The following is a 203,923-nucleotide window of genomic DNA, read 5'->3' as shown; positions in this document are numbered from 1 at the left end:
TCTCTGGTGAGAAGGAGTGGAGATTGGTACCACTATCTCATAATAAATTGTAGATTTTTCTACAATAAGTTGTAGATTTTTATATATAATTTTGGTAGAGTTTAAATGAAAAGTAATTGTGAAAAATTAGATTACATAAATGACAATTATATTTGGAAATCATAATTTGTAAATAAATGATGTAAATAAATAGGTGATTAATAAAGGAACTAAAAATGTGAACAAAAATGAAGACATTACATTTCAGAGTTAATTAAATGAGGGGCACCTGGGTGGGTCAGTCGGTTAAGCCTCTGACTTCGGCTCAGGTCATGATCTCACGGTTCGTGAGTTCAAGCCCTAAACTGGGCTCTGTACAGACAGCTTGAAGCCTGGGACCCGCTTAGGATTCTGTGTCTCCCGCTCTCTCTGCTCCTCCCCCACTTGCGCTCTGTCTCTCCCTCTTTCTCAAAAATAAATAAAGATTAAAAAAAGAAGCTAAAAAAATAAAATTCCCATTCAAAAAAAAAAAGACCTAATTGAATGAAAGTTAAAAAAGAAAAAGCAGTGATACCACTTCTAGATCTATACCCAAGAAAATTGAAAATATGTCCACGCCAAAACTTGCATACGATGTTCATATCAGCGTCTTTCGTAATAGCTAAAAAGAGTTGATGGACTCAAATGTCCATCAACTGAGTCCATCAACTGAAGAACGGATAAATAAAATGTGGTATATCTACGTAATGGAATATTATTTAGCAATAAGAAAGAATGGAGTTTTGATAAAAGCCACAACATAGATGAATCTTGAAAACATGATACTGGGCGCCTGGGTGTCTCAGTTGGTTAAGTTCTGACTTGGGCTCAGGTCATGATCTCGCAGTCTGTGAGTTCGAGCCCCAGGTCAGACTCTGTGCTGCCAGCTCAGTGCCTGGAGCCTGCTTCGGAGTCTGTGTCTCCGTCTCTCTGCTTCTTGCTTGCTCTCTCTCTCTCTCTCTCTCTCTCTGTCTCTCTCCCACAAGTAAACATTAAAATTTTTTTTTTAAAAAAGAAAGACAGAAAACATGATGCTGAGTGTAAGGAGCCAGTCACAAAAGGCCACATATCATATGAATTCATCCATAAGAAATGTCCACAATAGGCAAATCCACAGGAGCAGAAAATAACTTAGTGCAGTTAGTATGAGTCGCTGAAGCCTGCTGGAGGGAAAAATAGAGAGTTTCTGCGGCTAGGTGTGGAGTTATTTTATGGAATTATTAAAATATTCTAAAATTAAACAGTGGTGGTGGATGAACAATTCTGTGAATGTATTAAAAACCACTGAATTGTGGGGCACTTGGGTGGCTCAGTAGCTTAAGCATCTGACTCTTGATTTCAGCTCAGGTCATGATCTTGAGGCTTTGTGGGATCGAGCCCTGCATTAGGCTCTGTGCTGACAGCGTGGAGCCTGCTTGGGCCTCTCTCTGTTCATCTCTGCTCTTTCCCCACTAGTGTGTGCGCTCTCTCTCTCTCTCGCTCTCTCTCAAAATAATCTTAAAAAAAACTACCACAGAATCTATTTTATCAACATAGAGAAGTAGAATTGTTTTCTCCTTGGCTCGAGGGAAACACACACACACACACACACACACACACACAAAACAAAACTATTAAAGCCACAGGCTTAGCAAGTAGATACTGCATTTCTAAGAGAATCTAGTTGATCTACCCCAGTGCAAAATACTCCATTTATTTCGCCTGCTTTCCAAATGTGAGTATTACCTGAAGTAAGTAAGGTTTTCACATGGCTTTTTACCAAATGGATTGAGAAGGCAAAAATATCATCAAAGCTGCCGAGATGCTATCGGGACATTACATGAAGGGACTTGAAGGTGCGCCTGGCTGCGAAGTCAAGGGGACCTTTCGTCCAAGTGAATCATGAGCCAGAAGCATCACATTAAATGGGAGAAAACGGAAGCAGCTTCTTAAATAAAACTATCTCCTCACTTTCCAGTTTATTTCCATGACAAACAAGCTAGAAATTACATGGGATTTAATTGGCAGGTTTTTAAATCATTTGAGTCATGTTTGTAAGTCAGCTATAAACAGAAGGTAACCTCTTCCCAGAAACGTCTGCTTGGTGTTCCTCTCCTATGGGGAGCTTTCACTGACACGGACTGATTGTCCAAGGGCTCATGGACCTTCATCTTTCAGCTTTGGTTCCTAAATAAACATCAGATAAAACATAAACACTTTTTAGAAATTTCTAAAGAAGATAAAAACAAAAACAAGAATCATTATAAGGAATAGAGCATTCAAACACCTCATTTCGGATGTTTGGAAGGCAGCAGTGTGCTATGTCCAGCTAGACTCTCTAGAGTCTATTTTATTATGAATTTGAAATGCTAACACAATGTTAAAATCTACATATTGTGTCCACACTCTTGTTAAGATAAACTTAGCATACTTTTTAATGTTTCTATTAGGGTATACTACTTTGAGAATTTCCCACTTTTTTTTAATTTTTTAGTTTATTTTTGAGAGAGAGAGAAAGAGAACATGGCGGGGAGGTGGGGCAGAGAGAGAGAGAGAGGGAGAGAGGGAAAGAGAGAGAATCCCAAGCAGGCTCTGGCTGTTAGCACAAGCCAGACACGGGGCTCTATCTCATGAACTGTGAGATCATGACCTGAGCCGAAACCGAGAGTCAGATGCTCAACCAACTGAACCACCCAGGTGCCTCAAGAATTTCCTACTTTCAAAAAGAGTGATCATTTTCCTGTCCCACAATTTCCAGAATATATTTAAAGGTAAAATTCAAATTTTCTATTAATGACACATTTTGATACAACTTTTTTTTATTCACTTAGAGAGAGAGCACATGCACAAGTTGGGGAGGGGCAGAGAGAGAGAGGGAGAGAGAATCCCAAGCAGGCTCTGCACCATCAGCGCAAAGGCCCGAACTCACGAACTGTGAGATCATGACCTGAGCTGAAGTCAGACGCCTAACCGACTGAGCCACCCAGGCGCCCCTTGATAAGACTCTTTTAAGATTAAAGCAGTCAAACAAAAATAATTTAAGTGATCGTTGGGTTAACATCTTGATCTGGCAGCAGATGCACGTACGCATCGATAGAGAGGCAGGAGAGCACCTAGCAAAGATCCCTGATCTTGTATGGAGGACTGTGCTCTGTCAAGCCGTGCTCAGCTAAGGAACTCTAGATAACTTTTCAGGAGTAAACAGTGTTGTGCAGTCACAGCAGCTTTTGAACAAGGTGCTGTAATGACAGTTCCTTGACCTTTATAAGTGATGTCAGTTGATGTTGATGATAATTTAATGACAAGTTATTGAGCACTTGTCACACTCCAGGCATCCTGACAGACACAGCACATGATAATCTCATCTAAGGCCCTCAAAAGCGTATAATGTAGGTATGATAATTCCTCCCCCTTTTAACAGATGGGAACAGTGAAGCACAGAGAATTCAAGAAAGTCACCCAAAGCCACACAGAGGGTATGATAAGCTGGAATTCTAACCAGGAGATCTGACCCCAGAACCTACACTCTTAACTACTTTACTACATCTTAAAATTTGGAATAAATTTTCCTTTGACCCATATTGTCACCGCCATTAGTCCTTAAAAGCCTAGAAATGTGTCTAGGCAATAGACCAGACACCCATACCTGGATTGTAATGAGAGATGAGCCAACACAGACCCAGAAGGAACTGGTGGCATAAAGGAATTAGTCATTACTTTGAGGGGAAAAAAGAGGGATTTCAAATATTTCAAAGCCAAAGAATCCTCTTTACAAGTAGAATCTTCTCCAGCACTTGAATTTCTCAAACAGATCAGAGTGGTGCTGGTCTAACTACGGTAGGAAAGGAAAGCCACACTCCTCCTCCCCCATCCCCAGCAGCCCCACACACTTCCCCAAGGTTCAGGGTTCATGGAAGACACCCTGAAATCACTGAGGCACCCAGAGATTGCCAGAGACCCAGCAGATCTCACTTTCCTTTCCTTTTCTTTTTTTTAACGTTTATTTTATTTTTGAGACAGAGAGAGACAGAGCATGAACGGGGGAGGGCCAGAGAGAGAGGGAGACACAGAATCCAAAACAGGCTCCAGGCTCCGAGCTGTCAGCACAAAGCCCGACGTGGGGCTCGAACTCACGGACCGCGAGATCATGACCTGAGCCGAAGTCGGATGCTTAACCGACTGAGCCACCAAGGCGCCCCCAGATCTCACTTTCCAAAACTCAGTGGACAAAGTATTTTATGATGTTCTCATAAAGTATAATGCAGTTAAGTAACCATACATTCATTTTCCCATCTCTAATGGAAGGACTTTGTATCTGGGCCTGTTGCATTCAACATTTTTCATGAGTAGCTCGGACAAAGTCATGGAAGGTTTACTTAGGAAACAGAACAGAAAACAGCTGCAAATTACCACCAGACATAATCAAAGAAAGCATTAGGTACAAGCGGTTCGGGAACATGCTTTTAAAATGCCGACTCTTTTCCATAGCAATCTTTTTTGAAGCATTCAAAATTTCATCTTAAATTTAAGAAACCCCATAGATAACCCACCTCTCTCCTAGCACAGAGTTAATTTTCCAATTGTATGAATTCCTACCCTGCTACCCAGGCTGCAGAAATGGATCGCTCACAACACCACAGGGTCACAAAGCCCAAATTAAAAGAACAGAAAACTAACCTTCAAGAAGCCAGGGTGAACTACAAATTGAATAGCCTAGAAACATATGCAAAAACCAGTGTAAGGCACCAAGAATATAAAACCTGGGAGACAGGTGTTAACTGATCCATGGATCACAAGCAGAGGTCTGGGACAGATCTGTCCTTTGTTTTGCTGACATAAGCTGGCCAGGGTGTGGGGCATGGGCTGACAGCCAAGTTTAAGGTCCAGAGTGGAAATGGACCCAATTCTCTCCCAGGTAGGGTAGAATCAGTATTTTCCTGGTTAACCCATTGCGCAGTTGTGAAAAGTTCCAGGCCATTCTGGAGGTGAATGAGTTTTCACATGACCTCTTTCAGCTTCTAAGCACTCTTACAAATACACTAAGTACTTGAACTGAGTTGGTGTCTAAAGCATCTAGGGGGCGCCCAGGTGGCTCAGTCGGTTGAGATCTGACTCTTGATTTTGGCTCGGGTCATGATACCAGGGTTGTGGGCTAGAGCCCCATGTCAGGCTCTGCGCTGGGCGTGGAGCCTGGTTGGGATTCTCTCTCTCCCTCTGCTCCTCCCCAATAGTGTGTGCATGGTTCTGTGCTCTCTCTCTCTCTCTAAAAAAAAAAATTATTAAAAGACAATCTAATGTTTTTCCCAGCTGATGTGTTTACCCATCTCAGATTAACAGCGTGTGAGGCAAGGGCAAGTTCAGCTGGCCGAGTGCAGCCAGGAAGTGGTGAGACCAGGACTGGGCTGCTGTGAAGGACTGGCTGACGCAGTGTCTTCGTTTTACGGGAAGGCAGTGTGTATGCGTTGGAAGGAGAAGCCGAGATAGCAACACTTTGCACTGTTAGTGGTACCAACTTATGGGTATTAACTCGCCTAAGAGAATTAAGCGACAAACCACGGAAAATGTTTGGGACGCTGCCTGGTAAAACAGCACATGTGCAACAATAGTAGCTGTCGCGGTCGGCCCTTGAACAACACAGATGTGAACGGTGTGGGTCCACTTCTACGTGATTACGGCCAGTACAGTAAGTGCTGTGAATGTATTTTCTGTTCCTTTTGATTTTCTGAATAACGTTTTCTTCTCTGTAGCTGACTTTACCCTAAGAATAAGGAATAGAACAGATATAATATACAAAGTATGCGTTAATTGGCTGTTTATGTTACTGGTAAGGCTTCCAGTCAACAGTACACTGTTAGTAGTTAAGTTGTGGGGGAGTCAAACGTTATAAGGGGATTTTTGAGTGCGCGGGGCACTGGCACCCCTAAGTGCCACGTTGTTCAAGGGCCAGTTGTATTTTATTATCATTCTCTCATCACGTGATCACCATTTCATCCTGGCATCATCCTGCCACCTGCACATCCTCTTCAGCAGCCTGCAAATCTTGCAGGTACCGGCCAGCTCCTGGGTGCAGGTGTTGAGAGATCACGGAGCCATGAACTGGGAGTGTTTCAGCCCAGACCTGGAATAAGGGCAAGGTCAGGTCTAGAAAGTATGTGAATGCCCTCCTAAACCTTGATCTCAACGGGTGCGGTGCCTCTTCTGTTAGCTGCCCTCTCTGGACCAAATGAGCGGCGACGTTTTCTGTAGGCCTAGGCTCTGGGGAGTCTGTCTAGATTGGAGATGGGAATACGTAAGCACAGGTTACGATCCAGGGTGCTCATTAAACTGACGTCTCCATAATCGTGGTACAACAAGAACACTAGGGACAGAGAGTGTCCGATGAAATCTCTACAAGTTTGCAACTACCTGAGTGCGGAGACACCTCATCTTGGACTTGGAAAGGGACCATGCAACTCACACCCTGGCCACCAGTTCTGTTTCAAAATGACCCCAATTTAGGGGATCTCTTTCACTCTTTTAGGCAGGGTTTGAAAAGATCCTCTGGTAGGTGAACTTTGTTTAGGATTGAAGGCCATGTGGGTTGGGAAGGTGGGATGGAGGGTGGGTTGTATGGCAGTTTGTGGGAGCCATAGGTAATGCTATTGGCAGAAGTCAGAGGGAAAGGAAGTGGAGGGTGGAGGTTTCCAAGCAACTGAGATTAAAAGCTAGAAAGACAGGCAACAAATGAGGAAACTGCCACCCTCAGAATCCAATCCCAAATATCACTTGTGGGGACAGTTCTGCAGACCCCCTCAGCCCTCCGCAGACCCCCTTGGACCCTCAGCAGACCCCCGTGGCCCTTGGCAGACCCCAGGCCTCCAGTAGACCCCCTCGGCCGACCCCCCCCCCTTGGCCCCCACCACGGCCCCCAGAAGAAACAGTCCACCAGAAAAGGCTACCTCTTCCAGAGAAGATTTGCATTTAATGAGCAGCTGAACCACAACTTGCAGTATATTCTAGTCTTTTTCCTTATTATGAGTTTTACAAATAACGGGATCATCATTACATAACTTTTCTTAGCTCCTCTTTTTTGCCTAACAATATATCCGGAAGCTCTTTCCAGATCAGTAAATACTGTTTAACCAGACGTTCATTCGTCCAGCAAATAGTCACAGGGCAGGTACCCCGTGTCAGGTGTTGTCTAAGGCACCGAGGATCAGGTGCTGAGTATCACAGAGTAGGCTCACAGTCTCAAGGAGATGGCAGGCTGGTGCAGGAGAAAGTAAGCAAAAAATGAGCAGAGAATGAGACCACAGGGCTAACAGGTGCCGTGCAAATAATTAAAATAAGGTGATATGCGGGGCGCCTGGCTGGCTCAGTGGGTAGAGCATCCCACTCTTGATCCCAGGGGTTGTGAGTTCAAGCCCCACGTTGGGCTAGAGACTACTTTAAAAAATTCATAAATAAAATAAGGTGATGTGATTGCATGTCTGAGACAACCCTCAGTTAGATGGTCGAAGAGAGTCTTGGGTTGAGATCGAACTACCAGTGGCAGCCACGCAATGATGGTGAGAATATTGCAAATAGAAAGTCAGCGCAAAAGCCTAAGGCAGAAATAAGCTCACCCCATGTAAGAAACAGAGAGAAGGCTGGAGCCACCGAGTACTGAGCCCAGAAGGCAGACGAGGCCAAGAGATTAGGATGGCCTGGGTGCCCCCAGCAGAGGGCAGAAGGGTCTGGAGTTCTACTCCAAACCCACTGGACTTTATTTTATATGAAATGCATATGTGTCATCTTTACTAAAGCAGCATTCATACACTGTAAAATCCTCCAACTCTAAGTCCATAATTTAATTTTTAAAAACATACACACTTCTATAATCAACACCATCATCTATGATGTAAAACTCTCAACACTCAAAAAAGTTTCCTCCTGCCCCTCTAGCCAATCCCCTCCAACCTGCTGTCACTAGAATTTTAACTTCTGGAGAAGGTCAGATCAGTGGAGTCACACAGTGAAGACAACTACTTAATTTGCAGGGCCCGCCCAGTGCAGAATAAAAATGTGGGGCCCATAGTTTAGCAATTATTATGAATTTTAAGGCTTCAGGCACCTGACCGGCCCGGTCAGTGGAGCACGTGGCTCTTGATCTCAGGGTCATGAGTTTGAGCCCCACGCTGGGTGGAGAGACTAGTAAAAATAAACTTTAAAAAGAAGAGTTTTAAGGCTTCACAGCAGAGTGTTAAGCCGAGCACCGGGGCGGGGGGGGGGGGGGGGGGTGCTTCGGAGCACAGGGCCAGGGAGCCAGGCCTCTACTATGTGGTTTTCTTGCTGGGCACATCTTTCACTTGCCTAGGGGTGCATGGCTGCTGCCGAGGGCCACTCGCTGTGGGACGGGCCACAACTGATGCGTCTACCAGCGGGTGGACACGGATGGCCTTTCCTGTTGGGAGCCGTTATGGATAAAAATGCCATGAACACTCAAGTACAAGTCTTTGTGTGATGTCTTTTGAGACCAAGAAGTTTTTTGTTCTGTCCAACTTCTCCATTTTTTTAAGGTTCACACTTTTTGTGTCTTATCTAAGAAATCTTTACCTACCCCGAGGCAACAAGATTTCCTCCCATGTTTTCCTTCAGGAGTTTGTGATTGTGGGTTCACATTTAGGGCCAAGCCCCACTGTGAGGTAGTTCTGTGTGGGGGGCAAGGTGTGGCTGAATCCCTTTGTTCGGATTGTGCCGTGTCCCGGCTGCACCTGTTGAAGGGCCGCCCTTTCTCCACGGAACCCCGCACCCTTACGTTAGGGCTTTAGGGAAGGGCTTTAGCCAGGGAAGTGACCGGGTCATCCAACAAGGTCATGCAGCTGCTATGAGAATGGACCATCACGAAGAGCAGGCGGAGAACCGGTTAGCACCGGTTAGTGCCCGTGAGCCGTGATGGGAGCTTGCTGGTTTGGGGCAGAGGAACAAGATCTCCCTAGGTTTTAGGTGGAGCTTCCCAGTGACCGGTGGTGCTGAGCACTTCTCATGTGTTCATTCTCCCTCCGTGCATCATCTCTGGGGAAGTTCAAACCATGGGTCTACCTCGGTTTCACATTTAGTTCTGGGCCTCTGTTTAAGCAGAGGGCTGACAAGATCCTTTAACAAGGGCACGCAGCCGAAGTCAGAATGGATTATAATGAAGCCAAAGTAGAATCAGGTCACTCAGGAGAAGATTTACGGTCCAGGTGAGAGAATGAAGGGCTGCACTGGGGTGTGAGAGAGCAGTGGACAGGTTGGGAATATGTCTTACAAATAGAGTTGATAAAGTCGTTGGTAGATCGCTGTGGAAGATAAGGGAAAGGTGAGAATCTAAGGTAATTCTGATATTTGGGACTGAAATTACAAAACAGAGGGAGAGGCTGTTGATTAGGCTCGGAAACACTAGAAAGTGGTAGGGCAGCAGTGGGAGGCGCCTGGTTGGGCCGTGTTACACGGGGTGTTCCTCAGATCCACTGGGGGATGTTAAGGGGGCATTTGGAGATTTCAGACACAGGTCAGAGCCAGGGATTAAAAAACAATTGGCGCGGGGAGCCTCCGGCTAGCTCAGTGAGCAGAGCAGACAGCTCTTGACCTCAGGATTGTAAGTTCGAGCCCCACGTTGGGTGTACAGATTCCTTAAAAATAAAATCTTAAAAAAAAAAAAAAACAAAAAACTGGCATGTAGAGGGTATTTAAAACTAAGATAACCGTTTTGTTTGAAATTGTGTGTCCCCCTCCAAAATTCATTTGTCAAAGCCCAACCCCCAACGTGATTGTTTTTGGAGATAAAGCCTTTAAGCAAGTAATTCAAGTTAAATGAAGTCATACGGGTGAGGCTCTAAGCCAAAAGAACTGATGTCCTTATAAGGAGAGGAACTTTTACACAATTCCTAAAAGAGTGACAAAGAGGAGGATGAAGAAGAAACCATAAGATTTAAAAACTTTGGCGGTCACGAATGACCTTGACAGAACCAGTCTTAGCAGACAGAAGTCTGAACGAGGACAGTGACTACAGGCCAGTCCAGCAGGTGCTCTGCTCTGAAGGGAAGCCAAGCGCCGGGGTCAGCCAGAAGGGGACAGGAATCTCCAAAAAAGATTTTATGGGTTTTTGCTTGCTTTGCTTTTTGGGTGGGAGATAACAGTGGATATGTGTGTGAATGATCAGCTGGAGAAGATCATGTAGAATCAAGTAGAGAGAAAGAAAGAAATGCAGGATGGAAGTCCTTGAGGAAGTAGAGGGGACAGAATCCAGGCGAAGGTTTGGCGTTTGACAGGGTGCGGGACGGGGGCGAGTCACAGAGGCTGGTCACAGAGGCTGATGGTGTGAAAATGACGGGATCCTGATTGCTTCGATTTTGCTTGTTCAGATATGAGGCAGGTAGACTGTAGAGTTTAGAGCTGATGGACAAAGTCGTGGTGAAGAGTTTTCATCAAGTGGAACATATTAGACGTGAACATACTAGAGAAATCTCATGGGATGGCCAGCAACGCTGAGTCCAGGGAGGACAGTCTTCCCCAGCAGGCTTCCAGCTGACTTAACCTTCTGTTTTGACAGCGGAAACCGGCCTCATGTTTACCCCTAAATGAGGGAGTGGGGCTGAGGACATTGGACCTCTACCCAATCTGAAAATGTCACTACGAACCTGTTAGCAGGGAGGAGGCTGGGCAGGCTTGGGGTCGGCAACCACAGTGCCTAGCATACGTCGCCAGGCTGGTAAGTGAAGAAGCAGGACATCTTGTTTTAACTTACACTTTTCTATTATTATTAGAAATATTGGGGGTTTTTTTCCCATTTGCTTGCTTACTTAATATTTTTTCTTTCAGGCATTGGTTATTCAAATACTTTACCCAATTTTCTATTTTCAAACTCACCTTTATGAGCCATTTATATATTCAGGATAGCAATCCTTATCTATTTGATTTATTTACAAATAGATTTTTTTCCAACTATCATTTGAGTTTCTTTTTTGGTTATGGTGTTTTACATGTGCATATGTTTCTAATCTTTTCATCTAAATCTGTCAGTCTTTCTCTTTCTTTCTTACCATGTTTAAGAAGAATGCCTCCAGGTTACTCCTCTGGTATCCTGCTTTAAAGGAAAACCCCAAGATTTTATAAATATTTATATATTTTTATAGTAATTTTATGGTTTCATTATACATATATAGATATATCTTTAATCCACCTGGAAATCGTTGTACAGTATGAGGTAGAGATTTGATTTTTCCCCCAACATGTTTAGCCATTTGCCTCAATGCAGTTTTGATCATGTTAGTCCTTCGATTACCATCAAGTATTCTCCCTAACCTTCTAACCTCACCTCCAAACAATGTCTATATTTCCTGTCCTGGCCTTCAAAGCGTTCAGTGGCCTGACTCTATTTTTTTTTTTTTTTTTCTGCCCGATTTCATGGACGCTGTGTTTTTCCTACTCATTTTTGAGCTGTATTCAGATGAGACCTGGATGGTATGTAAAACCCTCTAGCTGTAAAACCAAACCCTAATCCTGGGTCTGGGGAAACAACAGATTTGGGACCTGTATATGATGGAGTATAAAAACGTAAGAAGGGGGGCCTGGGTGGCTCAGTCAGTCAAGCATCTGACTCTTGATTTTGGCTCAGGTCATGATCTCACAGTTCATGGGATCAAGACTCGAATTGGGCTCTGCACTGACAGCATGGATCCTGCATGAGATTGTCTCTCTGCCCCTTTCTCTGCCCCTACCCTGCTAGCATGCACGCTTTCAAAATAAATTAATTAATTTAAAAAAATAAACAGAAGGAAATCTTGACATTTGCCATGACATGGATGGAGCTAGAGAGTATTATTCTAAGTGAAATAAGTCAAAGAAAGACAAATGCCACATATGATTTCACTCATATGTGGAATTTAAGAAACAAAACAAATGATCATTGGGGGAAAAAAGAGGGAGAGAGAGAGGCAAACCAAGAACCTGACTCTTAACTATAGAGGACACACTGATGGTCATCAGAGGGAAACAGGTGACGGGGATTACAGCATGTACTTGTGATGATCACTGGGGTGCTATACGTAAGTGTCGAATCACTATATTGTACACCTGAAACTAATATCACACTGTAGGCTAACTAGCTGGAATTTAAATAAAAACTTACAAAAATATATGTAAGACTGGGAAACCATATGGAAAAAATTAAATGAGCTTTAAAAAAATATATTGAGGGGCACGTGGGTGGCTAAGTCAGTTAAGCATCTGACTCTTGATCTCAGCTTAGGTCATGATCTCAGAGTCATGAGTTCAAGCTTTGTGTTGGGCTCCATGCTGGGTGTGGAGCCTACTTAAAAAATTTTTTTGAGGGGCACCTGGGTGATTCAGTCAGTTAAGCATCCAACTTCAGTTTAGGTCATGATCTCACCGTTCATCGGTTTGAGCCCCTCATCAGGCTCTGTGCTGACAGCTCAGAGCCTGGAACCTGCTTCAGATTCTGTATCTCCCTCTCTCTCTGCTCCTCCCCTGCTCAAGTTCTGTCTCTCTCTCTCTCACATACACACTCTCCCTCTCAAAGATAAACATTAAAAAAATTTTTTTGAAAAAAATGGTACAAAAAAGAAAAATTGGACTTTATTAAAATTAAGAATTTGTGAGTATCAAAGCTACAAGCAATCTATACACAAAAAGGAAAATAATTGTGGGGCACCTGCATGACTCACTTGATTGAGCGTCTGACTCTTGATCTTGGCTCAGGTCATGATCTCAGTATTCGTGGATTTGAGCCCCATTGTAGGCTTTGTGCTGACAGTGTGGAGCCTGCTTGGGATCCTCTCTCTCCCTCTCTGCCCCTCCCCTACTCGAGTCCTCTCTCTCTCAAAACAAATCAATAAATTAAAAAAAAAAAAGGAAAATATTTGCAATGCATGTATTTAGCATGGACTTATATCCAGGGTAAATAACCATTTTCCAAAACTAAATACACAACTCTTCAGGGACAAACACTTAAAGTGGCACTTCACTAAAGAAGATACCCGAATGGCCAAAACACATATAAAAATTGCTTGACAACTATCAAGGAAATGCAAATTAAAAATCACAATGAGAAATGCAAATTAAAAATCACAATGAGAAATATAACTTCATCAGAAAGCCTAAAATTAAAAAAAAAAACAAAACTGATGATACCATGTATTGGCAAGAATGTGGAACAACTGGAAATTTCATGTAAGCTGGTTGGAGTATAAATTGATATACTTTTTTTGTTTTTTATTTTTAATGTTTATTTATTTTTGAGACAGAGACAGACAGAGCATGAACAGGGGAGGGTCAGAGAGAGAGGGAGACACAGAATCCGAAGCAGGCTCCAGGCGCTGAGCTGTTGGCACAGAGCCAGATGCGGGGCTCGAACTCACGAACCGTGAGATCATGACCTGAGCCGAAGTCGGAGGCTCAACCGACTGAGCCACCCAGGCGCCCCATATACTTCACAAGATTTGGCAGTATCTAGTAAAACAAGACCTACTAATACCCAATGACTGATACCCAAGCACTTCCCATGCTGTGTATATTTCCAAAAGAAATAACTGTGAATTGATCAAAAGCCATGCTCCAAAATGTCCAAAGCTGCTTTCAGCACAGCCTCAAACTGTACACAACCCAAAAGGATCAGCTGTGGCATAGTGATGCGATAGAAAACTAATCAACAATGAAAAATAGAGCATATCTTCCTCAACTCACAACAGGATTACATCCCGTTAGACCCATGGTAAATTGAAAATACCATGAGTCAAAAATGCATTTAATGCTCTTAACCCCGGGGTGCCTGGGTGGCTTGGTCGGTTGAACATATGACTCTTGATTTTGGCTCAGGTCACGACCTCAGGTTCCTGTGATTAAGCCCTAATTTGGATTCCTTGCTGGGTGTGCAGCCTGCTTGAGATTCTCTCTTCTCTTCCCTCTGCCCCTCCCCAGCTCTCTCTGCCTCAACAAACAAACAAACAAACAAACAACCATGTAACCTACCGAATATCATAGCTTAGGCTAGCATATCTAAACAATGCTCAGAACACACATTAGCCTACATTTGGGCAAAAGCATCCAACACAAAGCCTACTTTATAATAAACTGTTGAATATCTCATACAACTCATTGAACACCGTACTGAAAGTGAAAAACGGAGTGGTTGCATGTGCACAGAATGGTTGTGAGTCCATGGGTGTTTTGCCCTCATGATTATGGGGCTGATATAGCTGCGGGTGCAGCCTCTGCCCAGCAGCATAAGAGGATCAGAGCACACACTGCTAGCCCAGGAAAAGATCAAAAATCAAAATTCCAAGTACAGTTCCTACTAAATGCATATTGCTTCCACATCCTCCTAAAGTTGAAAAACCATTAGGTTGAGCCATTGCAAATCCAGGTTCACTGCTATTAGATGAAACAAAACAATGAAAACTATAGACACAAAAGTTAGTTTTCACCAGAATATAGGAAGTATGTGCTCGGGGGCACCTGGCTGGCTCAGATGGTAAAGCGTTAAGACTCTAGATCTTGGGGTTGTAAGTTTGAGCCCCTTGTAGGATGTAGAGATTACTTAAAAGTACGTCTTAAAAAAATTTTTTTTTTAATAATGAAAAGGGGCACCCATATGCCTCAGTCGGTTAAGGGTCCAACTCTTGATTTCGGCTCAGGTCATGATCTCACGCTTCATGAGTTCAAGCTTCATACTGGGCTCTGCACTGATACTGTGGAGCCTGCTTGGGATCTCTCTCTCCCTCTCTCTGCCCCTCCCCTACTCGCACTCTCCCTCTCTCTCTCTCAAAATAAATAAACATTAAAAATAAATAAAAATAAATTCTGGCACGCCAATTCAAACTTGATGTTTTGTGAGTGCAACGAAATGTCAGTATATTTATTCAAAGAAAATTGATCGCCTATGTTGCCAAACGTAAAAACTAAGGAAACTTTAAATTAGGAGTGTTATGTTCCCACTCCTAATACTTAATGTTACTCAATAAAGTACTTTTCAGGAAAACTGTACACAAAATACTTATCTTTTAAATTCTATTTTTAGCATATTTTAGTTTAATCTTTTGGTTTTTATTATTCTACTTTCTTCATTAGACATTTATCATGTTAAATCTGAGTCTTTCAGGGTGCCTGGGTGGCTCCGTCAGTTGAGCATCTGACTTCAGCTCAGGTCATGATCCCCTGGTTTGTGAGTTCGAACACCACATCCAGCTTGCCATCAGCACAGAGCCTGCTTCGGATCCTCTGTCCCTCTCTCCATCTGCCCCTCCCCTGCTAACTCGCTCTCTCAAAATAAATAAAATTTTTAAAAAGATATTAAAAATATAATAAAAATTTAAAAGTCTATGTTTCTATAAAGAAAATCTTTTAGCCTTCAGATGTAAAAATAAAAAGCAGATGGTAAGAGAGAATAGTTTTCCAAGAAGTCATATAGACATGTGTCTTCCAAAAGAAGCCTAATTAATTGAAAATAATGTCTTCATAAATGTTTGAGTCATGAAACTTAGATAACCATAAATCCAAGCTAGCAAGTTTGAGATTAGGAAATTAACGTGTGCTGAGGAATTAGGATTAGGGGTCAACTGCCGTACGCACGCACCTGCACTTCCTCTGGGCGCCACCCCTTTCCCCAGGGGTGCGGACGGCGGAGACGGGTACCCTTCCCTGTCCCTCCAGCCGGCAGCCCGTCCCCTACCCCTGCGCGCGGCTCCGCCTCCACCCCACCTAGCCCGGTCCCCAGCCTCCCCCACGCGACTCCGCTCCATCCCGCCCCCTCCGAGTGGCCCCGCCCCCACCCCACTTAGCCCCGCCCTCTGCCCCCTTCGCTTGACCCCGCACCCGCCCCGCACCCGCCGTGAGCCTGGACTCTTGGCCCCCAGCAACCGTATAGTCCCCCCGCCAAACAGAGCCTGTACTCCTCCGCTCAGCTCCGCCGCTGTCCCACTTCGCCGCGCTCCCGCCCCGCTTCGCTTCGCTCCGCCCCTGCCGCGAGACGGGCCTCGCCGCAGTGCCTGGTCCCGGGCCTCCTCCGCGTCGCCCCTTCCCCGCCCCACCTCGCCCCGCTCCCACCAACCGCAGAGCCCCGACCCAATCACAGACTTGACTACTCGCGTGGCTCCTCCCCAACCAACGCCTCACTTCGCCCCGCCCCCGCCACGAGCCTGGCTTCCGTCCCCGGAAGAACCGCGTCGCCGCGCCCCCGCAGCGCCGGGCTGACCCCCCCCCCGCCGCCTCCGCGTCTCCATGGAAACGGTACGCACTAAAGCCGAGCGAGGAGCGCGATGGCGGCCGGGGAGCCGAGGGATTCGGGCAGCTACTACTTCAGATTCCTGCCTCAGAGAACCTTCCAGTGTCTGAGCACCCAGGAGACCACCAGCCGGCTCCGCCAGTGGTGAGAGGGCGAGGGCGGGGCGGGCCGGCCGCGAGCGCGCCCTGCCGCCGGGCCCGCGCTGACCTTCCTCCCGCCCCCGCCGCAGGTCCATGCTGGGCAGAGTCGCGGCTCAGGCGTTCGGCTTCGACCAGACGTTCCAGGCCTATCGCAAGGACGACTTCGTCATGGTTGGTGCGCGGGAGGGGGAGGCGCCCGGGTGTCCGCCGACTGAGCTGCGGCCCCGCCCGGGCTGGGGTCTGCGTGCGCGGCGGCGTGGGGACGCGCGCCAGCCGGGACTTGTCCCTACGGTCCCCGGCGTTCCGGCCCACCCCCGGGTGTCCCGGCCCCCCCCCCCCCGGCATCCCCCAGTGCCCCGCCCCCCGTGTCCCTGCGGTCCCCCAGTGCCCCGGCCCCACCCCCCCCCCCGGTGTCCCGGCCCCGTCCCCGTGCCCTGGCCCCCCCCCCGGTGCCCCGCCCCCCCGTGTCCCTGCGGTCCCCCAGTGCCCCGGCCCCACCCCCCCCCCCCGGTGTCCCGGCCCCGTCCCCGTGCCCTGGCCCCCCCCCGGTGCCCCGCCCCCCCGTGTCCCTGCGGTCCCCCAGTGCCCCGGCCCCACCCCCACCCCCCCCCCGGTGTCCCGGCCCCGTCCCCGTGCCCTGGCCCCCCCGGTGCCCCGCCCCCCCGTGTCCCTGCGGTCCCCCAGTGCCCCGGCCCCCCCCCCCCCGGTGTCCCGGCCCCGTCCCCGTGCCCTGGCCCCCCCGGTGCCCCGCCCCCCCCGTGTCCCTGCGGTCTCCCAGGGCCCCGGCCGCCCACCCCCCCCCCCCCCCCGCCGCGGGGTCCTCCGTGTACCCTGACTTGGCTTCAGAGGACTTCTGGGTACTTCTGTGGGCTCCCGGAGTCAGAGCGCTCCTGTGACTGCTCCCCCGCACGTGCTCACAGGGGGTTCCGCGGGGAGCACTCAGCCGGCCGGCTCTCCGCAGTGACCTGCTGGAAGGGGCAGCTTGGAAAGAGGGGGACACATAAGAGAACAAGTTCTGGTGCATTCCGTAAAATTCAGTCACGTTATTTGAAATCCGGTTTTTCCCTCGCCAGCTGGACGGCGTTGACGTCTGCGGTCTGTGACGCAGTGCGTCCTGCGGCCCCGCGGCCGCTGATGGAGGGCCGCCGCGCGGGTGAGGGTCCTCCTCGTACCTGCCTGCGGCCGGCCGGGCGGGGGACTGGGCCGGGGCTTCGCACAGAACTGCACGCGCCCGCCTGGCTTGATGCAGGGAACTTCCCGCCTTTTTTTTTGTTTGGCTTTTTTTTTTTTTTTTTTTTTTTTTTGGCTGAGGGGTCAGAGGAGGTTTACAAAAGGCCAGCCACTTGAGATGGGCACTGAAACGTGAGCAGGAGTTTGTCAGGTAGACAAAGTCGGGGGATAGTGTTAGATGGGTGGGACCATATTTTGCACCTTGTGTGCCTCCCAGAAGAGTTTGGGCTTTATCTAGCTAGTGAAGAGTCACTGACAGTTTTTCAAGAAGATCGTAAACTTTAAACTACCGAGGTCACCCTGGCAGAAATGTGGAGCATAGATTGTTAGGACTGAGTCTGGAATCAGTGACACCAGACAAAACCGCTGTCATAGGACACCCTGAATTAGGGCAGCAGCACCAGGAGGCCTGGACGGACGTTTCAGAGAAAGGCAGTACTCCAGGACTAATAAGATACTGAGAATAAGGCAGAAGGGGAGTGTAGGATGAGCGAATGTCTGAGTTGGTTGACTGGAGTGGTAGATGATGCCGTTAAAGCCCTGGAAAATGCAAAAGAAGAAGGAGAATGAGTTCATCTTTAGGCATGTTGAACTTGAAGTGCTTGCAAGTAGTGGGATCCTAGATTGTTGAATCTGAGATCTTGCTTTGTCAGGAGAGAGCTCTGGGCTCAGTATACAGTGTTGGCATCCTCACCATGGGACTAAGGATAAGGGGGAAAGAAGCAATTTATAGAGCTTTCTAAAGGCCTGCCAACATCTCTGCTCACACCTCATGACCTCATAACACAGAGACTAGGCGGTGCAGACTTTTAGCTGAGCACATTGCCATCCCAAATAAAATTGGATTCCTTAAGGAAGAAGAAGAGAATGGATACTGGAGCAGAAACCAGCAATCTGCTAGATTTCATGTGTGGCATAGAATAGACATACATTTAACATTCTATGTTATATAAAATAATATATCAATTTAGAAATACTTTTTTAACGCTCACAGTTTCTGAAACAAGGAAGTTTAATCTTTACATGCATTTTGATATTCGTATCTTTGTTATCCTGTAACTTGTTTGGGAATCATGTAATATTTTCCCAAAGCACATCAGCTTTCCTAAAGTTGAGATACAGAGAAGTCCTTCTAATGCCCCACTGGAAATTCTATAACATGCCCAAAATACCATGTGCGTATATTAGGACAGGGCTTTTTTAAAATTACTATTATTATTCTTTCGGTGCATAATTAACCCCAACAGCATAATGATTCTCGTGTTGCTTTACGTGAGGGGCCTTTATGAAGACTTATTTCCACTGGCTCTAGGTCACTTCACTGCAGGTCACTTAGCCTGCTTCCATTTATAATGGCATATAAAATGTAAGTTGATACTCCCTCCCCCCAGGGATAATTACTAAATCTGAATTAAATTTCTCCTTGTACTGATTTTTGCAGAAGACATCTAAAAGGCATTCAAAATCAGTATTAACTGAGGTTAATTCCAGCTTGTATTTCTTTTCAAAGTGTATATTATATAAATTAAGATAATTGTGGGGCACTTGGGCCACTCAGTTAAGCTCCTGACTCTTGATTTCAGATTGGGTCATGATCTCACTGTTCGTAGGTTCGAGCCCCACTTTGGGCTCCATGCACACGGTGCAGAACGTGCTTGGGATTCTCTCTGTCCTTCCTCTGCCCCTCCCATGCTCTCTCTTTCTCTCAAAATAGATGAAATAAACTTTAAAAGAAAATAAAATATTAAATAAAGATAATTGCACAAACACTCTTTAGCTTGAATTTATAAAGTTATCAACTTGCTTTTTTTTTTTTTCCTGAGGAGTAGTTTTGGGGAAAACTTATTTTTTTCTTTTTTGTGATTGGGCATAGATGATACCTGTGAGGTGTTTATCTTCCAGCACTAGAATGTAAACTCCGTGGCACAGGAACTTGTGTGTGTCATACTGTAGGTATTCAGAAATACTTGCGGAACATATTAATCTTCACCCTGCACACCTGGTCCTCTTCACTGTTCCCTTTCTCATGAAATGACATTCATTCTGTCCAGTTTCTCATGCATCATCTGTGGTTCCTCCCTCGCCCTTTGTCCTTTGTCCTCCTAAACAGTCATTGAGTCCATTCGCTTCTCTGCCTCCCCCTTGCTATCATCTTGACTGATGTGAACATCAGATCTTCCTGGATTACAACAGTACCTTCCCTTCGACCTATTCTCTTAATAACCCTTCAGCTCATTTTCCACGCTGCTGCCAGAATGCATGGTAAAAAATAGGACTGATTTAAGCTCTTTCTTTGCTTACATCTGTTCAGTGTGTTCTTACTACCCTTAGATCACAAATACTCATGAGGGGCGCCTGGGTGGCTCAGTCCATTGAGCGTCCAACTTTGGTTCAGGTCATGATCTCACGGTTCATGAGTTCGAGCCCCACGTCAGTCTCTGTGCTGACATCTCGGAACCTGGAACCAGCTTCAGATTCTGTGTCTCCCTCTCTCTGCCCCTCCCCTGCTCATGCTCTCTCGCTCTCTCTCTCTCTCTCTCTCTCTCTCTCTCAAAAATAGACATTAAAAAAATAATAAAAATAAAATAAAATTGTCCTTCCCCGATCAAGTAAGAGTTTACTACAGTTGTTTTAGAAACTAATTCTTGATATTGTTTGTAATACAGTTTCTAACTTATTCCCCTCAAATTTGTATTTTAGGCTTTTTTCAAAGACCCAAATGTTATTCCTAATTTGAAGTTACTTTCAGATTCTTCTGGACAATGGATTACATTAGGTAAATAAAACATATTTTTATCTTTTCAGATGATGATTTTATTATTATAACAAAATTTTGCCTTTGGAATTTTCATTATTAAAATACACATTGTGAATAATGACTCACCTGTTTGATAACATCAAGGTCAAACATGATGAGCTCTGCCAGGCCTGCCCTGCGTCTTTCTCCTGGGGACCCACTGCTCCTGTCCTGGCACGGCACAGGAGCACCAGTTCTCTTTTCATTCATTGGGAAAGTATTTATTGTGTGTCTCCCATGGACTCTGCTCGATGCAGGGAACAGTGAGGTGAACACAAGAAAATGATGCTCAAGAAACTGGTTGATATGTAAAAAAAAAAAAAAAAAATAGTGCAAGGGGTGCCTGGGGAGGCTGAGTCGGGTGAGCGTTCGACTTCAGCTCAGGTCATGATCTCACAGGATGTGGGTTCGAGCCCCACATCTGGCTTTGCGCTGACAGCACGGAGTCTGCTTCAGATTCTGTCTCCCTCTCTCTCTACCCCTCTGCCGCTCACACACGTGTTCTCTCTCTGTCTGTCTCTCTCAAAAATAAAAACATTAAAAAAAAAATAGTGCAATAATGTGCTACCATAGCAGTAGGAGCAAAAGGAGGAGAGTGTCAGGTAGAGTTCTGCTGATGTGAGGGTGTTTGAGCAAAAGCATTCAGGGCGGGGCAGCGGATTTCTGACCAAGGAAGTGGCCATTCATGGAATGTTCGTAAAATAACATATAAAGTCATGGAAGAGAGTCTTAAAATCTCAAAAAGAAAATTTTATCTATGTAATAATTTCATAGTACCTTGAAACATAGGTAGGAATCTTTAAGCAAAATTACCCAAACAATAGCACTCAAATCTCTTAAATAACTCTCAGGTTAAGGAGTAAACCAGAGAGTTAATAGAAGAGTGGTTTGAAAACAAAAACATGACCACTATATTTTAAATGTTAGTTTGAAGTGTCTTAACAATAGAACCAGTCATTCTTCCACTTAGGAGGAAAATCTGGTTAGTAATGTGGGTTTGTGCTTAAGAAAAATGTAAGTGGATTTTAAATTAGATGGGGTTGTTTTGGTAAATTCCTACATTGCATGTTCATGGAATTCTAGTACTCTTACACAAAAATGACTGCCGAAAGTATTACTCAAGAACGAGATTTGTGACGTTAGAATTAGTAGGTCACGTTTTATTGCTTTTGGCTAAAAACCACTGTAAAATTTATAGAGCAAAAAGCTGGTACAGGGTGATCTTCAGAATACTTTCAGAGTTAGACTGACTCTCCGAGCAAATGTACTTACAGGTTCAAAATCTTCAGAAGGAAATAATCACAGGCACGTAGCAAAGAGTTTATGAGACTTTTACAGTAACTTCAGTCAATTCTTTTACAAAAATAAGGTTCGTTGAAAAAAGTTCAATCTTCCCCCGTACTGAGAAACAGTACTGACTTTTTTCTGATTTTTAAAAAACACATTGCAAAAAGAGAGGTTCTAAAATTCCACATGTGCCTGGCAGAATCAATTAGAAGTACTCTGAAAAATTGGGCAAAAGAGGTAGCACTCTCCTTCAGAAGTAGAAGTTTCTAGAGGATTGCTGTACTCTTCCGTTAGCTTGTTTTGTATCTCCTACCAGCTTTTCTGTTTCTGATGTATCAGCCGTCTTCTCTCCAATTTTCCTCTGAGGGCCAGCTGTTAAAATAAACAGCTTTTGAAAATGAGAGAAAAGACATTCTTGTAGCAAGTGAACCAGTGGTAAAGAGTGTGGTGAAGGATCCCCCTCACTGCTGCCCTCGCCTGGGCCTGGACTGCCAGGGCTTTCTGCCGCGGACCCTGTCTCCCAGATGCTGCAGCCCTCCTCATACAGACACACTGTGCCCTTTTTTGGGTGACATATAATGGATGCTTCCTATGTGCTTAGTTAAGGGCATTATATTCATTACATCCTTTAAATGGCTTTTTTTTTTTTCAATTCATTTTTGAGAGAGCACAAGAAAGACGGCAAAGAGAGAGGAATAGAGGATCCGAAGGGGCTCTGCGCTGACAGCAGCAAGCCTGATGTGGGGCTTGAACTCACAAGCCACAAAATCATGACCTGAGCCAAAGCGGTATGCTTGACTGAGCCACCCACATGCCCCCATTACCTCCTTTAATTCTCAGACCAACTCAGAGAGGTATTATTATATGTCCCTATGTCCCAAATGAAGAGTCAGATTCATGAGCTAAATAATTTGCAGTTTTGCACAGCTGGCCGGACTCCAGAATTCAAGGTCTTGACCACTACACTATCCTGTCTCTGCCATTTCAGCATTAATGAAGCTGTCAGAAAACACCAATTTGGACATCAAATAAATAGACACCTGTGTATTATGCTAATATCGAGGGGAAAAAATACATTCTTAACTTTGTATGTGATCATAGCAGTGCATCACATGTCTTATAAATGGTGGAGACATGATTTTACCATATTTCTGCCTAACAGATAGCATGTGCTATGGACTCAATTGTGGCCCCCCGCCCCCCGCCAAGTTCTTATGTTGATGCTTTAACCCCCAATGTTATTGTATTTGAAGATGAGGCCTGGGGCGCCTGGGTGACTCAGTCGCTTGAGCGTCCAACTTCGGCTCAAGTCATGATCTCACGGTTCGTGGGTTTGAGCCCCATGTCGGGCTCTGTGCTCACAGCTCGGAGCCTGCAGCCTGCTCCAGATTCTGTGTCTCCCTCTCTCTCTACCCCTCCCCTGCTTGCACTCTGTGTCTCTCCCTCTCAAAACTAAATACATATTAAAAAAAAATTTTTTTTTTAAAGATGAGGCCTTTGGGAGCTAATTAGGTTTAGACTACATCTCAAGCAGCCCTTCTGATGGGATGAATGCCCTTACATCAAGAGAAAGAGATCCCAGAGCTCTCTGCCATGTGCTGACAGCCAAGAAGGCAGCCGTCTGCAAGTCAGGAAGAGAGCCTTTACCGGGAGCCAAATCAGCTGGCGCCTTGGTTTTTGGGCTTCCCAGCCTGCAGAGCTGTGAGACATAAATGTCTGTTATTTAAACCACCCAGTCTGGTATTCTGTGATAGCCGCCTAAGCAGACTGACAGATTTTGGTCCCGAGAAGTGGAATGTTTCTGTAACATACCTAAAAAGGTTAGAAGTGGCTGTGAAACTGCATCACGGGTGTTGGTGGAAGAGTTTTGAGGTGCATGCTAGCCCAGATACACGGATGTTAAGCTTGATTCTAGTGAGGTCTCACACAGAAATGAGGACCTTGTTATCAGAAAGTGGAGGAAAGACAATCCATAAAATGCCTGAGAACTTGGCTGAACTATGTTCTGGTGTTTTGGGGAAGGTAGAATTTGCAAGTGATGAAATTATATATTTAGCTGGGACGTGTCTAAACAAACTATTGTAGGAGCAGCTTGGTTCTTCCCGAACGTTTGTAATAAAGTAGGAAAGGAAAAAGACAGATTGAAGAAGGATTCGTTAAGGAACCAGAGCTTGAAGATTTGGCAAATTCTCAGCCTTTTCATATTGTAAAAAATGAGATTCTTTTGAAGAGAACAAATATGGCTGGGCAACCATTTGATAAAGAGAGCATGTGTGTAATTCATGGACTTAATCAGCCATTTCAACAGAAGCCAGAGTTACAGTGGGGATTGTATTGGCAAAGACACTGCCGGTTTGAACTAAAGGGGACAGAAACGAGACAAAATGAAGGCTGTCAGACCTCTTAGATCCCACAGGACCAGACGATAGAGCCATTTGGCTGACACATGGCCGTTCTGCAGGAGAAGAGAAGGACTAAAAGGCAGTTCAGAGATAATCGGGGCCACCCTCAGTTTCAGGAACACACTGTGCCTTTTGGGGGAGAACCTCAGAGGCTGGGCCACCGCCCCAGCGGGTCTGGAAGACAGAACATTGAACCAAAGATGATTATTCTTGAGGCTTAAAGTCTAATGAAATTTGCCTTGCCAAGTTTAGGCTTGCTTGGGACCATCACCCCTTGTTTTCTGTTTCTCCCTTTTGGAATGAAGATGTCTCTCCTCTGCCTGTCTCACCATTGTATTTGGAAGCATGTCACTTGTCTGGATTCACAGGGTCATAGATGGAGAGGAATTTTGCCCCAGGATGAGGTGTACCTCCCTCTTACCCATATCTGATTTAGGTGATATGTAGGTGAGATTTTGGACTTTAGATTTTAGCATTGATGCAGGAATGAGCTAAGACTTTTGGGGCTGTTAGGATAGGATAAACACGTTTTGCATGTGAGAAGGACATGAATTGGGGGTGTGGGTACCAGGGGCAGAATGCTTTGGACTGAATTGTGTCCTTTCAGAATTGATTTGACAGAAGTCCTAACCCACCCATGACCTCATCTAACCCTAATTACTTCTCAAAGGCCCCATCTCGAAATACCATTACATTGTGGTATTTCAATATATTAATTTTGGAGGGACACAGTTCAGTCCCTCGCAAATGCTATTTCTATGCCTCGGAGTACGTGGTTTGAATTTAATTACCTTATCTTACCAACCCAACCCTCCTGCCACTCCCTAAATCAGAGCTAGAGTCATTTATTAGGATGGCATGTTGCCGGGGGGCCTGGGTGGCTCAGTCAGTAGAGCATCTGACTTTGGTTCAGGTCATGATCTCATGGTTTGTGGGTTCGAGCCCCGCATCGGGCTCTGTGCTGACAGCTCGGAGCCTGGAACCTGCTTCAGATTCTGTGACCCCCTCTTTCCCTGCCCCACCCCTGCTTGTGCTCGGTCTCTGTCTTTCAAAAATGAAGAAACATTAAGAAAAAAATTTTTTTAAAGAATGGCACATTGCCCAGTGTCAGTCCCTCATCCTGTGGCCACCAACCCGTCTTTGAAGACCCTCTGGCTCCATACTGCTCTAGTTCTTTGTTCTTGTAGTGTTCACAACTCTTCTGTCACTTTCTGTGGTCTTCTTGTCCCTTTAATCCTCCACAGGATTTTTTCCCCTGAAACAAAAGGAGCTTTTCCTAGAAGTGTAGTTTTTGAAATTACTGAAGCATACACAGTTCCTGTCTCCAGACGCCCATTGTGCGTCCACACAAGGCCAGCTCGAGCCCAGAACAAGTAGCAGGTGCTCTCAGGACTCCAGGTGGGCAACCAGAAGGAAAAGCGCAGATCATCACCAGCCTCACTCTTCTCAAGCTCGAGCTGCTTCCGGCGTAAATACCGAACAAGCGTATCAGGGAGAGGTCACACCAAGGGCCCCCACACCTCGGTGTGTTGTTCTAGGGAGAACTTTGAACAAAGAAGACCACCACCTCTTTATATCTGAGTGTGTGTGTGGATATGAGTGCATGAGAGAGAAATGGAAAGAAACTGAGGCAATAATAAATATTCATTTTAGTCTTTGTGTCTTTCTGTAATTGAGAAGAACCTTTAGTAACGGAAAATCCATTCCTAAAGGACACATTTAGGAAGTAAGTTTGGGGTGGGGAAGGTATGCGGGGGAAAAACTCGAGCTACAAGACGAAAATAGACAAAACATCATGGTCACAAATTTCTCTAATTCCAAACTTGTCAGAACTTGATTAGGGCCTGGTTTGAAACTTACCTTGACTTGGAAAAGCTGGTTTTGGGTCATAAACACTGTAAATGAGATCACAAGGGAGAAATTGCTTATTGGAGAGAAGAAATTTCAAGACATCCTCAGGACTTTACAAACAGCCATTACTTAACATTAATTAAAGTTTTTGTAATACAAATTATAAAGCATTGAGCACAATATAAATCCAAAGTCACACAAAGCAGTTCCAATGCTTTTATAGGCGATTCTGATACGTGGATTAAAACTGATGTAAGAATCCCCTACTACACGAAAAATGATTTCATTTTCAGACATTTTCTAATTTACATACTCTAGGGCTGAAATGGTGAAATTTTGTTACAGACTTTTAGTGATTAATAAAAATGAACAAACGGCAAACTAAGAATTTAATAAGATCCCTAATGTGTCCTTTAAATATACCAAAATATATGCCCTATTTGACTACTTAGAATCCCTGCATTGTAATATTTGTTTTGGAAATAATTGAGAATAATAAGTTAATGTTTATATTCTATAAAATTTTTTTCAGGATCTGAAGTGAAAAAAATTGAAGCCACAAATGTTCCTTGTACACAGCTTTCAATGTCATTTTTTCATCGGTTATATGATGAAGATATTGTACGCGATGATGGACATATCATTAAGTGTTTAGATTCTTTTTACGATCCCTTTCCTATATCTGATGAATTACGAAAAGTAAGTATAGATTTTTAAAATTTCATAATAGAATTTTATTTCAGGAAATGCTTAATGTCAAAAACTTTTACCTATGTAAAATACCTAAAACACCTTTTATCAATTATTAATGATCAGTAATATCAGTTACATTGGTAGATTTTTTTCTTGGATGGGACTTTTACTATCAACTGAATTATCTGTGTATTTCAGTAGTTCTCAACCAGATGCTACTAACAGTCATGCATAGAGGCCAGAGATGTTGCTAAACATCATGCTGTGGGCAGGACAGCCCCCCACAACAGAGTTCTCTGCCCCAAAATTTCAATAGTGCTAAGGCCGAGAAGCCCTGACCTGCTTAACTCATGGCTATTTTTCTTCGATATGGGGCTCTTAACATATCAAATGACTATTTAAAAATATCCCTGTTGTAAAAGAATCGTTCTGTCTCACAGCTGAGATCAAAAAAGCCATTTTAGGGGTGCCTGGGTGGCTCAGTCAGTTAAGCGTCCAACTCTTGGTTTCGACTCAGGTCATGATCTTGTGGTTTGTGGGTTCGAGCCCCATGTCGAGCTCCACACTGACAGTCTGGAACCTACTTGGGGTTCTCTCTCTCCCACCTGCCCCCATCCCTCCCCTACTCACGCTCTCTCTCTCTCTCTCTCTCTCTCTCTCTCTCAAAATAAATAAACTTCTTAAAAAACCATTCGATTACCTAATTTTTTTTTTAGCAAGAGGTGTATTGAATCAGAAGACATAGATTATTTAGCTAATTCCTGAGTTATTATTTATAAGTAACTAAGCAAATCATTCAATATCTTGAGCCCCAAGATCTTATCTGTACAACATAGAGATTAAAATTCCCATTCTATCTTGTTGAAACTGTTGAGATATGAGTTGAGAGAGCATTTAAATACACTTTTAAAAAGTGTGACATGTTAAAACGAAATGCATTATTATCATCATTATTTTATTTATAGAGAGAGCACGAGCAACGGGGAGAGAGGCAGAGGGAGAGAGAGAGCATCTCAAGCAGGCTCCATGTTCAGCACAGAATCCAACACAGGGCCCCATCTCATGACCTAATCCAAAATCAAGATCATGACCTGGGCCTAAATCAAGAATCGGACACTCAATTGACTGAGCCACCCAGGCGCCCCTTATTATCATTAAATTATGGAGATAAACTATTTACCAAATGGGCAAAAATTAGGGCTTTCAGGGGCGCCTGGGTGGCTCAGTCGGTTAAGCTGCTGACTTCAGCTCAGGTCTTGATCTCGTGGTCCGGGAGTTCGAGCCCCGCGCCAGTGTCTGTGCTGACAGCTCAGATTCTGTGTCTCCCTCTCTCTCTGCCCCTCCCCTGCTTGCACTCTGTCTTTCTCTCTCTCAAAAATAAATAAACATTAAAAAAAAAATTAGGGCCTTCAGGGGCTCCTGGCTGGCCCAGTCGATGGAGCAGGCAACTCTTGATCTCAGGATTAGGAGTTCAAGCCCCACATTGGGTGTAGAGATTATTAAAAAAAAAATAAAGCTTTGGTATCAAATAGACATAGATTCAAATACAGGCTCAGCCACTTAATAACTAGGGTACTTAGCCTCATTTGTTCATCTATAAAATAAGAATGATGCAAGAATCATGTGAGGGGCCCCGTGTTGCTCAGTCGGTTAAGGTCATGATCTCACAGTTCATGGATTCGAGCTCTGTGCTGACAGCTCGGAGCCTGCTTGAGATTCTCTGTCTCCATCTGTCTGCCCCTCTCCCACTCGACTGTATCTCTCTCTCTCAAAAAAAAAAAAAATTATGTGAGATAATGCACTTAAAGTGTTTAGCCCAATGCCTAGTATTTAGTAAGCTTTCAGTAATAGTAATGACTAGCCACTAATTACTATTATTCTACATTTAGGAGATGTCGCTATGTGTAAGTTGAATAAGGAGATGTATAAGTTGAATTTATTGTAAATCCAGATGGGAATGACCTAGGGAAGCCCCTGACACACCATTCTGGACATAGACATCTTGTCTGTAGGAGACCGGGAGGCATCCAGCCAGTCTCTGCGTTCTTCTACACCAACAAAACACCTGAAAGAACCCTTAGTTGAAGAAGACAATCAAATTACTCATTGAAGATGTCCAAACACACAACTGAGGAGACTATATATAGTTGCTCTGTAGTTAGGTGGTATGTATAACACAAGATAAGCACTGTACCTTGGGGATCTGATAATTTCTACTCTTCCTTACCAAGGACTGGAAATTAACCTCTACAAAGTGTCTCGTCTAGTCTGGGTCTTCTTCCTTTTGGGGCACTATGTCATCTCTTCTTATCTGTCCCCGATCTCTGCTGGCACATGTACCTCTCTATCACAAGGCCCTGTCCCCTAATTTCAGAGAGCTCACCCTCACTTATACTGAGAGCATTGGCAACGGACTTTTCGAGAGACGGATGCGCCTTCTCTGCTCTGCTGCTTGTCGTCTGGTTTTCTTTTTTTAATTTTTTTTTAGAATTTATTCATTTTTGAGAGAGAGAGAGAGGGAGCATGAGTGGCAGAGGGGCAGAGAGAGTGGGAGACGCAGAATCTGAAGCAGGTTCCAGGCTCTGAGCTGTGTGCTGACAGCTCAGAGCCCAACGCAGGGCTCAAACTCACGGACCGTGAGATCATGACCGTCGGACGGAAGGAAGTCGGACACTCGACCGCCTGAGCCCCCCGGGCTCCCCTCTGCTGCTGGTCTTCTTTACTTCCATGCGTAGCCCTTGAATTCAGGAAGTACCCACACTGTTTTTCTTCCAGTTGCCTCTGCGTTTCGCTCTCGTGTTCTTTGCCGCCCTGTGGCGACAAGCAAGGTGTTAACTTGGTTGCTTTCTGGCTGAAAAAATAAATCAATAAATAACCTCCAGCCTTAGCCTGAACTGAAAAGGGCCCTCCGCCATGCAGCAGCACCGAGCCCGTCACACCGCCTCACCGAGGCCTGCCGATAACCACCTTCCGCAGGCGGCTCACAAGTCTGGCTCCTTAACCACATTGCACACCTCTTCCCTGAGGGCCCCATGTGGAAGCACACGGGGAGATCAGCCGCAGGTGGGTCCCGCTTCCACATTTATTCCCCAAATATTTTCATTTCTGTCATTTTTACACTGCACAGCCTAATCAGTTCAGTAACCAGAGTGCTCATGCGAGGAATGCGTTCATTCGTCATTCCTGAGAGCTTTAGTCGCTCTTGTGTTAAGCCAGATCTTTAGGTAGCTACAAACTCAGGCTTCAATATCACATCATTTCCTTAGAGAGAGAGAGAGAGAGAGAGAGAGAGAGAAGGAGAGAAGCAGGCAAGGAGGGGAGATGGGCCAAGCCGTATGTGTGGCACACCCAGGGAGTAATAAACTGTAAACCACTTCCCCTCACCTTTTACTGCGTGTGACTTTGGCTTTCATAAACTCGTTGTAAGTAACCTGCACACTGGCAACACCACAGAGTTTATTTTAAGTGCCTCTTTTATGCTGACCTTGTGATGAATATTCATTTGAGATTGGGGTAAATCAAATGTGAAGCTTGATCCGGTTTCCTAATTTAAGTGCACTTCTTGCTCCTAGACAGTGATTTTGTATAACTCCTATTTCCCTCCTTTACCTGTTTGGTAGTGTTAGTGTTATGTACAATTTTTACAGCATTCCAACTCCTTGTTGTATGTATTTTCTTTCCCACTTTGTTTCTTGGTTACAGGTTTTTGCCTTTTAACTTTTTGTACTGTGTCGGTATTTTACTGTTAGCTACTTCACATTCTTTTTACAAGCAGGTGGAGTATAAACAACTCAATAAAAGAAATGTGTGTTATGGTTTACATTCGTCACCTTGTTCGTATCTACCGCAGTCGAGTTAATCAGTTGTGTGGAGTGGCCAATGGTATAAGAAACCCTCCCGCGTCCGACCCTGTTGTGCTGTTTTCTGAAAGAGGTGGTGAAGTCTCCAGAGAGCAAGAGTCAGTATAGATGGGTGATGTGTAGGATGATATTATTAGGGGACAGCAGGAAAAGAGGTGGTTATGATGGTCCACTTACCTGGATAGTTCAAAATGGAGTAATGGGGGTGGGCCGGGGCAGGGGTGGTAAGGAAAGTGGTCATCCAGAAGTACAGGGGTAGGGCTTAGAAAATGAGGGCCAGCTTCCAGACTGAAGCAAAGGCTACAGACCTTCTGGGATGGAGAAGTTTCTCCATTTATCTATGGTCCCTTGTTTCCAAATAAGATTTAAGGTGACTCAGCACTAAAATTGCAGTAGTGCTAAAACCATTACTAAAGATATAAATTAGAACAAAGGTATAAAGGGGAAGAGGAGAAGATTTAGATTTATTCCTTTAACTGAGCATCAGTACCTAATGGTAACATGGAGGGAAAATGAGTGCAGGTCTCACCGATGACTCTGGTTGTTCAGGATTGGTTGTTAACATAGGCCTAGGATTATTTGTAAGTTCATAAATGGAAACTTTGGAAAACAAAAATTAGAGCCTTAAATCATGTTAGATTAAGATGAATTTTATCATTTTCCATAGGTTTTACTAGTGGAAGACTCAGAAAAATATGAAATATTTAGCCAAGCTGATAGAGAAGAGTTCCTGTTTTGTCTTTTCAAACATCTTTGCCTTGGTGGAGCCCTTTGTCAGTATGAAGATGTGCTTAATCCGTATCTGGAAACAACAAAGCTTATCTATAAAGATCTAGTGAGGTAATGTTGCTAGATTACAATAGGTAAATCTCTGGTTAACAGAGTGCGTTGTTTAACGGTGCTGGGCTCGCCTGGCGTCTGCTGGGTCCTGTTGACGCCAGCCACCAAAGTGTGTGAGAACAGCACCGCTTCGAACCCCTTTTCCGGCCTCTCCCTTCTCCTCCAGGTTGGGACGTGGTTACATCTCCCTGACTCTCTTTAGCACCCAGTTCCCGGTTCTCATCTGACTGTGCTTCCTTCCCCATCCAGCGGATTACTCGCTCCATGCCTGCTTAGCGGCTGACTTATCCCAGATCTTCTGCCACATTCTCCCCAGGTTCCCGTCGTGCTTACCCCAGGTCTCCTGTCACACTTACCCCAGGTCTCCTGTCACACTTATCCCAGGCGTCCTCTCACATTTACCTCAGATCTCCTGTCACACTTACCCCAGGTCTCCTGTCACACTTTTCCCAGGCATCCTGTCACATTTACCTCAGATCTCCTGTCACACTTGCCTTAAGTCCCCTGTCACCTCACCCCAGGTCTGCTGTCACACTTCCCCCAAGCCGCCTATCACATCAGTTTCCTATCACACTTAACCCAGGCCTCCTGTCACACTTATCCCAGGCGTCCTCTCACATTTACCTCAGATCTCCTGTCACACTTACCCCAGGTTCCTGTCACAGATACCTCGGTCTCCTGTCCACTTACCCACGTCTCATGTCACATTTAGCACAGGTCTCATTTCACATTTACCACCAGTCTCATGTCACCTTTACCCCAGGTCTCCTGTCACAATTACCCCAGGTCTCCTTTCACAGTTACCCCAGATTTCCTGTCATATTTACCCCAGGTGTCCTCTCAAACTTATTTCAGGTCTCCTGTCACCACATCCCAGGTGTACTACCCTTTTACCTCAGGGCTCCTTCACACTTACCCAAGGTTCCTCTCATACTTACCGCAGGTCTCCTGTCACATTCACCCCAGGTGTGATGTCACTTTTACCTCAGGTCTCCTGTCATATTACCCCATGTCTCCTGTCACACTTATCGCAGATCTCCTGTCACATTCACCACAGGCTTGATGTCACTTTTACCTCAGGTCTCCTATCACACCTACCCAGGGCTCCTGTCCCATTTACCACAGGAATCCTGTCACACTTACCCCAGATGTCCTGTGCATTTACCACAGGTCTCTTGTCGTATTTACCCCAGGTCTTCTGTCACATTCACCCCAGGTCTGATGTCGCTTTTACCTCAGGTCTCCTATCACACTTACCCCAGGTTCCTGTCACACTTACCCTAGGTCTCCTTTCACACTTATCCCAGGTCTCGGGTCACACTTACCCCAGGTCTTCTGTCACACTTAAGGCCTCCTGTCACACTTACCCAGGTCTCCTGCCACACTTAACCCAGGCCTCCTGTCACATTTATCCCAGGTGTCCTCTCACATTTACCTCAGATCTCCTGTCACACTTACCCCAGGTTCCTGTCACAGATACCTAGGTCTCCTGTCCACTTACCCAGGTCTCATGTCACATTTAGCACAGATGTCATTTCACATTTACCACAAGTCTCCTGTCACATTTACCCCAGGTCTCCTTTCACATTTACCCCAGATTTCCTGTCATATTTACCCCAAGTGTCCTCTCAAATTTACCTCAGGTCTCCTGTCACACTTACCCCAGGTTCCTCTCACACTTACTACAGGTCTCCTGTCATATTTACCCCAGGTCTCCTGTCACATTCTCCCCAGGTCTGATGTCACTTTTACCTCAGGTCTCCTTTCACATTCATCCCAGGTCTGATGTCGGTTTACCTCAGGTCTCCTATCACACTTACTTACCCCAGGCTCCTGTCACACTTACCCTAGGTCTCCTTTCACACTTATCCCAGGTCTTGGGTCACACTTACCCCAGGTCTTCTGTCACACTTAACCCAGGCCTCCTGTCACACTTATCCCAGGCGTCCTCTCACATTTACCCCAGATCTCCTGTCACACTTACCCCAGGTTCCTGTCACAGATACCTAGGTCTTCTGTCCACTCACCCAAGTCTCATGTCACATTTAGCACAGGTCTCATTTCACATTTACCACCAGTCTCCTGTCACCTTTACCCCAGGTCTCCTGTCACACTCACCCCAGGTCTCTTGTCACACTCACCTCAGGTCTCCTGTCATGTTGGCCCCAGGTCTCTTTTCACACTTCTCCTAGATTTCCTGTCACGCCCACCCCAGAACTCCTGTTATACTTACCCCAGGTCTCCTGTGACATTTACCCCAGGTCTCTTTTCACATTTCAGGAGAACACAAGATTCCTCAGGTTGTGTAAATTTGCTTGACTAATAGTAGAACAATTACCTTTTTTGTAAAGAGGTGGAAAGGTTTTTATCTAGGCATAAACTTTACATTTTTAAATTAATTCTAAATTCCAGGTTTGCTTAGGTGATCCACTGCTTCTGTTTTTTTCTCTTTGAAGATCTAATTGGTATAAAAACTTTATAATCATTTATTTATACTTTGATTGGGTTGGGCTTTTCAGTGATGAAGATATTGGATCGTGTCTGTAGGCAAAAGGGATAGGAACAAGTGAAAGCAGAGTTTAGTTACAAAATTTTGCTTTAATCGGAAAAAAACAGAATTAGCTTGTTGTAAAACTCTCGATCGTTACTTGCACTCAGCATCTCAAATCTCACTTCTGCTCTGTGTGTCAGCTGTGTGACAACTACGTGATGTAGTTATTTCACTTCATTCTTTTTCTTATATAGTTTTTTTTAAGTTGATTTATTTTGAGAAAGAGAGAGCGAGAGAGTGGGGGAGGAGGAGAGAGAGAGGAGAGAGAGACTCCCAAGCAGGCTCCTCGCCGTCACCTCAGAGCCGGATGCAAGGCTGGAACCCGTGAACCGCGAGATCATAACCTGAGCCAAAACCGAGAGTCAGACGCTTCACTGCTTGAGCCACCCAGGGGCCCCTCTGATACGGTTTTAAAAACAAAAATTATTTCTTTAATTTGCCTCTGATTTTTGTGGAAAAGTTACTCTGCCAATACATAAAGATTGTCCAAAAAAATGTTAGAAACAGAATTTGAGAAAAACATATACATACTCACATCCAAAACATTCTGTCCTTATATTCAGCTCGTGAAAACCCGTAGGCCTGCTTCCAGCACTCCCTGCAGATACTCTGTGGTACACCTAGTCTCACACACACACACACGCGCGCGCGCGCGCACACTGCTGCCACGACATTGTGTTGTACTTCACTGGCCACGTGAACGTGTGGAATTCGTCACCATCGTGTGCTATGCAAGAGGAGATCCTGCCGGAGGTGTTTGAAACAGAAGTACCTTTAGAACCTAAACACTGAAGAGACTGCTTTCCCTGACCTCCCCTGTCCTGGATTCTCACCTGTGACTCTCTTCCACACTGCTTGGGTGCTAAGTGAAACTATGGCTCCAGGGTTCACGGCCGCTGGTAAAATGAGTAGTCAAGACTCACGGCACCCAACAGAAAGAAGAGAATCACACCCTCAGAATCCCTTAGGCAGGCAACCGACGAGTGTTAATATTGTGCACAGAACTCCGCCAGGCTCCGAAGAGACTACCAGAGGAGCATCAGACAGCCCTTGACCTTAAGGAAATGATAAGAAACTAACATATTAAGTAATAGTTTGGAAGGTTTTATAAGGAAAAATTGTTACGAAATCAAAGGTTCGATTTTTTATAGGCAAACGTTTGCAGCTCCTGATACTGTAATAAATACCCCAGAAGTTGAAAAGAGGACATTATTAGGGTGGCTGTGTTAGGGAAGTCTTGATGGAATGGGGTCCCCAAGAGCCAGCAGAGAGGGCAGCCCGTCCCCTGTCCAGGGGAGACACGCATGTCACTAGTCTGCCATTCCAGGGGACGCTGAGAAGGAACCAGCCCAGTTACAGCATTACTCTTATTTGAGAACCATTAACTATTTCTCATGATGATCCAAGTTGAAGCATGCTGATGAATTCCTCTGCTAAGTGCGGAGGAGATGTGAAATTGTCTTCCCAAAACAACTTTAGAGGAAAATTATGATTAGAGTAAATGTTCGCTTAAGATGGCTTAAGTGCCAGTGCAAAGCAACCGAATGGGCTAAATGGTCACAGAGTCCCTTCAGAGCCGTGCCGGTTTGCTTATCACTCGCACTGCCTCTGGCTTTTCTAGCTGGTCGTGCTGATTTGGGTCAGAGGCGGTGGCATCTGGTCAAGGTGAGGGTGCAGGGTGGATCGGTGTAGCTTCTCGGGAGGAATGCACGTGTAGGGGAAGCACCCGTGGACCTCCAGCAGTTGTCGGTAACTTGTCATCCTGAGCCACATATCCAGACAAGTCACTTGTACGAGCCAAGTTAACCGGCAAGGATATTGTTTTTTCCTGTCCCGTGACTTGAATTTTGGGCGTTTACACATTTTTTAGGAGAACGTCTGCTATCTTTCTAATTGTACACGCAGTAGCTGCTTTACATTATCTGACCTGCCCTTGCAGAGAAACGTCATCACTAATCTGCTCCAGAAAAGACGTGCGTCCCTTATGTGTGTCCGTGTTGGAGGCACGTCACAGAGCTTGATTTTAGTGGTCTCTGGCTCAAACCAAAGGGTGAAAACATTCTGAAGATATGTTTTCCCTCATCCATTATTACAAGTCCCATAAAATACCCTTTTGAAACGTTCTGGAAAGTGCCTTCTTTTCAAGGATTATGGTTCTTTTAAATAATATAGGTAATACTTCAGAGCCGGTTCATTAGAGAGTAAATATGACCAGTTTCATTACATTTGAAAAATGTCTATGCAGAAATAATTCTGTAGTTACTAATGGAAGCCTTTGTCTTTTCTGCTGTCAATATTAAACACAGGCTCCGATCAAAGTTCTTGGAGAGGTTTTCCAAACTGCGTATCTGCCTGAGATGTGAAATTTTATTATTTAAACGGTGAGGCTTAGATTATGGCCCTCAAATGCTAATTAAGCAGTGGGATTCTTATTTCTTTTTTTTTTTTTTAAGTTTATTCATTTATTTTGAGAGAGAAAGAGAGCGGGAGAGGGGCAGAGAGAGAGAGAGAGAGAGAGAGAGAATCCCAAGCAGGCTCCGCACTGTCATCACAGAGCCCGACGCTGGGCTCAAACTCCAGAGCTATGAGATCATGACCTGAGCTCAAATCAAGAGTTGGTCACTTAACCGACTGAGCCACCCAGGAACCAACTTCTAATAATGTTCAAATGGTAGTTTCTTCGGTAAGTAGTACGCTACAGTACACGTATGTGTGAAGTGATTGTTAAATGAAGTGTCGAACACTAAATTTTCTTCTCAGTTTATTTGGTAAGTACAAACTTTTACAAGGGTTGGTCTAGGTTGTTTTTGTTTTTGTTTTTTACTGGGCTAATTTACATGCAGTAAAGTGAACAAATTATAGTGGACCTACAGCTTAGTGAATTTTTGTATATTTACACCCGTATCACCATCTCCAGATCAACACTTCAAATCGGATATAACCATAGGTATGTTCTGTAGTTTGGTTTGGGTGGTTATGTAGGTGTGTGCAGTATAAATGTTTTATATGGAGTGACTATAGTTACCCCTTGGATAAGCACAGAACTTCACATATAGTCTTCAGTTTTTAAGCAGTATATGTTAAGCGTTTAGAGAAATAAAATGACCTTAATCCATGTCGTAGAAGGATATGGAAATTAATTGCATGATTTCTGCAGATAAAAGCTGCCTAAAAAAAAACAACTGCCTAAGAACTTTTAACCCTGACATGGCTCAGGTCTGCCCATTCCAGTAGGTGCACACACACACACACACACACACACACACACACACACTGGACACAGTCCCCCTTCGTTCTCCTCCTGGCCCACCTCACTCTTCATACGTAGTGAAGGAGAAAGATGCTTGCACCTAGTGAAGTGAGGAAGGGGCCAGCTTCCTTTCAATGTGACGTCCCCCTGTCACCCAGGAGGACTGCCTGTGGGGCACATCTGCTGGATTGGAGGCAGGGGGTGAGCGGTTGAGACCTAGGGACCTGGATGGACGCTGTGTCACCTGGAGTCTATTCCCAGAAATACCACTTTTGGCCGGAATGTCTTTAATGTCTCGTTTAACTTCTCTGGCCCTACTGTCTCTAAACCTGGTAAAGTCGTGCCCGACAGCCTCGTGGAGCTGTGTGGTCTTTATATGAGGGAAGTCATAGGAAGGTATTTGGCAGATGGTAAAGCATTAGGAAGGGAACATGTGTGCATCTCTCTCTGTAGCTTGTTCCTTCCCTCTCTGTGCTCCCGCTCTGTGCTCCCGCAGGGAATCTTGTGGGGGAGAGTAACTGAAAGAGAGGTACTGAAAGAAAATAATTTTAATACGATATAATTTAATAATACATAATTTAACAAACAGTTTTCATATACCTTATCCCCCTCGATTCTCACATAATTCTAAAAAGAACCATAGTATGCCCAGTTGACGTGTGAGGAAACTGATGTTCAGAAAGGTTAATCTTTCCCAAAAGGAACTAACAAATCCGTGCCAGAGCCGGCGTGTGTGTTTACATTGTGGGATTCTGCAGTTGCGCTTTTACCTACCCCTTACAGCTGCCTACACTTCACTCGGACTTTTATCAATTCTTAGTTTTCTGATAATTGTCTCTGGCTTGGGAAACATTCATCCTGAGTCTCGGTCAGACCTCACATATTCTGACTGTAAAATTCCACGTTCTGCAGTTCTCCATCCTGGGGTAAAACTGCGGGTCCGTCCTTTTCAAACCGTTTGAGTCGGATATTGTGTATTTCTATATTATGTATGTGTAAGAACACCTGCATACTAAAGGGATCAGTATTCTAAATGTATTATGCCAAACACTAAAAAAAAGGCGGGGGGTGGGGGGCACCTGGGTGGCTCAGTCAGGTAAGCATCTGACTTCAGCTCAGGTCTTGATCTCACGGTCTGTGGGTTCGAGCCCCACGTCGGGCTCTTTGCTGACAGCTCAGAGCCTGGAGCCTGCTTCGGATTCTGTGTCTCCCTCTCTGTCTCTCTGCCCCTCTCCTGCTCATGCTCTGTCTCTCTCTTTCTCTCAAAACTGAATAAACATTAAAAAAAAATGCAGGGGTACCTAGGTGGCTCAGTTAAGCGCCTGACTTCAGCTCTGGTCATGATCTCACAGTTCGTGGGTTTGAGCCTCGCATCGGGCTCTGTGCTGAACACTTGCTGGGAGCCTAGAGCCTGCTTCGGGTTCTGTGTCTCCCCCTCTCTCTGCCTCTCCCCCGCTCATGCTCTCTCAAAAATGAATAAATGTTAATAAATAAACAAAAATAAATGTATTATGTAAATGCTTGTTATATTTAAAATGTATCCCTTCCCCCCCCCCCCCACATTTTAGTGTTCGAAAGAATCCTCAAACCAAGAAAATACAAATTACCTCTTCCATCTTTAAAGTTACGGCATATGTAAGTGTTGAAGGGGAATTTGCAACCAATCAATTTAATTACTGGGTATTAACAGGGTTGTTACAATGGGAGTTAGCAACTAGTGCGATGTTATGTCTAGGAGAAAAGATGATGGATGATATTTAGTGTTTTTGTCAAAATTAGAAGTTGGTAAGTTACGCTTTTATTTGGAGAGCCATACAAACGTCCCCCCCGGCCTCTTTTCTGTTGTCCCTGTCTAATAATAGTCCGTCCTTATTTAAGAGCGAAATGTGTGACTCAGATGTAGTAGAACGCATTCTCTAGTTTGTCGAACCATAGCTTCTAGGGCAGATAAGTAAGGATGTTGTAAATGTCTGTATATCACAGAATCTGATGCTTGAATTCTAGTGCCCTATAAAAGATTGTTAGCACATTTGAAGCAGTTTCTAAGTATCTTTATTCAATCACCTAACAAATACTATTAAGTGCCGGTTGTGTGTCCCCCGCTGTGTTGGGCATTTTGTGGTGATAAACAAAAGAAACAAAGTTGCTTCCCTCATAGTATGTAAAGATCACATTCTAAAGGAAAGCAAAGATAGAAGAAAATTGCAAAACAAAGTTTTGCACTATTAGCACTTTAAAAGCACTTTTTCAAAAGAGAAGATTTCCTTTTAGACTATAAGTTCCTTAAGGTCGAGAATTATATGCATTTGTATTGTACATATGTACTGTTAGCCCAGTAGGCTGCTGTCAGTAAATATTTTAAAGTATCAGTTAATTACCAATTTAATTGTCAAAGATTTGATGTAAGTTTCATGACATTTTAGCAGAAAATATATAGTAGTTAAATATGTTTATTATTACTTACATGTAGTTGTAGACTAAATAACCTAGGTTTATCTTTTTCAGGATTCCGCTGGCATGTGCTACCCTTCAACAAAGTCTCATGAACAGACATTTTCTTACTTTCTTGTGGATCCGATCAGGCGTCATGTTCATGTTCTATACCACTGTTACGGGGTGGGGGAAATGTCTTAACAGTATTCTTTCAGATTATCGATTTTACTGTTTTTACCAATTTTTTATTTTGACGTCATTTTATAGGTAAACGTCTCCTTTGCCAGTTAATTTAAGTAAAATGTAGAGAAGCCGCATAGAACAGAAGGACACAGTACAAGATGCCTGTCCTTAGATTTGCCTGGAGTGGCAGCATAGGGACCGACCTCCATCCCTACCACGGTCTACACCAATATAGTTGTGGACAATTTACAGAAAGTTACAAGGAACCAAAAATCCAGTCCGTATCTGTCGCATTAGGATTCAAGTAAGGCCTCGATTTTCCACGTATTTTACTTTAGAAGCTAATTAATTTTAGCTTGAAACTGTGGCAGAAAACTGACCATCTCTCCACTGATCATTATTATCAACTGTTAGCTTTTCAAAGTTGAGTTTCATTTAATTGCATTTCTTCATTGCATAAAGATTTACACGTCCAGGGTGGAAAATGCATAACAATTCCTTTGCTTCGTTTGTCCCAGTTAAAATCCTCAATAAAAAAGTCATGTTCTGAAAGTAATCATGTTCTGAAGTCTTTTAGCACATAATAAATTACCTCTGCGGCTGCCCCGCAGCTGGCCGAGGATCCACCTCTGAACAGAGTTGCCCCGATGGTCTCACTGAGGTGGCAAGAGAGGAAAGAACAGGTCTCGTAGGCTACATTCTCCTGTTTCCTCATTACTTTCCAAGAATGAATATATAACTTAGGTTTCTCTCATGGGAAAAATGACCAACCTGTACCCAGAGGAACAGAGAGCCTGCGGGAAACGTTGGGACTTTGAGGAGAGGCAAGTTTGGAGTCTGTTTGCGTGTCGTAAGGACAAGAGTGATGACCTTGGATTTGTGCCTGTGGATTTACCTGAAAAGCAGCCACCAATTAGCTAGACGGTTCGGGGGGGAGACGGGTTGTGTCACCTGTGATGCCCAGCCCAGTGCTTGGCATATTCCGCGTCTACTGGGCGAATATTTTCCAGACGCGTTCATGACATCCACAGATATTTCTTAAACCGTGTAAGAAAAGTCAGATTAAGAACTGAAGTGTCGCACCCGTCCTGCCCTACCACACGGACCCTGCAACCTGGGGACTCTCCCTCAATCACCAGGTCAGCCGGTCGACGATTCTGCCTGTGCATCAGCTCCGTGCAAGGTGCACCATCCCCCAGCCCAGTAGTGAAGGTTGTCTGTCAGAGCGGGTCCCCGGACGGGGATCGCGGCCTGAATCCAGAGGGGCAAGACGGCGGCGTGAGCTGGGCCTGGGAGGGCCCCAGTCTGGGGCTCCACAGCACTGGGACGGGGGGCGGGGGAGTCTCGGCAACAGAGAAGAGCCTTCCCCCCAACTCGCGCCCCGTGTGGGGGGGCGTGATGTGGTGGGTGTCGGAGCCTGGCGCTGGGACCGAAGTCCAGGACTCACAGATGGGCTGGGCTTCTCTCTGCCGTAGAGGTGGGGGTGCAAAATACCTTTGAAGAAAGATTGCTTCATTGATTGGGGATAATCACTGTAATGATCTATCTGTGATTATGCAAATTATCTCCATGGGGGTATAATAGCATCCCGCTAAAGAATGTGGGCCGAGCAGTCAGATTGCCTGGATTCTGAATTCTGCCCGACTTGCTGTGTGACTTTGGGTTCACTAAAACTTCTCTGTGCCTGAGTTGTCTCATCTGTAAAGTGGGGAAAACAATAGGACTCCTTCATAGGTTATTGTGAAGATTGTTAGAATAGTGCCAAGCACATAGTTTAAGTGTGAATTTTGGCTCTTTTCATTCTCTATTGAGGAATATGAAAAAATCAGGAGCTAAACTGTCCGCATAACAATGTGAAAAGCTGTCTTTCTTAAGTTCAGAATTGCTTTTCTTTTTTTAAATTTTTATTTACTTTTGAGAGAGAGACAGAGAGACAGAGCACAAGCCGGGGAAGGGACAGAGAGAGAGGGAGACACAGAATCCAAAGCAGGCTCCAGGCTCCGAGCTGTCAGCACAGAGCCCGACGTGGGGCTTGAACTCACGAGCGGTGAGATCATGACCTGAGCCGAAGTCTGACGCTCAGCCGACTGAGCCGCCCGGGCGCCCCTGTAATTGCTTTTTTATAGGTTATATTATTATTAACTCGACTAGATACGATATGAAGGGCGGGAACACTAGTTTTCCCCACTCTGGGCCCCAGAGAATGTAGAGGACATAAGCTTGTACTCCCAAGAATTTCTCTGGCAGCATTTTGCACACTTGGAATTATTTGCTCACCTCTGGGGTGCCTGGCTGGCTCAGGTCGGTGGAGTGTGTGACTCTTGATCTCAGGGTCATGAGTTCAAGCCCCACGTGGGGCGTGGAGCCTACTTAAAATAAAGATTAAGAAATTAAAAAAAAATGGGGCGCCTGGGTGGCGCAGTCGGTTAAGCGTCCGACTTCAGCCAGGTCACGATCTCGCGGTCCGTGAGTTCGAGCCCCGCGTCAGGCTCTGGGCTGATGGCTCGGAGCCTGGAGCCTGTTTCCGATTCTCTGTCTCCCTCTCTCTCTGCCCCTCCCCCGTTCATGCTCTGTCTCTCTCTGTCCCAAAAATAAAAAAAAAAAAAAAAAAAAAACGTTGAAAAAGAAAAAAAATTTAAAGAAATTAAAAAAAAAAAGAATCTATTTGCTCGCCTGACCTATTTATAGTAATTTATTCAATGTCTGTCTTGGAAACAGGACCTGTGTCCTGTGGTCCACCCTTGAATCCCCAGTGCCTAGCATGGTGCGGGACGCGGGATCGACACCCAGTGTCTGTTCTCAGACTGATGGACGGAAGCTGGCCCTGGGGGTGTGCGTGCGGGAGGGGAAGGGCGGCTGAGTGAGTGCACACAGCTCCTCCGGCTGCCCGCAGCCCCGTGCTCCTTCCACACACTGGTATAGTCTGGACGCAGCCATCCTGTGTGGAAGCGAATACGTAGCCTGGGAGTGCGCCAGGACAGAACGGTCCCTGGAGAACGCAGCCCGCAGAAGCAGGCTGTCATCTGCTGGCGTGAGAGACTGCATGGTGACAAGTGACAACAGAATGATTTTGGGGACTTGAGAGAATTCTTCAGAAATTCTGAAAGTTACTTGAGGGAAGAAGACTGACAGGATTACAATTTGGACACTTCAAAAGGGGGCGTAGGCTGAAGACCAGAGAACCTGGGACACCGAGGTCCCACGAGCAAAAACAATACAGAGGTATAAAAACACAACGTGGTTTTTTGGGGCGCCTGGCTGGCTCCATTGGAAGAGCATCCAACTGTTGATCTCAAGGTCATGAGTTTCAGCCCCACATTGGGTGTAGAGATTCCTTAAATGAACCTCACACACACACACAAACGCAAGGTGGTTTGGGGGACATGAGTATAGCTGGCTAGTTGGAACGGAGGGTCTTGTCCAGGAGTTCTGGACGATAGCATAGCATAGAGACGGATTGCTGAGGACTTGGTCACTGAGGGCTGTGGGTGCAAAACTAGGAAATTTAAATCCTCTCTTTTTGAAAGATTTTATTATTTTTTTAAAGTAATCTCCACCCCCAACTCTTGATCTCGAACTCACAACCCTGAGATCAAGAGTCACGTGTTCCGCTGACTGAGCCAGCGCAGTGCCCCATAATTTAAGCCTTTTAAGTAGGTGATGTATAGCAGTCATTAAAGACTTTTGAGCAGGTTGGTCGCATCGTAAAAGTGGTATTCTGGAAAGATTAATCTGGCAGTGATGAAGTGGGGTGAAGAAAGTCCAAAATCCAAAGATCAAATAGATTATTATAGTTGTCAAAGCACAGAACTGACTGATGTGAGTAGGAAGCGAAAACTTTCAGTGGGTCGCGAAGTATGTGACAGTGGAACGCTCACCAGAAAAAACCAAATATGGCCCCAAACAGTTAGCAAGTGGCTGTATTATGGTGTGTTGTGTATCTGGTGGCAGGATGGGGAAGTGGGGCTGTGGTAGGAAGTTGTGGTCAGCAGGGGAAACCCCTCGTCCTGCCGGTCGCTCAGGTCCCCACCCCAGGCTTGGAAACCGGAGTCTTGTCGGTTCTTACAGCTGCCCGGAGGCTTCTCAGTCATCTAGTCAACCGGCAAGTATTTGTTAAGAACTGGTGTCACTTATTCTTTAACAAATGTTTATTGATTGCCTACTATGTGCTGGGCACTTTCTAGACACTTGCAGATACGGCAACGAACCAAACGGACACAGTTTCTGTGCTCGAGAGTTTATATGCTGGTGCCGCAACAGGGTTAGGTGTGGTGAGGGATAAAAAGATCTATCCAATTACTCTCAACAAGTGCGCCCTTTTGTTGGAGACATGCCACACTCACAGGTCTTAATTTTTTTCAATCTGATGGGTGTGAAATGGCATTCATTATTTTAATTGCTCTTTTTTTTATGAGGTAGAGCATCATTTTATATATTTTCTTGATCACGTAGATGGATTGTCGTGGGCACCCCCAGGGTTGGGAACCACTGCTCTACTCTACTTCCTTAGTTTAAAAGAGAGAGAGAGAGAGAGAGAAAAAAAGAGCACGAGAGAGTAGATGAAAACGGAAGAACAAAGGAAAGAAGAAAAGGCAGGGAAGTATGCGGTCTCCCAGTAAAAGCTGCGTTAATTAGCACTAGAAGCGGCGTTCAGGGCCACATTTAGCAGCGTCCACCCGGCAGACGGCGGCTGCTGGCGCACCTGAGAGCCTCTGATGTAAGTTTCCGCCTCCTGACTCAGGGTACACGTCAGAGTTCACTGGCACAGGCAGGCTCCACTGGGTTGGAGGAAGGTTGAAACTTACCATTCCTGTTTGTCCTTTTTTTTTTTTTTTTTTTTAAGAGAAAAAATTGGTCACTGGGCTGGGCTTCAGCAAACACCAGGCCTCGGCAAATCACGTTTCTTACTTTTTTCATTACTAGAACGGTGCGAGAGAGAAATAGTAAAGTGAAGACCATGTGGACAATAGAAACTAATTTTTATTCAACCAAATTCTTGACCAACTGTCATCCTGTATTCCCTTAACATATTGTAGAATAAAAGTTATTTTGCTCAGAAGTACTTTGTACATCTACACTTAGACCTACCACCAAATCCTGAGGGAGGCTGGGGCAGTCGGGAGCCAAGGATGATGCATCGTGAGAGGCTTTCTTGAAAAAGGAGCTGAAGTACACTGCCTTTAGTTTTAAAGTTTTTATTTGAGAGAGAGTGGGGGGAGGGGCAGAGAGAGAGGGGGAGAGAGAGAATCCCAAACAGGCTCCGCAGCGATCAGCACAGAGCCCGAGGGTGGGGCTCAGTCTCACAACCGTGAGATCACGGCCTGAGCCAAAATCAAGAGTCGGATGCTGAACTGACCGAGCCCCCCCGGCCACCCCACCACTGTAAGACTTTAAGCAAGGGACTGGTGTACATTTTGAAAACTGGAAAGATCACTGTGGCTGTTGTACGGTAAACAGGCATGAGAGGACATGGGGAAACTGTCACCGTTTGGTGAGAAATGGAGCCACTTTGAGCAAGGATGGTGTCAGTAACGACAGAGAGTCATGGGCCGAGTTGTGTCATCCCCAAAGCTCCTACATGGAAGTCCCAAACCCCTGTGTCGGGAGGTAAGGCCTTCAAAGAGGAAATTACAGTAAAATGAGGTCGTGTGGCGGGGTCCTCACCCCACCCGACCGGTATCCTGATAAGGAGATAAGGACACAGAGACCCCAAGGGAAGGCGTGTAGAGACGCCAGAATCTAGCCGTCTACGAGCTGAGGGGGACCTTGGGAGCACCCACCCTGCGACACCTTGGGAATGGATTTCTGGCCTCCAGGACGGTGGGAACGTTCATTTCTGTCGTCACACCCTGTGCTACTTTATTCTGCAAGCCTCACCACCTGAGACCTGGAAGGAAATGGATGTCTTACTCGTGAGTTTTAGGCCCAGAACCAGTGTTACTTGATGGACTGAATTAGGGGTGGGGAATGGAGATTAGAGAAGTCAAGGATGACTCTCAGGTACCCGGTTTTAGTACTTTTAGAACAAATCTACTCAAAATGTTTGATAAGAAACAATCTTGGAAATAAAAGGGCAACATTGGTTGAAGGCCTTGAGATCTGGAAAAGAAAGATGGGAATTATTTTTTTTCTGAGTTGCCTTATTAATCACAGCTACATGTTTTGTTTATGTTTTGGGGGTTTGTTTTGTTTTGTTTTGCTTTTTAAGTAGTCGTCACAACCAACATGGGGACCCAACTGAGCGAGCCGGACACCCCAAGAAAGATGGGAATTAAATGAAATGGGATATGGGCGCCCAGCTGGCTCAGTCGGTACATCATGGGACCCTCAATCTCAGGTTGTGAGTTCAAGGCCCATATTGGGTACAGAGACTAGTTAAAAATAAAATCTTTTTTAAAAAGTTAAAAAAATTAAATGGGATAATGTATGTGCAAATGTCAAGCAAATATAAGTCATTGTTGTTGACTTTACCATAGTTGTTGTTAGTGTCTGATACACAAGAATCTACTCTAGGTTGTTCTGGGAGAGCAAGGGTGGGACCAGCACTTGAGGGAAATGGGTATAGAATCATAGAAGATTGATGGGAGCAAGAAAGGCCAGAAGGAGCCTGGGAGACCGGCCAGGAATTGGCTGTAGGAATCGAGGTGTAAGCCGAGTAGTGTGTGATGTCTCTGGGAAGGTCAAAGGGACTGGAGACAGTTCGTAAACATACATGTATATATTAAACAGCCAGAAAGGAGATGTAACTAAAACACCTGCCATTTTCTACATGGTCAGCAATCTTACCAAATTTCCTTCCTTCCTTCTTCTTTTTCTCTCTCTTCTTTTTCTTTCTTTCTTTTAATGTTTATTCATTTTTGAGAGAGAGAGTGTGGGGGGGGGGAGGGGGAAGGGTACAGAGGATCTGAAGTAGGCTCTGAGCTGACAGCACTGAGCCCAATGTGAGGCTCAAACTCATGAACCATGAGATCATGTCCTGAGCTGAAGTCGGGCACTAAACCGACTGAGCCACCCAGGTGCCCCTTACTGAATATTCTTAAAAGCTTCTTGGGGTCAAGATCCATGGCTAGCACAATGCTTTGTACGAAAACTCAATAAATTTTGTAGATAGGTGATCTATCACACTTTCCTCTTTTTTTTAAGGTAGTAGTATGGTGGGATACCTCTGGACCGGGAACTGGATATTCTTGCTCTGCCACGGAGGAGCTGTATGGTTTTGGGCCATTTACCTCAGTGCTGCCCAACAGAGCTTTCTGAGATAAGGGGAGTGTTCCAGACCTGTGCTGTTTAATCCCAAAGCTACTAGCCATGTGTGTAGCTATTGAGCTAATAATACTAGCTTGAAACACGGCTAGTGTTATTAAGAAACTGAGTTTTCTCTTTAGTATGTGAGTAGGGGTCACCACATTGGAGAGTGCAGGTCTCTCAAGACGCTGAGTTCCTCTGTGTAAAAGGAGAGAGCTGGGCGAAGAGACCTCTTTGGCTTTTAGTTAAAAAATGCTGTCATTCCAGTTCAACACAACCAATTCATGCATACACTGTAAGGGTTCAAATTTTGACCTCCAAAAACATTATTCTTAAAAAACGTTAAATTATACACTTTCACACCTAGAAAATATGTAAATAATTTAAATATGTAAGTGATGTAAAGTAAATGTGTAAATAATGATGTTCACAAATGGTAATCACGTATAGATGACGTTGTGTTTAGTGCAGCACCGTTATCTTACTGAGAAGAACACGGGGTCCCTGCAGAGGGTTCAGAAGACTGCAAGGAGGTGGTGAAGGACTTGATTAAGAAACAAGACACTGGGTAAAGCTTAAGGAACTGGTATTGTTCAGAAACAAAGACTTAGGGAAGACTTATTAAAAGTTACATTCACGTTTACAGAGGGTTATTAGAAATGGTGTCCAGATGTTCTCCACGTATTAGAGCACTAGAAACATAGGTTAAAGGGGAAATAAGTTAGATATCGAGAGGCGCTTTCAGAGAGTTTCGTATATTAAATTCTCAAAAGAAATTTAATGGTTTTTAAACATTTCTTGTGCCACATATCATGCTGAAGATACACATATATCAAAACAACAGTCATGGGGCTCCTGGGTGGCTCAGTCAGTTGAGCTCCAACTCTTGATTTTGGCTCAGGTCATGATCCCAGGGTCATGGGATAGAGCCCCGTTGGGGCAGAGCCTGCTTGAGATTCTCTCTCCCTCTCTCTCTGCCCCTCCCCTGCTCGTTCTCTCTCTTTCTGTCTCTCAAAATAAATAAAAATTAAAAAAATACGATACTTATATAATATTAAAATATAAACAATTTGGAGTCAGTATTTAATGGATCTTTTAAAATAAGATTAATTGGGGTGCCTGGGTGGCTCAGTTGGTTGAGCAGCCGACTTCGGCTCAGGTCATGATCTCACGGTCCGTGAGTTCGAGCCCCGCGTCGGGCTCTGTGCTGACAGCTCAGAGCCTGGAGCCTGCTTCAGATTCTGTGTCTCCCTCTCTCTGACCCTCCCCCGTTCATGCTCTGTCTCTCTCTGTCTCAAAAATAAATAAACGTTAAAAAAAAAATTTAAAAAAAAAAAAATAAAATAAAATAAGATTAATTGTCAGCTTTCTGATAAGATTCAAGACATCACTTTTGGAGATCCTTTACAACATAATTTTTTTAATTACCAAAGATATATTATGTGCTAGATACAGATATTTATAGAATGAATAATAAGATTAAGGGGATACTTAGCTATAAAACCGTGAAGATGATATTTACAAAGCATGTTACTTATTATTTATAGAATAAAAACAGAATGTGAAGTGTAATATAAAGTTCTCAACATTAGCATGCATCAGAACCACCTAGAGGGGCTCAATAGGGGCTCAATCGGTTAAAACCCCGATTGTTGTGTTCACCCCTGGAGTTTCCGTAGGTCTGGGTTACGGCGTGAGAATGTCCATATCTTAAGTTTTCAGTGAGGCTGCTGCTGGTTCAGGCACCACACCTTGAGAACCACTGACAGAGAACATGGTGTCCTTAGTATTTTTAGAAGTCACCTTTTCATTTCCAGTATAATTTAGTAAGTAGAGTACATGATGAGCTCTAGTAGCCTTTACTTCCAAGCCTGGACGTGGAAGGCGCACGCCCCAGGAAGGCTCTTTGAAACTTCTAGGATGTGTCCCACAGGGGTCTGCCCTAGGCTGGTGGGGCTTCGTACTCCAAAGTTTTTCCCATCTAGCTCTCAGGACTCCCATACAGATAACTTGAGACAGATTTTATAATAAAAGAAATCTAATTAAATGATTATTTTTAAGTAGACCCCATAGCCACTGTGGGCGCGAACTCACGACTCAGATCAGGCGTGGCCTGCTCTACCGACTGAGCGGGCTAGGCGCCCCTGATCTCGGGATTCTTAAGCCGAATGATGCCACAATAAAAACTCATTCATACTTGTTATTTTATGTACTCTTCATTATTACGCTGTGAAACAGTCATTATTACACCAATTACTGTCCTGGCCCGGCACATAATCGGTCCCCTACACGTAGGTAGACAAATGTTTCACGAATTTTCACCTGCTGTGAGCCAGATGCACAATTCGCACCCGCGGCAAGACCCAGAAACAGAACAAGCCCGAGCTTGGGGGTTATTGAAGCCAAGAGCGCACAAAACCCGAGGGTGGTCGGGCGAGATCTCCAGGTTCAGTAGAAAGGGAGGCCTCGGGACCCTCAGACGGACAGGGGTGGGTTCTCTCTCCCTCTCTCCCTGCCGAGTCTCAAGTCAGACCCTCCCTAACTGCATAACCCACAGCCCTTGCGGTATGAAAACCCCTAAAAATATCTTGTCCCGTCATTTGTTTTCCTAAACAACTCTGTATTTGGAATGCCATTCTGTGTCTTCATACTTTCAACCTGACTTCCCAAAGACCAACCCAGCTTTGTCCTTAACAGTTAACATTATGACCACATCACTGTAAACCACCACTTATTGGTTAATAGAAATAAATAAAAATTTCCTTAGGTAACAGGGGTCCTAAACCCCTTTATCATTCTGCATAAGTAAATCTGACAACACTTTGGAACTGCCTGAAATTAACTACACTATTCCTGAGGGAGTGTTTGAGCTCTGGAATCTGACAGGTAGATTCAGATGTAAATCCATGTTCTAGCAGTAAACTTTAGTCAAGTTATTTAACTTTTGTATGCCTGTTTCTTCACAGGAGAGATTTTTTCTTTTTTTAAAGAGGATTGGAAGACCCTCATGAGGTCTCCATCCATACACTTATTTGTTTCTAATGTCAATTTACTTAAGAGAGAGTGCATGGGGGGGGGGGGGAGAGAGAGAGAGAGAGAGAGAGAGAAAGAGAGAGAATCCCAAGCAGGCTCTGAGCTGTCAGTGCCGAGCCCGACATCCCACAAGCTGTGAGATCATGACCTGAGAGGAAATCAAGAGTCAGATGCTCAACCGGAAGAGCCACCCAGGTACCCCAGGAAATTAGTGATTTTAACATGCATTGATTGCAATCCAATATGGTTGTAGTCACAGATATACCAGATAATTACAAAATTTACTTAAATATTAATTCATAACCCATTGCAGACAGTATCACTTGGTAAGAGGACGTTTATTTAGAGTTGTACAAAGCATGCCTTCTTGTAATCATGTACGTACATCTCTGGGATGATGGTAAACTGGTGACTGGACTAGTGCAGTTATATAGATCTTGTTCAGTGAAATACATGGGGAATGGAATTGAAGGCAGAGATGATTATGAGGTTGAAGGAGTGAGTTATGATTTCTAAACTGAATTGGGAAAGAAGTGAGAACAAGGGAGTGACAGGTTGGTAGAAAAGAGGGAGATAATGCTATATGAGGCGTGAGTGATGAAACCAGAGAACCAAGTGGTTATTAAAAGAATAGTATAACAGACCCTGATTTCCCAACTGGCGTATTTCTGAATATGACCGTGTGGACACAGGAGCTGGTGGCTAAGGTGGAGTGGACGGGAAGGTCCACTGGAGTGGATGGAGTGCAAGTCGTTGTAGGAGTAGCATTTTGAGACAGTGACCTACACGGACACTGAAGATCATGATCTTTTTGTGACGAGCATCCCCTGTCTCCAGTGCCTTAAACTGGGAATCGCTCCAAAAGCAGAGCTGGAGAGGAAGAGAGGGGACCAAGGACTGAATGCATGTTATCTTTATCCATTATTAACCTGTGACTGAAATTTTATAGATAAAAAATAGTAAATGACAAAATCTTGGTTAGTGTACAGAAGTACTCAGAGAACATAAAGTCACTCCTCTTCCAATCCACTCATCACAGGAATTTTGTTCTCAGTTTAATGGGAGATGTAACAATATTGAGCAAAGCAACCTCTGCTGTTCCCTGAGCCCTGTAACTGGTGTCCCCAGCCACAGAGGTTCTAGTTAAGGGATAGCTTCTATTAAAGCCCTAGATTTTCTATCACTTTGGTTCTTGAAAGTTTAAGTTTTTAATGCGCAGTTTCTGCCCACAGGCTTTGTTTGTGTAGATTGACTATTGGATGTGAGGGGAAGAGACTGACAGTACGGTCCCGGAGAGGCCACAGCACAACACATGGGGCAAGTGATCAATGACAGGTACACAGAACTCCCCAGATGCCCTCAACTGGGGGAAGGGCCGACTTTATGCCCACTGGCTCATTTAAGGCTTCCACAATTGAAGTAGGTGTTATTACTTTGACCCCAATGTTAAATTAAAGAACAGGAAATGAGTAATGCGCCCAACGTGTCATAGCTACTAAATGGAGGAAATGGGATCTGAACTCACATCTCCCTAACTCCAGAAGCTACAAGTTTGTGCTTAAATGGTCTTGACATTTGGGGTTGGGGAGAAGTCCCAGAGGCGATCATGGGTCTACTGACGCAGATCCCTTTGGAGGAAAGTGGGGTCCGGAGCAGTGGGGTGGAATCTGGAGTGCGCAGCCTCCCTTCTGGCCTGCCGGGACCACACCAGGTGATGGGTGATAGCGATCCCTGCTCAGAATTCTCCAGGGCATGTCCTGGCTGGAGGAAGACATTATCTCGCTGCTCAGGAAATTTTTTCTTGCTCAGTCCTATTTATACATCTGTTGCACTAACATTACAGAAGAAATCCTTAAAAAAGCTAGATTTCTCTAGCATGGGCTACTAGCTTTAAAATCAGAGTGATGTTGCACAACCCTGTGAATACACTAAAAATACTGAATTGCTTAAATGGACGGTGTGTATGGTATGCGAATCACATCCCAATAAAGCTGTTTTTTAAAAGAGCAGATTGAATGCATTTAAAAGCAAATTTTCATTGCTTTAGAGTGATTTCGATGGCCTCCTCGCATACAGGACACTGCCACAGGAGAAGCAGGCATCCAGAGCCCCCTGTGCCTGGCGTAGGGAAGAATGCGTGTAACCTGAGTTCAGCCCTGATTTTTTCTGCGGCCCAGGATGTCATGACTAGGTTCCAAGCTTGAATGCAAATTAAAAAAAAGTTTTCACTTAAAAAAAAATAAACACTGAGTCTCCAAAACTCCTCCCATCCGGGGGCATACAGCCACTCCCCCGCAGTCCCCCTCCCCCCGACTTCCCGCACCCGGGCTGCCGCCGCCCCTCCCCCCCATTCCCTCCCCGCCCCCCCACCTAGGTCCCCGGGGTCCCCCTGCCCCCACGCCATCCCCCCACAACCCGCGTAGCCGGGCCCCAGTACCGGCACCTGGGCTCCCGGGTCGACCCCACACCTGGGCCCCTGTCCCTCCCCCCCCTGGATCCCCCCGATCCTGCCCTTGGGCCCCCGCCCGCCCCCCCACCTGGGCCCTCCCGCATCCGCACCTGGGTCCGCGCACCGGCCCCTGCGCCTTGGATTCCCCGGCACGCGGGCCCCCGCGCCCCTCGGATTCCCCCCACCTCCGCCTCCGCGCCCCCCGGATTCCCCCGCACCCAGGCCCCCGGGGTGCCCCCGCACCCGCACCTGGGCGCCGCCCGCCCGCCCCGCCTCCCCGGGGGCCGCGCGCGCGGGTGGGTCACGTGCGGCGGGCCGGCGGGGCGGGCCGGGCGTCTGCAGGAATGCGGCAACTCGCGGGCGAAAGTTCCTGCGCGCGCCGGCCGCGGACCCGGGGCGGGCGGGCGCGCAGAGGAAGGAAGGGCCGCGAGGAGGCGGGGCCGACGCGCCGCTCGGGCGGGCGGCTCTCTCAACTTTAGTTTTGGCGTCGGCGGCGAGTTTCTGTCTCAGTCGGGCGCAGCCGCCGCCGGGGGAGAGAGAGGGAGGAAGGAAGGAAGGAACTCCGGGAGCAGAGCGGGCAGCGGGGGAGGGGAGCCCCCGCCGCCCCTCCCGAGCGCAGCCGGCGGGGGCGCGGGCGGGGGGCGCGGGGTCGCGGCCTGTCCCCCCCCGGCCCCGCGAGCGCCCAGAGGGCCGCCGCCGCCGTCCCCCCTCCGCCCCCACCCCGGGCGGAGCCCTCGGCCGCGTCGTCGGGCCGGCGCCGAGCATGGACCCCGGGCCGCCGCCCGCACAGCCCCCGGCCGCCCCCGGCCCCCCGGGCCCGCCGCCCGCGCAGCCCCCGCCGGGGCAGGGCCCACCGCCCGCGCCCGGGCCGGCCGCACCCCCGGGGCCACAACCCCCCCCCGCCGGCCACCAAATCGTGCACGTCCGGGGGGACTCGGAGACCGACCTGGAGGCGCTCTTCAACGCCGTCATGAACCCCAAGACGGCCAACGTGCCGCAGACGGTGCCCATGAGGCTGCGGAAGCTGCCGGACTCCTTCTTCAAGCCGCCGGAGCCCAAGTCCCACTCGCGGCAGGTAACCGGGGATGGGGGGGGGGCGGGGGAAACCGGGGGGGCCCCCTCCCCGAGTTCGGCGCCGAGGTTTGCCGTCCCTCCGAGGTTCGCGGCGTGGCGGCGGCCTCGGGGGCCGTGCGCCCCCTCTTCCTTTCTTCTTTTCTTCCTCCCTGGGACTCCCGGGGGGTTGGCGGGACGGGCGGGGGAGGGGGAGGAAGGAAAGGGTGGGGGGCGGCGGCGGCGGCCAGGCCGCGGTGGGTTCGCACAATGCGCGCGCGTCCGCGCCCCGCATCTCGGTCGCTGGGACGCGGGCGGGGGGGCGGCGGAGGGAGAGAGGAGAGGGGGCCGGGGGGGGGGTACCCGGTCAGGACGGGAATGCGAGGGAGAGAGGGGGCCGGGAGAGGGGGAGGGGAAGAGGAGAGGGGGACCTGGAGGGGGGCCGGCTAGGACTGGACGGGAGGGAGAGAGGAGAGCGGGCGGGGGGGGGGGGGGAGATGGGGCCGGGATGGGGGAGGGGAGAACCGAGGGGGCCGGGGGGAGGGGCGGCCAGGACGGGACGGGGGGGGGGGGGGTCGGGAGAGAGGGGGCCGGGATGGGGGGAGGGGGAGAGCAGAGTGGGTCAGTGGTGGAGGCGGCCAGGACAGGGTACGAGGAGAGGAGAGGGGGGGCCGCGACGGGCTGGGGGGACAGGAGAGGGGCTGGTCTAGACGGGAGGGAGGGGGAGAGGAGACGGGCCCTGGAGGGGGGAGGGGCCGGCCGGGACAGCCGCGGGGAGGGAACGGGGAGAAGAGAGCAGAGAGGGGCCAGGGCGGGCGGAGGCGGCCGAGTGTACAGGCCTGGGTGGGGGTGTCGTGGGGGGGGGCGGGGGGAGCCTGGCCGGGGCGGGGGGGGGGCGGGGGTAGGAGGGTCCGGGGAAGTCCGGCCTGGGAGGGGAGGGGGAAGGGGAAGAGGGTCCGGGGGAGTCCGGCGGAAGAGGGGAGAGGTGGGCTCCCGAGGGAACGGGGGTGGGGGGCGCTGGCGTCCCCGCGGTGAGCGGCCGAGGTGGCGGCGTGGAGCGCGGGCCCCTGTCCTGCGGGGCACCTCGGGCCACCCGCGTCTCCGGGGGAGTCGGATAATTGTTCTCTTGTTTTGCCCTGTTGCTCGGGGTGGGGGTTGGCGCTGGGCGCCTGGTTTCTGGCTCTTTCTCCCGCCCGCTCCCGAGAGCGCCCGGCGGCGTCCAGGCTTTCCTGGAAGGCGCTGCGGGCTTAGCGCGGGGGCGGCCGGGCGTGGGGACCCAGGGGGGCCGTGCGGGACTCTGGAGGGGGCACGGGGGGCCTGGGGGGGGCCTGCGGGGCCGGGGGGCGCCTCGGCGGGCGGGGGCCGGGCTCTCTCTCCCCCCCACTCTCCCGCCCGGGACCCCGGGCGCTCTGTGCGGAGCGGCGGTGACCAGCCGGAGGCCGGGGACACGCCGCCGGGAGAGTGTTCGCATTCCGACGGTCTGGGTCCTCCGGTTTGGTCACGTCTTTTCTTTTTTTTTATTTTTTTTTTTTTTTTAAAGAACTTGCTGCAGGCTAAGCTTCAGCGTAGGAACTTTGCCCAAACGTTAATTGGTTTTCCAAATACTGCGACGTAGTTGGTGCAGTAACTCGATCGGGAGGAAGGGTTCTGGCCTCCGGTCCCCCCGTTGGCGCTCTCCTGCCGCACAGCTCGGGGTTCAGGGCCCAGAGAAACTCCCTTGAGGTGCTGGCAAAGCCCCGGGTTAGGCCGGAGCTGGGAACCGCCGCTTCCTTTGTGAGAGGTCGGCCCAGGTGTGCCGTGCCCCCTCCTCCGAGCCTCGTGTGGGTAGAGGTGTGCTCCGATGCAGGTTACTTCCTGCGCTTGGAAAGCGTAACCCACGCAGGAGGATGAACTTCCCATTTTGTGGCATCTGTAGGCCACACAGAATTGCAACGGAAAAGTTGCAAAAAAAAAAAAAAAAAAAACCACAATTTTTTAGTAAATGACTACGAGAATTTCCGTCGGCAAGTTTATGGATTCATACTATTCGTAATCTATAGTTTTGTTTGGTTTAGATAAGTTTCTTAACCAAGTGTTGTGCATCTGCAAATTTGATTTTTATTTCTGCTAGGGATTTCCTAATTCGAGTTTATGCTGATCAAGAACTCAGCAGCCCAGCTGATTTTAAGGCATAAATGCCTCAGCTGATTGCTTCCAGTCTTTCCCATATGAATCTAGGAAATTCTTACTTTAATAACCAAACCCAAATTCTAATCAGGAATTAGCTATGCTAGATTATGAAAAGTATGAATGTGGATCGTAAACAGTACTGTTCACAAACTAGTGGATATAAGTTCATTTGTGTATATATATGTGTATATACATATCTGTAGATATATAGATGTATATGTGTATGTGTATATATATACACATATATCTGTAGATGTATACATGTATGCGAGAAGCTGTTTGCAAATGAGAAAACTGAGGCTTGCGGAGACTGAGATTTGATCTCTGTCACACTGGCCAGTTTGGACTGGAACTCAGATCTTTGGGGTCCGCTTGGAAAGTTTTTTCCTGCCATTATATACTTGTAAACATGTAAGTGTGTATATTCTTACTACATTGCAGTTAAATTGTTGACATTTTTATCGTCTGGGTACAACTGCGCTGTTGTTTTCATTTCGTTAGGTGTCTGTAAGAACATTTGAAAGATTCTGAATCTTTCACATTCATTAAAAGTTGTGTAGTTTGTGATGGTTTTACTGATGGCCTTTGTCCATAGGGAGAAAAAAATGACAGTTGTCCTGCGTTTAGGGCTTGGCTTAGGAAAAAAACATTGCTTAAAACCCAGTTGAAAAAGAAAAGAAAAAGAACGCATAGCTGTTACTCTTTGGGTTGTGCTCTACCGGGAACATTTTAGAACTCAGAAGAGCACCCATGCTGCCTTGCTCTTTTAGAAATTTGAGAATTTAGAAATTCAGAAATTTTAGGACTTTTAAAATTCAACATATCTTAGGAATGTTCCATCCATTTTGTACTATTCTCCTCTAAAATCTGTAGAAGGTACATGTAATGTATACTAGGTGGAAATTAAGTTAGATGGACTGCTAATCAGTAAAGTGACAAATGTTTGTAAAAGTGCACATTAAAATCACATAAACCATTGAAAAATACACAACTATAAACCTACATTCCTCTGTGTTGACTTTTAAATTTTGCCTTGGTGCTTAGATACTTGGTTGCAATGAAAATCTTGTCAAGGAAATTTAAAGGGACCCCTTTAAAAATCATTTTTAAGAAATTTTCGTTTTAATCTTCCTCGTAGGCCAGTACTGATGCAGGCAGTGCCGGAGCGCTGGCTCCCCAGCACGTTCGAGCTCATTCCTCCCCAGCTTCCCTGCAACTGGGGGCCGTGTCTCCTGGGACACTGACCCCCACTGGAGTGGTCTCGGGTCCCGCGGCTACACCCGCTGCTCAGCACCTGCGACAGTCTTCTTTTGAGATACCCGACGATGTCCCTCTGCCCGCGGGCTGGGAGATGGCAAAGACCTCTTCTGGTCAGAGATACTTCTTAAAGTAAGTGGCAATGATGGCGGGAGAGTTTTCTAAGAAGAACATATTTTGGAAAACACAGTAAGGTGATATCGGGATGTAGAATGTCACTTATGTTTATTTTACTTTATATTTATGTCAGGCTTAGTTTTATATACGTGTATTTTTCAGTTGGATATGACCTAATTGCATTCTTGAGCTTGGGTAATATTTTGAAAACTCGATTGATTCTTGGTTTGGAGACTTTTAATAATCTTTTCTTTTGTGGCAGTTTGGGTGTTCTCATTTTGCCTTTGTTCCAAACCTATTAATGAGCTTGGCTTAAAACTGAAACAATACTCTGAAAATTTTCAAATGGTGAGATTTACAGGCTGGCAAAGTCTAGGGAGATGGAGGGCACGACTCTGAGTTTCACGTGCACCTCTCACTGGTGTAGTAGGACTTCGGGAGTCAGATCGCACAGCACTTTAGATGGAGACACGACAGACCCTTTAGCTGCAGTTTGATGTGATTTATTTCTCCTCCTCCAGCCCCCCCCCCCCCCCCAAATGTAAAGAGAAGTTCACTTTTTCCTGTTGGACACAGTCACTCCGTGGCAAACTTCATTCAAGGTAGCAGATCCTCAAAACAAAATCCTTCTCTTCTGGGAAAACAAAAACAAGGCTACTATTTATTTTTATGAGCCCTTTTGTCATTAACAGAATGGCAATATTTCATTAAGTCTGAAGAGGTCAAAATAGAATTTTATCCTTTTTCGCTTTGAATTTGTAGGTAAAACCTTCTATTTTTATCTGGCTTATTGGTGCATGTTATAAACTGAAATCGATGTTTTTAAAAAAGTTGTTGATCAGATTGACATAATAAAGTGAGAAACGATCCTTTAAGTTTTGATGGAGATCTGTCTTGACGACCTCCTCCTAAGGCAAATGTAACATTTATTTATTAGCTCAGATAATACAATTAGTGATACTGTTTTATTGTGTGAGTCTTAGTATTTTATGTTGTTTGTCTTTCAGGGTGGGGTTGTTGGTAATGTAAGATAGGGTTTTGAGACCTGCTTATTTAGAAGAGCAGAGAAAGAAGTTAGATCTTGAGAAGTTTCTACTCTTTTTTTGCCCCCCTTTCCTGTAATATATTTCCTTTTAAAATTCGTTTTCTGGTGTCCTGGTATCCATTTCAAAGGGTTAGGTTTCAACCAGAACAATAAAGGGCCTGAGACTGGAAAGTACACACAAGTCTGGCAAACTCATCTGCATGAGCAAGATGGACGACCAAAGTAAATGATTGAAAGAGCTGCTAGCTGGGAGGGATGCATCTTGAAGGGAAAAGGAATGGAAACAAACCAAGTTGTTACAAGGAAACAGAAAAGCTATACTTTCTGAACCTCTCCCTGCTGGGTCATGTGCTGACCTGGGGAGTTGTTGTTTTTTTTTTTTTTTTTTCCCCAGCACTTAATAGCCTGCTTGTCTCCTGTCTTTAATTGATGCTGTAGCTAAAAGTGTAAGGTTTTTTTTAAAGAGCAACGTTTATGCTCATCTTAGTCTTTTGTATCTTGTAGTAATTGCTTATAGGTGACATCTGCCTACATTTTCAGTTACTTTGAGCTGAAAGAATTATTCTGTACATTTATTTTTAAAAGTTTCCAATGTATTTTTCTTTGGGAAGAAATACGTCTCTTAACGATATTGATAAAGATATGATAAGGAGAGATATACACAAATACACCACACCACCCTAAATACCACAATTGAATGGGTCTGTAGGGATGGTAAACCAGTCCAAAATAATATGGAAAGGTATGCCGTATGAAACATGGTTGTAGGAGTGGAGAGAAGCTTACCTGGAAAAGAAAAAAAAGAGAAAACATGATTGTTCTTGAATGGAAAAAAAAAAAAAAAGAAAAATTAAAAAACAAACAAACATGATTGTTCAAGGTTTTTGAGGGTCTCTCCCATGGAAGTGAACTTGGGCTTATTATATGATACGAAACATGAGCGTTTGGGACTCCATGGAATAATTTTCTCCTATCAAACCTTTCAGAAATACAGGATTTTTTCTGAGAGGTAGATCTTTCCCAGTAAAAGCAGGCAAATCATGAATTAATTGGTACTTGTCAGGAATTGTATCGAGGGCCCCTAAGCATTGGTTTGTGGAAGATAGGTCCTGTGGGCTTATAAAATTTTATATTCTTTTAAAGAGTGTCTGCTTACACCAATATGTAATTTGAAGAAGTTATAAAAAGTTAGTTCACATCCAGTTGTTAGCTCCTTTCATGATGTCCTGGGTTGGATGAGTTGCCATAATAAACAACTTACTTTGGTGTACCGTGCAGGTAAAGGGATTAATCTGTCCTGTGAGTCAAAGATGATGATAAATGAAGCTTTTGGAGCTAAGTTGCTGTTGTCCAAGTTCATTTTTATCCTAGTTTTGTTGTTTTCAAGTTACAAAGTACATAATTGACTGAGATTTATACTTGGCATAAAGAAATCTGACTATGAATGGTTCAAACATGGAAGGTGATGTAATTTGGTTGAAAACTTAGAAGTGTTGACTTTGGAAACTAATTGTTGCCTTGTGATCATAGATGAATGACTTTTTAAAGTCACTTGGCCTTTAGTCTCAAGGCAGGATAATTACTGAAAGATTGATCATTGCAGATTTGAGCCCCCCGACCCCCCCACCCTCCCATAGCACATGAGCTGTTCCGGAGAAGAGCGATCTTCGCTCGACAAGTGCGACCAGTGCAGTAGCTGCTACTCTTACCAGCAACACGCGTTGGGGCTCTGGCGTGATTGTGAGGATGGTGGGAAAACTCAGTCTATGTTTCATGTAATATTTGTGCTGCCGAGGTAACGGTTTTAAAACTAATTTCTTCAACATTGTATATTGAGCTTTTATTGTACAGGAATCGTTGGTCTGTGTTACTCTGAGAATTACTGCCTTCTTCAGCTGTCTTAGAGTTTTCCTACAGGAAATGGTTCTTCAAGTAGGTGGTCAACAACTTCCTATTTCTTTATAAGCTGCTGAATAACTTCCTGAATTAGTATTCTATAACATGTCTGGTTACAAGGAGTGTTTTTACTTCTCAGATTTTATTTTATTGAATCTGATACCGTGTAACTATTAATGGTAATAGTTACAAAAAATTTCTTATATATAATGTACCGCGTGGAATTACGATTTTAGAAATTTGATAAAGTGATCGTAAAAGTTTGTGTATTTCATTGTTTTAATAACGTTCTAATTTTTAAAGGTCATTTTGTTTCATTTATATTACTTGTCATTTTCTGAATAATTGGACAGTGTTTTTAGTCCTTGAAGGTTCAAGGTTTCTTGTGGCTGTGATTTGATTAAAAGTTATATTATCTGGTTTTTTAAGTATGTATGTATGTATTTATTTATTTAGTGAGAGAGAGAGAGAAAACGAACATGCGAGGGGAGGGCCAGAGAGAGGTAGAGACAGAATCCCAAGCAGGCTCCACACTCAGCTCAGAGCCTGAAGTGGGCCTTGAACCAACGAACCCAAGAGATCATCACCTGAGCCGAAGTCAAGAGTCTAACACTCAACGCCCTGAGCCACCCAGGTGCCCCAAAAGTTATATTGAGTATCTTAATCCACAGTTTTAAGAAGGCATTTTTCTGGAGATCTTCAAACAGCCAGTATTCCAAGATTAAATGAACTTGCCTTGCAGATGTTATTGGTAACTGTAATTGGTTTGTTCCTTTTTTTCTTTTTCTTCCGTTTTTTTTTTTTTTTTTTTTTTTTTTTAAGCTACGTGTTATTTCAGGAGTGAATGTTCCACTGCCCTATTTAAAGCTACCTCAGAAATGTATCAGTTAAATGAGATGAATTAAACCCTTTCCTACTATAATTTGACGTTTGCTTCCCTACTTTCTACTGGGCACCCTCGCCCAGTAGAAGACTAAAAGCATAATATATATGGTTACCATAATAAAGCTGAGATGTTTTTCAAAGGAACAGCTTCATAAAGAATAAGGCTGTTCTGTTTTCTAGTTTCTTGATATGTTAAGTGTGACCCAATGATTTCCCATTAAAAATGAAGAGCTTGGAATATTGCCATTAAATGTCAATGGAGCTGCAAAAACAAAACAAAGCCCTCAAATTGCAGTCACAGAGTGTTTTCTCTGTGAGGGGAGGGCTGCCCATCCCTCTGTCCTGCTTCTCTGTCCTGCTCCCTGGTGGTGGAGGGGGGAGACGGGAGTGTGCCCCCACCCTCTGCTCAGTAGGTAGCCATCCAGGGAAGAAAGGCCGTGGGATTTACGTGGAAAAACTGGAGACCTTGTTGAGTACAGGGGCAGAAGAAAAACACTTTGGAGGTAGCGGATGTGACAGAGTAAATAGAACATAGAGATTAGTTTATTTCCTGAGGAGAATAATGAGCAGTTTTTGTGTGAACTAAGAAAGATCATTAACAAACCAGCTGTGAAATACAGCAAACTCCCAATTGGCTGCAAGATGGTAGGCTAATTTTCTATAAAAAATAACATTCAAAAAAATACTCCTTGCCAAAAGCCTCGTATTAATTAACTTAAGAAAAAAAAGGTAGGTAGCATTTGAATAGTTGAAACTTGAGAAAAAGTGTTTTTGAAATCTTGAGATCAGTCCCCATAAGTAACGTAGAGTAATAAGTTTCACTTGATAGTTAGGAACACAGTGTAACGTAAAATACTATTGCTAGCATAAATCTGAATTGCTTTTTACCTTAAGGTTTTTGGAGACAGGCACATTTTAAGTTGACCTTTTAGTTGTCAAAAACTGAAGTTTAGACTTAAAGCAAAACCAAGTGAAGTCCTTTTAAAAATCAGTTTAAGATTTAAGATTATTTATACTTAATATTATAGTTTAGTCATTAATTACGGCTCGAAAGTTGAATAATGGTTGGGTGGCATTGGCTAAAGGGAGGCGAGAGGCCTGACGAGCTGTGCGGTTCGCCAGCGGTTCTTACAGAAGGGGCCCCGGGTTCTGGGGTGAACTGGAACTTCAGGCCCTGAAGGGACGTCGCTGTTGTTAGGGAGAAGAATTGTGTCCTGGTCCTGTGGCACCAGGTGTCCCCGGGAACAAGTACTGTGGTGGGGGGTGGGGGGGGAGCACTTCTGTCTGCGGAGGGCTTGACCCCCGCTAAGAGCAAACAAAGAAGTTTGGTTTAAATCACAGTGGTCCTTTTGCTTTTTCCCTTTAATGTTTTAGACCAGAAAAAGTGGTCAGTAGTTTAATCCTCGTTTGGCTCTTAGCATGAGAAGAATCATAACCTTTCATAGCATCAGTTGATCGGATGTTTCTCTGAATAATGTGGAAACTTAACAAAATAATGCAGCTAGGGATGTCTGAAAATACCGACATTTTCAGCTTTATCCGGCTGCGGCTGGCACGTCTCCCTCTGCACGGGTGCTGTATCACTGGACTTAGCAAATTCTTCAGTGGCGTTCTGATTGGGGAGCACTGAGGGTACGTTTTGTTAGAAGCTCTATTTTTCCTCTTGCAGTTGCTTGCTTAACCTACAGTGAGCAGGGTTTTTGTTTGTTTTTAAGGTGAAGGCTGTATGAGACCAATAAGTACGTTAAGAGAGATGTGCTTTTTGGCGTAGGTCTTTTGGTGTGGGGTTTGGAGTAAAGATGGCTTTTTTTATTCAGGGTGCTCCCACGTGCTCCCGTAGAACTGAGCGTGGACCACAGAGTTGTTTGGAATTGACCTCATCACGTGTGCTGAAGTGCCTGTAATGGCTGGCGGGCTCCTGGGGATGAGCTGAACTAAACCCTGCCACCCGGGAGGAGGGGACGTGGGGACTCCTCTCCCTCTCCGCGCGAGCAGGAGTGTGGGGTTTTCCCTTATACTTACAAAACTGTCCTTCCTCTTCTTACCCGTGCGTCTGATTTTGTGGATTTTTAGCAAGGTGTTTGTTTTATTATAAAAGTAATGCGTGTTCATTAGAGAGAATTGGAAAATTCAGGAAAGGGGAAAGTAGGGGCGGAAACTCCTAGATTCTACCACGGGGAGTCTCATATCTAAGTATATATTTTGATATTTAATTTTTAGTGAAGGAACATGTACGTAGAATTAGAAAATCTCCTGGTAATATAAGGCTAATAAAGAAAAAAAGGCATTTCTTGCCCACTTTTCTTTTTTTAAGTATTTATTTATTTATTTATGAGAGAGCTCAAGTGGGGGAGGGACAGAGAGAGAGAGAGAGAGAGAGAAGGAGAGAGAATCCCAAGCAGCTTCCACACTGTCAGCTCAGAGCCCAATGAGGGTCTCAAACCCACGAACTTGAGCTGAAACCAAGAATCAGACGCTTAGACGGAGCCACCCAGGCGCCTTAGCCCACTTTTCCTTATCTCTGGCTTGCATTCTCCAGAGGCAAACACTTGGAACTCCGTAGAGATCTGTTCCCTCCTCACATATGTAAGAAAACTCCTTACTTATACAATGTGCCCACTGCTGTCCTTAAAATTTCTGCCTCCCCTAAAATCCGTTGCTTAATCCTCACAGTCATTTGTGTAACTTTTTTCTTTTTCTTAAAAAAAATTTTTTTTTTAAATGTTTATTTTTGAGAGAGAGAACGAGCGAGAGACAGAACATGAGAGGGGCAGGGGCAGAGAGAGAGAAGAGACACAGAATCTCAAGCAGGCTCCGGGCTGCTCCGAGCTGTCGGCACAGAGCCCAACGAGGGGCTCAAACTCACGCACGGACGGTGAGATTGTGGCCTGAGCCAAAGTCGGATGCTTAACCGACTGAGCCACCCAGGCGCCCCTGTGTAAGTTTTTTCTTAAGACCCTTTGTGCTGTATATGAGTTTCTGAACACCTTTGATATTTTCTTGGAACTGTTCATTGCCTGGTTTCTTCGTTAGTATTTTTGTTGGTGTTTTGCCCCATTGGAAACAGACCTGAGTGCTCTGTGCCCCTGCTCTGGACTGGCTGCTCCATTCTGTCCTCCTGAGGTTCCCATATTGCCCTTCATGGTTGGGTTCTCTCTTTCCCACTTCCCTTTGTTTGCTCACTCCTAGAATTGGCTCATCCTTTAGGAGTTTCCTGAGGAAAGGGGTACATGGTAAGTAACTGCATTGAGATCCTTTATGTCTAAAAATATTTCTGTCAACATTTGGTGGGCAGTTAGGCTGTAGGTAAGGTATTTTCTCTTGGAGTTTTGAAGGCCATGCTCCATTTTAGTTCAGCTTCCTGTTTTGTTATTGAACAGTTCAACCCATTTTGCCTCCTTTGGGGATTTCAGTGGTGTGTGTGTGTGTTTTATTTTTTAGTTTTTATTTTAGAGAGAATGAGAGCTGGGGAGAGGGGCACAGGGAGAAAGAGAGAATCTTAAGCACGCTCCACACTCAGTGCGGAGCCCATCGCAGGGATTTTAGTTTTTTTTTGTTTTTTTTTTGTTTTTGCCTGGGGTGGGGGGGAATCTTGAACTTCAAGATATGCCTTGGTATGTGCCTTTTTTTATTCACTGTAAATATTTCATGGCTTGGAAAGTCCGTCTCCAGTGTGAATGTGCCCCTTGAAGATGTGTGGTGAATTGTCTGAACTGCCCTCTGGTCCTGGGAAAGCTTTCTCTTATTAGTTCTTGGATAACTTCTTCCAGTCGGTTCTGTTTTCTTTTTCTGGAATTCCTGCTAATCAAAATAACTCTTTAATTGTCTTGTCTTTTCTCTGTATTTCTTCACTTATCCTTTAGTTATGTCTTCTGGAGGATTCCTTTTCACTTAGCTTTTAATTTTTTAATCATTGTTTTGTCTTTTCCCAAAAAGCTCTTTATCATTCTTAATTTCCAGAGATTCTTTTGCTGCACTCATTGTTCCTTTGTTGTTTGTAATGACATGCCATTCTTAATTTCATGCGTGTAGTAATATCTCTCTGATGATTTTATAGTGGGTGTGGTTTTTTCTTTTTTTGTCTTTTTTTGTCTGAGTATGGTGGATGTTTCTTTTTAAATTTTCATCTGCTTTTATTTCTTAAGTGGGCTTCACTGTAGACGGAGAGAGCTGGGACCACCTGGGCCTGCCTGTCAGTATCTAGTTAGGTTCTCCTGTGGTGGCTGGTTTCTCCAGATAAACATCTGCCAGTCCCTCCCCAGCAGACAGTTGATGGTGATGCATGTGAATGCCCACCACCAGCATTTGAGGACAGAACAGTTTGGGGCCTGCGGGGTTTTCTCCCTTCTTGGTTGTGCTTTGCGAGTGTCTGAATCCAGAGCCTCTGGGTCCCTCTCTCTGTAACATAAATTTTCCATCTCCTGCTTGGGCCAGGGAGGGGAGCGTGCAGTAGTTTTTTTTAAAGTTTTATGTTAGGGTGCCTGGGTGGTTCATTCGGTTGAGCGTCAGACTCTTGATTTCGGCTCAGGTCATGATCTCACGGTTCGTGGGATCGAGCCCCGTGTCAGGCTCTGTGCTGACAGCGTGGAGCATGCTTGGAATTCTCTCTCTGTCTCTCTGCCCCTCTGCTGCTCATGCTTGCACACCCACTCTCTCTAAAATAAAAAATAATAATGAAAAAATAAAAAGTTGTATGTAAAATGAAGTTTTGTGAATCCAATTTGTAATTATTAGGTCGACTCTGTAAAGGTGCCACGTTTCTAAGCCCAGAACAATGATGACTGACAGTTTCATATGATTTGACCTCAATATCCCGGATCACTTTTTAGTGAATACTTAATTACATACTTTTACTAGGCATGTGATCAATTGCCTTTGTCTCGTTTAATGATGGTTTTGCTAGTTTACATCCTAATGTGTTAGATTTTCCTAAAGGTGGGACTGTATACTCTGACAGCAGAGTTGGCGTTGCGCATTGTGTGAATTTTGTTCAGAGGCTTGGATTCTGAAATAATGTGTGGGGCAGAAGCACTGGAGGCCTGATTTCCTATTCCTGTATGTGACAGTGGGGCCACGCCTGGTTTGCATTGGTGTAGACAGTGGTAGGATAATGGGAATATTTGTGCATATCTAGATTGATTAGATGTTCTTGGTGTACTTATGTAGGTTAGCCCCAGACGTACATAACTTGGCTTTGAGTTAGTTTGGGTGTTAGCTTTGCCTAAGTGCTCATTCTTCAGTAGACCATTGTATATGTCCTAAAACAACATAGAATATTTTCTACTTGTGATATAACCATGGGAGTGTAAGTAGTTATAATTTCATGAAAACTGGGTTTATTTTTATTTTTTAAATGTTTATGAGAGCGAGCGTGTGTGTGCACACGCATGAGCGGGGGAGGGGCAGAGTGAGAGAGGGACACAGAATCTGAAGCAGGCTCCCAGCTCTGAGCTGTCAGCACAGAGCCAGGTGCGGGGCTCGAACTCACAAGCCGTGAGATCGTGACCTGAGGTGAAGTTGGGCGCTCAACCCACTGAGCCACCCAGGCGCCCCAACGGGATTTAATTTTGAATGGATTCACCCACAGTAGTGTCTGAGGCGTTGATGGAATTTCAACAGCCTCTGCCTTGATTACATATAGAAGTCCTTAGTGGAAAAAGAGGAAGCAAACTTTTTTAAAAAACTGCATAAAATCTTTTTTTTTTTAATGTTTATTTTGAGAGAGCACATGGCGTACAAGTGGGAAGGGGCAGAGAGAGAGGGAGAGACAGAAGCTGAAGCAGGTCTGCGCTGTCAGCACAAAGCCCACTGTGGGGCTTAAACCCACAAACCGTGAGGTCGTTACCTGAGCGGAAGTCGGACGCTCAACTGACTGTGCCACCCAGGTGTCCCTTTTTAAATTTCATTTATGTTTAATAAAACCACATAAAATCATAAATGACCAATGCAAAACCAGACCAGAGCCCTCTAGCTATCAGAGAAGAGAGTTATAATGATACCAAAAAAATGGGCAGTTCTGGGTAGTAAAAGGTCTTAAAATGAATGGTACAGAAGAATGGAACAGAATCATTACATGTTAGTTAAATACGTAGACTGAGGAAGTACATTAAGCCATATGTTAAGGTGGGAAATGAGCTAAATGAGATTTCTGAGACCTGCGTGGAACTAATCCTTAGCATTGGTGGGGGTCACAGTTAAAATTTACTGAACTCTCTTGCATAACTTTCTTTTCCCCAATTAAAAAAAACAAAACAAAACAAAAAAACAAACCTCTGGGGAAGAGTTGGCCAAAATACAGATGTTTCTGTTTTTCCTCTACACATGTTCAGACTGATACAGGTTCTGTTTCCGAAATCGTGTAGTTTGGATGGGCTCCAGATGATGTAACAGGATCACTTTTAACCCCTCCCAGGTAGAGGGTGTGCAGACTTTCCTGTTAGGACTGGTACAGATCTCTTCTTATTGGGGGCAGAATAAACACGGTTACTAGACGGTAATGTGGAAAATTAACAGTACTGTCTTCTGTGTACAAAGACAGAGCCCCGCTCTTGCGTACCTGTCTATGAAGTTTCCAGTTAGTGTCCATCACGCCGTGGGTAGGAATTTGCACAGCGTCATCTCTCAGTAGTCTGATTACCTCCACTTCTTTTCCCAGAACAGACCCGCTTGGTTCTGGATGGTGTGTGTTGGGGCGCGTGTGTTCACATAGTTAATAGTTTCTTTCTCCTGCTCTTGTCTTTGAACTCAATTTATGCGCTCAGAGGTCTCTTGATTTCGTAAACACCCGCCGAGTGGTTTTATGTAGCAGGCGTCGTTTTTGAGGGTTCGCTGGGTCCCGCTCTGGGGTTGGGACAGGGTGGGTCTCAAGTCTCCCCTTTCTTGAAAGGGATCCTGTTTGCCCTTTCGCTGCTAACTCTCTCACTGGAGAAACCGCTGAGGCTACCTGCTCGGAGGCTCACTGAGGGTGGACCTTGCCTCTTTGGTCAGCACTATGCATATAGCTCTTGATGTGTTTGCTGACAGATGGCCTCACTTAGACTGCTCATGGATCGCAGAGTCTGCTGCTCCATGGCTTCATTAGTGTCTGTGCTCCCTGCATAATTACAGTGGCTTTTCAACTCCATCTTCAGAAGATGCCAGAGCATTTAGTTTCTATATTCTGAAGTTAATTTTGTAACTTTGAGGCTCTTCTTAAACTCAAATAACTAGGACTCCTAAAAAAATTCTGCATGTTTTCTGGATATGAATGAATAATGGTTCTACTTCAGGTTATTACAGGTTTGTTCCATGGACAATGAAGAGTTGACTGGTTTAGAATTCAGTGATGAAGAAATAAAATTCCGTTGTTGGAAAAGTGATCCCAGTGGGAAGACTGCTCTGGGGGGTCCAGGGGAGAGGTAATAGGCAGTGAGGCCCTGAAGAGGCATACTCGTGTTGTGCTCAACGCAGTTAGGAGTTTTCAACTCCGTGCGTAGGCGTGCGGAGTCCACACTGAGCTGCAGACAGGTTTTCTGGGAGCAGCCAAAAGGTTTGCCCTTCTCTTGAATGACCTTTGCATCTTTAAGAGACTCCCTCCTGGGGCACCTGGGGGGCTCAGTTCAGTGTCGGACTTCAGCTCAGTTCATGATCTCACACATCAGGATCGTGGGTTCGAGCCCTGTGTTGGGCTCTGTGCTGACAGCTCAGAGCTTGGAGCCTGCTTCTGATCTTTGTCTCTCTCTCTCTCTGCCCCACCCCTGCACGCTCGCGCGCGCGCGCGCGCGCTCTCTCTCTCTCTCTCTCTCTCTCTCTCTCACACACACACACACACACACACACACACACACACACACACACTCTTGCTCTCAAAACTAAGTAAACATTAAAAAAAAAAGACTCCCCCCCTCTTCATCAAAATGAACCTATTGATGGTGGTTAAATCTGTACTCTGACTTTGGGCATTAAAAAAAAAAAACCCAGTTCCAATGTCATAACACTTGAAAAACCATTAAATGGTTTCGTTCTAGGGGTGCCTGGGTGGCTCAGTCACTTTAATGGTCTGACTTCAGCTCAGGTTATGATCTCACACACCAGGATTGTGGGTTCAAACCCCATGTCTGGCTCTGTGCTCACAGCTCGGAGCCTGAAGCCCGCTTCAGATTCTCTGTCTCCTCTGCCCCTCACCTGCTCACGCTGTCTCTCTCTCTCTCTCTCTCTCTCTCTCCTTCAAATAAATAAACATTAAAAAGATAATTTAAAAAAAAGGTTTGGTTTTATTCACTGCTTGAAAAAAAAATGCTTTAAAAGTGAGGATTGCCCATTATGTGAATGTTTTCTAGTACAATTCTATTCTGTATGCATTTTGAAAGTTTATTTTGATGTTGCACGGTATCTTAAGATTTGTTTTTTTTGACAGAGAAAATGCTAGTTGAAAGGGTTTGTTTTCATTTTTCTCATACTGTTTAAATTTAGCTTCCTGTTCATTTGTTTACCAAGTAAACTTTACTAGCATCATGCAAAGTGAATACAAACCCTTTTTCGTACATTATTTTATATGCTGCACAAATACAATTACTAGTAAAATATGGTGTAAGAAGTTACAATTTTTTAAAATTCAAGTAATCTTTATACCCCATGTGGGGCTCGAATTTAGACCCCGAGATGGAGAGTTGCATGCTCTTCCGACTGAGCCAGCCAGGTGCCCCCAATTTGTTTACTTCATAAAGTTGCATAGGGAAGCTGCTGATAAATGAAACATGTTCTTTCAGAGATTTAAAGAATTAAAAACATTTTTTTTAAATTTTATTTATTTTGAGAGAGTGGGGGCAGGGGCGGAGAGAGAGAGAGCTAGAGAATCCCAAGGGCTCCACGCTGTCAGCACAGAGCCCAGCCTGGGGCTCGAACTCATGACACCATGAGAGCACCGCCTGAGCTAGAACTAAGATTTGGCCGCTTACCCAAGGCCACCCAGGTGCCCCAATAATTTTTTTAAATTAAACTTTAGACTTCATTTTAGACAAGCAGAATCAGATGGTTGCATCTCTTTTATGTCACCAAATCCAAATAAACATTTGAGTACTTGTTTACCAATCAACTTTATTAAAATAAATGATAAAATCTAATATTCTGCCTATCATCATTTTAAGTTAGTGTGGAAACTAAGTTTTGTTTTTTAAAACACTCTAGCGTTTTATTTTTTTAAATGTTTTCGTATTTTGAGAGAGGGGGCGAGAAAGCACGCACGAGTGGGGGAGGGGCAGAGAGAATCCCAGACAGGCCTCCCCCCCCCCCCCCCCCACCCCCGCTCTCAGCGCAGAACCAGACACGCAGAGCCGGACGCGGGGCTCGAAACCACCAACCCGGGAGATCGCGGCGGAGCCGCAGTGGGCGTTCAGGGGGCTGCCCTGCCGCATGTTCACGTTGTTAGCGGCAGTTGTGCTGGAGCGCGGTGCTCCGAGTCCCACCCGGAAACCGCGCTCGCCGCGCTTTGGGAGGAAGGAGCCGGAACGGGGCCCGCGGCGCAGCTCCCCCGGTCGGCCACGCAGACGCCGCCGTGGCGTGCGAGCGGGAGCAGTCGTCCAGGGTTTCCCGCGGTCGTGGTGGCTTGAAGTCCAGGAGCAAGGGGCCAGCACGGCGGTCTTCCTGCTGAGGTGTGTGCCCTAGGGTCGAGGGCCGTCGCCGGGCTCACGTGCCCTCCTGGCGCCCAGAGCTCTCCTTCCAGGTGAGTGGGAACCCGCAGGGCGAAGGTGTCCGCTCCCATAGCGTTGCCAGGTTGCGTGCTGTCGCCTGAGCTCTGAACAAGGTCAGCCTAGACCGGGGGTGTGGGGAGGAGACTGCTACTTGGGAGGCGCCGCGGGGTGTTGCCGCCGGCCCTTCCCGTCTACCACAGTTGATCGGACGTTTTAAAAAATAATCTTCAGGATGGGTGAATTATCATCCGAGGCCAAAAAAACCCCAACCACCCAACCACCCAACCAACCAACAAAACCACAGCTGAGGGTGGAACATAATTTCACGGGAAAAGTTTATACTGTTCAGTAAAATGTCATGTTTTGTGAATAATACGAAGTGATAGGTGTTTCCTTTTGGGATACCATCAGATCAGCCATTATTTTGAAACCATCCAGTGGGTTTAGAACATGGGCTTTTTGGTTCCACTTGAGGGTTTGTGTTCAAGACCATGGATTCCAATTAAAGTGTAATACTTCTCATCCTCTAAAACTTGCCTCTTGTATTTTATCAAAAAGCCGTCTCATTCGGAGTTACTGAGCTTTAGATGAACTTAGGTGTGAACCCATGTGGAGAACGGCCGCAGATGAAGCGGAGCCTGGATTTCCTCGCACTGCCTTGTGTTTGGCTTAATTACAGCGTTGCTTCCTTTCCCTACCCGAATGCAGTCTCCATTGTTACAGCCCATGCATCTGACTTTAGTAATTGGCTGTTGGTTGAGTTTTCGTTGGTCGAATTTACCGACTGGTGAGTTGTCTGAACTATCAAGTTAAAACGTGGGTATGTGGGGGCGCCTGGGTGGCGCAGTCGGTTAAGCGTCCGACTTCAGCCAGGTCACGATCTCGCGGTCCGTGAGTTCGAGCCCCGTGTCAGGCTCTGGGCTGATGGCTCGGAGCCTGGAGCCTGTTTCCGATTCTGTGTCTCCCTCTCTCTCTGCCCCTCCCCCGTTCATGCTCTGTCTCTCTCTGTCCCAAAAATAAATAAAAAACGTTGAAAAAAAAATTTAAAAAAAAAAAAAAAAAACGTGGGTATGTGTGTAAAAATGCATAAACAAGGCAGCGAGGGAGGCAAGTCCTCACAGCGACGTCAGAACGTTGATGATCTGTGACCACAGTGTATCGTGTAGGCTCCAGGTAGCATATGAACGAACACTTGGGGAGCACTGCCTCACTGGGAGTTCACGAAAACGTTCTCAAACAATTTAACTTGAGAACCGAGTCTGTATCTCTTTCTTGAAAGGCCTATAAACATAGCTGCTCTTCTTCCTCTTCGTGAAATTGAGTAGTTATAAAAATGGGTTTAATCCATTGTAATCTATGTTATCTAAAAGTTGAATTGAAACAGTGAATCAGATCTTAGCCCTGTGATTCATGCTCCCAAAATGAGTAATGTGGTTAGCAGGATATCCCTAGTTGTTCTCTGGACTTGGAAAAAAAAGGAAAAAGGTCCATGGTGATCCCTCCATTTTTGGTAGTGGAGTTGTATTAGGTCTGTGATGAGGCTTACAAGAAAAAAGAGCAGCTATTTCTGGAGCATTTCCTCAGGCCTGCAATTGGAAGCCATCATGGCAGAGTTGCTGAGTGAGTTGGTGATGACAGGCCCGCGCTCACTGCGGCCCCCGCCCTGCACGCAGTGAGCGTTCAGGACTGCTGTCCGTGCAAGCCCAAGACCGGATACACGGTAGAAGCTGGTTTCGGGGTTTTCAGGAAACTGTTCAGCATCCAAGAACACGGTGACTCCCCCCAGTCCCCGGCCCCTTGTAGTTGCGCACGATCGGGTCAGTCTTAGAGGCAGGACTCCAGACCTGTTGCTCAGGCTCCAGGGAGCAGATGCTGGCAGCCGTCTGTCAAAGGAACTGCGGTTCAGTGTGTACGACCCTGACACCTGTAGTCTGTGTTTGACAGGAGTTCCTTTTGGGGATTTACACAAATTCATGGCTTACCTGGGAAAACCTCTTTTGTTTCTCTAGAGTGTTGGGGTTTTTTTTAATGGTGATAGAAAGTAAAATGGACTCACTTGTGTTTTTTGGTCATCTGTGTGAAACTGAGTTAATTGGATGTTGGAAATTATATTTGATTAGATAACAGCAGTAACGAAGTGAGGACGAGTGAACTTCATTCTGCTCGGGATAAAATTAATAGCGGTCTTATCGTCAGGGCATTTCTAATTTGTGATTCTTACATCCTTTCTGCTCTTTGGTGTCAAACTTTTAAAACTTAGTAGGTTTTCTGTATTATAGCACGATGTCTTAAAAAATTTAGGCATTGTTCCACAATATTCTCCACCTTATAAAAAAACATTTTCCCACTGTTCTGGATTCAGTTTCAGGAAAATTTTAAATCATGGAGAAAAATGGATTTTAGTCCTACCTGTAATTTTATTTTATTTATTTTTGCAATACCTGTAATTTTAATTTCAAGGAAGCATCATCTGATAAAATCAGGATTATTGTTACAAGAATTGAAATCTTCTTTGAATTCAAATTCTTTGAAAGTGTTGACATTTGGAGCTATAATAATGTGGGATATTTGAGATGGTTTTCTATCATGGACATAATAAGAGATAAGTATTTCCTAACTTAGGGTCTCTGTCAGTCTCCCCTTCCCCCAACCCTTTACGCAAAACAGCCCATGACTGTCGACAACACAGACTAAAAGGAAAAAGAACAGTGTTGTGGCAGGATGTCCCCCACATTATTAGGCCTGTTAAAAATGGCTCCCTAATCGCTGAATAATCCTTTTGAGTTTCACAGTTAGCTTGTGTGAAGCAGTGAGCTTCAGAGCTGTGGCAGTTAGAATTCAGAGAAATATCTTAGTTTTCAGCCTAAACCGAGATTTTAGACATTTCTGTCTTTCGCTCAACGGTGACTTTTGGGAACTGCTTTTTGGATTTCGTCACCTGTGCACCTCTCTTTTCAGAATTTATTTAGATGAAATACAAATTCTCCTAGAGTGTCTTCCAGACTTTTCCTGGCCCCAAGTGTGGAGTGGAGTCCCCTCTTCGGCCTCCTGTGGGCCTTGCGCTCAGGGAGTGGGGTGTCACAGCCTCACCGGGTCCCCCGCTGAGCGGCCACATCGCCAGCACACACAAACTGCTCACCACCCAGTGTTGGGAATGTCTTGTAACTGTTTTCCCTAGTCGTTTCAGAAATACTGACTCTGTTTCCTCTGTTCGGCTGCCTTCTGGAGGCTCCAGCTCCGGTAACAAAAGAATCTCGAGCCCCGTGGTCTCTCCTCTGTGAGCAGGCAGGCGTGTGGGAGCAGTTAGAGAAGGCGTGAGCCGGTATCTCCTTGACCCTCGGACAGCGCGAGCTCCCCGACTAGGCCATGCCAGGCACCCAGGAAGAGAAGAGGTTGCCGTGTTGGGGGTTTGTGGGGCAGCGTGGTCTTTGGTTATTTGCAAGGACGGACAGGTTTTTATTCTGTACTAAGTCCCGAATCCTTTTGCTGACTTCGCTCTATTTGTGAATGGTTTGGTAACTTTACAGTGTGTGAGTTTAGTAAAATCCTGCTTCTGGTTTAACAGCCTTTCCCCCTTCCTTCAGTTCCCTGATCGCCTGCCACTCTGCACCCCCCCCCCCCCCCCCCCCCCCGCAATATTGCCAGGCAAAGGCCTGTCAGTGCAGCTCTCTGTCTCAGACACCCAGAGGGGCCCGGTGATGGGCCAGTGGCCGCTCGAGTCACCCACTCCTGGAACCTTGGTTTCCTCCTCTGTACCAGTAGTGGATTGGAATGTGTGATTTGTAAGAAGTTGCCCAGCTTTCAAATTCTGTGAAGATAAATGAGAAAATTCATGTGAATTCTCAGGTCTTTATATAAATATCAAGTCAAGTATTTTCCGACGTGATGTAGTTACAGTGATTTTCCATTTAGCATAAAGTGTACTAAGTTTACTATATAAATCGCCACCACTAAGCAAAACACTTAGTAATGTGGGAAACAAGAGGGATATACTTAGAGGAGGGATTTTTCTTATTGTGACTTAACTGGAGGAAAATGGAAAGTAAAAAAGCTTAAACACTGACATGAAGGGATTTAAGTAGAAATTAAGGTGGAAAATTGATATTTGCAGATGAAGGAGTTGGACACAAGAAGGCTGACTTTTCTAGATAAAGAATCAGTGATTAGTTTTGGGGTATGGTTTTGGTAAGAATGCAAACTGATTTTGAGAAATCCTGGTTCTCTTTGAGGAAATACTAACATTTCACTACTTGTGTATTATCTGTCGAACTGTAAAAAAGATACTAGAGAAGGATTTGGAGATTTAAGCTTCCAGCTCTTTTTCATGTGTGTCTTCTAGCACAAACTGGGAGAGTTCTGTCATTATTCCTTAGAGCTAGAAAAGGGCTTTGTAGAGCTTTCTGAGGGAAGTGCTTTTAATTGTTGTCAGAGCCACAGCATAGCAGTATCAGACATTTCCCATGTCTTTGGGGATCTCTTCTTCACAGTCCGTTTTAATTTAGGACTGTTTTGATTGTCAAGTGTAACTTAGTTTTTTGTTTTTGTTTTTGTTTTTTTTTATGCCCATTGTAGGCAGGAATACAGACTGCTGGTGTTATTTAGGGGCTTTGTCCATTCCAGGGTGTGGAAGAATGTTAATAGTTTGTGAGTTGGATACTGATTTGTACTAAGTTTGAATTTGAAAGAAAAACATTCAGAGAATTGTCTTTTTGAGTGTATGAAATTTGGTTTATGTACTACCTTTGATATTGCTGCTCTTACTGCTTTAAAGGTAGTCCTTTCTTGAATACTTGCTGTGTGAATATTCAACAAGAACACTTACCATACCTTAACTCCTTTAATCTTCTGTGTAGTCTTGCAGGTGTAGGTATTACCGGTTTTAGGGATGGGAGGTCTTCCTCGAAGAGGTGAGGAAACACAGATTCACCCATCCTGGCCTGTCATTCCATTGCATGAACTATTTCTGTTAAATCTATGTCTCTCTCTTTACGATCATAAAGTTTTTTTGTTTTTGTCCTGCAAGTTTTTTTGTAGACTGGGTTAAATCTACGCTGTATTTCCCATACAGTCTCATTCAATATTGAGTACTCGTTTGGGGACTAATAACTTGTTGAACAAATATATATATGTATATATATTTCCCTAGAAAAAGAGATGTTTAATCTGTTTTTTTTAATGTTTACTTATTTTTGAGAGAGAGAGCGCTAGTGGGGGAAGGGCAGAGAGCCAGGGAGACACAGAATCTGAAGCAGGCTCCAGGCTCTAAGCTGTCAGCCCGGAGCCCGATGCAGGGCTTGAACCCACGGACCATGAGTTCATGACCTGAGCCGCAGTCGGATGCTTAACCGACTGAGCCACCCAGGCGCCCATGTTTAATCTGCCCTTGAAGTACACACCAGCATGCTTCGGTTTCTTTACCGTGTTCCTTAAAAGAAATGACACCAGTAAGGATGAATTACTAGTATACAACAGCTTCCCGAGTGATTCTGATGTGTACATCTACTTATCAAATAGTTAAATGAATTGAAAAAATTATTTATTTATTTTAGAGAGAGAATGAGAGCATGTGAGTTGGGGAGGCGTAGAGGCAGAGAGAAAGAGAGAGAGAGGGAATCCCAATCTCAAGCAGGCTCTGTGCTCAGCACTGAGCTGCACATGGGGCTCCATCCCACGACCCTGGGTTCTTGACCTGAGCTGAAACCAAGAGTTAGGTGCTCAACCCACTGAGCCACCAGGTGCCCCTGAAAAGAATATTTAGGTTTAGTGTGTACTTACATATTCTTTCATGTTATTAAACACAGACGTCACACTGTGAAATGGGTGAGTTTTCATTTTACGCACGTGGAAGTTAGCCCTTCCTCCTCTCTTGCCACCACCTCTGCTGCTGATTTACACGTTCCTTTTATTGTTTCATGTGTATTTGTGATAGCGTATGTGAGAGTGCTGCATAAATTGTGGAGGGGCATGTAAGTTCTCTTTTATTCCCTGCTTTGTTGATCGCTAAGAGCAGGTCACGTAGGAGGCGTTGGGGGAGGAGGTTGCATAGACCTCTTGCTTTATCTGAAGATCAGTGTTTTTGTCAAACAAGTTGCTTGTCAGTGCTTATACGTCGGATTAGAGTTTGATAAGGATTTCATTTAGGCTTGTGTTGCTCTGCTCTTATAAAATAACTGAAAACAGTAGCAAATTCAAATTACACTGTTTATGATGACTTCCCCAGTGGATCTGTCCTCGTTGGGATTTCCTGTTTCTGGGAATGTTAAGCAGCAGGAATGGTTAAGATAGAGTGACCTTCTTCGTAAAGATGAGCACACGACTAAGCACATGGGTAGGTTGGCAGGCACGTGGCGGAGGGCACCCCAGCACTGGTGGTCCCTTGAGAGACTGCGTTCCCGTTGAGAGACTGCGTGGCTTCCTGGGCACCTTCCGGCTCCAGATCTGTGATCAAGAGTGGTAACTAACGCTGTTTGAACGCTGAAAGCAATGATACCAGACGAGTCAATTTGAAATAAAAACTGAAAATTCATGGCATTATAAAAGTTTTTCACACCCACACACAGATGATTTTTTTTTTTCCCCAGCTCTGCCCCACATTAGTTCAAGTTCTATAGTTTTGTCATGATCTTAGGGTTGATTTATTTCCATGGCAGGGCAATATTTTATTATATAATTTTAAGCACAGAAAGAACGCTTTTATTTAGGGAATTTACCTATTGACATTTTAGGAACTCTGGTATTCTGTATGTTAAGACACCTGTTGTGTGAATTTGAAATGAGGTGTACTGATTTTACTAGGATGCCTATTTTTAAAATACAGAATAAGCTTCTGCTTTCAGGAATTCAGCCTAGTGTTTCACATGAGAGCGTGTGTATTGCAACATGATTTCATCTATTTTTGTAAAGAGCTGTTAATCACTTGGTGCCGCCCGGTCTGAGTTCTGTGCTGTGGATGGTCTCCATGAAGTCTCTTGATACAGCCTCTAGACTCTGCGGAAGTTTTTCCTATATTTTTAGCCCACTATGCTAGTGTGAAGCTGAATTGTTTCATCGAAATATTTAGACACCAGAAGCTTACTTTCAATAAAATCTTTATTGCACATGTTGCTCTACTCTTTGGCTCTACCTTTGGCTGAAAACTGCTCACTCACTTTCTCTTTCTCTTTCTCTTTGTGTCTCCGATTTTTTTTAAGCACACGGGCTTTTATTTAAAAAAGGAATTAGTATGTCCATTCTGCTTCCATTGTATTTTGATGTTTGAAGTTTTGCCGGATATTTGTTTTTGATGGGACTGTCATCTAATGCTTCTTGAATTATTCTGCAGGAGGGCCAGCACGGGGTGTGAACTGGAGTTCTGATGTGAAATGTGAGGCTGTGGCCTCTTGATCCAGGAGTGTTGGCAGCGGATCCAACGCCTGCCGTTTCCTAAGAATAGAAGTACTCTGCCTAATGATTGGAGTTCGAATCTGTGCTTATGACGCCCTCCAAGAATCGGTCAGGTTCTCAGATACACTGGCTGGTTTTGTACGTCTTTTGAGTGGACTCGCAACTGTGTCTGCAGGAGGGACAGAATGTGCAGGATTCTTCAGAGAGCTCGGGAAGAGTTCCAGAGGACCAGTGGAGCCCGTACCTGAGACCCCTGTCCTCACCCCGTAGAAGGCACCTTCAGGTGCGGAAAGAAGTGTCTGTATTTACGTGAACTGTAACCACTTGAAAAGAAACGTGTCCTATGTATATACCACGTTAAGTCTTTCCGGGCTTGGGAACGCAAGCCCTAGAAACCGTAGTATTGAACTGAGAGAACATACAGAAAGGTTACTGGAAAGCATCAAGAAGTGGGTTTGCCTGTGAGGCGTGAAAACCTGGCCGAAAACTTGAACCTGTTAGTTTGAAATGTTGACAGTGAAGACAGCCTCCTAGGTCTGCATCTGATGGACAAGATGAGTCATACCTCAGAAATTCAGGATTCTCGTTCTCTGTTCCAGGCTGCCTTCTCTGTTTTTCTACGTTTTCTACTCGTTTGCTTATTCATTTTGTTCTTTATGCTTTTTAAAATTGGCAGCGTTTGGATGCCCGAATATTTTGGAGTCTTTCAGGACAAAAGTGGTTACAAAATCAGTGGTCCACTGGGGAGATCTAGAAGAGAAACTCCCCCAGGTAGTTAAGACAGGTCACTTAATAGAAATGTGGTTAGGTTGGCTTAGTCCAGTCACTTACATCAAGGAGCTAGTTTGCTTAGTTAAATCAGTTTAAGACGCATGTAAGTGATGTTCTTGTACATGTCTGTGCGACCGCTTGCCTAGAGATTGGGGCCTGCGGCCTGGCCCAGTCTCCTTTCTGGCCTCACTGCCCCCAGCGTGCACCACCAGAGAGCGCGTGTGTGCATTTGTGACTTCGCGTGGCACGTTCCCTCTGCTGCCATCGGTGGTCTCCTCAGCCGCTTCCTGTTGTAAGGCTCAGATGCGGCACTGATTTTTTCCATAGCTTTTACTGACCGTGTTGGAACCTCCTTTCTCAAATTCTGGAACATTAACTGCACTCATTTTTATCTCTATAGCATTTCTTCGATTCTCATGTAGTTTTCACACGTGAGCCTCTGAAATGAGGGTACTTCTTACAGTTTACGAACTGCTAGGTTGGGTGAAATAAGGTCCCCGTGTTCTGGGACCTACTGCAGACAGGTGAGGTTCCATGGTGCAGCTCCGGGCTCGAGCTGTCAGCACAGAACCCAACGTGGGGCTCGAGCTCACATACCATGACATCATGACCTCACCTGAAGTCAGATAGTTAACGGACTGAGCCACCCAGGTGCCCCTACCTTTTGAAATCATTAAATTCACTTGCTGAAATGAATCTAGTGCTCAAGGACATGAGCTACACCCTCTGTACTAAAGGAAGACAGCAGCGCCCCTGTTCACAAATGAGGGACTCCAGACCGAGTGACCGGGGCCCTGGTGGACAGGAAGCCAGGCAGAGTCCAGGACAGGGCTGGGTCTCTGCCCCTGGGAAGGACCTTGAAGGAAGCAGGTCCCTTGTGGTGCTATTGTATTCTCAGTTTTAGGCTTTTGGAGAGGTCTTTTTTTCCTCACCATCCTTTTATTCTACCAGAGAATTACTCTAGAAATCATTCAATAGCCGTTAAAAATGTTATAACCTTGTGTTTATATTTAACGTTAGTTTCTCTGCCGGTCACAGCATGGGCTTTAAAAACCTGATATTTTAAGTAAAAGAAAGGAGAATAATAGTCATGAAAAAAGAGAAGGAAACCATTGACTGTTAAGGTTTTAGAAGTTACTTTGAATATCTTGTGGAATTGGGGTAAAATAAAGCTTTAGAAAAGTTTAAAAAGCTTTGAAAGCATCGTTGTGAGTTTTCGAAGTGTTTATTTAGAATAAGTAATACAGAGTCTACATCAGAAATGAGAATTTGGAATGTTTTTTAGTTTGTTGTAAGTTCTAGCCATTTCGTGACAAAAGAAAGTAATGGGGCGTGCATGCACTCGGGACACTGTGTCGTTTCTTAGTTTACGTGTAAGAGAGATCGCAGCTTTGATCTCTACACTGCAAGGAAATATCCTGAGTTACCTGTAAATACGTGGTTCGTGGCTTTTTAGGAGTCTAAGAGCACCACTGGTTTGAAGGCGGAACTTAAGTGTAGGTTTATATCCACCTGTGTTTCTGCAGAGAGCGGACAGGTTTGGATTCACTTTTATCTGTCTGGAAAATCTGGTGTAATAGATAAGAACCGAACAAACCAGGCCTACAACTCAGTCCTCCGTGGTTCAGCGGTGGTCGGTATGATGCAGTGGGTCCTGTGTGCTTCCCGAGCACCACACGTTAGGGTTTCTGGATGCCATTGCTGCCAGGTTTAAGGATCCCATGAGGGTGACGAGACCTAGTTGGTATCAAACTTGGGGTTGCCAGACAGAACTGGAACCATCACAGGTGTATTTGGTTTGCCCTTTTCAGTACTGTCTTACTGTTCTCCCCGGGCGCCTGGTGGCTCAGTCAGTTAAGCGTCCAGCTCTTGGTTTCCATCTCACGGTTTTTGAGATTGAGCCCCGTGTTCGGCTCCACGCTGACAGTGCAGACCCTGCTTGGGACTCTCTCTCTGCCCCTCTCCTGCTTGTGCGCTCTCTCTCTCTCTCTCTGTCTAAATAAACTTTAAAAACAAATGCTACCTTGCTACTCTCTGGATACTATTCTGCTCACCAGTGCCTGCAACGTCTGTATTCAGCATTTGCCAGGTCCCCACTTAAGAACAGTCCACTTTTAAAAACAAATAAAAGTTGTATTTTTTATTGCACAAGTGGTGGAGGTTCAATAAAGTGGGGAAAATTAGAAAAACAGGCAAAAAAAAAAACCCCTCAAGTAAGTTACTTATGATCTCACTACCCACTGATAACATTTTTCTGTATTTTCAGACTCTCTGTACTGTGTCTAGTCCTTGGACGTGATCAGATGGCTGCCCAGTAAAGATACAACTATTGGGCTTGCCCTGGTGGCAGAAGATAGAACCTGTTTGAACAGGACATTTTCACTGCTGTTTGTGGCATTTTCGTGGATTGCCTGGTGTGTCTCCATATATTGCTATGTAGTTTTTATTACATTTTGAAGTGAGTTTTTTTTAAGTTGTCCAAGTGACCACTGTGGGCAGAACATGGTCCTGTAGGACTTGAAGGGACGCTTTTGGACTAATTGCGTGAGCGAGAGAATGCACCTTTCTGGGGGATAGTTCAACACCACGACGGTCCTGTGCAGGGACCTGAGGCTCTCACTGCACGTACCTTCTCCGGGCTAAATATGCAGGAAAGTGAGGGCAGAGGGGCCGCGTGGGGTTGGTTCCCCTGCAGCCACTTGCCGAGAAGGAGAAGCAGTGTGCCCATGTCCTTTCACAGAGCTTGGCAGTGTCACTGTAGCGTCCCTCGTCTCGTGTCTGTCAATAAGTCTCAGATGTTTTGGTCTTCGGCCAACTGAAGTATTGTCCACCAGCATTTTGGCAACTTTGAAATGATGGGTCAGTGCTCATTTATCTTGCGTGGCAGTTTGTGGATGTAGAATCTGATGAAGCCTGAGTTAGATGATGTATTTGGTTATTGACGGTTTGATCCTCCTCTCTTCCTCCTTTGAGATGGCGTTCCCGAGAGTAGGGGTTCCCTTGGCTATTTTTATTTCATCAGTTTCAGAATGTTGATAGAACATTTATGTGTGCATGTATGTATTTATTTGTAAACGTTTATTTTGAGAGAGAACAAGCAGGGGAGGGGCAGAGAGAGGGAGAGATTCCCAAGCAGCCTCTGCACTGTGAGCACAGAGCCAGATGCCGGGCCTGATCTTACGACCCTGAGATCATGACCTTGAGCTGAGATCCAGAGTTGGACAGTTAATCAACTGGGCCACCCAAGAGCCCCTATTTATTTATTATTTTAGAAAGATTTTTACTTTATTTTTAAAAAAATTTTAAGTTTATTTTTGTGAGAGAGAGAGAGAGACAGACTGCGAGTGGAGGAGGGGCCAGGAGAGAGGGAGACAGAATATGAAGCAGGCTCCAGGCTCTGAGCTGTCAGCACAGAGCCCGACGCAGCGTTTGAACTCATGGACCACGAGATAATGACTTGAGCTGAAGGCGAATGCTTAACCATCTGAGCCACCCAGGCGTTCCAGAAAGATTTTACTTTAAAAAAAAATTTTTTTTAATGTTTATTTTTGAGAGAGAGAGAGACAGGGAGTGTGAGTGAGGGAGGTGCATAGAGAGAGAGGGAGACACAGAACTTGAAGCAGGTTCCAGGCTCTGAGCTGTCAGCACAGAGCCCGATGTGGGGCTCGAACCCACAAACCGTGAGATCATGACCTGAGCTGAAGTCAGTCGCCCAACCGATTGAGCCACGCAGGCACCCCGGAAAGATTTTACTTTTAACATTTACACCCACCCTGGAGCTGGAGCTCAGATCCCTGAAATCAAGAGTCACGTACTCTGCGCGTTGGACTGGGGCTGGGCTCCCTACTGATAGAACCTTTAAAGGGTGACAAATTCTTATACATGCAAATCTTTTTTTGTATTATTTTCTTACGGATATACATCTATCCAAACTGTATTTTCTTTCATGTGCTTGTGATCATAGTGTGAAATTTCATTTTCTCTACCTTGATGAGATTATGAAACATTTTTCAGTCCACGTAGAGTCTTTATGTTGCCCCTCTTAATGCTTTGGGATTCACTTGGGAGACGTAGCTGGGATTTTGAGGATTGTGTGGGGAGGTTCTACACCGCTGCCCCCAGCACTTCACCCTACACACCTTGACGTTCTGCTTGGACTTGTATCCAAACCCGCTATTTTCAGAGCCCCCTAAATTATGCCGTTGCTATGAAATGAACCTGGGAACCTTTCCCCGAGAGGAGTTCTCTCCTGGCCGAGCGCCGGTCTCCACGAGTGGCTTCTCTGGAGGAGCCCCTGCCCCTTTCTTGGCTGCCACGCTTGTGTGCCGGCTGTCAGAGCCTGGATCTGCCCGCGGCGTTTGTGGATCTGGAGAGTCCGCTGAGTTGCACAGAGATCTTTTCTTTGAATTTTCCTTGTTTGCAGGCTCACTGCTGAACTTCTTTGAGATGAAGTTGGTTGCAGTTGTTGGGAGACAGAATTGAAAATGTGATTCAAGAGAGTATTAGGAGTTTCACCAGGTCTTCGGCTGTGAAAGAGAAACATCCAGTATTCTGCATGATTAACTTACTTGGCCTGTGAAATCATTTTTTTTTTTTTTTTTACTGTGGTACAAAACACATAGATACATTCCATAAAATTTCCCATTTTTTTTTTTTTAATGTTTGTTTATTTTTGAGACAGAGAGAGACACAGCATGAGCAGGGAAGGGGCAGAGAGAGAGAGGGAGACACAGAATGTGAAACAGGCTCCAGGCTCTGAGCTGTCAGCACAGAGCCCGACGCGGGGCTCGAACTCACGAACTGTGAGATCATGACGTGAGCCGAAGTCGGACGCTTAACCGACTGAGCCACCCAGGTGCCCCTAAAATTTCCCATTTTTATATACATTTTTAAGTGTACAGTTTGGAGCCATTAAGTATGTTCATGAGATTGTGCAGCCATCACCAGTGTCCATTTCCAGTTTGTTGGTAACCCCACAAACTGTGCATGTTAAACAGCAACTCCATTCTCCTTTCCCCCAGCCCCTGGTGGAAACCTGTTCTTCTGTCTCTATACACTTGGCTGTTCTCTGCACTTCATAGAAGTAAAAAATACAATATTTGTCCTTTGGTGTGTCAGACTTCGATTCTTACGGCCGAGCAATACTCACTGTGTGTATGTCCTTTTGTTCAGTGTTGAGGGCACTTGGCGGGTTTCCCCTTTGTGCTGTTGTGAATGATGCTGCTGAGCGTTGCTGTATGCCTGTCTGTTGGGTGTGTGTCCAGAAGTGGGACTGCTAGGTCATACGGTAAGTGCAGGTTTAATTTTTTGAGGAACTGCGGCCTGTTCCTGTGATAGCGGCACCACCTCACGTTCGCGTTAGCGTCGCAGGAGGGTCCCTACCGTGCCACATCCCTGCCGACACTTGTGGTTTTGGTAGTAGACGTCCTTGGTGGGTGTGAGGTGGTCGCTCGTTGTGGTTTGATTTGTACTTTCCCAACAGTGGGTGTGTGGAGCGTCGTTTCGTGTGCCTGTTGACGTTTTGCGTCTTTGGAGAAGCGCTCACTTAAGTCCTTGCTCACCTTGTTGATCCAAGATCGTAATCACACTGAAAATTCTGAATCCTTATTTTTTCTGTGTGCAAGGTGAGTTCAGAGCCTATGCAGACTCCTCAGGAAGTGCTCTCGTGTCTTAAACGTGCGAGTGGACGTGTCAGATACTGGCAGCACTTCCCTGTACTTTGTATTATGACAGGCTAGGTTCTGCCGGGTAACAAACAGCCCAGAAACCTCAGTGACTAAACACTCGATTTCTCACTCACAGAATGCATTTTGTGCTCTGGTAGCTCTGCAGGGTGCTCCCTTCCCTGTGGTGTTTCGGGCGTCCATGCCATACGTCTCTCTCACGTGACTTTGCCATCTCACACGGTGCCTTTATTGTCACCACACAAAGGGGAAAGAAACATGGAAAATTCACACCTGTTGTTCAGTGCTTTGCCTGAAAGAGAGACAGAATTTATTCCAGCCCGTTGGCAGGAACGAGCCCCTAGACCCCTCGCTTGGAAAGAGCGTAAGAAATGCGCAGGAGCCTTCGGTGGGTTTTTGATAATCAGTAAAAGTATCTGCCACGTAGAGATAATAGAGACTTGTAAATTTGGAATCAGAGTTGTGGTGTTTGATTCTTAGTAAGTAAAGACTGACATGACGGGTGTTTTCTGACGGTCTCCGCCACGGTATCCGTGCCTATTGCTGTTGTGAACACTCTCTTTGCAGCCGCGTAGCCGTCCTTATCCTGCTGATTCCTGTGTTCCTAGATCTGTTCTCACTTAAAAATGTTCCTGTTTTATTAACCTCGTATTTGTTAAATGGTAATGTTTTAATGTAGCACCTTAGTTCTGTAATAAGGGACTCTTGGGAGTCCAATGTGACCTCTGTTAAGACTTAATCAGGATCGGTTTAGTCTGCTTGCTCCCTGGAGGCATTTGGTAATGTCTAGAGACCAGCTTGATTGCTAGAATCGTGGTAGTCTTTTTCAGCCAGGGGGGTGGTTAGTGGGAACCTACAAGGGCTCCTTTATTGAAGTGGACAAGATCCCGCGCTGACCAGCTCCTGGCACAGGTCAGAGGTTGCCTCCTCTGCGTGTCCTCTGTGTCCCTCAGGTGGGCCAAGAACCTCTCCACAAGCACTGCGAATCTCCCTATGTGTATTTTAAAAACATTTTTTTTAATGTTATATTTATTTTTGAGAGAGAGGGAGACAGTCAGACAGACAGACACAGAATCAGAAGCAGGCTCCAGGCTCTGAGCTGTCAGCACAGAACGTGATGTGGGGCTAGAACCCATGAACTGCGAGATGGTGACCTGAGCCGAAGTCGGATGCTCAAATGACTGAGCCACCCAGGCATCCCCCACTCTCTATCTTGTTTATGAAAATTTGTTTGTTGTGGCTCCTCCCCTCCAGTAGGAAACCTCTCTACATCAGGGACCACGTCTTCTTCATTTTGACGTCAGCAGTACTTGGCACTTGGTACGTATTCAGCAAGTGTTTTAAATGGCCCGTAACTCAGATACTACTGTTGGCTTTGGGTTTAGTTTTCTCATTTGGTATGGGAGAGTTTTGGGGTTGCAGAAGAAAACTCTGATTGAAAGGGGACTTGGATTCTAGCTCTCCCTCGGCTGGGTACTCTGTCATGATCTCTGGCAGGGGGTTGAGTCCATCATGGATCTCCATTCTGTTCTCTGTGAAGTGAGGGAAGATTGGACTTCGCAGGTCAAGAGTAATGCTCAGCCTGGAAACATGGTATCACAACCCACAGAGCCAGAGGCCAGGCAGCCTTATTGAACACAGCTGTGTGTCCACAAGGGCACAGAGCAGGCCTTCGTGTAACTTCCAGGTATTTTCCCTGTAGTTTAAGGCGGGGGATTAGAAACAGTAGTCAACAGTAAGGAAATGCCAAACACTCGGAATCCAAATAAGGAGGCCCCTCCTGTTACCAGTGTAGGAAAGCTTAGGGTGTGCTTTCTGCTGTATTGATGACCTGGGTAAGCGAAGTGTTCTATTCAGTGTGGGTCACATACGGTCTTCATTGAGCGCTGCTCACCTGGTAATGAAGAGCTTCAAGATGCTGACGACATGGCTTGGCCGTGAGTTGTTTTTCAAACTCTGAGTCATTGGCATCAAAGCAGTCGTGGATGGTGCTTCTACCAGTGACCTTGATGTCAGCAGATGTTGGGACAGGTGGGCAGGGCCCGCACCTTTCATCCTGGCTTCTCTAAACCAAGCGTCTCGCTTTAAGAGATCAGTCTTGGTGTTGCCTCCAGAGGCCACAGTGCTCGGAGTCTGCAAGTCTGTGCTGCAGCCCCGTTGCAAGCACTTAATGACTCTGTCTTTCCATTTCGTCATCTATAAAATGGAACGGTTGGTCTGCAAGCTTCCTTCTGGGTCTAACATTGTACTGTTCTGTGTAGGTTTCCCTTTTGATTTCAGTGATTCTTTTATATGTATTGACCTAATCACCAGTTAGTGATTCAGAAGATTCAGGTTCTGCCTGGAACATAAGCAAATGGTCTGAATATAATTTAGCATCTGCTTTAATTGGTAGAAGTCAGTTGTGTCGTGATGAAGTGATTGGAGGGTAACTTGATCAGCCATCCTGGAATAGATCGTGCATATTCAGGGTTTCCTCCCATTCAGTAACTCGAATTTGTTATTCTGTGCCTTAGTCTGTACAAAAAAGGAAAATAAACATTTGCTTATGAATAATAAGCAAATACTTAGGAGCCTTTTGTAGAATTAAAGTCTCTCACAACTGAAGCATTTTTGTCCATCTTTGTTTCCCCTGTACCTGATACCGTGGTCAGTGTTAGGACCTTGAATGGGTAAAGGACTGGACGATAAGTAAAACACTGTAACTACTCTAAGATTTTGGGAAAGATCATTAGGGTTGAAGTGATTAAGACAGCTCCACGAGACCTAAACAGGTTACTGAAAGAACACCCAGATTTGGGGCTTTCCCACCAGTTTTATTGAGCTCGAACTCGCATACAGCCCCGTACAAGGTCAAGGTGTGCAGCATCATGCTTTGACTTATGTACATTGTGAGATGATCACCATAATAAGTTAGTTAACACCCATCCTCTTATGTAGACACAAAACGAAAGGAAAAGAAAAACCACCAGGCGGGGGAGATGCCTGGATCCCGAAGGTGGTTCTCCCAGGGCGGAGGCCTATCCACTGTGCTGCAGGGTGGTTCTCCCAGGGCGAGGCCACACTGGTGTTGTGTGGTTTCCCCAAACCACAACTTGACCTCAGCCACACAATTTCTGTGAGAGGGGTTGGGGCGGGGGATAGAAAAGGAATGTTTTCCTTGTGATAAGAACTCTTAGAGGGGCGCCTGGGTGGCTCAGTTGGTTAAGCGTCTGACTTTGGCTTAGGTCATGATCTCGTGGTTTGTGGGTTTGAGCCCCGCGTCAGGCTCTGTGCTGACAGCTCGGAGCCTGGAGCCTGTTTCGGAATCTGTGTCTCCCTCTCTCTCTTCCCCTCTTCCACTCATGCTCTGTCTCGGTCTCTCCCTCTCAAAGATAAATAAACATTAAAAGAAATTTAAAAAAAACAAAGAAGTCTTAGAAACTTACTCTCCCAACAGCTTTCACGCATGTCCCAGAGCAGCATGCGTTATGCCCCCAGGACTCCTGATCTTATCACCAGACATCTATACCTTCTGGCCACTTTCCTCCCCTTACCCTCCCTTCACCCCCCACCTCTAGTGGCCCAGGTCTGATTTCTTTTCCTAGGACTTTAGTTTTTTCGTTTCAAAATTCCACATCTCAAAATCTTACACATCTTACTGTGTGAGGTCCTGTAGTCTTGTCCTTTGCCCGACCGACTTCACTTAGCATGACGCCCTCACGTTGCATCCCTGTAGTTGCAAATGGCAGGATTTCCTTGGTTGTTTGGTGGCTGAATGATATTCCCTTGTATGTGTATGGATACGTTGATCTGTAGATGGATATTCAGGTGGTTTCTTTGTCTTGACTACTGTAAACAATACCAGTGGGAGCTTGGGGATGCACAGATCTTCTGAATTTGTGTTTTTGATTCCTTCGGGCAAATACCCAGAGGTGGAATTGCTGGACCGTAGGGTAGTTTTATTTTTAATATCTTGAGGAACCCGCACACGGCTCCTCACGGTGGCTGCACCTGTCTGCAGTCCCACCAGTGGGACACGAGGGTCCCTTACTCTGTCCCTGCTTGTGTTTGTCACGTCTTGTCTGTTGTCGATGGCCGTGCTACCAGGTGCGAGGTGGTAACTCCTTGTGGTTTGCTTTCTCTAATGACCAGTGATATTGAGCCCCTTTTCACGTACCCGCTGGCGGTATGTAGATCTTTGGATAAATGCCTGTTTAGGTCCTCTATTTTCAGTTGGATTAATTGCGTTTTTTTCCTGTGAAGTTGTGTGAATTCCCTGCATATTTTGGCTGTTAGCTCCTTATCCGAGGTGTAGTCTAGCAAATATTTTTTCCTAATCCATAGGTTTGGTCTTTTTGTTCATTGTTTCTTTACTGTGCAAATTTGGGATCTTTATGGTCCCCAATATTGGTGGTTTTATCAGGGCTTTTTTTGAGTTGTTTTGGAGGTTGCTTAAACCGGCAGGTCGTTTTTGTTTCGCTGTCCTACCTCAACTTCCCTGCCCACGGAAGCCACCAAGGTTGCTTATTTGGACTTTGGTTATAGAAGAACAAGTCCGTTTTACCACTGATTGGGCATTTTCCCAGTCTGTGACCTGATTGTGTTGGATTAGGAAATTCTGAGATCTTGAGAGGCTCTTCTAACAAATACTGGGTCTTCTCCCTGATGTACTTGTCTGATCACATAAAAATTCTCTTGATACAGATGTGTTTCTACTTTAACTCGTGCATCTGAAACGATTTGTGTAATAGAGTCAGGGTTTAGCCTAATACTTACTAGCAAAACAAATTCTCAGATCCTCAGATTTCTTCTCTGCTAGATTTGTTATGGTGGCATGGTTCTACTTCCCCACAGTGCCTCCCACTTCCATAGAGCTTCCCAAATCTACGCAATTGCACACGTGTTCTCTTGGCTCCTGAAGACGTTCGTGCACGTGTGTCGAAGGTCCTGAGCCTCCACTGGGCATGCGGTACGGTGGGGGTTGGACGTGCACGTCCCTCGGTCGTTGTGGTGGCACCTCTGTAGAAGTTTTCAAGGAGATAGGGGCCTCCTAGGCTTCCTAGGGGGAGCCTTCCTAGGTATGGGCACTTCAGCTGGCCTCAGGCTTTTGATGGCTTGGAGACATGAAGGAGTGATCAGTGGCTGAAGTTTTCCTTCCGGTGTAAAGTGTTTGTTTTAATGTTTATTTATTTTGAAGCAGAGAGAGACCGTGTGAGCAGGGGAGGGGCGGAGAGAGAAGGCACAGAATCAGAAGCAGACTCCAGGCTCTGAGCTGTCAGCACAGAGCCTGTAGCGGGGCTCGAACCCATGAACTGTGAGATCATAACCTGAGCCGAAGTCGGACGCTTAACCGACTGAGCCACTCAGGTGCCCCTAAAGTGTTTTTTCATAGTTTAAGAACTTTAGAATCTGCCTTTCTTTTGGTGTTGTAGTCCTGTCTCCACTTGGGACTTGAACTTTTTGGACTGGGGCATTTTGGTCAGGCCTTGGACGCTTAACTGACTGAGCCACCCAGACACCCACTGACACTATGTTAAAGAAGCCATTGTTTTTATGTAAGTACATGATATGTGAATTACACTTTAACAAAATGAATTCCACCAGTAACCAAATAAAGTTGCTGCTTTTGGGAACCTCTTTGAGTTATTAATCATTTTAGTTAACAAAAGAGAATTTTAAAGAGAATTTCATTGAAACTCGCAATCTAGTAGTGTCTTCGTTAATGTTTTAGATTCCTAGAGCTTGGATTTGTTCTCAGTAAATTGGTAGGCATCCAGAGATTGGAGCCATGCCCTCTTCAGACACAAGAACTCTTAATGACGACACACTCTTGGGAACTGTCCCTTGAGCAGTGTGTCTTCCTACTAACAGGCTGCCAGAGGTTGAAGCAGTTCCTACTTGCTCTTGGTACTTTGTTAACAAAACAGAATAACCGTTTTGTTAGTTTCCTTTTAATGACCATGACCGTGACTTTTTAGGACATCCTACCTATATGCAAAAAAAATCCCTTCAATAAGGTGTTAATGTATTTTATAGTATAACTGAATTCCAGAGTCATTTAATTTGTAAAGTTCAAAGAAGAAAACTATTTTCTTTTTTTTTTTTTTTTTTTAATTTTTTTTTTTAACGTTTATTTATTTTTGAGACAGGGAGAGACAGCATGAACGGGGAAGGGTCAGAGAGAGAGGGAGACACAGAATCTGAAACAGGCTCCAGGCTCTGAGCTGTCAGCACAGAGGCCGACGCGGGGCTCGAACTCACGGACCGTGAGATCATGACCTGAGCTGAAGTCGGACGCTTAACCGACTGAGCCACCCAGGCGCCCCAGGAAAACTATTTTCAGTGACAGGATCATACTTCACTTGCAAGTTGAATGCTAGGTGTTCTGTTTGTGTTTTTTTAGAGAGCACGAGTGCACACCAGTGTGAGCGGGGGAGAGGGGTAGAGGAAGAGAGAGAATCCCAAGTAGGTTCCGTGCTATCAGTGCACAGCCTGATGCAGGGCTTGATCTCACGAAGTGTGAGGTCATGACCTGAGCCAAGATCCAGAGTCAGATGCCTAATGGGCTGGGCCACCCATGTGCCCCAACCCCTGCTGTTTTTTGTTTTGTTTTTTTTTTGTTTGTTTTTTTTTTGTTTTTTTTTTTGTTTGTTTGAATGCTAGTTTATAGTGTGAACAGATATTCTGATTCTGCTGAACTGGGGAATTTACAGAGTGATTTTTCTCTTTTTAATGAACATGTTAAGCCCAGAGAAGACAGAAGAGACACATTTAATCTGTATTTATAATTCATTGTCGATAGATTGCCGAGTAGTCTCTGTGAGCCAGCCCTACGTAATAAGATAAGATAAGCTTGGTTTGAACAAGTGTCTAGCATTCGATTTCTTTAAAAAAATCAAAATAAAAAAATAGCAGCATGGCATGATGACACAAACGTAATGGATAGAGGGAGGATGTGGACTACTTGGCCATAAATAAGAATCCTATTCTCCCTTTGTCACATTCAAAATACACAGGTCTGGCAGACCACCCTATTATCATCTGTAATAGTGCTTCATGTAAAATTTATTAATTCATTTATGATTAATACCAATAACTAGTTGAGCTAAGTGGTTGTATCACTGCATTCAAGATAAATTTTTTCTAAGTGTCCACCTACTGATGAGTGGATAAAGAAGACGTGATACACACACACACACACACACACACAGACAGACACAATGGAATATTACTCAGCTGTCAAAAAGGATGAAATCCTGCCGTTTGCAACAACATGGATGGAGCTAGAGGATATTTTGCTAAGTGAAATAAGTCAGGGAAAGAGACATCATATGATCTCACTCATAAGTGATTAACAGGATTTCAGAGTTATCCAAGTAACAGCTTCTGATGTGACATCTATTAAATAACAAAACATCAAAATAAAATACTTTTTATATAACTTGTAATGGATTGCAATTAAGGCTAAGTAAGATCGTGCTTACTGCTTATTTCCGTAGAAACCATCTTGCACTGTTCGTCCTGTTCATCCCGAGAGTGCAGCATAGAGTAGTACAAGTTAATGTTCAGGTTTTGGGGTCCCTCGCCAAGTTAGGGTGCTAATTCAGGCAACTGAAGACATCCTGCAGTGTCGTCAAAGTGTTCATGGCACACGGGGATTAAAGACAGATGTGCAGGATTCTTCAGCTGACTCTAGTATCCGGGGCCGGGGGACCAGCAGTCTTTTAGAAGTTCCCCGTATGTCTGTTCGGTGGGGCTATCTGCCTGCTCTGCTTAGAAGGGTTTATTGCGGGTTTTCAGCTGGTTAATGTGTGTGGGGCTGCTGTACTCGTCCTGTGCTCGTATTTTGGGTGGCTGAAAGCATGTGAATAGCTGAAAACTTGAACATAGCTGTAGATACCAAGTGAATGTGGCTCTCACAGGAGACACGTGAGCCAGCAGAGGGAATAGGTCCTTATTTGGAAGCCACTGGTGTCTGAAGAAACACAGAAGGCTGATTATAGCTCTGTTGGATACCTAAACCTGTCTCCCTTCTCGGTCTTTGGTTGAGGCCGCAGGCCTCTGAGTCACCTCGCTGCAAATGAAGTCAGAGTTGGTGCACAACCATTTGTTTGCTGATCTGCACGGGGCTTTTCCCAGCTCCAGACGGACAGTTCTCGAATGAAACGGTAACACTGCCAGGGTCTCTAACGTGTGGTGAGAAAGTTGACTTCTTTTTTGACCTCTGGCATATATGTGGTAGTTTCATTTAAAACAGGATTTGCTCAGGAATATCAATATAAGCAAAACAGGGGAGTAGGACAGTCATCTGTTAAAGAGATTGGATCTTCTGGGTAAATAACCGCATTACTATTCTATGTAAGGATCTCAGATTATGAAAGAATATGTATGGGGCTAGATCACTTATTGTCCAATCTCACTGTGTTTAAAAATACCGAGGAGCCCTTAAGTCTTGCACTAATTCTCATGTAAGTGGTTTCAGGACTGTACTTTTTTTTTTTTTTCTTTTTTTTCAACTTTTTTTTTTTTTTTTTTTTTCAGGACTGTACTTTGAACAATATTTGTGTGTGTTCTGGACCTTTAAATTTCTTAGCTTTTTTTTTTTTTTTTTTTAAATTGTGGCATTCTTCTCCCTTTTTTTTCTTTTCTCTCTCTCCCTTTTTTACAGTGATTCTTAAGAAAGGACCTAGGTAGCCCTTATAATTTAGAGAGACTTGACTTCTGGTCTTCGCTCTTGTACCACATCTGTGAGTCTCCACGTGTACGGTGACAATCTTCACTGTCTGCGGAATAAAATGGGGACACAGAAATACTCCTTGAACTTTTGGGAAGATGTTTTCAGTCCCTGTGGCGTTGTGAACAGAATACAGAGAAAAGCTGCCTGGGATGAGGGTTCAGAGAGGTGTGCTTGTTTCAGGAAGCGAATGCTCAAGCTCTGGCCAGATTCTCCCCCCTTCCTTGAGGAACAACCATTTGGAAAGGGACACGCTTAAGTTACTCTCACACGGCCATGTGCTGAGGCTGCATAAGTTGATTTCATACTTGGGAGCAAATGTTAATTTTGTTTAACCTAAAGGTATAGGGTCTGATTACAGTTTATACAGTGTGATCAGTGGTCTGGTTTGTTTTATGTGTTTCTGCCCACACTTGCTCATATTTTAACCCATTTTTAATGCCTTAGTGACAGCCCAGTTATTTAAGTTTCAATTGAAGATTCTGATTTCTGGTAATGTAAAACCTGTGTTATCGTAAGGGCAAATTCTCATCCTTATCAAGAAATTATAATATGTGTATATCTCTGAACTTTTGAGGGTTCTAAAAATAGTCCATGGTAGGTACGCACAGTTATAAAAAGCGTATGGTTGTGGCTTAGGAATCGTAGCTCAGAGAAGGATTAGATTGAAGAATGTATCATTGTTCCTGAGTCAATTAAGCGTGTAGGTTTAGCTTGGGAATGGCCTCCAGCATGTGACTCTATAAATAACACTTGCACAACAAACAGGGCTTGATAAGTGAGCAATAAATCTGGGCCGACTGCCCACTTCTCCAAATTTTAGAGCCAGTCCTGCTGTCGTAATACTTTGAGGGCTTGAAAGCAGCAGTACAACTTTTAAAATTAAAACGTTCCTCGTATCCATTTTGTGTTATTCCTGGGTTTCTGGTTATAATCTTATTTTGTTGTTCAACTTTTCTTAGTAACAAGAATCCTTTAGTTTGGTTGCTTGGCTTCTCATATATATGTACAAACGGGCTTACTTTCTTTAGGAATGGCAGTGATTTGGTTGCCTAGATGTTTCTAACATAAAAGCAGAGCATAGTTCTGTCATTTCATTTTTGTTCACCTTTATTGGGAAAAATCAACAATTTTGTTTTAATAAGACTGGTTGTTTTTTCTTTGTCTTCAACCTTTTTTTTTTTTTTTTTTTTTTTTTTAACTTTTATTTATTAAAGTCTCTCTACCCCAGGGTAGGGCTCGAACTCAAAACCCCGAGATCGAAAGTTGTATACCCTAGTGACTGAGCCAGGTGTCCCAGAAAATTAGGAATTTCTAACAGTGCCCATGGCATAGTTGCATTACAAGCCCATGCAGCAAAGATGATTTGACAAAGGTGCATTTTATCAAGGGTCACTACATGCCTGCCAAATTTTTTGGTTTTCCCCTACACAATGAAGAAGGTCTGAAAGGTGTTTGAGGAGTTTAAACACTTGTCAGATGTATTTTTAGATAGTTTCTGTTCATATAGTTTATTATGTTGTTAAATTCTTAAAATTGATTTGTGCCATCAATCAAACACCACAGAATCTTGGCTGAGTTGGAAAGAACCAGTCAGCCAGGTACAGTTTAATGAGACTGGCTTTTGTGAAAGGTAGGTTTTACTGGTTTAGAAGAAAAACATTTCAAATTAGTAATCAAAATCTCCCAAAAAACAAGAGTCCAGGGACAGATGGCTTTCCAGGGGAATTCTACCAAACATTTAAGGAAGAGTTAATAGCTCTTAAGGAAGAGTTAATAGCTCTTAAGGAAGAGCTATTCTCTTGAAGCTGTTCCAGAAAATAGAAATGGAAGGAAAGCTTCCAAACTCTTTCTGTGAAGCCAGCATTATCTCAATTCCAAAACTACACAAAGACTCCACTAAAAAGAAGTATAGACCAATTTCCCTGATGAACACGGATGCAAAAATCTCAACAAGATACTAGCCAACCGGATCCAACAATACATTAAAAAAATTACTCACCACGACCAAGTGGGATTTATGCCTGGGATGCAGGGCTGGTTGAATATCCGTAAAACAATCAATGTGATTCATCACATCAATAAAAGAAAGGACCAGAACCACATGATCCTCTCAATAGATGCAGAGAAAGCATTTGACAAAATACAGCATCGTTTCTTGATAAAAACCCTCAAGAAAGTAGGGATAGAAAGATCATACCTCAAGACCATAAAAGCCATATATGAAAGACCCAACGCTAATATCATCCTCAATGGGGGAAAGCTCTCAGTTTTTTTAAGTCCGGAACAAGACAGGGATGTCCACTCTAGCCACCGTTATTCAACATAGTATTGGAAGTTACTTAGCCTTAGTGATCAGACAACACAAAGAAATAAAAGGCATCCAGATCCTCTAGGAGGAGGTCAACCTTTCACTCTTCGCAGATGACATGATACTCTATATGGAAAACCCAAAAGATTCCACCAAAAAACTGCTAGAACTGATCTATGAATTCAGCAAAGTGGCAGGATATAAAATCAATGCACAGAAAATGATTGCATTCCTATACACCAACAATGAAGCAACAGAAAGAGAAATCAAGGAATTGATCCCATTACAATTACACCAAAAACCATAAAATACCTAGAAATAAATCTAGCCAAAGAGGTGAAAAAATCTATACACTGAAAACTGTAGAAAGCTTATGAAAGAAATTGAAGAAGACACAAAAAAATGGAAAAATATTCCATGCTCCTGAATAGGAAGAACAAATATTGTTAACATGTCAATACGACCCAAAGCAGTCTACATATTCAATGCAATCTCTATCAAAATAACACCAACATTGTTCACAGAGCTAGAACAAACGATCCTTAAGTTTGTATGGAACCAGAAAAGACCCTGAATAGCCAAAGCAGTGTTGAAAAAGAACACCAAAGCAGGAGGCATCACAATCCCGGACTTCAAGCTGTATTACAAGCTGTAATCATCAAGACAGTGTGGTACTGGCACAAGAACAGATACTCAGATCAATGGAACAGAATAGAGAACCCAGAAATGGACCCACAAATGTATGGCCAACTAATCTTTGACAAAGCAGGAAAGAATATCCAATGGAATAAAGACAGTCTCTTCAGCAAGTGGTGCTGGGAAAACTGGACAGCGACATGCAGAAGAATGAACCTGGACCACTTTCTTACACCACACACAAAAATAAACTCAAAGTGGATGAAAGACCTCAATGTAAGACAGGAAGCCATCAAAATTCTGGAGGAGAAAGCAGGCAAAAATCTCTTTGACCTTGGCCGCAGCAACTTCTTACTCAACACGTCTCCAGAGAGAAGGGAAACAAAAGCAAAAATGAACTATTGGGACCTCATCAAAATAAAAAGCTTCTGCACAGCCAAGGAAACAATCAGCAAACCTAAAAGGCAACCACCGGAATGGGAGAAGATATTTGCAAATGACATATCAGATAAAGGGTTAGTATCCAAGATCTGTAAAGAACTTGTCAAACTCAACACCCAAAAACCAAATAATCCAGTGAACAAATGGGCAAAAGATACGAATAGACACTTCTCCAAAGGAGACATCCAGATGGGCAACTGAGGCATGAAAAAATGCTCAACAGCACTCATCGTCAGGGAAATACAAATCAAAACCACAATGAGGTAACACCTGACACCTGTCAGAATGACTAACATTAACAACTCAGGAAACAGCAGATGTTGGCAAGGATGCAGAGAAAGAGGAACTCTTTTGCATTGTTGGTGGGAATGGAAGCTGGTGCAGCCACTCTGGAAAACTGTCTGGAGGTTTCTCAAAAAATTAAAAACAGAACTACCCTACGACCCAGCAAGTGCACTACTAGGTATTTATCCAAGGGATACAGGTGTGCTGTTTCAAAGGGGCACAGGCATACCCATGTTTATAGCAGCACTATCGACAATAGCCAAAGTATGGAATGAGCCCAAATGTCCATCGATAGATGAATGGATAAAGAAGGTGTAGTGTGTATGTATGTATGTGTATATATATATATATATATATATATATATATATATATATACACAATGGAGTATGACTTGGCAATCAAAAAGAATGAAATCTTGCCATTTGCAACTACGTGGATGGAACCAGAAGGTGTTACACTAAGCAAAATTAGAGAAAGACAAATGTCATATGATTTCACTCATATGAGGACTTTAAGACACAGGACAGATGAACATAGGGAGGGGGTGCAAAAATAATATAAAAACAGGGAGGGGGACAAAGCAGAAGATACTCTTATTCTCTTCATTCTCTTCATTTGTCTTCATTCTCAAAATCTTGCTGACTCATTGCTCACAGTGGCCACGCCCTCTGGGACAGTTGACCCCATTTAGGGTTTAGGTCACAGTATTACTTGGGGACCAAACAAGCCAATGGAATAAGCTTTCTGTTTCTCACATGCTTATTGAGCGCCGTGTTCACATCTGAAATAGAAATGGAGTGTGAGGCGGTTTACCCTGCAGAGAAGTTCATGATCTCATAGGAGAGATCAGTTATAACCTGGTGGTATAGAGACACTTGTTCTCTTGTTTGTAGCTGGTGGTCCTTCTCGCTGCCAATCCGTGTCAGCCTCTTGTAGCAGAAGATATTCTGGAGAGGGTGTATTATTTTAAAATAAAATTCATAGGTGATAGATTCATATGGAATTAACTATATACATAATTAAAAAAATCAGCATCTATATAATACGGAGGAGAAATAAAGTAACTTAGGGTAAAATAATATATGTGTTAACATATAAATGCTTGGGCATGAGTGTGTCAGGAGTCTCGTGCTTGTGTCTCTACCTATGGGCACCATGAACATGACAGTTCTGAATAAGGACCAAGTGTGATGAGTTAGTAACTACAAGTACCAAGGGGGCATTACTCTCAATAATGTGATCATCCAAAAAGGATATACCATTAACAGTGTTCCAAACAAAAGTAGCTGTGGTTGATTGCCTTCCAGACAATTTCGGCATATAATTAAAATTGTGCAAAATGTGCTCTTGAAGTATAAAGTGGAGCTTTCTAGTAGGTGCGGATTTACCTCATGGATGTCTCGTCAGACGCTACAGTTGTTGGAGACGGCGGGCGTTGCGGGAAACCTGGCGTCCGGCACCCCCTCCCCAAATCAAACGTTTGCAGGAATGCGATAGCCGAGGATGCCACCCACCACCACCCCCGCTGCCCCCAGTAAAATGCTGGTGCGGAGTCAGACGGGAGGTAGAAAGACTGCAGTGGTTCTGGCTTTGGTCCCCGTCACGGGCAGGCACGATGGGACAGTGGGACGCAGAGCAGAGTGGCCAGCCAGCCAGCGGGAGGCGGGCGGGACTCACGGAGTTCGCCGTGCCCTTTTGCACGAACGGGGAAAAACTTCGAGTTTTCCCTGCAGGTTGTTGAATTTTGCTTTCCTGAAGTCTGGCATCTGAACCGTGTAGTTCTTCACGGACACGGAAGAGTTAACCCTGCAGGCGTGAGCCCCTCAGCAGAGGTGATGGTGATGGTTGTTCTGCCCAGAATTCGTGATCCCCAAATACCACCAGGGAGCCGAGTCCGATGTAAAAGCAAAAGAGCCTTTATTCGAGCTAGCCCGAGCTCAATCCCCTACCTGCACCGACGCAGCGGTGAGATACCAGGGAGAGAGAGCGAGTTTCAAAAGGACAAAGGTTTTATTGGGGCCTAGGGGCAGTTGGTGAGGTAACGGCTGTGGCCTCAGCCGATTGGCTGGGGAAGGGTCCGAGTCCTGTTAGGCAGGTGGGGGGGGGGGGGTTACTCCAGGGGAGGAGGTGTGGTCAAGGTGAAGGGCACAGAACAAGATGGAGTGGGCCGGCGTAGGCCCGCCCTTTCAATGGTGATGGGGTCGGGGTCTCACCCTTGACTGTGCAGGCTGCTCTCCAGGCGGCTTGGGAAGCTTCGGATTTACTGCAGCAGCAGCTCTGTCCCCCGCTCCTCACCCCCCCCCCCACCCCCGTAGCTGGCCTGAGGCCACCCTTTGGGGGGGGGGGGCGGCTTCTGACCGGGACCCCTGCATCAGCATCTGTGTCTTCTGCTGAAGTGGCTGCATGGAGCCTCACTGGCTTACTTTTCCAGTACTTTTATTCGTGAGCAGCATCAAGTTCATCCCAAGCGTTGGGAGTAGATGTAAGGAACTCCTCCGTGTTTTTGTTACTGTAAAACCCGTTTCCCGTGATGTTGGCTCAGTTATCCCTTACAGGATTAGGTGTTCAGTGTTTGATAACAGCATACGAGCACGAATTGGAAGAGCATTTTAGAATTTGTTGGGGTGGGCTTTGCTACTTAAGAAATGTTGCCTCTCCCCCTTTTGTCTTGGAATTTAGATTAACAGAGTTGAGCCTCTTACAGCCTATGTGAAAAAATGATTGTATGAAGAGATTTTCAACAATGAACATTCTGAGACGTTTGGTTACAGGACTGAGATTTCTCCTTTATCCCCAAATTCCGTTGTTGCTCTTGTCCCAGGAGTCAGTCTGTCTACACCTGGGTCGTTACAGTTCTGGTTCCTTCCTATTCGTAGCTGGGGGTGTGTGCAAATTGAACTAATGGTCCAGAAACATTTTGGTCATTTCTGTTTCCTTCCCTGAAAGTTGTCCTGTCTCCCTGCTGTGTCTCTTTGTCGCCATCAGGTGAAAACCAGACTTTTTCCCAGGTGCTTAAACGTTCTTGACTTGGCCCATCCATTATGAAGTTTTTCCTATTTTATTATTATTATTATTTTTAGAAAAGCATCTTTTGTTTTTCTTTTTAATTTATTTTAAACAGAGAGAGTGTGAGTAGGGGAGGGACAGAGAGAGAAAGAGAACTCAAGCACTATTAGTGCAGAGCCTGACCTGGGGTCCAAAGTCCCGACTCGGTGACCTGATCTGAAATCAAGAGTCAGATGGACGCTTGACCAACTGAGCTGCCCCGGTTCCCCGAGTTTTTCCTATTTTAAATAGTGGGCTAGCACAGGAACAAAGCCAAGAAAGATATTTGATGCCTTTGTGTTGGAGAGGCCACATTACTACTGCTTTTATATAACTGAATTTAATCCTTGCAGCCCTAGGAAGTAAGTAAATAAATCATTCCCGTTTTAGTGAAGATGAAACATTTTGATAAAATGACATGCCTTTGGGGCACCTGGTGGGCTCAGTCACTTAAGCTTCTGACTTCGGCCCAGGTCATGATCTTGCAGTTCATGAGTTCAAGCCCCACTTTGGGCTCTTCACTGAGAGCACGGAGCCTGCTTGGGATTTTCTCTCTCTCTCTCTCTCTCTCTCTCTCTCTCTCAAAAAATAAGTGAATAAACTTAAAAAAAAAAAAAAAGTGACCTGCCTGTACAACCCGGATTATCATTGTCAGACCTGGGATTTCAATCCATGTCTGTTTTAACTTTTCTTGCTGTTCCACAGAGAGGTTTCTAGAAGGAGGGATTTGGGTCTCTGAAAGGGTAGATGGAAATTAGGTGTTTTATAGTCCAGTTGGGGAAAAGATGGCCTGAAGTAGTCTGGAGAAATGTAGCAGATGTTTCATTTTTTTTTTTTTTTTTAATGTTTTATTTTTTCTTGAGAGAGAGCATGAGCGAGGGAGGGGCAGAGAGAGAGGGGGACACAGAATCGGAAGCAGGCTCCGGGCTCTGAGCTGTCAGCACAGAGCCTGACTTGGTGCTCGAACTCTCGAGTGGTGAGGTCATGACCTGAGCCGAAGTCGGACACTCAACCGACTGAGCCACCCAGGCCCTGCCCCCAGATGTTTCAAAAGAGTAAGAGATTCCTGTTAGGCTAGATGGCTGCTGATTATATGGTGCTGACAGCACCTGGTTTGCATGAGGGGTTTTTAAAGAAATATGTGTCGTCTAAGCCATTGTGTGTGGCTCACGGCTCATCATGGAACGCATTTGTGTTGTTGAGGTAAACACTAGGAAGAGTTACTTTTGGTAGATTCTGAGGACGATTTAACCGGAGTCTTTGACGCCAGTGTTTTTACTGGCGCTCAGACACTGCCATGTAACAAGAAGACCGTGCCTGGAGACGGAAGCACCGTGTGTGTTAGCACGTATCTCAGGTTATACCAGTGCCAGAAAGCTTGTTTTGAAGTAAGAAACACAGCAGGGGAAACAAAACCAGCATAAATTTTTAGAGTACAAACCACCAATTTAAAGGAATAGAAACACATAGTACCCCAAAACCAATTTATGTCTTTACCAATTAACTGATCGTTAACATTCTTTAATGATGATCGTACATTCTGTGTAATAAAGGTCACCTTCTCTTCTGATGGCAGAACTCATTTGCTAGTCCTAAAAATTCAGAGAGAGAGCCAGCAGGGTAGGAGCAGAGAGAGGGAGGGAATCTTCAATGGGCTCTGCGCTGTCAACACAGAGCTGGACGCGAGGCTCAAACTCACGAACCATGAGATTGTGATCTGAGCCAATACCGAGAGTTGGTCACTTGACTGAACCAAAGGCGGGCCGTGAAAAGAAAGCATTTAAAAGGATTCCGAGAGGCACCTGGGTGGCTCAGTCGGTTAAACGTCCGACTTTGGCTCAGGTCATGATCTCAGGGTGGGTTCGAGCCCCACACCAGCTGTGTGCTGAGAGCCTGGAGCCTGCTTCAGATTCTGTGTCTCCCTCTCTCTCTGCCCACCCCCCCCCCCCACACTCAGTCTGTCTCTCAAAAAAAAAATTAAATATTAAAAAACAAATAAAAGGATTCTGAGTCTCTCTTTCTCTCCCTCTTTTTAAGTTTTATTTATTTTGAGGCAGAGTGCTAGTGGGGGAGGGACAGAAGGAGAGAGAGAGACTCCCAGGCAGTCTCTGCACTGGCAGGTCGGAGCCCGCTGTGGGGCTCAATCCCATGACTGGGACATTGTAACCTGAGCCAAAACCAAGAGTTGGATGCTCGGTCACCTGAGCCACCCAGGCGCCCGAGTCTCTCTTTTAATTACGTTCCTTGAAGAAATTCTCTTGTGCTAGAGTGGCAGTTTAGCATTTTAGAAAACCCTTTTCTACTTAGAGACCAGTAAGATGAGGTGGAAAGAGCACTGAGCCAGAAGGTAGAAGACGTTTTAATCCTGGCTCTGCTGCTTGCCAGCAGTGTGACTGAGGGCCAGCTCTGCTGTCCTCTTTGTTAAGGAAGGACTGTTCTTGAGCTGTGGACGAGGGCAGATGTGGGGGGTTCCGTTCTCAGCTAGGGAAGTCCTGATCGGGCCTGCTGCCTGCTTCTCAGCACCGGGTTCTCCCGTGCGGTCCCTGTCTGTGCAGTCCCTGTCTCTGCTGTCTCTTCTGTCTCTGCGGTCCCTGTCACTGTGGTCACTGTCTCCATGGAAGAGCTACAGCATCCTGGGAGAAGTCAGCAGAGGTTGGCAACTTTCCTCTGCACAGTAAATCCTAGGGCTTCTGTGGGGAGCCAGCATGGTATCTGACGTGTGGGAAAGTGTCAGTGGGTCTCGTCTCGTGTCGTCTCATCTCGTCTCGTCTCTTCTCTCCTCTTCTTTCAGATTTTACTCATTTTAAGTAATCTCTATGCCCAGCGTGGGGCTCAAACTCACAACCCCGAGATTTTGCTCCTCTGACTGAGGCAGCTGGGCACTCCTGTGGGACATTTGACATTCAGAACCTATATGGAGGGTTTCTCCTCCCCTCTTCCCGTAGTATCCAAGGGGTCTGGGAGAGGTCATGTTTGTGGGTCACTGATCCCATCCTCCGAAATCCTGGCAACTGCTCTCATCTACCACAGTCCTGTCGTATGTGAGCGGGAGAGATTCAGAAGAATGTGATCCTGGGTTTCTGTGCTGGGTGTCGTTACAGATATTTCTGTCTACTCATGCTTAATTCTGCGAGGACTGGAGGACGGAGGTGGTGATGGCGAGGTTGTCTTAAGGCATCTAAACAGCACCCCAGATGCTCTCACGTCATAAGAGGAAGCGTCGATAGTACAGAGACTGGAGATTTCATACCAGTTCTGAGTACATCCCAGCTCATCTGCCCTTGGACAAGTCTCTTAATCTTAATAAACTGTAGGTTGTTGTCTTTATTGTTTTGTTGTTGTTATTGTTAGTGTTTTTAACAACCTTTCTGAGAGAGTCCAAACACAATGGCACGCTGTCATCCTCCTTGCTGAACAGCGGTCCTGGGGGAATGAGGGCTTGGGCCCTCCCGTCATAGCTTCCTGTTCTTATGGTTTCCCCAGTAATTTGGAGGTGTGGCAATGATAGTGTTATTCTTTTTAAGGTCAGAGTCCCTGCATCTTCAAGGCCCAGGTTTGAGCTTCTTAAGGTGTACTCCGGACGGGAGAGTGTAAATACAAAGCTCCTTACAGATTTTTTTTTTTAAGTTTATTTTATTTTGAGATTGAGTGAGTGAGTGCAAGCAGGAGCGGGGCAGAGAGGGAGAGAGAGAGACAATCCCAAGCCCCGACGTGGGGCTCGATCTCACGAGCCCCAAGATCATGAACTGAGCAGAAACCAAGAGTCAGATGCTTAACCAACTGAGCCACCCAGGCGCCCTGAGCTCCATAAATATTTGTAAATACCATAGCTGCGATGAACTTGTGGGACTATGCAGAACGTCCGTTTTCTAGTGGTTTATTTACTTCAGTATTTCTGCCCCTTTTTTGGTTGTGTATACATTTTGCTAAGTCATCTGGTACGTGAGACCAGACTGTGCCGTGTAAAGTAAGACCGACAAGCCACTGTGTATGCGGGAGAGACCGTTGTCAGGCGTGGACCTCCGTCGAGTACAGCCGCTTACATTTCTTCAGTCCCAAAGTTGGCAAGTTCATTGTCTGCCGGCTTTTGCTGCTCCAGGGTGAGATCATCGGGTTTATCTTGGTCCTAAATCCAGTTGCTTTTCTGTTCCAAAATAATAGCGAAGGTTTATTTACATATTTTTAAGGTGCTATAAGATTTCACACTTCCTGTTTCCTGTAATAAGTTCAGCATCCAGACTTTTTAGAAACATGATGAACTGAACCTTTGTTTCTATGCAGTGTATAACTACGCATATTTTAAAACTGGGAAAATACTGTTCTAGGAGTTTCCCTTGATTTGGTTTTCTTGGTGTATATATTTTGGTTGTTATTTATAATTTGACGGTTTTTAGAATCGGTGTAGTTTGAGCGACAGTTCTTTTCAAACCCTTTTCATAGTAGCATTTACATGGACTCTTCGTCAGCCATGTTCTTCAGTAGCGCACGCTGGTTTAGTGTGCATTCCCCCGGGAACGTGCCGAGCTGCGCTAGGTCCCCGCGCTCTTCCGGGTGCACCTCCTCCAAGCAGCTCACATCCTAGTGGTGAGAACAGTTGCGTTTTTTAACATTCTGGCGTCTTTCGTTGAATCTTCAGTACCCATGTCTTTTTGTTCTACCGTCTTAGCGTTTATACAATATTTTTCTTATTTGGTATGTATGACCCAGAACTTCACATTTTTGAGTGTTGTCCTTTTCATCTATCTATTCGGTACATAAATTGTTTTCAGAATTCCTGGGTACCACGTGCAGTCCTCTTGTGCACTGGACGTGCGACCTCGTGCCAGTCCCCGAGTCTTCGTTTGCGTAGTGGGACTACCGGTAATACGGCCTCATCCGCCGTCTTGCTGTTGGGTAATCAGGAGAACGGAAATCCTCACACCAGAACCCCTGCTCCCACCAGCCAGGATTCCTTCCTTCGCCCCGTCCCCCGGCTGATGCAGCGGAAGCCGGGCCCACAGTCCGTTCCTTCCCACCGTGTGCAGTGACCCCTTGGCACATCTTCAGCTCGTCTCTTTCTGTCCGCGTTTAAGTGTGTCTGTTTTCCTCTTAAACACCAAACCTCTTCCGCATCGGGTCGCAGCCCCGCCTGCCTCCCTGGGCACAGCTCGCTCGGCCGCCTCACCCCCGTTTACCGTGCCCTCTTCCTGCTGCCCCCGCCCCTCTTGCCAGCATGGCCCATGCCCTCCTTGCTGCTCGTTCTGCTGCATCTCTCATCCCGAGTGGTTTCTTTTCTGGAGGAGGTGGGTGGGTGACCTTGAGAGAAAGTTTGATGTTCTTGGGGCAAAAAAGAAAAAAAGCTTTCTTTTCATTGATTCACTGACAAATACCTGTCACGCTTCTAACCACCGAAGATAATTGCAGTTGATAAAACGGATAAAAGTCCCTATTTCCCTGGAGCTTTTTGTTCGTTGGAGGGGACAGGCAAACAAAATAAGTAACATATGTCAGATTATCAGGAAAAAAATAGAGCAAAGAAGCAGACCGGGTTTTGACAGGACACATTTTAGGTGGCGTGGACAGGGAGGGCCTCAGAGAACACGGCTCCGGCCCAGGGACCGGCGGAGGTGAGGGGGGATGCCGCGCGCGTGTCCGGGGGGACGGGAGGCTTGCAAACTGTTTGCTTGGAGTTTTCAAGAATACTTCTGTGTGGTATGAAATGTTTTGGTAAAGATTCTTGTTCTTATGATAAAAAGGAAGGCTGGATATTTTGGGGTATACTGTTTCAAGTTGACTTATTAGGATAAAACAGTATTTTTCATGATTTAATCTTACAGACTAAGCGAAAGCAAATTCTAAGGTAAATTTTATTTTATATTTTCTTTGGCATCTAAATGATTACACGCTTTTATGGTCGGGCAATTTAGATAATGACATCTTTATTTCTTAAGGAGATTTAGATGGTCTTTTTTTTTTTTTTTTTTTTAATTTATTTATTTTGAGAGAGAGTGGAGGATGGGCAGAGAGAGAGGGAGAGAGTGAATAGCAAGCAGGCTCTGCACTGTCAGCACAGAGCCCGACGGGGCGGGGAAGGGAGGGGCTCAATCCCATGAACCATGAGATCATGACCTGAGCAGAAACCGAGAGTCAGATGCTTAACTGACTGAGCCACCCAGGCGCCCCGAAGATGTAGATACTTTTTAAGCAAATGGGACATTAGCTGAGGTAACATAGTACAGCTTGATAGGGCTCTGAATTAACTGGCTGGGGTTTAAGAGCTTTTTCAGGAAGAGAAATTTTAGCATTTGTGTGCTTACATAACGTTTCAGCAAAATAATTGATCTTTTGACAGCAGTAAAAGTATACATTCTCTGTATTATATTCAAAACCATAATTTATTTCAAGGAGAAAGATGCATTGAGAGCATATTTACACATTGGTGCCCACATTCCAGAATGTTCATGTGGTGGTTATGGTTGGCCATCAGAACAGGGTCTTCTCAGCTCTCACATAGAGGCCAATTTAGTTATAAGTCGGTTAAGACGGTTTGTGTCATTGATTAGTTTTGAGAGAAACCCAACTGCTGAGTATTCAGAAACTTGGAGCAGTCCACATCCTGAGCCCGCTTCCAGTGCACCCCACTCTTCTCCTTGGTCCTCGCAAGCGGAGGGCCTTTAGGAAGCCTGGAGACCAGGAGTATGCAGTGACACATACTTTGAAATTTAACGGCCCGTAGTAATCACTTGGCCATTTCCTTTCCTGCTTGCTTAACATTAAACAGGCGGTGAGAAACATTTCTCTCCGTTTTGTTCTTGTGGATGTTAAGCTTGTTTCCGGTATGACTACATGCATTACCACGTGTGAGATCTGTAAGTGTGAGGAGCACCGCACATCTAGACATTTTACACTTTAATTTGTTGCGTGGCTCCTAGGGAGGCTTGAAGAGGAGGAGCAGTAAGCTTTTAACTGGGTTTGCTAAGGACTTGGTCTTCTGGAATGGGGTGCTTCCCTGGCAGGACAGAGAGCAGGCTGGGCCTGTATTGTCTGCACCTGAGCAAGCGTAGTGCTGCTGCTGAACAGCCTACGACTGCTGGGGAAAGGAGTGCTGCGTGGGAGGTTGCGGTTTGAGGAACCGTGTGCTCCACCAGATAGACAAACACTCCCTCTGCTGATGGTTGGCCTGCAGTGGCCTCCACTTGACAGGTGCCACTGTCACTCTGAACTGTGCAGACTCCGTGTGCTTCATCCCCTCCTCCCATTGCCAGTAGGTAATACCTAAGGTTCATTCTAGCCAGAGCGGAATGATCCTTTTTTCCTGTCTTGTCAGGAAGATTTTGGTTTTGTTTTTTTTAATGTTTATTCATTTGTAAGGTGGGGGGGGGAAGGGAGACATAGCTTGAACAGGGGAGAGGCAGAGAGAGAGAGGGAGACACAGGATCCGAAGCAGGCTCCGGGCTCTGAGCTGTTAGCACAGAGCCTGACGTAGGACTCGAACTCACGAGCCGTGAGGTTGTGACCTGAGCCGAAGTCGGATGCTTCACCGACTGAACCACCCCCGGGCGCCCCGGCAAGATCACGTTATTGAGGAGATCTGTTCTAGCTCCATTTCAGAAAAGTTAACGCCCGCGTATCATTTCCTTACCGTTGACGCGGCAGCTCATCTTGAGATGATTGAAGAAGAGACGACTTGGATATGAAATTTAAACAGCTGCACAAAAAATGATTGAGGGGGGTACCTTTTAAAAATAGCCCTTTTTTTTGGCCACCTCCCATTCAAAAACAATGTAAATGACTGTTTGATGGTAGGAAAACCTAGCATTAGCGAAGCAGAGTTCTGTAATTTTGCCATCCAGAAATAAACACTAAAACTTGTTGATGTCTGTCCTTCTCATGTTTTCAGCACATTTAAAGTTAGCCTCACACTGTGCATACTGTTTTACAACCTCCTTTAAAAAGCAGTACTACAAACATTTTCGTTATTAAATGTTCTTCTAAAATATTTTCAATACCTGTAGTAGTCTACTGTACGATATAACATTTAGTTAGCCAGTCCCTTTCATTAGATGTTAGCTGGCTTTCAAATTTTTGCTTTTATAAATTTTACAGAAAGCACTTTGCATGCATGTTTGGATACTTCTCTGGGTATTCTTTAAACATAATTTCTTAGGTAGTTTTATGTTCATAGTGATTCTAGTTACTGTTTCACTGAAACGGACTTTGCTGGAAGAAGAAAACTTGAACCATCCTACGTCGGATACCGTGCTAGACACGTTGGAGTCTTCTAGTTCGCAGAATCTTCGACCCTTTGCACCCTCAGTTTTACAGATTAAAAATATCCACGTGCATATGTAATAAGATATTTTGCAGTAAGTTAACAGTATGCAGAAAACGTTTAAATGTTTTCTTTAGCAACTAACAAAGGCCTTTGATGGTCACGAGACACTGAAAACTTAATAGATCTAGGTTTTACTTCTGTTTTGGCTTTGGAATATATATTTATAATATGTAAGTTTTATTTAATATATATTTTAATATATATTTAATATTTATTTAAATATTTAATATATATTTTAATTTTTAATTTAAATATTTAATATATATTTTAATATATAATATATATTTCAATATACATTAAAAACCTGACGGTCTAAAAAAGTATATGTTAACTGGCATTCTTAGTTCCCAGAGGAAAAAGTGGGTGGTTCTCTTGTGAATTTTGGGTTCTGGTCACGTGACTGCGTCATAGGTGATTAATTTACAAATCGCCTTTTATGTGTAAATTAGAAGCAGCCAGTAATAGTCTCCTAGGTGAAAATGGTGTTCCCTTCCCTAAATTCCAGGCATGGTTTTTCACATCTTGTTCCTGTAGGATCTGGGTGGTGAAAGTGCAGTGGGCACAGGCCGAGGAAGGTTCTCACAGAGGACGGGCGGGCAGGTGACCGTGTGAGAGGCCTTCCGTGGGTGCACATAGATCTCCTCTGCTTTGGGAGGTGGGGTTGTTGCTTTGAGGACCTGGTGTTCGTTGTCTAACGCGGTGGTTTGTTTCGTCCCAGTCACATCGATCAGACAACAACATGGCAGGACCCCAGGAAGGCCATGCTCTCCCAGATGAGCGTCACGGCACCCACCAGCCCACCGGTGCAGCAGAACATGATGAACTCGGCCTCAGGTGAGTGAGACCCTGTCGTTAGAGCACATGGAGGAAAGGCTTGCGCACCACAAGGACCTTCCATGGAAAATAGTCATTATCCTTGTAAGAAAACTGGAGCATGGGCGACTGTTAATTTCTACCCGTTTTTTGTTTTTGTTTTTTTAACCCGTTCATTTATTTTTGAGAAGGGGGATAGGGGCAGAGAGAGAGGGAGACACAGAATCCGCAGCAGGCTTCAGTCTCTGAGCTGTCAGCACAGCACCCAATGTGGGGCTCGAAATCACGGACCGCGAGATCATGACCTGAGCCGAAGTCGGACGCTCAACCGACTGAGCCACCCAGGCGCCCCGTTTCTACTTGGTTTTTTTGTGGGAGACTTCGTCCTTTATTTCAAAATCGCATGCTTTACCCAAGCCTTGTTCAGTTACTAATGTATAGAAGGGCTGCAACCAGAAGGCACCGTTCTTACAGTTTCAGTTCTGAAGTCAGTGTCTCCCGATTCTTAGTTTGGTTAATTTTGACACACTTGTGTTTGAGTCGACTGTGACCCACTGCTTTTTTCTGTCTGAGGTCTTAAAGTTGGAGGTTTCTTTTTTCTCTTAGTGGTTTGCGTGGGAAGCCAAGCTGTGGTGTTCTTAACTACCTTTTAACGAGCGTATTTGTTCTACCTTGAAAGTAACCGGAAGGTCGCGATGTAGAAACCACTAGTATGTGTTACTGAATGCAGTCTGCCCTTTTCACTCATGATAGACCTGAGGATGGCTCTTTTCTCTTGGTTGGCAGTGTGTTGAAACATGCTGGTTTTCTCATCTACAAAATGGGGATTCTGTTGCCCATTACTACAGAGGGGGAGATATTAAAGGAAATAATACATACAAAGCTTTTATTTACAGTTCTAGTGCAGAATAGGTACTGAGTGAAGGTTTAGTGACTTCCTAGTCAGTCAGGTACCTCTGCTGTGTGGGCCCCAGCCCATAGCTACCCCCTTGGGCCTCTTCGTGCAGAGGGGGAAGGGGTGCCCCGGGAAGACACGGCTCCGTGTTTGCATCTGGGATTGGAGCCTTCGGGTTGGGTTTCTGCCTCGGCCCCGGTTCGGAGCACAGAAGGCAGCGGCCGTAATGGGCCACCTTCAGGGCCGTGACGGTGTGTTTGTCACGGCCCGTTCCTCTTGCTCACCCGGCAGACTGACCAGCCCACGTGGGTGGCTGCAGTGTAGACTGTCTTCGGCAGCAGGCTTTGGAAAGGACTGCTGGCCTGTGGGGACAGCAGGCCAGCCAACCGGCTCTGGGCCCAGGAGAGCCCAGGACTGGAATCGTCCTTCTGCCCCGGAAGGCGGGGCTGGCGTGTGGGGTCTCTGGTCTGTCCTTGCCCTTGCTGGGCCAGACACTTGAATTCTGAAGAGTTACGTGCTGAAAACAAACATGAAGAAAGATTCATGACGAAGCTTTTCTTGTCATAAACTTTGTTTATATAAACTGTTGAAAAATTCATTCCCTTAATCTTCCATTTAGCTTGTTTTAATGTGAATACATTTACTTATTCTGCAGAAACTTATGTGTGATATTTAAGTCTTAAGGCAAAATATTATGTATGTATTTGACTAATATTTTTACTTGACATCTAGTTCTGTTTTATCAAATTTCCAAATAAAAGTTGTGAAAGCTGCCTTGTATTTATAGTCCAAAGAAGATGACTCACATTATTCATTTTGTCATGTTCCACCTAAAACCATGCCCTGGAAGCCAGTAATAAGTAGGTTATTAATTTAAAGTTTATTTTGGAAGATTTAGGCATTTTGCATGTAACAAGTTTGATTGTGATTCTTTAGAACATGGGTTTAATTTTTTCCTATTAACATTTTCTAATGATAACGGCCTGAGCAAGTAGGGAGAATTTGTATTCAAATTTGTGTTTAAATTCAAAAGTATATATCAAATTGGTTATAGTGGGTTTTAGAATATTTGCATGTATTTTTTTAGCTCCGTGTTTTGGTTGTAAAGTATGTTTTATATATCGCACATAAACCAGTAGGCACGCTTGCCCGTAGCTTTGTTTGGTGAACAGAGTGACTCTGGCAGGGACTGTTGGGGCCAAGTGGCGTCCAGCCAAGTGGCGTGCTGGGTTAGGAGTGGGGGGAACAGAGTTGACCTGAAATGGGACAAGCCCCCGAGAGAGATGTGGGCATGTGTCGGAGAGAATGGTAGGAAGACATGTGAAGGGTTCTGGGGTCCTTTTGTACCATCTCCCTTAATTCTCACAGTGGCCACTTAAGTTAGGTGCTTTCACTAGACTCCCTTCCCGTATGAGGAAACTTACATAATTGTCCCCAAATCACACAGTTGATAAGCGGTAGAAGCCAGGATTCAGGGTTTGCTGGTGGAGGCCCAGAGCCCATCCTCTTAATCTACGTGTGAACCAGGCTTAGAGTCAGTGTCTGAGGAAAGCCTCCACGCAGCCGGAGGCGGTCTGTCAGTGCGCCCGGCTCACGGGACAGCTCTTCTCCAGAAGGTGGTGGGTGTGGGGGGCTCGCCGAACAAGGCTCCGCACCGCACGCCGCCCAGTACATACTGCACCTTAAGAAGAGAGAACATTTATGGAGGGCATGCAAGGTCATTGTCTTCAGTGGGCTGGTGGTGCAGAACGATGCTTTAAGAAAGGAAGAGACAGGGTAAAACCAAAAAGTGTTTTGTTTTGTTTTGTTTTGCTTTGTTTTAACTCAAAGACAAAAACTGATCCTAAAAAAGAAAAGGAGTCACACAAAGTTTCAGAATGAGAGCAAGATGTTAAGGGGATATGAAAATTCTTACAATGGCACAAATTTAAATCTAGATTTTTCTGAACTTGGTCACAAACACAAATGGCGTAACTGCCGCGTCAAGTGCTGAGGCTGTAGATGGCATGTGTATGGTCTGAATTCACACGACTCCATGGTTGGCTTTCATTTTTTCCAAGCTAGTGGACATTTAAGAATAGGGGACTTGTACACGGTATTGAAATGCTTTGGAACGAATGTCACATCCTCCCTTCCTGTGAAACGACAGCTCTCATGTCACGTCAGTCAGGTCTTAAGCGAGGGGCTCCCCTTTCTCTGTTGGGACGCACGCAAGGTGCTTGGCGGCTGTGCTTTCCGGAGTGGGGTGGTGCGTGCCGGTTCCGCAGATCACCACAAGAGAGACTGGCCGGATCTGCCCCCCTGTGCCACCAAGGTCATTTCTTCAGGAGAGTTTTGAGCCTGGAGACGGTGAGCAAGAAGAATTGTGAGGGTAGGTATTTAAATACATTCGAGAATGTTCGCTGTAACAGAACAGCAAGGGGCTTCCGGCTCAGCAGGGCACACACAGTGGTCACTGCACGTCTCTCCTGAAGCACTTTCCTGGGTCGGTCGTGCTAAATGCAACTTGACTTCCATTTTTGTCCTTAATCATTAAAGCAAGAACTTTTTCGTTTTTGCTTTTTAAAAAAGAATTCTCCTCCTTCAAATATTCGAGTCTAGCTTTGTGTTCTGGTCTGTTTCTAATCAGACCACCTCCTTAAAACTCTCATTTTCTTTAGACTCTCCAGACCCGTTTTCTGGATCACTTTTTAATGGTTCACTGAACTGACTGATCTTTTAAAATTCTCTCCAAGTCTGAGATTGGATGAAATCCTATTTTTTGCATTCAGTGTAATTTAGTTTAGCAAAATGATGAGTTTACTTCTGTTTTCCTAAGTTCTTTTTCAAAATATGAGGTTGAAGTGATGGATTCCATTGCTACACTGGATACTCGTGGTTTGTAATTGGCCAAATTTCTTAATATGTATCATTGAGAAATCACTGATTTGCCAGTTAAATGGTACACCGGGAGAGGGTTCTAGAGACCTGATTTACTAGATTCTTTTTTATTTTTAAATGTTTGTTTATTTTTGAGAAAGAGAGCGAGAGAGAGAGAACAGAGGGAGACAGAGAACCCCAAGGAGGCTCCACAGTGACACACAGAGCCTGACATGGGGCTCGAACTCGTGAACTGTGAGATCATGACCTGAGCTGAAACCAAGAGTCGGACCAACTGAGCGACCCAGGTTCCCCAACTTAACTAGATTCTATGAAGTAGATTAATTCATATCCTTTAAGTGTCCACCTAATTGGCATATAAATGGCAGTGAACTTTGTAAAAGGAATTTGATAAGTGAGGAAAAGAAAACTAGAGATTGGAGCCATTCAGTAAGATAATATTCCTATTTCATTTTACGTAAAAATCTATAATAACGTGTACCTATATAAAAGTATGTAGAAGCCCTACTCTCTTACATTACTCTAGATGATGGGCGCCCAGCGGCTCAGACAGTGAAGCAGGTGACTCTTGGTCTCGGTGTCAGGAGTTTGAGCCCCACTTTGGGCATAGAGATTACTTTAAAAACATTACTTGGGGCGCCTGGGTGGCTCAGTCGGTTAAGCGGCCGACTTCAGCTCAGGTCACGATCTCGCGGTCCGTGAGTTCGAGCCCCGCGTCGGGCTCTGGGCTGATGGCTCAGAGCCTGGAGCCTGCTTCCGATTCTGTGTCTCCCTCTCTCTCTGCCCCTCCCCCGTTCATGCTCTGTCTCTCTCTGTCTCAAAAATAAATAAAACGTTAAAAAAAAAAAAAAAAAATTAAAACATTACTTGAGATGATTGCCCTCGAGAAATTCTGTCAAGTGTGTTATGTTTATAGCGTGCAAACAGCCTTTTGTGCATGCTCGTGATCTGTGTAAAATTGGTCTCCATATGGAGAGTTTGTGGGACATTAGTGACTTTTATGATAGACAACGTGATACTTCCTTAACCAGCTTTATTTATGTGAAGATATTAAATGTTGAGTAGTAGCTCGTTAACTATAACCGGTAAGATTGTGGAATCAGAGTAACGGTAAAGTCAAGGACAAGTATACCATGTGATGATCCACAGATAACTGAATGCCAGAGGCTGGTGACTGTTCAGAATCATTAAAAATCATCAGCCTTGATTTAAATTAAGCAATAATCCAGTTATCTGCTTTTTAAAAATGTACCTTTGGTACCCATGCAGAGTCAGATGTCCTATTTTACAGGTACATTTTAAAGAATTCATTGTCTGTGTGTTTTAGAGTGAGGCATTTATTTGACTAATGTCCAGATCTACCAGTGCAGCTCTTTGAGATTTCCCTGCTATGAAAACCTGCATGGAACTCCTAGGAAATGCCTCGAGGTGGGTGGAGAAAATGGCCTCCTGATCACCAGAGATGATACGTGTTAGAGGAATGTGCTGACCCCCTTCTTGGCAGTGGGGGAGACCGTTTGGAAGCAGGCGGAGAGAGGCACATGGAGCTGCCATCACGTTTGCTGGCCTCACGCAGTCTCTGTCGGGGCCTCCTAACCCGTGGGGAAGAGAGAGGGTTACCAAGAAAAATGACAGGCAGAGAGTGGATGCGATGAGGTCAAAGGACCGGTAAAGGGTAGATCGGTGTAAGGTTTTTAACTTTAAAAAGCAAAGGGCGTGGAGCCAAGTGGCAGAGCTGACCGAAGCTTTAGGAGCCGCTAATTCCTGCTTCCTGCTTCCTGACTGTAGCTCATCAGCTTTGAATCCTGCTTTTCACCTTCTGAGTGAACGGAGGGATGGAGAATAAGGGCTAAGTCCAGCGGACGTGGATTTGCATCCCGGCGCTGTCACTTACTGCTTGCGCCATCTTGGATGGGCTGCAGGAGCGACCAGTGTCTTCACCTGAAAAATGGGAATAGCAGTTAACATTGAACTTACAGGCTTGCTGTGAAGATTAACACAGTCCACGTAACGTGGTTGTGCATAGTTAAAAATTACTCAAGATACATCGCGCTTGGTATCTGTCAGGTGTATAAGAGGTAAGTAAGTGTGATCTGATCTGATATTTTACATTTTAAGCAGTTGATAGTAACAGGTAGCCACTCTCCCTTTAAAATAATACACACACACACACACACACACATAAATATTTGTAAGTTTATTTGAGAGAGTGAGAGAGAGAGAGAGTGCACACACATGCACAAGTGGGGATGGGCAGAGGGAGGAGGAGAGAGAAATCCAAGCAGGCTCTGAGCTGTCAGCACAGAACCCGACATGGGGCTCTACCCCACAAACCTTGAGATCATGACCTGAGCTGAAGTCAGATGCTTAACTGACTGAGTCACTCAGGCACCCTTAAAAGAATTTTTTGTGCTCAAATACAGGTCATTGGCTCTCATCCCAGTCATGTGTTATTTTCTGGCTTTTAGATTCTTACACATTTCTCTAGTATAGATGGTAGACTGTTAAATAAGGTTTTCTTCTTTTACAGAGTGAAATTTTTTTTTGATTCTTCTGAAAGGTCTTGACGGTTATAAGATGGAAATTATTTGTTAACCTGAAGTGATTATATATGGACTGAGAGTATACTAAAATATATCAAACAATAAAACAGCAACAAAGCCCAAATACAGAGCAGTGAATGGCGTAAATGACAGAGACCATGTTTCACTCATTACTCTCAACCTCCTATCCCAGATTATCATTATTTAAACCAAAATTGCTTTTTTTTTTCCATTTGGAAATGTAGGTACATTAGGAAAAGATGGCCACAGGATAAGAGAATAGTAAAAAGCAAAAAAGCATAATAATCCAAGACCAATATAACTAATTCTCTGGAAACTTGGGGTTTTTTTCTGTACATAGTTTATGTCTTGATTGATTTGATAATGAAGTTCCTAGAAAATGGTAATGTGGAAGCAGCCATTTTTTTGCTTTAAAAATATGGGCCTGTCTAGTTCATATTATTAAAAGTCGCAAGTAAACAATATATGGGAACTATGAAGATAAAAGTATTTGTGAAATAGAAAAACTAACTCGGGGAGGCTGGGTGACTCAGTCGCTTGAGCGCCTGACTCTTGATTTTGGCTGAGGTCATGATCTCATGGTTAGTGGGTTCGAGCCCCACATCGGGCTCTGCGCTGACAGCACGGAGCTTGCTTGGGATTCTGTCTCTTCTCCCGTCTCTGCCTTTCCCCTGCTTGGGCACACGTGTGCTCTCTCTCAAATAAATAAACGTTAAAAAAAAACAAGAATAGTTAATTCAGTGTGAACGTCCAACCAGGTTGCAAGTGACAATAGCTTGCAGTTATCACGTGTCTTGTAGTTTGTCCTTCTGAAGTCTTGTTAGACCCAGTGACGTACTACATAGGGCACTTCTCAGTCTTGGTGGCTTTGGGACTTTGCTCTCAATGGAGTGTGCCACTGGTGTCGAGTCAGCTAATGGCCTCTGTCGTGCTCTGATGGGGAAAGCTAAACTATTTTCTAAATAATATTAAAACTCAGAATTAACCTGGACAAGGTAGCAACATTTGGCAAATGGAACAATAGATATTGGCTGATAAATCGTCTTTCTTTATGTTGAGTCTAAAATAAGCACCCTGTGTAGGAATCTCCCAGTCCCCAAATACAGAAGCAAAACTGTGAGGTCGCTTATTCTGGAATTGAGGTATGTGTTTATATATTAATGTGCTGCCTATACAATCTGTAGCATTTTCAAAGTATCCATTTCTTCATTCCTTTATTGGAGACAACCCAGCTAATCATGTTGAAAGGTAGATCTATAGAGTTTCTTCATTTTTCTTTTTTTTAAATTTTTTTTTTAACGTTTATTTATTTTTGAGACAGAGCATGAACGGGGGAGGGTCAGAGAGAGGGAGACACAGAATCTGAAACAGGCTCCAGGCTCTGAGCTGTCAGCACAGAGCCCGACGCGGGGCTTGAACTCACGGACCGCGAGATCATGACCTGAGCCGAAGTCGGCCGCTTAACCGACTGAGCCACCCAGGCGCCCCGAGTTTCTTCATTTTTCAATAGCTTGAGGATCAGAAGTTTTTATAATGCCTCTGTTTTAGATAAAGGAATTCCTTCCTGTCTTCTTTGCTTCATGTTAGAGGTTCTCTTTGTGCAATGATTGGAAAATATACAGAAACTCAAGGCTGTTGAGTTCCCTTGACCTGGTCTTAGGGCACAAATAACAGATATTTTTAAAATTCTACTAGGAGTTTTTGAAGTAATCGTTTGGGAAAGTGAAGCTCATTTGAATTCTGGAAGTTACTAAGATTTTAGTGTAAATACTGAGCCTAATGTTCTGTTATTTTACCCAACAGACTAACTTGTAGAGTAAGAGGATATTGTTAAAGAACATACAGGAAGAAGTTGGCATGTGAGTGTCTTTGCTGCCAGCTTCTCTGTGACATGAGTTGTTGGATATTGGTGCTTACAGATAGGAGCGGCCATGTTCAACTTTGTTTTCAGTGATTATTTGTAGAATTTTGGAAACGTTGCTTGGCTTTGGAGTAGAGAGGATGAGAAAGAGATTCAGTTATTTACATTTAACAAAAAAATAAATGCCTGTTTTATTTCTTCTCCTGACAAGTGTTGGAATATTATTTTTGTCTTTCCCACTGATTTCTACATACTTCTGGTTACTCTTTTGCCACAGTAATTTTATGACTCATAAGAGGAATATTTGTGTGAAAGATTAAAATGCTAATTCTTTAAAAATGATATCCATAAACTACCATATATAGGCAGCATCAGTGAAATAAAAAGAATCCTGCAACAATAAAGAGTTTTCCAAAATATTTATTCTTTTAATCAGTAAGATAACGAGGTGGCAAAACTTCAATTAGGTTAAAGTTGGGGGTTTTTTTTCAACTTTTTTTTTTTTTTTTTTTTTTTTTTAATGTAGACTCCACACTGGGTGTGGCTTGAACTCCTAACCCTGAGATTGTGAGTTGAGCTGAGATCAAGAGTTAGATGCTTCACCAGCTGAGCCACCCAGGCGCCCTTCATTGCATCTTTGAGACCCAGATTTATTTCCTGATCAACCTGACTCTGTGCATTGTGTATGAATTGTAGTAAAGTAAATATATTATTGGAACAAAATCGCACAACTATTCCAGGAAAGAGTAGGGAACTGACTTTTTTAAAAAGTACCTGCCCTACTTTACGTCAAGTTCTTCTTGTAAACCTCTCCCATTGAATGGAGTGTTCGTCTCCCACTTTGTGGATAAGGAAAGGAAGTTTCAAGCAGAGTAAGGAACTTGCACAAGGTTAGAAGGTTAATACAAGATCCAGCAGGGTTGACTGTAGGTCCATCTGAATCTTGAACCCTTTTATTCTTCTCTCTAAACTAGGCTGTCTTTCTAGAGTGTTAATATAGAGCTGAAATCATACTTAATTGCATTTTTATGCGTCAAGGGTGTTTTGTTTTTGTTTTTTTACTAACCAACCGAATTGCACTGTTGCTGTGTTGGTGATGTTTGAGCTAATGGTAGGTCGTTCTATAAGAGTTTAGTGAACACAGGTGAGCCTTATTAGTTTTTTGTGTTATGGATGAGTGGTTCTTAATTTGTGGCGGGAGGGGGGACCGGCTGGGGGCGTGTTAAAATCAGACGGTGACCCAGTAGGTCTGGACCTGAGGCTCCACGTTTCTAACACGTTTGCAAGTAGTGTCCATGCTGCCGGTTCATGGGCTGCACAGAACAGAGGCTCTAGAATGGTGAACTTGAGACCACGGAAGTATTATTAAGGTCTACTTTGTTACTTCTGTGTTCATATTATTCCTACTTTCTGTTGGAATAAAAGCTACACAAGTGATAGATAGGAATATGAGAGCTTATTTAATATAAAAATTCTGTAAAAATAGTACCAACTTTTTTTAATGTTTGCTTATTTATTTAGAGAGAGAGAGCGCGAGCGTGCATGAGTGGGGAAGGGGCAGAGTGAGGAGGAGGAGGAGGAGGAGGAGGAGGAGGAGGAGGAGGAGGAGGGAGAGAGAGTTCCAAGCAGGCTCCACACCGTCAGCACAGAGCCTGATATGGGGCTCAAACCCATGAACTGTGAGATCATGACCTGAGCCGAGATCAAGAGTTGGATGCTTCACCAAGTGAGCCACTCAGGCACCCCAGTGGTACCAACTTTTAAAAAACCTATGATTTATAAAAGCACAGACTAAAGATCCGAGAGATTGTGACTTGATCAAGACCAATCAATTATTCTTCCCACAGGTAGGTTTTTAATCATTTTCGCCCCACAGAGCTTGGTTGTGTAGGGTGGCCGTGCTCAGCTGTGAGGATACCAAGACGAAGAAATCAGGGTGCTTGTTTAAGACTCAGGGCCTGATGGGGGAGGCGGGGGTGGGGGGTAGGCGAGTGAGTGGTGCACTGCGTGCAGGTGAGCAGCCTGGCTTTGGGCTTGGCAGCATGTGTAGTCGTTGGGCACGAGAACCTTCCAGCGGCCTATAGGAGCACACCCGAACTTGAAGGAGAAAAAGAAATGGCTCGTCACCACCCTTGCGTTTGCTTTTGTGAAACAGATTTTAATCGGTATATTTATAGTCTTTTTAGCTTCTAGGCCTGTACCCAAAAATGATAGTTTTGACCGCGTGACCTAGGGCTGTGTGCTTTAAGTCCACTGTTGCTGTAGATACCAGAAGGGAAATCATATTTCTTTTACCAAAACTTGATTTTATAAGCTGTTTTCCTCAACCAATACATTTATAAATACTTGTCCCACATTTAGATTATTGAAGGCACACAAAAAGTTAGTGACAATAATACTTAATGATTGTACCTGACAGTTTGAGTGTGTCCGCCTAAGAATCTGTCTCGTGTGGACAAGATTTTATGAGGGATTGTCTAGGGTTTAGAAGACCAGGTATAGGGATTTCAGACGCGTATGTCTATGGAAGACTCCTTTGGATACAGAACTGCTGAAGAGTCAGGGGTGAATATATTTCAGTTCCCACATATTCTGAAAACCTCAAGTCTGCAGAGCAGAGTGTTGCACACTAGGCCTAGTGGTAGTTTCTAATGTTGCCATGTTTTTTCTCATCCACCTTGCAGAATTGAGCACACTTGCTTATAGAAACAAAACAAAACTCTTTTTCTGTGTTCTGGGGCAGAATGATGTATCTTCCCGTGCCACTGACTGGCCTCTAGTTAAACTCAGTGTAAAAGAGTAAATACAAGGCAGTGTGCAGTATAAACCTCCAGGACATCTAAACAAGTGCAATTTCTTTTTTTTTTTTTTTTTTAAGTTTGTTTATTTGAGAGAGACAGAGACTGTGCAAGTGGCAGAGGGGCAGAGAGGGGGACAGAGACTCCCGAATAGGCTCCGCACTGCACCACCACACGGGAGAAGGCCAGCTGGGAGGCTGCCGCTGAAATACCACGCCATCCCGGAGATGTGAAAGTCTGCATGCCAGTTTGGTTTCAGGGGCAAGTGCAGCTGGTGGTACTTTAAAGTAGAATCCAGGGGCGCCTGGGTGGCTCAGTCGGTCCAGCGTCCGACTTCGGCTCAGGTCTTGATCTCACGGTTTGTGAGTTCGAGTCCCGGATCGGGCTGTGTGCAGACAGCTCGGAGCCTGCAGCCTGCTTCGGATTCTGTGTCTCCCTCCCTCTATGCCCCTCCCCCACTTATGCACTGTCTCCCTTTATCTCTCTCTCTCAAAAATAAACATTAAAAAAAAATTTTTTTTTTTTAAGTAGAAGCCACTCAGAATATGGGAACATGTTTTGTAAAGTGTGTCGTGTCCACTTGGTGAAGAGAGAGAGGCTGGTGCCTCGGGTGAAGCGCGAAAGGTGTGGGAGCCATCGTGCACATGGCACTGGCGCCTGCAGAAGAAAGCGTGTGACCGGTGCTGGCGGGCACGCATCCTGGGCGGCCTGTCTGTGCCATCGTGTCCTCATCTGTAAGGTGGGGGAAATGATAGTTCCTGTACTGCGGGGCTGGTAAAGGAGTTAACACGCACTCGCAAAGAGCGTCGAATGCCCCCACGTAAAGTAAGAGTTTGTGAGCTGTCCTAAGTGCCAGCTTAGGACCAGAATCCGAAACTCTCAGAGGTCAGCAGCAGATTCCTTGTAGAGGCCACGGCGTCTTTTACAGCAGCTCCTCCTACGTTCTGAGGAAATGACTTGAGAATTCTGTACTTTGAACCACTCATCAGGGTGTGTTTAGTGAACTTTCTGAGTCGTGGGCGTCGACTCTACCCCTGAATCGTGGGGCAGGCTAGTAGGACAGGTTGCTCTTCAGCTTGCGGGGTGGCTTATCCAGACTTTCTTGTTTGATAAGACATTGCAAATGGCAGTCATTACTAATGCAAAAGTGGATGTTGAGTCACCATCCGTGTTAGGACCTGGAGTGTTTTATTCCTAAAATATTGCAGGAAGTTATATTGCTGTAGCAGATAAGTTATCGTTCAACCAGTAGTAAATCCTACCTAAAAATTTATTTTCCCCGAGGATAAGTAACTCTGATTTATGAATTATTTTAACAGTAGCCTAACACTCTTCTTCCTCTTGCTTATCCCAGTTTGGATTTCTCACCTTTAGGGCGCCCGGCTGGCTCAGTCGTGACTCTTGATTCTTGGGGTCGTGAGTTGGGTGTAGAGCTTACTTAAAAAAAAAATTCTCACCCTCCTTACATCTTATTAAAATGCTGACATATTTCTGCCTTCTTGATTAGTGCTTTATTTTTTTTTTTTATTTCCCCTTCTTCCCCAAAAGACTTCGGTGCTGTGGTCAGGTGTGATAGGTTGAAAAGCTCCCATATCTTCCCTGTGTCTGAGGGCCTGTCTTTAGCACACGTGAACATGACTTAGCATGAAAATGTTTATTGTCCACTCAGACTCGTTTCGAGGTTCTCCCTGAGCCTGGAGAATTGGTATCACCCTGGAGCACTGGTAATTTGTGTTAGGTATTACGCGTGCAGCCCCCTCCTGGTTGGAACGATGAAAGCTGTTTGGTCAAGTCTTGACCGTCAAAACCGTGCCCCACGTACCTCTGTCCTCCACCCGGTCCCACTGACTGGGATGCTCCTCCCCGGCTCATGACAGACTTCAGCTCGCACCCTGTTGGACTCTCTGCTTCCTCCGAGCAGCCCACGTTGGCCCATGTGTCTAAAAGACCCTTTCCAGGTGTTTTGCATCCGTGTTGCTTTATGTCTTTTTGCTCAGTGCACTCATTAGCCAGCACTCTTCTGTCCATATCTGTCTGTCCTCCCGGCTAGGACAGAAGCTCCATGAGACAGGGATCGGTCTGCTCACCGCTGTACATCTCCAGTCCCGGAAGTGTGTCTGGATGTAGTAGGACCTTGGTAACTATCTCTGTGTCTTTGGTTTAAGTCATGCTGGATAATGGAGAGGTTGAACTCACACGGAAAAAACACTGTTTCATGAGTGTAAATCAAGGATTTTAATCGAAATCCATGTTGATTAGTTTCAGACATTTCTTCCCCTTTTTGAGCAGAGGGCCCTCGGCAAATAATAATATTCTAGTAGAATAGAAAATAGAAAATAATATTCTAGTAGAATAGGAAAATGCACCGTGTGCACAGAAACGGACACTGCTGCGTGCAGGCACTTCCCCGTCTGGCCTGGACAGAAACGCACAACCAGTTAGAGCCAGATGACGAGTGGGGGCTCCTCACTTCCACCGGGACACAAAAGCTTTCTCAGCCAGACATGGTGTCGGGCCAAGTCACCGGTGAGAATCCGGGCATCTCATCCGCTCGTCTCACCTCCGGGGTCCCCGTTCTTCGGTTCCACGTAGTTCTCACAGGCAGAAGACCTGTGAGCTGCTTCTCCTTAATAGTTGCTGGAGCCATTCAGGTTTTTCACGTGTTTACAGGAAGAGCACCGCTCAGGACTTGTTCGGTCCTGGTGGACGTAGCCGCTCGCGTCGCCCTCTCCCGGCAAAGGTGGTGCCTTTCTCCCAGACCTGCAGCGCTTGATGGTTGGGGCTCTGAGCCGCCCACGGTACCTGCTAGTGGACACTTGTGGTGTAGAGGTGCCGCCTGACCAGCCCTCGGCGGTTGTAAGTGTCCCCAGGCCGTCACCATCAGTGCCCTATGGGCGAACCTTCTGAACCTGGACTCCTCAGGGTGGGGCTTTCCTGGTGATTTTGATCACAGATTTAAGATCATCTGATTTAAATAAAATAAAATTTGGCTACTTACATTTGCTTCATTTCGTGTGCTCCATACTGAAGAAAGTTATAACACGTTAAATCAGAATATAAATTGAACTCAGAGATCGTTCTAAATTTATTTTGATCAATTCCTGCGGTTTTCTCTTAAGAATGTAGTTTTGTGGGAAACCCAGATTTCCCCTTGGACTCAGTACTTTACTGTGTCTTAAGGTTAGCCCAAACACATGTTTGAGTCAAACTTTTAGGAGCCTGTGTAACCAGTGACTCAGTCTGTCGCTCTTGCTCTCTGTGCTTTTCATGGTTATTCTTTTTTTTTTTTTTTTTAATTTTTTTTTAACATTTATTTATTTTTGAGACAGAGAGAGACAGAGCATGAATGGGGGGAGGGTCAGAGAGAGAGGGAGACACAGAATCAGAAGCAGGCTCCAGGTTCTGAGCTGTCAGCACAGAGCCCGACGCAGGGCTCGAACTCGCAGGGCTTGAACTCACGGACCGCAAGATCATGACCCGAGCCGAAGTCGGACGCTCAACCGACTGAGCCACCCAGGCGCCCCTTTCATGGTTATTCAACAGTTAGCTTATTAGTTTAGCAGAATGACTTAGAATCCTGCATTAAGGATCAAGTCACTGGATTTCTTCTAAGGACTACTTGACTAAAAATCTGTGTGTGTGTGTAGCCCAGATCTGACTATATGTCTGTATATATTTGAAGGGCAGAGGGAGAAAAAAAGAATCCCAAGCAGGCTCCATGCTCAGCATGGAGACCAATATGGGACCCGATCCCACAACTCTGGGGTCATGACTTGAGCCAAAACCGGGACTCGGACGTTCAACTGACAGGGCTACCCAGCACCCCGATATATTGTTTTCTTTCATTCACATTTAAGGTTGAAGATCTGTTTCTTGTCTGTTATCTTTTTCTGCTACTAAGGATTCAGTTGTGGTACAACACTATTTGAAGGTAATCTTTGCTCATCTACGCCTTTGCCTTTGATTAGTACCTTTCTCGGTATCCTATTTTGAACCATCTCTTTCCACGTAACATCATATTTACCCAGAATGTTAAATGAAAAATACAGATGAATATATAAAGCGTTATTTTCTTTTCTGTTTTGCATATTAGCATGCTTCTAAAATTGTACAGTAATTTTTAAAAAAAATATTTTTAATGTTTATTTTTGAGAGAGCGCTTGCATGGGAGGGGGCAGAGAGGGGGACAGAGGATCCGAAGTGGGCTCCGTGCCGTCAGCACCGAGCCTGATGTGGGGCTTGAACTCACCACAAACTGCGCGATCATGACCTGAGCTGAAGTCGGCCACTTAACTGACTGAGCCCAGGCGCCCCCAGTACTTGTATGTCATATGCACCTTCCTCAAGTAGAAATAGGTGTGAGAATCAGCAGCAGTCAGTAGTTTGCACTGGGATTGTTTCTCCTCTGTACCTTCGTGTCTAAGATGAGGGCCATCAGAGGTTCAGTTTGGATTGTTGATGGTGCATAAGAGTGGTATCAGTGAGAAGTCTCCGAACTTAATTTTTGAAGTTTGCTGTTTTTAGTGAAATACTAAACATTTATTGATTTACATATAACAAATAATATTTAGATATAATAAATATGGTAAGTACTTAATGATTTAACTTGGGTATAAAGCGATAAAGTCACTATTTCCATTTTGCAAATTTAATGTATGGAAATGCATAAGCCTTGGGAAATAGGTTGTATGTCTTTGGGAAGGAGCATATTGTATGGTTTAAAAGTGGAAGCTCTCAAGTCAGAGATCTGAGTTCAGATTTTACCTTGAGCAAGTTTACGGTCGACCTTGGGTGGATGACATCTCCAAATGTCCCTGTGTTTCATCTGTGTGACCGTGTCCTTACTGGCGCTGCCGTAGCTGCCCCCAGCGGTTGTGCGTTACGCTGACAAAATTGAAAAACGCCTGTGGCCCCTAAACTTGTGAAAAGGGAGAAGTGAATTCTGATGCAGGCATGCCTCATTTTAACGTGTTGTACTTCATCAGGCTTCTCACACGCTGTGTTTGTTACAGACTGAATGTTTGTGGCCACCCTGCATCAGTCAAGTCTGTCACACGTTTTCCCGGCAGCATTTGCTCACATCGTGTCTCTGTCACATTTTGGCAGTTCTCGTAATATTTCAGACTTTTTCATTACTATATTTGTTAACGGCAATTGGTAATCCGTGATCTTTGATGTTACTGTTAGAACCGTTTTAGGTGCTGTGAACCATGCACACGTAGGACGGCGAACATAATCAGTAAACCCTGTGTTGTGTCTGCCCCACTGACGGCAGTTCCCCCCTCGGCCTTCCTCTTCCCTGAGACACAGCAGTAGGGACATTGGGTCTGTTAGTGCCCCTCCAGTGGCCTCCCAGTGTGCAAGTGAAAGGAAGAGTCACACGTCTGTCACATTAAGTCAGAAGCTGGAGATGATCGAGCCCCGTGAGGAAGGCACGTGAAAGCTGAGACAGGCCAGTAGCCGGGACTCTTGTGCCAAATAGTCAGCCAAGTTGTGAGTGCAAAGAAGTTCTTGAAGGACCTGAAAAGTGCTTCTCCAGTGAACACATGAACAGGAAAGCCAAGCAGCCTCCACGCTGATCAGACCATTCCCAGTGTTCGTGTGAGCCACAGCCTAATCCAGAGCAAGGCTTTGACTCTCTTCAATTCCGTGAAGGCTGACAGACATGAGGAAGCTTCAGAAGAAAAGTCTGAAGCGAGTGGAGGTTGGTTCATGAGGTTTAAGGAGGGAAGGAGTCATTTCTACTTTCAAGCCTTTTATTATTTAAGAAATACATTTCACAAGGCTACAGGCAGTGGTTCTTCTGATTGCATCTGGGCAAAGTAAACTGAAAATCTCTGGCAAGTGTTTTTACCATTCTAGATGCCTTAAGAACAGTTGTGATTCATAGGAAGAAGTTAGCATCAGCATTAACGTGAGTTTGGAGGACATCGATTCCAGCCCGCAGGGATGACTCGCGGGGCCCAGAACTTCCGGGGAGGAAGTCACTGCCGACGTGGTGGACACAGCAAGAGGACTTGAATCCCAAGTGGAGCCTGGAGATGGACTGACCTGCAGTTTCGGGATCAAACGTACACGGGTTGGTTCGAACGGACGAGCAAAGGAAGTGGTTTCTTGAGGTGGAATCTACTCCTGGTGGAGACGCTGCGAAGACTGTTGGGATGACAACACAGGATTCAGAATAGGGCACGAACTTAGTTAATATAGCAGCAGAGGGTTTGAGAGGATGGGCTCCACTTTCGAAAGAACTTCTGCTGTGGGTAAAGTGCCATCTGACGGCCTCCTGTGCTCTAGAGAAATCGTTCATGAAAGGAAGAGTCACTTGATACAGCCAACTTCATTGTTGAGAACATTTTGAGAACTTGCCATGGCCATGCTGAGCACCCTGACCAGTCAGCAGCCCTCTGCACTGAGGCAGGACCTCCACAAGCAAAAAGGGCACAACTTGCTGAAAGCTCAGCTGATGGTTGCCATTTTTTTAGCTATAAATATTTTTTAATTAAGGTATGCACATTGTTACTTTTAATAGAGATAACGCTATTTCTCACTACCGTAAACGTAACTTTACATGCACCAAGAAACCAAAAAATTCATTTGGCTCACTTTATTGTAGTGGTCTGGAATGGAGCCCACGACGTCTCTGAAATATATATGAAGCATTAAAAAGAAAAAGATCTATGTGCTGTGTCAAGAAGAGATGCCAATAATATATTTAGTGAGTAAAGTCAGTATGGGACACGTAGAGTATGACATGTGTGGGTATACATGTGTTATCAAAACACATGCATGAGGAAGAAATGCAGAACATATCACAAAACTGAAAACTGAAGTTGTTTAGTTTTTTCCCTGATGAGTAGGACACAAAAAACTTAGGCTTTTTCTTTCCTATTTTTTTTTTTTTTAATTTACTTATTTTTGAGAGAGTGAGCAGGGCAGAGGCAGAGAGAGAGAGGGGAGAGAATCCCAAGCAGGCTCCATGCTATCCATGTGAAGCCTGGCGCCCAACACTGGGCTCAGACTCACGAATCGTGAGATCAAGACCTGGGCCAAAATCCAGAGTCGGACGCTTAACCGACTGAGCCACCCAGGCGTTCCTTAGTCTTTTTCCATTCTGCCTTTCTGTAGTTGTTAACATTAAAAAAAAGAGTTGTAAAAATAAATACACTTAGGAAGAAAAAGTTTGCTTTAAGGAGCACAAAGTACTGAATTTAATAACGTCATTTTTGTTTATAAACCTATTAATTGAAGTGTATGTACTACAGGGTTTTAAGCTCATTTACAGAAGGTTCAGAATGTTCAAAGGGAGGCCCTCCATTCTTCCTCAGGTATTTACTGTGCAGGGTCTGCCGGCCTGTGCCCTAAAGGCTGGGTGAGCAGGTCACTGGCAGGACAGACAGGTCATTGCGGCTCTGTCCCGTACGTGGGAACGCAGCCTCGAAGAGAAAACTAGTGTGTGTGGTCAGGGAAGGCTGATGGGAGGGGTGACATCTGAAGGAGGAGAGCCTGGTGGCCGTTCGGTAGAAGACCCTGGAAACAGGGGGCGTGGTGAGAAGTCGGGCTCTGAAGGAGGCTCCCCAGTGGTGAAGAAGGAAGAGCTGCTGCCTCTGGAGGCTGAGTTCTTAGCGATACCGCGGTGCAGACGAGGCGGAGACAGTGCAGTGGCGCCTGCCTGCCGGGTGGAGGGGACAGGGGAGGCAGGTGTGTGTCCAGGATGGTGCTCTTGGTGGAGAGCCATAACCGGTAGAAAAGGCAGAGGTACCTGCGCGGGGGCAGGCTCGGGGACGGCAGCAGGGCCCGTTGGGGGAGGTGTCCGGAACCGTCCCGCGACTGCTGCCGACTTGGTCCTCTCTCGGCTGCTCAGGAACTTGGAATGTCAAAAGCGATTTGCCACCGGGCCCTCTTCCCAAGAAAAGGTGGAGCCCAGCCATCGGGGTTCATTTGTGGAGGTTCTGCCTTCCCAGTAGTGGCGTCGAGCCCACCCGACAGTGACTGCCGCTGAGAAAAGCAGTTGGGTCTGTCGCGTTCACCGAGGTTACTTCCCACTCGCCTGCTGGTAGACACTGGCCCCGCCAGCAAGCTGCAGCCCTGGACGCGGCTGGCGCTGGGTGCCCCAAGCCGGTGGGCGGGGCGGGGGGGGCCGTTTAGGAGTGCGTGTGACCCCATCAGTGCCCGGTATCAGACACGAAGCCAACTGGCCTGTGGCCGTGGGCGGGGGGGGATGCGCAGAGCCCCCTCAGGGTCACTCCTAGGGCTGGCCGGCACCTGCCAGGGCTGGTACGTGGAGGAAAAGAGGACTCGGGCCGTGCGGGGTGGAGTGAGCTGTGCGATGTGGTAGCACGCGGAGCCCTGTCGTGGTTCAGTGTTGCCGCTGGAGTGGGGTCCGCGCCGCTGCCGTGGGGGTTCGGGGAGCGCACACGCACCATCCACTTGGAATGGTCCTTGGTTCCGCCGATCTGCACCTGTACCTCGCGGAATTCCAGCCAGCGCTCTGACTCCCGTCTCCACCTGACTCGCCTCCCCGGATCCTGGGGTAGGCGCGCAGGTGGGCCCAGAGGTACCCGGAACTCACAGGTCTGCCCTGGGCTCCCCTCTTCCTGCTGCAGCCCTCACAGCCCAGCCGTCCGGTAGCTTCCTCCCCCCAGGAAGGTGCAGGAATCTCCCAGCTCCCTTCCCGGGTGCTGCTCCCTCTCTCCATAGCTTTCAGATGGGGGACCCTGCCCCCTTCTTCGCCCACCTCCCCCAGCCACTTCTGGGTTGCTGAAATGGCACCTTTTCCTGACACCTGTGGACTGCAGTGCCCCTCGCCGAAGAGCCTTGTAGTCATTTATTAATTAGTAGTTTGTATAAAGAAGTGGAGACGGGTCAGGAATCGGGATACAGGTTTCCTTTTCTCCTCTGAACATATGCTCAATTCTGTGACGTTTTGTTTTTAAATATGCACTCCCCCCACCCCCCCCCTTGTTTTTTTGTTTCTACCAAGTAAAAACCAACGGTGATTTTTTTTTTTTCTTTCTGTATTTATAGGTCCTCTGCCTGACGGATGGGAACAAGCCATGACTCAGGATGGAGAAATCTACTATATAAACCATAAGAACAAGACCACCTCTTGGCTAGACCCGAGGCTTGACCCTCGTTTTGGTAAAGGTTCAACTCAAAACCTTTTTTAGATATTTTTGATAACTGTGTGTGTGTGTGTGTGTGTGTGTGTGTGTGTGTGTGTGTGTGAATTTGGGAACAGCCCCTGAAATAAAATTGCGTTGCTTTCTAGTATTGAACAGGAGGACTGCCCAGCCAGCTTTTCCAGTCCTGCTTTTATACCTCCTTACATATGTTCACTCTGCACCTGACACATGCAGGCGTGAGTCTGCTCTGCAGCCTGGGCGCCTGGGCTGGGGGTGGGGTGGGACGGCTTGTGGCAGCTCACTAACCAGAGTCCTGCTCCTTTCACCCTTTGAGCGACGCAGTGAATGTGCGTAAAACGGTCTTTCTAACTGCAGTGCTAGTCAGGCTGCCACGCTGCTCTAGGGCCTGGGATGCCGGCTTTGGTCCTGACCCAGTGTCTGCCTCTGTGCACCTGAGCGAGGAGTGGCCTGTGCTGGAGGCCGTCTGGTTTTCTGTCTCCACTGGGCTGGAGCTGTCACCCTGGGGAGGCGCGAGTGAAGGCATTTTCTCTGTTCTTCTTCCTCTGACTGGCTTTCTTTTTTTAAAGGAAGGTTCCTTAGTTTTTTATTCGGGAAACAAAAAAGCAAAGGCGTATTCCCTTCTAAATCACCCTCTGCACAAAGGAACACGCCCCTCCCAAATGCACACGTTCACATTCTGATAATCATATACACCCTCTTTAGTGCCTTTTTATCCCGTGTTTTTCCGCCGTTCTGTTATTTCAGTGGGGTTTCTGAGACACTCTCCCAAAGCCACGGAAAACTGAATCTAAAAAGGAGCAAAGCCTTGTGGTTTTGAAGTTTGCATTTTGGACTGGATACAGCTAAATGAAAACAACGTGCAGATCATCGAGTAGGTCAGACTGAGGAGTGTGGGGCTTTTGAAGCTCTACGGGGTTGACCTAACAACGACTGTGGGGACTCTTACGGGAAGGAGGAATTAACTCTGTGAATGCCTTCAAAACACAGTCCTGGGGGGAAAAGAAACTCTGCCCAGAGCTGCTTGGGTAAAATTACTTCCCTCTCAGAGACATTGTGAATGGTTTGGCTGTGTCTGTATGTATGCCTTCAGAAACCTCCAACATCTGGGTTTCCCCCAAGCTGACTGGTCATTGGTGGGCTAGTTGGGACCCCCTGTTCACACGAAGCCAAGGTGGATCGGAGAACAGACCGTCCTTTTGACGGATAGCCGGTTTGGCTTAAATGTTAGACTTTTGAGCTTCAAAGTCTGTTTGGGTGTTAAAAAAGTAATGTGGCGTGTTAATAATTTGCAACTTCAGATTTTATTTAATACTTCAGTAAGCCTTGTGGTTGAAATAGGAAACCAAGTAAGGTAGAGAATTTTAATAAATGTTGCCATTTGTATGGACTGGAGCGATAACAGCCATGTTTCCTTAAGTCATATTTAATGAAATGGATTCAGCTTGTCCACATTTTGGAGATTTTTTTTTTAAGTGGTCTGTGGTCCCCCCCCCCCCCCCCCAAACATAAGGTTATGAAAGATGATAATTAACTCTTGGCTAACTCCAGAAATCAGGAATTGGGACAAAGTTGTTGTTGTTTTTGTTTTTGCTTTGTTTTTTTCTGTAAGTGCTTTCAGTTAAAATAGTGAAATAAAGCAACTTGACCGTGACCCTAGGTAGATCCATTAATTACGCACAGAGCTTGGTCTTTTGTTTTGAGTAAGGAAGAGTACTGAAAACAATTCTCCCACCCTGCCTTCTGCACATGCATACGCACATTCAATTGCATATTCCAGAGAAAAGTTCCATAAAATTCTCTTACTGCCCATAGTTTCCCTGTTTGGGCCCACTGTGTGTGTGTCTTCCAGACAGGCTTGATAACCTGCCAAAGCTTTTTATTTTGTGGCCTGACTTTTAATCTGTTCCAGACCTTTTCAATCAGAGCCCCAGTGTAACAGGGGGGCGGGGGCTTCTCCAGGCTGGGGCTCTGGCGGTTAGAGCCAGGCTGCTGAGTGCAGGGGTGCTCATGAAGTCTGAGGTTCGAGACAGGAGTGGGTTTTATCTCTGCCAGAAAAATACAGATTGTCCGCTTTCTGACCCTTTGAGCTGTGCACATACAACAAACGGTGGGTTCTTGTTTTCGTGGTTGTGAGGTTGCTTTCCTGTACTCCCCAAATCTGTATTATTTACCTGTGTTTAGCTTGGTTCAAGTTAATCTTCTCTTGTGATGTTGTGGAATAGAAGGTTCCACCTCTGTGTAAGCTGTGTGAGCTTGACGTCCCTTCCCTTCTTCAGACACCAGCCTCTTAACATTTTAGAATCCTGTGTCCGTCCTCCTTCCTGCAGAAAGTTAATAAATTATCCATATGATTTCAGGAAATTAAAGAGTAATTTGTGGATTGCTTTTCTTTCATCCGATTTTCTTGTTTAACGTTTAAAAACTATACATTTTTGACATTTACGTTATTTTAGAGAATTTACTAGTAATTTGTAACAAATCATGAAGTGACATCACTGACAATAAGGATTCCCTGATACTTATTGGCTTTGAGAAAAGAAGGGGTTTTGTTTGTTTTTAAGGATTCCTGTTAGGAATTTTGAATTAATCCAATTAGGAATTGGTGCCTGAATATTATGTAGGCTGTTACATTACTTCATATAATGACTCTTTCCTGGAGATTTTAAATATGTAAATGTATTGTAAACGTGAAGAGTCTCAAGTTTTAAACATTTCCTTGTTATGTAATGGTCCTATGAATAGTGTCTGGTAAAAGCCCTAATGAAAACACACAAAAATATCATTTCTTTTTAGAATGAAAGATCTCCAAAACACTAATAATCAGTGGACTCATCTTTTGTGTCATGTTACTGTCCTTACTGTTTATATAAAAGGGCATATTAAATAATGTTAGCAATTTGTGTTTCTGGAAATAAGTGCTGATGGTACCACTGGAAAAAAACATGTTTGGTGTAAATGGAATATTGGAACCAGAGATTTGGGCTAAAAAATATATCTTTTGAGTCTTAAACGATGTAATGAGCAATCTCGTGTGGCAAAAACAGAATAGTCTTTAATTCCTAACAGTTCTGTGCATAGAAATTCTGTGCACAGAAATGTCAAAGGTAATCAAAACCCAGATGTTGATTTTGGTTCTTTGTTTCAGTTTCCCAAAACTTGGTGTGTGTGTGTGTGTGTGTGTGTGTGTGTGTGTGTGAGTGAGAGTGAGAGAGAGGGAATTTCCTAAAACAAAGATAACTAAAATGAAAAAAGGAAGAATAGATAATTTATTAAGACTCATAGCCAAAGTGAAGCACATATTTCTTTTTTATTTATTTTATTTTTTTTTAATGTTTTATTTATTTTTGAGACCGAGAGAGAGAGAGCATGAGCAGGGAAGGGGCAGAGAGGGAGGGAGACAGAGAATCTGAGCAGGCTCCAGGCTCTGAGCTGTCAGCACAGAGCCGGACATGGGGCTCGAACTCACAAGCCACGAGATCATGACCTGAGCCGAAGTCGGACGCTTAACCGACTGAGCCACCGAGGCGCCCCAAGCACGTATTTCTTAATCAAGGTTAAATCTTTGCATCAATAGTGAGAGGTTTATTAAAAACTTTAACTTTTTAGATATACATTAACCTTTTCTTTTTAACACCAAATATTCTCGATAGCTGTTGTAATAAGTGAAGTAGTACTTTACTTTTGATGAAAATGTACCTAATGACCAACTGAATACCTAAGTCTGCTCTAGTGGACACAGGAAAATGCACTGAAGGCTGTGGACACTGAGCTGTATCTCCGTGAATGGAGTCTTGGGTGGATAGAATGTCAACATCTAACCATTTGAACTTTACTAAAACAAGTGTCTGGATAATCATGTGTTAAAGTATTTTTTTTCCTTACACTCTTTTAAATCTTTCCTGGTGATCCCAAATTGTGCATACTGGGTTGTAGACTGCATTATTCACTCCTTAGGAGAGAGGGAAAAAGATAATTCATTGTATTTTAGGTAAGAAGAACTGTTGCTAATGAAAAAATTTTAATGGATAAACCTCCCAAAATTTGGCCCTGGAAAGAAATATATAATGCCTCTAACCCGCATTTGTCAAGATGTCAAGGCGGTGTCAAGGGCGGTGAAAAGTGGTATTCTGGGGCTGGGGGCGCGCAGCATCCCTGGCCCTCACTCACCAGTGCCACTCAGTCGCTGTTGACTCCCCACACCAACACATACGTGCTTAAAAAAAAATAATGGGGGAAGACATACGAAGAATTGCTCAAAATAGGTGTTCCTCTGAGACGTAGGGAAACTGTGACCTGTCCAAGGTTCTATAGTTCTGTGACAGAACTGGAATCTGAACTTGATCTTTTCAGACCTAGAAGTGTTTTGAAATTTAGATTTCATGCAGTTACTGTTTTAGAAACACCCCTAATTCATCAACACTGAAACATGGACATTTCAGAGGGAAGAAGGTGACAATGGTTAATGCATTTCTATTGTGACTCACCTTGAGGAAATTACTCGGAGGTTTCCAGTTACAGAAGAGATGGCCTGATGGCAGCGGAGGGTGAAGCCGTCCGGATGGATTATCGTGCCACCTCCATCATGTTCTTAAGAGCCTGTCTTCCAGCCTCAGTTTTGACCTTTCCCTAGAGTAGGAGCTTAGCAGTTGGTTCTATTTAAGGAAGGTTCTAATGACCAGAAAGTATGTGTCCCTTTATTACCTAGAAGTTTACTTCCTGTCAGATTTGTGAACACAGTTCAATCCCAGAAGCATTCTCTGTCCTACTGTGGCTTGTCCTTTTTTTTTTTTTTCGTGCACTAAGAGTTCTGGGATCTCAACCAGGTCGCTCCCCTTCTCTGGACACCGTTTTACTGCTGACTCTTTAAATGTAACACGCAAGGTAGTCTTTTTTTATGTGTGCGTTTTCCACTGAGAAAGATAATTAGGGTGTGTCTCAACTTTTATATGCCTTCCAAACATCCTGTTTTCACATCCACAGAAGGTAGCTAGCCTCCCGCTTACTGTGTAGTGGTTATTCCGTAATGTGCTGAGTTCAAGTGAGCTCTGATGCAGAAGATGTTACCTGCTCAATCGGGAATCGAGCTCTGAGCTTTTCTGGTACCACAGACTAACCCAACTCACTCAGAACAGTACCTGACTTCTCTTGACTTACATGTGATGAGATTATACTGGATGCTTTTTGAGGATTATTTCTGGCACTTAATTAAAATTTAATAAAGGATGCTAGATTGTGGATTCTTCAGTGACTGCTTTGGACCCTTGCTTAAGGCTACTCCCCAGCAGCCTTATGGACTCGAGCCCATGAGGTTTCAGAGACACTTTTGGACTTTTTATTGCATCATCTCAGTTTAGCCCTTGGCCCTCCGGTCACAGCTGGGAAGTACTTTTGAAGAGGAGACAGAGAAATCTTTCAGCCCTTAACCTAAAGACGAGCCTGATCCCGTGGTGCGTATGCCCAGGAAACAGACCTGATGGGGGGGGCCGTTCTGCGTCGAACAGTTTGGTCCTCACTCAGTCTCTGGATGCAGAGGAGTTTAAAGATGCTTACATTAGCAGGGTTCAGCTTGGCTGCCTTAAAGATGGTGCATCTTTGGTATGCTTTGTTTCTAAAATGGAGAACTCCTGTAAAGCTGCTCTGATCAAGGCAAAAGCCTGATGGAAGCTGATGTGAAGTAATATCCCAGGCTGTGTACGTAGTGAAGTCTGACTTAAAACACAGTTCGAGATTGTTAGCAATTATTACCCTTATTTTATGCTTTTTTTTAACTTAAGTAAGCACTTAGTGAAATGAATATCTATTTTTTGAAATGAGTGTTCTAACGCCGAAGATTATAGAATATCAAAATAATTTCAGTACCGGAGGTTTGCTGTTTTATTTGTGTACGTGTGGTTTGTTTTATCATGTTTGGTTTTTGCTTTTTAATGTTACATTCAGGAGGATGGTGCCCAAAAACTTGATCCCTGATGATAAAAGCAGTCTCACCAAGGGTGAGCACACGTAGTTTGTATTTGATGGTGGTTTACGGATGCAGTCACATAGTGAAGAAACATCTTTTTTTTTACGGGAGTTATCCATGTGGAATTTTTAAAACTTAAAATCTTTTAAAAAAAAAAAAGTTTTCCTTTTAATGTTTACTCATTTTTTGAGAGCTAGAGAGACAGCTTCAGTGGAGGAGGGGCAGAGAGAGAGAGGCAGACGCAGAATCCGAAGCAGGCTCCAGGCTTCGAGCTGTCGGCACAGAGCCCAGTGCAAGGCTCAACTCACGAACCGTGAGATCACGACGCAAGCTGAAGTCAAACGTTTAACCGACTGAGCCACCCAGGAGCCCCTTTCATGCCAGTCTCTTGGTAGATGTTTGAAAGAAGTTGAATTGACCTAAATAATGGCTTGTTGTCAGTATTTTTTAAACAGTTTAAAGATTTAAAGTCTTAAACCCAGTTTTGGGGGCCTGTGGGTTGATGTTTGGGAAAGGAGCAAAGTACAGAGTGTGAGAGGGAGGGACTGAGGGATGAGGGACTCCCCACCCGCTGCCTGTGATGAGACCTGAGCCCTGGGACTCAGAGCCTGCAGCCAAGCCCTGGAGCTGGGGCCTGGAGCCAGGGTCTGGAGGAGGTGAGCTGCTGTCACCTAAAAAAACCACAGTGAGATGCCGGCTGGTAGCCAGTCAGACTGCTAAAATCAAGGACAGACTGTGCAAGAGTTGACCGGAATAGGGAGAAGTTGGAACCCTCACTCGGTGCTGAGGGGACTGAAAACTGATACAGCCGTTTGGGAAAACGGTGTTGGCAGATCCTTGAGTTGGACACACAGTCGCACTAGGGCCTCGCAGGTCCTTTCCTAGGTGTTTATGCAAAAGAAGTGGAAACCGTGCATCTGCACAGACACCTGAACACGAGTACTCAGCAGAGTCCTTCACAGCAGCCAAGAGGTGGAAATGACACAGGGACCCATCAGTTGATGAACGGATGGAAAGGGTGCTACATCCCATGGTGGAATATTACTTGGCAACAAAAAGACCGGAGATGCTGGTACACACTGCAAAGATGGCTGAATCTTGACACGTGCAAGTTCACGTGAAACCCGCCAGTCCCAGAAGGCCACGTACTGTTTTACTCTGTTGACCCGTTCTGTCCAGGATCAGCACATCTACAGATGGGAATCTGTCACTGTCTCCCGGAGTTGGGGGCACGGGAAGTGTAGTGCTGAGGATACCCAGTCTCTTTCAGGGGATGAAAATGTTCTGAAATTGGTGATGGCTACACAATTCTGTGAATCTTTACAAACTGTTAAAAGGGTGACATAGGTCAGTAAAACTTATTTTTTAAGATTTTATTTTTTTTTAAGTCTACTTATTTTTGAGAGAGAGACAGCATGAACAGGGGAGGGGCAGAGAGAGAGGGAGAGGGTCATTCCCAAGCAGGCTTGGAGCTGTCGGCCCAGAGCCCTACACCAGGCTCAAGCTCGTGAACTGTGAGATCCTGACTTGAGCCAAAACCAAGTCAGACACTTAACCGACTGAGCCACCCAGGCCCCCGAGATTTTATTTTTAAGTAATCTCTACACCCAACATGGGGCTGGAACCCATAATCCCAAGGTCAAGAGTTGGTCGCTCTACCGACTGAGCCATCCAGGCACCCCAGTAAAGCTTACTTTTTAAGAAAGCATTCCTGGCACAGCACTGCCATTTGAGTACATAGCTTAATCAAGAGCATTCATTTCTTTTAACAAGTCTATTATTTTATAGTCTTGAGTGTCCTTGTAGGTATGTGCAAAACCTAAAATTTGTTTTTAAATGTTAAGAACAGACTAATATGCAGGCATGCAGTGTCCGAGACTTGATAAAATATTAGACAAAGTAAAACGTGCCTTCTGGAGTCATGAGGGACTGGGTGTAAGTTAACGTTTTTAAAAGTTCAGACACTGGTTCCAATTTTAAATTCATGCTTAATGAAGGCATCACTAGGACTGAATGTATTTTCCCAAAGTTTATGGTTGATTGTCAGTTCTGTAACACTTTGTAATATTTCGAGATTGAGGTTAGCAATTATGAAGTCTTAAAAACATTCTGAAATTTGAAAATGCAGGTCCTGAAGATGAAGTCTGGGAAGAGACCCGCCAGGGGCATGGCCTCCTGTGTGTTGAGAAGGTGGTGTCTTTCCAGTAATTGCTGAGACCATAGCTTGCTACCATAAAGCTGACAGGACTGATTTGTTAAGTGAAACTTGAAACAGTTACTATTTCATAGTCCAAGCTGCACAGACTCTGAATTTTAAAATACAGAATATTTTTTTAAAATCCTGTCATATTTCTTAAGGCCTTTTTTTTCTCTTTACCTTCTAGAAATGTTATTAAAAGTGGAGGAGACCTTGGGATTTCAGTAGTTGATCACGGAGAGAAGAACTTCGCACTGCTGTTCTGTGTGTTTTTTTTTTTTTTAGCCGCCCTGCCCCCTTTTCCTGGGAAACAAAGCCTGTTTTGTTTCTCCCCTGCTTGTGAGGTCTCTGCCAGGCCCTTGTGGGTGCGCTGCTCTGCTTTGTTGAAATGCGTGAGATACTGAGGAGGTAAAGAGCAGGATGCTTCTGGAGGGAATCATTCCAGCTTCCGTAGATCAGCGGGGTTGTTTGAGTTGGTCACTGAAATACGCTCTTCATAGGGAAAGCTTGTAGCACTGTTTGTACCCACAGGTAACAGCATTTGGGCAGACACAATTAAGTCCTCACCACTGTCAGCCAGAGAGACCATATCTGTTGCTAGTTTTGTGCAAACTTCAGTTCAGTTCTGCAGAGTTGTTTTTCCTTCATCTTTTGCTCTCCTGTTTCTCCCTTTATGTGGGTTTTGAATAAATAAGCTTAGATCTGAAAAAGATCCTACCAACCAATTCAGGAGCCTTCAGCAGCCCTCACTGTCCTTGATGATCACAGCTAACAGTATTTAATTCTGGAAAACTGAAGGGAAGCACAGGATCCTTTCCTCTTTATTTTCAAGCAATTTGTTATTGTCCGTTTTCACAACAGTACATATTTATATTAACTTGTTAAATGTTGTATTTCTTAAAAGTCCAGTGGGGAAAGCTGAATTTTCAGATGCTTCTTACTAGATGAAATATGTAAGCGTATAGCTCGAGAGTCAGTTTTGCAATCAGTCAAGTTATTAATGGGCTATTTCGTAGCAGTTTCTTGTTTAAATTATTTAATTGCTTGGAACCAAAAACATATTTTCCCCAATAGCTGTTTGTTCTAAGTTGCACTTTATGAGGTGCTCACTGCATGTGATAGGTTCTCAGATCATCCCCTCAACTCCTCCACACTGAAATAGCAAATGTATAGAACATTTCTGAGGGGAATATATCGAGTACTGAGTATTGTACTGGAATGCCAGGAGTGTGTTTCACTAAAGAAGAAGGATATCTCAGGGTTGAGTTAAGACTCCACTACCCAATTTTTCCACTTAGATCTTACTGGAAAGATAAATATTCGTATCTCTGAATTGTAGTGTACTGACAAACCGGGAGTGGCCTGGTAAAGTGGGAGAAGGCAGAGGGCAGCATAATTATCTGTAGGACTAGGAATCTTAAAGTTTAGGAAGAAGTGCCCCAGGGAAGGAACAAGGTAGCATTTATGCAGCACCTCTTGTCCCCAGGGCCAGAGTGTGTGCTCTGCATAGATTAATCTCCACAGTGTCTCCGAAAGGGACATACAGTATCCCCAGACACAGTTGAAGAAGCTGAGGATTAGAGGAATGACTGAATTGTGGGGTTGGTTTGACTACAAAGGCAATGTGTTTGGTATTGTGACAATACCTGTTGGTGACAAGTAGATGTAAGCAGTTGTATTAAATGAGATTGTTGATTCCAGACTTAAACGTGTTTGGAAGCATAACGGTGTCCTGAATAGCCTATGATTTAAATGGAAATCACAATACAGATTGTGGCAGATCTTAGCACTTAAAATTTCGGGCTTATTTTTTTGTATCCATTCCCCTACAAAATACTAAACTACAACCGTGATTATGAAACTTTAAGCCATTTATTCTTTCTAAAGACAGATCATAAATAAATGTGATTTTTGTTGGGCAGTATAAGACAACTAATCCGGCTTTGAACAGCATGGTCCTGTTTTGACGTCCCGTCTCTGCTCTGCCAGACAGAATACCAAAAAGAGATCACCAGAAAGACATGACTAGGGTCACAAATTGGGGAAAATAATCTCTGTGGGTCAGAAGGTAAAATCCACATAATACAGTGAGCAAGGGCAGGCAGGTTTAGGGGCCTCGGGTCCTGAGGATGTCAGGAGCTCAGAGTGTTACAGACAAGGGAGACAGGACAGCTGTGGGCCTGGCCTAGTCCAAGAGGAGGACTCACCACGCATCAAGTACAAATCTCAGCAATCCGTACACAGACCCTGTTCTTTTAACTACAGTGCAGTTAAATTAGATTCCTATGGGGCGCCTAGGCTCACTAGGTTTAGCGTCCACTAGGTTTAGCGTCCGACTTCAGCTCAGGTCATGATCTCGGGGCTTGTGAGTTCAAGCCCCGCCTCAGGCTCTGTGCCGACAGCTCAGAGCCTGGAGCCTGCGTCAGATTCTGTGTCTCCCTCGCTCTCTTCCCCTACCCCCCTTCTCAAAAATAAATGAACGTGTTAAAAAAAAAAAAAATAGTCCCAATAAAAAAAGTCAGCTTCGAAAAATGTATATGGTGTGCCCTACCAGCCATTAACACATATCATTAATGTTGGGATTAAAATTGTGGCATCTGGTATAAGATTAATGAATAGAAAGTCCAGAAGCAACGTAATGTGGCAATTTAGTCTGATAAAGATGTCTTTGGGGGAAGGATATACTTTATGTGGGTGGTGGTGGGCAAATAGGCATGAAAATATAAAATTAGATTTATTCACTCCATATTCCAGGATAAATTCCAAGTGGAGTGGATTGAATTGCCAAATAAATACATAAAAAGAAAGTGAATAGCTTTTGAATTAAAAAGTTGATGAATTGCTTTGTCATCAGGGAGTGGGGAAAACATAGCCCAAATTTCGAAAAGACTGATAAATTTGACTGCTTAAAAAATACAATTATATGGAAAAAGCAAACTAAAAAGAGAGATGGTAAACTGAGGGAGATTATTTGTAACATATATGTGACCACAGCTGTCTCTCCCTCATATATAAAGATTATCTAAAATAGAGAACGTAAAGAAAGACTAGCAAGTCTCTTGGAAAAGGTACAGACACAATTGGCATGAAAAATGCAAATGGCCCTTTAAAATAGGGAAATTGATCAAAGTTTTGAAATAGAACGTAGCAAAGTAAAATTACATTGACCAACCATTTCTCACTTTCCAGATTGGCAGAAGTCCAGAAGTTTGGCAAGGATTTCATGGGGAAAAAAGACTGTCCTACATCACTGGTAGGGATACAGCCAGGTACAACCCTGGTGTGGGAGGGAAGACGCAGGGAGACTTGGCAAAAGTACTCACTTTCAACGTGAAGTCAGCCACCTCTTCCAGCTAGGGCTCCACCCCAAGATACGGTAACAAAGAGACAAAATAATGTGCGTATGAGCTTATTCTAGGATAGTGAAAACTTAACAGGAAATTGGTTGAACGGGATACTAATAAGCTATTTTAAAAAGAAAATGAGAGAAAACCCCCCTATATCCTGCTTTGGAGTGGTCCCAGGGATATGTTGTTGTGAGTAAATAACAAAAAAGGCGAAGTGGAGGGGCGCCTGGGTGGCGCAGTCGGTTAAGCGTCTGACTTCAGCCAGGTCACGATCTCGCGGTCCGTGAGTTCGAGCCCCGCGTCAGGCTCTGGGCTGATGGCTCGGAGCCTGGAGCCTGTTTCCGATTCTGTGTCTCCCTCTCTCTCTGCCCCTCCCCCGTTCATGCTCTGTCTCTCTCTGTCCCAAAAATAAATAAAAAACGTTGGGAAAAAAAAAAAAAAAAAGGCGAAGTGGAGACAAGTAGAAAAGTAGCCTTAGCGTATGTGCCGCCCTGTGTCTACGAAGCATGCGTGTGGTTGCGTGGATTTTGCGAACACTGGTGACTGTTGGCTGTGAGCTGGTCAGGGTGGGGGAAGTAAGGCAGGTTTCTCCAGTTCAAGAGCACAGTGTCCCAAGCGAATCTGTAAATTGAGTTGGTGGCCATGTGACAGGGAGAGGGACTCTTAGGTAACTAACCCACAGTGATGTGACCGTATGTACCTAATGAATGTTTTGAGTCAACAGTGACAAATTAGAAACTTGTAATAATCATTTTGTTGGGCATACGTTTAACAGTCTGGAGAGGGCAATACCTACTAATGTTAGAACCAGGTTTTTCAGCATAAGAGAAAATGCTTAGAAGATCAAAGAATCCAAGTAAACACCCCGAATGGTAGGTACTGAGATTACGTCTGGATGAAAGGCTATGATGTTTGCTTCAGAATAATCGGGGAGACAGCAGGATAGAAGGGACTCCACGTGCATGGATTAGGATGCTGCCTGATGAGCACGTGAAGATCTGTCATCTGTGTTTTTTCTACTTCTCTCTCTGTGGAAATTATTTGGAAACTTTGAAACCTGTTCGGAAGCATTGCAGTGTAGTAAATAGCTCATGAGTTAGATGGAAATCTCAGTAGAAACTGCAAGTATTGGGAATGGAACAGTCATAAATTACACTATTTGAAGATGTAGGACACTCGGGAAAAGCATGACTTAAGGGTACATTTGTTGATTTAAATCCTCCAAGAAAAGATTTAAACTAAACGACTTCAAGTCAAGAAGTTAGGAAAAGAACTGGAGAAAGCCTGGAGAGAAAAGGCGGGAGCCTCATCACCTGCACACTGCCCACCCAGTAGGCCGGACTGAACGAGGCCGTTGTGCATGAGTTTGGCCTGTAACGGTCTTTCCTGCGATGTCCTCAGCTCCGTATCAACACACGTGGTGCCACAGCAGAGGTGGCCAGTCTTCGGTGGAATTTGCTCGAGTTACACATTGTCTGTCTTCACTACTTACATTTCTGCCTCAGTGAATACTCAACTCGAGTTTTTTTCAGCACTGACCTTGTTCTAGATGCTGCAGAGCCCCGAGGATACATAGGCCATTCCTGTGCCGGCGCCTGGAGGGACGAGGGTCTTAGCGCATCGTGGATGCTGCGAAATGCCGGGCAGTTCACTCAGATCTCCCAGAGTTGGCACTTACCAGGCGGCCTCTGTGGCACAGCCGAGGATGCATGAGAAACTGTCATGAGGAGTTGGGTACCTGCCCGGGGCAGCAGTGGGTCGCAGGAGCTGTCCGCGTACGTTAGGTCGGGTTTTGGTGGTGAGGGTCACAAGAGAGGTTGGTCTGAATGTTCCTTTCTTCGAATGCCCTGTGTCAGGATTGTGTTGGCCTCGTGAATGCTGTGTGAAGTGTGTCTTGTTTGCTGTTGTCTGGAGAAGGTGGTGTGAGATTGGTGTTCTCATTCAACATTTGTGAAGTTGTTTGGGCCTGAGGTTTTGTTGGTCAGTGTGTATTAACGATTTAGTAGAAGCAGGGACCCAAAATCTCACCTTGAACCGTTCTACACGTGTCTGAAAAGGGGATGTGTCCTTCCCATTTTCACATAATAAAACTTCCCTCCGCGGGAAATCCAGTAGAATAAGGATCCACCCGTTTCTGACTGTCACATGGTTACAGGTTCAACTAGGAACCAGCTCCTGAGTCTCCCTGGGCTGTGTGAGGGGACACAGCGGTGTTGCTGGAGATGAGCCTCCGCTGTCCAGATCTCGTGGGCTTGTTCGATCACGAGCGAGCCTCCCGTCGTGGAAATCTGCTTGTGTGTTAAGGGTTGATCATTTTAACGGGCTTTGCTGCTCTGAATGCTGAGTGTCATTTTGTGGGACTTGCATCTTTATATTTGTCATAAACCCTGTGCTCACGTCATTCACACTCCAGAAGTCACCACAGACGTCCCTGCCGCTCAGTCCTTTGTCAGCCTCCCAGCTCTAGAGGCAGCGGACATGACAGGTCCCCAGCCTGCGCTCGATCCTCTCTGGATGTGCGTGTAACGCGTCCTGTGCTTCCTGTGACATGCTTTGCTTTTACGTGGCATGTCTTCTGCCCCTGTCGCTGCAGGTGAGAGCGTCCTCTTGTTTCGGGCTCTCACCTGGCTGGCATCTTGTAACGGCAGCAGGGGTGACAGCGAGAACAGTAAATTAACCTAACCGTCATCCTGTCGGTGGCTTTCCTGCTACACTGACTGTGCCCAGATGCTTTTGAAAACCTGTCCTTTGCATTTGCAATTAGATTTTTAGGACCGATGTTTTGTTTCATTTTAGCCGTGAACCAGAGGGTCGGGCAGAGCGCCCCGGCGAAGCAGCCCCCGCCCCTGGCCCCGCAGAGCCCACCGGGGGGCGTCCTTGGCAGCGGCGGCTCCAACCAGCAGATGCGGCTGCAGCAGCTGCAGATGGAGAAGGAGAGGCTGCGTCTGAAGCAGCAGGAGCTGCTCCGGCAGGTGAGGCCCCAGGTTAGAGGCCAGCCTTCGCTTTTCGGGCTTCGCTTGCCGCGCGTGGGGCGGGGGGCTCGGCGCTCTGTCACGGCCGGGGTGACGCAGACGACGCGCCGGCTCCGTTCTCGTCCTGCTTCCCCGACCCGGCCCCCATCGCGGGTGGGCGCCCGTCCCCCCTGGGCTGCGGAGCCGTAGACGGCGCGGCTCGGACCGTTTTGCCCTCGGGACCCTGGCGTGGCCCTCGGGAGACCCCTTTTCCCGGAGACGGAAGTCCCTCGGGGGTGATAGGTCACTAAGGCGCTTCTCAGAGGACACGTGGGATTCGGCGTGGCTGAATCCAGGGTGTTTGACTTAAAACGTAATACACGTTGCCCCCAGTTGAGAAGGTCCCTGCGCTGGGGGCTCTCTCAGGTTGGCCCGGGTGCGGCCTCCCCCTGGATGGCTGGGAACCTGTCAGGACCTGTCCCCGGAGTTTCCCTTAAGAAAGTGCCGCTGGTCTTCGTGTTCCACCAGGGCAGACGGTCCGGCCCCTCAGGATGCGCTGGGCCCCCGCCTTGTTCCGGAAGGCGAGCTGAGGCCACAGGGTTTCAGACACCGGGGATGCGGTCTTAGAGTCACTTACTGTTGAAGTTTTACGTCAACTGTTGTGACAGTCCACACGACAGGGAGTGCCGATTCTGGAAGCGCGGGAGGCGAGGGTCCGCGAAGACAAAGCCTCCTCCTCCTCCTCCTCCTCCTCTGTGTCCTGAGTTCTCTTCTCGGGCGTCAGTCACCACCAGTTTCTCATTCTGTGTTTCCAGACACATCCTCTGTGTTCACAGATGTGAAACACGTGCGTCCGCTACTTGTCTCGCAATTGCAGCGTGCCACGTGTGGAAGTGACCGCATCGACCCGGGTGCGGGCGCTTCTGGGGGCCGTGCGCTCACAGTGTTCCTGGAAACCGTGATTTGAGAAACTGGAGCCCTGGGGAAGGAACCTAAGCCGGGGAAGTCCCAGACAGACTCAGCTTGAGGCCGTGCTGCCCGCGACCTGTCGTGTAACTCGAGCGTGCTTGGCGCCCACGGCGGGTCCTGACGGCAAGGGCTGTGCCAGGGCTGGTGTCAGGGAGCCGTCGTGACGGACGGAGTGCTTACCTGCCCTGGAGAGGGTGCAGAAAGGAAGCCGACGCAGTTCGCTGTGTCTCTTTCCAACAAGTTACTGGAAAGGGAAAATAATTTTCCTTTAAATTAAACTTTATCCTCGGAACAAGGGAATACCATCAAGGATGTAATTATGTCTCTGTTAGAAGAAAGAACGCAGCGTTTCACTCCATCACTGATCGGTCCTAGGTGGTCTAAGGAAGGACAGAGCTCAGTTTCACACACGGGGTGAAAACCATCAAAACTGAGAAATCTCACTAAGAACAATTAGTTAATTGCCAGTGTCAAAGTCTTAACTCTTTTAAAGTGTCCTGAGTTTTTTAAAGTCTAGAAATGGGCCGGCCATCATTATGTTGCATTCCGTAGATCAGCCTGGGCTTTTTGTTTGTCTGTTGTATTGTCTTGTTTTTTTTTTTGTGATGGGCGATGCTGCTGTTTATAAAACTCTTCCTCCCAAAGAGTTTTTCCAAGTCTCTCTCTCACTCTTCCTGTGGGTGATGGGTCCTGGCCAACATAGCTTAGCTTCCTTTATGGGTAATTTCTTTGTTTCTTCTTTACTACTGACTGTGTTGTTGTCTTTTCTTAATGTGGAAGTGACAGATCTCCTCTATTCTTATACTAATAGTCTGTTTGTTAGGATTTTTTGGTTTTGTTTTTTGGCAATCAGTATAAATTCATTATGTCTTAAGTCTTTTGGCTTCCTGTGAATTTGTTAGTTTCTGTTATCACTGAAACATTAAATTATATTTTTTTTCCTGCTTCTGATTCTCAGAAGCAAACAATCGACCTGACCAATTCGCATTTTATTTGGGTCCTGACACCTCAAGCCTTGCTGTCCTGTCCTTGCTGTTGAGTCCTCGGGGAGGTTTTGGTTTCTTGTGACTCCGTCGGCTCCTGTCTTCCTCGGTCTGCTGCTTCCTGGGCTGGCTTGGGAATCCTGTGCTGTGGTCATGTGTCTGGATGAAATTTGTAAGTCAGCCTACACAGCCAAACCATGCGGCTCAAAGTAATTTTTATCCATCTTATCTTTTACTCTTAGGCAATGCGGAATATCAATCCCAGCTCAGCAAATTCTCCAAAATGTCAGGTAGGCTCTTACTGATGTTTTAGCATTGAAAAAAAGAAAAAAAAGATACTAAATTAGGAAAGTGAGATCCTTGTGCTCAAGGGGCCTGTCCACACTGAACGTTAGCTCAGGTATAACTTTTGAGCCATCTTTCTCCCAAAATAACTTAGGTTCATATTGCCGCTCCCGGAAAGTCTGTGCTGCCTGCTTCCCGCTCACTCCCCCCAGGAAGCTGCTAGTTCTCATTTTGATTCCATGGAAGTCTTGTTTTATTCCACATTTGAAGCGTATTATGTCTCAGTTGCACATCCCATCAGCCTTCAGGTGTGCCTGATTTTCATTCGCATAGCTTAAAATAGTATTTATGATGATTTAGGATTTATAGGAATTAACCATTAGAACAGCAACAGGGTGACACAGATTATTTCCCTGGTTAGGCCACTGGAAGAAATCTCAAGAGTCATGATGGTGCTCTTAGCAGAAACCGTTTTTGCAGGGCGTTTCATAGGAAGAAGATCACGATTCTCAGAAGAGAGGAGGGTCTGCTGGGGTAGTGTTTTGGGTTTCTTTGTTGACGTTATCCACATTTCTCCCTGATGAACCCCAGAGAGCACTGGTTGAGAAGGCATCTTACGGGGACGGCAGGACTGTGGCCCTGTGTCCCTTTGACTGCAAGCACTTGTTTGATTCATGGAAGATAGACCTCTGTGCTCAGGGTTCACAAGGTTGGAAGGACTGAAGCCTAGGGGACGCGGCTTGTGTCTCAGGTGGGCAGAAGCAACCAGGAGGCGCCGTGTGGCCGCTGCGTCAGCATTAGCAGCAGAAGTGGGCTTTGGCAGGGCCCCTCTTGGTTTGGATGTTGTCACCTTGACCGTGGGATACCACCCTCCCAGAGACTAGATAACTATGTGAGAGGGAAAGCGGTTCCTTAGCCCACAAATGTCTTCTTGAATCAGGAGATTGTGTGAGGCAGGTAAGTCAGGACATTTGCTTCGACAGCGGAGCCCGATCCTGCCCCGAGAGCCGCTGCTCGCGCGTGCGCCTGGAGGCCACGGTTGTGGACCTTTAAAAGGAGAAGATCCGTGCCCTTGCTTTTTCTCCGGAGTGTTTATGGAAGAAGGCCAGCTGATGCCTGAGATTTATTTAAGCCAGAACAAGAAACCTGGAAGAGGTGTTTTAAAATCAACCTCGGATATGCTGGAGGATCAAACAGGATTTGTTACAGGAGTTTTGGTCACTGTGTTTCCCTGACAGTCGTGGAAATGTCAATAAATGTTAGGAAATTTGGCACGGGGTTAAATTTGAAATAGCTCAGAACACACAGAACATGGTAGTGTTTGTGTCAGGCAGGCGTGTGCGTTCTTGCGTGTTTTCTAGATGACCTGATAGAGCCAAGGAACAAGCTCACAAAGAGGAGCCTTGTCTTAAGTGCGGATGGCTTCCTGCAGGGTTTCCAGGACGATCAAGAAAGCCAGGAAGACCTTTCCAGTCTAGAGGAACCGGACCTGTAAAGGAATAGTGGAGGAAAGGCGACAGGTTATTCAGTAGTTCAGTGCCAGTCACTGTTCACAGTTTTCTTTTACTTTTCTAATAGAAATTAAGTGCAGATGAGTTCCCAAGCAACAGGAAGTCAGTGTCATTATTTTATAATTTTACATACGATCATATACTACGTTCAGACGCTGTGGGATGTGGGAAGGCACCAAACTTCACAGTGTTGCTGTCTTTCATTTTTTCCAAATAGGATTAACTAAACAGATCTGGACAGCAGGGTTCTCTGGTCGTGTAAACTGATGACAGTATGCGTGAGGTTAATGCAGAATTCTGAAAAAGTAAGATAACTTTAAAAGGATTGGTAGATCTTAGTTAAAGATGGGAAATAACCACCTTAATTTTTTAGGATTTGATTGCAGAATTTTGGAAAAAGTTGTCTTCAGAGCACTTAAAAATTTTAATTTCATTTGGATTGTCCACTATTTTTATGTTGGAAAAGCTATTTGTATCCTCAGAAAACACTTTTTGCAACTACAAATGTCATGTCCGCTCCTGAGGCTGAACCTGTAACGCTCACTTTTCTGGCCGCGTCTCTTTCTCCTCCATCAGTTGGAGACCTTCCGAGAGGGTCGGTGCCGTGTGCGCTGTCTGTGGTTTTCAGTTCCATTTCTGTTTCGGGGTCTTTTGAAAGACATATTGTGAGAAAGATCGTGCCCCGAGTGTGGACGCTTTTGCCTTCTCCCGTTGACTCCCGCCCCGCTGGCTGCGTGCACTCTTGCGTCCGGTGGCCCTGATCCCGCTCATGAGCGATCCCCCTTCCCTCTTGCCCAGTGAGACTGTCCGGTTCCTCTTCGAGGCCTGGACGTCAAAACCCGTTCTACGTGGCCTTCTCAGAGTCCTCGAGACCATTCAAGAAATGGAAACAAGACAGCTGTGCATAGGTATCTTAGCTTTATTTCTGAGCAAATTAGCTGCTTCAGTCTTCATAGAAATGATAGCTGTAAGTAGTTTGCCGCTAATGACTTGGCGTACTTGCCGTTTCTCGCGGGTAGTGCTAGATGCACCCGAGGGTGAGACCCACGGTGTCCGTGTGGAGGACGTGACGCCACACTGGTCGCCTGCAGTGGTGAAGAGGGTTGGATGTCCCTAGTTTTAGCCACATGGAGCAACGTAATACCACTGCTCAGGGTCACGTGAAAACAATGGCCGTCTTTTTTTCGTAGAATTTAAGAACGGTAAAGAATTGGGCTTTTTGTTTCTCCAAGTTGTCTTTCTTGTTAAAGCTGTTTCAGAGTTGACTTTGCCCAAGATGATCTCTCTTCTTTTTGAAGTCCTAGTACTGAATAAACCACAAATTCATTTAGGTGTTTCCTCATCAATTTTTAGATTGTATTTTTAATAAGCGTGTTGAAAATTCTGATATACTTCACACCCGCGTATTCTAACATGTTATCTCATTTGTGTTATTCATTAAGGTCTCTATAATTTTTCTTAATTTTTTTTTAACGTTTATTTATTTTTGAGAGAGAGAAAGAGACAGAGTGTGAGCAGGGGAGGGTCGGAAGGAGCGGTAGACACAGAATCTGAAACAAGCTCCAGGCTCTGAGCTGTCAGCACAGGGCCCAACTCAGGGCTCAAACCCGTGACCCGTGAGATCATGACCTGGGCTGAAGTTGGATGCTTCTTAAGTAACTGAGCCACCCAGGCGCCCTGAGGTTTCTGTTATTTGAAGAATGTTAAAATAATGTGTATTACTTGAATTGACACCATAATTGACAAATTATTGAAGACTTAATTCTGGAGATCTTTCAGAAAAAGTGTTGAATCTCAGGAGAATGCTGGGAACACCAGACTACAAATCTCTTATGGACAACCCCTTTCAGATTTTTATCATACTGTCGTTCTCAAAACTGCCCCAGATCCATGTGTACAGTTTTTTAGTAAAAAATGTTCTGCAGCTAAAGATAATTTGGTGAATGGCACACATACTAAAACACCAAAAGCATTCTAATCATTGACTGAATGTTTTCATCACTTAAAATGTAAGGAAATATTCTGTGTTTATAGCTGGGTTGGGAAGCGGGGTCTGGCAAGGTCTCTGGAACAGTGGAAGAAATGGCCTTTTTTTACCCTCTGTTTTTAAAATTATGGACATAACCTGCTATCACTAAGACAAACTATTATAAGATGTATATTTTTAGAGTTACTCTCCATTTCTAAGTTTGGGTTTCTGGTTCACTAAACTAGCCTTCCTTAAACAAGTTGATTACCCTGAAAAAAACACGCCTTCAGTCACGCACCATGTGTTACCCTAAAGTGGATGCACTATTAACACAGCTCAGTGCTTGCTTGCTAAAGACAGACTTGATTTTAAAAAGTGATTGAAGTTGACATTATATTTTATAGAATTTTCTCTAAGTGGAATCATAACCTTTCACCTGTGATTATTTTGAGATTCACTCATGTTGTGTCCGTACTTTTTTCTTTTTAAGTGTACGTATTTATTTTGAGAGGGAGTGAGTGGGGAAGGGGCAGAGAGAGAGGGAGGGAGAGAATCCCAAGCAGGTTCCGCGATGTCAGTGAAGAGCCTTACACAGGACTCTCTCCCATGAACTGTGAGGTCATGACCTGAGCCAAAAACCAAGAGTCGGTTGCTTAACTGACTGAGCCACCCAGGCACCTCTGTCTTCTTTCTTTTTATTGCTAACTAGTATTCCATGGTAGGGCTATCCTATGATTGTTTCTCTTTTCACTTTTTGACGGACATTTGGGTTGTTCCAAATTTCGACTTTGTGTAGACATGTGCTTTCATTTTTCTTGGATACCCTAAGAATTCAGTAACCCAGAAATGTTCTAAATGTTTCCGGACTGATGACTGCTTCTGCTGCCTTTCTCCTTATTTTTCTAAATGACGTGAAGCAAAGTACTCATTTTTTATGGGGGAAAAATACTTTAACTACCAGATATATATTATCTTAAAGTGTCTTTTTCACCCTGTGGGGAAGGATACTGCTATTTAAGCGACTGGAGGGAAACGTAAAAAGGGCCAGTGGCTTCTGGCGAGACCCCAAGTCCATAAAAGTCCACGACGTAACGAGGGCCAACTTGAGTTTGCCCTCACAAGCCACCCCGGAAAGTTCCCTTTGGACCAAGCTGGGACCATGCGTGTTACTCACAGTGTAGATAGCTGTGACTCCCAATGTGTCTGTGCCACATTAGCTAAGATTTAGAAGCTCGCTGGGAAAAGCTGCCGCATTTTTTTATTATTACAGAAGAAAAAGAGCTAAAAATACTTGCTTCATTTAGAAAAAGTCAAATGCTCTAAAAGAACTTTTTGACCTTTGAAATACAGAAGCATGATTAAATTTTGGCCAAATTTCCTATAACTTGTTTCTCCGTTTTTGAAAGTCTGTCAAACTATTTATTCTAACTACCTTTGGGAAAAAGAGAAGCTTAACAAACTTGTATTTTTAGCTTAGTATTCTAATTTTAGGCATTTGTTCACAGTAAAAGACTCCTTAGAGATAGACATAACTTTCAACATGAAGTGTTTCAACTGAAATCAGTTTTTATAGACGATCCAGTTATGTCCCCAAACTTGTTTTGAAACGTCTATGCCAGATTCACTGTCCATATTTGTCCAGAGTGAGTTCTGCTAAAACCACTTTATTGCACTAGAGTAGGCTTATTCTATACAGGTTCGTATCGATGCATGCAGGCGTAGTTTTAAATGCCGTATAATGGACAAAAGGTTTCTGTGGAATATATTTTGTGACTAAAACATTCAGCTTATGTAGCTTTTTTCATACCTATCCAGTTATAATTATTTTTCTCTAAAGTCACTTGCAAAAGGTTTATATGGCTCTGAAACACAGTTCAGTATTGTACCGCTAAAATTCTTAATTTTACATAAGTTGGTTCACTTTCACATTTCCATTTCTTGGCCAAGGGTACAAGCAGTTGTAAGCTTGCTTTCAGTGAAAAGCCAGGATTTATCAGTCCCCGCTGACTCCACAGGCCCTTTCCTCCAGAATCTGACGAGGCAGAGCATGGAGTCAACCACTTCCCCAAATTTCCGTGTCACCTCTGAGGCCTGCCTTCACAGGACTCTCTGTGTGGGTGTGTGGTGCGTGCACGTGTGTTTGTGCGGGAAGCACATAGGTTGTTCTCTTTGCGTTCAGTTGAGCTCCAGTCATAAGTTAAGGGGGAAATAAGTTGGTCTGTTACCCTGCGTGAATGCGTAAATGCGTTTGGTTTCCTTCCCCTGTTTTTGACAGTTTGTTTCAAATATCAACAAAATTTTTCCATCTTCCTTACTGAACCCAGTGGAATAAATTATATTAACAGCAGATGGAAACACGAACATTGAGAATTAATGACTTGGGGAGGGGGCTACCAAGTTGACTTTAATTACTTAAAGCAGTTTTGTCTTCAGCAAATACTAGGCTGTGTTAAGATTATCCATTTTTGGGTAATATGTGTATAAGTACTTATACATCATTTATCCTCAGTAAAACTGTTCAGAAATTACGTAGGGCATTTAATCAAGTCTGTTCTTTTTGCTATGTCTAGAAGTTTCAAAACTGGGCTGAATATTCCTACCTTGCTTTGGTTTCTGTGATCTGTGTGTATATGTGTCACTGGCCTTAGCACGTTATGTTTGTTTTCATGCCGCTGGCAATGCTGACGCCCCCACCCCACCGACACCAGTGCAGTAAAATGGCATTTTCTCCTGAGCCTCTCGGACTCACTTCACATGAACCCGACACGGCCCCTGTCACGGCTCCCGCACAGATTGGACGAGAAGCGCGTCTCCGTGGTCCCTTGTAGCCCTCAGGCGGCTTCAGGCACATCTCCAGATGAACTTCTTTGCGAGTGTTGGCGGCGGGTCTGTGGTGGCCGCTGACAACAGCAGTTCAGCTGTCAGAGACCTCAGCCGACGAGATTCGGCAAAGTGGTAAAATCCAGAGTAGCAAAAACATGGAGAATCTGTGCCTGACAGTTAGCTTTAGCTTCATAAAACGATGTCGAAAAAGTGGGAACTTCATAAACAAAAGTAAAATAAAAATTGGTTAACATAAAAATCACAACCAATTTATTGGTTATTTTAGTAACGAGTCGGAGTAGTGTCATGTCCTGTGTTTGCTATGCAGAAACTGGTGCCTGCCTTCTTTGATAGGAAGTAGAAAGCAAATGAGGCTCTCTTTACAATCTTTGCAAGGTACTGCCGTGTTCTGACAGATCTACAGCTCCCTCCCTCACAGAACTCTAAGCATCAGCTTCATCTAGAGCTTACAATACTAGTCGTTTTCAAAGTTCTTCCTATTTACATCCTCATGTTTTAATGGCAGCATAAATTCTTCAGAGCCTCAGAAGTTAAGGTATTATGCTCCAAAACTGTCCATTCGTTCATTCATTCAGTGTGCCCTCAAGGAACAGAGGAGAAAGAAAGGAAGGAAGGAAGGTGGGAGGGAGGGAGGAACGAACTACAATATTGTGTGATAAGTGTTAAGATCATGTTATACCTGTGCTCAAACTGTTACAGACGTAACCTCTCTCTGTCCAGTCTGTCCGAAGATGGAGATGGGATCATGGCAGAGAGCTCCCCTCCCCGGGGAAGGGAACAGAGTCTTAGATAACAGGGAAGAGAGCAAAGCGCCCTAGTCGAAAGGCGGGTGTGGACAGCAGGGCCGTGCTACAGACCCTCGCAGTTCTGAAGTTCTGGTCACTCAGCGGGAGGGGTTGGCAAGGGTGGAGAGCATGGACAGGAGTCAGATGCACCGAGTCCCCAGAGGCTGCTGGGAGAGTGGCTTGGCCTTCGGCAGGGACAGGGGAGACTCGGGGACGAGTTAAGAAGAGGAGTGCGACTGGGGAGAGCTTTGCGAGAGGAGGAGGCAGAAAGCCAGACGCCTGGACGGCCTGTGCGTTCCTACTGATGTGGGACAGACGTTTGGATGACCTTGACTGCGTCGGGCTTGAGAGCGTGTGCCGGGTGTGGGGCAGTGACGGTGGGGACGTGAGAAAACAGAACATCACAGAGTGGGACTGTGGCCGTTCAAGGCCAGAGACCCCATCGATTTAGACTAGTCTGGACAGTTGTGTGTTTCTCTGGCATTTCTTAGCAATCCTTTTGTGGAAATGAAGGAAGCGCGTGTGTGGTACTGACTCACGGTGTCAGTTTGCTGTGAGGGGGCCTCTTGGGTATTTCAGACGATCGGCTCAGAGCTCGGGCTTGTATCCCTGCGTCATTACTCACGGTGGCCAAGACCTGAGATCTGTCGAAGTGTCCATTTAGCTGTCCACCACTTGCCAACCTGAGTGTCCTTTGATAGTTGAGTGGATGAAGGGGTGTGTGTGTGTGTGTGTGTGTGTGTGTGTGTGTGTGAATCCTGCCATTGGTGACAGCACGGATGCACCTGCAAAGTGTTGTGCTAAGTGAGAGAAGTCAGTCAGAGAGACAAATACCGCATGTTCTCCTTACGAAGTGGAATCTAAAAACCAAAACAAAAGCCAAGTTTGTAGATAAAGGGAACACATTGGGGGTTGGGGGATGGGGACCAAAAGGTACAAACTTCCAGGTATAAAATAGGTCATGGTGACTACAGTTAATAATTAATGGGATAATAATCGCATATTTAAAAGTTGCTAAAAGAATAAATATTAAACGTCCTCATCACAAGAAAAAAAAAACATAGCTGTTTAGGGATGGTATCTACTCAGGTGATTGTGGGGGTCACTTCACAATGTGTACTAATGCTGAGTCTTTATGTTACACACTGGAGATTAATGTCGTGTGTTACTTACACCTGAGGGATTTTTTTAATGGGAAAAAAAGGGGGAAGCCACTCAACTGGAACAGGAGGAGAGGGGAGGTGGGTGGAGGTCACACAGGAAGCTGGTGGGCAGAGCACTTGTGGTCCCAGAAGGCAGGAGGAGTGTGTGTGAGATTTCTGAGGGAGGACTGTCCGTGCCTGCTCCGGGGTGACGCAGAGGGGTTTAGGGGTTGAAGCACAGTGGTGGTCACTTTTACTGCAATTCAGAGATCCAAGAGTTTGGTGACAGATGATTAGGTAGGCGTTGTGCACAGGTGTGACCCAGGGTGAGCCAGTGCACTGAAGTGACACAGTGATCACTGTCCCAAACGTGACTCGAGGTTTTAGAGGTAGGTTTGGTCTTAAACCACACAGTCTCAGCTGTACAAGTGGGTGACGGAGGTGGGTGTGGGTCATTGGAATCTGGAAGATTGAGGAGCAGTCCTGTTGAGCGAATCATTCACTTGGTAATTGATGTGTAAGTAACCAGACATAACAGCGTGTCTTATAACTACGTAGCACTGAAGTAGTGATGAGCATGAGTGGTAATTTAAGATATTTGCAACTACATTATGATATGAACATGTTTTTCATTGATGGAAAGTCAGAGGGTATAACAAATACTGCTGTTTAGTTGCCTGTATTTGTAACTGAAGAAAATGCTAAATTGCAGTTGAAAGTTGGTGAAAAATAAAGGTGGCATTTTCTTTTCTTCACCCAAGTTCACAGACCCTCTGCATTCTGTCATGATCTTCCGGTTAAGAAACCCCCGTTCGTAGGCTGTTGTATTCAGCAGGCGTAGCCCTGGTCCAGTGGGAGGTGGTGCAGGCTCAGACTGCAGAGGAGGGAGGAGGGTGCGCTCTGCGGGGGCGGCGTCCTTTGGAGTCAAAAGCCACATTTCAAGTCAAACCAGAAAGCCAAGAGAGAGGAAGCTGCACACCTGAGCTTTAGGAGAGCTTGAGAGGCAGGGCGGGGACCCAAGGGGAGTAGAGGAGAAAGGACAGAGCAGCAGAGAGAGGTGCATGGCCTCGGCCGGCCGGGCTTGTCTGGGTGCGCGGGTGCAACCCCAAGTCCAGCAGAGAGACAATAGCGGCTGCTCAGAAACCCTCCGATGGCGTGTTTCTGACTTTATTCCTGGTGCAGACTCAGAGGACAGTTGGCGCGTAGAAGTAAACTTGAAGAATTCTTTTTCGGGAGACCAGAGTTGCCGTCGTGCCCGGTTGGGCGGGCTTGGGAGTGTCTGCCAGAGTAAGAAAAAATAACAAAATGAAGTTAGGTAGGAAAGTGTGTACATTTGGGGGATAATAAGACTAGATCAACTTTGAATTTATGCAACTTAATTTTTAGTCATTGGAAATGCATGTGAGAACTTGGTCTTTCTGACCAGGAAAACTGTTAGCTTTGAAGTAGACAGTTTAACACTTGAACTTTGTATGTACTTGGCCCCCTAGTGTGCGTTTTATTCCTTTCATTCGAACAGTACATCTGTTGTCAGTAGACTAATTCTGTTTGGTTTTTTTCTCTAGGAATTAGCTCTTCGTAGCCAGTTACCAACACTGGACCAGGAAGGTGGGACTCAGAACCCAGTGCCTTCGCCTGGGATGTCTCAGGAGCTGAGGACAATGACGACCACTAGCTCCGATCCCTTTCTTAACAGGTGGGTGAGGGCTGTTCCCGGCCACTGAGAAGGGGAACAGCTTCAGGAGCGTCGGGGGGGACGCCAAACAGCATTGCTGTAAATGGTGAAGACAGTGGAACTCCAGGTTCAGAGCCGGCTCCCGTGGGAGGACATGGCCCGTGGGGACCTGGGGACACATTCCCAGTCACGTGTTGGCTTCTGTCTGTTGACTGATGGTGACTTAACACCACAGAGTTGGCGGGCACATGCGTGCCCTTCCACGATGAACGTGGTCCTAAACGTACTCAGGCCTGCGTTGGAAGGATCCTGGGCAGGAGTTTCCCACATGAGTGTGGGCCCTGCGCTTTCGCTACAGGAAGTTCAAGGACATGAAACATAAGGTTGTGCCTTTTGTAAAAACACACAGCTATCAAAGATACTGCTTCAAACTCACGCAGCCCACAGGTCCTTTTCAGTGAGTTCACCCAGATGGGTTTCCGGCAGAAATGTCGGTGCCGTGTATGAAAGCAGGTCACACTCAATGCCAGGAAAACCGTTTACAACTAAGGCTTGACTACAGGTCATTCTTCTGGGTTGCAAAATATTTATGGAATTTCGGTTTTTAAAAATAAGGAACAAACGCTGTCTTGTCTGTGTACTTTTACTTTTGGTTTTGTGTGTGTGTGTGTGTGTGTGTGTTTAACCAGTTCGAAGCAATGCACTTTTTAAACCATTTAAAAAATGCTTTGGTTTAGGAAAGCTATTGTACCGTGCTTCCAGTTAGCACCAGCTAAGCTGAAAACTTCATGATCTTAGAAAAACAAAATTTCTCTCATGTGACCAAAATACTTAGTACCGTAGAAATCCCATGGTTTGCTTGGTGGTAAGATTGGCACTGGTGCCCTGCTTCCCAGGCTTGATTTCGAAGGCCATCGAGAATGTATTTCAAGTTTGTATTGGCTCCTTTGACACATCCAGTTTAAAGTTGGGCCAGAAGTTGAGTGTATTTACACAAGATTGCAGTTGTGAACTTAAACGAGGTTAATTTGGAAAGGTTGAAGCCAGAACTTTGTTTTTTCCCCACAAGGAAAATCCGGATCGGTAGAATCCAGGGCCCATTTGGAGACCTGTGTTGGCCCCGGGGTACAATTGGACCGTAGGGATGCAGGTGGACGGCATGTCCTTCTGGCAGCTGTTCGTGAAGATTCTCTTAGAACTTCACTGAAGGCTGGGCTGTAGTTTGAGACTTTCCTGGTAAAGGTCACGGGGTGTCCGATCATCCATGCTGCTGTTGTGGGGGCAGTCCTTTCTCCACTCGGTGAAGTACCCCAGCTTCTAAAGCCCGTCTCACTGTAGCATTTCTCTTAGAGAAACTGGATGGCTTCCCTGTTGTCTAGTGTTCAATTCAAACGTATCTTAGCTCCAGACACTTGGGACCCCACCTTGCCACCATGCTGACTCTTGTCCCTCGTGTGGCATCCCGTGTCCCCTCTGCCCTGACACCCTCGGAGGTCAGGTTCGTGTCCTCTCCATAGACTTTTCCACACCCCTCTCTTCGCTCTAAAAACACTTTGCTCACTTAACGCCGGAGTGTGATTCGTCACCGTGTTTGTTCACCTCCCTCCTTGATGTCGTGAGCCTCTCAGAAAGCATCATTCGTAGGTTTTTGTTGTTCCCTCTCTGTCTTCGGGGCCTGGGCTCAGGCCCATCCCGTGGGAGCAGGTGCCCAGGGAGCATGTGTGAGGTGGTGGGCTGCAGGCCCCAGGAGTGTGGGCTCCTCGGGAAGAGTTGTGCATGGCCCCGTGAGTCAGCCCTTTGCCCCCGAGTGCCCTGTGCGTGGTGCGTGCGTGCGCTTTTGGTGGAAGGGAAACCGAGCATATCCTGAGGGAGGCCTGCTCCAAGGCAGCTGTATCTTACACAGACGGTCTCAGACGCTCATCTGTGCTTTCTTGTATCTCTGTGAGGCTTTCGCGTCTTGCCAGAATCTGGCAGAAGCGTCGGAGTAATCCAGCAGTTTCGGGGGGTGCAGGGTTGGGGGGAGGACAGAGCACCTGCATCAGGTAATAAGGGAGGAAATGTGGGGAGATTGGGTGTTCAACCCCGAGTGACTGTGAAAGCTGGTTTTTATAGCTTTAGGTGGGTTTTTTGGTGTACTTTTGTGTGAGCTAAAGAGCTGCCCAAGTGTCCAGGCGTTGAGAAAAGTTACGGTTCGCATCCCTGTCAGAGACCATCAGGAACCCCACTTTACCATAGATTTTTAAAAATTAGTAGTCCCAGATTTTACTGTCCATGCCAGCTGCTGGGAGTGCCACGAGCTCAGGACGATGTTCTGTTCACGCAGCCAGTGAGGAGATCTACCGTACTGTGTGCTCAAGCAGGCAGTGAGATCTCCTGCTGTGTGCTCACACAGGCACTGAGGATATTTAGGCTAGACTGTGTGCTCATGCGGGCAGTGAGGGGAGATCGTGTGTTCATGTGGGCAATGAAGACTGACTGTGTTTAACTTCATTAGCCTAAAGTTAAAATCTTGATTCATGTTTTTGTTTTTCCCCAGGGTGTGTGCCCTGTAGTTGTTTTCCAGCCCTTTAGCTGGAACGATAAGGGTTCCGGTCTTAAGCTGAGGTGTTTGGGGTTTTTTCCCCTACACAGAAGCAAGGAGATTTGGTTAAGGAAATTCTCACCTTGTCGGCGGTGACTCCGTGTGTTTTGGCCCAGTCCAAAAGGAGTTCTGGTTCTTTGTCTTGGGTTGGTGTTTCCTTCGCTTGAACTCTGCACGGGCTGGGGATCTGAGTGTAGTGCCAACCTGTCTCGCCAGTACCTGGAGTTGCATTTTGACTCGATGCCTGTGCTGTCCCACCTGGGAGATTGAGACCTTGAAATAAGCAGACTGTGTGCACCCAATCCACCCCCCCACCCCCCCACCCCCCCCAGACAGAGATGGTGTTGCAGAGAGAATACCTACACAGAGAATTTCTGTCATCTAGGAAAACTGTGGCTGTATGTTTTTTTCTTTTCTTTTCCTTAATGCTTATTTAATTTTGAGATAGAGAAAGAGAGCAGAGGAGGGGCAGAGAGAGAGGAAGAGAGAATCCCAAGCAGACTTGGCACTTTCGGCACAGAGCCTGACGCAGGACTCAAACCCACGAACCGTGGGATCATGGCCTGAACTGAAGTCGGATGTTCAACCGACTGAACCAACCAGGCACCCTCTTCTTTTCTTTTCTTGCCACCTGACCCAGGACCTTCAGAGTGGTTTGGGTTCCTTAAAGCTGCCAGCTTCAGTCAGGGTTAACTTGTCTGGGGCACCTGGGTGGCTCAGTTAAGCATCCAGCTGTTGCTTTAGGCTCAGGTCATGATGTCACCGTTCATGAGTTTGAGCCCCATGTCAGGCTGTGTGCTGATGGTAGTGCAGCCTGCTTGGGATTCTCTCTGTCCCTCCCCTACTTGTGCTCACACATGAAATCAATCTCTCTCTCTCTCTCTCTCTCTCTCTCTCTCTCAAATAAATAAACAGACTTTGAAAGAAAAGGATGAACTGGTCTGCCTCCCTTCCCTCCAGGGCTGTGTAAGATCCCAAAGGAGGAGGGGCTCGTTTCTTACGCTGCAGGGATGGTTACTCGTCATCTTGGAGAACCGTTTTGGTCCTCAGCAGGCGTTCCATGTTTACCTGGAAATCATTGGAAACCCTCGTGTTGCTCTGTAACTGTCCTGTTTTGTAGTGGCACCTACCACTCCCGCGATGAGAGTACAGACAGCGGACTGAGCATGAGCAGCTACAGCGTCCCTCGAACCCCTGACGACTTCTTGAACAGTGTTGATGAGATGGACACAGGTGGGTGTGCTTCATTCTTAGCGATCCGTCAGCAAGACACGGCAGGTCTCTCAAGCTGCTGTGAGCAAAGGCAGTTCAGTTCGGAAGAAAACCGGTTAAGGGGCACCTGCGGGGCTCAGTCAGGTAACATCTCACTTCAGCTCAGGCCGTGGTTTCGTGGTTCACGGGTTCAAGCCCCGAATCGGGCTGTGTGCCAACAGCATGGAGCCTGCTGGGGATTCTCTCTCCCACTCTCTCTGTCCCTCCATAGCTCGTGTTCTCTCTCTCAAAATAAGTAAATACCCTTAAAAAAGTAAAACCAGCTAAAATCCTGAAAACTTGATTCAGGTCAAGCCTGCTTTGTTTCTCCATGGCACTTTGTAATCTGTTTCCCAGTTTTCAAATATCCTGGACGACTTAGCTCTGATGACGACTGGTGATGTGACCTATCTTAGCACTTACATATTGAGTTTAGCTGGCAAGGCCTTTGAGGACCCTCTCTGATGACTCAGTGTATTTCTTTCCTTCTCTTGTCTTTTTTTTTCCTTTCCTCCCCTCCCTTCCTTTAAAAAACTTTTTTTTTTTTTTAAACATTATTCATTTTTGAGACACAGAGCATGAGCAAGGGAGGAGGGGCAGAGAGGGAGACACAGAATCGGAAGCGGGTCTCGGCGAACCCACGAACTGTGAGATCATGAGCTGAGCTGAAGTCGGACGCTCAACTGACTGAGCCCCCTGGCGTCCTGATGGCTCGTGTTCTTAATCTTGGAGAGAGACTTCTGTCTGCGATCCGCTCGCCCTCTATCGAATGCGACTCGGTGTGCGCCTGCCCCTTCCCTGAGGGTTCTGCTCCAACTTAGGTGTCAGGGGCTCAGAAAACCAGGGGGAAAGACGAGGCTGTGGGGCTCACCTGCTTACTGTCAGAATAGCTGCGGGGCATCTTGCAGGAGCCGAGAAGGGTAATCAGGGAACTGGCGAGCACCGATGACCCTGGAGTTGGCAGCGAGCGCAGGGCATGCACTGGCCGAGAGACGGAGCGGCCCCCCGGTGGCTCCAGCAGCCGGGTTCCCTTGCTGGCGGGTCGCTCATGCAGCTCACGGCTTCAGTGCTCCTGAGAGTGCGCCCTGCCACCTTCTTTGCTTCCCTCAGACTCTGGCCCCCCTTCCCGTGCCCACGCTTGAGACCCATCTCATGCCCAGCACGCTTCCCCTGCCCCTCCCCCTCCCCCTCCGCTCTTCTCCAAACCCCTGTGCCCTCCATGCTCTGTGCTGCTTTCCCGGGAGGTATGTGCCCGGGAGCTCTAAGGAATGCGAAAGTGGTCATGCTCCAAAAAAGGTTTCCTGGCCAGGTAAATCAGGGAACCCTTAGAGGGAAGGCAAGGGAGGTTATTTATTCACGGGCTTCTGGGAGGCTTGTTTTGCCGTGAGGAACGGGAATCTCCAAGGCCGGAATAGAGTTTTCATCCAGTCCTTTTACACTAGTGCTCCCCAGGGTGTAACACTGAATCCCATACAACAGGAGGATCGCAGAGAGAAGTCTCTCTCCAGGTTTAAGATTACAAGTCATTGGAGAGGGTCCTCAAGTGCCTTGCCAGCTAACTCAGTATTTTAAGTGCTGAAATAAGTCACCTTACCAGTTTTGGTCAAAGAGCGCTTAAGCTGTCCGCCCTGTTTTAAAACCGGGAAAACCTCAATTTCAACCTGCCGTAAAGTGTGCCTAAATTCACTCCACATTTATCACTTTTACATTTATGTCACTTAGTGGTTCCTCTCTAGAAGAGCATCCAGTAGCGATGCACGTGTGTGACGTACATGTTCTTCCTATTACTGGAGATAGTTTTTCAAGGGATTTCGGTTTTTCCCGTGACCCCCTTCAGTGCTCAGTACATGGTAACAAGCAGTCAAGCTGCGGCTTTAGTATCTGAACCCATGTTGAAGCAAAAGTAAACTTGGCATTATTTTGTCTTCGGTGAGTTGTTCAGCCTGAAATAAACTCTGGGCATCAGTTCGGGGCTGAGTCCGGCGTGTCTGAAGGCTCACGTCGCACAACTCTGATGTCCGCTTTTCAAACCCGACTCTCTCCTCTCCCTCCCAATTAGGCGACACTATCAACCAAAGCACCCTCCCCTCTCAGCAGAACCGCTTCCCAGACTACCTAGAAGCCATTCCTGGGACGAACGTGGACCTCGGGACGCTGGAGGGGGACGGGATGAACATAGAGGGGGAAGAGCTGATGCCTAGTCTGCAGGAAGCCCTGAGCTCAGACATCCTCAACGACATGGAGTCCGTGCTGGCCGCCACCAAGCTCGACAAAGAAAGCTTTCTCACATGGCTATAGAGCCCTCAGGTAGACCGAATTCCAAACCTGTGAAGGATCTGAGGAGATGTGCCCGAAATTTCCAGGCATAGCCGGTCGCAGTCTTGTGGCTGATACAGAGAATGATGAACAGACGTCCAGCAAGATTCTCTCACCCACTGTCTCGCTCTTCCTTGTCCGTTGCTGCTGTTAATATATTGCTGACCTCTATCCTAGTTGGCCCTAAAGACTCGAGACTTTTGTTGTTTCTTTTGCTACTATAACTACTGTTCGTTTTGGGGGCTGGGGGAAGTGAGCCTGTTTGGACGATGGACGCCTTTCCTTTTGCCCAGTTAGACACTCGCCCATCACCCTAACCGAATACTCAGACTTGGAACTCGGATGCTTCGTGTCACAGCATTTACTCTGTCGGGCAGTTGTTTCTTCAGCTGCGTGTGGTGTGGCCAGTGGAAAACCACAACTGGCTCGTCTGCCAGGCCAGGAATGTCGGGTCTGATGTTACGTACTTCGCGCAGATTTGATGAGCTAGCTGAAACCGAGGCTGAAGACTGTTTTACTTTCAGTGTTTTTTTTTCCCTCCTAGTGTTCTCGTTAGTCACATAGTGACCTTGATTTTATTTTAGGAGCTTATAAGGCATGAGAGAGTTTTTTCCATAGAAATATATTAATTATTGCCACATACTCTAGTATAGGTTTGGGTGGGTTTATTGTGGGTTTGCTTCTTGTTTGTTTGTTTCCGTTTTGATTGGTTGGGTTGTGTTTTTGTTTTGTTTTGGTTTTGTTTTTGCCCCCACCCCCACCCCCCAACCTAGACAAATTACCATAGTAGCGAAGAATCTGTTTATAGTTGTATCTCGGGGCGGCTATTGTAGTGCCTTTGGTAAAAATCTACATTTCCTGATTTTTTTAACATCTTATTTAAATCATGATTATCTGCTCTCTCTATATATACCCACACACACACACTTATAATCTTTGTAATAGTGTGATAGCAGAATGTATCTTTTTTTTTAAGGTTTCCCTACTTTCCAATTTATTTTAAAATGGTAGTTTTGAATGTATGCATTTAGAATACATGACTAGTAGTTTATATTTCAGAGGTAGTTTAAACCTGGTTGGGGCAGTCTGCAGACATTTGGGTAGTTTAGTATTCTAGAAAGGGCTGTTTTTACGTAGAGTGTTGAGAGGAGCACAGTCTGCCCTCTGGCACACAGTATTGTCTGATGAATTTGAAAGAAGAAAACAAGATAGGGCTTTATTTTCCCCTTGATAATCCCTGGGACTAATTTTAAGCTTTGATGGGAAATCACTGAATAGGTTCATAATATACGTGACAGAGGTAAGCTTTACATAGTGGTTTTCCTTCCTTTAGCTTTGGAAATTTACCTTCGCCCTAGTTTTGGGAGTAAATTCTAGTACCTTAGTTCTCATTTGTAACAAACACATTAAAGACTACATGGAAATATTGCCTACAAGATAGTTCTTAAAAGACTTGCTCCTACTTCTGTATGCTGAGAACTGACCCTGGACAGTACATAGAATTCTGTCGAGGTTGTGAGTTAGCTGGTAAAGTGATCAGATTTAAGAAATGTATATCGGTAGTTGAGTTTAGCAAAGAAATAGAGATAATCCTGATTATACTTTTATTTTTACAGGAAGAGATATAACTAGAGTATGTGTCTACAGGAGTCATAATGGTTTCCAAAGAGTATTTTTTAAAGGAACAAAATGAGCATGAATCAACTCTTCAGTATAAGCTATGAAGGTAATAGTTGGTTGTGAATTATAGTGGCACCAGCTAGCGCCTCTGTGATTAAGGGTCTTTCGTTGTTTCTAGAATAAGCCCTTATTTTCAAGGGCTCATGACAGACATAGAAATCTATTTTCCTGGCTAAAACTGTTAATGGAAGATACGCTTGGGAAGATAGATTTTTTTTTTTTTTTTTTTAATTACAAAATCAGAGTATTTTGACCCTTCAGTTTAGAGGAGAGCAGAAGTCAGGAGTGAGACATTTTAGATTAAGTACCTCCAGTGCTCAAACATGCAGTCGCTGTGCTGTACATAATGATCCTTAGGTTGATCATTTGCAATTACTGGTTCTAAGGGTTTTATTAAGAAAACAACAGAAAGAGCAAATCTTGACTTACCTGAGGGGAAATGGCCACTGTGCAGATTCACTGATTTTTTTTTTTTTAAGAGCAATAATGAAATTGTACCTAGGATGCATAATTGAGTAAATGGACGATCCAGCATGTTGTTTTTTCTCTTGTGCTGAAGGTCAGAGCTACTCGGAAGGCACTCCCAGTTTGCCAGTAAGCTGCATCTGAAACAGCCACAGAGTAGGCTTAGGCCCGGGGGCGGGGGGCGGGGTGGGGGGGCATGGCAGGGGTCTCGAGGACTCAGTGGGACCTTGGTAGAGGACTTGATGAATTTCTTTTTCTTCCATAAAGACTGGTCCTGCAACTCGCTGTCATTAAACGTGGTTGTTCCTAAAGTTTCAGTCACTTCAGTACAGCCACAAAACAGGAATAGGAGTTCTTGTCGCCTCGACTTTAGCTCGCCTGGTTACACCTTGGTGCTGAGGCACCTGACGGCCGCCATATTTGACCTTGTTATACCCTCTGTACTGATGACCTGACAGAGACCTAGGAGTCCTTCCTCTGATCACAGCGTTGATGTGGCCTTTCTTGTTGTATGTCCTCGTTCCTAACGTAAAAGTGTTTAAGTGCTTCCTGGTTGTATCGGGTAGCGTTGGGATAAGATTTTAACTGGGTATTCTTGAATTGCTTTCACAATAAACCAATTTTATAATCTTTAAATTTATCAGCTTTTTACATTCTGTGTTCTTTTCAGTTAGGGCTTCTTAGAGCTACTCACACTTGATGGAACGTGTTGATTTGGGTTTCAGATTTTCCAAAGCACTATGTGTGGTCATAACTATTTTCTAATAAATATAGTGTCTTTTTTTAAAAAAGAAAAAAAAGCATTAAGGAAGTGACTTTATATACAAATAATATTGTTTCAAGTATTCATATTAAATAGGTGCATTTTATTGGGAGCTTGGCAGAAACATTGAAAAATAACAGTAATTGATTGTAATTCATAACCCACACCAGTGTTGACACTCACAGTGAAAAAGCGAGAAGCGGTGTCCAATGACTGACAAGTGCGGAGTGTTCACATCTGAGAAGTGAGTACTCAGATGTATTTTATCTCCGGTAAGCATGTTTTTGTAAGGGTTGTGGGTGTGCCTATCTTAACAGTTGTCTTCTGTATCATGAAAAGTATTCTCCACAATTTAAATGTTTTATATTAGAGAATTCTTTAACGCACACTTGTGAAATGTACATATATAGTACCCATTACCTTTTTGTTATCTGTTTTAGATGTAAGAGCATGCTCAAATGTTAGGTACTTACATAAATTGTTACATTTTTTTTCTTATGTAATACTTTTTTGTTTATGTGGTTCAAATATATTCTTTCCTTAAACTCTTCTTTGGTGTTTTTAACAATTAATATATTTAAGACCTTTTGGCTTCTTACTGGTCTTCCAATAGAGCAAGTCCTAACGACAAGGAAATATAAAGTGATTATACTTGTGACCAGTAGACACGTTAAACTTAAGGCTGGTTTGGCTTTTGGACCTTTTGAAGCATGGATGTCATTCTTTGGGTTTTTGTTTAATTTTTTTTAATGTTTCATTTATTTTTGAGAGCAAGAGAGACAGAGCGTGAGCAGGGGAGGGGCAGAGAGAGAGGGAGACACAGAATCCGAAGCAGGCTCCAGGCTCCAAGCTGTCAGCACAGAGCCCGACACGGGGCTCGAACTCACAAACTGCGAGATCATGACCTGAGCCGAAGTCGGACGCTTAACTGACTGAGCCACCCAAGCGCCCCCAGACGTAATTCTTTGAATTTTATGTTGTGTGCTCTTCACGTGGACCACGGCCATTGTTGGTGGTGTTCAGAAGAAACTGAAAGGAGCTTTATGCAGTCTTTCAAAATAGCCTTTGGTTTTTCTTTCTCCACGGTATTTTCTCATGGTCTCCAAAATTTAAGACTTAGGTTAATGAAAATTATTAGTTACTGTTTTATAAATAATAACATTCACAAATTTAGGTGGTAGGTCCTGCACTTTGAATAAGAAGTAGATGTGATTGTCCTTGAAAATGATTTATTTCTGTGCTTGTGTATGTAGTAATATCTTTCAGTTAAACTGTCACACATCAGTATTGTGGAGGGAAATCTGAAAACTTCATCTTCTGTTATGTGTAATTTCTTTACAGTGGAGGAATCCTAATTTTGTGGCCCTGGAACCTTAGCTTTCCCCTTATCTTGTCCAACGTGTCGTGGTTGTGCCTCTCGGTTCAGAATCGAGCCTCGTGTGTGTAGCGTGGCCTGGCCCCCCTGGGGCTGCTCTGAGAGGCCATGCACTTGCCGGACAGCTGGAAGCCCAGTGATAGGAGTGCTGCCCTCACTCTGCATCCCGTGGGTCCTAATTGTACAATCTTTAAATAGTTGGTTTAGTGAGTGTGGCACAATACTCAGGAATATATTAATTTGGATGTGGGAAGAAGAGCCTCTAGGGAGAGCAAGGGTGTGCCTTCTAAGTGTTTGGGGAAGGGTTCGGTGTCTTAACTGAGAACCTGATGTGCAGTAATTTACTTTTTTTTTTTTTTTTAAGATAGACCCAGAACTACAGTAAAATATGCCAGTAAGTGAATTGCTTAGCTGGTGAACAGAAAAATGGTTTTCCAGAGAAAGAAAGAACAGTAACTAGTAAGCCTACGTGATGACCGCGGGAGTGGTCAGTAGACCTGTGAGTCCTGTTCAGTGCCCGCGGCCGCTATCCTGTCAGCTGAGGTCCTCCCCGAGGACCCCATCACGTCTCCTTACCTTCTGCGAGAACAGCCAGCCATCCCTGTCCTGGGAACCACAGGTTATGTTAGCTTTATATTCAGTTTTGTAAGTCTGGCTTGCCAGGTAAATTTGTGTGCTGTGGGGAACCGGCCGCGTGTCGTCTCGCTTTACTCTTTGGACACGGAGTTGCTCTGTGTCACTGATCACAAGAAACTTCGTAAAGGTTTGTCTTTTTCAATTAAAAATCTAATTAATTAGAAATGAAATTGAAATTGAATTCCATGATATCACTTACTGCAGTTTTTCCGCATCACACATGGAGTATTTTTGGCCATATTATCTGGATACAAAAAACTATGTAAAATTGATAACTTCCTGAGCGTAAACACAGCCAACATAATATGGTCACTGTTGAAAACAGGTGCAGAATAGAGGCATGGGCGAAACTAGGTGGTATTTTTTTTTTCATTTTTTTTTTTTTAACATTTATTTCTGTAGGAGAGAGAGAGCATGAGCAGGGGAAGAGCAGCGAAAGAGGGAGAGAGAGAGAGAGAGGGAGGGAGGGAGGGAGGGAGGGAGGGAGACACAGAATCCCAAGCAGGCTCCAGACTCCGAGCTGTCAGTACAGAGCCCAATGCCCTGTGAGACCATAACCTGAACGGAAGTCAGACGTTTAACCATCTGAGCCACCCAGGCGCCCGCCCCCAAAACAAGATGGTATTAAGAAGAGATTCTGAATTTTAAAATCTACCATATTTCAGCAGAAAACAAACTTCTGGACCAGGATACCTGACCTCCAAGCTGCTAGGAACCTGTTAGAAGTTTAGAAAACAACAACCAGAAAAAAGGGAAAAAATTGATTATCTGCCTGCTATTCAAAGCAGTATTTGGAGATACCTGAGCCAAGAGCCTACTTTGCAAAATCCCTAAACAGCTAATCTGGTGCTTAGAATGCCTTTTCCAAAAGGGGGAAACTATTAAAAACTAGCTACTCTAACTTTGTGATTAGTTAGTACTCCAAGTGGATGAGTGGACAGGTCTTGATTCTTAGTAAAAGGAACTTCTTTAAGAAAAAGAAGAAAATAGGATCTAAAGCAGGAGGATACCCTTAGTTAGCATGATATTGAAGCCTGCTGGCTTCTTAGGGTAGGATACACCTTTACCCGCATACTTCTTCCTGTCTTGTCCCCATGTGTATTTTATGAGGAAACTAGTTCCTGTGACCTCCACAGAGTCTACGAGTTAAACAGCACCTTTTGGATGGAGTTTGCGTTGTGGGATATTAGAAGTCACGTCTGAGTCCCTTTTAAGGCCCTTGGTTCAGTTACAGAGCAAGTTCTTGGGTTGTAGGGATTTGCACAGGCTGAACAAGATGCTCCAGCTGACTGGAAGTTACTCAAAGCTGTGGATCAAGTGGCAGGATCTGAGGAAAGGTCATCTCAGGAACACCCCTACAAGCTACCGAAGGCTGCCGCTCCAAGCCGACATCGTGACAAGTGGCTGGAGATCGTTTCTCCCCGAGGGAGCCTCGAAGCAAGTAGTATTTAAGCACCTCTCCCTGCCGATGGAGAGAAGCATGTGTCCAACTGGGGTTCGGTGCCGGGGTCTCGGCTGTGAGTCAGCAGGATCTAAATGAGAGAGTATCGCAACCCACGGCACTCAGATCACTAGGGTGACCATGAATCAAGACCTTAGGTTTTATGAAGGGTACAAAGAATCCTATTTGTTGAGGAGGTTGAAGTCATGCTCTAAAAGTTCCCACATTTGCTCCAATGTTTTTCTCTGGGCACCCTTATAAAATAGTAACAATGGGATTGTACGGGGTGGGGGGGAACGCGGCCTTGAGACTCGGTTGTCTTCTATAATCCACACCAGGAACAACGATGTACCTCTTGCTACATTCTAGGCCAGAGGAATTTCCGTGGGATTCTGCAAGGGGATCTGCAGAACAGCATGAGCCTGGCTGGTGCCTCACGGGGCACGTGTGTGTTAACCAGCTCAGAACTCCCCTGAGGACACATGGTTCATCTGGAACAGGGTGGCAAGCCCTGACCAAGTCTGGAATATTGCTGAGGGAATTTTATAGTAACTTGAACTAAAAATTAACTACTGACCGAATCTCTCAGGCTTCCAAAGTCATTACAGCACAAATCTCAAGGCCTGAACATTTACAAGAGTTTTCATTGTGTTCTGCTAAATGTGGCAAATTTCAAAAGCAAATTAATCAAGTTTATGCACTCCTGTCGTCATTTACTGCGGGAATAATCTGTGCAGTCTCCAACACTGGGCGTGAGGACCAAAACAAAACGTTAGGATGACTGGCACACTGATAACCCTTAAAAGCGAAGTTGTTTAACATAACCATGGTCTTTCTCAGTATACCCTTCAATAGAGGCATACTGGTCCGTTCAGAACCCTTCAAATCTGAGTAGGTCTGCCCTGTCATCAGTATACACACCAAGTCCCTTCCCCTCCCCAGTTCTACAGAAGTGTGCTGTTTTCAGTAACTATTTTAATCATAACTTACGGGAACATTTGCACCTGTTACCTTCGTTGGTCATACCAAATCCTTAAAGATGCAGGCGTTTTTGCCATGCTTAACTGAGTGGCTTGAACCTGGATCCAGACCCCACGGTGTCGTTCTACAGGGGCTACCAGTGGAGCGGGAAGCCTGTAACGGAAATGTGTGTGCGCGAGGTCATACTCCCTGGGGCTCACGACTGTCCTTACTTCTTGGTTCTGGGCTTCCCTGCTCCACTGCAGCTGTGACTTGCTCTCCGTGCAGACACAGTCCTAAAGGGACCGCGCAACACTGACCATGCTCCGTCCTGTAGGTCATTAAATCTGTCCCGTTTCTCTGAAGTCCTGTACGTCGGTTCAGCAAACACACCGTTGGGTAATACTCGAGTACCTTCGTCACGTTGCCGAAGAGACGAGAAGGTTAAGTGCCGACCAGCACGGTCCGCATGATGTGCCGCGAGAGCAGAGTCTTTGGGAAGTTGCCCTCCTCCCGAGACGAGCTCAGGCTCCGTGCCTGTAGGACCGAACCTGGCGTCGAGGGGCTGTGATGGAGCCGCCTGAAGCGCAGGTGTGGGCAGAGGACATAGCGCGGAGGGAGAACTAGGGACGTGTGGGGTGGGGCTGTTTCAATTCGGGCTGCAGACAGTGGGTCATAGAACTTGAGTGATGTGTGCAGGGCATTAAATCTTAGGATGCTGGACGGGCCAGGACCGGGTACTGTGCGCTCACTCTGCCGGGCTCTTCCCACGTACTGGCCTAGTGAATCCTGGCAGCAGGCCAGTGACGGAAGGTCTGCCCTAGTTTGGCAGGTAAAACTGGCTTAGTGCTCGCTCACCCCAGTGCTGCTTCGGGCTGGCTGCTCCGGACCTGACCTCTGACCTGACCTCTGCCGCCCGCTGCTTCCAAGTCGGATCCCACAGTGAGACGTGTGCACCCGAGGAGCAGCGGAGGCCTTGGAAGGTCCTCTGCACAGAAGGATACTGCTCCCAAAAGTTACTGGAAGTGCAGGCTCTCAAACCGAATCTGAAGCAAGTCATGATCGAACTCACCCGAAGAGCAACAGGAAGAGGCTGACACACAAGTGAAGTTATGGATTTCTGGACGCACCTCCCCAGATGTAAACCGTGGGTGGGGTGGAGTCGCTCCCACCGCGTCCTGGGTCTGTTCTCCTCATCTGGGAAATGGGGGACAGGAACGGGAGGGGACCTTGAAGGCTGTCTGCTTTGAGAGTTACCGTAGAAGAGAGTCTGTTCATCGGACGGACACGAGCCGGTACCGTCTGAGCACGTTCTTAACTTGTGAAACTTACCTCAAGTGAAGAAAAACGAGGCCACCACAAGCCCGTGTCAGGGGAGGGTCCTTGGCAGCAAAGCCCGACTCCTGGGCTCATGGGGACGGTCCTGGCTCCTCCCTATGTCCAGACGGGCATATCCTGCAGGCCATTGTGAGCTGGGGCCAGGCAGGCCTAGTGTACAAGCGCACCTCGGTTTCACCCGGCTTTTGTGGACCCCGGTGGCGACAGGAAGCCGGCAGCTGGGCCGGGAGGGGAGAGTCGTGGCTCAGAAGCTCTCCAGCGGGTGCCCGCGGAGGAGCCACAAAGGGAGCAGGAACCCCAGTGCCCGGTGCTGGTGGCACCCTTCACACCTCACTCCTCCAGGGCGTGTGGGCAGGGTAGCGAAGGACAGCCTCCCTCCCTGCAGCGTGGCGGCCACCTGCAGCCGTGGTCGCTCAACCCCTGAAGAGTCAGAGCTCAAGGGCCCTCATCTGGTCGGGGAGTGAGGGAGGCCGCACACGGGGACCCAGAGCACGGGTGCGGGCCAGGGGCCAGGGCAAGTGGACCGGCGTGTCCCCCACAACCTTGAGGCAGCGGTGAGCTGGAGTCAGCCCCCAGGACGGCGCAAACGGAGCACCGTGTGGGGAGCCCGAGGTGGATGCGGCCGGGCAAGTGACCGGAGGACGGGCAGGTGCAGAGAAAGCATTCGCCAAGTGCAGCTCGCTCTGTGTTAATCTTGGGTCGTCACGAGGCGCAAGTGACCTCACCACCTTAACCTAAGGCAGCTCTCTGGTGTGTCTGACCCCGTTCAACTCGAACTCGACACCCAGGAAACCCCACAGACGACAAGACCTGTCCGCAGTGCCCTTAGAATCCAGAGCAAAACCACCCAAAGAAACCAAAACCAACACAGAGCCCTCCAAGGTGCACGACGTGGATTCAAGCATTTGTCACTCCTCTATTTTAAACCCCGTTAGCACATACCTGCATATGGTCAAGACCTGGTGCCACCAAGATTCTCATTTAAGGCAACGCACGTGACGAGGGAAGGTTGGCAATCCTGTTACTTCATCCCAAACAGAAATAGACCTCGTTTCTCCAGTTCACTCTCTGCGTCTTAAAGTGGAACAGAACCACCTGTGTGTCTGATGACACCGTGGGGGGCGGGGCCTGTTCCTGATGAGCTGCCGGGCCGAGAGACCCCCTGGTCAGGCCCAGTGAAACCCCAGAGAGCAGCCTGGGCCGGACCTGCTGGAGCGCTCTGTCCCCAGGACGGCACTCGGGAAAGAGACCTGTGGTCTGCCCTCCCCTCCGTACGGCAGAGTGTTTGTCCCTTGGGTTACAATGTAAATGACCACTGGTCTCCGTACCAGCTACTCAGCCCCACGGCTGCTGGGCCTTCGGGCCGGTACCGACAACTCCCTCACCAACCCCTGGAGCCGAGAGGCTTCCTGGGGTCTTGAGAGGCACCCGGGCAGGGTTGCCAGGGGCGAGGCCCACGCAGTCGTGACTGGGGAGTCAGATCCACCAGGCCACAGAGTGAGACGAGAGGGGTTAAGACAGGGTGCGTCCAGCTTCCAAACTCAGAATAGAAGTCTCCAGAGAAGAATGGGGCCCAGGGAGGCAGGGACCCTTGCTCAGAGCCACACAGCTGATAGAGCAGTCGAGCCAGGAGTGGAACCTGAGACTTTTGGCTCCCCATGAATGTATCCTGTAACCACATAGGTAAAAATCAGAGTCAAAATTAATCTCAGAAACTCAAATTGTGTGTATATAGTACAGCAAGGGCTCACACCTTGGCAGACACCCAGCATGCAGCCTGATGGAGGAACAGCAGACCCGCATCCCCCTGGGACCTGTGCTCACGGAGGGGAGGGTCCGTGCAGCCGTCCAGCCTCGGAAACCTCTCGTTCTCTCTCCTCTGTCTTCAGCGCACGTAGCTTGATTCATGCAAATTCAGGCTGTGGGAAGATGCCCGTCGGAGGGCCTTGGCGGGTAACTGCTGCTGCCAGCCACGCAGCTGGGCACACCGGGCGCTGGTCTGAGAGTGTTAGGACTCATCTAATACCAATGATGAACGAGCCCGCACTCTGCTTCCAACCAGTTCATTGTTTAGAGAAGTAGTTTCAAATACTGTCTGAATATTAGAGTCGCTGGAGTGAGAGGGCATGAGTGAGTGGGAGAGGGGCAGAGAAAGAAAGAATCCCAAGGAGGCTCCACGCTCCATGCAGAGACCACGTGGGGCTCCATTTCAACCCTTGGATCCTGACCTGAGCCAAGATCAAGAGTCAGACGTTTAACCAACAGAGCCACCCAGGCACCCCACTTTTGTAAGATTTTTTTTTTTTTAAATGTTTGTGAGAGAGCGTGAGCAGGGCAGGGGCAGAGAGAGAGGGAGACACAGAATCTGAAGCAGGCTCCAGGCTCTGAGCTGTCAGCGCTGAACCTGATGCGGGGCTCAAACCCATGAACCGTGAGATCATGACCTGAGCAGAAGTTGGACAGTTAACCGACTGAGCCACCCACAGGTGCCTGTTTTTTAAAAATCTTCACTGTATGTATTTTTTTAAATTGAAGTGTAATTAACATACAATGTTATGTTAGCTTCAGATGTACAACATAGTGATTCAACAATTCCATCCAATATCATATTATTGACTATTCCCTCTGCTGTGCTTTTTATCTCTGAGACTTATTTATTTTATAGCTGGAAGCTTGTACATTTTACTCCCCTTTATCTATTTTTTCCTTTTCTCCCCACCCACCTTTCTCCTGGCCATTACCAGTATGTTCTCTACTAAGAGTCTGGTTTTTGGTTCGTTTCTTTGTTTCTTTTGTTTTTTGGATTCCACATGTGAGTGCAATCATACGATGTTTGACTTATTTCAGTTAGCATAATGCCCTCTAGCTCCATCCATGATGTAAATGGCAAGATCTCATCCTTTTTGATGGCTGAGTAATATTCCATTGCACATATATACACATCATGTCTTCTTTATCTGTTCATCTGTCGGTAGACACTTCGGTTGGTTCCCTAGCTTGGTGACTATAATGTTCCAATAAACGTAGAGGTGCATGTATCTTTTCAAATTTTGGGGCTTTGGGGGGTAAATACCCACTAGTAGGATTGTTGGATCATAGAGTAGTTCTACTTTTAATTTTTTGAGGAACCTCCATACTGTTTCCACAGTGGCTGCTCCAATTTACGTTCCCGTCAACAGTACAAGAGGGCTCCTTTTTCTCCACATCCTCACCAACACTCGCTGTTTCCTGTCCTGTTGATTCTAGTGATTCTGACAAGTATCAGGTAACACCTCATTGAGGTTGTGATTTGTATTTCCGCGATAATGAGCATCTCTGTCTGCGGGTCATCTGGATGTCTTCTTTGAAAAAGTGTCTATTCAGGTCCTCTGCCCATTTTTTAATTGGATTATTCATTTTTTTGGCATTGACTTTTAGAAGTTCTTTATATATTTTGGATATTAACCCCTTTTCAGTTATATCACTTGCAAATTATCTTCTCCCATTCTGTTGGGTTGCCTTTTCGTATTGTTGAAGGTATCCTTTGATGTGCACAGTCTTTTGTTTTGGTGCAGTCGCAACAATTCTTTAGCTTTTGTTTCCCTTACCTGAGGGCACATATCTAGAAAAATGTTGCGATGGCCAGTGCCAAAGAGATTACTGCCTGTGTTTTCCTATAGGAGTTTTATGGTTTCAGGTCTCCCAGTTAGGTCTTTAATCCTTTTGAGGTTTTTTTTTATGTGCAAGAAAGTTTCATTGTTTTGCGTGTGGCTGTCCAAATTTCCCATCACCATTTGTTGAAGAGACTGCCTTTTTCCCAATGTATATTCTTTCCTGCTTTGTGGAAGACTGATTGACCATATGGTCCTGGGTCTGTTTCTGGACTCTATCCTGTTCCACTGATCTCTGTGTCTGTGTTTGTGCCAGTACCGTACTGTCATGATCACTACAGCTTGGTAATATGGTTTGAAATCAGGGAGCATGATATCTCCCACTTTGTTCTTCCTTCTCAAGATGACTTTGGCGTTCGGGGTATTCTTGATTCCACATAAAGCTTGTGATTATTTATTCTAGTTCTGTGAAAAATTTTGTTGGTATTTTGATGGGGATTGTATTGAATCTGTAGATGGCTTCAGGTAGCATGGACATTTTTAGCAGTATTAGTTCTCCAATCCATGGGCCTGGTGTATCTCTGCATTTGCTTATATTGCCTCCAGTTTCCTTCCTCATGTCTTACGGTTTTCGGAGTACAGGTCTTTCACCTCCTTGATTAAGTTTGTTTCTGGGTATTTCATTCTTCTTGGTGCACCTCTTAATAGGATTATTTTCTTAACCTTGGTGAGCTTTGAAAAACCTTCATGTGTGGGTTCTCCCCACAGAGATTTTGCCTTAATTGGACAGGTATAGAGCCTGGGCATCAACTCTAATGTGCAGCCAGGGTTGAGAACCCCTGGGCTACGTGAGGAGGCAGACATGGAAAGTGGTAGGGGTGGCTCGGTGCGCCATGGTCTGGGTCATCCCCGTGGGCCAAGGAAAACCATAGTGGGGACACCTGACCCAGATACTGTGGGTCAGAAAGTGTCAGAGGAAGTAACCGTGAGAGAGGGCCACTTGAGGCCTCTCCCTGAGCAAGTGTGTTCCAGGGGAGTCTCCCTTCCCATCGTGCTGCTTTGATTCACAGCTGCTGGTCGGTCCTGCCCGAGCCAATTAGGGTCAGACTGGCTCTCCTGAGGGTAAGGGGCCAGGCACCAGGTATGAAGGTTTTCATACCCAACAGGAGGTGTCTGTTCTCTGCCTGGATCCGTGGTCAGCATCGAAGCCTGTGTCTCCAGGAGGGGCTGATCAGGAGAGGCTATCAGGAAGATGGGGTCTGGCTGGCTTGACGAGCCCCGCTTCTTGGCATAACTCTCCATAACCCAGCATAATTTTTAGGGTGAGCGTTGGGGTCTTGAACACAGAACTCCTCATTAATATTGCAGCTGCACCACAAATCAAACAGACTTGATGTGCTGAATTAGGGATTGAGAAGTATCCCTTACCTTGCTTTTGGTGGCTAATCTCATTCTGGTTCCAAACAAGCAACTGGCAGAGAGTTCTTAGAAAATAACCCAGCCGTGGAGATCGAGTCTATATAATACAGAGTATATCCAAGGTATTAATCGGAGCTGCTGAAGGAAGTGGGTATAAAATATATATCTTTATTTTAAAATCCTTATTTGGCCTAGCTATATCAGTGAAAAAGTGTCGGACTTGTGATTTATAAATCTCTACAATCTGAACGTCTGAGTAGACACTATTCCTGCAGGAGAGAATCTATCTTCCTACAGGATGCATCTCCAGTCTGAAACCTTGTGCGTCACTTGCGTTAAGTAAGTACGGTCATTACACGTGATTTATAGCCTCTCAAGCTGTTTTTCAAATGTTACGTCTGGATTTCCAAGGATGATGAAGTCTGCGTGATACTGCAGTGGTGGCTACGTGACATGGCGCACTTGTCAAAACCCGCAGAACTGTGAATCACAGAGACTTGTCCATAATGTCTGCACGTTTGTAAAAGACCATTTACAAATTTAAGTTTACAAGTTTAAATTTACGAGTTTAAGGGGGTCCCGGGATGGAATCCAGAAGTCTTGAAACTACCTCTCTGAAGCGGGTGGGGGAAACGTTGCTGACCTAAGTAGCCTCAGAAGTGAATGGAAGTCTGTGCACAGCCCTGCGGTCTACTCGATAATGTTGGTCCTTTCCGATGCTCCTGCTCCTGTGCCCTGGAACTGAGCGATTAACCAGATGGATGACCATGACCAGGGCCGGGTTTCCTGCTGCTGGAGTACGGGCTCGTATACGCAAGACGAGGGTGTGTGCGGTACCGGGCTAGACCGGGAACATCGGCACGAACTCGGGTTTGGTTCAGTGTGGACACAGCTGATGGCACACTTGTGCAGACATGGGTCCGTACACGGGGCAGTGTGCACACGTGCTTCCTTGCCGTCAGCTGAGTCTGGAAGCAGCAGCAGCAGCACACAGTCCTGTCCCCACCCCTTTCTTAGACAGTAGCGCATCGCGCACGCTGTTCTGTCCCTTGCTTTCTCACTGATCAGTGTAACCTACGTACTTCCTCTATCAGCACTGAAGGCCGCAAGTGTTTTCACAGCGGCACGATGTTGTGTTGTATGCACACCCCGTGGTTGGTGCAGCAGCCCCGATCGGTGGACGTGTGCTCTTCCCAGTCTCGGGCCGTTTCCCGGTGACGCTGCAGCAGACGCACTGGTCCGTGCAGGACCCTGTTCGTGTGCAGGTGCGTCTGTCGGACAGAGTCCTCAGGTGAGAACGCCGAATCACTGGGCATGTGCCCTTGTAGTGTGATCAGTACAGACCCGTTTCAGAGCACGGAAGTTCCACTTTTATGCTCCTGCCAGTAATAGGTGAGAGTGTCGGTTTTGCACCCACCTTACCAACAGAGCCTCATGTCTTTCTTCCTCGTCTGGCATTTCGGCACCTCGTTTGGTAAGAAATGGTATCTCTGTGATCCTAATTTGCATGTCACTTGTTATGAATCAGGCTGAGGATCTTCCAGATATTTAAGACCCGTTTGTGTTTGTTTTACGCTGAATTGTCCTCTGGGTCGTTTTCCCATTCTGTTGAGTCAGTGGTTTCTTGCGGCTGGGTTTCCCCCCCCCCCCCCCCCCATGAATACAAAGGAATTCTTTATGGAAAATTAGCCCTCTGTCTCTGACAAAAGTCACAGAAAATTTCCCCCATTTATCACTAGTCTTCTGACTTTGCATAAGATACTATGTTAACATGTGAATATCTGTTTTTACAGGTGTATTTATTAATCACTTAACCTTTACTTAGGAGAGAATATGCCAATGTGCTCTAGACCTGTAGACCCTTTGGAACATCACGTCAGCCCCTGGGCTCATGTGGGATTTACCCACCCTTTGGGGACGGAGGCATCTCACTGAGGTGTCTGGGTCCTCCTCACCAGGTCCTACCAGCTGTGAATCTGTAACTTACCGGAAGAGTGATTCACAACACGCCTCTGTTCACCAGACCTAGAGATTTGGTGTTTTGTTTTGTTGTTTGTTGTTACGTGGATCAGGCAGGACCTGCCTGGGCTGCTGTATCATTTGGCCGCAGGGAACTCACTCAGTCCCTGGCTGCTCCTGTAGGTTGGACGGTTCTGACGATGAGCCCGACCCTGCTGCCTACTTCTGTCGTGACACTCGCTGTGCACCTGACACTTCTCGCCTCTGCCCTGGGATCGTCCTCCCTGTGGGAATCAGGGCGTTCACTTCAAGTGCGGTCATTCCGGAGAGCCACTCTGGCCCTACGCGAGGCTCCGGTCCTTTGCTTGCTGCTACTTCTCAGGGTTTTGTTGAATGGTGTCTTCCTGCCCTTCAAGGGACACAGCCGGGAGAAGAGTGAGCAGTTCACCAGCCCTCCCACCCCCCCCCCCCCACCCCCAGGTCTTTGACTCGTTTCCTTCCCGTTACACCAGGGAATCGCTAGCATATCAAGGGCAATGAGCCCGGGTCAGCTGGGCCGGACCCCATGGGCAGGTCTGTGTCTTTGCAGCCCTGGGGATGGCAGCTGAGACTTCGCTAAGACTTGACTTTACAATTGCTTCAGAACGTACACAGTTCATTCAGGGTACAAGCTGGTGCGCGTAGACAAACGCCTCAGCCTACCTTCCCCCTCCCCCCCCCCCCCACCCCGTTAGTCACAGAGGTGAAGCCTAAGTTCGGTACCCTCAGCAGTGTTCACACAGTTAACGAATTCGTCAAGTCGTCCGCATATAGAAGCATGATAGACACCTTTCTTTTCTTTTTTAAAGTTTTATTTATTTGGTGAGCGAGCGAGCAAGGGAGGGACAGAGAGAGAATCCCGAGCGAGCGAGCAAGGGAGGGACAGAGAGAGAATCCCAAGCAGGCTCCACACCCAGAGCCCGACACGGGGCTCGAACTCACAACCCTGGGAGCATGACCGGAGCAGAAATGAAGGGTCAGTTGCTCCACCCGCTGAGCCGGCCAGGCACCCCAGAAAGCTGCCTTTCATATCGCTTTAGGCTGAAAGAGGGAAAGCCCAGGTCGTCGCTCAAGGGTCCACCTATGTCCATAAAAGGGATTTCTTAGTCAACTGCAGAAATATAATATGGTTCCTGCTATTTTCATGGCTTTCTGCATTGCTGGGCCTGTGAGAAACTGTACCGTAGCAGGCCTGGGCAGGAGCGGGCCCAGCAGCACAGCGCCTACTATAAAAACAGCACATTTGGAATGGCTCCCAGCTGCCGGATCCAGCCCAGTGATGGCAGGATCTCCGGTAACCTCACCCACATTGACTGTCTTAGTCTAACCTAAAGTTTCCATCTTTACACCATCAGAGCACCGCTAAGCTCTTCTTTCTTTCCTATCGTAAGCTGGCAAAATCATCTCCCATCGGTTTGACTCCGTAGCCGACCACGCAGGGCGGGCTGGGCTCTGAGTTTGGCGACGGCTTGTCAGGCGGTGGAGGGACAGGGCACACGCAGAACTGGTCACACACGTGATGTGGTTGTACGGCCTGCAAGCCAGCAGGTGAGATAGTTCGTGAGAAGGGAGGCTGGGCAACGTCCTCTAGCAAGGGAGGCTCACGATACGTTGGGGACACATTTCAGTTCTTTGGCAGCATGCTTGCCCGGAGCTCTGACTTTCACTTCTTAGAACTGGGGAATCTGAATTCGACTAATGCAGCAACCAGCAAGATCAGCTTCGAGTCTGGCTTCATCCACCTCAGCCCAGTCGCTGGAAGACACATATTTCCCTTTCAGGGCCATCATAGAAAGGCTCTTGTTCTCAGCTGGCCCGTGGCCAACAATTTAGGACTTCAGCAGCCACTACCCACTCCCATAGATGAATTCCTTGTGGCTTTCATACTGTTCTGTGTGGGTCACCGCTGCTTTCTCCATAGTGTTGCCTTTCACGAGCACTTGAGACGCGTTTCTGGTTAAGAGCTCGCCACTGTGTGCCCAGAGTTCTGTCCTTTATACTAGTTGGACGTTTCCTGCTGTCCCCAGAGTCCAAACGAGGACTCCCGAGTAGGTCACAGACTGCAGGAGCCAGACCATCAGAGTGAGAGGCTGCCGCTGAGCTGGGAATTATGCCCAAACATGCCCTAGAGGGGGGTGTGCTGGGCACACACTGCCACCTCCATGGCTCACCCAGCTTGGACCAGGACACAAAGTGTCTGTCACTGCTGCCCCTGTGAAGTGGTCACAGCAGCCACCTCCGTGGCCACCTGTGCCAGAACGGAGTCAGAGTGGTCTCTTTTTTTGTGTGTCGCTGGTTTCCAACTCAGAGTCCTGGAGAGGACTTCTACTGGGGAACACTTTGGCCACACGCCTCCTCTCCGGACACACAGTAGACCCGGAAAGCAGATATCCAGCACTCCAGCTTCCGTGGTGCACACGGGGCTTCTGCGAATACAGCACCTGCTGCTCAGAGGCTGGAAAGCCAAAAGGAATAGTGTATGTCCAGCTCGGCTTATGAGATCGATTGACATTTACAAAAAGAAGAAATTTCTCTTTCAAACTCCTCAATGTTAAAAAAAAAAAAAAAGGGCATTTAAAGTCTCCACTTTAGGGGCGCCTGGGTGGCTCAGTAGGTTGAGCATCCTACCTTGGCTCAGGTCATGATCTCGCAGTTTGTGGGTTCGAGCCCCATGTCGGGCTCTGTGCTGACAGCTCAGAGCCTGGAGCCTGCTTCGGATTCTGTGTCTCCCTTTCTCTCTGCCCCTCCCCCACTCACATGCCCTCTCTCTTAAAAATAAATACACATTAAAAACATTTTATAAAGTCTCCATTTTATTTACTGGTCTACAGTGCATTTTTGCTTATCTTTCTGTATTTTCCCCGAATACGACAGTAGGGGTTAGGAAGATTCTAAATATCAAATTATTAAATTTTATTCTGTCTTTGTACTTTACTGATCTACAGAACATATCCCGTTTTCAAGTATTAGATTTTACACAGATTAATTCAAAATGTTTTTTATTTCTTATATGTTAAAATGTTTGAAAATAGCAGTTATAAAATAAAGTAATAGAAACAGACTCTTTAAAGAAAGGTTTACACTTGATATTTGTTGGTACAATATCCTAAGCCTTCCTGAGTTCATTTTGCTTTGTTTTATTTTAGGTAGAGCTGACCGTGGTCCCGTCTCTGTGCAGGAAATTGGACTTAGCAAGTGGCAGTCACAGCCACATGGCGAGTCCTTAAGTAACAGTCAGTTTCTAACACTGAACCTCTAGACATCACACCAAGCCTGACGATGTGAGAGAAGGAGCCAGATCGAAGCCCATTTGGGAAAAGAAAGAAAATAATCTCAAACTGCTGCTTTGATGTCACATTAGGCCATTAATATGCATCACGTGTGTTTAAGTTAAAACTTTTGCCCGGTGCTGGTATGACTTTGCATGCCTACAAGACCCAGCATTAAGTTACTGTGCATTCGGACAGGAAACGTGACTTGGGCCATTGTTACTGATGAGGCTCAGAGTCCGGTCCCCGGTCCTGCGTTCTCTGCACTTTCCACCGGCCTGACTGCCTGTTCCTTGTAAACGATGTATTCGGTGGACGCGGGAACCATACATCTGCCCAGAGATGGTTCTACTTGGGCCTATCTGCTCTCTTCCTGGATGCTGCCTTTTGATTCCCTAGAGTCTTGATTCCCTAGAATAGAGCATACGGAGTTTGGTGACCAGTCCTTCCGGCCCCACCTGGTCTCATGTTGGAGGCTGTGGGAGTGGTTGTTAGCTTTTAACAGTAGAGTTGATCCTTGAACCACACAGTTCACACTGTGTTAATCCAGTTACATGCAGATTTTTTGATACATACAGTACCATAAATGTATTTCCCTTGTGATTCTTAATAACATTTTCTTTTCTCTAGCCGAGTTTGGATTAAGAATATGGTGTATGATACATGTAACATATAAAATATGGGTTAATTGATCGTATATGTTATTAAGGCTTCTGGTTAGCAGTAGGCTACTCGTGGTTAAGTTCCGGGGGGAGTCCAGAGTTAGACATGGGTTTTCGACTGGGTGGGGGCCGATGCCTTCCCAACCCCCACATTATTTAAGGGTCAACTATATCCACCCTTCAGACCATCATCTCTATTCATATTCCAAGTATTTTTAGAACGTGGTCCTAGTTTTAGATTTTAGAAAGTTTCCCCTTGAGATTTTCTCAAGCTTTGTGCAAAAACTGGAGGAGGAGGGCTTAACGATGATATGAAGGGGCATCGTGAGCTGTGTTCACCCCTAGCCAAGGGGGGAAACGCAGCAGTTGCCTAGCAGACTGCAGCAGAGATCAGCTCAGGCTCTCACCTCTTGTCTCCACAGGAAAGAGGGCAAGGCAGCTGGGCGTCCGCAGAAAGGAGATGGAGGGGTGACCAGCAGTGCTGCAGAGAGCACAGGGCTGCATAAACAGGGTCAGGGCAGGGGTGCTAACTGGGACAGACTAGTGTGGCTGTGTGAGAACTGACACTGTCAGGAAAGGGACACCCAATAGGAGACAGCATGATCTGAAACCATGAGCATCACCCATAATACTTAGGTATTTATAGACACATTTTTAAGAAAGAAAAGAAAGAGAATTCTTAACAGTTTGGCACAATTTTAGTCCTCAAGGGCGCCTAAGAAAAGAGACACCCTTTAAAAGTTACTGTGAGCTTTAGATGAGCCTCTTGTTGTTAGCATACATAGGGGACTGAAGGACACACATTAAGGACAGAAGGACACACATGGGGACAGAAGGACAGAAGGGACAGAAGGACACACAGAGACAAATAGGAGACAGAAGGACACATGGGGACAGAAAGACACACATGGGGACAGAGGGACACACAGGGGACAGGACAGAGGAGGGACACACAGAGGAGACAGAAGGACACGTGGGGGCAGGACACACATGTGGACAGAAGGACACACAGGGCAGAAGGACACTCATAGGAGAGCAAAGGACACACAGGGGACGGAAGGACAACATGGGGACAGAAGGACACACATTGGTAGGATGGGACAGGACAGGGTGGGAGGTGGGGTGGAGAGAACTAGAATGATGAAGACCAACACAGCCAAGGTCACAGTTACCCAGCTCTCCTGAAGGTCATTTATTGAGCTCTGACTGAGATCGACAGGTTAGGGTAGAGAATCTGCAACTTCCCCGAAACAATTTCAAGGAAAAGGAAAGTAAGGAAAGTGAACGCGTATCCTCAGGGATTTGGAGCCATGACCCCATGCGTTTCCTCTGGTGAAATAAGGTCAGTCAGTCATGCTCCTTTTTGGTTCAGAAAAGGCATTTTCGTCTATTTGTGTTGAAAGAACACTAACTGTGAATTTAAGAAACTAGGAGGGGAGTGGGGACCAGAAAGGTTTCTAGCCTGCTCGTCCTGCACTCAGAATCCCAGGTATTTGAGGTGTTACCCCAACGAAACAAGGCTGCTTTTCTCATGACCTTTAAACATGTCAGAAAATGTTTTGAGAAACGACAGCATTGTTAAATGGACATATAGCCTCCTCCCAAGAAGGCAGCACTTACTTGAATATTTAAGTTAAAATTTAAACATCTGTAACCGAATGAATGTTGTAGATGAGGTTAAGCACGAATTCCTTCCTTTGAAAAGTGAAAAATCATACCTGGGCCTCTGCGGTCATTGAAAGTAATAGCGCCCGGTTCCCGTACTGCCCAGGGCTCCTTCTGCACAGGGACAGGTGGAGGAGGATGGGGTCGATCGAGATAAAAATCTCTTCCATGAATGTAAGCGATATGACCATTTCTGAATTCCCGCAGTAATTTTTTTTTTTAACGTTTATTTATTTTTGAGACAGAGAGAGACAGAGCATGAATGGGGGAGGGTCAGAGAGAGGGACACACAGAATCTGAAACAGGCTCCAGGCTCCGAGCCGTCAGCACAGAGCCCGACGCGGGGCTCGAACTCACGGACCGCGAGATCATGACCTGAGCCAAAGTCAGCCGCCCAACCAACTGAGCCACCCAGGCGCCCCGAATTCCCGCAGTAATTTATACGTGCTGTCAGCGTGGGTTAGAAATGGGGAGGAGACGATGGTGGATGTAAAATGCTTTAATTTCCAGCTGTTTGCCTCAGAATCTAGCTGAGTAGCTTGGATGCATAGAAGGTCACACGAAGGGGACGTTCACCTGCTTGCTTGCAATGCCTCTTCCTTTAGGTTGATCTTCCTCTCTGGTGTCCCCCACACGGCCTTGCATGGGCCACGGGACAATTCACGTGCTTGGAAGATTTCCCTGGTGGCCGTTGGAGAGACGCGGGCGTCCTACAGCCTTGCCTCTGAGTGCCAGGACCGTGCTGACGCAGGGACAGCAGAGCAGGCCCTGACCTAAGGAGCTCCCCGTCTCTGGGGAGGCAGCGCCACAGGTGAGTTGAGCCCACGGTGTCCCAGGGGGACGTGTGCAGAGATGTGTGTCTCGGGCTCCGAGCAGGACATCAGAGTGCACCGCTGGCAGGTGCCCAGGAGTGCACATGTGCGAACCAGGCCACGCCCGGGGACTGGGTGACTGTGCCCACAGCCCTGCGCCGGCCCCCCCACCCCCAACCCCCGGGCACAGCGCCCAGCTCCCCTCTCCCCTCCCCCTCCGGGACAGAGCGCTCACCTGCCCTCCCCCCGCTCCAGGGCACAGCACCCACCTGCCCTCCCCCTCCAACGCCAGGGCACAGCGCCCAGCTGCTCGCAGCTGCACCAGGCATCCCCAAGCACCCCCGCACCGGGCAGAGTGTCCAGCTGCACTGCCCCCACCCAGGGCGCCTGGTCGAGGGCTGGTCCCTGCCGGGGAAATGTGGCCGGCAGAGCGTGACCGCCCTCGAACAAGGTGGAGATGCTGCTGTCCCGGACGGTGCCAGCCGCGCCCGCGTCTGTTCCCGGGGCAGGCCGCGGGACACCTCTCTTTGCTGACCACCTTTCCCACTGTCTCCGGGCCGCACACCTAGGGCGCGTGACCACTTTCCCACAGAAGCAGCCCAGGGTGTGGAGGAAGCACTACTGCCCTGGGTGGCCCCGCGGGTGGGCGGAGCACCTGGGTGAGTGGGGAGAGCACTAGGCAGGAGTGGGCAGGGCATCCAGGTGGTGGGCGGGACCTGCACAAGGTGGGCGGGCACTCGGGAGGATGGGACCTCAGGCTGGGTGGGCGGGGCACCTGGGTGGTGGGAGGGACCTGGACACAGTGGGCAGGGCACTCAGGGGAAAATGGGACCTCAGGCTGGGTGGGCGGGGCACCTGGGGGGTGGGGGGCCCCCTAGGCAGGAGCGGGCGGGGCACACAGGTGGTGGGCGGGGCATCTGGGTGATGACAGGGCCCTGGGCAGGAGTGGGTGGGACATCCAGGTGGTGGGCGGGGTCTGGGCAGAGTGGGCGGGGCCTGCGCACTGACACCTGCTCCCAGGCTTGCACAAAGTGGCTGGTCCGCTGCGCAAGAGGGCGTTGTAGCTGCTGACCGCTCCATCCTACCCCGTGCGTTCTTTGCCAAAGTGAACTCTGGAGACTCGATTTCATTATCCACGAAATGGGGTGAATGAGCCACTTTAGGGCTGTTTGAGGGTTAAAAGAAAGATGTATCTAAATTACTGGCGTGCCTAGCGCTGGTAGGTTCTCATTGGCATTAATTTCTTTCCAAACCCCATCTGATTCAACCCCCGGCCGCTGAGCGTCCACTAGCTTCCAGGCACTGGAGACACAGTGTGAAATAACACTCAAGAATCCTGTGCGGGGGAGAGGAGGGACCAGTAGGTGGCCGCGGGGAGAGCTGTGATGGCAGAATTGCTGGGTGCTCCCGGGCCACTTGAGAGAGGCCTCTAGGCCAGGTTCAAGGTGTCAGGAGGGCTTCCCGCAAGAAGAAACAACAGAAGGCCATGGACGAGTGGAGAGGGCTGTGGAGGGAGGCAGGCTTGCAGTGGGTCGGAGGCGGGCTGAGCAGGAGGACCAGGGCGCTGGGAGGAGCTCACACCAGCTGGAAAGGTGCGGCTGGAGGCTGTATTGAGGAAGCCCTCAAAGAATAACCACTGAAGTGTCTAAAGCAGAGTCCGATTTGGACTCTAGGAAGGTTCTTAGAGTCCCTGGATCAGGTCCATGCAAGTGCAGTTTAACACCAGGTTCGCCGTTAGCGGCTTCCCTGGCCAAATGAAGAATTCTTCTAGAGCGTTGAAAAGACTATTTGGAATTTTTCAGGTCAGGCCCTGTAACCCTGAGTTCACAAGTGACAGCAAGGATTTGTTAGTTTTTTCTCTACAAGCCAGATTGAGCTGGTTTAGAGTATCTCCTCTACAAACCAACCGTGGTTCCACCGTGAACTGTATCACTCAGGCGAGAAAAGAAGTAAAAGTTTTATACCTGCTCAACTGCCTCTGTGTAAATTTGGTTTCTCACTCTCCTCCACGCTCCTTGCTGCTGAGTTCCAGAGGCCAGGAGGCAATGAAAGGTGCTACCCGCCTTGCATAAGACCAGTCCCTCCCTAAAGATGTTCTGGAGAAAAAGCAGAACAGGGTGGGGTTGGGCCGGGCTGAGGCTTCGGGCTGGGATTTGAGGCCTGGCTTGGTGGGTTAGAAGCCCTAAGTAAGCCGGCTTGCTCCTCTCCCTTTGTTTCCTGTTAGATGATACGTGGATGGTCGGTTGGTTGGTTTTGTTTTGATTTCAGTGATTCGCCCCTGAATATTGCTTTTGAAACAGCAGTTTTCAGGATTAGCTAATAACCATGCTGTCGCCCTTGTTTAGACCCAGTGAACAGTGATTTGATCCCACGCTGCTCAGCACAGGCTTTGGGCCCTGTGGGCCTAGCCCTGGCCTTGCATGGGGAGGGTGACTGAGCAGGTTTGGGGATGAACTATTCGGTTTCTCCAGGTTGGGGGAGGGTGTTGCAAGAGATTGAGTCTTGTCAACAGCAGATCCGTTTGCTTCCCACCCGGTTGACTACGTAGGACACAGTGAAGATCTGGAATTTACCCTGAGCTGTTCCTCATTTGTTGCATGATCTGGGGTTACTCGTTCAGTTCCCTAAGGCTGAATTATAAAATGAGAGTTTGAGGGGCGCCTGGGTGGCTCAGTCGGTTGAGCGTCCGACTTCAGCTCAGGTCATGATCTCATGGTTCGTGAGTTCAAGCCCTAGGTCAGGCTCTGTGCTGACAGCTCAGACCCCGGAACCTGCTTTGGATTCTGTGTCTCTCTCTCTGCTCCCCCCCCACCCGCTCATGCTCTCTCTCTCTCTCTCTCTCTCTCTCTCCCCCTCAAAAATAAACATTAAAAAATTAAAATGCGAGTTTGACCAAATGCTGGAAGTTTTCCTTCCTGATCTAGGCAATGCGGGTCATCGGAGCGGTCAGTACTTGAGGGCAGCGCATGAAACTAATCCAATGACCCCTCCTCCTCAAACACCTGTTTACATCTGCATACTTGCCTGTCAGGCCTTCTTGTCATTGGAAATTGATTTCTAAGTGAAATTTTAAATCTTGTCAAATTGACAGGATTACATCAAGTTGACCATGGTAATGTTGGAGATGGCAAAGTGTTTGACTAACGAGAACTGAGCTGGATGAAAATACCTGAAAACAAGGCAAAATCAGCCAGGGTGGTGATGAGGTAAGTGCTTTAATTAGCAACAGATTTCATGCAGACCTTGGGGAAAATTTCGAGAAGTCTTTTTATGTTTTTATACAAAGGATCCTCTCTGTGATGATGTTGGGAAGGGCAAATATGATGAAGGTTTTCGGAGACTGATGCCAATAATACAGTAAATTCTTGACTCTTTGGAATTGTAAACTAAGAGACAAGGTACTTATTTTTATTTCACTGTGTTTTTCAAAATACAATGCAAAAATACTTATTTTTCTGTGAAATTTTGGTTTCCTGTTAGAGTTCATTTTAGATGGCTGCTTTTGGATACCAGTGTCTCCTGTATTTGCTAATTTTCCATGTTACTTCATTTTTTAAAATTTTTTAATGTTTATTTATTTTTGTGCACACAAGAGAGAGAAAACATGAGCAGGGGAGGGGCAGAGAGAGAGGGAGACACAGAATCCGAAGCAGGTTCTGGGCTCTGAGCTGTCAGCACAGAGCCCACCAGGGGGTTCGAACTCACAAACTGTGAGATCATGACCTGAGCTGAAGATGGGCACTTAACCGACTGAGCCACCCAGGTGCCCCTTTTCCATCTTATTTCAAAAAAAATCTAAGATATCTAACATTCTTCATTGATTATCAATATATTTTAAGTTCTTTCCCACCAAAGGGATCCATTTCCTAATACCTCTCTCATGATCCTCATCTTTAAAATCTATTTTGCCTACTAATTTGCATTTTTAATTGGTAAATTTCCCACATTAAATAAGACAGTGTGTGTGTGTGTGTGTATGTATATATATAATTTATTTTAGAAATTTTATATTTAAATTGTATGTATAAATTTTGTACGTGTTATATATATGGCTATCAGTCATGGACGTGACAGTTTTATGTGTTTTTTATATATAAATATGTGTGTATTTAACAGTTTTATATACTCACTTCTGATTAGCACTACACATAGTTGCTATGATCCTAGCTAAAAGTCGAGGTGTGGGGGCTCAGTCTCTGGAGCACGTGACTCTCATTCTCAGGGTTGTGAGTGCAAGCCCCGCATTGGGCACAGAGGCGTGGAGGCTGGGGAGGGGAAGGGCTTCTGGGATGGGTGGTATCCAGGGATTGGTCAGGACATGGGAGCCAAGCTGTGAGGAGGGGGAGACTCCAGGGGGAGTGACTGACCTACCGAGCAGTAAGTCTCAGTCTTTGCAGGTCTAGGGAGCACATTCTGAATTTACGTTCCCTGGTTTGGGAGTCCATTCAGGCCAGGGTTTTGGTGAGAACAGGGAAGGGAAGAGGGACTATGGGAAACATGCTGTATTGTATTGTATTGTATTGTATTGTATTGTATTGTATTTTTAATGTTTATTATTTTTGAGAGAGAGATAGAGTGTGAGTGGGGTAGGGGCAGAGAGAGAGGGAGACACAGAATCTGAAACAGGCTCCAGGCTCTGAGCCGTCAGCACAGAGCCTGATGCGGGGCTCGAACTCACGGACCGCGAGATCGTGACCTGAGCCGAAGCTGGACGCTCAACCGATGGAGCCCCCCAGGCTCACTGGGAAACATGCCATATTTAAATAGATGGGGAACAGAAGGTGAGGAGTAACAACAAATGCTTATTTTTTGTCTCCCTTCACATTCTCAGGGGAGACTGAGCATATGAATTTATGCAAAGTTGTTTTCCTTCATCTTTCTTTTCTGTCCAGATCTGCTTTCTCTTTTCTTACATCAGTGAGCTGGGGCGGTATCGTGCATGGTGGTGATGATGACAGGTTTATTAGTAGGGGCCAGACCAAGTGTGAGATCGTTCACACCACTGCTCTGTTTCCAGGAGCCACGGTGAGAAGACAGTAAGCACAGTTTAAAATATTTAGTTAGGGGCCCCTGGCCGGCTCAGCCGGTGGAGTGTGGGACCCTTGATCTTGGGGTTGTGCATTCGAGCCCTGCGTTGGATGTAGAGATTACTTTATTTTTAAGTAATATTGACACCTGTAAGATCACTTGGAGAATAGAAAGAATAAAACGAAAATCACCTAATAATTCCACCTTCCCTCGGGCACCTGGGTGGCTCCAGTTGGTTGAGCATCCGACTTCGGCTCAGATCACGATCTTGCGGTTCGTGAGTTTGAGTCCTGCATCAGGCTATGTGCTGACAGCTCGGAGCCTGGAGCCTACTTTGGATTCTGTGTCTCCCTCTCTCTCTGCCCCTCCCAGCTCGTTCTCTGTCTCTGTCTCTGTCTCTCTCTTCTCTCTCTCTCAAAAATAAACATTTAAAAAAATCATTAATTCCACCTTCCCTAAACTACAATCCATGTTATCATCTTGGTGTATTTTTTTTTTTTGTATGCCTTTTGCTTCTTTTTAAAATTTTGTATCTTTTTCTTTCACTTATTCTATCAAAAACATACTTTCATGTTGCAATATGGTCAGAGAGCTCATAATGTCATGGCTGAAAAAAATCATAGTTTCCTTATGTTATTAGTAGACATTTAGATGGCTTGGATTTTTTGGTTCTGTCTTTTTAAGATATTATTTTGTTTAAAATTTTTCTTCTTAATGTTTATTTATTTTTGAGAGAGAAGGAGAGAGTGAGCGGGGGAGGGCCAGAGAGAGAGGGAGACACAGAATGTGAAGCAGGCTCCAGGCTCCGAGCTGTCAGCACAGAGCCTGACGCGGGCAGGGCTCAAACCCACAAACCGTGAGATGGTGACCTGAGTTAAAGTCGGACGCTTAACCGACTGAGTCACCCAGGCGCCCCTTGAGATACTGATTTTATGGGCTTTTAAGGAGTATTGTTTATTATGAAGTGGGAGAAAGAAGTGATTTTATTAATCCATTCTAAACGAGCACTAACTGAAGAAGATGCCGTGTTAGGCACTGAGAGTAAAAGGCTCCCAGGACAGGCCCACCTGTTCTCTGCTCGTCGCACAAGTAATGCCAGGCCGGTGTGAGACTGGCCCCAGCTAATCCACGACAGCGTCAGGGACCAGAGCTCTGCAAACCAGAGGCTGGTCACAGCATCGCACCTGTGAGGCCGGCAAGCCACTGGTGTCCCTCCCACGAGCACACCTGTATAGCTGGAGGTCAGGCAATCCCTGCACATGTCCCTGAAGTTCATATTTCCCCAGCTTCTAGAGAAGAGTAAGTTGGGGGGGCGGGGGGGGGGAAGGAACCATGTGGGGTGTTGACTAGCTTGATGTGATCATTTTGCAGTGTAGACGCATATCACAACACCGAGTTGTGTGCCTTCATGTATGGAAATGATTTTTGTCACGTAGACCTCAATAAAGAAAACAAATGAGCTTTACGCTTTGTTTCGAAGAGACTGCACGCTCTCTTGCTTAACAAGCCGTCAGCTCGGCTTTTCGTTCGGTGGCTTCTCCCTTTCAACAGCGGTATCGAGGATGAAAAGAAAAACAAAAAGTATTCCTTTCCCTCAAGGGCACATGACCTACACACGAAAGCCGTTACCGTGGCGTTGCCACGGGAGACGCGCCAACAGGAACCACATGAGTGCAGGGGCCTCGGAGCTTCGCAGGGGGCCCTGGAGGAAGAGTGGCCGGGCTGCCCACACCTGCCCACACCCTCCCAGCAGCAGCCACAGGAAATATTCGTCGTGTCTCATTCTGCCTTCTCCTTGCGGGATCCAGCAAGGTAATACGTGTAAACTAACGAGAGACGCGCCTGGGACACAGAGAGCGTTCTCCGCACGGCAGCCCCGGGTCGCGTCTCAGCTGGCGCGGAGTGTCATCTCTCAAGCGGCACTGTGGTTCGGCCAGGTTCCCGGGGGATCAGGCAGCACAGACAGACAGAAGCTGGCTGTGCACATCGAGCTGCGAGGCCTCCCAGCCACTCAAGTTCACTTCCTTCTCATTTCAAGGTCGAATGGACTTGCAGAATTTGTCACTGTCTGCACACCGCCACTTCCCCAGGCACCAAGGCCTGGCTCTGAGCTGATCCCAGACCCTTTCCTGTACCTTGTACCTCACGTCCCTCCTTTGTTCAGCTGGTGTTTATTACAGCTGCCATCAGTCCCGGGCATGCTGGCAGGCGCGGGACCAGGGACAGGCGATCAGTACCGGCCCGGGCGCGGGACCAGGGACAGGCGATCAGTACCGGCCACCACTGGCAGGTCCAGGACCAGGGACAGGCGATCAGTACCGGGCACCACCCACCAGGGATGGAGCCGGAACAGACAACAAGACCGAGTCTGTGTCCTGACATCACTCCCACTCTTTGTTGTGCAGTCAGGGACACCATCTACAAACGAGAGGAAATTATACGGTCAGGTGACAATCTGTACCCTGCAGAAACATGCACACGGGTTAGGAAATGGGGGGGCTTTAAGGAAATCTGACCGTACCTGTCTCCCCGCAGCATCTCTGCGCCATGTCATTTCCTTCCCATCGTCCAGACCCTGGATCATTGATTCTGTACCTCTTCATGTCATACTCGCGTCCCAGTGGACCAGCTGCACTGGCTGCGTCTTCCTCTGTGGCCGCACACAAGTGTCACAGCTCCTGCCCCACCACACACGCACCTGCTTGTTGCCCATGTGCTCCGCCCTTCCTGCCCACACCCCCTACTGTGTCCCTGTCCCCCATCCCCGCGGGGATGCAACACCCTCCCTCCGCGGTCTTCCCTCCCCCATGTGCACCACTGAAATCCCTTCTTCGTAAACCCTAAGTTCCCCTTCTTCCCCTGGTTACAGCCCGTCCTGCACACTCTTCTCCCCTTCTTTCCTGACTCCGTCCCAGTCAGGCCTTGGACCTCAGCAGCGCTTCTGTGGAGGTCCCCAGTGACACCCGCCCTGTGGGTCCAGAGGGCTGTCGTCGGCCCCACACGGTGGACAGACTCTCCCGACTTTGTTTCCAGACGCCGCAAGGTTCTTGGTTTCCCTCCTGCCTCCCGGGCTCCTCTCTCCCTCTTCCCTTGCTTTACTTCCATCCCAAAGATCGGGGTTTGGTTCCCTTGTGTGCAGTGCACTCAGGCTCTTGCTGTCAGCGTTCAGCCCCCACGCCGTCTGTGTCCAGCCCGGGACCCTCCACAAGTCCACGCTCAGGGGTCCAGTTGGTCTCCAAACCCGCTTTCTCGCGTCCGCATCTTCATAGACGACGACGCTGTCCAGACGCTCAAACCAGAACCTGGAGTTGTTACTCTCTTTCCCATCCAACCCTCACATCCTTCAAGTCTTGGCTCGAGGTCACCTTCCCATTGACTCCTTTCCTGTCCTGATTCATTCTCCTGCTTTCCTGGGGCCGACGTGCTGGCGTTGACTCGGTGTCTCGGCTGGGAGCGGAGGGAGGGAGCTTAGAGGGCTCATATTCCGACTTCCCCACTTAAGTGGTCCTTAACCCCCAGGCCAAGCCCCCACCGTGAGGTCCCCCTTTGGGGATGAGGGTCGTGTATGCTGCAGTGGCCTGCAGAGCGGGCGGGCCCCTGTGAGCTGGCCTCCACTTGTACTCCGCCCTCTGCGGCCCTCTGTAAGGGGACCTGTGCTGTCACCTCAGGTCTCCATTATTCATGTCAGACCCAGTGTTCGAGGATTCTTGAAGTATCTGGTCATTCCCTTTCCCCAGCGTGCAGCTAGGTAAGTCCACGGCCGCTGGTCTCTTGGGCTGGGGGGATCTTTACCATGTAGATGTGGTGTTTCCTGGAGCTTCCTCTTGGGGATCGGGCTTCTCTTTTGGTCATTGGGTTCCAAGTTGGAAAACTGGTTCAGATTGAGATATTGGCAAAGGATTTGTGACTTTTTATTGAGGGGCTGGCTTTAACTTCCTTTTTATCCATCCTTGATTTCTTTTGACTGTACAGATAGAGTAGTCTGTCCTGTATAGAGACTTTCTGGCTACGCATCTTTTTTGCCCGTTAGGAGGCTGTGTTCTGTTACCTCTGAGTTTTCCGTAACTCTCAGTGCGTCAGGCTTCCCTGGCCTCCCCTCTCATCTTGCCACTTGCCTTTTCCTCTTGTGATTAGGTCCTAGTCTGGTCCTTGGCTCTGTCCCCGTTCCCCCCACGGGCAGCGCGAGCCTCTTTCTATGCTGCCAACGAGGCCCTCTGGTTTTCACAGTAAGCATTTGGTTACTCTTGGCCATTTGTTTTCTTTTTCCAAAGCCTGACTTCTGCTTCATAAGAACTGCCCGTAAGTGACTATTTCCCCCATATTTCTTGAACACCTGCTATGTCACACCTAGTGCACACCCATCTACAAAAAACCCATTCCGTTTTGTTATTGGTGCCAGTTTTTCCTAGTTCCACTTACTGCCTGTGCTGGACTGTGTGTGCACCCTCAACTTCCACGGATGGGGTCCCCGTTTCCGAGTGGGTGGTGGCCGGTCCAGCCCCCACCCCATCCCAGTTTTGTTGGTCCTTCTGGTACCACGCAGCGTGGGCTGGGGTCCCCAGGAGGCCCACTCTGAGCCGGCGGTCAGTACAGAGTAGGTAACCGGTGCAGGCTCTTGGGGTCACTTCCTATAGAGGGGAGGGGAGGAGGGCAGGAAGGACATTTGGGTTGAGGGAGACGTTGAGCAGCAAAGCAGGGTCCCTAAAGTCAGGAGGGCCTCCGGGATCGTCCTGAGTAGGGGTGTGGGCGCAGGGCCTAATCTGGTCAGCGACCGAGGTGGCTTCTCTGGGAAGGCAGCATGGCCCTCATCACTCAGGCAGGCTGTGTGGGGCCACAGTGCTCCGGCGGCTGGCCACTGAGCCCTCCGTCAGGTGCACACGGTCATCGGGTTTGCATTTCCGTGGTTTTGTCCAGGGACTGGGGAACAAGAAGTGCCTGTGAGCTCTTTTCTGCCACTGTTCGTGCCTGTCTCCCTGTGAATCCTCCTTCTCTGCCTTAACGTCCCAGGGCCCTGAGACCTGAAAGCTGCCAGCCCGGCCCCTCAGGTGTGATGGAGCCTCTCTAGCAGCTGGTTTCTCCTGGACTGCCTGGGGCATCGTGACATGGCTGTGACCTGCCTGGGGCCACCCTGATGGCACCTGTGACCTGCCCGGGGCCATCATGACAGCAGCTGTGACCTGCCTGGGGCCACCATGATGGCGCCTGTGACCTGCCTGGGGCCATGATGACAGTGGCTGTGACCTGCCTGGGGCCACTCTGATGGCACCTGTGACCTGCCCAGGGCCATCATGACAGCAGCTGTGACCTGCCTGGGGCCATCGCGACATCAGCTGTGACCTGCCTGGGCCCATCGTGACAGCAGCTGTGACCTGCCCAGGGCCATGATGACAGCAGCTGTGACCTGCCCGGGGCCATCGCGACATCAGCTGTGACCTGCCTAGGGCCCACTGCGACAGCAGCTGTGACCTGCCTGGGGCCACCATGATGGCACCTGTGACCTGCCCGGGGCCATCATGACAGCAGCTGTGACCTGCCCGGGGCCATCGCGACATCAGCTGTGACCTGCCTGGGCCCATCGTGACAGCAGCTGTGACCTGCCTGGGGCCTGTCCATGTGCACGGTCCAGGTCTGCTCCTGTGGCTTGAACACAGCCTTCTCTGCACGTCTCCATTTCCCCCTTTTGGTAGACACTTGCACTTTACCTTCCAGACGTTGTCTGTGTGCTGCTTTCCGGCCCTCAGCTCCAAAACTCCTGAGCACAACCGTCAGACCCACGCCCTGGCGGCCCCTGCCTGCCTCAGCCGCTAGGCTGTGAGAGGAAGCGCCTGGAAGACGCAGAAGAAGCTCTGGATTCCAGAAAGCGTCCCGGGAACCCGGCCGCCCCTGTCCCCATCCGGAGCACCGCCCGCCGCCCACGCCCCCGGGAGCTGGATAAGCATCCCGGAGCCTGTGCCTTGTGCATAAACCCCGTGAGCACAAATCACTGCTGGCAGCCGGGAGCCCGCAGGGCAGGCCGTAAACGGCGTCTGTAGTTAGAGTTCCCTCTCACGATGCTGTTCTGTGCAGTGATGACAAATACTCTTTTTTGTCCTGAAGTCAGTGGGAGGCGTTGCCTTCAAGTTGTAACCTCATTTTAGCGGACTGTCGTTTTCACAGCTGCTGTCACTTCCCGTCACCACACACTTGACCTTATTCACCAGGGATGCGCGGCCCCGGACCCCTGGACTTCCAGGCCCAGGAAGCTTGGTAAGAGTTGGCAGGCGTCAGTTACTAGCAGTAGAAAAGCACACACGTTTGATGCAGCAAAGTGGTACCTTCTCCAGATGCCCAGCGTCGCGGGTGCATCCGGACCGCGCAGTTCGCTTGGCCTGGCCCCGGCTGCCCATACCCGCTGCCTCCGAACAGCAGTCCCAACCCCGTGCGGGCTGCCTTCCGAGGAAGTGTTTGCAACTCACTTTAGGATCCAGATCACTCTTCCGTTGGAAACAGGTAGCACCTGAAGGCGGAGTCGAGGGGCAGGCCCCCGGCATCCCCTGAACGTGCAACGTGGCTGATGGCCGGCCGGGATTCTGCTCCTCGTGGCCTTCGCCCCTGCGGTGCCCAGATCCCACCTGCCCCCACACGGTGCTCTTTCTCCAGCACCTTGTCCTCGTCCGCCGCAGGCTCGACCTTCTCCCTTGACCCCCAGCCCTCCCAGGACGTCAAGCGTCAGTTCTGCCCCCAGATAGTCTTTCTCGTCCCCGCTGCAGAGCCGTGGTCCCCCGGTCTGGCCGCATTGCCTCTGCCCCAACCCAAACCTGGCAGCTGTCGGGTGGGGTCTCCGGCTCATCACCACCGCTCGGCGAGCCTCGTCTGCCTGCCCCTGCGCCTGCTGTTTTCTTGGCTTTGCGGGGAACTCGTGGCCACAGTTCAGCACAGGCCTGCCTCCCTGCAGCCAGAGACAGAGTCGCTCGGTCCCTGGTGTTTCCACCACCTGGCATTATCGCCCACCTGCGTTGGGCCGGGTGGATAATTGTTGGGAGCATAAAGATGAGACATCCCAACCCCCCACCCCACCCCTGACTCTTCCTCTCAAGAGGCTCTCTGGACAGAAACAACTCGATGATCATCCGGGATGTAAGTGTGTCTGGATGCTATCCTTTCAGGGTCCAAGGAGTAACTGGGGGCCTGAAAGTCACTAAGATTATACGGTATTTGAGCTGCTACTTGAAGGGCTCCTAGACGTTCATGAAGCGATCCCAGGGGAGAGGACTTAGCGGTCAGTGTTTGCAAAGGCATAAAGGCTGGGAGGGGTGAGGGTGTTTGGAGAATTGCAAACGGCTTCCCGTGGTTCCAGGGCAAGGCAGGTCCACAGAGCGGCGTAAACCAGGCAGTCAGATCACGAAAGGCCTTAGCAGGCAAAATAGGAGGTGTCCCTTTCACCCCATACACGTCTATCCTAGAGCCCTGCGTCCTGCCTTATTCTTCTCTGTGGCACCCTGTATGTAATGTCTTGACGATTTAAAAAATAGTTTTTAAACTATTTTTTACGGAAAATATAGGTAAATACATTTTTTAGGTAAAATATAGGTAAAACTAGAAGTTAAATCTAATAAAATTTGCAAACACACTTCTCATTTTCATACATTTGCTTTCATTATTTTAATGTTAAAGCAAATCAGGATACACAAGAAAGTGGGCTTGTCCTCTTCCCTTTTGATTATAAAAGTTTCTGTGTAATTTAAACATTTGGAGCATGGGGTTCATGTACCTTTCTAATTTAAAGGAGAGTTTATGCTTTGTTAATTAAAAACAGCAGGTAGAGGCCCTGACGTCGTTCACTTCAATTTCTTACAGATTTATTGCACAGTAAATTAGTTAATTGCAAACCTTCCAGCAATGTTTTACTCCATTGTAGGTTACTTAAAAAAAAAAAAAAGAGAGAAAGAAAACAAGTTTGAGTTTTCCCTCTTGAGAACAATGAGTGGTTTATTTCAAAGTAGGTGAAAGGTGACGGGAAGGAAAAAAAAACCCCAGCTTCACAGATGTAGGGTTTAAAGTTTGCCAAGTACTTGGGGAAGGTTACGCGGACTTCAAACGGCTGCAAAGTACAATGTAACGTGAGAACACGAAGGTCCTGTTTCTCTTCCAGCCTTACTCTCTCCGGGTCCCTGCAAAACGTCCACATAAAGAGCAGGGGTTTGCAGAAATCGCATCCCCTGGTGGAGAGCAACTGAACAGAAGGGGGAGGGAAGTGCAGTGCGAACTCTGTGGTGCCCGCGGACCGAGCTGCACCGTCCCCGGGGTGAACTTCACATCCCCGGGTGCATCTCAGAGTCCCTCTGCTCCGAATCATGGGAGCAACGGTCCGAAGCCCGGGACAGGCCGCGCAGAGAGAGCGCTTCTCGGTGGACTGAATGCGCATTTGTGTATTTTCCGCACCTTACTCAAGGAAGACCTACTAAGTGTCGGTGACACAAACCTTGATGCCCCACGTTGTCACCCGCTGGCCAAGCACCCCAATCCGTCCCCCTTCTGTGTTGGGGCTTAACCGTCTCAGCAGGGAGAGGCCCCTGATTTGAAATGTTTTTTTGACAGGGTTTGTCGCTGGGGCACCTCGCGCGGGGCCCCGGACAGGCCAGGTTAGGACAAAATCCCAGGAAAGGAACGTGTTTCAGTGAGGCCGATGCGGGGGAGGCAGTCCGCCAGCGGCTCGGAGACTGTCCCCGAAGTCCTAAGCAGGTGTCCAGGTTTAGTTGAGGAAAGTGTGGGGCAGACCCGGGGGGGTTCATGCTGGTGGGCAGCAAAGGTTGAGCCGACCGCGGTCCTGCCGGCCGGGGGCCCTGCACCGTGGGGAGCCCTGACCCCCTCCCCAACCATCCTCCCGAGTTCAGCGAGAAGCTGGGAAGAACTTAAGGAATAAGCACCGACTCGGGCCGCGGTGGCGGGGGGCGGGGGGCGGGAGGTACCTCCCGTTCGGGCCTGGGGTGTCGGTGCCACGGCCAGCACATCCCACTGCTTGGCAGAAGGATGTTTCCGAGCTGGTCGTTTTGGGGGACAGTGGCTGCAGAAGACGTCCTGCAAACAGAGAAGTCAGCCTTTCGTGAGGGACCCTTGTCTGCGTGCAGGAGGAGGGCGACCCGGCCGTGAGACGGTGTCGTCTGCAGGGAGCCATCCCTGTGCTGGCCTCGTGGCCTCTCTCGGTGGCCTGTCCCCACCCACACACCTCTCTTTGTCTGTAGCTGCTGCTGGAGTTTCCACTGGTAGCTCAGGTCGCCTCAGGGAGTTTGCCCACGGGTGTGGGGGAGACGCGTCTGCGGACCTCTTCGTGTTTCCCCCTCGTTACGGGGGTGTCAGCCGCCAGTTCAGAGGAGGTGAAGGAAAACTAGTTGTCCTCCCAGGGAGGGTGACACCGGATCTTCTCCGGCTCCTCTCGGAGGGCACTGTTGGCCCCAGTCAGCCCGGTCTCCGGGAGGCTAGCCTTGACTAGGACCTCGGCCTGGGACCACGTGTGACTCCACCACCCTCTCGAAGGGGAGTGTCTCCCCTCGAGGGCCAGGGAGGTGATTTCAGGAGTCGAAACTTCCCTGAGGTCCTGGAAGACGCGGTCCTCTCACCTGCCAGCTCCATCGGGATCCGAGTGCCAGACATAAAGCTTCATTCCTTCCGCCAAAATGCAAACATGCCCAGCAGAATAGTAGAACTGTTTGTTTGTATAAGTCATTTACACCATAGGGAGAGCCAGGCTCTTCTTTATCCTGAGCACAGATTTAAACAAAACGTGGAAGAGGAAAGAGCACGAAGGTATTTAGATTTTGGCAAGAGAGGGAAAGGGGAAATGCTGGTTTAAAAGCAGCAATAAGTAAGTAGATGTACCACGTGGAGGGAAAAAAAGCAGGTGAGCAAGTTGAAGACAACTTTAAGTTCAATTCTGGCTAAGACCTGGCTGAATGCGAACGTTTCCTTTCAGCAGAAGGATGATGCATTCCTTCAACAAGCATTTGGAATTTCTTCTAGAGAAAGAGTGATAAGTAGATATTCAAAAATTAGGCAGAGGAAAATAAAAATCAATACTAGGAAAATATATGCCAGTTTTTTCCCAATAGTCCCTAATAATCAAAGTAGGCTTAAAATCTAAGTGCAGAGTTAGACTCTCTTTTTCTATCAAGAGGAAATCATAAAGGATCCATGTCTAAACATGTGATTTTTCTTCTGAGCCATTTTCTGCCTCAAATACACTTGGGAATGTGATTTACAACCGCGTTTTCTGCTGACCAGGATGACTTGATGCGACTTGAAGCGATGCGTTAAAAAATGTACCAGTTACGGAAAACACAGGACAAAAGCACGTTTGTTTAGAGCCCGAGTTGGCAGAATCCGGCCTACAAGTCCAGTGCAGTCCAGTCTGTGCTTGTAGGGCCAGCGAGTTAAGGACGGTTGACATTTTTAGGTGGTTTAAAAAAATCAAAACGAGTAACGTAACAGGCAAGAGTTCTACTGAGGCGAAATTGTAGGATCTTAGCCATTCGTTTGCATCCGCGTGCTGTCCGTGACAGCTTGCAGGCTACAATGGCAAGTCAAGTAGCTGCAACAGAACATTGGGCCCCCGGAGCCTAAAATATTGATTGTTGTGTCCCTCACAGAAGGTGTTTGCCAGACTCTCGAGTACGGCGTTTGTTCCCAAAGCGTGTTCCATGGAATAGTCTGGTACCCTGCGTGTAAAACGTCTCCCGCGGTTGGATAAGTGTGTCTGAGTCTGCGGGCCACAAGTCGCTTTCGGGCAATCGTTGTCCACACTGGCATTTTAAAGGACCTGAGAAGTCCTGCAGTGAGTAAATCCTATTTCACTTTTTTCAGCCAGTTTCCCGAGCGCACTTGACCCGGGAACAGTCTCCACGTCCATTCCCCCTGTAAACAGCCATCGGACTCAGAGAAACTCTAGCATAAAAGCTTCCATTTGGGACCTCCTCGTGGATGGGGGGTGTTTTCAAGCAAGGTTCCAGCCAGTCCTTGGACCAGACGTGTGCAGCACTCATTACATGTGTAAGGAATGTTCGAGACTATCCTGTCAGGTCATCTCGTGTCGCGGGTTGGGGGCTGGGGTTGGAAGGCGCTGCCTCTGGTTGTCCTTCTGTCTGCTTTTGCCTCCTGCAGGCGGTGGCCCGAATGTCACCTTCCTGGGTGGGGGGGGGGTGCCTACCCTGACCCCCAACAGAGGCTCGAGCCTTCCTTCCCAGCACTCTGGGCCGCCTTTGCTGGGCTATTTCTGTCCACGGCACTCAACCCCAGCTCACGTGCTCTATGTCCATATATTTTTTAAACACCGTATGCCCCCCTCACTGGGACACTCCGCTCCCAGGGACTTTTGTGTGTGGCGTTTGTCACGGCGCCTGGAACGTTACACGGGTCGTGCACAGTGTTCACGGCACACAGCGTCGGAGGCAGAGCCGGGCTGGTGCCCACACCTGTGCTCCCGGTCGTGAGGTCATAGAGTGAATGTCCGATCTTAGCGTCGTGTGCGTTTCCATTCAGATCCTGCTCCTGGTTTTCGGCAGAGGTTGAGTGGGGACCAGGTTTCCCCTGGAGCCCAGTGGTGGAGACGAAGTGTTGGTTGGTTGTTATTCCTCTATTGTGTTCGGGGGTCCGGGGCTGGTATGGCCACTCTGCAGCCACCGGGGCCCCTCGCTCCCCTTACTCCACCTCCCTGGAGCTCGGGTCCCAGCCCCAGGTTCCCCAGTCGTGACACCTGTGCCGCTGGCCGCGGTGGGGGACGCGATCCATTCTCCCCTACAGAGCCTTCTCGGTGCCCTCCGCCCCTCTGTCCTCGTCCATCCCTGGCTGGGAAACGTAGGATTGAGGACGGGCGTGTCGCCCGCCCCAAGACGCCTGTTCTCTGTTGGCAAAGGGAGCCTGCCTTCCAGCTGGGTGACCCGCAGCGTCCGAAAGAGCAGCTGAGGAACTCTGGACAAGCCACGTATGGACGCCGACTCCCCAGCATTGTCACAGGGAAGTGTCCCCAAGCGAGCGGCTCAGAACCACACGAGTGTGTTCTCCGGCCTCCAGGAGGCCGCCAGTCCGAAATCGGGGGTCAGCGGGGCGGGCTCCTCTCCTGGGGGCTCCGGGGGGGTGGGGGGGGAGAAAGCGTGCCGGGGCCTCCGTCCCGGTGTCCACGCGTGGCTGCTACAGGGCCCACAGGGTTTCCCCTGCCCGCGTGGCCCGGGCTGGATCCGAACGCAAAGCCGACTAATCGGGGACAGGCCGGCAGACCTGTCAAGCGTGCATCAGGTGACTCGGGAGCCTCCATGAGGAAATGCTGCCTTGAGTGTCTCCCGTGGGTGTGACGAAGGGGGAAGTGACACGGGCCGTGTCGTCCGGGGGCACGCTGGCACAGCCTGTGGGTTTGGATTCTTGCCGTCCCTTTGTGTACGGAGACGGGTGTGTGGGCGCCTCTCACGGTGGGGGGGGGGGGGGCGGTGTTGTGATCTGCTTCAGGGGACAAGGGTCCTGGTGACTGTCCTGATTGTGCTGTTTGCTCAGCCCCCTTCAAGTAATTAGGCACCACATGTAGATGTGTCCCTGGCTGCAGGCGACCCCCCGCTTGTAGGCCCGATGCCCTGATTGGCCTCCTGTTCTCCATGCTTCAGGACGTGTCCTCACTCTGTGTCTGGTAACGACACTGTCAGTGGATGCCTGGCCCACGCCAGCCCAGGGCGATGGCATTTCAGTCCCCACCTCAGTGACATCCGCAAAGACCCTGTTTCCACAGGAGGCCACGTTCCGAGGCTCCAGCTGGACACGACTTTTCTGGGGCGGGGGGAGGGGGGGGGTTTCAGTGCTGGATGCAGAATCACCAGGACTGCTGAGTCCTGTGGGCGCAGGTGCTGGCCTGTCCTGTCCGGAAACTGGAACTTTCCGCTGAGAGGTGAGCATGAAACTCCAGGCGCGTCATGAGACTCCTGCTGGGGGGACGGTGTGAACAGGGAGCAGCTCGATTACAGGCAGAGGCACGCACACGCTCGTCCTCGGGACGGGAAGGGAGCTGTCGGACGCGACAGCCGTCCTCCCTCTGTGTCCCGTGACAGAAAGGCAGGAAACCTGTGGAGGGGCGTGCAGCAGGCGGGGGCCTTCTGGGCAGGATGCTGCTCCACTCAGAACCATCCTGCCCTTTCCAGAAGCCCTCGCACCGGGGCCGTGCTGCTCGGAGGACCGACCCGTCCCGCTGTTGATGCCGTTTAAGAAACGTGGAATTTTGAACCCCCGATGCCGAGAGGGGCTTGTGGGGCTGAGCCGTGTCCATGCCTCTGGTCCCGTTTCCCGCCGGCTCCCAGGGCAAACCCACATCCTCTCCGTTCACCTGCGCCAACGCAGCTCACTTTCTGCAGCCCGAGGAGCCTGGCACGATGCTGCAGTCTTTGCAGATTAAACCCGACGGAGGGCAGCGTGCTCATTACAGATCACATCTCCTCTCACACGCCGTCCACTGACATGACCACAACTCCTGAAGCTTTCTGATCCTGAAATCATTGACGAGGAACACAAAACTGATTTCAAAGCCGTCTGCGTTTTGTGGATAAACCTTAGCAGGCTAAAATGTGCCAGTGGACCCGGGGCGCCTGGGTAGCTCAGTCTAAGGGTCCGACTCGTGATCTCGCAGTCTGTGGGTTCGAGCCCCACGTCGGGCTCTGTGCCGACAGCTCGGAGCCTGGAGCCTGCTTCGGATTCTGCGTCTCCCTCTCTCTCTGACCCTCCCCTGTTCATGCTCTGTCTCTCTCTGTCTCAAAAATAAATAAACGTTAAAAAACCAAAAGTGCCAGTGGACCCACTGTGAGACCCAGGACCTTGGCTCGCAGCTCTGGGAGGGTGGAGCTAAGGGCCCAGGGCAGGTGCAGCGAAATGCTGGCATTTCTACGCGATTCTGCATGTTCCTCTTACTACTATCTGTTACGTGGCTTGGAAATCTGTGGCCCTAAACCTAAGAAAGACAAAATAGAGTGGATGCAACAGAGACCAGAGTTTTCAGTGAAAATCCACACCAAAGATTTCACACTTTCTGTATTTGGAACCATGAAATTATAGAAGAATAGCCACACAGCCATTTTATTTTTTTGTTGTTTTTTTCCCCCTTTGGTTACTTTCTGTTTAAATCCCAGTGGCTTCAGGTGTAGGACGTAGTGGTTCCCACTCTGTGTGGCAGCCGGTGTGCATCATAACGTGTGCCCTCCTTACAACTATTTTCTTTCCTGACATATTAATTAAACCTATTTGTTGCTGTGTTTTGACCTATTTTAGTCACTGAATGTAATGGTGTTTGCGGGTGGTATTTTTAGTAAAATAGAAAAGAGGGCCATCTTTGCTTTGGTGATGTATTTCCTCCCTGCATCTGTGAAACTGAGGAGGGGAGCTTGTGAGAGGCCGAGAAAGTCCTGGGGAAGGGGGGATGTGGAACGGGGTTTATCTTACCTCGCTGGCGTCCCTGAGGGTGCTTGTACTGGGGGACACTTCTCAGCTTTTTGTGGTGGTCACGGCTGCCTGGTCTTTTGAACAGTGTTTCCTTCCCAGGCCTACGTTTATGTTTCTTCTTCTTCTTTTTTTAATGTTTTTATTTATTTTTGACACAGAGAGACAGAGCATGAGTGGGGGAGGGGCAGAGAGGGAGACACAGAATCTGAAACAGGCTCCAGGCTCCAAGCTGTCAGCACAGGACGCAGGGCTCGAACTCACGGACCGCGAGATCATGACCTGAGCCGAAGTCGGACGCTCAACAGACTGAGCCACCCAGGCACCCCCCGTGTTTATGTTTCTTAAATGTTCTCTACGCGCTGAGTCTAAAGGTGCGATTGTGTCACAAGCATTGTCCAACCTTTCTAAGCGTTGTGTCTTCCTACCTGAACGCCAGTGAATGTATTTATACGGATTGAAAAATAGAATCCAGGGGCGCCTGGGGGGCTCGGTTGGTTGAGTGTCCGACT

The 203,923-nt window shown here is 46.5% G+C and overlaps 2 protein-coding genes across 13 annotated transcripts; both read left to right on the top strand.

Moving 5' to 3' along the window:
* Window positions 1-16,058: 16,058 nt before the first annotated feature.
* CFAP300 (cilia and flagella associated protein 300) lies at window positions 16,059-40,310 on the top strand. 5 transcript variants are annotated; one of them, XM_060604542.3, is made up of 8 exons: window positions 16,062-16,381; window positions 16,467-16,548; window positions 20,308-20,383; window positions 26,477-26,643; window positions 29,614-29,700; window positions 31,165-31,337; window positions 38,707-38,773; window positions 39,644-40,310. In XM_060604542.3, the coding sequence occupies exons 1-8, from the start codon at window positions 16,272-16,274 to the stop codon at window positions 39,770-39,772; spliced, it is 891 nt and encodes a 296-aa protein (XP_060460525.2). In that variant the 5' UTR covers window positions 16,062-16,271; the 3' UTR covers window positions 39,773-40,310. The 5 variants fall into 5 exon arrangements, with proteins under 5 accessions (XP_078288779.1, XP_081646533.1, XP_060460525.2 ...); XM_081790407.1 differs by lacking the exon at window positions 29,614-29,700 and having other exon boundaries at window positions 16,061-16,381; window positions 31,165-31,332; window positions 39,644-39,759; XM_060604543.3 differs by lacking the exon at window positions 29,614-29,700 and having other exon boundaries at window positions 16,081-16,381.
* Window positions 40,311-52,793: 12,483 nt separating this feature from the next.
* YAP1 (Yes1 associated transcriptional regulator) lies at window positions 52,794-165,332 on the top strand. 8 transcript variants are annotated; one of them, XM_060604544.3, is made up of 9 exons: window positions 52,794-53,556; window positions 56,839-57,089; window positions 108,874-108,989; window positions 128,991-129,110; window positions 143,409-143,596; window positions 145,758-145,805; window positions 155,617-155,747; window positions 159,428-159,540; window positions 161,618-165,332. In XM_060604544.3, exons 1-9 carry the CDS (start codon window positions 53,245-53,247, stop codon window positions 161,854-161,856), a joined length of 1,518 nt encoding a protein of 505 aa, XP_060460527.1. In that variant the 5' UTR covers window positions 52,794-53,244; the 3' UTR covers window positions 161,857-165,332. The 8 variants fall into 8 exon arrangements, with proteins under 8 accessions (XP_060460527.1, XP_060460531.1, XP_060460528.1 ...); XM_060604545.3 differs by having other exon boundaries at window positions 52,798-53,556; window positions 128,991-129,104; XM_060604546.3 differs by having other exon boundaries at window positions 52,798-53,556; window positions 143,409-143,584.
* Window positions 165,333-203,923: the final 38,591 nt, after the last annotated feature.

Source organism: Panthera onca, chromosome D1, assembly GCF_046562875.1.
Source record: "Panthera onca isolate mPanOnc1 chromosome D1, mPanOnc1 haplotype 2, whole genome shotgun sequence".
NCBI classification, from domain to species: domain Eukaryota; kingdom Metazoa; phylum Chordata; class Mammalia; order Carnivora; family Felidae; genus Panthera; species Panthera onca.
The sequence above is the reverse complement of the archived record's forward strand: the minus strand, read 5'-3'. Positions and strand labels throughout refer to the sequence as shown.

Excerpts from the sequence above, each read along its gene's own strand:
- CFAP300 (XM_060604542.3), top strand. The coding sequence starts at position 16,272 with ATGGCGGCCGGGGAGCCGAGGGATTCGGGCAGCTACTACTTCAGATTC. Across the intron at positions 26,644-29,613 it reads TATCTGATGAATTACGAAAA|GCGGCTCACAAGTCTGGCTC; the intron begins GTAAGTATAGAT and ends CACCTTCCGCAG. Across the intron at positions 38,774-39,643 it reads TCTTTAAAGTTACGGCATAT|GATTCCGCTGGCATGTGCTA; the intron begins GTAAGTGTTGAA and ends TATCTTTTTCAG.
- YAP1 (XM_060604544.3), top strand. The coding sequence starts at position 53,245 with ATGGACCCCGGGCCGCCGCCCGCACAGCCCCCGGCCGCCCCCGGCCCC. Across the intron at positions 129,111-143,408 it reads TGACCCTCGTTTTGGTAAAG|CCGTGAACCAGAGGGTCGGG; the intron begins GTTCAACTCAAA and ends GTTTCATTTTAG. Across the intron at positions 159,541-161,617 it reads TGTTGATGAGATGGACACAG|GCGACACTATCAACCAAAGC; the intron begins GTGGGTGTGCTT and ends CCTCCCAATTAG.